Below are 288,358 nucleotides of genomic sequence, written 5' to 3'. Positions count from 1 at the left end.
CTCCACCGTTTCTCCTCTGCCCAGTCCCTGACAGTTCTGAGTCAACCTGTCACTTGCCCTGACTCTGCCTACTGTGGGTCTCCTTTCCTTCCACTCTACCAGTAAGAGCCCAAGAACCTAAGAAGAGCCTGTTGGATCAAGGTTTGGCCCATTCCATCCAGCACCTTGTTCTCACAGTAGCCAGCCAGATGCCTGTGGGAATGCCACAAACAGAACTCAAGCACAAGAGCACTCTCCCATGCCTGGGGTATAATAATAATAATAATAATAATAATAATAATAATAATAATAAGTATACCCTGCCCATCTGGATGGGTTTCCCAAGTCACTCTGGGCAGCTTCCAACAGAACACAAAAAACAGAATACAGTGGTACCTCGGGTTAAGAACTTAATTCGTTCCCGAGGTCCGTTCTTAACCTGAAACTGTTCTTAACTTGAGGTACCACTTTAGCTAATGGGGCCTCCTGCCGCGCTGCCACCACGCGATTTCTGTTCTCATCCCGAAGCAAAGTTCTTAACCCAAGGTACTACTTCCGGGTTAGTGGAGTCTGTAACCTGAAGTGTCTGTAACCTGAGGTACCACTGTAAAACTTCAAAAACTTCCCTAAACAGGGCTGTCTTCAGATGTCTCCTAAAAGCCAGGCAGTTGTTTATTTCCTTGACATCTGATGGGAGGGCGTTCCACTGGGTGGGTGCCACTACTGAGAAGGCCCTCCGCCTGGTTCCCTGTAACTTGGCTTCTCGCAGCAAGGGAAACGCTAGAAGGCCCTTGGAGCTGGACCTCAGTGTCTGGGTTGAACAATGGCGGTGGAGACCTCCTTCAGGTATACTGGGCCGAGGCCGTTTAGGGCTTTAAAGGTCAGCACCAACACTTTGAATTGTGCTTGGAAACGTACTGGGAGCCAATGAAGGTCTTTAAGGACCGGTGAAATATGGTATTGGCAGAGACACTCACAGTCACCAGTCTGGCTGCTGCATAGATACCATAGAATCATGGCGTTGAAAGGGACCCTGAGGATCACTCCCTGCAATGCAGGAATATGTACCTGTCCTATATGGGGGTAGAACCTGCAACTTTGGTGTTACCAGCACCATGCTCCAACTAACTGAGCTACCAGCAAGTAGTATTCAGAAGCATGAATCCAACCTCCAGCCACGGAGGCAGAGCACAATCACTGTAGCTAGCAGCCAGTGACAGCCTTCTCCTCCCTGAATTTGCTCTTTTCAAGCCATCCAGGTTGGTGGCCCTCTCTGTTGTGGGAGCGAGTTCCATAGTTTGATGAGGCACTGTGTGAATAAGTCCTTTCTTTTTTAATCTGTCCTGAACTTTCCAGGACTTCACTGAATGTCCCCAGGTTCTTGTGTTTAGAGAGAGAGAGGGGGGGGGGAATCTTAATCCACTTTCTGTATGCTATGATGGAGTCTCAATGGGCAGCAGCCACCATTGCTTATAGCCAGTTTAGGCTACGTAGTCATCCCCTCACCCCACCCCAAAACACCAACACCTTCAGGCGCTTTCCTCTGTGTCTTCATAGGCCAACTTTTAAAGTGGGTTATGTCTGTATAACTCTGGAGAACGGAGTTTGGCCCCTTCTCCTCAGAACACCCAGGCAGCTTGGCTCAGAAGGCAGTTGTGTTACCGACAGGATGGGAGAGTAAACGATAAAATTTCTGGAACACCAAGAACTTCTGGCTAAGCTCTCCCTGTTCTAATAAGGTTACAAAGTACTGACATGGATACCTCTGAGATACTAATTAGGGATAGGCAACACAGAAGGCAGGACAAGGAAGGAAGGAAGAGCGGAATCCCCCTTTGCTCTCCTTTTGGGGGGGTTAGCAAAAGTTCAACAAATGGCGTCGCCTGTTCCTTGGTACAGATTCTCCACATCCGACTTCCAGCCAAGGTTTGTGGCCAGAAACACAAAGACAGGCTAACATGGTACAGTAGAGAAGGCCTGAGGCTCTCCTTTCGGCAATTTCAGCCCAGCTCAAAGCAATCAGGATGGTGGCACGCACAGTTTTTTAAAAAACAATAATAGTAGCAGTAGTAGCAATAATAATAATAATAATAATAATAATAACTTTGTTTCATTTAGGAATCATTTCCTGTGTGGCATATCTCATAGCAAACAGTTAAAACAATTACATATATAAAAACAGTTTTAAGCAACCAAATATAAATATAAAAACAGTTTAAAACAACACCAGCTGGTGCATAAAATCAGTTCAAATCCAAGACAGATACTAAATGGGGTAAATATTTTAGAAGGGTTGAGAGAGACTTGGGACAGAGCACCAGAGATACTAAAACTGGAAGAAATTAACCTGCTCAGCCTATGCCTACTTTCAGCCAAGCTGACATCCACTTGCAACAGGATCTCATAAATGTTGCTGCTGTTATTTATGAATCACTTCCTGAAGCGATTGGCAACAACTTTTTAATATATAACGATTACATATATGAAAACAATATATGAAAACAGTTATAAAAATAGTTTAAAGCAACAGCAGCATATACATTAAATTAGTTCAGATCCAGGACAGATACCAACTGGGATAAAGATTTTAAAGGCTTGTGGAAAGAGGAATGTCTTGAGCACATGCCAAAAAAGACGGCAGAGAAGGTGCTTGTCTGGTGTGCAATGGAGTTCTGAAGTGTGGGGGCCATCACAGTAAAGGCCCTGTTCCAAAATAGTGTGGAATGGACCTGTCATAGGATGGTATCTTCCAGATACTCTCTCATCTGTACTATTATCCATACTGAATAGGAACACTGGTGGGGAACAAGACCTTGGGGTCACAGCAGATAGTTCAAGGAAAATGGCGACCCATAGTTAATCGGACGAGGTTGGATTTTTTGGCATTAACTTGTGACCCTGATTTGCTACATCAATTACTCACTTTGGGAGGGGGTGGCACGAAACGCAGGGTTTGTGGCACAAAACAGCACAAAGCTAGCACTAAGCTTTGGCATCAGTTTGAGGGGGATGCAGAATTTCGGGGTCATGAAGCTTTGACTCAGTTTGCAACAGCGGTGGAAAAGGCGAATCCATGCTAGGGGTGGTTAAGAAAAGGGCTGAAAGTAAAACTGCCCCTTTCCCAAGGCTGTTATACAAATCTAGGGTGCATTTGGAACACGGTGTACCAAGTTGGAAAAGATGCAGAGAAGGGCAATGAAAGGCTGCAGCATCTGGGAGGTTTTAGTCTAGTGAAAAGGCAAGGAAGAGGAGACATGATGTTGTTGTTGTTGTTTAGTTGTTTAGTCATGTCCGACTCTTCCTGACCCCATGGACCAGGGCACGCCAGGCACCCCTGTCTTCCACTGCCTCCCGCAGCTCGGTCAAACTCATGCTGGTAGCTTCGAGAACACTGTCCAACCATCTCGTCCTCTGTCATCCCCTTCTCCTTGTGCCCTCCATCTTTCCCAACACCAGGGTCTTTTCCAGGGAGTCTTCTCTTCTCACGAGGTTGCCAAAGTATTGGAGCCTCAGCTTCAGGATCTGTCCTTCCAGTGAGCACTCAGGGCTCATTTCCTTCAGAATGGAGAGGTTTGATCTTCTTGCAGTCCATGGGACTCTCAAGAGTCTCCTCCAGCACCATCATTCAAAAGCATCAATTCTTCGGCGATCAGCTTTCTTTTTGGTCCAGCTCTCACTTCCATACATCACTACTGGGAAAATCATAGCTTTAACTATACGGACCTTTGTTGGCAAGGTGATGTCTCTACTTTTTAAGATGCTGTCTAGATGGTGACATGATAGAAGTTTATAAAATTATGCCTGGAGAGTGTGGGTAGAATCAGAACATGATTCAGGTTAGACCTGGAAGATACAGGACAGACGAAAGAAGGTACTTCTTCACGCCATGTATAAATGATGGACTTTGCTCGTACACAAGAGGCAGTCATGGCCACCGACTTCAATAGCTTAAAAGATGATTGGACAAATTCAAGGAGGACGCAGCTGTCCATGACTGCTAGCCACAATGGCTATACTCTGCCTCTGAATATCACAGATACTCGTATTCACAGTGCTGCTGTGCTCATGCTCTGCTTGCGGGCTTCCCATGCACATCTGGCTGTGATGTGGTGAGAACAGGATGCTGGACTAATGGGCCTCTGGCCTGATTCAGCAGGGCTTCTCCTATGTTTCGTTCTCATGTTCATTTCCTCCACCAGCCATGCCCTATTCCCAAATTAGAATGGCAGGTGCTCCTTTACGTACATTATTCAAACCAAGCGATCAACCTATTAGCTTTGGAGCGCTGCCACTGGTGTGGAATTCCATTCAAATTCATTAGGAAACGATTTTCTTCTTCTTCTGGCACTACAGATGGGATCCGATCGGCAAATTGCCCTGGGCCAAATCTTTTTGCCAACTCTCCTCGTACTGGCAGCTCGCGATATCTCGCTTATGTAATGCTCTTATCTGCACCAGCAGATAATTCATTTCTTAAAATGATTATAGCTGATTCATAATAACCTTTTACCTTACAACAGACTTCCCCCAGCCTCATGTGCTCCAGATGTTAGAGACTACAACCCCGATCAGGCCCAGCCAGCACAGCCATGCTGATGGGGACGGTGCTCCAAAACATCTGGAGGGCACGGGGTTGGGAAAGGCTGATCTGGGACATGGGGGAGGGAAATGGCTCGTTTTTATCATGTTGTGGAACTCCCTCCCCAGAGAGGTGTATCTGGTGACACAAAAATGCATTTTTGACCAGTGAAGACCTTTTGGCTTCAATATCAAGCTGGCTTCCTCCTCCTCCTCCTCCTCCTCCTCCCCCTCCTCCTCCTCCTCCTCCTCCTCTTCTTCTTCTTCTTCTTCTTCTTCTTCTTCTTCTTCTTCTTCTTCTTCTTCTTCTTCTTCTTCTTCTTCTTCTTCTTCTTCTTCTTCTTCTTCTTCTTCCACACACCCTGCCATTTTGCTTAGCACCCAGCCTGAGGATGTGTTCCGTTTTGTGATACAGTATGATTGCATCTTTTGTATATTGCACAATTTCAACCATGCTCGGTTGAAGGCAGACTGCTTGAAAACGTGCAGCTTAAATCCAGGTGAGGCGGACAGATTAAAAGCTCTTTTTGTGCATGAGCCTACCGAGGATGGAAAAAGCTTTAAAGCTCTCTGACTTGGTTGGGAGACAAGGCCTGCTCAGCATGTGGGCTCTGGGAGTACTGGGGATTCCCTCTTTCTTCTCCTCACCCGCCAGCTATAGGGCAGTTCCAAGGGTTTGGTATATACAATTTTTGTGCATTTTTGGAATGGAATCCCTGCTTGAATTATCTACTTGATATACAGTACCTGTGAAATACCGGTAAGTGATGGTGTTTCATTCTTGCCCCTTCCAGCTCCATGATATTACTGCTGTACACATACTGGGTAAATAAGGTAAAAGGTAAAAGGTGATGGACCCCTGGACAGTTAAGTCCAGTCAAAGGCAACTATGGGGTGCTCCTCTTGCTTCAGGCCAGCGTTTGTCCATGGACAGCTTTCTGGGTCATGTGGCCAGCAAGGCTAAACTGCTTCTGGTGCAATGGAACACCGTGACGGAAGCCAGAGCACATGGAAATGCCGTTTACCTTTCCACTGGAGCGGTACCTATTTATCTACTTGCACTGGTGTGCTTTCGAACTGCTAGGTTGGCAGGAGGTGGGACAGAGCAATGGGAGCTCACTCCGTCACAGGATTCAAATCGCCGACCTTCCAATCGGCAAGCCCAAGAGGCTTAGTGGTTTAGACCACAGTGCCGCAGTCTAGGAGCTGCCATGACCTACTAGGCTTAGCTCTTTTAGCTCCACACCAGATCTGCTCTGGTCTCCATCTTCTGACACCACCCAGGCACCAGAATTTGCAAGTCCACAATATGGCAACCCTATTGTTCCGTAGCCCCCGCCCTGCTGCAAAATGCCCAGAACCATCTTGACCCAAAAGAATGGGTCCTGTTCGCTCTGTGGCAACAGGTTTAAGAAAGCCAATTCACTTTAAACTCTCATGGTCAAACAACACATTAAACCACCAGTCACCGAAACCACAACTTCTTTCATCTTCTGCAGCCACAGGAGTCCATTCTGAACTGCGAAATAGCCAAATAGGTTGGACAGTGTTCTCGAAGCTACTAAAACGAGTTTGACCAAACTGCGGGAGGCAGTGGAAGACAGGAGTGCCTGGCGTGCTCTGGTCCATGGGGTCACAAAGAGTCGGACACGACTAAACGACTAAACAACAACAAGCATGTAGCCTCCTGTGGCTGCTTTTCATTATCAAACACAGAGAGAGAAATTCAGGGAGAAATTAGTACTCAACTTTGAGCTGTGTCAAAGCTTGGTTCTCTCCTTGAGGCTGTTTCCACTGTCTCCCTATCTACTTTTCAGGGGCAGACTAAAAGTGAAAGAGGTAATGCAAAGCAATCTTTGCGATAACAGTGGCCTCTTGTTCCTGCCTTGCAAAGAATTCCCTGAATAAAGTCCTGCTAATTTAAGCTTTCTCAGAGATACGGCTTCTCTGATAGCCTAATCCAGATAGTGTTTCTGAACTCTGTCTCACGTGATGAGTATACACTGTCTGAAGTTTTGAGTTATTCTTGGCCTATGGAATTGGAAAGCATCTGTGAGGTCTTTGAAAGCTCCTCAGGGCATCAGAGGAGCCCTATAACTGAATCAGACCAAGGTGAGTACATTTTTTTTTTACATTTTTATTGAGTTTTTTTTAACACATTTCCAACAATCATATAACATAACTTCTTATCTTATACAATATTTTAGACTTCCGTCAACACCTCTGATAATTTTTCATTCTTTATCACTTATTCTGCATTTCTTAATTTCTCTATTACACCACCAGTGTGGTGTAGTGGTTAAGAGTGGTGGACTTGTAATCTGGTGAACCGAGTTCGCGTCTCCGCTCCTCCACATGCAGCTGCTGGGTGACCTTGGGCTGGTCACACTTCTCTGAAGTCTCTCAGCCTCACTCACCTCACAGAGTGTTTGTTGTGGGGGAGGAAGGGAAAGGAGAATGTTAGCTGCTTTGAGACTCCTTAAAGGGAGTGAAAGGCGGGATATCAAATCCAAACTCCTCCTCCTCCTCCTCTTCTTCTTCTTCTTCTTCTTCTTCTTCTTCTTCTTCTTCTTCTTTATCATTAAATAACAATTCTTCTCAAAGTCTTTCTTGCAATATTTCAAATAGTCCTCTTACAAAACGTCTTGCAATCCTACTAGCGTGATCTGTTTGTTACCATTACTTTTCAAATAGTTCATATATTTACTCCAATCTTCTAAGAATCTCTGGTCCCGCAGGTTTCGAATCCTTCCTGTTAATTTATCTAAATTCTGCATAGTCCATCAATTTTGTCTGCCATTCATCTAATTCTTCTTGCTTCCATTTTTGTGCCAATAATATTCTTGCTGCTGTCATTGCATATAAAAACAACTTACAATCCTGTCTATTAACATCATCTCCTACCATGCCAAGTAAAAATGCTTCTGATTTCTTAATAAATGTATATTTCAACATCTTTTTCATCTCATTATATATCATTTCCCAGAAGTTTTTCACTTTTTTACATTCCCACAAGGTTAGTACATCTAGACCTGCAGCCCCAGCCAGGACATTCTTCCTTTGGTCCTTAAAAGGAACATTATCTTGCCCTTTCTTCAGTCTCTCAAAACAGTGGAGCTTTGCATAGCATGCAAATTCATTTAAAAATAATTTTAGAGAAAGCAGCTGTATACCAGGGGTGTGGGGGGTTTAGGGGAGGGGGAGTACCTCTGGTGGGGGACACATTGTGCTCCATCTCGGGTAGCTTGTCCACATCTGGTCCCCACCCTGCACTCAGTTGTCACCTGTGGCTCCTAGAAGCTGTCAGCAAGCAACAGCAGCCACACCAGGGAATGGCTTTGACTGGCCAACTCAACCAGATGAGGGTAGCCAATGGGTATAAAACCATCAGTAAGTTAGGGACTTCCTCTGCATGTGAAAACAGGCTCCAGCAGATTGAGTGGATGAGACCAGTAGTGGGTCCAATGGTCAGGAAGGCAGTTTCTCCATCTGCTGTAGAGGGAAGTGAGGGGCAGATGGGGATCATCAGCCTGGGAAGGTAGCCCATGTAGGTGAAGGAAAACTGATCCTAAACCTCCACTGCTTCATGAAATATCTTTGGGAGAAGAAAAGGCTAAGGAGTGAACCCTACACCAATCCGGAGTAGAGTCCCTAAGATGGTTTGATGGTGCCTTGTACACCTCCTTTTGACAACTCCTGCAGCCAAGCTGGTGCCAAACATCTTGCTTTCCTTTGGACGACATCTTGTCATCTGGGCAGCCCAGGACCTCCATAGACAGGTCACTTCAGTGCTGCTAACACAGTAGTTTGACTTAACCCCAGAGGCACACTCCTTTGTCTCTTGAGACACGTGGATGCTAACAATAAGCTTTCTACAAGTCAGACTCACTGGTCCATCTAAGTGCAGTATTGTGTACAATGACTGACAGGGCTCACCGTGGTTTCAGGCAAGGGTCTCTTTCCCAGCCCTGCTTAGAAATGCTGGGGAATGAACCTGGTGTTAGCAAAATCTCTCGAATAACACCAGAGTTCAGAGATAAAAGTCTTGATGACACTTTACTAAGCAGAACTGAACAAAACAGTGCATACTGTAACCTGAGGAAGAACAAAGAGAGCTTTTGTCTTCCTCAGTTTGGGCCTTGTATACAGCAGGGAGACGTTCAACCATACATTCAGAAGAGAAGCTCCCTCAGAACTACACAGTCAATCAGAGCACTTGATACTCTGTGAGGATCATGACATTCTGACTGGTTGCTAAGCAACACCTCCACACACACACACACACACACACACACACACACACACACACACACACCCCTCGGTTAACTGACCTTAACACTAACAGAGTTAACGCTTAACTTGGAAACTGAATGAACACTGCTGTTGCACTTCCAACATCTCGGACCTTCTGCTTGCAAAACAGATGAAGTAACACCGATCAACAGCACATCCCTGCAATTAATTAATAAGAGGGCACAAATCTGTGCTTCCTCCCTTGGTGACCCATTACATTTCCAGTGCAGACCTTTAGCATCTGTTTCTAAAATGCTTTCTTTTCAGACAAGCAATCTAGCCATCTCTCATGGCCTTGGGGGGGGGGACCCCAGAATGCGGCATGCCACTTTCTTTAAGAGCTCATTAATACCCCTTGATGAAATAGGATCCTCTTTACACCCGATGGAATTTGTACTTATGGTGGGGAGGCGGCCACAGCCCTTATCTGAAGGGTATCCTCCAACCGCCACCAGTGATGCTGAAACGTTCCTGAGATAACTTGCTGGAGGAATGCTAAAGTTATTCTTAGGTGCGTCCTAATGTAACAATCCCCTGGCCTTTTCTGTTTGCACGTTGACTGAGTAAACCTGAGGATAAAAAGAGGTAAGATATGAGGCTCTTAGCACTTTTCTGGTGTGCTTTAAAAAAAAATTATAAAATTACAGAGCCAAATGGTATTGTTTTTCTTTTCGGCAGGCTCCAAGTTGAAGATATGTGCAAGTTTAAACAAGACATACCAGAAGGCCTCATTAAAAATTACTCACTCCTGGATAATATTCAACTCAGGTTTAGTGGTAATGTGCATGATGTCATCTCTTTCAAGCTCCTCTCTGACCGGCTTTTGCATAGATTTAGCAGGCTGCTGAAATGAAAACGATGAGGCACACAGCAGAGTTTTCTGCCGCTGGAAAATGTGATGCTGCTCTTCGTTCATCAAAGCTCTGCATGAATGAGGAAGCACCAGGTGCCCATAGCAGGGTTGCCATATTTCATAGAGTACAAAACCAGGACACCCTGAAAATTGTGAAGCTTTTTTAAAGGAAAAGCAACTTTTTTAAGACAAACAGCCGCATTCCAGAAATTCCTCCCGGATCACACTTTTAAATCCCTGCTGTAATGTCCGGGAAAATCCAGATGTATGGCAGTCCAACACATAAGAAGCTTGGACTTCAAGGGACTGAGGGTGAGAGAGAGTCAATTGGTGCCATTGCAAGGCCTTATGAGCTGCTGGAAGGTGCCCTTCGCTGAGGGGAGGAAGTGTTTGCCAGTTATCCTTCCTCTTGCAACAGGTCCCAGTGCTCCTTAGAACGCCATCCTGGAGGATCTCCCAACCCTCCAGAACAGATTTTTTTTGGGGTGTTTTAAGCGGGGAGGGAGAACAGGCAAAAACTGCATCCCCATCTCTTCTGGAAGTGACTGGAACATCAATTGGGTACCAGTGTCCTATGCTTCAACCAGCACACCCTTGATGTACTTTGAGCAAGGTGAAAAGCGAACTTTTCTATATCCTACCTTTCCTGCAAGGAGCTTAAGGTGGCATTTATGCTCCCTTTTGATTTTACCTGCATAACAACCCTGTAATGTAGGTTAGCTTGTTTACAAAGCTATTGTATTACCAACATTACTGTATGCTTGTGAAACATGGACCACTTATAAACACCGTCTCCAACTCCTCAAAATGGCGTCTCTGAAAATTTTTACATATCACTTGGGAAGACAGGCGATCTAATGCCAGTGTACTGAAAGAAGCAAAGGTCACCAGTGTCAAGGCAATGATTCTTCAACATCAACTTCATTGGACTGGTCATGTTGTGTGGATGCCTGATTATCATCTTCCAAAGCAACTACTCTACAGTATTCTCAACTTAAAAATGGAAAGCGTAATGCTGGTGATCAACAAAAGAGGCTTAAAAACTCTCTCAAAGCAATTCTAAAGAAATGTAGTATGAACACCGACACTGGGAAACATTGGCCTGTGAGCACTCCAGTTGGAGAACAGCCTTTACCAAAGGTGCCATAGGCTTTGAAGGCACTTGAACTCAGGATGAAAGAGACAAACGTGCTAAGAGGAAGAAGGCATGCTTAGCAAAAGTTCACAATGATCAACTCCAGCCCAGAAATCTATGTCCACACTGTGGAAGGAAGTGTGGATCCATAATTGGCCTCCACAGTCATTAAACTGTGTTTATAGAAGACAATCTTACTCAGCTATGAGTGATTGCCAAAGGAGGAGGAGGAGGAAGAGGAGGAGGTGGTTAGGCTGAGAGGCAGTGGCTGGTCCAGGGTCACTCATGCATTTGGGGACGGTGGGAAGTGGAGGCAGTGGGAAATAATTCGTTGAGAGTTTTAAGACGACGGTGATCATTCAGTTTAGTACCCACGTTTCACCGGCAGGTCCCAGGGTGGGTTACAAAAATTCAAAATTCAAGACTGATCAAAACCTAGCAAAGAAAAAGGGTGGGCTCTGTAAACACATATCTTGGGTGTCAAAAGTGGGGGGAAAGAGACAAATGTTCAGCATTCATCTAAAACTGTAAACAACCAGATGCGCTTTGGTCGGTAAGGAGTTCCACAACTTAGGGGCTGCCACAGAGAATGTCCTCTCCTGGGACATCCCCCCCCCAACTACCAAGAGGGCATCCCTCTGTTGACCTTAACACTCAGGAGGGTCTATAGGGAAGGAGGTGGTCTTTCAGGAGATAAATACCCTGATAACAAAGGGAGTGGTGGGTTTGGGAGGTTTGAAAGCCAGGCCAGGAAGCAGTTCTCTTGATGACAGAGGAGGCTGAACATCCCTCGTGGGTGGTCTTTGCCATGGCAGGAGCAAATTAGCAGTATCCAGAGTCAGGGGAGAGTGTTAAGTGCAAGCATGCCTTTTCTGTTTTTTGTTTTTTGATGAGGTACTTGGCCCGTGGTAATGTTTGCCTTGAAATCCTGTTGACCCTTCTCCTTTCAAACAGGATATGGTGGTTTAGCTCCCAAGGTAAATACAGATAGCTTGGAAAGGAAACCGAAAAGTGTTCCCATTTCACAATGACTGGCTCACAAAAAAGCCCAGCCTCTGTGAACGACTGCTTATCTGGCCTCGGGCTTGGCCAGAGGATTGTCCTTCTCCTGTCCTTCCTTTGGTTTCAGTAGCAATTGTCCAGAACTTGTCAGCTGAGATTTCATTCATATGTGTGTACACACAGCCCTTACTGTGATAGAGAAATATCTCTCTCTCTCTCTCTCTCTCTCTCTCTCTCTCTCTCTCTCTCTCTCTCTCTCTCTCTCTCTCTCATAACATTAGGACTCACAGACATCCAATGCAATTGAATGTTAGATGATTCAAGACGGATAAAAGGAAGGACTTCTTAATGCAGTGCATAAATAAACTATGGAACTCACTTTCACAGGAGGCAGTGATGGCCATCAATTTGGGTGGCTTTACAGGTAAAGGTAAAGGGACTCCTGACCATTAGGTCCAATCGTGGACAACTCTGGGGTTGCAGTGCCGAGGGAGCCGGCATACAGCTTCCGGGTCATGTGGCCAGCATGACTAAGCTGCTTCTGATGCAACGGAACACCAAAACCAGAGCAGCGCACAGAAACGGCGTGTACCTTCCCGCTGGAGCGGTACCTATTTATCTACTTTCACTTTTGATGTGCTTTCAAACTGCTAGGTTGGCAGGAGCAAGGACCGAGCAACGGGATTAGACAAATTCATGGAGGGGAGGGCTAGCGACGGCTACCAGCCATGATGATTGCGCTCTTCCTCCATGGTCTTAGCAATGTTCTGAATCCCAGTTCCTGGAAACTGCAGGAGGAGAGAGGGCTCTTGGGATCAAATCCTGCTTGCTGGTTTCCCACAAGCATCTGGGTGGCCACTGTGAGAACAAGATGCTGGTGGGCCATTGGCCTAATCTAGCAGGCTCTTTTTATGTTCTTACGTTCTGTGATTAACAAAGCAGATTTTTATTCAGGTGGGAAATGTTTTGACTTTCACCTCCATCAGATGCTGTTTTCAAGGTGGCAGCTATAGAGCTACAAGGATGGAGGGTTCAGAAAGGCTTTCGTGAAGCTCAGCGAAGTTGGTCCTGCCCTCCAGGCCATGTGGTGTCCATGTGACCAGAGTGGACATGCAGAAGGTCTCCCTCATTGCTAACATAGCACAAACAGTGGGCATGTCTTTTGCCATATGGAAAAGTTTTGGCAAGCTACGGTTCTCAGAACCGAACGGTTTAGTAAACCGTTGTGCCACTTTTCAGTCAAAATTTCGGATTTGTGGTTTCTAAAATGCATTCCCAGGTCAGTTGTGGCTTTGGTGTAAATAAGGCTGGATGAATCCATCCGTTCCAGTCTTACATTCAATTCTCCACATTTCTGCAGCAATTAGTCATTATTAAAAATTCTCATGAAAAGCTGCCAGCATTTCAATGGAAATTTCTCCTGATATCGGAGAACAATATTGTATGCACTTTTAACTAATACAGTATGTGGGTTTTTGTAAGCCATTCTCCCCAATCTAATGCATTTTTGTATGTTATTTTCATTAATATATGCATTTGTATGCACACTTTTACCTAATATACGCATATTTGTGCATTATTATTATTATTATTATTTACATTTATAGCCCACTTTCCTCCAAGGTGTTCAAGGTGGCATACATGAGTTTGCTTCCTCTCCATTTTATCTTCACAACAACCCTGTGAGGTAGGTTAGGTGAGAGACTGCGACCAGCCCAAGATTTCCCAGCAAGCTTCATGGCTGCAGAGAGAGACTTGAACCCTGGTCTCCCAGATCCTAGTCCACTACTCTAACCACAACACCTCACTTGCTCATTACATTGCGCTTTACTTGGTTAGAAACCTGTACTGCAAAATTTAGAGAAGAGTCAATTTCAAAGCATGGTGGCGATACAGTTCTTATATTGATGTAGGGAGCAGGTAGATAGATTCACCTTTAAATGTGAACTGAATCTAAGTGCCCTCCCTTTCCTAGAAGCCTCATTTGTCCGCATGCATCTGAACACGAACTGAGTGTTGTACTCCACCTGAAACGAAACCTCAGGTTTCCTCCTGTGTCATTTAAGCAACAGGATCAGAATGGTGAGTCGATTCCCACCCCCACCCCCCTCTGTTTAAACCTGCACCCTTCCCAATCCCAGAGGCTTGGGTTGGATGTGGGACAGTCAAGTGAACAGAACAAAATCCTTTTTTTATGCCCCTTATAAGACACAAAGGGATATGATTCCAATCAGCTCCGAAGCCTCCTTCTCATGCGATGCTCACAGCACCCCAGTTTTGTCTTCCCCTGTGTTCCTAATGGGAGAGGACACACCACCATACATCTGCAGAGTTTTACCGCAAAGCATAGCGGCCATCTGTCTGGAGAACCCTGACTCTGGATTAAATTAGATCAAAGTTAGCCCAGAAGTAAAAATAAGGGCTTAGAAGTGAAGTCATGGAAAGCACAGCAGCCTTGCTTGTTTTGACAGCCATTTGAAAAGGCTACTTTATTTAATTTCCTGTGGGTAAGAGATACTAGCATGGGGGAGTGACATCCAACAAAGCTTTCTTCTGTGTGTTAAATGCTAGTGAAAAGCACAATTAGGGCTGCTGGAGTGTGTGGAAGGGGTGGATTTAGCCACTAATAGGTTCCACATTTCAAGCCAAAAAGGAACCTCAGGAAATGTTTCTGCCCCATTATGGTTTCTGACATTCCTCCTTTCCTTTCTGCTTTCCCTTATTTGCAGAAATTCGGGGCTGCTCCTCTCAGCTGCTCCTTTCCAAGCGGAGTACAAAGTTATCGTGCGAAACAATGAAAGGTGTCGCTGAAACGACAGCAATCTGTTTGAAAAGAAATAACACAAAATAACCAAGCTTTTTTTTTTCTGCAGAAGAAGCTGGGCTGGAGGGGAGAATGTGAAACACAACAATGGCAAACGCCCAAAAAGCACAATGAAATAAAAACTTGTCTTTGCCTGTTTACAGAATGCCATGAGGACGAAGCCGCTGGAGAAGTCTGGCTGTGGGGGTGTGGGAGCCCCCTTCTAATTTGTAGAAGTTAATCCATCTTGCAAATAAGTTTGCAATTTGAATCCAGGCTCTGCTGGTTGGCCTCAGAGGTTTGCAAGGGACCACATGCTCCCTGAATGATTGCAGGTCAAAGCCAGTATCTTGAATTAGGCCCTAAATGACACCAGGAGCCAATATTTAATACATTTCCCCCAAAGAACTCAAGCTGTCATGCAGTTATCCCCCCTTTCCGTTTCATGCTCACAACAACCCTGTGAGGTAGGGGAGGCTGAGAGACTATGATTGCCCCAAGGTCACCCAGTGAGCTTCAAGGCTGAGTGCTGGCTAGAACCCCAGGCCTTAGTCTAGCACTCTAACCACTACACTGCACTGCACTGGTCCTCCTGCAGCTGTCTCCTTGTACTATTGTTTCTTTATTTAAGGCAGTGGTTTCCAACTGGTGGTCCCCAGACCCCAAGAGGTCCCTGTAACCAACCCAGGGTGTCCGTGGCACTATTCGCATAACAAAAACTACCACAGATATATCACCATTTTGAAAAGTAGGTGGTCCATGGCTTGGCTTTTGACAAACGGGGTCTGTAGTACTTATCTAATTGGGAACCACTAGATAAGGCAGTTCTGGCATTTCTGAACCACTTAATAATTAAAAATCCCTAAGTCATGAGTTTGACCAAACTGCGGGAGGCAGTGGAAGACAGGAATGCCTGGCGTGCTCTGGTCCATGGGGTCACAAAGAGTCGGCGACTACTAAATGACTAAACAACAACAACAAGTCATATAAGGATGATGATGATGATAGGGAAGCTTTTAATGTTTGATGCATTACTGTATTTTAATATTTTGTTGGAAGCTGCCTAGAGTGGCTGGGGAAGCCCAGCCAGATGGGCGGAGTATAAATAATAAATTACTACTACTACTACAGCTACTACTACTACTGCTACTATTATTATTATTTTCTATTATTAATTGAGTTTATATCCCACCCTTCTTCCCTAAGGAACTCAGGGTGGGAAGCAGACATACAATTTAAAAATAAAAAAGCAAAAACATTATAAAACTGGGATTAAAATATTTTTAAAACAATTACAGTGAAAAACATAGAATCATAGAATTGTATAGTTGGAAGGGACCCCAAGGGTCATCTAGTCCAACCCCCTGCACTGCAGGAATCTCAGCTAAAGCATCAAAGGCAGATGGCCATCCAACCTCTGCTTGAAACCTCCACGGAAGGTGATTCCACAACCTCCCGAGGGAGACTGTTCCACTGTTGAAGAGCTCTTACTGCCATATAGTTCTTCCCGATGTTTAGTGTGAATCTCCTTTCTTGTAACTTGAAGCCATCGGTTTGAGTCCTACCCTCCAGAGCAGTAGAAACCAGCTTTGCTCCATCTTCCATGTCCCTTGAGATATTTGAAGATGGCTCCTCTCAGTCTCCTTTTTTCCAGTCTAAACATACCCAGCTTCTTTGACTGTTCCTCACAAAGCTTAGTTTGATCATCTTGGTTGCCCTCCTCACACATTCCAGATTGCCAACATCCTTCTTCAATGGTGGTGCTTAAAGCGGTGTCTCCCCACCTCCATCTTTCTGTGCAAACTCTGGGGAGCAACGGGAATGCAAATACACAATTTGATTGCGAGCCGATATTGCTAGTAACGTTTATGGATTTAGCACCACCAGTGTAGATGGCACTTTACAGATGAAGGACAACAACAGAAAGAAACCTCTGTCAAAATGACTTTACGGTCCAAAGAAAATGTGATATATAGATGGGGAGTGGAAGGGGAATAGGAGCACAGGAAGCTGCCTTACACTGAATCAGGCCATTGGTCCATCTATCTCAATATTGTCCACTCTGGTTGGCCGTGGCGCACCAGGATTTCAGAGATGCATCCCAGGGCTATCTAGAGAGAGTTTTAGACAGGCATGCTCTCCCACTCCTACCTGGATATGCCATTGGAGATTGAACCAAGGACCTCCAACATGCAAGGCAGATGCTCTACCACTGAGCATCCCCAAGTGGGCCTTTTCCCAAGGAGGAGCAAAGAGGTGATGGTGAAGGGGGAAAGAAAGGGCTTTCAGGTCAGGTCTGTCATTCTTAGGGTCTACCTTCATAAGGTGGGTGGTGGGTGGGTCCTGTTCCAACAGCGTTTTGGGAAAAGAAGGTTTTGAGGATGGGCTTTGAAGGAATGTAAAGGGCACCACTGTGCAGCGTTCAAAATGCCAACTGCTGGCACATTGCCATCATCCTGTGAACAGGGTGGTGTACGTTGCAGCTGGCAGATTGACATAATATCCAAAGGGCTGTCCCATGGAAGATGTTTTCTTTTGCTCCAGAGGGTGGGACCTGAACCAATGGATTCAAATGCCAAGAGAGAAGATTCTGACTAAATACTAGGAAGAGCCTTCCTGGGGAAAGTGAAGGAGGAATCCGGAAATAATAATAATAATAATAATAATAATAATAATAATAATAATGCCTTTATTATCAATGTACAACCTATGTACAATGAAATTAACTGAGCCTCCCTCCCCCACAAACACTCAATCTCATTGCACTCTGTGTGCTTGTCACACAACACACCAACCACGAAAGTCAGTTGCACTATATTATTTTTCGTTCAGCAGCCTAACAGCCCACGGATAGAAACTGTTTTTTAGCCTGTTGGTACGATTGGTTTTGGGATGCAGGTGGCGCTGTGGGTTAAACCACAGAGCCTAGGACTTGCTGATCAGAAGGTCAGCAGTTCGAATCCCCATGATGGGGTGGGCTCCTGTTGCTCAGTCCCTGCTCCTGCCAACCTAGCAGTTCGAAAACACATCAAAGTACAAGTAGATAAATAAGTACCGCTCCGGCAGGAAGGTAAACGGCGTTTCCGTGCGCTGCTCTGGTTCGCCAGAAGCGGCTTAGTCATGCTGGCCACATGACCCAGAAGCTGTATGCCGGCTCCCTCGGCCAATAAAGCAAGATGAGTGCCACAACCCCAGAGTCGGTCACGACTGGACCTAATGGTCAGGGGTCCTTTACAACTGACTATACTTCTATAAACTGCTCAGACCCATCCCTAGAAAACATGGGATAAGCAGAAAACCACTCAGTTCTGTGCTTTCTCAGCACAGGAGAAACAGAAGTATGGATGAGCCCTAAGAGCTGATTGACAACCTCAGAAGGTCTTGGGGCTTTCCTTCTTGGGAGGTTTTTAAGCAGAGTTTGGATGGCCGGCTGCTAGGAATTCTTTAGCTGTGGTTCCTGCCTTGCAGGGGGTTGGACTAGATGGCCCTTGGGGTCCCTTCCAACTCTACTGTTCTCCATGTTTCTCCTTGCAGTGCCTTCCGCCACTTGCTCGATCTGCTGCTCCCCCTGCCTTCTCCGGCTCTCTCGCTTCTCTTCTGCCAAATTCCCCCCTCTTGTTTGTACATTTTTGAGTTCCGTTCCTGCCACTTAAGTTTGAGAAGGATTAGAAATAATTGGGAGGAATTGCTGTCAGGCCAGATTAGGTCACTCTTGACAATACGAGGTTTCTTTCCCTTTGCAGTCCTTTCTTATTGTAGGTCCTTTCCTCCCTCCCCCTTTCAATCCTGCCCCTGTTCCTTCCAAAACCAGGTAGTGGCCTGTTTCACCACTAACCTGGATATAGAGTCATAAATGGTATAGTTCAAAGGGACCACAGTGGGTCATCTAGTCTAACCCTTGCAGTGCAGAAATCACTGCTAAATAATATGTAAAATGTTTTATGTTGGTTCTTTGGCCATTAGGGTCAGTGGACCAATGGAATTTCCCTGGCTTTGCCTGTGTGTGCATATAGCTGTCAGTGCAATGTTTTTAAGAGATACAGAAGAACTAAAATGTTTTACTTGAGACCAACTTTGGAGTGTGCAGGCTTTTGAATTCCACAAGACTCTTCATCAAGCAGAGGGTGGGCTTTAGTGACGCTCAAAAGCTGGTTGCTGCTTCTCAACATTTTTTTTAAAGTAGATTAAATGGATTACCAGAAAGATGCTGTAATGCTCAACTGCCCCTCTTTTCTCAAAGAAGCTGGCATTAGGCAGCCCCGGGTTCCTGCCACTCTGCAGAAAGGGACGTAAAACAATATTAATCCCAGAATATGCCATTTCAGAGGAGCTGCAGTGACAGCCCGCCAGCTTCTCACACTCTATAAAGTGGCTCTTAAGACCATACTGGCCATAAATTTGGGGTGACCTCGAATGAACTGCAAGGAGGGCCTGAGCAGCCAGATGGAGGTAGCTGTTTTTAAGGCTTGCCATGCCCTGCTTGTTTAGAAAAGGTGTTTGTCAACCGTTAATTGCTTCCATTGCAGCCTGCTTTCCTGCAGGGAGTGGAGCAGAGGGGTGTCTTTCAGCTCCCTGGCTGCTTTGAATATGATTTATTGGAGGCACAAAAATCACAGGCAGCATTTCAAAGGGGCAATTCCAAAGGAGTGCAAGTAAGATGGAGCAATGCCCTGGGCTTCTCCCACATGACCTGGGCTATCAGGGTGGGCACAGGAAGGCCCATTGCGCAGTATAGCCCAGCAGCAGAGAGCGTGAAGCTCTCCTGAACCCACTGGACTACAATTTCCCTCGGTCTCATGCATCATAGCCAGGGGTCAAGCCTTCTGGGAGATGGAAACCAACACATCTGAAAGGTTGGACTTTCCCTGGTATATGTAGTCCCTGCCCTGCAATCGAAAGGCCTCAAGTTTGGTCCCTGGCAGACCCCATTTAAGAGATCTCAGGAAAGAGGAGAGAACGTGCTCAAGGCCACAGCTGTAGAGGCCTGGTCTTTTGCACTCCCCTGGAATAATCTAACCCCTGAATTTTCAACAGATAGCTGAGGTTGATGGGACTCGCACCTCCAAGCCAAAGCTGCTGTGGCATTTAAAGGAGGTGCTTCAGAGAGCAGTTTGCTCAGTCAGTTTCTGAAGCACCTCTCCTCCTCCTTTAAAGGGGCGAGGAGGGCAGCTGTGAGGGAAGGGGGTGGTTTGGGGAGAGCTGTCAGGGAGAGGAGCTGGGGGGAGCTATGAGGGAGGTTGAAGTGACCTGTGATGGGGTTCTTTCCATATGAACCTACCCGGACCCCGAGATAATCTTCTGAGGCCCTCCTTAGCGTGCTGCTCCTCGAGAGGTCCGGAGGGTGGCAACACAAGAATGGGGCCTTCTCTGCAGTGGCTCCCTATCTGTGGAATGCTCTCCCCAGAGAAGTTCGCCTGGCACCCTCATTATATGCCTTTAGGCACCAGGCAAAAACGTTCCCTTTTAACCAGGCCTTTGGTTGACCAGATTGACATCCGACATCCTATACCCTTTTAAAATGTGGCTCTTGGGGGGGGGGCCGTGTTATTGGGTCATTGTTCTTATTTGATTTTATATATTGTAATCTTTTCTGTGAAACGCCCTGGGACCTCTGGTTTCATAAACAAACAAACAAACAAACAAACAAACAAACAAACAGTTGGTGGGGAGGCAGAGTTGGTTAGCAGAGTGGGAGTCCCTAGTACTGTTATAAAAGCAGATAAAACTCATACAATGATTTTTTTTTTCTTTAAGTAAAACTGTTCCAAGTGGAAGAGATTAAAATAACTTTACCAAAAGAGGTGGGCCCCACAAAACAAAATATCTTAGGTCTCAAGGGCCAGAAAAAGATATGTGTCTTCAGCAGGGATGCAAGAAGGCAGCAATTTCCATCCTGACCTGCTGTTCTCTTTCTGCCAAATGCTACTAATTGTCTCGCTGTGCGTTAATTTATGTTAAGTTACATGTTATCTAACTATTTACCTAAATTACCTAACTTACACTCATGTCAATGTAAAGAATGTCAAAACAATGTACAAAAGTAATTAATTATGTGCCATTTGCAAACTAAAAAAAATACCAATTATATTCACTTGACATTTCCATTCCTCACTACAAACACGCGAACTGCAACAATTTTCCCTTCCTTTTCGCATCTCCGCTCCTCCACATGCAGCTGCTGGGTGACCTTGGGCCAGTCACACTTCTCTGAAGTCTCTCAGCCTCACTCACCTCACAGTGTTTGTTGTGGGGGAGGAAGGGAAAGGAGAATGTTAGCCGCTTTGAGACTCACTATAAAGCAGGAAGGATATCAAATCCAAACTCCTCCTCCTCCTCTTGTTCCTCTTCTTCTTCTTCTTCTTCTTCTTCTTCTTCTTCTTCTTCTTCTTCTTCTTCTTCTTCTTCTTCCTCTTCCTCTTCCTCTTCCTCTTCCTCTTCCTCTTCCTCTTCCTTTTCCATTTTTGCCTGACATCCAGCAGCCTTATTCTTTGGCATACAGTGAAAGCTGTACAAGAGTCTTCTGTGGAAGAGGGAGTCCCACAGTTTAGGGGCTGCCCCTGTGAAAACCATCTCCACCTAGGCTGCCATTCTCTTCTGAGGGTGGTGGAACTACCAAAGAAAGCACTGTTTCTTGACCTTTTCTCTTGGGAGAAAAGCAATGACAAACCTAGACAGCATCTTAAAAAGCAGAGACATCACCTTGCCAACAAAGGTCCGTATAGTTAAAGCTGTGGTTTTCCCAGAAGTGATGTATGAAAGTGAGAGCTGGACCATAAAGAAGGCTGATCGCCGAAGAATTGATGCTTTTGAATTATGGTGTTGGAGGAAACTCTTGAGAGTCCCATGGACTGCAAGAAGATCAAACCTATCCATTCTTAAGGAAATCAGCCCTGAGTGCTCACTGGAAGGACAGATCGTGAAGCTGAGGCTCCAATACTTTCGCCACCTCATGAGAAGAGAAGACTCCCTGGAAAAGACCCTGATGTTGGGAAAGATGGAGGGCACAAGGAGAAGGGGACGACAGAGGACGAGATGGATGGACAGTGTTCTCGAAGCTACCAGCATGAGTTTGACCAAACTGCGGAAGGCAGTGGAAGACAGGAGTGCCTGGTGTGCTCTGGTCCATGGGGTCACGAAGAGTCGGATGCGACTAAATGACTAAACAACAACAACAGGTCAGTAGGGTTGGAGATGTCCTTTTTGGATATTTGGGACCTAGGTAATTTAGGCCTTCAAACACTAGTGTGAGCTCCTTGAACTGGACCTATAAACAAACCGGAAGCCACAAGTTGTGGAAGTGGCCACAAGTGGCAGATCCAGATTAGCGGGAAGGGGGTCTTCCTGGAAAAAGACCAGAAGAAATGCGGTTTGGTTTCAAAACATCTCCATTGAGACATCTGAGGCGACCGTTTTTCAAAACGTGCTGGGGAAGGTCGGATGAACCTAGGACTTAGGTTTCAGCATCCACAGAGGAGAGCGATTGTTCCTTCCACCAGCCTCCCTGCCGTAGCCTCACAAGATACAAACATCTAGAGAATGTTTCCCTTTAAATTCTGGGGTCATTCTCTCCCCCGTTGGGAATGGCTTGAGACAGAAGCAGCCACCGAGTGCCAAAAACGACGGTGCCAGACGCTTTATCAACAGCTGTCGCCAGTTTTATCTTGGTGCATAATAACCTCCCTCCCCACTAAAAAAAAAGGAACAGTTTAATCTGTTAACTGGAGCTCTTCGCAAAGGGCTTCTCCCCTTCTGCACACACACACACACACACACACACACTGAACAGAGCTGTTATGCTCGGGAACAAGAGGTTCTATGGAGGCCTTGTCAGCCCCTTCTCGCAGCCAGACTTGTGGGCACGTCTTTCTTTCCGAAGGGCATTGAGGCCTCGCTCCTTCCTCGGCTCGTCCCCACGCTCACCCTGCCTGGCAACATGCTCTCCCAGCTTGGCGACAGGAGGTCTGCGGCCTGATAACAGGCCCCAAAGAGAGGCCTTTTTCCATCTCGGATTGGTTCAGATGCCTCTGCCGCACACATGCAGTGATGTAACAGGGGCCTGTCCGCTAGCCACGTCCCGCCGGCGACAATGCCACCCAGTATCGGATGAGGCGCCCAAGGGGTGCCACTAAAAGAAAATCCAAAGCCCACTTGGAAATGTCAGAGAACCTGAACACTGACCGTCTTGTTTGGGGAACAATCGGCAGTGTGTTGTTCCATGGGAATGAGCTAGGGGAAAGCATGTCAAATGTTTGTTCTCCGGCACTGAAATGAAGGCTGGTGGCCTCTTTTCTGGCTTTCTGCAAAGCCCTCAGCACATTGCACAATGTTTTGGTATAGAGTCACAGAGGTTGGAGGACTGGTGCTCTGCAGAAGAGCATGCAGACGGTTCCAGGTTCAAACCGCAGCATCTCCAGGCCAGGCAGGAAATGTCCCCTGCCTGAAACTCTGGAGAGCAGCTGCCAGTCAGTGTCAAGAATACACAGCTAGAAGGGCCAAGGTCTGACTCAGTATAAGGCAGCTTGTTTTGTTCATAACTCTTGAACCAATGGTGTCACGCAGAAGCTCTAAGGTCCAAGACCCAGCATTTCCACCGAAACCTTGGAGAGCTACTGCCAGTCAGTGTAGACAATACTGAGCAATACAGAACCAACAGGGATGCATCTCCCCGCAGCTAGTCCCTAGTTTCATTTTGTTCCAGCTTCTGAAACTGCTTTGAAGATATGGAATTGGTCTGCAACCACGTTCTCAAGAACTAGGGTTGGGTCCCTGAGAATGGAGCATATTGGGAATGTCAGTTTTTGCACTCAGTCTGATTATCTAATGAACACTGATAGAAACTTGGCTGTGCATAGGATCCCTCCGTGGCCATATTGGGCTTCCTTTTGGGACACACGCAATCTCGACCTGTTTGCTTTTGTTCCTTCCTTCTCTAGATCCTTTCCTGACCTACCTCCCACTCTCCTCTTCCTCTCCTTCCTGCCTTTTGGCCCTGGTGAAATGGTTTCCTGCCTTCCTTCGTCCGGAACTCCACAGGGCTTGCAGCGCAATTCCTCCCAGCCTTCCATTTCCACTTTGGCTTTCTCTCCCAGCTCTTGGCTTTCTGACCTCTCCCACAACTCTCCAGCCAGCCAGCCCCTCCAGAACATTACTGGGTACCGTTCTGGACCCAATCTTGCACCGAGCTAGCTTCATCCCATCCCAATCCTTTCAACCCACCAGAAAGAACAAAGTCCAGCATTCACGTCTGTTTAAATCCCTGATTTTGGAAGAAAGGACCTGTCTCTGGCTACCAGTCTGAGGTCTCGGGTTCATATAACACAGCTCAGAAAGCGTTTTTATTTCTAAGTCCAAACCAAAACAAATCCTTTCTCTACGCCAAGAACCAAAGGACAATTTCAAGTCAATGGTTGCCTATGTAGTGTCATTACAGGGCTAGGCCACTAGGTGGCACTAGACTAAGTTGTATCTGGGTGGAGTCCAGAGTTTCCTGCCGCTGTTCAGATTATGTTTAGGAAAGAGAACCAAGTTCTTGTCTGGCTTCCTCTGAGCCAGGAGTGGGGAATCTCAGTCCTAGGTGCGAAATGTATCTCTCCAGAACTCTCTGTGCGATTGAGGGGTATCATTTAATCACAGTAGAATCAGCATCGGAAAACCCTACCAAGCAAACTGTATTATAACAAACCAGCATATCTAAATGGTTTTCATTTAGAAGAGCTGGAAGGGACCCAAAGGGCAATTCTATCCAAGCCTTTGCAATGCAGGAATCAAGACTTGGCCTTTGTGTCTGGGCCTCAAGACTCTCCCCAGCCCATGCCCTTCACTGGGCCTGCTTTATGTCCTCTTTGGGGACTTCAGCCTGAATGGGATGTATCCTTGAACTCCGACAAAGCCTCTTGCTTCCCTGGATGGAAGCGAATGAGGGGTGTACGTAGAAACCAGCTACTGCCCAAAGGTAAAATTCACCTTTTCCAAGTATGTTTCCGACCACAATTCAAAGTGTTAGTGCTGACCTTTAAAGCTTCAGTCTTGTATACCTCCACCCCCATTATTCTGAGATCCAGCCCCGAGGGCCTTCTGGCTGTTCCCTCATGGCAAGAAGTGAAGTTACAAGGAATGAAGCAGAGGGCCTTCATGGTAGTGGCCCCCACCCTGTGGAACACCCTCCCATCAGATGTCAAAGAGATAAACAATCACATAAATTTTCATAGACATCTGAAGGCAGCTCTGTTTGGAGAAGCTATTAATGTTTAATGTTTCATTGTGTCCCTTTATATTTTGTTGGAAGCCACCCAGAGTGGCTGGGGCAACCCAGCCAGATGGGCAGGGTACAAGAAATTTATTATTATTATTATTACTATCATCATCATCATTGCCCCATTTTCCTCTGACCCTGTCCTCCATTGGCATGTGACCCCTGGAAGGCTGTCCAGAAATGAATGAGCCCCTCAGGCTTGAAAAGTTTTCCCACCTCTGCTCTAGATGTGATATAAATATGGGAGAGCCTCATCATTGGGCAATGCCAGGCAGATATTATGATGAGCTTGAGAATCCTCCTGCTTCTCAACTAGCGCTCTGGTATTCTCCCATAGAGGGAACAGTGATTTGAGCTCTGTCCAGCTGTGGGGCCCATCCAGATGGGCCCTCTGCCTTCTCCAGCAGCTGGGGCTGATGGATATCATAGTCCAAAACATCTGGGGGCCCTGTGTGGGCTCCCCCTGGTCTACTCTGCTCAAGACGTGTGCTCTTTCAGAAGGCAAGAATGACTATCTACATGTGTCAGGCGAACAGAGCTCTTAACCACGGTGGATTTCTCATGGTGCAAAGCCCCAGTGTCTCTTCTCTTACTCTTTCTGCATCCATAAGGATGGAGGCCAGCAAGGATGGGTCTATCAGACAACCCCGATGAGTAACAGAGGCATGTTGCAGGGGACAGAGGAGGAACTCTGCTGCAACACACACTGGAAGGCTGCCAACCGCTGGGACTTCAAACGATTGTGAATGGACAATAAGGAAGTCGTTGGGCACTTGCCTGACAGGTGTTAATGAATCCAGTTTCCTTTATTTCCCACTCTTCAATCCTGGTGCCTAAGCCTGGGTTCTGGCTACTGACAAGGCAACATAAATTTGCTACTTGTGAGAGTGCTTCCATGGATGAGGTGCAAATAAATATTGGGCAAATACACACTGAGTACTGTCTGAGCGCAGGCATCGATTTGAGGAGGAAATGGAATTTTCCTTCAGTATCAGAAGGTGGCACTAGGACCTGCATGACCTGGGTTCAAATCCTGACTCGGCCATGAAGCTCAATGTGTGATCCAATCACAGTCTCTCTGTCTGAGCTACCTCACAGGGTTGTGCTGAGGATAAAAAAATGAGGGAGAGGAGAGCCACTTTGAGCTCCTGGGAGAAAAGGCAGGCAACAAACCCAATAAATGAAGATGAAAATGGAAAGTTACAAAGGAACACAAAGGAACGTCAAAGAATAACCAGTGGGGAATTCAGTTCACAAATATGCTAAGCAAACCATTTCCCACTGGGACCCTGGCTCTATTCTGCTGGAGAACAGGCTGCTGTCTATGGGTGGCGCTAAACCACTAAGCCTCTTGGGCTTGCTGATCTGAAGGTCAGTGGTTCAAATCCCCGCAACAGGGTGAGCTCCTGTTGTTCTGTCCCAGCTTCTGCCAACCTAGCAGTTCAAAATCACACCAGTGCAAGTAGATAAATAGGTACTGTTTTGGTGGGAAGGTAAATGGCGTTTCCATGTGCTCTCTGGCTTCCATCACGGTGTCCCGTTGGGCCAGAAGCGGTTTAGTCATGCTGGCCACGTGACCCAGAAAGCTGTCTGTGGACAAATGTCTGCTCACTTGGCCTGAAAGCGAGATGAGCACCCTATACAGTAGTACCTCGGATTACATACGCTTCAGGTTACAGACTCCGCTAACCCAGAAATAGTACCTCGGGTTAAGAACTTTGCTTCAGAATAAGAACAGAAATCGGGCTCCGGCAGTGCAGCGGCAGCGGGAGGCCCCATTAGCTAAAGTGGTGCTTCAGGTTAAGAACAGTTTCAGGTTAAGAACGGACCTCCGGAACGAATTAAGTACTTAACCACTGTAGTGTACCACAGTAGTCACCTTTGACTAGACTTTAACTGTCCAGGGGTCATTTACCTTTACTTTATTATTATCACTACTCTTAATAATAATAATAATTGTATTTAATAGTCACCTTTTCACAAAAAGTGACCCAATACAAAATGATGCAAAGGTTAAAACCAAGTGTAAAACTCCCAACAGAATAGAAACACATCCAAACAGAGAGAAAAAGCCAGGTCTAGCCCATCTCATCCCACTAGAAAAGGCCACAAATACCTAAAACCCTAACGAATCCCAGGAACTGAAGTCTTGCCCTCACAGGACTATAACTCCCGGCACCCTTAACAAACTATACCTCCTATGATTCTTTGGTGGAAGCCATGTGCTTTAAATATACACAGTACGTACACAGTCTGGCTGATCTTGGACCAGTCACTGTCTCTCAGCCCAGCCTACCTCACAGGGCTATTGTGAGGACAACCAGGTATGCCACCATAAGCTCCATGGAGGAAAGGTGGCCTATAATTGTAATAACATTTTAAAATAAAATAACATTTGTGGCTTGAGGACATTCCTGCTGGCTCTGGTGCCTTTTCTCAGCCAAAGTGCTTTGAATCAGAGGAAAGCAAGTTTGAAGATTTGGGGACGGTCCATGAAACGTCTCCATCCATCTGCTGAAGAAGCGAGAGAACAAAGGGCAGCTGTTAAACAAAGTGAAAACAGGCAGGAAGCCGAGCAGCTCCCAGCTTGGAGATTGCAGGTCCATCTGCTCTGCGGCGCCTGCAGGGACATTTGGTGTGTGGCTCAGGATTGACCTAAGCCTGCAGGAGAATCTTCAGCAAACATCCATACTATTGCATGCTTTTATGGCGCCCGCATCATGCAAATAGTAGGAGCTCTCCTTTGCTGGAATTGTCTTAAGAAGAGGCTGGGCGGGTGCCTATCAGCCTTGCAGCAGTTGTGAGATCTCTGCATTGCAGATCCTTCATTGAGCAGGGGAGGTTAGGCTAGATGACCGCACAGGTACCCTTCCAACTCTATGGCTCTTTTATACTGCTTTTCTGTGGTTAAAAAAACCCCGCTGACAGCTAAGGCTCCTTTCCTTTAGGTTCAATCTTTAGGTCCTATAGAAGCTTCTGTTGGAATAAATTTGTTACCACAATGGTGCACTCACCTCATGCATAATATTGCAAAAGAATGTTGTTATTTATTAAATTTCTACACTGCCCTTCATCCGAAGATCACAGGGAGGTTTACAATGTACAAACACAGAATTACATAACATAGGGGAGCTCCCCCCACTGCAGGGATTTGAACCACCGACCTTCTGATCGGCAAGCCCAAGAGGCTCAGTGGTTTAGACCACAGCGCCAACTGCGTCCTATAGGAACAAAGGAAAACAATAACCCCCATAACTATCACATCATAACCTGCAAGGCTTGCTCTGCCCCTTGCTATTGGTTCACCTGGTATGGTGTTCATTTGTTCATGAACAGGAAAAATATCAGGTCTTTTGTGAGGGAATTTCCTTTGGAACACAGAAAAGATCCAAGGTGAAAGAGGTAAGCCCCCTCTCCTAATTTCAGGCATCTACCCCGCTTTTGCTGTTTTTACAAACATTTAAAAAGATGGGTGTCAGGAAACTGACAGAGGAGCCGAGTGGAGAGGTAAGGCTCCCTAATGATGCCGGAGAGGGAACCAGCACGGAGAGAGAGAGCATCCACTGGGGAAGGAAACCAAGGTGACACCAGGAAGAAAGGAGAGGCTGAGAGTACTTCGGAGGGGAGGCTCCGAGACTCTTCCAGTGAGGTCAGTGAGGAGAGTGCAGGGCCACCGCTTGGCACACCCACTCTGTGCAGAAGGCTTCCGCGCAGAGAAGCGAGGAGGAGGCTGGCTGTTAAGGAATTCTTATGTTGGAGGAAGTTTAGGAAACGCACACTGACGGATTCTGCCAGTGACTGAGACAGTCGCGTTTTTAGGGCTGTCAAACCGGGAAAAGGTCCAGCTATACAATCAGCTCGGAGCAGTTTGGAATTTATGCACAAGCAACCCCAATTCCCATTACAATGGGAGACACTATAATTAATCTACATCACCTTGTCTATAGATATTCCGTGCAAGTCTGTTTCACCTCATATGTGAACAAGGGTGAACAAACTGTTTCCTGACATCTCCAGGGGCTTTAAGGGTCTCTATGGATGCACAATGACATGTGAATGAGGATGAGCAAATATGTCAATTTCAATTTCTCTCATTTTCTCATTTTTTCCAGTCTCAAGTTTGGTTCTCCATATTTCCATGCATGAGTTTTCGATTTGTTTTTTTTTATAAAAAAAAGTCCTTTTGAAAACTCAGCAGCATTTTAGTGCAAATTTCTCCTAAAGGGCACATTTTTCTATGCAATACTGCCTGATATGCACAATTTCTGAGAATAGATTTCCTCTAATATAACACTGCTTATTTAACTTATATGCAGAATTCATCATGCGAAAGGCTGGGCTGGATGAATCCCAAGCTGGAATTAAGATTGCCAGAAGAAATATCAACAACCTCAGATATGCAGATGACACAACCTTGATGGCAGAAAGTGAGGAGGAATTAAAGAACCTTTTAATGAGGGTGAAAGAGGAGAGTGCAAAATATGGTCTGAAGATCATGGCCACTGGGCCCATCAGCTCCTGGCAAATAGAAGGGGAAGAAATGGAGGCAGTGAGAGATTTTACTTTCTTAGGCTCCATGATCACTGCAGATGGTGACAGCAGTCACAAAATTAAAAGATGCCTGCTTCTTGGGGGAAAAGCGATGGCAAACCTAGACAGTATCTTAAAAAGCAGAGACATCACTTTGCCAACAAAGGTCCGTATAGTTAAAGCCATGGTTTTCCCAGTAGTGATGTATGGAAATGAGAGCTGGACCATAAAGAAGGCTGATCGCTGAAGAATTGATGCTTTTGAATTATGGTGCTGGAGGAGACTCTTGAGAGTCCCATGGACTGCAAGAAGATCAAACCTATCCATTCTTAAGGAAATCAGCCCTGAGTGCTCACTGAAAGGACAGATTGTGAAGCTGAGGCTCCAATACTTTGGCCACCTCACGAGAAGAGAAGACTCCCTGGAAAAGACCCTGATGTTGGGAAAGATGGAGGGCACAAGGAGAAGGGGACGGCAGAGGACGCGATGGTTGGATAGTGTCTTCGAAGCTACCAGCATGAGTTTGACCAAACTGCGGGAGGCAGTGGAAGACAGGAGTCCCTGGCATGCTCTGGTCCATGGGGTCACGAAGAGTCGGACGTGACTAAACGACTAAACAATATAACACATTTTTGTAAGTGTTGTGCATTTTCATTGCATCTCGGCTGGAGAGGTGCATTGCAAAATTTGGGGAGGTGAGAATTCTGAAGGATGGCTTTGTTTTGGTTCCCATATTGTTTTGGAAAGAGTAAATAAGTTTTTCTTTTAAATGCAAACCTGATCAAATGTCTCCCCCATCCCAAAATGTGAGCATCCCTAGAAAATCAGAAAGATTTTCTGAAAGACAAACCAACCTGATGATTTCTGACCAATGCCAGATAAAGATGGATTTAATTAGGACTTTTGCTTTTGTTTGCTGGTTTGCTTCATGGGGAAGTAGTCAAGCATGCAAGCCACCCCCCCCCCCATGGACACCTTGACATGCTGCAGCCCAAGAAAAAGATAAGTGAGAGCTCAAGGACAAATTCCAGCTAGGCAAAAGCACTCCAGAAGGGTGTGAAGCAGGGCTGGTCTGTTGGGTGGAGGACAGTCCCAAGGGCCAAATAGAGGGGTCCAGAGGGCCATTTGTGGTCCTAGTGCAGGCTTCCTCAACCTCGGCCCTCCAGATGTTTTTGGCCTACAACTCCCATGATCCCTAGCTAGCAGGACCAGTAGTCAGGGATGCTGGGAATTGTAGGTTTAAAACATCTGGAGGCCCGAGGTTGAGGAAGCCTGCCCTAGTGCCAGAGGTTCCCCACTTGTATGTGAAACGGATAATCTGACCCTAAATATAGAGTCAAATGGGATAATCAGAAACATACCTCTGTGGAGGTTTTGGTGACATGCAAATGTATGCAAATATAAAAGTTTAAAAGCTGGTGATGAGTCAACTTAAAAACACACACACCTCACATTGGAGGCAGCTGTCATTTGCATCCCTCTGTTATTATAACTTTACCTTTTAGACGATCCGCAGGGTGGGCCCAGAATCTCCTGACTTTTCTCCATTAAGAATGCAGCTTATTTTCAGATGAGCACACATTTGGCACAGCTCAAAGAGGAAGTGGGTGTGTAGCTTTCTCTGACATTAGCAATACATCCACGGCTAGTTTGCTTGACATCAAATGTAAACCTGAGTGGTCCCTCGAGCTCGCAGCTTGCCATAAATTATATAGCATTTTCCTGCTTGTATATTACCTTGCATTAAGCGATATACCAGTGAGTAAAGAATGCAAAGCATTTTGCAATGCCCATGAAAGATGCCTACGCAGGGGAGGATGCTACATTGGGTTTAGTAGTCTGTTACCTACAAAGTTGCCAAATGACCAGGAAAAATACCCAGCCTATTCTTGTCAGGGGCGGGCTGGATACTGAGGAGAGGAGTGGGCAGCGGGAGAAGTGGAGGTTGGAGGCTGATTTGGAAGAAGGGGCCAGTGAACTAGGGGAACCTGTAACAGCCAGGAGACAAGAGGCAGAGACAGGAGAAGGACAGTGGTGTACAGTCAAGGACTTCCACACTTCCTCCTCCTGCCCCCACCTTTCCTGCTCCACTGTCTCCCAGGACGAGAAGAGGATTGAAGCAGGAGGAGCAGAAACAGGTTACATGCCGGTGGAGTATTCACGTGCTTGCATGCAGCTCAGGTAGAGGAGATACATAAGCTGCAGTCAAGGGTGAGGCCAGTGTGGTGTAGTGGTTAAGAGCGGTGGACTCGTAATCTGGTGAACCGGGTTCGCATCTCCGCTCCTCCACATGCAGCTGCTGGGTGACCTTGGGCCAGTCACACTTCTCTGAAGTCTCTCAGCCCCACTCACCTCACAGAGTGTTTGTTGTGGGGGAGGAAGGGAAAGGAGAATGTTAGCCGCTTTGAGACTCCTTCGGGTAGTGATAAAGTGGGATATCAAATCCAAACTCTTCTTCTTCTTCTTCTTGTTGCAGCAACTGCCTCATTGGGTGAACACCTAGGAGTAGTTGAGAGACATAGGACTGATGCACATGCATGTAGGTGTCATAGCTGTCAACTTTCCCCTTTTTTTAAGGGAAATTCCCTTATTCCGAATAGGATTCCTTGCAAGAAAAGGGAAAAATTGACAGCTATGGTAAGTGTACTTTTGACAATAAAGAGTTAATTCCTCACTCTGGACATTCCATGCCTGACAGTGCCATGACAATTCTGATCCTGTGCCTTGGAAATCTCTTTAATATGTAGAAATAGCCAGGTAAAAATTTTCACAGGGAGGAGGTAAGCACCATGCAGTGCCGGATTTATGTATAAGCTAAGTAGGCTGAAGCCTAGGGCCTCTAAATCGAGGAGGCCTCGCCAGCCTGTCTGCTCCCCAGTGCCGCAGTCTCCCCTCTCCCAAAATTGCAAACCCAAGACTTCATGCGAGGGCAGGGCAACTCGGGCCTCTAAATCTAAGGGGCCTTCGCCCTGACCAGGTCACTGTCATGCGCAATATTGTGACGTCCCATGTGCAGCATCATGCAACTTTGAGACGTCTCCACTGGATATTGAGGGAGTTCAGCCCACTCCTTAAAAACTGGGGGGAGGGCAAACTTCCTCTGCCCCCAGTAGCCAGTGCCCCAGACTGGAGAGAATTGCAAAGTTTGCCTGCATGCTTCCCATGTGTTCGCAAGTGAACAACTGTTGTTGCTAGGATGCTTGCTGCAATGGAATTGGCATAATGGAGAAAGAGTCCAAGACAGGCCCCGGGTTCAGTGATTCAGCTCTATTACACACCCCTGTCCAAATCCACAGTTTCTCAGCAGTTTGTGCCTCATGGGACTGAGCAGCCGTGGAGGTGCCATTTGGGCGTCACAGTTCAAGCATGGAAGTGCAATGGACCACACCAACTCACACCCCAGATGTTCACGGGTGCATGTTCGCAACGATCTGCGCAAACCCACACCTCCAGATGTGACGAAGGGCCAAAAGGTTGCCTGGCAACTCGATTTCAATTTCTACTTTCTGAGTTGCAAACTATTTGCCTTCATCTTGCAAGAGTTGGAAGGCACAAACCCGGACCCACCCTGTCATTAGCCGCCATAACTAACCCCACATTATGGAACTGGCAAAACAAACCGACTGCAGAGTAAATAGAGAGTAGGCTTGTTGATGACTGTGATGTGTCTCTCTTTAGGCAGGATCCCCACCCCACCCCAGAAGCTCCTCTGAGCTCTCCCAGTGCCCTGCTGCTTCTCAGACCCGAACCCAGCAGCATGGAGCCCCATTTGTGCTGCCACCGATATGTGCCAACATCATCTGCATAGCACAGCATTTCTCAATGGCCTCTGCCATCTAGTGGCGTTACAGAGGTGGAGCTAGAGGAGCAATTACGAGAAATATATTTTAGCCTGCCATTCAATACTTTTGGTGCTTTTAACCAGAAACGGTGGCCATGATAACAACAAATCTCCTCACCTGTCTCCTATTCATTTGCTGCCAAATGAAGCAGACCTTTTTTGCCTCTAGAAACTTGTGCCGTGAGCAATTTGTAAGCACACAAGCCACGAGGGCGCTCTCCTGTGCAAATCTCTTTGGGGTGTATCCAACTAAATCATCCTGAGACTAGAAGTAAGAGGGGAAGAATCTGACAATTTCAGGGTCTCTTCATTTCTCTCCTTCTTCAGTCTGATTTGAAACAAAAAAAACCTTCATGAAAATTCATCAGTATTGTAGTACACATTGCACTTAATATGCACACTTTTGTATGCCGTTTCCCCTTATAAACACTTTTTTGCAATCAATTTCACCAAATATAATGTCTTTTTGTAATTTCCACCAATGTATATATTTTATGCACACTTTGTCCTGGTAGATGCATTTTTGTATACTTTACTTGGTTGGAGAACTGCTCTGCAAAATTCAGAGAAGTGCCAATTTTGGTGGATTGCTGTGTTTTGCTTCACATATTATTTTAGAAAGTGCCAATTACATAGGCAGGTTCACTTTTAAAATGTAAACTGGATTCAATTTCTCCCCTTATTCCAATTCATCTAGGGTTTACTTTCCCCTGGCTTTTGACAATTGAGATGTGTGTTTTCAGGACCCACCCCATCCCTGTGACTGTAATTTGTTTTTAACGCTGAATCGAAATTTTTTTCCACCTGCGCGTGAAGGACAGGTATTAAATTTCATCATCATAACACTTTTGTACAGTTTTTGGACAGAGAACTGAATTGCAAAATTCAGAGAAGTGAGCTTTCTGAATCATGGTTCCATTTTGGCTGGTGTCATTGCTTTGGGGAGCGTGAATGAGGGAAGTTTGCTTTAAAATATGAACTGAACCTAATTTCTCCCTGATCCCTGGAGTAGATCCATAGACATCAGTGGACTTCAGTTAATCAAGTCAATGGGCCTACTCTTGAGTAACCTATTCACATGAGCAGGAGCTGTGGAAGACTATGGTAGTACCTTTGTGGTGCTTCTTGTTTGCACTGAACTTTATGATGAAAAGGCTCTTGGCTGTTTTTGCTAGAACAGGCGAACAAGCAGCTCTTCTTCCAGACAATGTACCCATTGCCAAGTGGTTTGCTTCTGCTCTGATCAGTTTCAGGCACTGTCAAATGCTTTTGTGGGTCATTCTGGAATGTTTGCGGTAATTTAGGATAAACTAGGGAAGCTCTGCAGGAGTGGCTAGATCAGGGTGGATAACATTTTTTTTAGTCCAGGCTGCATTTCCTTGTGGGCATTTTCTAATCTTAAATTCAGTTCTCTGCACTACTGTGGCAAGTTGTGATTTTTATTTCTTTAAATAATACTCAGGAACTTTCATCAATATTTAGTGCAAGTTTATCCCAATAAACACATTTTCCTGGGCAATTCGCCTTGCACATTTTTTCCCAAGCATTCCCCTCTAATACAATGCATTATTTGCAGAAGCAATTGGTACATTGTCTGGAAAAACAATTGTTGCACCCCACCTTTGGACCTTAGGGTGAAGCGTGAGTAATAAATTGTAATAATAGTAGTAGTATTGGTAGTAATTATAATTCACAAAATAACAATATTCAGAGAATTTTAAAGGATGGCTATGTTTGGTACATGTATTGATTTGGAATGTGTGGGTTTGATAGGTTCAGCTTTAAAAGCAAACTCATTCGAATTTATCCCCTACCCCTACCTTGGAGTGCTGCTGCCAATTGGTGTAGACTATACTGAGCTAGATGGATCCATTTGGAAATGATATTTTCCAAAGCTTCTTCCATTCTCTGCTTCTTATTTTCAGCCCTCCATCCCACTGATATGGGGGTAATAAGTGGTTTTTGTGTGATTGTTTTATTGTTTATTTTAAGGATGGATGTTTATATTTAATGTTTTAATGAAATAGTTTTAAAGTCTGTGCATTTGGTTTTTATACAGTGGTACCTCGGGTTAAGAACCTAATTCGTTCTGGAGGTCCATTCTTAACCTGAAACTGTTCTGCAACTGAGGCACCACTTTAGCTAATGGGGCCTCCCACTGCCGCTGCGCCGCCGCCATGCGATTTCTGTTCTCATCCTGAAGCAAAGTTCTTAACCCGAGGTAATATTTCTGGGTTAGCGGAGTCTGTAACCTAAAGCGTTTGTAACCTGAATTGCCTGTAACCTGAGGTACCACTGTACTCCATAAATGGGTTAGAAGCTTATTTGTCATTCAGCAGAGAGAGGAAGAGGAAGAAGAAAGAGCTACTTTGCAGGATTGCTGTAGGGTTTACTGAGATAAAGTAGGTGAAACACTCTGAACTCTTCAGAACTGTAAAACAGAGACCTGTGGGAACTGCATTGTGGGTATAAAACTGGTTATAGAATCTCATTTCTGTATACAGTAAACAGAAAAATGGAAACAGAATAAATGGCTACTTTAGCTTAAGTGTTACAAAGAAGAGCAGAACCCGACCCACCTCTCCTTGAGCCATACCATTTAGACCAGGCACCCCCCACCTGCGGCCCTCCAGATGTTTTGGCCTACAACTCCCATGATCCCTAGATAACAGGACCAGTGGTCAGGGATGATGGGAACTGTAGTCCAAAACATCTGGAGGGATGAAGGTTGGGGAAGCCTGATTTAGACTGACTGGAATGGCCTGCAGAAGAAACAGGGGCTGCTTATTATGGGCTTGGCTACAAAGATCATGGAATGTTCCGTCTCCACGGAGCATCCAGCTAAGTTGCACATTCTCTTGGTCAAAAAGTCAGCGCCTGGCAGCTTAAATTACAGCCCATCTGAGCATCTAAGGGGGTGTTTTTGAGAGTCCTGAAACTATATCACTTATCGGATTTTTGATGCAAAAAACCCCTAGTCCTTCCAAGCCAAAACCATCACCCTTGACTCCTTTAACAGAGGGCCAGCATAGCAGAAATGAGTTCCCTTTTGGGCAGGGTCTGTCATTTTCATCTGGAGCACTCAGATTATAAGTGAGGGCCTGGGAGAGAGGAAAAGGCATCACACATAATGGCAGGGTTGCTTCTTCCAAGAAATCCTATTTTCAGTTGCTGAGGGAAGGAGAGTCTTGGAATAAATTTTGCAGATCCTTCATAAAGAAGTGAACCAGGCAAAATTTCCCTTGAAGGGAACTGGCCAGCAGTCTCCAAGATTTACTCTGATTGGTATAATTCCTTGAACTAAAGTGGCTCACACACTCCACTGCATGCGTGGAGCTCATCCCTCGAGGGAGAGATCTGATTAACATGAGCAGTGGAGCCAGGAATCAGCCTCTTTCCTGTGAGGTGGATAGAGAAACGCTTCTCTCCCTCTCTCGTAACACGTAACTTGGGGACCTCTAATGAAGCTGAATGTTGAAAGATTCAGGACACAGAAAGGGAATGACTTCTTCACACAGCACATAGTTAAACTGTGGAACTTGCTCCCACAAGAGGCAGTGATGACCAAAGAGGATGAGACGAATTCATGGAGGAGAGAGATAGCAATGGCTGCTAGCTATGATGGCTATGGTCTGCCTCCACTCTCAGAGGTAGTAGTGCTTTTGATACCCGTTGCTGGAAACAGCAATCTGGATGGACAACGTGAGAACAGGACTAGATGGGCCCCATTAGACCTGACTCTTCTTATGTTCTTAGGAGTCTTTGCCTATAAGGAGAGACTTATAACAGTCCCAATGAAAGAAGGAAATTGCTGTATTTGACCTAGTCCCTGTTCCCTCCACATTATGCAGATGCAACTTTTGACCTTTGAAGCCCTTCACAATCTAGGACCAGCATCCCTGAAGGACCACCCATCACCCCATGTTCCGCAGGGATGTCCATATAACCTGAGCTGTAATGGGAAAGGACCCACTTGGTGGTGGCACCTGCCATTGTAGAATGCTCTCCTAAGGAAGGCTTACGTGGGCCAATCTTGATGTCACCTTTTTATTTCCCCAAAATTGTATTTACTGTGAAGTGTTGGTGCTGACCTTTAAAGCCCTAAACAGCCTCGGTCCAGTATATCTGAAGGAGTGTCTCCACCCCCATCGTTCTACCCGGACCCTGAGGTCCAGCGCCAAGGGCCTTCTGGTGGTTCCCTCGCTGCGAGAAGCCAAGTTACAGGGAACCAGGCAGAGGGCCTTCTCGGTAGTGGCACCCGCCCTGTGGAACACCCTCCCACCAGATGTCAAAGAGAACAACTACCAGACTTTAAGAAGAGATCTGAAGGCAGCCCTTTTTAGGGAAGCTTTTAATGTTTGATGCATTACTGTATTTTAATATTTTGTTGGAAGCCGCCCAGAGTGGCTGGCAAAGCCCAGGCAGATGGGTGGGGTATAAATAAGTTGTTGTTGTTGTTGTTTATGCTGTTTTGTATTTATTTCTGTTTTTATATTTTTATTTTGCATTGTGGTATTCTAATGGGGTTTTTCTTTTCGTTTCTTTCATCACACTTTTAACTTTCTGTAAGCCACCCACCAGCCAATCAATGACATATTTTTGCTTATGTATTACTCACTTGATTCTTTACTCCCTTGGCTATCACCATAGCTCAGTGGTAGAGCATCTGCTTTACATGTAGATGGTCCCAGGTTCAATCCCCGGTATCTCCACGCAGGGCTGGGAAGTATCCCCCACCTGAAATCCTGGAGAGCCACTGCCAGTCAGTGCAGAAAATGTTGAGTTTGAGGAACCCATTGTCTGACTTGATATACGGCAGTTCACTATATTCCTATCTCATTAATTCTTTTAAAGTTGGTTTTCCACCTTAACATAAAAAGCACCTGTCTTTCTACAGTTGCAACATGTGTCGGCCAAAGGCCTGAAAAACTGCCCTGAGCCTTCCACTCACATCAACCCAGATCTTATGGACCAGTGGTTCCTAAAGTGGGTGGTACTACCCCCTGAGGGTCAGTGGGATTACCTAGGGGGGGCTACTGAGAGGCAAGGGGGTGAGGGGGGGCTGGAGGTGCTGAATGACATTGTAAAGCTGATAATACTGGATCAAGCTCATCAGTTTTGTTGAATTAATCAAAGTAAATGGCTTTAATTGGATTTTGAATAAATGTGAAATTACTCATTACTGTTTCAAATTGTATTGTGTTATTATCTTCCTTAGTGGGTCAGGTTTTCTTTTTCTATAGGGTAGGGTAGTGGGCAATGGGGATGAGCTTATAGAACCAAGAGGGCAGTGGCCAGCCAAAATTTGGGAACCACTACTTTAGACAGGGGGGGGTGCGGGTGGCGATGTGGGTTAAACCACAGAGACTAGGACTTGCCAATCAGAAGGTTGGCGGTTCGAATCCCCACGATGGGGTGAGCTCCCATTGCTCGGTCCCTGCTCCTGCCAACCTAGCAGTTCGAAAGCACCTCAAAGTGCAAGTAGATAAATAGGTACCGTTCTGGCGGGAAGGTAAACGGCGTTTCCGTGTGCTGCTCTGGCTTGCCAGAAGCAGCTTAGTCATGCTGGCCACATGACCCGGAAGCTGTACGCTGGCTCCCTCAATAAAGCAAGATGAGCACCGCCACCCCAGAGTCGGTCACAACTTGTCAGGGGTCCCTTTATCTTTACCTTTACTTTAAACAAGTGAATGTTGGTTATTGTGTTCAGGCTTGGGAAAACCAGGGTAGGCCAATGAGCAAAGTATAGCTGGTGAGACCATGCATGCCAGTTCTGTTCCCGGGCATTCCACTGTTATAAAGGCAAGCATCTTTCGCCATTGCCCTCTTGCATCTCTCTCCGCGTTTCCATAATGCAATTAGAGGCATTTCGTTTTTGCAAGTGCTCCTCTGCTCCCAGCCGTGTGGACCTTCAGCCCTGGGCCAGCCTGGCTGCTCAATAAGCAAACAGATGCCCCAAGTGGCATCCTGCGGAACCCCAAACAATTGTGACGCCCAGGCCGAACCGCAACATGTCAAAAGTGAGGCTGTCGAAACACTGCCGAGGAGATTTGTGGCTGGAATCCCAGCCCACATGAGGTCATTTTCTGTTTGAGCTTAGCTCATTAGTCCAGGGGGCTTGTTGATACAGCCCAAAGTGCGGGTGACAAGTGTTGAATTAGACCCGGCCTGGCGGCTTGGTGCATACAGAGATCCATCATTGTCTCTCCCTGGGAACAGGACCATTAATTACGCCCAGGACTCAGGCCAAGATTTTTCCAGCCGGGTCTGTGTCTCTTGGAGGTCATTCCTGTTCTGCCATCATCCCATTTTTCTGACAGCAGAGTATTTAAGCAACACAAGAACAGTTTTATTTGTAACAATGATGGGAGAGGCGCAGGTCAAAGGACGTCATTAGGTAAATTCCTTTTCTTTTTCTCCAGCTGCGATTGAGTTGGCTGCCACCCAAAAGCCTCCATTGACAGCCCACCTTGGAAATCCTTTGTGTTTTGCCTCCTTTCTAAAAGGCCAAGCCATGCAGCCTTATTATTATTATTATTATTATTATTATTTATACAATTATATCCTGCCTTTCTCCCAAGTTGGGATTTAAGTTGGCTTATGACATTTAATAACAACGTTATAAAATACAGAGCAATGAAAACAAACCAGTTAAAAACAATAATTAAAATACATCAGAGCATATTTAGAACCAGCAATTAAATACAGTTTGTGGCTGATTTGTGAGCACGATAATATTGATTGAAAATGCAGTCTGCCACGATGGCAGCCCCGTGATCAGCCTTATCTGTACCTTGGTTTCCAGAGGTCTGCCTGAACAGGAAGGTCTTAGCCTGTTGGCAAAAGGAAAACAAAGAGGGAGCCAGTCTGACCTCTCTTGGGAGGGAATTCCACAATACAGGAGCAGCCACAGAAAAGGCCCCGTGTCGTGTGACCACCAACCATGCCCCTGATGTTGATAGGACCAAGAGAAGATGCTCCCCCCAAGGATGTTAGAAAAAGGGCTGGAAAGGGGTGTGGCCTAGCCAGTGCTTTTGTTCCTTAGAAAATGTTTAGGGGTACTCTCATTTTCCTACTCATATTGAAACACTGCCCCTTAGTGAGGCCAGACTCAGATTCACATAATGTTTAGGGGTATGCATACCCCCAGAAAAAAAGCACTGGACCTAGGAGAGAGGGTGTGCCCAGGAAACAGTATTGAGGGCCAGGCAGAGAGGCCCCAAGGGCCATAGGTCTGAGATTCCCCACCCTGGCTGTGGAACCTGCAACATAGCTAGGCAGGAGAAAGTTTGCAATCCCTTGGCGTGGGCTGGCTAAGTTACGGGGGCCCTTTGCCAAAACTATGAGGCAAACATAGATTGTGTGATATCTCTCCCACCCCCAGCTTGGACCCAGACTGAGTTTCTGTCCCGCTCAGAGAGAGAGGGAGGGCAGGACTCTTCTCACCCAGTGATTTGCATGGTAATTAATAGAGATTTTGCATTTCCCGTCAAATGCTAGAGAGCAACTGCGCCTCTTTACCCTCGGGGCCTAATGCTGTCCCACCAGAGGCTGGAGGAAGTCAGTATCAAAGGAGAAAGTGAAGGACCTTCTGCATATCAAGTCTCCGAATAACCTGATTTCCTTGAGGAGGGTTCATTTGACAGATGGGATAAAATTATGATAAATATTCCCTTGGTGGGAAAATATAATGAGGTTTGCGTAAGGGGAGGAGATAAGCGGTGTGGGATGTTTAGACAGGAAAGTAGGCAGGGCAGGGGGGGATGAGGGATAGGAAGGTTTACTAAATCAAAAATTCCAATTAGGACCCTAATTTATCTTAGCAGAATATAAAGTAATTGGAGATGAGGCCTAGATTAAAAAAAACCAGTTCAGGACTGACACTAGCTAGGAGCTCCCCTAGATGACCTGTTTATTGAGCATCATTCATCCCGATCTGCTTGCACAAAGCTTTGGTGGAGGCTAGACTATGTCCAGATTTTACTAAGCACTGACATAAGAGGAAAACACTGGATCTGGCCAAAAGGGGGGGGGCTCTAATCCAGTACCCTGCTCTCACAGTGGCCAACCATATGCCCATTATGAGAATCTCCACAAGCAGGACAAACCAGATTTGCACTTCCCAGAAGGTGTGCACAAAAACACAAAGACTGGTGGGAAATCATCTACAATTGTGCATGAAAATTGCTGCATTTTTTTGGTGCTGGCTTTTTAAAAAACAAATCGCAAAAGGAGATGGAAATGTGATGAAAGGAAAAACTGAAATGGACTAGTTTGTCCCTCACTGGGGATGAGTATTATTCTGTGACTTTCTCAGCTGTTCTAGGCTAGAAGTCAACTCACTTTACCAGTGCAGATCCATCTCTTTGCCTTTCCCTCTGTTTTAATTTATACTGAATACGACTCCGTAGTTCAAATAATGCTTCCCTTTTCCTTTTTTTTTTTAAGTTATGTTTGTGCAGGTAATGATGATATAGTCTCATTTATGCAAGATTATCCTTTTATCACATTTCCAGACTCATTTATGAGGCTCATGTTTTTCCCTCGAGGGCATCATCAAGTGAGTTAAGTTGTACTATTTGCCTCCTGCGGTGAACTGGCAGGAACCTCCTTCATTGACTGATGAGGGCTTCTGCCTTTGCCAAATAGGGTCTGTGTGATGGATATTTTACTTGTGAATATTATAGCTAGAAATTAGCATGTTTATTGAGGAAAAATGTGTGTGTTTACATTCTGCTACCCATGGTTTTACCTTTTATGACCCAGATTGTTTAGCAGAAGATAAGCACAAATGACTTCCATTTTGATTTTCAAAGGGGGCAGGGAGAAAAGAAAAGAAATTAATGAAGTACTAGATATAGAATTTGCCTTAAGTAACGTTATAAGGCAGAAATATTCACTATCCGGCAGTAGGGTGAGGGGGCTTAATTCTTTAACTTTCATCAGAACGAAAGGATAAAACTGCCATTTGCTGAGTGGTAACTAACCACAGTGTGCACGTAGTTACTTGCCAAGCTGGCTACATGCATTGTCCTGGCCCTTGGTCTGGGAAATTTAACCACAATTTATGTGGCTAGCCAAAAATTGGGGGGGAAGGGGGGGAAGGGGGGGAAGGTGGACTTAGGATTTATTCTCTTGGCTTGGCAAGATGTTCCTTAGGGCCGGATGATAATGTGGCTGCAGGAATCCATAGGGCAGCTTTTGCCAACCTGGTGCCCTCCAAATGTTTTGGACTAGAACTCCCATCAGCCCCACCCACTAATGATGCTGGGCATGATGGGAGTTGTAGCTCAGAACTCCGGAAAGGTGTCAGGCTGCTGAAGGCTGCTGTAGTAGCTTGCTTCTTCACAAATACTCATCTCTGTTTACCCATTGCTAGAACTGAAAGTAGACTGAAGATGAAGCAGTGAAGGGTTAATTTTCTGGAGGGTTTAAGGCCCAAGGAAAAGAAAGGAAACAAGCACAGTTGCATATGAAACAGAGGATCAGCCAAGACAGGTACAAATTGACCAAAGCAGATCAGCTTGGTACGGTGGCCCTGGTGGGTCTCAAAGTCTCAGACACACTAAGGACACAGATTCTACTGGGTTTGCCTTCCCCAGCCAGGTGCCCTCCAGCTGTTTCAGACTAAAAAAACCATCAGCTCCAGCATCATATGGCTGTGCTGGCTGTTTTTGTAGTAAAAAAAATCTGGAAGGTACCAGTTCTCAAGCCACGGAGCTTCACGATAGCTGCCCAGCTGCCATCTTGCCTCTTTCCGTGTCTTTCCTAACTTTCAGTAGCAAATTTATTCTGCATGATCTCTGAGGTAATATGAGGGTCTTCTCATTCGCACATCCAACTTGACCCCTGCTGCTGCCTTCACCAAGTGATGACTCCACCAGTGCAATGTCATCAAGCGATGAAGATCCCACGATACTCGGGAACAAAGGAAGCTGCCTTATAGTGAGTTAAATCAGTGGTCTGTCTAGCCCTGGATTATCTACACTGTCTGGAAGCGGCTCTCCAGGATTGCAGACATAGATGCTGGGGATTGAAACTGGGACCTTCAGCATGCAAGGCAGATGCTCTACCACTGAGCTATGGCCCTTCCCCCTTCCTCCTTGGCAAACACCCACTGAGCTCCACCACCCTTCCAATTAGAAAGAAACATATTGACTGTTGCTGACACCCAGTGTGACAAAAGTCCAAGTGTTGGTTTTCAGCCGCACCAGATGTCTAAAGGGCTCTTTCCTCAAACTGTGTTTGTGACTCCCACCCACCCACCGCGATGCGTTCTCGTTCTCTCTCTCTCTCTCTCTCTCTCTCTCTCTCTCTCTCTCTCTCTCTCTCTCTCTCTCTCTCTCTTCCTCTCCCCCACTTTGCTTACCATGCTAATTTGATGCTCTGTTATTCTCTGGGGTGACATGGAGACAAATTTGACTCCAGCGTTACAATAACAAGTCATAAAAATTATGATTGCCAATATCTCGCAGGCACTGCCTCCTGAATAGTAAGATGAAGTGAATTAACAGCTTGAAAAATTGTCGGCGAGGGGAAGAGAGCGATGTTGTAAATGTTCGGATTATTTCCTCCGTGACAGGGCCGTGGTTTGTGGGCAGGCGGCTCAGAAAGGGGAGAGGGCTCCTGCTGAGCACCCGCAAGAAACTTGGCTCCCGCTTCCATCTCTCAGCAAAAACGAGTGAAGTCCAAATCTCTTTGCTGTGAGGCAAGGGGACAGGTGGAATCTCAGGCCCCGGGGACAGATACTGGACCTTTCAGACATTGCTACCTGGCGTTCAGAACACTTCCTAGGCCACAACCTTCACTGGTGCTTTTTTGCTGCTTTTGCCTGACTGCTATCAGACAACACATCGATTCTTCAAGCAGCTCTTGTTTATTCACAGGCCAGAACAGAACTGAACTGAAGGGTTCAGCCAGCCTGCTTATCTAGAGCTCCACTACAATGCAACTGTAACCACTTTCTGTAACTATCCAATCACTGAACATCACTTTCAATTCCTTATTTGCATATGTGGACCTGAGTGAAAACTATCTACAGTATCCCCCTGCTGGCCCAGGGTGGGAAGCCCTTTCAAGTGTCCGGAGCATTATTTATTTGCTGTCCACACAACAACCCCATAAGGCAAGTCAGTATTATTATCCCCATGTTGCAGGTGGGAGAATGAGGGCTGAGGGAAGAGTGGCTTGCTCAAAACCAGCAAGTGATTGGGTGGGCTGCAATACCTTGCAAGGTTCTTGAGCAGATCAAATGGGAGAAGGTGAAAAGAAGGACCAACCATGCATTATTATTATTATTTATTAATTAAATTTGTATACTGCCCTATACCTGTGGATCTCAGCAGGGTTCACATGCATGATGCCAGAGATCCTTGGATAAAGGTTGTGTTATATACCAGAGTAAGCAAATATCTCAGGGTGCATTCAGACTGTCACCATTTTCAGGTGGGATTTGATCGCAGACTGGCAAGTTCAGGTTGTGCAGTTAAAGTTGATTTGGTGCTCCTGCACAAAAATACCCACTCCCCTGGTATTTTTTTATGATAAGGTTAGTAATGGGGAAATGCACCAGAAAGTGTGGGATAACCCTTGCTTTGTCACAACTACTATCTAACCTCCCTGCAAACAAATCAGAATGAATGCTCAATAAATAGCTGGTGTCAGCAAACGGCTGTGTGCAAACTTTGTACAGACGAATCAGGTCGAATGCTCAATAAACAGGTTGTCTGGGAGGGAGTTTGGTCTGGTAGTCGATTTAGGAATATCAGTGCCAGAGCAGTGCAGGTTAGAGCATAAGAGGAGCCCTTCTAGGCACAGCCAGTGGCCCGTCTAGCCCAATAACTTGTTCTCACAATGGCCAACCAGATTCCTCAAACGGGAATTCCCCAAACCCATTCTGTGGTTTGCAGTAACTGATATTCAGAAGCACATTGACGGTGGAGGGAGGACATAGATATCATGATCAGCAGCCATTGATAGCCTTCGGCTCCATGAATTTGTCTTACCCTCATCCAAGATGGTGGCCATCGCTGCCTCTTGCAATAGCAAGCTAACAGTGGAAACTTGTATGTAAGCCAGCTGCTAGCTGAGTCTACAGCTCTCAAACCTTGTGCCTCTTGCTTACAGGACAAAAGCTGTGTCCCTTGTGCTGAGAGCCAAGAGACACCTCCCTCTGTTTTCACATGAATTCACCCCCAGGAATCATTCTGGGAGCTATCCTGTGCTTGCAGAACATTACGTGTCAACAGAGCTGAACTTGAAAATAGGGAATACAATATAAAGGCATAAAATATTCATCCAGAAATTACAAATAACCACAAATTTATTTGACTTTCTTTTTTTTAATATGGTACAGCCAATATTGGCCATCCTTCAGTCAGGATGTCAGTGTTCACAGCAGGTCCTCTAGTCAGGTATTCGGAAAGCGTGGCTTGGCATCAACTGGAGTTGCTGCCCCCCCTTTTTACTGCACTTGCTTCTGTGGGGTTGTCCCCACCCAGAGCCAGGCGAGGGACTTGCCTGCTGCTGTCTCTGCTGCTCAACTACAATTCCCATGTGTGTATGTGCCATTTTATTATTTTGCCTCAGGCGGCAAAATGTCTTGGGCCAGCCCTGGATGGACCAGTAGTCTGACTTGGTACAAGTTAGTTCCCTATACTCCTATTTGCACTGATATTGCATACATGGAGCGGAAGGAGGGAGGCACGTGCTGCGATGCAGTTTTTGTTGCAGATGCTTTAATCTCTTCCACTGCTGCTTCCTTCCTGGAGCTGAGTCAGGTTCTGTTCAGTTGCACCTGTGCGACTTTGCAGCAACTTGCAAACTCTTCATTTCCGCAAATTACTCCGGCTAGAGCAATAGAAAAATACAGCTAACATGGGGGGAATAGAGTCTGCCTTAATTAAGTAGTTTTGCAATTAGTATTTGAGAGATGAGTTATGGACCTTTTGCCATCCTTGGAATCAAGCCACCAAGAAGATTCGCAAGAGCAAAGAAAAAAATGTTAACGTGAGTGGCTGCCTGCTTGAGTTTCTTTTGCTTACACCACTTGCTCCCAACCTGCATGGTGCCTGTGACAAAGGGCAACATAAAAAGGATGGTCTCTTGGGAACCCAAGTCCCCACTCCCAAAGAAGGAGGCTGCTCAGTGCCTCTCTGTATGATTTACTGCTCTGGCTTGGCCTCCTTCCAGTCTGCCTCTGCAGCGGGGTTGTGCTTCAGCCATCTCTTTGCATCAAGGAAGAACTCATACCTCCTGAGATGGAAGCAAAATTACCTGCTCCCGGAGGAGCCTACCCTGTTGTCTCTCTGTATCAGCCACTGCTGTGGGCTGGCCTCCTTCTAGTCAGAACACTGACCCACAACGAGTAAAATAGACTCCTCAAGGGGCAGGTACCCTTCAACACTCTTGTCATAAAATGTTTTGCATCTAAATGTAGAATGCATTCCCTTCATTTTTAAGAACGTTCTGACTAAATGATGTTTCTGGGCCTCCTTCAAAGTGCTGGATTTAACAATCTCTATATATCTAGAAGATATCCCCTTATATAGCCTGAGATCCTCTTCAGAGGTTTCCTGCTAAGTGAAGTGAAAAGGTTTGTTACCATGGACAGCGCCTGCCCTGCAGTGGCCCCTCAGGTTATAGACCATCCCATACAGAGAGGCCCTCCTGGAGCCTTCTTTAGGGTCCCTTCAGCACCAAGTGAACACTTTTCTTCTGCAAGTCCTTTTTTTAAAAGAATTGCTTCTTTTAGTGTTGTGAACCGCTGTTTCAAGCATATTTGCTACCTGCCCTTATTCTTCACTTTGAAGGGAAACCTTTATGTTAGAATGTTGTGATTTTAATTGCATTTTATTGTTTTATGCTCTGAACTGAGCAGAGAACAATGCTATCATTATAAAACGCTCAATATAAATGAGAGAAAGGGCCTTCTTGGTGGCTGCTCCCAGACTCTAACTCCCTGGAGAAGCTAGACTGGCCCCCTTCTGACATTCAGGAAACACTGGTTTAAAGTGACCAGGGGACGCCGCCTCTCCTTCTGCACTTAGCCATGTAGAAAAGGAAGCTCTGGTATCTGTAGCTGACGTTGTGGGGCAGAAACAAACTTATAACACACCCACAAAAACACAGTAAGAACATAATTTGAACACAATGAGAAGTTTGACTCGGTTGCCTTTGCTCAAGAGACATTCCTGAGAGGAGGCCAGCCAGCATCTGAGTTGTGGCTTCTGTCGTTATAGCAGACCTGGCTGGCCTTGCTTGTGGAAGCAGATCTGAGGAAGACCTGAGCCTTTCATATGAGGATTTTTTTTTTTTTTTTTTTGCAAAACACGCCCAAGAGCCCTTCTTCCCAGAAAGCCTGTGTTTGTTCTACACATTTCTTGAATTTCTTGGCACCAATACTCAGTGGGCATGTATTGCAAGTTTAATCTCAAGGAGTGTTTAATGGCCCTCCATTAGAAATCATTTCATGCCTCGAGATGCACCAGCTTTTAAGATTACAGCTACGGAAGACCCCGTCATAATGGTGGAATGCAACTTGCTTGGGCAGTTGTGGGCCATCCATCAACTGCTGTTGTTTTGCTGCTGGTGAAAAAGCAGGGCAAGTTCTTGATGGGCTTCCTCTCTAACCTTGAGTGTTGCTGGGTAAAACTATGATCCTTGGAGGCTCATGGTGACTCCCCAGGAGTTTGCATGGCAAATCTGGGTGATCGTAGCAGGTGGTGTTATGGAGTCTACACAGTTTGAAAAAAAGCTCAGCGCCTTCCTCACCTCTGGGAGATATACCACACACAAACACAAACACCACCACCATTCCTTTTCATTCATGTTTGATGCCCATCAGGACTGGTAGGGTGGAAAGGAGGGAGGCCAACAGTAGATGGCACCAGAGCCAATGGCAGACAGAGCCAACTCAGTCTAGTTTTGTCCCCAACCTCCTCTGTGCTAAGTTTATACAGTGGTAGCAATGAGTCTAAGGGGGAGGAAGCTGATGGCCCCTGCCACCACCCTCTGGACAGGCAGGCAGATGATGGCTGGATGAGGGCAGGCTGTGAGTAATATGGCAGTGACCCATTCATTCAAATGGACCATCCTCTATTGTTCCTTTTTTGCCTTCTTCTGCATCCTGCTAGTGTTGCAATGGTCAGTTATACATGACATCTGCCTCCTGTAAATCTTCTTAAATGGTGAAGGGTTGTGGAGTGCCTGTTTGCATGCAGAAGGTCCCAGGTTCAATCCCCAGCAAATAGGGCTGGGGAAAACCCCTGCTGGAAACCCTGTAGAGTTGCTGCAAGTCAGTGTAGATACTACTTAGCTGCATGGACCAATGGTGCAACTCAGGATAACGTAGCTTTTGATGCTCTCAGTGGCTGCTCCTGACAACATCTGCAGCTTCCTAGTGTCATCTACCAAATTTCCACCAGGGTACTATAGGGACGCGGGTGGCGCTGTGGATTAAACCACAGAGCCTAGGACTTGCCAATTAGAAGGCTGGCGGTTCGAATCCCCACGACGGGCTGAGCTCCCGTTGCTCGGTCCCTGCTCCTGCCAACCTGGCAGTTCAAAAGCACGTCAAAGTGCAAGTAGATAAATAGGTACCATTCTGGTGGGAAGGTAAACGGTGTTTCTGTGTGCTGCTCTGGTTCGCCAGAAGCGGTTTAGTCATGCTGGCCACATGACCCGGAAGCTGTACGCCGGCTCCTTCGGCCAATAAAGCGAGATGAGCGCCGCAACCCCAGAGTCGGTCACGACTGGACCTAAAGGTCAGGGGTCCCTTTACCTTTACCTAAAATAGAGATAACCATTGACTGCTTGGATGAGCAGATTTCAGACTCTACACAATCTTCTTTGTTTAAATAAGAACCTTAGGTCAGGGATGGGCAATCTGTTGCTCTCCAGATACTGCTGAACTACAGCTCCCATCAGCCTCAGCCACCATGGCCAGTGGTCAAAGCTGATGGGAGTTGTAGTTCAGCAACATCTGGAAGGCCACCCAGTCTAGGTCCAAGTATGAAACAGTGACACCCACAGGCAGACCTAAGCTTAGAATCAAAGAACAATGTGTCCCTGATCACACACAGTTCTTCCACACAAAAATCCACACCTAGTCCCCCACTCCCATAAGTTTTCTTTACTTCAGAAGTGGGGGAACCTTTTTAGTTGTTGCCCTCCAGTATCAGGGTGTCTTGAGCCGTACTGTTCTGAGCACAGAAGTTCCATTTTTATCTGCCATGGCTAGACCTACCCTCCATGAATGTGTCTCTGATCCTTTCTTTTCTGTATGATGGGTGTTCCTTTGCTGTGCAAATGGTCGCCACTTGGAAATACAGGGATGATTAATATTATTATTTATTAAATTTCTATACCACCCTATACCTGCAGGCTTCAGGGCAGTTTACAGGATAAAATCAGAATATAAAAACACAAAATACATAATCAAAATAAAAACAAAACCAACCCAATAACCCCTTCCCCCAAACACATTTTAAAAGGGCATTAGATGTCAATCAGCCAAAGGCCTGGTTAAAGATGAATGTTTTTGCCTGGCGCCTAAAAGTGTATAATGAAGGCGCCAGGTGAGCACTGGTGGAGGAAGAGGAGTGGGGGGGGGAGCACACTGCCCCCGGCAGCGCGAACCCTAGGGTGCCATCGCAGCTGCCCCTGCCCCACCCACGCTGGGCACCGTGCCCCCGCAGGCGGCACACCACGCCCCCAGAACACGTGCCAGCCCCACCCCCACCTACTCTCTGTCCCCAGTGCCGGAGCATGAAGCTCCACCACTGCAGGTGAGCCTCCCTGGAGAGAGCATTCCATAAATGGAGAGCCACTGCAGAGAAGACTCATTCTTGTGTCGCCACCTTCCGGACCTCATGTGGAGCAGGCACACAAAGAAGGGCCTCAGAAGATGATCTCAGGGTCCAGGTAGGTTCATATGGAAGGAGGTGGTCCTAGTGGAGGTGATGGTCATGGACAGTGATGACCCTTCTGCCATTATTGGCCATATCTGGCCAAGGCTACAATGATGTGTCTGGCAAGACCATTTTTGGATCAGATGTGTTGGTGCAGGCAATGATCTTTTGATTAGCCCCAGACTCACCTTCTTCTGTTAAAAATGGAAGACTGAGATTCGTGCGATTTCTACTCAGCCTGCCAGGTTCCACGTCAAGGACGCATCTCCCAAATGCCTTGTCTCTGTTCTCGCCAATATCTAGGGATTGAAATAGCAGCATTCTTCAGTGTCTTCCTTGGGTTAGGCTGGATTTTGTTCCAACCTTATCGTTACTTAAACGAAGGCTGAGTGTTTGTGCGCGTTGTTAGCAATGGGTGATAGATGCCTTTGGGGAACCACGCATTCAATAACAACACTCCCCCTCCTTTCCTCCCCCAAAAAATTGGGCAAAAAGGAGGGTTGTTGTTGTTGTTTTTTAATGGGAGAGAGCATAACTGTTTGCAATTTGGCTATTCATTGTGTCTTTGGCATTTTATGTACTGCATTAGCCAAGGCAATTTCATGCATATGGATATAATGCATTAAGTAGAGGCATTTAAATATAGTGAAACTAATTTTATGATGATTAGTTGAAGGAAATCATTGCACTCGTATCATCTATATAGGAGCCAATTTGCATGAAAATGCCCAAAGTTGCTATGCCAACATTTTCGGCGCAGTCGGTCGGGGTCGTCTTCGTGTCAGGACTTTGTATTAAAAATCGGTCTCCAGTGCCAGTGTCTTTTAATTCATTGCAGGCTGTAGGCCATTTGCTCACAAAACGCTTGCAGTAAAACAAATGAATAGCTAAGATACTCATTTGCATGATTCCCATTTGAAAACCATTCCCCTGAAATTAAAGGAAGCCTGCGACTTTCGGTGGGGAAGATGGATGGGCAGACCAACCGTGCAATTAATATTTCTTTCGGCGTTCTCTTTTAAAGCCCTCCAAAGACTCGGAGCAACACATGCTGCCTCCCAGACAAATTGGGTCCCGTAACACTTCTAACGCGCTCCGTGGCAGCAGCAGCTTGCTCCAACACTCTTCCCCTTTATTGTCTCACTTACATTATGCAGTAATTAAAACTATTTACCATTCCTACTTATCTGCCATCTGCTGCTATTGAAGCTTCCCTTTCTCTATAAAGCCATCTTCAAAAGCAACAAGGAAAAGAGCAGATTCGGAAACAATTGGGACAGGAGGGGGACCGAGCGGGGGAAGGAGAAAAGAGGCTGCCCGGATCCTGGCGGCTTTTCAAAATAGGGAGGAGGAGGAGGAGGGGGCTGGCTGCAGTGGCACAAGCTGAGGCCTCATTCGACGCAGACCCGCCGGAGGAGGAGCTCCCACAACAGCCCAGCTTATAAAGGGTCCACAAGGAGACGTTTCAAGTGTCTAATGAGCTCCTTTGCATCCAGCAGAGGTTTGGAAACTCAAGCCCAGGAGCCAAATGCAGCCTCTTTCCTGGCCCTCAACACTCTCCCCACCCACGCCCCTCCTCTCACAAGGCCACACTCCTGGCCAGAAATTGGCTTCTCTGGGTGGAGGGTGGAGAGGGGCATTGCAAGGCCATGTCAGAACTAACCTGCTGGACAAAGGCAACGTTTGCATGGGTTGCTCTGCCCACTTTTGCCCCTGGTCCTGCCAATCATTGGCAGGTGGCCCCCGGAAAGTTGTTCATGTGGCCCTCAAGCCACAAAAGGGTCCGTGCCGTATAGTGTGCTTGCTTTGTGTAGAATTATGGCAACAAGCTTGGTTCTGTAGCCCTTGGCAAAATTCTTTCTGAAACAGAATTTAACCATTGGATGAAGGGCAGTATAGATTTTTTTGAGATATCTATATCTAGCTAGCTAGCTAGCTATCTCAGGGCCACCCCCTGGTTTTAAGGAAAAAGGCAGGCAGCTGGTAGCTGGCTGAGGGCAGGCCGTGGAGAGTGAAACAGTGCCCCATCTGCCCAAATGGAGCGATGCCCACTGCTGCTTTGCCCAATCGCTCCTGTTTCAGATAGGGGGAGGAGCAAGAGCTATGCATAGAATCATAGAATTGTAGAGTTGGAAGGGACCCAAAGAATCAGCGAAGTTTTTAATGTGTGACATTTTGATGTATTTTTAATCTTTGTTGGAAGCTGCCCAGAGTGGCTGGGGAAACCCAGCCAGATGGGTGGGGTACAAATAATTATTTCTTCTTCTTCTTCTTCTTCTTCTTCTTCTTCTTCTTCTTCTTCTTCTTCTTCTTCTTCTTCTTCTTCTTCTTCTTCTTCTTCTTCTTCTTCTTCTTCCCCCTGCAGTGCAGGAAGCACAACTTAAGAAGCCCTAAGAGATGGCCACCCAACTGCTCTAAGAGATGCTCACCCAACTGAAGGTCTTGCTGCCCATATATTTTATATGCTTCTTCACCATGCCCAAGAAGACTAGATGCCTATTCTATATAATTGTTGATTCACAAAACATATTTAAAAATTATATCAAGCGGGGTCTGAGAGTCCCAGCGTGCTGACTTCCGTGGCTGATACCAAGCTGAACCAGCATGGAGAATATTGAGCAACCTTGATTTTTATTATTTCTTTTCTTTCTGCAGTGGAGAGCAGCACCTATATTGGTTGTTGCTCTGGTGTGTATACATTGTTATGAGACGGGGATGGGGTTGGTCTGAATGACCTTGCAGAGTCCCTTTCAACCTAATTGTTCTGAATTCTAGAAGGGAGAATTGAAACCTAGCCAGCGGGTTCCACCCAACTACATCCATTGGCAGGCTTTTTTTATTATTATCGTGAAAAAATTATACACTGCTTGATTTCTTCTTTAAAACAAAACCCCCGAAAAGTTTACAAAAAAGAATAAAGTAGATACATTTTCAGTAAAAGGTGTTTAAAACAACCATTTAAAACATTCAAAAAAATAATTAAAATCAGCAATGAGCTAAAAACCATGTCAACATTCTCCATACCTGGATAGGTTTGCCTAAACAAACATGTTTTTAGCAGGGGCCAAAAAAAGTACAGTGAAGGCACCTGCCTTATATCATGGGGCAGGGAGTTCCAAAGTGTAGGTGCTGTCACATTAAAATATCGAGTTCATACAAGTGCAGAACAAATATTACATGGCACCTATAACAGTGCCAGTTCCTTTTGCGGGTGTGTGTTTGTGTGCTTTGTGTTTTACTTTTTGCGGCGGGGGTGAGGAATTGACTAATAAATATAATAGGATAAATAACATAAATATAGTAAACTGATGGCCAGCAAACCTCTGAACAGGAGGCCTCTTTTCCCTCCGTGCTAAGTAGCCTTGCAATCCAAGGCCTAGATGTAACACTCAGGCTTCAGTTTAGATTGGAACCAGACTGGGAGATACACATGCAATTTGCAAGAGTCAGATGGCACCAGTTTCTCATCCTCCACTCCTCAAAATCTGTTGAGGGGAGTGGTGAACTAAGAGACATCTGTGACTGTGTGACATTGCATACCTCTTGCCTATGCTCAGCCTGAATGTTTGTAAATAAACAGGGATCTAGCAAAAATGCCCGTAAATCTCCAAGGACCTCAGAAGAACCTCAGAAGACCCTGCTGGATCAGGCCCATGGCCCATCTCATCCACCATCCTGTTCTCACAGGGGTCAACCAGATGCCTGTAGGAAAGGAGCAAGCAGGTCTCGAGCGCAAGAGCACCGGCTCCTCTTGCATTTTCCAGAAACTGGTATTCAGAAGCACTGCTACCTCTGGCAGTGAAGGCACAGCATAGTCATCATGGCTACAAGTCATGGGTAGCCTTCGCCTCCATGAATTTGCCCAATCCTATTTCAAATCCATCCATTCTGTAATCCTCTATCATTTCACCTCTTCCTCGCTTTTTCTCAAAACTAGAAAGTCCCAAGCGCTGCAACTTTTCTTCATGGGGGAGTTGTCCAGCGCCTTTATCATTTCAGTTGCCCTTTTCTGACCTTCTGAATCCAACCCTACAATATCCTTTTGTTGAGGTGATTCAAATGAATTTTGAAACCTGCCTACACCCTGCACCCCTGAATCCTCATTGCTGAGAGAAATGGGGTGAAGGTATGTTTCAGTCCATGCTAGGCCAAGGGGTGCTTCCCTTAGGAAGCTTCTGTTGAACCCAAAATAGCAGCTTTGTGAGGTGACATGATATAATATATCCTGAAAGTTTCCAGGGAAAAACCAAGACATCCCATTTTTTTATTGAGAGAGAATGGCAGCCATTTTGGTTGCTGTTATCTCTCATGATTTCTCCATTTGATTCCGCCCTGAAAAGCATTTTTTTCAGAGTGGTGAGTTCACACGGTGCCCAAAATGCATGTTTTTGGGTGTTGCACCTGATAAAAAGTGCTTTTTGGAGGCGGGGAACTGCAGTGCGAAATTGCGTGAGGTCATGGAAGCTAAAATGGCCATTGTGTTCTCACAATAACGAACGGGAAGATGGTGTCCCAGATTTTGGCTTCAAAGTATTGGAGGACATGTGTATAAGTGTTTGAAATTATGCCTGGCACAGAGAAAGTGGATAGAGACAAGTTTTTTCTTCCTTTCTCCTAATTCTAGAACTCCATTAAGCTGAATGGTGGAAGACTCAGGGCAGAGAAAAGAAACTCGCTCCCACAGAAAACAGAGATGGCCACCAACTTGGATGGCTTTAAAGGACAAATTCATGGAGGAGAAGGTGATCCATGATCAGGAGGCAGTAATGCTTCTGACTATATGCTTCTCACTATACATGTGAGGAGAAACAGCTCTTGTGCATTGCTCCTGTTTGTGGGTTTCCCACAGGGATCTGGGTGGCTACTGTGAGAACAGGATGCTGGACTAGATGGGCCATTGGCCTGATCCAGCAGGCTCATCTTACATTCTTATATCTGTTTTCCAGACCACATGGAAATGTTGGCCAATATTTTGAGAGACATTAAGCACCCTTTCACTAACTGACTTTGTATCTGCTGTGAGGGGAGCGGGGTTGGAATTCTTAATACAAAGATCCCATTTAAAGTAAGCGGTGAGAATTATATGTAAAAAGAAATATTTTAGGTAGGAATCGAGTAGCAAATGATTTTTGGTCTCTGCGGGAAGAAATGAGCCATAACAAGTGCTCAATTCTATATGCATGTAATATTACCCTATGGTTCAAAAAGCTTTTAAATCACATAAATGCAGTTATGGGCCATTGTACAAAATAAACATTCCACTTGCGCTCTGGACTGTTTTTTAGTTCTTTGATCGAAAGTGATGCTTGTGGATTTTATTGCTCCGTAAATTAAAGCTGCTTTTTTGATTTGATTGAACTAAATTAAGCCTTCTGCTGCATTGGAAAATGACAATTACAAGGATATTTTTTGGCTGTGCTGCAGATAAGCAAATGGATTGGTCCCCTTTTAACAATGCTGCTAGAGCAGCGTCGAGGATTTCAATACCTATTTTAATTAAAACAAAGGCCTACGTAGCAGTAATGTATTCCTTTAAAGAGAGAAAACGCATGTCTTTTAAATCCGCTTTAATATGTCTTAAGGACTGCGTGATGGATATTCAAAGAGCTGGATTCTGACAAGGTATTTGGCGATTTCTGGATGCCTTCTGAATCTCCTTATTGCACATCTGACAGTCGTTTCATGCAGCCTCAGTCGCATTTTTAAATAATAATTCGCAGACAGAAATGGGAGTGATCATTCAGACTCCCTTAAAGGCACTAGAAGCCTTTACTGTTTCCTCCAATCAAGTCTGAGAAACCTCAGTTGGTCATTGCAGGGCACAGTCCCCTCCACTTGGTGGTTTTTTAATAGCACGGACTGGTACAGTTTCTCATATCACCAAGAGAAGGGGCATCACCGACCTCTTCCCTTTGGTATAACTATTATCAAATGTAGCTTTGCTGTCCAATATTGAATCGGACACTACTTCATGCACCTCTTTGGAAGATGCTGCTGTTGTTGTTCTTGTAAAAAAAAAAAAAGAATAACCACCGACTCTTCTCCCTGGTCTCGGATTCTGCCAGTCATTTCTGCCAGTCCCATATAGTCCATCACCTTCGTCTGCCATTCTTCCAAAGTGGGTAGATCTTGTGTCTTCCAATACTTTGCAATAAGTATTCTTGCTGCTGTTGTGGCATACATAAAAAAAGTTCTGCCCTTCTTTGACACCAATTGGCTGACAATGTCCAGAAGGAAGGCCTCTGGTTTCTTCAGGAAGGTATATTTAAATACCTTTTTCATTTCATTATAGATCATTTCCCAGAAAGCCTTGATCCTTGGGCACGTCCACCAAAGGTGAAAGAATGTACCTTCGGTTTCTTTACATTTCCAACATTTATTATCGGGCAGATGATAGATTTTTGCAAGCTTGACTGGGGTCATGTACCACCTGTATATCATTTTCATAATATTCTCTCTTAAGGCATTACATGCCGTGAATTTCATACCTGTGGTCCACAACTGTTCCCAGTCAGCAAACATAATGTTATGTCCAACATCTTGTGCCCATTTAATCATAGTAGATTTCACCGTTTCATCCTGAGTGTTCCATTTCAACAGCAAGTTATACATCTTTGACAAAATCTTAGTTTTGGGTTCTACTTCATGCACCTCTTTGGAACATGCTGCTGTTGTTGTTCTTGTAAAAAAAAAAAGAGAACAACCTTGCCAATGTTAGGCTTTTTAAAATCCCATTAATTTTGGACATAAAAGTGCTCAAGGACAGCCCCAGATGAAAGCTTAATATTGTTATGAGTTTAGTGGGGAGGCTGTACGCAGGAGCCTTCTAACCCCTGGAGTGGGTGTTAAAATATAAGCCAGGCTAGCTTCCTATGTTGAGGTGATCACCTGGGTGATGGGCCATTAGGAGAATGAAAGGGTACTCTTTGTGAGACGACAGCTCAGAGATAGTTAGAAGGACAAAACCTGAGTTTACAGTTAGGATTTGGCAACCTAGAGGAAAAAGCAGCAAGCTGGAGAGAGATTCAGAGAGCCTCTAGCCGTGGCCCCCAGAAGGTTGGAATGTGGCCCTTGGGCTGATTAAGGTTCCCTGCAGCTGGCCTAGATCATCATACCCAGTGGCTTCCTTACCTCCCCTCCCCTTCTTAACTTGAGGATGCTTCACCCAGCTAGGATTGTGTGTGTTCAGGCTTCAGAGGCCTCTTCTGGTATAGAATTGGATGTGTGTGTGCTGGGGGTGGGTTTTTTGGGGGGTACAACATTGGCAAGCAGGATGGGCTAAAATTAATTTTTTTTCTACTTCCCATCCAAGGCTTCAAGCGACCATTATCATATGGAACCCCAAAACAAAAATGTGGATTCTGGTATATTAGTATTAGTAATAATAGTATTATCACGATTACAATTACTATGGCCCTGGAACTTGAGCGAGTGAGAGGCCCCTCCTCTCAAAAACTGTCAGCTTTTAGAAGTTACATTTAGCTGTCTTGGATTCTGGGCAGAAGTAAAACAAATGTCTGAGAAGGCAGGCACAGGAGGTCATATATTAGGCAGAGTGAAGAAGTCATCTCAGATAAAGGGCTCTTTAACCCCTTTCCACCCTCGATAGGAACAGTAAAAGAAGCTTGGGCACAGTCACTCAAGCCCAGATACTTTGGCTGCTCACTAATCCTTGGCTGCCCACTCCTTGTATTCTGGCACATGCATAAGAATGAGCAGCCAAGCAAAAAATAAGGGCAAATGGCTCCACCAGTACCAGGGGTATATTTAAAGAGCCCCTTTCCTGTGTCCCAGCTTAGGAATCTTTTATTATTATTAATGTATTTATAAAAATTGCTTGTGTACTGCTGTGTCATTAAATATATATATATAGCAAAGCAGTTTACAGCAATAAAAACATAAAACCACACAACAATAAAAACTATAAAAAGTTAAAAATGGAGAGTAGCCGATGTGGGGGGTGGGGGGGTAAAGGAGGCGGCACCCCACCAAAGGCGCCATGACAACAGCAGCAGCTGCTCCAGAGGTGGTGGTCGGTACCCACCCACCCCCACCTTGACCAGCTCCCGCAACTCGCCGCCATGTCTGGGGTGCAATGTATGAAAGTGGCCAATGTGAGGCACATCAAGAGCATCACTCAGAGGGGGGCCTTTATCGGGCCCCGACACCCCAAGAGGAAAAAGCCGCCATTGGGCCCTGGCTCCTGGCCCTCTTCATCTTCAAGGTCTGCAGATCAGCCATCTTCCAGATTATCAAGCATTCGACTTGAAGGTTAATGGGAAGAAGATGGGATGCTTTTCCAACCGCCGCCACCAATCCTCCTCTCAGGGAACTGTGGGATCTTTTCTGGACCTCCCAATTTACAGCCATGACAGTCTTCCTCTCCCTGCTGCCAAGAACCAGATCTCTCTCTCCCTGCCTCCTCTTGTGAGACCCCCCTAACCGATTTCCTTCCCGCTCTCTGTCCCTTGAGCTGTTGGCCACTTCTAAGGGATGCTGGACTGAACTGTCTTTTCTCGCCTCGTGGAAGCGTGGGGCTTTTTCCTTTGAGAGCCAGTGTGGTGTAGTGGTTAAGAGCAGTGGACTCGTAATCTGGTGAACCGGGTTTGCTTCCCCGCTCCTCCACATGCAGCTGCTGGGTGACCTTGGGCCAGTCACCCTTCTCTGAAGTCTCTCAGCCCCACTCACCTCACAGAGTGTTTGTTGTGGGGGAGGAAGGGAAAGGAGAATGTTAGCCGCTTTGAGACTCCTTAAAGGGAGTGAAAGGCGGGATATCAAATCCAAACTCTTCTTCTTCTTTGGAACTGAAATGATGCATTGCAACAAGGAGGAAGGTCTACAGCCAATTTGCAGTGTTTGGGGTTGGGGGACGGGGTGCAGAGTTGGGGAGGCTTGTTCCGGATCCCACATTCCTCTCAACCTGTTATCAACCTGCAGTGCATTCTCCCTCACCATTCCGGTCGAGCCGCTCAATAAATAAATAAAATCACCTTTGCCACACACACACACACACACAAAGTTTAAAATGGGCATTAATTAACCATTGTGGAAGGATGCATTCTTAATAGCCCACACAGGCCTGGTAGACTAAAGAAAAAGTTTTCAGCAAGTGTTTAAAGTTGAAACAGAAGGTGGATGTGTTGAATCTCTTGTGGCAGAATGTTCCACAAGATTGGGTCGATGACACTAAAGGCTCAGTTTCTTGTTGTCAGATGAACTTCACCAACTCAGGGAAGAAATACGTAAAAGTACAGTGGTGCCTCGCAAGACGAAAATAATCCGTTCTGCGAGTCTCTTCGTCTAGCGGTTTCTTCGTCTTGCGAAGCAACCCTATTAGTGGCTTAGCGGATTAGCGCTATTAGCGGCTTAGCAGCTTAGCGGCTATTAAAGGCTTAGCGGTTTAGCGGCTAAAAGGCTATTAGCGGCTTAGCGGCTTAGAAAAAGGGGGGAAAGCGAAAAAAATCGCAAGACTCGCAAGACGATAGGGAAATTCGTCTTGCAAAGCGCATCGTAAAACAGAAAACCCTTTCGTCTAGCGGGTTTTTCGTCTTGCGAGGCATTCGTCTTGCGGGGCACCACTGTAACTCCCTGGCCTGATGGTAATTGTAGTCCAATACACTCAAAGGGCACTACATTGTAGAAGACTGTGTTAGGTTAGGGGCTTGAGTGGTTCAATCCCCTCCCTTCTCCTGCTTCCAAATTTCCTTTATTCCTACTCCCCACCCTCAACTGAAACCTTAGCATTCTCTGTGTCTCAACTACTCTTCCCCATAGAATTTTCAGATTTACAGACTCCACCCGATTTCTGGTCCCTGCTTAATTTATCAGTGCAGAAGGGGAAACTGCCCACAGAAAACAGGAGGTTAATGAAAGATGTTAACACAGTTCTGAATGGACAGAAGATTATCCCCCCTGTGCTACACACAAGCAGAACATCGCAGCAGAGCCAGGAGCCCCATGAACCTGGGAGCTCCATCTCCAGACAATGAGGTGAGTCACTCCAGCACTTCTTGTCTCTGGAACTTTGGAAAGTAATGGGAAAGGCACTGAATAGGGAGGGGTGAATGAATTACTAAGGGGAAGATGTGCAAGCAAATTAGGATCGATGCTTATTATCATGCAGCCATCCTGCTCAGTGAAGACAGGATATGAGCAGACCTCTGTATAAACTTTGTGCGAGTAAATCAGGATGAATGCTCAATAAACAGGTCACCTAGAGTGTCCTTATGTCTTGCGATCTCACAGGTCTAGTTAGCCTATTTGAAAATTGATTCTTTTAATGTATAAACTTACGGAAATTCTGCATACCTAGGGAATCTCCCGAACCTGTAAAAGCCATTAATTCTGGGTAGCTCCATCTCCCTTCAAACTGATTCCAAATGCCCTCCCAAACTACAGTTCCCAGGAGGCTCTGGGGCAAGCCACAACTGGGCTGCATCAATAGGAGTATAGCATCTAGATCAAGGGAAGTAACAGTGCCACTGTATTCTGCTCTGGTCAGACCTCACCTGGAGTACTGTGTCCAGTTCTGGGCACCACAGTTCAAGAAGGACACTGACAAACTGGAACGTGTCCAGAGGAGGGCAACCAAAATGGTCAAAGGCTTGGAAACGATGCCTTATGAGGAACAGCTAAGGGAGCTGGGCATGTTTAGCCTGGAGAAGAGGAGGTTAAGGGGTGATATGATAGCCATGTTCAAATATATAAAAGGATGTCACATAGAGGAGGGAGAAAGGTTGTTTTCTGCTGCTCCAGAGAAGCGGACACGGAGCAATGGATCCAAACTACAAAAAAGAAGATTCCACCTAAACATTAAGAAGAACTTCCTGACAGTAAGAGCTGTTCGACAGTGGAATTTGCTGCCAAGGAGTGTGGTGGAGTCTCCTTCTTTGGAGGTCTTGAAGCAGAGGCTTGACAACCATATGTCAGGAGTGCTCTGATGGTGTTTCCTGCTTGGCAGGGTGTTGGGACTCGATGGGCCTTGTGGTCTCTTCCAACTCTATGATTCTATGAAACTGGCAGGCGTTTGCAGTGCAGGGAGAGCAAGGGTGGCCTGCCTTCCTGCCATCTCTGTAACTGAGAGACCATGTTGCGAACAGATAAGGGACAATGGGGTTGCTACCTTTGCTCATGACTAATGCAGGAGCCTTCCCCAACCTGGTGCCCTCTCCAGCTGCTTCAAACTACAGCACCCGTCGTCCCCAACCAACACATCCAGGTCGGGTGCTGAGCTGGGACTGTGGGTCAGCACTTTCCTGCTGCTGAGCAAAGGAACTTGAGGAGTGAAGGAACCCAATCAAAACTCATTAAATGATTTCCAGAGATCATTTCCAGATATGCAGCTCCTTTACATCTCAGAGGTGGCAGGGAGGCCCTCAGGGCTTGTTATTAAATTAGAGCTATCAGATTCGCAGTAGGGTGTGGGGGGACATTGCTTGGGGGCGCCGTCTTCAATCTGCACACCCTCTCCAAGGGCTCCGGAAGGAGGGAGCACCACGGCTCACATGGAAGTTTTTCTGCTTGTTTGATTTATTTTGCACCTCTCTATTAAATAACTAATTATTTAACATCTTTTAAAGCAGGCAGGACACAAATGGCTGCTTTTAATAATATAGAAGCCCATTAGCTTCATTTACTGTTAATGTTAAAATAAACATGAGGCAATTTAGATATACTATTCCAATTTCACGGAAACTTTGATGTTTTTCTTCTTCCAGTCACATAATTAAAGGAAAAAACTACTAATGATATTAAGTTTGTACAGTGTTAATGACAGAAGGAAGCCACGGTCGAAATTGCAGCCATTAATATGGAAAAATAAAATATTTAACATGGGAGATGGATGAAAGCAATTTTAATAAACTAAAATGAGGAAAATTAATTTTGGAAACTTTCGTTGTTTGTAACGTACTCCCGTTCGGTGACAAATCTTGTGTGTTTTTCCGCTCTAGGTTATTTATTGATGACCAGGAGATGCATCTTTAATGTTCTGTATTTATATTAAAGTCCAACCCATTTTCCATTTCATACTGGGTTTGGTGTGGGCCAAAACCTTTCCCGAGCACAAATTCATGTGTGGCTTCTGACATAACAAAGTTGCCCTGTCAGATTCTGATGGTTGATATTCCTTTGATGACATCTCCATGTGCCCAGTTATTTACCATGAATGTCGGGGAACTTGTAAACTTTACAAACTTAGATCTGGTGTGATCAGAAACTCAGCATCACCATGTGAGCAGCTAGTCAAAAGGAATATCTGTGACCTGAAATGATAAGGTGAAGCAAATATTACAATGATCAGCTGAGAGGGGCTCTCCAGTAAGGAACTGACCATGGCTGGACTGGAGTCCTGGAGAGATTGCCTTGCGTGGCAAGTCCCCTCCCCCCAAGTGAAATGAAGACACTGGACACATGATTTAAGGTTAATGGGCATAAAAGGCCACAACTTTATTGATTACAGGAATTGGAAGGTATTGGCCTTGGGCATTGGCCTCTATCGACTACCCGGCATGGGGACCGGGAAGGGTTATCCACCAGCCGTGGGAGTCCTGTTGAAGTATGCCAACTAGGATCCCAAGGGTGTCACCGCTCGGGGGCGTACCGGAGGCCCTCACCTCCCTAGGTTTTGGACAGGGCAATGCCCCCCGGAGTCCTCTACCGGACTACCCTTTTCCATGGGGGAAGGTGATGGCGCTTCCTTCCCCCCTTCATTTGCATAACAATTATCCCTGCCAATGCCTAACCGCCAATTGATCAAAGCTCGCCGCCAATACCTTCAAACCTGTAACCAACTCCTAATATTGGCAGGCTGGGTGGCAGGCTTGCCCGGAGATTCCCTCGTTCTCGCGGGGGCAAAAGGCCAGCCCCCACGTGTGTGGGAGGGGGTGGCCCGCAACCCCCCCTCCTCCCAAGCTCGTAAGTGGCTTTGCCAAAATGAGTACAGTGCCACTAGAGCATGATTTCTGTTCTCATTCTGAAGCAAAGTTCTTAACCCGAGGTACTATTTCTGGGTTAGTGGAGTCTGTAACCTGAAGCATCTGTAACCTGAGGTACCTCTGTACTAGCAAAACCAAGGGAGGTGGAGCAAGCTGAAGATGGGGAGCTAGATGTCAGGTTTCTGTCAAAGGCAGGATGCTTCTGAATGCCAGTTGCTGGGATCAAGAAGTGTGGAGAGCTGCTATTACATTCCCAAGAATATAAGAAGAACCTACTGGATCAGGCAAATGTCCAATCTAGTCTGGCATCCTATTCTCACAGTGGCTGACCAGAAGCTTTTGGGAAGAATGCAAGCAGGACCTGAGCACAACAGCACTCTCCTCTCCTCCTGGTATTCAGACACATTCCAGCCTCTAAAGGTGGAGCCACAGCAAAGCCATATTCTCCATGAATTTGTCTAATCCCCTTTTCAATACGTCCAAGTTGTTGGCCATCACTACCTCCCATGGGAGCAAATTCCAGAATTCAGCAACATGTGAAAAAGTTATTTCTTTTGTCTGTCCTGAATCTTCCAGCATTCAGGTTTGTTGGAAGCCCTGGCAGAAGAAAAACTTATCTATCTACTTCCTTCACACCTTGCATAAATTTATACACAGCTTGTTCACTTTTTCTCTAAATTAAAAAAGTCTCAAATGCTGCAACCTTTCTTCATAGGAGGGGCCACTGCATCCCCTTGATCATTTTTGTTGCCATTTTCTGAAACTCTACAATATCTTTTTTTTAGGTGAGGCTCCAAACCAGAACACACGAGTGAAATTCCACCATAAATTGGCATAATGACATTATGATATTGGCAGTTTTAATGTCAATTTATGTCCTGTGATCTCTAGTGTAGAATTCACTGGGTCAGCATCTTCATCGAGCCATCTGCTACGACTCCAAGGTCTTGTTCCTGGTTAGTCACTGCCAGCTGAGACCTCATGAGTATATATGCGAAATTAAGATTATTTTTGCCCTGACATGCATCACTTTATACTTGTTTACACTGAATTGCATTTATCAATGTACCACCTTTCACTCAGTTTGGAGGTGCCTTTCTGGAGCTCTTAGCAATCCTTTTATTGTTTTAACCACTCTGAACAACAGAGCATCGTCAGCATACTTGGCCACCTGGCTGCTTGCCTCTAACTCTAGACTGTTTATGAACATGTTAAAAAGTACAAGTCCCAATGCTGACCCTTGAGGGATTCCACTTTCTACATCCTTACATTGGGGGAACTGTCCATTTAGTCCTACTCTTTGTTTTCTGTTTCATAATGAGTTCCTGGTCCTGGCTTCTCCTCTTATCCCATGACTGCTATGCTTGCTCACGAGTCCTTGGTGATGTTCCACGTCAAAAGCTTTTCAAAAGTCCAAGTGCATAATGTAATGTAAATCTCTTCTATCTACAGGCTTGCTGTCACTCTTAAAGAACTCTAACTCGAAAGCACATCAAAGTGCAAGTAGATAAATAGGTACCGCTCCGGCTGGAAGGTAAACGGCGTTTCCATGCGCTGCGCTGGTTCACCAGAAGCGGCTTAGTCATGCTGGCCACGTGACTGTACGCCAGCTCCCTTGGCCAATAAAGCAAGATGAGCGCCGCAACCCCAGAGTTGTCCGCGACTGGACCTACAGTCAGGGGTCCCTTTACCTTTACAAAGGTAAAATTTACATGCATTACTCTGCTGATGTTCTCCTCTGGTCCCGCCCACCAATGTCATGTGACTGCCAGAAGGTTGCCCAAAGGGGAATGTTCTTCTTGGGCTGAGAATGGTTCCCCTACTTAGAACTAGTTCTCTCTCTCTCTCTCTCTCTCTCTCTCTCTCTCTCTCCCTCTCCCTCTCCCTCTCCCTCTCCCTCTCCCTCTCCCTCTCCCTCTCCCTCTCCCTCTCCCTCTCCCTCCCTCTTTTAAACTCCTCACCCCTGATCTGGGTTGGGGCTGCATTGGAAATGGAATGTGGTTTCTTCTTCTACCCCTTTCTTTATTTCTACCCAAAATGGCTTCACCACCCTGGCCTCCAGCAACCATTTGCCCCGGAATGGGCTAGAGGACGGAGGAAGTGTGTCAAGGTCAAATGGCCGCCCTTTCCAAGCAGCGTGCAGGCATAGGTGTGCCTGTGTGCCGAGGGTGTGCTGTGCCACAGAGTCCAACAGACAGAAAGAAGCCCCACAAGTGTGCATTTTTTTGCCTGGGATAATCTGCCCTCCAAGGCATTTTTGAAACATTACTAGAGGAACAGCTGCTGTCAGTTTAAAATGCAAATTTAATTTTCTTGTCTCAACGATCAATCGGAGATTGCCTGGAGCCTCAAGACTTGGAAAAGACCAGGTTCAGGTTCAGGCACACAACTTGGAAACAGAGAGCGAGAGAGAGCGAGAGAGAGAGCACAACAGACTGCTTCCAGAACTTACAAAAAACATTATTTGTCCTGCTCAGAGCACTCTTCTTCAGACAAACGCAGCAAGCGGGTTTCTGTTGTCCAACTGCAGCAAGATCCTGGTGGAGGAACTGTAGGCCTGAACAGAGAGTTTCAGTAATGCAAAATGAGGCCCCATTGGAACTTAGAATTCTGGTCTAACAATATTGGAGTTCCCGCAAAGTGTGTCATCCCAAAATCCACCCCACTCCACTGCTAAAGAGTTTTCACTTGATTGATGGATTAAATATATATCTCACCCTTCCTCCCAAAGGAGCCCAGGGCAGCAAACACATCAGTGAAAAATCTATACAATTAAAAATAAAAAACACAATTTAAAGAACAATTGAAAACATCTGAAAACATGTAAAGTTGGTCCAGCGCCGAGGGCCTTCTGGCAGTTCCTTCACTGCGAGAAGCCAAGTTACAGGGAACCAGACAGAGGGCCTTCTCGGTAGTGGCGCCCTCCCTGTGGAACGCCCTCCCACCAGATGTCAAGGAGAGCAACAACTACCAGACTTTTAGAAGACAGCTGAAGGCAGCCCTGTTTAGGGAGGCTTTTAATGTTTGATGTATTGCGGTATTTTAATATTTTGTTGGAAGCCGCCCAGAGTGGCTGGGGAAGCCCAGCCAGATGGGCGGGGTATAAATAATTTATTATTATTACTATTATTATTATTATTATTATTATTATTATTATTATTATTATTTAAAGTGATGCTTTATAGTCAACTGAATCAACTGAATTTGTTTACTTGTAAAAGGACTGAAGTTGTTTGGGGAATAATATATTCATATATTCACATATACAGATATACATGTAAGTAATGGGGTCTTGGTGGACCACAAGCTTAACATGAGTCAACAGCAAAAGAAAGCTAATGCTATTCTAGGCTGTATCAACAGAAGTATAGTGTCCAGATCAAGGGAAGTAATAACACCACTCTATTCTGCCTTGGTCAGACCACACCTGGAATACTGTGTCCAATTCTGGGCACCACAATATAAGAAGGATGTTGACAAGCTGGAATGTGTGCAGAGGAGGGCAACCAAGATGCTCAAGGGTCTGGAAACTAGCCTGGAAAAGAGGAGACTGAGAGAATAGACATCTTCAGACATCTTAAGGGCTGTCACAAGGAAGAGGGAGCATGCTTGTTTTCTCCTCCTCTTGAGGGTAGGACTAGAGGCAATGGCTTCAAGTTACAAGACAGGAGATCCCGACTAAACATTTGGAAAAACTTTCTGGCAGTAAGAGCTGTTTGGCAGTGGAACAGACTCCCACAAAAGGTTTCGATTTCGATTTTGATATCTTTATTGTCATTGTCCCATACAGAACAATGAAATTGAAAATCTATATAAAACATTCAAAACGCCCTAAAAATTCTGAAACCCCATTTTAAAATACAAGCTGCGTTTAGAACCAGAATTGCATTTGTGTAGAAACTGTTTCTCAGGTGGCTAGTCCTGGTCTTTATAACCCTATATCTTCTTCCAGAAGGCAGAAGCTGAAAGAGATCATTTCCGGGGTTCGTACTATCCTGCACTATCTCTGCAGCTTTCTTATGGCACCTGACAGCATAGATTTGATCTAAGGTGGGAAGAATGCATACACTTATTCTCTCTGCAGTCTTTACAACCCTGGACAGCATTGGTTTTTCCAATGCTTTGTGGTGGTGGACTTGGCCATTTTTTAAGCAGAGGTTGGATGGCCATCTGTCGTGGATGCTTTAGCTAAGATTCCTGCATTGCAGAGGTTGGACTAGATGACCCTTGGGTCCCTTCCAACTATAAGATTCTGTTATTCTACCCCTTCAGCTTTTGACACTTTCCAGTCTGCTCCCTCTGACCACTCATCATTGTCCCACCACCAATCCCCAGGCTCTGAGCCTTCCTGACTTGGTGCTTCCCCAGTCTGTTCTTCCCGCCATTCCTCTACGTCCAACCAGTCCGTGACATCATGCCACCTTGAGCTCCTTGAAGGAAGGGTGGGATATTAAATCAATCAATCAATCAATCATTTGGAAATGGGTCACTGGCCTACTTAGAATTTATCTTCACATTAAGCAGAATGGATGGCAGAATATAGGAACACATGATGTCAGAGCACAAGCAGTGGTCCACAGCAGATTTCACCAGCCTGGTGTCCTCCAGATGTTTTGGAATACAGCTTCCATCAGCCTCACCATCGTACGTTCTCACTGGTTCTCAAAGGCTACTGGAATAATCTCTTGATCGACTCAGGGTGACTTGAATTATAATAATAATATAATATAATATAATATAATATAATATAATATAATATAATATAATATAATAATGTAATGTAATGCAATGCAATGCAATAGAATATAATATAATATAATATAATATAATATAATATAATATAATATAATATAATATAATATAATAATATAATATTAGAATATAAATTTATTATTTATACCCCGCCCATCTGGCTGGGTTTCCCCAGCCACTCTGGGCGGCTTCCAACCGAATATTAAAAACAATACAGCATCAGACATTAAAACTTCCCTAAACAGGGCCGCCTTCAGTTGTCTTTTAAAAGTAAAATAGTTGTTTATTGCCTCGACATCTGCTGGGGGAGGGCATTCCACAGGGCAGGTGCCACTACCGAGAAGGCCCTCTGCCTGGTTCCCTGTAACCTCTCTTCTCGCAGCGAGGGAACCGACAAAAGGCCCTCAGAGCTGGACCCCGTCTTTACTTGTTTTGAAAGTTTTGAAAAGAATATCGTGCCTTCGACATTCATATTTCCTCCAGCTCCTTTGTTATGCCAACATGTGGTGGGCCCCAGAGGGAGGGTGCTCCCATTTTTAGAAACAAACTGAATGGTTTGACTTTTTAATATGTAAAGTTTTTTTTAATAAAAAAAAATCTCGATTCATTTATTTACAGGAAGTGATTAATTAATAAAATTATTCTCCCTGCTTTTATTCTCCCCACTATTAATTTGTGTCGCAGAGACAACCCTGGCGAGTTAATCGGAGCCTGCTGACAATAGCTAGCAATCAATTTTCCACACCCGAGTGCCATCAATGAATCACAGGCCCTACCTGGTGGGAGAGCCACCGCTGTTGTGCCATTGAGGCATTTAAGCGATAATCACGTCAAAGGGGGAAGAATATTAGGAGGGCCTTTCAGACAGGCCGGGAGATTGATAGGCGAACCAAAGGAAACACATTAAACAATTTAACTGTCTGGAAATCCACTATGATGAACATCCGGAGGTATCTTATTATCCGTTCAGTCTTGCTTGCCCTTAGTTAATTCTTAACATTTCTTTAATTTTGCTTAACTTACCAATATATATTTATATCTAGCAGTTCCACTAAAGGCTATGGAGATCTTTGCCTACCACCTCTGAAGGTAGCAGCTCGGAACTCTTGGCTTTTGATAGAGCAGGTCTCAAGTTTAAATTCAAGAGGAGGCATCTCACAAAGCCCGTGTTCCGAATTCTCGTCCTTGTACAATATACAGGCTTGCTGGTCCTGTTTCAAACTGAGAAACAATGCTCACTAAAGAAGTATCTAAGGCCACTTCCAGAAGGCAAATAGCAGGTAGGAATGGTGAAGGAGTTGGGTTCAGTTCACAATTTAATGCAAACCTACCTGATTTGCTCTTGTGGCTAGCGATAGAAAGTTGCACTTCTCTGAATTTTGTCATACAATTTCCAAATAATATGTACAAAAAAATTGCATATGTTAAAGGAAATTGCACGTAAAATGCAATTATTTTGCATTTTGTAACTTGCTTGGAGACTCCTTAGACGTCAGGTGATTCGTAGATATAAATAATAATATACTGAAAATTACATATTAAAAACACATTATATCGGGGAACATTGTTTGCAAAAATGTGTATATTAGGCAAAATTGCATACAAAAATCCGCATTTTATGAGAAAGGCGCACTAAGACATACTATGTAAACCACTTAGATGTTTTGAGTATGAAGTGGTATATAAATCCTGTTAAAATAAATATATAAATCCAGTTTTCATGACTTTTTTTAAAAAGTAGATTGATGTGGAAATGTGGCAAACTGAACACAAGACTAGAATAATGAGAGAGAAATCAAAACTGACAGATTCCCTAATGGGGTCAGCACACCTGATTGCCCAACCTTCATAATTGGTTCACCCAGTTCCCTCCTTTGGTGACCCAAACCAACAGGCAAGATCAGTCATTGAAGTCCAGAAACTGAGATACAAAAATCACAGCAGTAGCATCAAGCTGCCTTTGAAGAAGATGAGTTTGAAATTGATATCCAGCTTTATCAATACCCGAAGGAGTCTCAAAGCGGCTAACATTCTCCTTTCCCTTCCTCCCCCACAACAAACACTCTGTGAGGTGAGTGGGGCTGAGAGACTTCAGAGAGGTGTGACTGGCCTAAGGTCACCCAGCAACTGTGTGTGAAGGAGCAGGGAAGTGAACCCGGTTCACCAGATTACAAGTCTATCGCTCTTAACCACTACACCACACTGGCTCACACTGGCCTAAAATATTTAAAAAATTCAGAATTATAACTAAAACCGTAAAACTTTGCAATAAGCTATTTTAAAGCACACACGATGCACGTTCAGCCTGCAAGCTTACAATCTACCTGCTGCAAAAAGAAGGAAAGCAAATCCCAGGTATCAAAAGTTCCCAGTTACATCATGAGCAGATCACTGAGGAGGCAGATCGTGACAGTTTGCTCCCAGTGCAGTTGGAGCATTGGAGTGGGCCACCCTGTCCCACCTTTCCCACAGGGTGCCAGGTGGAGCAGCCACCCAAATTTGTCTCCTCGACCCTGAGACATGTTGCCAGTGCTGTATCCTGAGCATTTTCCACAGCAATCGCTTCAAGTGTGGATGTGGTGCATGTGTGCATTCCTGCATTGCAGGGGATCGGACTAGATTACTTTTGGGGTGTCCCTTCCAACTCTACAGTTTTGTGAAAATGTGAAGTCCAGAAATTGAGATACAAAAATCACAGCAGTAGCACCAAACTGCCTTTGAAGGACATCCTGTGAAAATGTGGCTTTAAAGGTTTCCCAGATGCACGGACACAGATGTTTAAAGAATGTGCATCCAGGACAAGGGAGAAAAGTCACAGGACAAGGGAGAAAAGTCACAGTTTAATGGGAACCTACCTAATTTGTAGGGATGCGGGTGGTGCTGTGGGTTAAACCACTGTGCTGCCTGGACTTGCCGATCAAAAGGCCAGCGGTTCGAATCCCCGCGACGGGATGAGCTCCCATTCTTCAGTCCCAGCTCCTGCCAACCTAGCAGTTCGAAAGCACATCAAAGTCAAGTAGATAAATAGGTACCGCTGTGGCGGGAAGGTAAACGGTGTTTCCGTGCACTGCTCTAGTTCACCAGAAGTGGTTTAGTCATGCCAGCCACATGACCCAGAAACTGTCTACGGACAAACTCCGGCTCCCTCGGCCTGTAAAGCAAGATGAGTGCCGCAACCCCAGAGTCGTTCACGACTGGACAACTGTCAGGGGGTCCCTTTACCTTTACCTTTTGCCTAATTTTTACTTCTTGGGGGGGGGGGCAGGGTATGCCTATTTGATTTTTGAGGGCACTGTGTGTTTGTGTGTGTGTCCTTCATAACTTTGCCTTTCTGTGTCCTTTGGCCAGCAGAAGAAATTTGCTTTTCTTTTTTCCCCCTCTGTCAAAATCGCCCCCCATTGACAGCTGTGTTTCCCCAACAAACAACTGTTCCCTGAAATATCCGAGGCTCCAAGTTAACAGTAATGAACTAACATCTGTCCAATCGGCAGCCTTTCCTGGCGCCTCCTCTGCCTCCGAACTGACTCTTCCCTAATGTTCACCAGATACTCGCACCACCTGCTGCTCACAACCAGCCCAGCAACGCCACACTGGAAATCAAGAACAGATGTGCGGACGGGGTTTTGTTTTTTAAGAAAGGAAATAAATAGTCGATTGGTTTAATTGTGTTGGAAAGCAAGCCGCTGCAGAGGGCACCTTTCTGGCACCCGTACTTGAGCATCCTCTTCCATGGCATCCAGAATTAACCCTTGCTTCCTGAGACATCTCCATTTGGGCTCCAAAGAATTTAAACTGTAGCCTACATGGTGCCTGGTAGATGTTGCTGGAGCCTAACTTCCATCAGCCCCAGCCAGCATGACCTATGATCTGGGATGATGGGAGCTGGAGTTCAACAACATCTGCTGGATTACCTCTGATTGGTCCCTCTGATTTAAACTAAGGTTGGTGCTCAAGGCAGGCCGTACCATTAGACAGAATGCACCACCTATCTCAGATGCTGGGGGAAATGGCAATGAGGGGTTGGAAATCAAAGTTGTGGGGTGCCCTATGTCTCCTGAGCTAGCGTACTGGCCTCAGGAACAGTGGAGGACACCATCCTTACATACGAACATAGGAATCTGTGTTACACTGAGTCAGACCATTAGCCCAACTACCTCAGTATTGTCTACACTAACTGGCAGCAGCTCACCAGCAAAAGGTCTTGGGCCATTCCTGCTGGTGCTGCTCACACTTACAGCATCATTGGTTCCAGTCTGAGGAATATGGGCACCTCTTTTAAAAACGAAGGCATTCCTCTGCTCTGACGTTTCCGTGGGGAATGTTAGCAGAGTTTGTCCCTCATTTACTTTCCACAGATGAGGGAACACATCCTCTCTTAAAAGCAGAGCTGAAGAGACCTGTGGGACATCCCCACATGGCTGCACTAACGTCATTCCTCCTCGTGGGAAGGGTTGCCAACTGCCCAGAAAAAGATAAGCATGCTCACTTGCTAATGTTTGCAGCTCAAGCTGCTGTTAAAGTCACAGGAGAAATGTCCCACAGAAAGCCCTGGGTGGGAAGAAAGGGGAAGCGGAGCAGAGCACAAGGGGTCTTGATTTTATTTTATTTTAATGCTTTGTTGCTTCCATGTCTAACCTTGCCACTTTCCAAAATTTAGTTATTGGTGTGTGTTTTTCTTTTCTATAAATCTACCAAAGAGTAAAATAAAATCAGGATTTAAGGGTTTTCTGAGGACAGTGGGGGGCATGTGTGCTGTGTCCTGCTGGTGAGGTGGTGGTGGCACTCACCCCCCCCCCCACACACACATGCTTTGGGGGGACGGACCCAAAATGGGAGCATTGAGGAGGGTCAGTTGAGGGGTGGGAGTGAGCCTTGCCCCTATTTTCTCCTGAGGAATGTTGGAGAGTATGTGTTATGTACTGAGTGAATAGGATCCAAACTGCAACAGTCTGATTGGTCCTAGAACAATAGGATCCAAAAGGCAGCAGTCTGATTGGTCCTAGAACAATAGGATTCAGAATGCAGCAGTCTGATTGGTCCTAGAACAATGCAGCAATATGATTGGTTGGCAGGAACCACCCAATCATGCTCCAGATAGAAGTGAATCCACAACCTGATTGGCTTACAGTAGAATTCCAGAATTAGCCAATCATGTGCAGCCCATTGTGTAAATAATGTATATAAAGCAGATACTTTGAGGGGACTTTCATTCATTCCTCCTCACCACTATGAGCTGAATAAAGAGCATGAAATCACTTTGCGACTCTGAGTATATTTCACTGGCGACGAAGGTGGGATCCCGCTGAGCTGACTGCCACACACAGCATCGCAGCACCGCCACCTGCCGCACCGCTGCCTCGCACCGTGTATCCAGGCTTCAGCTCCGGGACCCAAGGAACTCAGAATGGCAACCGACAGCAGCTTCTCGCCGTTCAACCCAGCATCTGGCGACTGGGAAGCATACGCCTCCCGTTTCACCTTCCTCCTAGAAGCCAAAGGGATCACCGATGAAGAAGACGCCAAGAAGAGGGCAATATTCTTCAGCGTCTGCGGAGAGGAGACGTTTGAAATCGCCCGGGCTCTCCTTGCACCTGAAGACGTCGCTACTGTTCCATACAAAACAATAATGGAACAGCTGAAGGGGCACTTTTCGCCACAGCCCTCAGTGGTGGCTCGTCGAAATGCCTTCTACGCAAAGCGGCAAGCCCCTGGGGAAACCATAACTGGGTTTGTGACCTCTCTCCGCCAAGCTGCCCGGTTCTGCAACTTCTCAGAGCTGGAGAACATGCTTCGTGACCGCCTCGTCGGTGGCCTGAAGGATGAGAAGCTGCAACGACGCCTCTACGCTAAGAAGAACCTAACGTTCCAGGTCGCTCTGGAGGAGGCCCTGGCAACGGAAGCTGCCGAGAGGTCGACGCAAGAGGCACGGCCGAGCCAGCCGTCCCAACCGAGGGTCCACCACGAAGACCTCACCAACGACTCAGGATACGACAGGGAGGAGGTGCACCGAGTACAGCAGCGCACTCAAGCAGCCCCGGGCCAGAATTCGCCGGCTACACAACCCGCAAACATGAACTGTCAGCCCACAAGGGGTGCCTGTTATGGGGAAGCAGGGTCGTTGTTCCCCAGCCCCTCCGCAAAAGGGTCCTCACAGCCCTACACGAGACACACCCAGGGGTAGTAAGAATGAAAGCCCTTGCCAGGAGTTATGTGTGGTGGCCGGGGATCGACGGAGAGATAGAGGCCTGGGTCAAACACTGCCAGGCCTGCCAAGAATCCCGCCCAGATCCCCCAAGGGCCCCAGTCCAGTCCTGGGAGTCCGCCCGAGCACCATGGTCACGCCTGCATGTGGACTTCGCTGGCCCCTTTCAGGGGAAAACATTCTTCATAGTGGTGGACTCCTACACCAAATGGCTGGAAGTCGCACTGGTACCGTCCACTTCTACGTCCGCAGCCATCCGGGTACTACGCAGGCTGTTTGCAACCCACGGGCTCCCTGACACTCTCGTCTCAGACAACGGGACTGCATTTACGTCAGGAGAATTCCAAACCTTCACAGCGCAGAACGCCATCCGCCACATCCGTTCGGCGCCATTCCACCCAGCCACCAATGGCCAAGCAGAACGCATGGTGCGGACCACCAAGGACACCCTTCGCCGCATGACGCAAGGGGATTGGGAGTACCGCCTTGCCACATTCCTTCTAGCACAGCACAGCACCCCCAGCTCAACGACTGGCCGGAGCCCCGCTGAACTACTAATGGGTCGGCGCCTTGCAATCAGATTGGACCGCCTTCACCCCGATAGAGCTCAGGATGAGGGAGGGGTGGGGGAAGGCAGGAACCCCCGGACCTTCGAGGCCCAGGACCCAGTGTACGCAAAGAATTTTGGGGCAGGCCCTGCATGGGTACCCGCCACAGTCACCAGGGTCACTGGCCCCGTGTCGTATGAGGTGCTAACAGATGGGGGGCAATGCTGGCGCCGCCACTGCGACCAGATACGGCGACGATTCCCGGGAGAAAACCAGGAGGAGGAGGACAGGTCAAGGGAGTCCCAAGGGAACAGTGGGGCAGTGAGGCCCATAGAGCAGCAGGGGCAAGCAGGAGAGGCAGAATCAGTAAATACAGAGAGGACCCGTGAGGCCGAAGGGACACCAGAACCAGAACTACGACTGAGCGAGCAGGTTGCACCAGACCAAACAGCCCCATCACAACCAGCATCCTTGGAACACGAGCCAGAACCTGAACCCCGGACCAGGGAACACCCCAGGCCGCAACGCACACGTAGGCCGCCGGCGTACCTTCAGGACTATGAATGCGACCTCCCGGGCAGGACTGGAACTTAGAGGGGAGGGGTGTTATGTACTGAGTGAATAGGATCCAAACTGCAACAGTCTGATTGGTCCTAGAACAATAGGATCCAAAAGGCAGCAGTCTGATTGGTCCTAGAACAATAGGATTCAGAATGCAGCAGTCTGATTGGTCCTAGAACAATGCAGCAATATGATTGGTTGGCAGGAACCACCCAATCATGCTCCAGATAGAAGTGAATCCACAACCTGATTGGCTTACAGTAGAATTCCAGAATTAGCCAATCATGTGCAGCCCATTGTGTAAATAATGTATATAAAGCAGATACTTTGAGGGGACTTTCATTCATTCCTCCTCACCACTATGAGCTGAATAAAGAGCATGAAATCACTTTGCGACTCTGAGTATATTTCAGTATGCAAGCTTACTTTTTTAAAACACTCTCTCTCCCCCCCCCTCTCTCTCATAATTATGGTTGTGAAAGTGATAGGCAATAACAAAATCAGGCTTGTATACAGACGGCACTGTCTCTGCAATAGTAGAAACATCAGAAGAGCCTGGCTGGATCAAGCCAATGGGCCGTCTAGCCTGGGATCCTGTTCTCACAGCGGCTCATTAGATGCCCATGGATAATCTGCAAGCACAAGAGTCCTCTCCCTCTAGTGGTTTCCAGCAACTGGTACCCAGAAACATTACTGCCTTTGACTGTGGAGGCAGAGCATCGTGCCATCGTGACTAGTAGCCATCAATAGCCCTCTCCTCCATGAATTTGTCTAATCCTCTTTCAAAGCCATCCAAGTCGATGACCATCGCTGCCTCCTGTGGGAGCAAGTTCTATCGTTCAGCTATGCGCTGTGTGAAGAAGGACTTTGCTTTCTCCATCCTGAATCTTCCAGCCTTCAACTTCATAAGATGCAGGTGAGTTCTAGTGTTATGAAAGAGGAACAAGAACTTTCTCTACCCACTTTCTCCATACCATCATGGGGATGTGTGTGGCACACAATCCAGCAGGGTGGATGGTCTTTGTGTGTGAAGCTGCTGCTGGAAAAGAACAAGCCTGTTCTCCCCACCCCATTGGCTCATCATAATGCCAGCCAGGCTTAATTTAACAATGGCTAGTAAATGCCCCTGTTCCTGCAATGAGACAGATGCTCAGAGGGCACCAAACCTCTCGCTGACACAAAGCAAACCTGAAAATAGTGGGGTTTTCATTGGGAAATGTGACTTTTCTGCAAGAGAAGAGGGAATGTGAGGGAAAGACGTCTGCATCTATCACAGTAAATACATGGCAATCAAGGTATGTTTGGCTCCTGAGCAGCTGCACAACCTTTTAGTGTTTTCGTATAGAAATGCATCTCAGCAATGTACTTCCATTGCCACAAGAGGGTGCACAAAGACTTAAAAGAACAAAAGCATCTGTTATTTTGGAAGGGTTTTTACCCCGTTTGTTATTATGGTTATTTTTGGGGATGGAAGTTTGCACTGTTGCTGCTTTGCTTACAGATAACCATCCCAGCCAGTTTTCCCTGGAAGGTAACTCACTCTTTGAGGTGATAGTAAGATGCTCACCTTACTGTTGAAACATACCTGTTGATATCTGTTCAGAAGTATCTGTGTGCTCAGAGTGAATGGATGAATTGTAAATTTCAGTTTCTTTCAGTTCCTCATTTCTACCTCAGATTGCAATTTTTATTTCTGGAGTCCTCATGAAAATCCACTAGTGTTTAAGTGTGCCTTTATCCTATTATACACATTTTTCTAAGCAATTTTACCAAACTCACCTCAGCTTTGTATGCTGTTTTTCAATGTGTACATATTGAACATGCTTTTTCATAATATTTGCATTTTTCTGCACATTTTCTGATTGAATAACTGTATCACAAAATTTGGAGAAGTGAAAGTTTCAAAGGATTATGTTATTGGTTCCTGGGTCGGTTTGGGAAGCATGAATGAGGTAGGTCTCACATTACAGTGTGAACCAAACCAAATTGGTCCTCCATCCATACTTGCCAGTGTTGGAATCCACACCGAAACTGATGTCCGCCTGTCTTCTTGTTTTTCTCTTGGATGACGCTGATCAATGGTGTTCAAACTAGATTGCACGTTGAGAGCAGGGTAAGCATCCCTGGAACTCAGCTTACCCACCACGACCAATCTTCTCACAGTGCATAGAAAAGAGCAACCAAAATGATTAAAGGGATGGAGCAAATACGTTATGATGAAGGAAGGTTGCAGCATTTAGGAGTTTTCATTAAGAGAAAATGTGAGCAAGGGGTGACATGATAGAAGATTATAAAGTTATACACAGGGCCATTTTAAGCAAATCCATCTTAAGCATACCCAGTGCTGCAAAGCTCCCTCCAGCGCCCTCCCCTTTCCCAGAGTCGACCTTTTTTTAGGGAGGACAGCGCTGCCGGAGGCTGGACATGGTTATTTGTGGGGCATAGGAATTCATTCATCCCCCCCAAAAAATATAGTCCGGCCCACCACATGGGCTGAGGCACGGTGGACCGGCCCACGGCTGAAAAAGGTTGCTGGCCCCTGGTGTAGAGTCTACCCCATAGACAACATTGAGCCAGATGGAACAACGGTCTGATTCAATCTATTGCAGCTTCTGACTCTGCATAAGGCATGCATCCTCCTTAACATCTGAAAACCAGCTGATACAGATCTCGGGTCTTGTCCCACGGGGAGGAAAGAAATGCCCAGCCAGCTGAAAATTGCTCATGAGACTGTCCACTTCTCAGCATCCACTTGGATGGAGAAGATAAGAAAGAGCGTAACGCGCAGGCTTGTTGCAAGCAAGATTCCGGCAGGACTCTCCGCCCTGACAGCCTGTTTGATGTTCAGCCCCAGCTTGCTGAAGACAGCGGGCTGTTCCTTCCTCCCTCCGTGGCCCAGCTCCGGGGTTTACTTTTGCGTGAAACATCCCCACTGTCCCAGGCTCCCACCGTTGCTCCTGCTCCTGCTTTGATCTCTTACCCAGGACCCCAGGAGGCAAAATATGTGGTTATCATTGGAGAGAATAATAAGGGAAGCCTTTGAGATGTAGGAAGTCAGTCAGGATGGCGGGGATAGGAGAGGAAGCCGGTGACTGAGGCCTTGTTTACACTGTCAGTTATCCTGAGCAAACACAATTGCTCACACCTTGCCCCTCTCGGTGGAGTCCGTCATGAGGCATCGCCAGCTGAGGCCAAAGCCAGCTCAGAGCAGCAAAGAGTCCTCAGTTTATTAGGAGAGGCTTGACTCACTTCCGGTTCGTCTGTAGATGACTGGTAACAAAAGGTCCCCAACCTCTTTTTGCCTCTGGCACCTGAGATATATGTTTCTAAGACATTCTTCTTGTTGTTATCATTTGCCACCCTTCCTCCGAGGAGCTCAAGGTGGTATCCATGGTTCTCCTCCTCCTCCTTATTATTATTTTATATTATAAATTTATGTATACCTCTCCTTTTTCCCTGACAAGACTCCAGGTGGCTTACAGATAAAATTAAGAACTGGTAAAAACGGGGGGGGGGGGGACATTAAAAAACAAGTAAACCAAGATAAAATTTGAACTACATACACATATAAAATATATTAAAACCATACGAATGATTACAATAAAAACAACACAGCACCAGCCTTTACATCAAAAGCAGTCAGTTTCCCAAAGCCTGTTAGAACAGGAAAGTGTTCACCTGCCATCAGAAGGGCAGCAAGGAGCATAGCTGTCAACTTTCCCCCTTTTTTAAGGGAAATTCCCTCATTCCGAATAGGATTCCTCGCAAGAAAAGGGAAAAGTTGACAGCTATGGCAAGGAGGGAGACAGTCTAGCTTCTCTATGGAGGGAGTTCCAATGTATGGGAGCAGCTCCCGAGAAGGCTCTCTCCTGTGTCCCTACCAAGTGTTTCCCACTTCACATTTCATTTTCACAATAACCCTGTGCGTAGGTTCGGTTGAGAATCGGTGACCAGCCTAAGGTCCCCTAGTGAGTTCCATTACCGAGTCAGTTTTGAACCATGGTTTTAAGTGATTTTAAAGTTGCATTTTTACCTTGTTAAACCCCTTTTGACTAAGCTGTGCCCCAATGACCAGCACAATCTAGTGGTTAGTGTCTGACTAGGACCTGGGAGACCAGGATTCAAATCCCCATTGAATCATATGGCTCTCTGGGTGACTTTAGGACGGTCAGGGCCTCTCAGCCTAACCTACCTCACAGGGTTGCTGGGAGAATTAAATAAGGAGGGGGAGAGCCTTGAGCTCTTTGGGGGGCGGGAATTGGATCTAAAAGTAATAACAAATAAATGGATGGCATAGCACAAGTGTGAGGCAGCACATCAGGTGTGGGGCAGGTACAAACCTAGCTCCACCTAAAGGCATTTTCCAGACATTGCCAATCAGCTGATGGGTAGGGTCTGAAAACCCCTCTCCCTGAAAGCACTGAGGTAATGCTGAGCAAGGTAATGATGAGCTGGTTGTCGGGCCTTAATAAGCTGTCTTGCAGAGTGCTTCTCAAGTGGGTCTTGCAGAGTGCTTTTCAAGGGTCTTCTCAAGGAGGTCTTGCAGTTCTTCTCAAGGAGGTTTTGCAAGTGCTTCTCAAGGGGCATCTCAAGAGCGTCTTGCAGAGTGCTTTATAAGGGGTTTCTCAAGACAAGTTCAGGGATAAAGAGTCATCTGACATCATTGTGACGTCAAGCGATTGACAGGTGAACGGCCTGTCAAACGTCGCCAGCGAGGGATGGGGGAAAGAGACAAAGATCTTTCCTGCAGCTCAGATCCAGTGCCCCTGTGCCCTGCCTGCTGAAGAACCTTCCTCCATGTTTTGCCCCTTCATAGGAGCGACATGTGAAAAATGCTATCTAAGGCTGAATTCACACAGCCATCTATTCCATTTTCCTAAGTGTTGATTCTGCATTAGTTTGAGCTTTCAATTGATGTAAAAGTCACTTCTGGAAAACTAATGGAATTGGTTTAGAAGTTTAGAACTCATTTCCATGTCAGTTGGTTCCAGGAAAAAAATCCGTTTACAGACCTTTTTACCTGGGAAATTGTGGGAGTAAAGTGACAAAATCTGGAGCTGGATACTGACATACAGTTCTTCCCTTCTGTTTTTTTTAGGGGAATCATACCAGGAAACAGACGCAGGAACGTGCAGAAAGAGTTGAGGAGTAGCAACCCTGTCCAGTGATGTTCATTGTTGCGTCACACCCCACCCCACTGGTATGCATGAAATTTAATGCAACCTGCTGGTAGGTCAGCCCAAAAGCCACAGTTCCATAATGCAACAGGTACTGCAGTGAGAAAGCAACAACAGGAAATGGGATAGTGGCACCAGTGTTATAATCAGGAAAACTAACACAGTACTTCCCATGTCTGAATGGACCTTCAGACTTAAGGCTCATCCAATGCATTTTGCTGCCCAGTGCAAAGGGCAAGACGGCAACCCACCCACCCCATTCCACTTACAGAAGTGAGCTGGACAGGCAGCAGAATCTTCCTTCCACCCTTCTAGCTCAGTTGGTAGCACATGGGACTCTTAATCACAGGGTTGTGGGTTTGATCCCCACATTGGGCAAAATGTTGTTGCAGGGGGTTGGACGAGATGGCCCTCAGGGCCCCTTCCAACTCTACCATTCTGAGATGCTACTAAAGTGGCCTAGGCACACTGTCCTCTCCTTCAGAATCTCTCTGCCACTCTCTTAGCAACGGCAGCCTGAGGAGGCTTGATAACTCTGCCTAATGGCAGGACTGGCCCTGAAGCTAAAGGAGCATGAAAACATGCCTCTTTCCCTACCTGTAGCCTCCAGGCATGCCAGACAGGAACTTGGCTCTGGCCTTTGTCCAGCCCAGCCTTTGCAAAGGAAAAAAACAACTCTAGCCTCATAACTGAGCAAGGAAGTTGAAGCAGGGGTGCAGTGTCCTGATTTCAGGTGAATCATGGGGGCTGGTGTGTATCAGGTATTTTTCAGCAAAGGTGTGTTCCCCCCCCCCCCCCGTTCCGTCTGGTTCTTTCCCATGTGACTAATGGGAAACCTCTGATTTCTGCTATTAATAATGGTATTTGAGCCATATGTTCAGAGGCCCATCCGGCAGGTATTGTTGCAAAGAGCCACCTGTGACTCATTCTGGCTTCATCAGGTGGTGAGTAAAATCTGTTTGCCTGTGTGGGTGAGTTGCAACACGGCTGCTGTAACAATTTGCATATGTCCGTGAGACAAACGGCCCTGGGATTCATCAGAGATCTCTTGGCGTTTCTCCCTCTTGCCTGCCAAACAGGAAAGAAGCAGCCAAGATAAATTCCAAGGAGTGGCTGATCCAAAATACATTAATTTGTCAACCCCTTCACCTCCCGCCCCCCTGCCCCCCAACACTTGTACTTCCTGCAAAAGGAGGATATTACATGTAAATTAAATCAAACTTATTTTGACTCATAAATGTACATTTAATGCAACAACTATGCATGAGCTCGGAGGCATTTTTCTGTTATATTTATGCCTGTCAAACAAAGGAAGAATTTTTGCTGATCTCCTTATCTCTTTGCCGTTTGCTACTTTAGTGAGATACGGGAACCAAAATACCCTCCAGAAATAAGCGCACATCCAACATTCTCAGTCTGCTAAAGCAAGACCCCTTGTGCTTAGTGGATGGAGGAATTCAAATGTTGCACAACAAAGGAAGACATTTAAAGCACATGACTCGTCCCCCTCAGAATCCTGAGAACTTTAGTTTTTCCTTCACACAGCTACCATTTCCAGCAGCCCTTAATGAACTACAGTTCCCACACTTCTTTGAGGTGATTCATGTTCTTTAAATGTGTGTTGGGTGTATATTGTGGATTTGCCCCTCCTGCCTCCATTGCAGCATCATTTCACACACACAGGTCACATCCATGCTATGTGCATTTAAGCACGTTTAAAGTAAATGACTGTAGTCTGTTAAGGATGCTGGGAATTGTAGCTCTGTGCGGGGTAAACTGTAGTTCCCAGGATCCATTGGGGAAGCTATTAAAGTGGCATCCATGTGCATTAATTGTATGGTGTGGAAGTGGGGAACTGGCTTCAAGTCTAATGTCAGCATGTCGCAGTGACCTGGTCTGCTCCCAATCACCCTTTTCGCCCCAGTGTGGTGTAGTGGTTAAGAGCGGTGGACTCGTAATCTGGTGAACCGGGTTCGCTTCCCCGCTCCTCCACATGCAGCTGCTGGGTGACCTTGGGCTAGTCACACTTCTCTGAAGTCTTCGCCTCACTCACCTCACAGAGTGTTTGTTGTGGGGGAAGAAGGGAAAGGAGAATGTTAGCCGCTTTGAGACTCCTTAAGTGGAGTGAAAGGTGGAATATCAAGTCCAAACATTATTTCTTCTTCTTCTTCTTCTTCTTCTTCTTCTTCTTCTTCTTCTTCTTCTTCTTCTTCTTCTTCTTCTTCTTCTTCCAGGTATCTAGGAGATGCCATTTTAATCTTCCACACCATGTGCATGTGATCATAGACACGTAAACACATACATTTTCCAGCTTCAGCTCCATCACACCCATACAAGAACACCAGTTGCAGCTTTGTTACACACACACGCTCCACTGAAGATCCATTTTGCATGTGCACACACACACACACACAATGTTTATTCCCTCATCATCAGGTCTTACTGTATTGGCCTAAATATGTCCTGCAGCCAATTGGAAGCCGCGTAAGCCATGTCGGACGTTCAGCTTCTGAAAATTGTTCGAAAACCAGAACACTCACTTCCAGGTTTTCATCGTTCGGGAGCCGATTTGTTCAGGAGCCAAGGCCTTTGAGATCCAAGATATGTCTGTATAGCACTTTCAAAATATAAATGAAATTGATGGAATTTGAGAAGAAATGTGCATAATACATTATATTCCTGGGTATTATTTATTATCGTCTTCACGCCTGGTCCCCACCCTCCTGCTGGGAAGTGTAGTTGGAAACGGGAAACTCCACTTTCGCATAGGCTGCTGGGATTTGTAGTTTCGGGTTGGCTGTGAGGTCTGCTCCTGCGTTGCTTAGGAAAAGAATCGCACACCCGTGTCAACTCTTTCTGGAGTCTGTGGGTTTTTTGCAGGGAGGTCAAGCTGCCTAAGGGAGGAGGCCAGAGGTGACCATGGAGAGGCAATGGGATGTTCCTTTGCAGCAGCAGCCGCACTGGCTCATCCTCTTCCCCAAGCTCAGCAGTGGTGCTGGAGGGGGAAATTGGGGCATTTGGGGGTCTAATCAGAAGGCAGCATGGCTTTTGTAATTCCGGGACCATCCCAGGAAAATTGGGACGGTTGGAGGGTACATTGCTAATCTCTGGAATCGAACATTGGTTTTGCCAGCCTTGGCAGTGCCGTTTAGAGAAACAGAGCAGCAGAGAAATGGGGAGCAAGGTATCCCTTGATAAGGGTGAGAGGATGATTTTGCTGCTTAAGGGCAGGATATTTGCTAGGGCTGCTCCAGTCTTCAGTCTCCCAGGCTGGGGATTATCCAACAGCTGCGGAAATGAAACCCAAGATGCAAGCATGGGCTGAATGGCAGATTTTGTGTCCTCATCCTTGAAGTAAAACAGATGTACATGGATATATGTACACATGCATATGTACAAAAGTGTGTGTGTGCATATTTACTGCCTAGCCCATAGAGTGCAGATTAGCCCATTAGGGCAAAGGGTGCATTCCACCAGCAATCTCTTATATTCACAGAGGCGATGGAGCTGAGGGGAGCACTGCTGGATTTAAGAAGGCTGGTCTGGATAGTTCTGTAAACGTACCCAGCAGCTTTCTTGGGTTTTCAGGAGATTTTTCAAGGTTCCTGACAAGAGGCCCACACAGCGCCTATTGGAAGGTCTCCAGCTGAATTCTACTCCACAGGCATGTAAGCCTCCCTCAAGTTATCAGTTTCAGCTTCTCATTTTTCCAGTCTTAAATTCACTCCTCCACAATTCCACATCAGTTTGCGCGCTCTCTCTCTTCATGAAAATTCATCAGAATTTTAGTGCAAATTTCTCCTGATAAACACATTTGTAGGTGATTTTTCCTAATACGCACATTCCCCACCCCCAACCAATTTCCCTTAATATAACACATTTTTGTTACGTGTTTTTCACACATGCATTTTTATGCACACGTACCCTAATATATGCATTCTGGTTCACATCACTTGGCAAGAGAACTGCATTGCAAAATTTGGAGAAGTGCGAATTTTGAAGAATTGTTGTCCTTTTGCTCACATGTTGTTCTGTAAAATGCAAATTAGGAGGCTTGTCTTTAAATGTGGGTTGAATCTAAGGTGTTCCTCAGAGCAAAATCTCCACAGGGAGTCTTTTGATACTGCTCACCAGCAAGTGGGTGTTCTTGGTCCTTGACTGTCCCCTGAGCCCGAAGCTCCAGAGGGCAAGGTGTGTTAAACAAGGACCCCTTGAAAGCAACCTTCACTGAGGGAAATACAAACAGGGGGACCTGTGTGGAGGTCAGAGGAGTGGAGGTTTCATACCTGGTGCCAGCAGAGACCACAAACACAGCAGGCAGCCATCCATGGGTGAGAAGGAGATACTTGGGACACTGTTTACGAGGGCTTAATATTGACTATGTCCCGGAAATTCTGGGCATATGGCACCCCTATCATAGAGAAACATTTTTGCCTGGTGCCTAAAGATATGTGAGGAAGGCACCTGATGAGCATCCCTGGGGAGAGCATTCCACAAAGGGGAGCCACCAAAGAAAAGCCCCAATCTCATGCTGCAACCCTTTGGACCTCTCATGAAGGAGGCATGCAAAGAAAGGCTTCAGGTGATGACCACAGCATCCTGGTCCTTGAGGTATTGAGGTCCTGATACTTTAAGGCTTTGAAGGCCAAAGCAGGCACTTTGCTGGTAGTGCTCTTTTTTCTAAAAAATAAAAATGTTTAGGTGTGCTCTCATTTTGACGATTCACCGTGCTAGAGAAGAAACTAACAATTCTTTAAAAATAGTTTCTTCTCCCGTTAGATTCACAAATGCGCCGCCCCCCAGAAACAAAGCACTGGCTACATGTCACCTCCAGGATCAAAGCCCGTTTGCCTCCCAACCAGTCACTTGGAATACATTCCTAGAGTGGCTGGCGCTGCCCAGAGGAGCTGGGGAAACCCAGCCAGATGGGCAGGGTATAAATAATAAAGTTGTTGTTGTTGTTGTTGTTATTCCACTTGTAAGCTTCCTGTAGGCTTCTGGTTGGCCACTTTCAGGGTGATGAGCTTTCAGATCATCAGCACTGTGTCATAACAAAAGGTCGCTCTGATACTCTCCCTATTTCCAGGTTGCTAAGTTTAATCACATCACAGGAGTTTGTTTTGAGCTTGGGAACCCTAGAGAGGTGAGTGAGGAAAACAGAAAACAAAAAAAGCCAGTGTGCTTATTTTCTTAATTGCATTTTTTTAAAAAAGGCAATGCAATTTCTGGAAGTTTGGAATGTAATGTTGTTGCTGTTGTTGGAACAGCTCCAGGGTTTGGAAGCTTTTTTAAAAATAAAGAAAAAAGCGGGGAAGGGGGGGGAGTGGATTCGTTGCTCTAGGACGACTGGACGCTTTCATCTACACTGAATGGGGGAATACTAAAGTTAAGGTACGTACTTGAACTCCCTGTGTAAAATAGTGACAGCCTGATGTTGCCCAGTGTGTATTTTTACTTATGTATACCTCAGATTCCGCCCCACCCCATGTAAGCAGTATAGAAATACCATTAAAGAAGCAATTAAAAAATAATAAAATAGGTTTCACCCGTGAAGAAACAGTGCAGTAACAGTGCACACCACTGCAGGATCTCAGTGCTATGGGAGGAAACTGCATTTGTGCGTTCAAGATAAAAAGAGCTTCTTCATCATAGCAAAACACAAACTCTCTCTTTTCTTTCCTTTTCTTTCTTTTTGGTGTGTCCGATGTATCCAACCACCTCCATTCCTGCATAGAAAGGCAATAAGAAAAATACTTCCCTTCTCACATCCTCTGCAATTGGGGGGGTGGGGCTGGCAGATCATTCTAACAAAAATAAGCATCTGATTTCAAAAGCACATCTGATTTTTAAAAGAAAAAGAATGCCCTTCTAACCTCCCATACTTCTTGTGAAATATAAACGAAAACACACTCTGCCAAGTCCCGACTTGCACAGCCACAAACCTCGATTCCACTTTGATGGCAAGGAAGCAAGAGCGGGACTTGTAAACCCAGCTCTGTGTCTCTGAGGGCCATGAGTAATGGAGGGCAGTGACATTCCCCAGTGTTACCGGCCCTGTATGTGCCCCTGATTGCATGTCATACTTTGACATGCATGTAACATGCTTTATCATGCATGACGTCCTGAGATGTTGAGCCCAAAGACTTGGCACATGCACTGTATTCCAAATACTAGGGAACTAGTAAGAACCACGGACTCTCAGGCTACGTCCACACTTCACATTTAAAGCACTATCTGGCCACTTTAAACAGCCATGTTTCCCTCAAACACCACGAGAACTATAGTTTGTTAGAGGGGTAGACTTGTTAGGAGAGCCCCCTTTTCCCTCAGAAAAATACAATTCCTAGAGTGATTTAACAATCAATCCCTCTCCCAAGGAAGCTCTGGAAATTGTAGCTCTGTGAGGGGAATTGGGGTCTCCTCACAAGTCTTAGCTCCCTTAACAAACTACAGTTCCCATAATATTGGGGGGGGGGACCATGACTTTTAAAGTCGTAGAATACGACTTTTAATGTAAGGTGCGGATGTGACCCCAGTTTGGGTCCAAAAGAAATCCATTTTATCTTAACAAGAGTCAAAATAGCTTCAGAGAGCAGAGCAGAGCCAAGGCATTTTCCTGCCTGAGGTGAAAGCCAAGATGGCGACCTTTCACATTCCGTGTACAGAATCTGACCAGACTTGCAGTTGAATCTTACAGTACTTGAATGCCAGTGGTAGGGCAGTATACCCCACTGTACCTGACAGCAGCAAGCTAGCTTATGGGACACAACTGTGGGGGGGAGATAGTGGAGGTCGACTGAGGCAGCAGGTTCACTCTCCCAAATAGTAGGGCTGGCCCTGTTGGAGAATATACAATAGTCATGCGGCTTGGATCACCACAATAAGATAATTACAGAGAGGGAAATGATTAGTTTGCGTCATAACCTTAGAAGGCTTTGCAAAACAACAACAACAACAACCTCTGCCTGGACCAACAGTTTCCACTTCACTTGTTTCCGCGTAGTGGTGCCTGGTGGGGTCTCTCAAGATTGACTGGGTGAAGCGCAGGGAGACCCAACAGAAAGTGCAGGCAGCACCAATGCTAAGCAGAACCATCTAGAAGATCTCCATTGTCCTCCCTGCCAGGTTTTGCAAGGGCAGCCTTGTGTCCCGGCTCCCACTCAATGAAGAACTCAAACTCAAGGTGCATTCCCCCCCCCTTTTTTCATAATAACTTTTATTTGGTTTTACATATTTAAGTTTACAATCCTACCACCACACATCCAAAGTTACAAGGTTCTCCTGAATCTCTGGACTTCCCAACTTCCTCTTGATGGGTTCTATTATTAAACCTTTTTCAACTGCATCTTTTTTTTAAACAAACCAATTTTTTAAATAACTCCATTGTATCCATAGTTATTGTTACATTACAAGTGTCATTGCAATCCTGCCAATGTTTTCAGCTGCTTACAGTGGTCTTTAAGGTAAATTGTAAATTTACCCCACTTCCTGTTAAAGTTTTGGTCTTCCTGGTTCCTGAGCTTTCCGGTCAGTTTTGCCATTTTGGCATAGTCCAACAGCCTCATTTGCCATTCTTCTCTGGTAGGTACTTTATCTTCTTTCCATCTCTGAGCTAACAAGCTCAAGGTGCATTTTCTACTGAACACTTTAATGCTCAGGTCGGTACATAGGCAAAACACTGATCAAGGGCACAGCAGGTGCCCCACATGGCTACACGAGTGAAGACGTTTGATCAAACAACATTGATCCAGCAACAACATAGCCATTTCAACCCTGTTTTAAAGGGAGAAGGTGGGCGACAGACGGTTTATACAGTGGTACCTGGGGTTAAGTACTTAATTCGTTCTGGAAGTCCGTTCTTGACCTGAAACTGTTCTTAACCTGAAGCACTACTTTAGCTAATGGGGCCTCCTGCTGCCGACGCAACACTAGAGCACGATTTCTGTTCTCATCCTGAAGCAAAGTTCTTAACCCGAGGTACTATTTCTGGGTTAGCGGAGTCTGTAACCTGAAGCGTATGTAACCTGAAGCGTATGTAACCCGAGGTACCACTGTATAACCTTTCCTCCAAGGAGTTCAGAGTGGTGTATACACTTCTCATTTTATCCTCACAGCAAACCCTATGAGGTAGGTCAGGCTGAGAGTGAGTGATTGGTCCAAGGTCACCCAGTGAACTTCATGGCTGAGGGGGTTTGAACACTGGTCTCCCAGGTCCTAGTCCAAAACTCTAACCAGTAGTGGAGTGTATGCTACCGCCACCCAGGGTGGGTACATGAGGAGCCCCCCCCAAGGGGAGTGGGGCATGGAGGGAGCCCGGTATACCCCGGGTCACGCCTGACCTGGGAGTGGAGCTGCTGCTGGCTGCGTTGGGCCGTCACGAGCAGAAGCTGTCTCTTGATGCAGTTTGCCCATGAAGGTGAACTTATCTGTCTATGAAAGCTGCCTAGAGAGACCCTCCTTTTCTTGAGGTATATTTCTCCGCAAGATGTTGTAGTACTAGGCCTTGGTCTAAAGTTGATCGATTTGCCCTGAAACCAGTTTGTGCTTCTTTAAGGACATGTTCTCGCTCCATCCAATCCTCAGGTTTATTACATAAGTAGGCAGCATATAGTTTACTGATAATGCTTAGGAGACTAATTGGCCTGCTCCCTTTCTTGTATATTGGGATGATGATTGCTAGTCCCCAATCCTCTGGGATGGTAGCCGATTGATCTATGCTGGTGAACAAGGCAGCAAGCACTGGGGCCCACCAATCAACATTGGCCTTAAGAAGCTTGGGTGAAATATTGTCTGTCCCTGTTATAGGTAAAGGTCCATTAGGTCCAGTCATGACCGACTCTGGGGTTGTGGCGCTCATCTCGCTTTATTGGCCAAGGGAGCCGGCTGTTAGACCTAATTGCAAATTCAAATGTATCCCTATCGTGGTTTATGACTTCCTTGATATTGTATGCGGGCTGGAACTGGTCTGTGACTGAAATAATAAAATTCATTCATATCTGAAATTTTACGGAAGCAAGATGTGAACCGAAATGCAGCCATCTATCGAGATTTGCGCTTCTTTGAATTTTGCAATGCAGTTCTCCAACCAAGTAATGTTTACAAAAATGCATAGACTGGGGATAAAGTGTGCACCTAAATACATACATTAGTGAAAACAACATATGCAAAATGCAATGTACCGGGGACAATCCCTTTGTCGAAATGTGAGTATTGGGCAAAAGTGTGTGCAAAAACGTGTACGTATCAGAAGAAATTTGCACTAAAATGCTGATGAATTTTCTTGGTAACCTCAACGACGACAAAAGATTCACAAACTGAGGAGGAAATGTGGAGAATGTAACTTAAGAATGGAAAAAGAAGGAAGTGAAATTGCAAGATTTGCCCATCCCAAGATGCCACTGAAAACACCCCTCTTGCAAATGCAACACACTCCGTCCCCACCCGGCCTCTTCAAAGCTTCTGGAGGCTGACTCTGAAACTGTACCCCTCTGTGAGGCCTCTCTCTGTGCAAAGAGCAAGGCTGTGCACATGTGAAGAGAAGGCGGCGGGAATGCTCAGCCTACCTATGTTATCTCAAAGTCTCTGGCAAAGGCCGAAGGCAATGGCAAGATGAAAGCACTGGATTTCAGGATTCAGTTTGAGCTGGACAAAGCCAGCCCTTGCCTTTCTGCTGCCCTAAAAAGGCAAAGAGAAAGTGTCCTCGTGTGACCTGGGTGAGCCCCAGAAACTTCTGTGTACATGATTCCGCGAGGTATACTTTGCACTGGAACAGGGGGAGCCGCCTTAAACAGAGTCAGACCATAAGAACTGAAAAACAGCCTGGCTCCTGGATCAGGCCAATGGCCTATCTATCCTGTCCTCCCAGTACCCAACCAACACAGAGCTACAGTTCCCAGCACCCTGAATGAACTACAACTCCCCAGGATTCTCTGCGGGGAAAGCCACGTGCTTTAAATGTATGGGGTGTGAATGTTCCCTAGGTTGATTTTCTGCAGGAATGGGAGCTGCAGGCATGTGTGCCGTGTTCTCCCTGCCCCATGCCACAAAGAGGGCTGCTTGCTCCTGGGGGAGCGATGGAGAGCACACCAGGCTCTCTGGGCTGAGGCAGAAGCATCCGAATGTTTCTGAGAGCAGGATTTTCCACCCTCGAGGGGGCCTCTGCCTGCTTGGCATTTGAGAGAGCTCCGTCACATGCCCGGGGTTTGGATTTCAGCCTTCGCCCTTTTGGAAACAGCCATTTGCCGGCCTTGCAAGGCTCCCTCAGCCCCAGTGGTGGGGAAGGGAGATAATAACGCTCATTACTGAGCAGTCTGCTGCCTTACTCATGCAGAACTGGAATGGTGCAGTTGGAACGGAAAGATGATTAAGCCAAACCCCCACTGCTGGAGTCGCACAGCATCATCATAATTATTTTTGCAATGCTGATTGATTTGACAGGTTAACTTTTATGTAAAACCAGCCTTAGGGGCTCCAACCCCCCCTTCTTTCTTTTTCTTTTAAAAATCCCACTGGGTGAATAACAGTGTTTTCCAGAGATTTGCATCTAGCAAAAGTGGAATATAGTTTACTTGAACCTTTTTCAAATTTTTTTTTCTGGATTAAAAAATAAAAATCTTTAGTGCATCCAAAAACGAAAGATCAGTTTGTGCATGCTCAATACCCCTTGTCACTTTTGAACCACCTTATCCTTATGGTTGTAAGATGCTGCCTTCCAGAATCAGGCCAAAAGACCTGAACTGAACATCTGGAAGAGAGCCAGAGTCTTCTGCAAAGCTCTAAAGCAGGGAATGTGAGCATTGGTCGTCTAAGTAATCATTACAGCAACCCTGTAAGGTAGGTTGGTTATGTTCATTCCCACAATTCCACATTTTGGGGATGTGAGAAACTGAAGCTGGGAGACAGAAACACAAGGTGCTGCCTTTTACAGAGTCAGGCCATTGGTCAGTACTGTCTGCACTGACTGGCAGCAGCTCTATAGGGTTTCAGATAGGGGATATCCCTACCCTTACCTAGAGATGCCACCCATATTATTTACCCATAGGGGCTGCATAAACACCATACATTTAAAGCACACACCCCACCCCGAAAATAGAATCATGGGAACTGTAGTTTACCCCTCACAGCGCTACATTTCCCAGCACACCTAACAAACCATACTTCCCAGGATTATTTTGGGTGGTGTTTTAAATGTATGGTCTGCATGTGTTTAAATCTGGATTTATTATTTCAGCAGAAATTCTGATTAATAAATAAATTAGAATGGAATCTAGGTGGAAGCTACACACATATTTTAAAAATGCTGTGAAAATGTTTTATTTTAAAATGTTTTGAAGAATACACTGAATTTTGCATAGCTCACTGTCGCCATCTTGTGTCACATTTGTATATTGCACATTGCAACACATTTAAAACGTTTTATTTGCAGCTGTGTAGCTTGAATCCCTAGTCCAACCCCCTGCAATGCAGGAATCTCAGCTAAAGCAGAGATGGCCATCCAACCTCTGTTTAAAAACCTCCAAGGAAGGAGAGTCCATCACCTCCTGTGAGAGTCTGTTCCACTGTCCAATAGCTCTTACTTTCAGAATGTTTTTCCTAAGGTTTAGGCAGAATCTCCTTTCTTGTCATTTGAATCCCTTGGTTTGGGTCTCACCCACTGGGGGAGCAGAAAACAAGCTCCCTCCATCTTCCATGTGGCAGCCGTTCAGATATAATAATAATAATAATAATAATAATAATAATAATAATAATAATAATTTATTTATATCCTGCTCTCCCCAGCCGAAGCCGGGCTCAGAGCAGCCAACAACCATAAAAGTAACACAGCATTCTAAATCAATTCATTTTAAAATCAAATCAGAATCAAATTAATGGCAACCATTGGGCCAGAGCTCTATGAGGACTACCAAAGGAGGGGGTCAGACTGTGCCTGGGCCAAAGGCCTCTCAGTCTTCTCCAGGCTAAATATATACCCAACTCCCTTAAACGTTCCTCATAAGGATTGGTTTCCAAACCATTAAAACAAAACTAAGCACAAAATTCAAAATGACCACCTAAACTGCAACTCCGTCTAACATGTTCACAGCAGTGACTCTCTCCCTTCCTCAGAGCCTACTATCTCCATCCATACGGCCTCTTCATTCCTCAGCCCCCTCAACCACTTCTCAGAAGGTTTGCTTTCAAGGCCCTTTCTCATCTCGGCCGCCCTCCTCTGCACATGTTATCTCATGCATTTTTATTTTGCTTGGTGGGAGAAGAGGAGAGGGATAATTGAGGCTTCGGTATATGATGACGGGAGGCATTCATCTAAGGTTTATTATGAGTGGGCCTGTTGAAATTAATGAACCTGACTAAGCTGGGTCTACTCTTGAGTAAAACTTCATCAAATGCCTCCCATCGCTACTGACCCAAGCCCCAATAACTCCTTCTCGATTCTCTCACCCAGTAAAATAAAAATGCAAAAATGTTCCTGGAATAGGAATACCCTTTTATCAGAGTCCAGCAGACTCAAGGAACAAAGAATCATTACAGACCAGTTTCGGGATAACAGGGCCCCATTCATAAAAATGAAAAGGGGGAAAAAACATATTTACTTGTTAAAATGCTTTGGGGCAGTTTGGTGGGTTGTGTGTGTGTTTCTTTAAACATTCGCTCGGATACGGAATGCCCAGTTCGAAAAGGGAAAGTGAAGATTTAAACAGATGTGTTCTGGCGAGGCAGTGGTGAGGACAAACATTAGAAGTACTCAGGAGGAACAGACAGTTGTGTGCGGAATTGGCTTGAGGGTTACGTAAGAGAACTCGGTGGCTGGGGAGCTGGGTGGGGGGAGACGACTGGCTGCCACCTTGCTTCTCCGCCCCCTCTCAGCATCATCACCCTCTAGGTCACAGCTTTTTCCCTACCCATCACCTTTCCGTAAAAAATAATAATATCCTATCAGCCGCTGGATCCAGCCTTCCCTGCCATTTTTTAAAAAATAACTTTTTATTCAAAATTAAAACAAAACATATTATCCAGAACCATATCATCCTTATTCCCATTTTTCCTCCCTCCCCCCACAGAACCCACCCCCCAACTTCTCTCAGTTCCAGTCTTTGAATTCTCTAAAAATGCTGTTTTCTGCATGTTACACAGTTGTACATGTTGTACAACTATTTAGCTGATTATTATCAATAAAAAGTTTGTGAATGTTTATTCAAAACCAGCCAAGGAGTCCAGTTCGCTTTGTTGTGTCTTCAAATACTTTGTAAAGGGTTCCCGTGACCCGTAGCTTGTATGTCAGTTTTGCTAGTTCTGCATAATCCATCAATTTTTCTTGCCATGATTATTTAGTTGTGGTTTCTTCAGTCTTCTGTCCTTGTGCTATTAAAACTCTCGCGGCCATTGTCGCATACATGAAGATGTTTTTCAGGCGCTGGATCCAGCCTTCCCTGCCATTTCTAACAGCAACCCTATTCCTTTTTCTCGCTGTTGGAGGATGAGAAAACTTCCCACCTTTTTCCCACTGGGGAAGATGGTGTCAGGCCAGCATATACATCCTGGGTTTCTATGAATTTAGGGACGTTGACAGGGCTGACCTAGGACATTTCGCTGCTTGAAGCAGAACAGAAAATGGCACACACACACCACCCGCCTCCTCATTCCTGCCGCCTGAGGCAACTGGAGGCCGCCCAGAGGAATCCCCTGCACACTGAAAGAGGCGGATGAGAAAAAAGGAGTCCGGAGAGGAGCAGGTGGGGAGGGGGCAGAGGAGGAAGAGGAGGAAGAGGAGGCAGGGGTGGGTGACAAACACAGGAAGCAGTGAACAGTGTTGTTCACCTAGGGCCTAGATTTGCCGTTCCTCCCAGCTGTCCCCAGCATGCTGCCTGAGGCAAGTGCCTCATCGAGCCTCATGGGTGGGCCAACCCGAACATTGGGAGATAGCTTAAAACTGTCAGAAGGGCCCACCTAGCCCTCCATCCTCTTCTGACAGTGGCCAACCGAATGCCTGTGGGAAACCTGCAAGTGGGACCCAAGCATACGCCTGGTCAAACCAATGGTCCATCTAGGTTAGTATTGCCTGCATATGGACCGGCAGTGGGTCTCTGGAGTCTCAGGCAGGGGGCATACCCACCCCTTCTTAAAGATGCTGTGGACTGAAACTGGGACCTTCCATGTGCAAAGCATGAGCCCCTGAGCCACTGCAGCCCTTCCCAGGAATAGAGGAATTTGTTTTATGCTGAGCAAGACCAATGGTCCCTCTAAGGGTGTGTCAGACAGAGGATGTTTCCAGGCCTACCTGTAGATGCTGAGGATTGCACCTGGCACCTTGCGCATGCAAGGCCGGCGCTCTCCCACTTTGCTATGGCCCTTCCCACTTGATAATACAGTGGTACCGCGGGTTACATACGCTTCAGGTTATATACACTTCAGGTTACAGACTCCGCTAACCCAGAAATATTACCTCGGGTTAAGAACTTTGCTTCAGGATAAGAACAGAAATCGCATGGTGGAGGCGTGGCAGCAGCGGGAGGCCCCATTAGCTAAAGTGGTGCTTCAGGTTAAGAACAGTTTCAGGTTAAGAACAGACCTCCAGAACGAATTAAGTTCTTAACCCAAGGTACCACTGTACTGTTGTTGTTTCTCTCAATTTTTGAGTTCTCTAAATCTTACCCATCTGCTTCCTCCATCCAGAGAAGCAAGATAAGAGTTCAAGGACATATTCCAGCCAGGGTGTAATGCTGGACAGTGATGGGTGTGACCTGGGGAGAGTTCCGGGGGCCAGATAGAAAGGGCCACATTTGACCCCCAGGTCTGAGCCCCCTCCCCAGGTTTATAGAATTCAGTGTTCACTTGTGCCACCCACACGTCTACCGTGGCACTGGGGTATTGGGGGGACAGATTTTGCTAGCTTAGCTGTTATGCCACTGGTGTTGTGGGAACTCCAGCAAATCCTAAAGCCTCTCAGCTGGCATAACTCTAGTATAGGATTGCCCCCAAGGAGGCTTTTAAAAATTAGCTAGACACATAAAAACATTTACTAGGATCTCATGGTTTTGTTATTACGGGACTGAGTGGCGCATGCTACCCATGAAAATATTATTATTTTTATTTCAATTGCTTTTCCAATACATAAACTATGGAGAATGGTGGACTTTCATCTCAACCTCCACATCACGGACACTGACGTATATTAATATTTAACAGAAAATAAAATCTCTGGGTTAAAGAGCCTTGCTTCTAGTAGTTTATTATTGGGGGTGTGTGTGCTGAAAAGCCATTCTCATCACTTAAAAGGGCACATTATTCGATTTACATAATCCTGAAGGAAGCTTGTAAGGCACCAGACTCTTATTGTGCCAGAAAAGGGATCCAGACCGTATAAAATTAGGACGACTCTGTCCTTTTCCTTTCGGTTATTTTTCCATTATGAGAATGTCCAAAACTCTTTGCCAGAAAGCAACCCTGTCTAGGGCTTTGGAGACAGATCTGTGGGTTTGCAGGTAGCCTTTGGAGTAATCCTAACACTCCCATAACCATAGAAAATTTACAAGCAAATTTTGTAGTTGAAATAGATTGGTGAGGAAGGTTCTGACCAGGCCAAAGCAAATGAATGAAAACAAGGTCAAAATCCAGTCTAATACATTGCGCAGTTATTGGAGCCGCTCTTAACCATTAGCTATACAATAAGGGTTGGCTACTAGAGGTTCAGCGGACCCCGTATGGCCACCAGGGGCTTAACCTCTATTGTCTAACATCGCCCGTGACCCCAAAGAAACTCACCCACCCAGTGCTATTTTTCTAGAAAAAGAGGGGCCAGAACTCACCATGAACGCCTCCCTCGTTCTCTTATACAGTGGTACCTCGGGTTAAGTACTTAATTCGTTCCAGAGGTCTGTTCTTAACCTGACACTGTTCTTAACCTGAAGCACCACTTTAGCTAATGGGGCCTCCTGCTGCTGCTGCTGCGCCACCGGAAAATGATTTCTGTTCTCATCCTGAAGCAAAGTTCTTAACCCGAGGTACTATTTCTGGGTTAGCGGAGTCTAACCTGAAGTGTATGTAACCTGAAGCGTATGTAACCCGAGGCACCACTGTCATGGCAATGGTGCCCACCTGAGAGATGCTGGAACTGAGTTCTGGCAAGTTCTGGCTTTAATAAAAGCCCTGCACCCACTCACCATTATCTGTGGGTTTGGAGTGAGCTTTCATCAGTATGCTTATGACCCTCAGATTCTACATCTCTTTTCCACCAGTTTCAAAAAGCTGTAGAAGTGCTGAATTGTTGTTTGCGATCCATAGTGGACTGGATGCAGGCCAAAAAAACCAAAAAACTATCAACAACAACGAAGCTCAGTTCAGACAAGATGGAGGTGCTGCGGGTGGGCACATGATGCTATGGACTGGAGTCCTACTCTTTCTTAAGGTGAGGTCTGCAGTCACGGTGCTTTTAGATCCAGCCCAATCTTCAGAAACTTAAGCAGCTTCTGTGGCGTGAACTACACCCCACCAGCTAAGACTATGTATGCACCCAATACCTTTAAAGCACATTTGAAGCACGTTCTTTCCCTCAAAGAATTCTGGGCTTTGTAGTTTGCGAAGGGTTGCCAGGAAATGGAACTCTGTGAGCTGCAAACTACAGTGCCCAGAATTCTTTGAGGGCAAGAATGTGCTTCAAATGTGCTTTAAAGGTACAGGGTGGGAATCACTCAATGAACCCCAAGAGCAGAAGGTCTGCATGAGGACTTCTGCTTAAGCGAAGGGGCTCCCACTCCTCTTTCCCCTATGCCATTTACCTCCCAAAATTGGCTCTGGGTGGGTCGGGAGAACTCCCTCAGGTTCCTCCTCTGCCACTGACTGGCCGTGTGGCCTTGGTCATGTCACTCTCACCCAACCTTTCATCTGCTAAAATTGAAATAACAGAAGTCCCGCCTCAAAGGGTTGTCACAAGGGCAAATTGGCAAGTGCTTTGCAAATACAAAGTGCACACATGCATATATAAATGATAAATAGCATCAGGACTATTTCTTACCATTATTTATTTATATTTATTCATGACCTTTGTACCCTACCTTTCCTCCAACAAACTCAAAGTGGCACACATAGTACTTCCCCCTTTCATCCTCACAACAGTCCTGTGAGGTAGGCTAGACTAGTGATTGGCTCAAGGTCACCAGGTAAGCTTCCTAGCTTAGTGGGGATTTGAATCCTGCTTTCCCAGGTCCTAGTCTGACACTCTAACCATTGCACCGCTCTGTTTCTTTCCCTCTTCTTGCAATGAGTTCAGTGCAGTGAATAGGCTGGGTGTAGCAGCCAGCTGCAGTTTCCTTGAGTGCCCTGACTTTTCCGTTTGGAAAACCTGAGGGCAGGCAGGGCTACTCCGTCTTTCTGTCCTTTTTAAAACTGATGTGATCTCCTTGTCTGAAAAGCAGGATGAAAATATGGTAAAGAATGAAACAGTGAGCTATTAAGGCACCTTGCACACGCTCCAAGGCATGTTTGCTTATATTTCCATGACTCCAGCCCCCAGCTCTGGGATTCCACAGAGGCTTCAAGGCCAAACCCCCTAGTGGGAAGAAGAATTTATTATTTTATCATAGATAACAATATAAATAGTACCAAAGCCTATCATTATCATTACTGTTATTATTATTACCACCACCTCCTATTGCACATCAGGCAGGTTCCTCTGTTATCTCTTCAGCACCTGTGAAAGACATTCCTCTAAAATATTTATCCTAGTTGGTCTCTGTCTTGGATCTGATTTAACTTTATGTGTGTGCCATTTGCAGCTTTAAACTGTATGTATGCATTAAATGGTTTAAATATATGCTGTTGCTACTTGTAACTGTTATATATATATAGATATAGATGTTTGCTTTCGTAGATGATAGATGATAGATATAGATGATAGATAGATACAGTAGATGATAGATAGATAGATTAGATAGATAGATAGATAGATAGAGATAGATAGATATAGATAGATAGATGATAGATGATAGATAGATAGATAGATAGATAGATAGATAGATAGATAGATAGATAAAATATTGTATTGTAGATCACTTCCAGACACCTCATGGAAATGTGATTCATCAATGAAGTAAGTAAACATGACCTTTACACCTTAACTTTCCTCCAGAGCTGAAGGTGGCCGAAACAGTTCTCTCCCCCCCCTCCTATCCCTTTAATCCTCACAACAATCCTGTGAGGTAGGTTTAGAGCTAGAGAAGTAGTGACTTGCTAAAATGTCTCACCCGGTGAACTTTATGGCCGAGTGGGGATTTCTTGGAACCTAGGAGTCTCCTGGATACACTTTTAACTCAGTGGTTCCCCATAGGCGCCGACTCCATGGGGCTTGAGGGGGCCCGAGCCCCCTCAAAAATTCGTTTGGGGGGGCTCTGCCCCCCCAATAATCTCCGGCGCCCCTCCAGCAGAGCGCCATCGCCGCCCCTCCCCCAGCCCAAAATGCACAGGGAGGGGCGGGCTGCATGCCTCCTGCCCTCCCTCCCGAGCAAAAGCTCCACCCAATTTCCTTTGGAGCTGATTAATAGGCGCAGCACGCTCTCCCCTATTCGCTCACGAGGAGGCGGCGCCACTTTATTTGCATATTCATGAGCTTATTTATTATTCATGAGCTTTCCCGGCCCCCCCCCCAATATTTTTTATAAGTCCGCGTCCCTGTGGTTCCCAAAGTACTGTCCCCGTGGGAGGGGAGGGATTACTTGGGAAGGGCGCTAAGAGGCAAGGCGAAAGCTGTTATCCCTAGATCACCATCGATTTTGTTGAATTACCATATTTTTTGCTCTTTAAAACTCACTTTTTCCCTCCTAAAAAGTAAGTGGAAATGTGTGTGCGTCTTATGGAGCGAATGCAGGCTGCGCAGCTATCCCAGAAGCCAGAACAGCAAGAGGGATTGCTGCTTTCACTGCGCAGCGATCCCTCTTGCTCTTCTGGCTTCTGAGATTCAGAATATTTTTCTTGCTTTCCTCCTCCAAAAACTAGGTGCGTCTTGTGGTCTGGTGTGTCTTATAGAGCTAAAAATACGTAGATGGCTTTAACTGGATTTCGAATAAATGTGCAACTGTTACTGTTTTGCCTTTCATTGTGTTATTATCTTCCTTCGTGGCCGCGCAAAGCCAAATTCTGAATAATCCTTGTTATGGGGCAGGGACACTGACAGCAAGAGTAGATGGAATCAAGGGGGCTGACCCCCCCCCAAAAAAAGTTTGGGAGCCACCGCTCTAACCACTACGGCACACTTTCTCTCCTGATTTTGTGGCTTTGACCAGCAGCGCAGGGAGGTTGAGACGCAACAGGCAAAACCCCCGCCTTCGTCGGAAGATAGTGCGCTGCGCGGGGAGGTGGAAGGAAACTTTCCCCCTGTTTGCTCCCCTTCCGCGCCGCCTGGCCTGTCCCGAGAGCGGCGTCCGGTGTGCCAGGGCCGCCGGCAAGCGGCCTCCTCCTCCTCTCTCCGCCCCCTCGCTTCGCCTCCGGCGGGGGCGGCCCGCGCATTTGCATGAGACTCAGACGGGCCGCGGAGCGCGCGTTTTTACGCGCGGAAGAAAACGCAGCGAGGAGGAGGAGCTCGGGGAGGGCCCGGCCGACGCAGACGCTGCTCTAGCCACCGCCAGAGGCGCCTTCACCGAGGAGCCGGAGAAGAAGTCAGGAGAAAGTTTGAAGCAGGAGGAGGAGGAGGTTGCTGCAGCAGCTGCGGCGCTCTCCTCGGCTTTGTCCCCAGGCCAAGGCGGCCAGCGGCCGCCCCTTGCAGCTTCGACCCCGACGCGCGCCGCCTTTGTGCAGCCGCGGCCGCCTGCTCTTCGCTGCTGCAGCCAAGCGGGTCGGCCCGGGGGCCGCCGCCGCCAAGTTCGTCTCGTCTCGGGAAGTTGTTGGGTCTTTGGCGGCGCCTCTCTCGCTTTCTCTCCGTCGTTTTCCCGCCGCCGGCTGGCCGTCCTCTCTCGCGTCTCCGTCTCTCCTCCTCCCCGTCTGGGGCCGCCGGCGGCGCAGCCATGTCGTCCATCCTGCCCTTCACTCCCCCCATCGTCAAGCGCCTGCTGGGCTGGAAGAAAGGCGAGCAGAACGGGCAGGAGGAGAAGTGGTGCGAGAAGGCGGTCAAGAGCCTGGTGAAGAAGCTCAAGAAGACCGGGCAGCTGGACGAGCTGGAGAAGGCCATCACCACCCAGAGCGTCAACACCAAGTGCATCACCATCCCCAGGTGAGGAGAGGGGCGCCTCTGGGCATGGGCAGAGGGCCGGCGTGCGGCGGAGGCGGGGAAGCAGGTGCCTCTGGGGTCCTGCCACACTTCCCGCTGCTTTTGCTTTTGGTTCCCCCTCTGAAACCTCTTCTGGCTAGGCTGGGGAGACCCCTTCCCCTCCTTGAACCACCTGGTGGCCCCACAGGAAACCACGCCGACCGGTTCTTCCGCAACGCGGCGAGGAAAGTGGGTTGCTAAGCGGGATCTCCGGCGTGTCGCTTGTAACCGTGCATTTGGACTTGGTCTTATGCGGGGGTGGAACAATAGCAAAAAAAGTAGGGGATCGGCTGTTCTTCCTCCTTGCCCCTGTGCAGCGCGTTGAGGCTGCGATCCGAGCACCTACCCCATACCTGGGAAGAAGCCCCTTTGAATTCATTAGGGTCTGCTTCTTGGTAGGCATGGTTAGGATTGTGCTGAGAGTTTTTTGAAAACTGGATCCATCAGTCCGAATGAAAGGGTGGTATAGTTCTTAGAAGTGGCCCTGTGTAAAAGACCTGGGATCTCCTTTATTCATTCAAGGTGCTGTGTAAGCCACCTTTGCCAACCTGGTGCCCCCAAAAGTTTTAGACTACAACTCCCAAACACCTGGAGGGTGCCTGGTTGGGGGAGGCTGATCGAGCCTCTTGCACACAGCTGGACACTTTGGGGACAACCTCTCCACACCTCCGAGCATTTACACATCCTTAAGAAGCTGGAAATGCAAGGAGTGTAACTACTGCTTTTTAACTTTATGTCCTGCAAATCTATACACATGCATTTTCTAAAACAGCTTTTGAATTCTTTAAATCTCACTTTATATCGTGAAAATTATAAACAGAATATTTTCTTTTAAATATAAAGTTGATTTCTATCATGAAGTACTTTCTGGTGGCATTCCCCAACCTGGGGCTCACCATGCCAACTGCGGCTGGTGGGAATTGTAGTCCAAAACATTTAGTGGGCACTAGGTTGTGGAAAGCTGCTTTATAGTCTTTGTTTATAGTCTTGTCTTTGGAAGGTCAGCTCACCTGCTCATAGTTCTATTTTGGCATTTTAGAAAGCCCAAGTGAGTGAGTGAGAGCGAGTGCTTTCATCAAGAAGACTTGCTGCAGCTGTATCCATGTATTGTTATTAATATTACCGTATTATTAATTACCTGCCCATCCCCATAAGGTCCAAGGGCAGCTTACAGCAATTGAAGCCCAATGTTGAAAACAGTTCAAAACAACTTATAGTTGCAAGAAATAAGATGGGACGTACACAACTGAAATGTCAAATGCCAGGGTCAAGAGGTGTCTTTTCAGCATTCCCCAAAAGCTGTATAATGAAGAGGCCAGATTCACATATATGGCAGTAGCTCAGCAGTAGAACATCTGCTTTGCTTGGATGGCATTTCCAGGAATCACTGAGGAATGTCCCCTGTCTGAAACCCTGCTCTTGATGGGCCGAGGGTCTGGATTGGTATAAGGCAGGTTTCTATGTTCCAAAACAAGGATGCGGAACCTGTGGGCCTCTGGGTAGGACTGAGGAGCATGAAAGATCTGGTCTTCCCTGGAAGAAGTTAGTAGTTAGTTAAGCTCAAGCATATATATGAGGGAGGTGCACTTTGATTTAGAAGCAGGTGTGAAGTGACTCATTTCTAGGTACAGTGATACCTTGGGTTAAGAACTTAATTCATTCCGGAGGTCCGTTCTTAACCTGAAACTGTTCTTAACCTGAAGCACCACTTTAGCTAATGGGGCCTCCCGCTGCTGCTGCTGCTGCACGATTTCTGTTCTCGTCCTGAAGCAAAGTTCTTAACCCGAGGTAATATTTCTGAGTTAGTGGAGCCTGTAACCTGAAGCGTATAGGTACCATTGTATCTGTATGCAGGCAGCTAGACACTCTGATACAGGAAACCCCTCCCCTGTACTGGAAGTCAGGCTCATGCAGACGTCCTCTGAGAAAGAAATAGAACCTCACTGTTGAGAAGTAGTGGACCTTTAAGCATTGAATGTAGTGCTCCTCAGCGATGTCTGGATAAGTGATGGACAGTCTTGATCCATAGCAGCTCTTGTGTATCTCTTCCCTCACAACCCACAGAGGTACTGGTAGACTTGCGATTGCAGAATAATAATAATAATAATATAATAATTTTTTATTTATATCCCGCCCTCCCCAGCCAAAGCCGGGCTCAGAGCGGCTAAAACAGCAAAAATAGCACAATTTACATAAAATCACAGTCAATTAATTACCGTATTTTTCGCTCTATAAGACACACCAGACCATAAGACGCACCTAGTTTTTGGAGGAGGAAAACAAAAAAACAAAAAAATATCCTGAATCTCAGAAGCCAGAATAGCAAGAGTGTAAATTACATGTATACATTATTTTTGAATGTATATTACCATATTTTTTGCTCTATAAGACTCACCTTTTCCCTCCTAAAAAGTAAGGGGAAATGTGTGTGTGTGTTATGGAGCGAATGCAGGCTGCGCAGCGATCCCTCTTACTGTTCTGGCTTCTGGGATAGCTGCGCAGCCTGCATTCGCTCCATAACACACACACACACACATTTCCCCTTACTTTTTAGGAGGGAAAAGGTGAGTCTTATAGAGCAAAAAATATGGTAATATACATTCAAAAATCAATTCAGAATCAAATTAATGGCAACCATTGGGCTCAAGAAGGTACTCAAGAACAGCCTCGGTCATCTTGATGTCCTCTAGATGTCAGAGGCTTCAGCTTCTGCAGGCACGAGGCTGATGGGAATTCTAGCCCAAAACATATTTGGAGGGCATCAGGTTGGCGAAGGCTGCCCAAGAGCAAGGCCTTCCTTAACTTGCATTTGTAGAATACAGTAGGTGTGTTATGCAAACTGGGGAGCCTACAAATATTCTGTTGGGGTCCGTGCGTCCATATCTCGTTTACTTTCCTCTTCTGTTGGAAATAACAGCGTGAGTCTCTTGCTTTATTCCCGTTAGTGCCAAATGCTGGTGTTCCTTCCACTTCTACGCAAAAAAACTTGCACGTAACTAACTGCATTGAAACCAGCACGACTCTGTTTTCTAGGACTCTTGGTGGGCCCAGGCGACGGCAGCTCTTTCTTACGGGCAGGGCAGTAACACCTAAGCTGAACAGGGTGGGGATTATTATATGGGCCAAGTAATTAATCATGGTTGTTATTTTGGCCATTCATTCTTTACATTCCGTGCGTGGCTGTCATTGCGTGTGCAGGCACACACCACTCATGTTTTGCACGCATGAGCTGGGAAGTTTGTAAAGTTTCAGAAGTGTCTTTGAGGGGTGGGAGCTGCTGTGCTTAGCGTTCTGTTATGAGGTTTTGCTGAACTGGAAAAACTGAGCTGTTTGGCAGCTTTGAAAATTTTCTTTTCTTTTGAGCTATAAGGCATCATCACTGCTTCTCTCTCTCTCATTAAAAAAGGCTAAAGTTCATGCTATACTGTCCAGAAAGTCCTGAAATAGTGCTTTCTCTCTCTGTGTGTGTGTCTCTCCCCCTGTTTGTTTCCATCCTTGCCTCCTGCTTTCCTAACGCTCTGTAAATGTGTGTCTTGGCTGTCAGAATGATTTAGTATGGAGTGGCTGGCTTGCACAAAGGGGCATCTGTTGCGCTTGGCCCCTCTGGGAAGATGGAGAGTATCGTGTAGGACTGAAATGTTTCTTTGTATGGGGCGGCGATTCCTGACATCCCCCATTGTTATTTCGCTTTATTTAATTGTTTTATGAAATGTAGGCCACTTTTTCAGGATGTGAGTAAATCCGTTGTAAAGTTTTAAGAAATCCCAATCAGTTTGTGGTGTCCTATGCTGGTAGGTTTCGGGAGTGACTACAGATGAGGCTGACCTCCTTCCTGCATCATTTTGAGTAGGAAGTGTTCTCTGTGGAATTGCTTTGCTCCTGGTCAGGGGTCTTGACTAACCACTTTATTTGTGGCTGAAATGGAATTGTCCCCCTTGTTCAAACTGGCCCATGACCTTGGTATGTGTGTGTTTTGTTCCCCTGTCAGGGATACTCTCTTTCTCTCTTGAGGTGTCTGGAGGTATGCTTTTCTCCAGAATACATACATTGCTCTGGATTCTAACTGGGAATCCAGCTGGGAGTGCCTCTGAGGCTTTCTGTAGTTGATCCCAGGGTGTGCCTAAGTTGCCACCATGTGAAAAATGCTGTTGCTGCACCACTTTTAACATGGGTGTACATGTATTATGCATTGTACGCTTCTGTGCCCAATTCAGAGTGCTGGTTTATTACAGTGTTTTACGGCTCATGACTCCAGTATTTTTCTGGAGTGCCTTTCCCAGTATGAACCTTAGATCAGACTTCCTCAAACTCGGCCCTCCAAATATTTTTGGCCTACAACTCCCATGATCCCTAGCTAGCAGGACCAGTGGTCAGGGATGATGGGAACTGTAGTCTCAAAACATCAGGAGGGCTGAGTTTGAGGAAGCCTACCTTAGATCTTCATCTGAGACACTTCTCCTGGTTCCTCCTTCGAGGGAGGCTTGAAGGGAGGAGAAGACCTCTTCATTGGTGGTTCTCTATTTGTGGAATGCTCTCCCCAGCAAGGTCCGCCTGCCATCTTTGTTGACATCCTTTTGTGTGGATGTGGGTGGCAGGGTGCTAATCTAGGACACAAGTCAGTCTATGATATACAATTTGTAAGATACACTTTAAAGAACAAAAGCAAAACTAGAATCATGAGTTCCTCCAACTGTCACTGGAGTGCAAAAATAATTTTGAGCGCAGGAATTTGTTCTGAGGCCCAGAACTCAACTGGGCTCACATTTAAATTCTAAATTCTGGGTCTTCCTCCCTCTTCCCCTGGACGTACTGTGCTGCTGCCTTTGAAATAAAGGTAGAGTTTGTGGGTTACACTGAGACAAGGCATTTTTATCACACTACATGTGTTAAGTGGCTTATCTTTGCTACAGTATCTCTGTTATCTAAGCCAGTTTCGTCATGGGTGGTTTGTGCCCTCCTACAGTCAGTGCTCCACAATGCTGAGTAACTATCACCAACCTGCTACTGTAAAAGATGTGCCTATTTGAACCTACATTTAGGCCCCCGTTACCACTGACTGTTATTGTTTGCATCTCATTGCCATTCAACTCCCACCTTAGGATTGTCTCTTATATATACCGGAACCTTCCAGCTAAGATTTCACTCCATGCATCTGGTGAATTGGGCTACAGCTGACAAAAGCTTCTGCTATAATACATGTGTGAGTCTTGTCAGGGGCCTCAAGACTCCTTTGATTGTTTTTACTGCAAGAGACAAACCCAGCTGCCCCTCAGGAAATAATATAGACCAATAGCTGTCCGCCCTTTTCACATGCAGATCCACCTTTAATCCCAATATGCTCTGGTTACTGGCTGCAATACATTTCCTTCATACTGCTTCACTTTCTCATCTCTTTTTATCTCTCTCTGCCTGCTTTTTACCCAACCGGGCCCAATGCCCTCTGAATTCTTGCAGTGGGCAGAAGGGCTGTGAATATGTAAGTACAGTCAAACCTCAGTTCCCAAATGCCTCCGTTTTGGAAGGTTTCGGCTCCTGAATGCCAAAAACTACTCCAGTTTTCAAACGATTTTCAGAAGCTGAACGGCTTCCGAGCCGTGTTTTTCATCCCCCCCCCCATTGACCAGCCCATTGATCCTCGGTTTTCAAACTTTTCGGAAGCCGAACGGTCTTCTGGAACAGATTAGGTTCGAAAACCGAGGTTCCACTGTATTGTTGCAGGCTTCAAGAAAGCACCTTGATCTGTAGAGAGAGTGGGGAGGTGCCATAGCTCAGTGGCAGAGTATCTGCTTTGACTGCAGAAGGGCCCTGGCTCAGTCCCTGGCAGCATCTCTAGGTAGGGCTGGGAAAGTCTCTTGCCTAGAACCCTGGAGACAGTACTGACCTAGATGGATCAGTGGTTCTTACTCTGAATGAAGACACTTCCTATATTCCTGCTTTTACAGTGTATGTGACGTTCAGTCTTGCAGGACCCTGAGACCTGTGGCACTTCCAGACTGAGGGTTTTCTGAGTACTGCCTGCTCTTTGTTCTCCCACTTTTGCATCCACACCATCCATAATAATCAATATTATTAATTTATTACCTGCCTTTAACTCTGAGGTCCCAGGATGGATTACAGCAGTAAAAACAGTACAGGCGACTCTCCAGTTAACATGTGTTCAACTCGTGTGCGGCTGCGTATATGCGCGGTGGCGGGAAATAAACAAATTGATTTTCAACTGTGAAAAGGCATGGAAAGGGCAGAAACGGCCTGAAAAGAGTGTGAAAACTAGAAACATGAAAAGAGCGGGGTGGGGTGGGGAATGTCTGGTAAGCTCTGCTGGTTTTTTGAAAGGCTTTTCAAGGATTTCCAGAGGTTTAGATGGTATGTACAGGCTTTTTAGATGGTGTTCCCCATTATACGCGTTTTCACATATATCCGCGGTACCTGGGAATGTAACCCCTGTGTAAGTGAGGAGTCGACTGTATTAGAAACAGTTTAAAACAACGTATAAAGCACTCCCTATGCCCATTTTAAGAACATGGCTTCTCCCCAAAGAATCATGGGAACTGCAGTTTCCTCCTTACAGAGCTACAGTTCCCAGCTCCATTAACTGCCAGGTGTTTTGGGGGGGAAGTCGTGTGCTTTAAATGTGTATGGGAAGTGTGTTAAACGGTTGGTCTGGACCTGCTTAAAACTACATAGTTTTCCACACAGGAAGAGGGTGGCGATGGCGGCTCCATCAGACGCACAGTTCGGATGGGGAGGTTGTGGTCAAGGTACAATATGGGTGAGGCAGTAAGTAAACCGGAAGAGAGCTAAATTTTCAGGGAATGTGGAGAATGCATCCTGAGAGCCAGGCTAGGAATTGGTCACTGCAGGACAAGCATTTGCTAGAGCCCTTTTGCCAAGTGGGTGGTGGTTCGCCTTGAATGAGAAACCTCTTCTCCAAAAATACAACAGAGTCTTGTGGAGCACCATTGAGTGTATTGCTAGGTATCAGTTTATACCATGATAAATTTGGATTCTGCAAGTAGATGGGCTGAAACTGTACACACACCATACTGTTAAAGGACATTGAAAGCACACACACACACACACACACACACACACACAGACACACACACACACACACACACACACACACGTCCCAGGAGTTCTTGTTTTTTAAATGTATGATGTGTGCAGCCTTGCAACTAGGATCTGGAGAGTTTTTGCTTCTAGGGACAGCCTGATTAAAACGTGTTCTTGAACTTTCACCATAGTGATCTTGGTTTTTGGTAGAGAGTGTCTGCAATTTAAAGAAATCTTGGGTATTGCTGCGACTGGCTCTTTTTGTTTCAAGAAACAAACATTCTCCGAAGAAATGGGTGTAGTTCTTCTATGAGCACAATGGGCCTAGTGACTTAAAAATAAATCTCTGTGCTCTGGGAATTGCCCAGAGTGTTCTTTTGCTTCCTTTACGCCTTAGCTGGGTCCTCAGAGTCATTCTATTGACTTCTGTGGTTAGATAATTAAAGTGGGATAATGTGTAACAATGCAGGATTAATGATGCCTGATGAAGTCCTGGCTGTCTGTGTTTAAATGTAGATACCTTGCAAGTGCCTTAGGAGAATGATAGTGGCTGCAAGCACAGGGTCACAGCAGATACTGTATATTAATTTCCACAGGAAGAACGCAAGTTGGCAAAACTGTTCTTTTTTTCTTCATGGTGAAGCATCAAACAGTTGAAACATTTCCAGTGAGGGGAGTAATAAGAAACTGTGGTTAGGGAAATCTATAGAGCCTTGGATCTTGGATTTTGTAACCCCAGGGAAGTCCAGGGGATCATTTCTGTATTGACTAGGGCTGTGTACACACCATCAATTGAAAGCACCACCCAAGAAATATGGGAACTCTAGTTTACCCCCTCACAAAATGACAGCTCCTAGAACCCTTAACTACAGTTCTGATGATTGATTGGCAGGTGGAATGTATAGTGTGTATCGGGCCTTATATGCAATGGGATTTCTGCTCTACATCACAGAAGATTTTGGGGGTGTTTTAGGGAGCAAAATGTTCTGATTTTATTCTCTGATAATTATGTTGAACCCAAATCAGCTCATGATAATAAAAGAACATTTAAAAATGAGCTTTTAAGATTTCCATCAATATTGTATTTATAGGCACAATAGTATAACAAAAATTCAGTAAACAAATAATGAAAACTCGTAATAATTCAACAACAATTAATCAGAAATGGCTCCTGATTTCCAGCCCTGTACCAGATGACATAACCCTGAAATTCTTTTTTAAAAAATCAAACCCAAACCCGAACTCTGTCTTCAGCAGTATAACTGCTAGAGTCTCTTGGGCACAAACCCTTACGAAGGAGACAGGAGATTCGTCTATGACTTGCCTGTGCTCATCCACCTCTCTGCCCTGGTGGGACTTGCAGCATTTCCACTGTGAATTTTTGCACAAAATCTGCAAGATAGATATAGATTGCAGGATTTCTGGATCGTCCAGATAAACAATTTGTCCTTGCCTACATTTATGTGTTGGATTAAAAATATAAAAAGGGAGAGGGGATTCCAGTTCAAAGGTGTTTGTGTTGATTGGCCGTGAAAAGCTGGAGACAGCAAGGAAGCGTTAGAGCACTGGTAGAATGTGGGTGTCTGGATGAGGCTCTCCTCCCTTGAACTTTAGCAAATGCTTGTTGTAATCCCACTTTTGCTTAAAAACATAAGAAGAGTTCTGGTGGGTGAGACCAGAGACTCACCTGGTCCAGCATCCTGTTCATATTGGCCAACCAGATGCTTTATGGGAAATATGTGGGCAGGACCAGAATGCAACAGGAACACTTTCCCCTCTTGTAGTTTTCAGCAACCGGTAACCACGTTACAGCCCTATCCTCCTCTGTGAGTTGCCCAATTCTCTTTTAAAGCCATCTGAGTTGGTGGCCATCACTGCCTCTTCTGGGAGCCCCTTCCATAGTTCTGCTATGTGCTGTGTAAAGAAATTATTGCTTATGTCTCTCAACGTTCCATTTCATTGGATGTCCTCAATTTCTTGTTTTTATAAGACAAGGAGAAAAAGCTTTTCTCTACCCACTTCCTCAACTTCACGCATAATTTTAGACACTGCTATTGCGTTGCCTCTTCCTCTCCATTTCTCTGAATTAAACAGCCCCCAAAGTTGTAAACTTTCCTCTTAGGAAAGGTTGTGGATGCTGGAATCTTTGGCCTGCATTCTTCCAACCGGATTATGATCTCTTGGGGAATTGCAAACAGGAAGCTGAAGAGAGCAGGAGTCCATTGCTAACACCTGTGTGTCTTGCATCTCCTGGTATATGTTGGGATGTTTTTGGCACCACACAGCTATTGGAGGCAAAGGGATGGGAGAAGGGCTGTGCACCATTTTGAAGATGGAAAGAAGGGCCTTCAGGGCACCTTGAAGTGGAAAGAGGGGCAAGGTTTTTTTTTTATAAATTCACAGTAGCCTTTGTCCACCTGGTGCCCTCCAGATGTTTCTGACTGGAGCTCCCATCAACCTGTGTTGCCTGGGGCAAATGGGAGTTGTATTCCAGAATGTCTGGAGGGCACCAGGCTGGCAAAGGCTGGTTTATAGCTTTGTAATGTTCATTGCAGGGTATAATTTTCCTAGTGTGGCTCCCATAAACTATAGTCAAAGATAATTACGGAGTTCATTCTTCCTTGTGCTGTAATATTACAGAGGACCTCTGCGTGCGCTATCTCAGTAATAACAACAGCCCTTTGAAGGTGGCTAGTATCTTCCCTCAAATTGAGATAAGGGGCAATGAGAGGGCAGTCCCTTGCTTGTGGGTTAGCTACTGCGCTCGTTTCAAGGTTTTATTACTTGTGTAAAAAGCCCTGTATGATTAAGCACCAGAGAATCTGCAAAGCTGTATCTCTCCCTGGTTGCTCAGATCTGTGGCTGAAGATTTGTTGATGGGGTCCCTACAGTAAAGCATGCTGCTACTAGCTTATGGGCTTTTAGTGTTGTGGCAGCAGCCCTATGGAATGCCCTAGATGTGAAGCGATCCCCAGCATTGTGATCTTTTTGCCATTTGTTGAATACTTTTCTCTTCTCCTAAGTCTTCCTGGATTAGTCCAGTCACGGAATCTTTTCTTTGATTCATAATGCGTGACTACTCACATGGTGATGAGATTCTTTGTAAGGGTATGAAATAAAGAGGGCTGGTGGTGCCAGTGAGTGTGAGGACCTGGCTGTATCCTGATGATTGTGTCTTTGCTTGTTAAGCCAAGATGCAAGCCTTTTGCCCATGCAATTAGCGCCTTCACTCCTCCCTTTACTGTGAGCCATGTTTAAGCTGGGAAGTCTGTAATTAATCATCAATCCCCTGAAAACTATGGCTACCAGCTTTGGAACATGCCATGAATAAAACAAAGTTTTGCTCCATGGCTTGTTCTGAATGGGCAACAGTAGTTTCCCTGTAGTTTCTCAGTTCAGATGGAACAGTAAACTATGGCTAATTAGAGATTTGCTGGTTTAATGTTTTTCATGTGAGGGGAGAATCAAAGGAGCTGGTTCATATTTCAGCTTAATAAGGAAATACAGCCATACCTTGGTTTTCGAACAGCTTGGTTCTCTAACGTTTTGACTCCCGAATGATCGAAACCCAGAAGCGACTGTTCCAGTTTTTGAACGTTATTTTGGAAGCCGAACATCTGGCAGGGATTCCACAGCTTCCGATTGGCTGCAGGAGCTTCCTGCAGCCAATCAGAAGCCGCGCTTTGGAAGGCTAATGCTTTGGAAGTCGAAAGGACTTCCGGAATGGATTCCCTTTGACTTCCAAGGTACAACTGTACTGGCCATAGCAAACCATTGGCTAAGTCTCGCATGCTATAAAAATAATGTAAGCAGCAGCAACAACAACACCCAATGTAAAAAGGAAGCGAGATGACTCTTATTTGCTGGGAATCACAAGTGGGGAGAGCAGTGATGTTGCACTCAGGTCCTGGTTTTTGTCAGGTTTCCCACAGGCATCTGGCTGGCCACTATGAGAACAGGACCCTGGGCTAGGTGTCCACTGGCTTGATCCAGCAGGGCAGTTCCTGTGAGCCCCAATCGTGCCTGGTTCAAAGATCAGGATCTTTCCGAAGGGACTTAATATTTATTACTCGTTTTCCAGATGCATCGTTTTAACAGTCTTTAAATGCAGGGAAGGCAGCTGACTTTGGCTTTTAGTTGAAAACATCCTTTTTATAGTTAGCTATGTGCCACCTCTGGGCACGCCTTAGCATTCCACAGATGTTTGGCGGTAAACCTTAACCAGTCTTCATAATACTGCAGCATTCATCTCTGTGGGCTTCTTGCATGCACACCCCATCTCCCAGGCCATTTTTGACGGATTGCTTATCCACCACTCTGCTGTGGAGCCGCTTTACCCTGGAGCAAGTCTACCCTCTCTGATATTTTCTGCTTCCTTTATTTCTCTCTCTTTATCTCTTATTCTTCCTCTAAGAAACTCATGGTGGCATTCACAGCATTATCCAACTTATGCACTCACCTGTCCTGCATGGTAGGAGAGACACTGGTTGACCCATTGTTGCTTACTGAACTTCATGAAATCTGGATGGTTGGAGCCAAGCTGTCCCAAGGTTCTCATTTTGCCTGTTGCTCCTGAACATCCACAGTTGGTTGCAAATGCAGGGGGGAGGAATTTGGCTTTGCTCGCAGGGCATAGAGCAGTGATGCACAAATATAGGATGGGCAATACCTGGCTTGACAGCAGTACATGTGAAAAGCAACTACGATTTTTCTTTCTTTCTGCATGGACCCTGAGCTGAATGTGAGCCCCCACATGGGCTGCTAAAAAGGCCAATGCAATTCCTGGCTGTATCAACAGAAATATTGTGTCCAGATTAGCTTTTGTCATCCTGGTTGGTTCCAGTGCTTTGATCTACAACTTCCATCATCCCTAACGCTTCGCCATGCTGGCTGGAGTCATGGGAATTGTAGACCAAAGCGTATGGAGGACACCAGATTGGGGAGGTCAGATCCAGATCCTAAGAAACTCTCTTCTACTTTGGTGAAACCTTACCTGGAGTACTGTGCCCTGTTCTGGACATAGCAGTCTAAGAAGGATCGTCATCTCTCAAGGAAGAAGGTCGTGCTCACCAAAGGGCAATGTCACACTTGCCATGGCGAGTGGGGAAGGGTTAAAAACCTTCCTTGTGTCCTGCGTCAACTGAGTGTGCTGTACAGTGGTACCTCGGGTTACATAGGCTTCAGGTTACATACGCTTCAGGTTACAGACTCCGCTAACCCAGAAATAGTGCTTCAGGTTAAGAACTTTGCTTCAGGATGAGAACAGAAATCGGACTCCGGCAGCGCGGCAGCAGCAGGAGGCCCCATTAGCTAAAGTGGTGCTTCAGGTTAAGAACAGTTTCAGGTTAAGAACAGACCTCCGGAACTAATTAAGTACTTAACCTGAGGTATCACTGTAAAACATAGTCTCTGACTCCTCTTCTGCCGATTGTAGAGGTTCCTCAATGGACACAGAGGGCTTAAAACCCTTCCTTGAACATTTTTGGTTTGTTCTTGTTGCTAAGCTCTTGTTAGCTCGGAAGCTGTGGCTCCTGCATATTGGATGTGGGGAATATTTCTCTCCAGAGGAGTACAGCTGTTGCACATGTGGAACACGATGTGAGGCCAAGAAGCATGAAACCCGACTCCTTCCCCCACCTCTTTCTCCTCACCCTTAATGAATTTTCTGGGCAAAAGGTATCCCATTTCCAGTAAGTTCCTGCCTACTTACTTGAATTCCTTCTTTTTTTTATTAAAAAAATAATGTATACTCTCTTTCTCCCCCCACCCCACTTCAGCAATCCATGTGGTTTACTGTTCTGCCTTACAGTCAGATCTCCAGTCCCAAGACCTTGGAAGTCACAGGTTGAAATGTTGAGTTTTTGTAACTTCTTGCCTTCTATGTCCAGTTTTTGTTTTAACCTTGGTTGTAGCAGTTGCTGTGGAACAGTGATCAAAACAGAAGCCTAGAAAGCTGTAGCTTTTATTTATTTTATTTCAAAAAGGGCTTTGTTTATATTATTATTGGCTATATCGCTTTTAAAGTTAACACACACTCACATAGTTGGTTTCCCCCCTCTGCTCCCCTCCCCTCTCCTTTTTATTATTTATTTATTTATTTCATAAAATTTATCCCTTGAATGCTCAACAGTGGAACTGGCTACTTCAGAAGGCGATGGACTCTCCTTTGATGGAGATTTTTAAGCAGAGGTCAGATGGCCATCTGGCAGGTATTCTTTAGCTGTCATTCCTGCATTTCGGGGTTAGACTAGATGACTCTTAGGAGCCCCTTCCACTTGTACAATTCTGTGTTTCTGGGCCATGAGCTGCCATGATGGGGGCTGTTTTGGCCTGATGGGTCGTATAAAACTTGATAAGCAAATGAATAAATGTTTAGCCAGGTAATTCACATGTCGTCCTTAACAAATTACCTAGCATGAGGTTTGCTTTCCCTTGGAATCCTGAGCCAGCTCTGAGCCTTTTTCCGGAGGCTTTCCCGTCTTACCTACCCACTTTGAGCACTGCCGTTTTGTAAGAAGAAGTGGGGAGTTGGGTGTGCCACACTTCCGTCCATGCACACGCTCCTGCACACAGTCACAGATTACAAGCCACACGTAGGGTGTGGCTCTGGTCTGCAGAAACACCTTGCCTTCAGGGTTGGTCTTTGTTAAACAACTGCGCTTTCTAAGCCTCCTGGATCCAGATCTTGGAAAAAGCCCAGATTTTGCAAGTTACAAGGGCCCTCTGGCCCTTGTTTGTTTGTCAAGTGATTCACTTTCTGATATCTGGGAGAACTTCCCATCAGTGATGTGGGAAGCTTTTATTAAGGGGCTGAGTCACTTTGCTGCTTTTTGCTGAGTGTTCAGGCTTTTGAGTCATGGCTTGGCTCGCTGATGGATGGATCAGCCCTTCTTGAGGTAAGCGAAGTGCAAGTAATATCAGCCGAGGGCCTTTTGAAGGGACTTTGAAACAGTAAACCTTTTGCTGCCCAAAGAGGGCAATTTTATCTTGGGGTTGGGGGAATGATGTTTCCTAGCCACTTTTGCTTTGGCTGAAAGGGGAAGAAATGAAGAAACAAATTTGCAGAAGTTAATATCTGCAAACAAATGCAAACTTTAAAAGAATTATTATAATGTAACAACTTGCAGAATTGCCTTATGCCATATGTTTCACACTTGACCACTTTGATCTGTGAAGCTGACATTGTTACAGCTGCCACACAATACTCAGGTTGTAGTTTTAAGAAATTGTTATTTTGATGTGGCAGCAGCTATACTTCGCAACACTTTCAATGTACTCTTTTTGACACCTGCTTAAAACATTTCAGAGACTTAGATATTGACAAGTTTTAATCTCCTTTCCTGTTAATTTTAATGACCTTTTAAACATTTTAAATTACTTGTTTATGGCTGTTATTTTAAGTGACAGTATTAATATTTCTTCCAAACTGCTTAGAGGTGTTTTGTTTTGGGGGTTTTTTTACACCGAAGCTGTGTAATTTATGCAACATTTCCTGTATGCAACATTCCAGGGAGCAAGACAGTGAGCAGGTGACCTAAATAGACCTTCTGGTCTGCTATGCAGGTTTTGCTAAATGCTGATGGGCAACTTCAAGGCTCTTCCTTCTCAGGGGTCTTTATCTTTAAACTGGACAGCCCTTCAATGTGGGGCTACTTTCTGCAAAATAGGATATGTTGGTGCTTCATTCCTGAGTCATTTTGAAAACCACTTATTAGTTTTGTTTCCAAACTTCTTATATCCTTTTGTAAGCCACCCGCATCCTGCATGATGGGATTGCATGTAAAATCTGAATAAACAAGTCACCCAAGAGTGGCTACAGTGTTAGACTCTGTTGGGGTGACCTGGCTACAAATCTCTGCTGAATCATTGCACATTCAACAAGCATACAATTTGTGCACCTGCGTACACAAATAGTTGGGCTGCACACCTCAACAAGTGTGCACTCTTTCACATAAACACTAGTACATGTATAGAGATGGGTTTATTGGGTTGTTTTTGTTTTTATTATGTGTTATGTGTTTTTATATTGTGTTTTTATTAGGTAACTACCTTGAGACCTGTGGGTATAGTGCGGTATACAAATGTAATAAATAAAATAAAAATAAGTAAATTGTACCTCTGTTCAGTGTAATGTGTGAACAAGCCTAATAAGCCAGTATTCCTGGTTTATCAGGATCAAGCATTATGATTGTGCAAGCTGACCAATTGCTCCTGCTTCACTCCTCCTCCTGCTCGAGTGGGGTAAATAAACCAGGAAGATTTTGCTTCCTGCTACCTTTGAACTCCTGCCAACCTAGCAGTTCAAAAGCACGTCAGAGTGCAAGTACAGTGGTGCCCCGCAAGACGAACGCCTCGCAAGACGAAAAACCCGCTAGACGAAAGGGTTTTCCGTTTTGGAGGCGCTTCATAAAACGAATTCCCCTATGGGGTTGCTTTGCAAGACGAAAAAAATCTTGCATCCCCCCCGCGGGTTTTTTCCGCTTTTTTTTCGCCCTTTTCTTAAGCCGCTAAGCCGCTTATCAGCTGTTCCGCTGATAAGCCGCTTAACAGCTGATCGCTGGAAGCCGCTTGACAGCTGTAGCGCTAATCCGCTAAGCTGTCAATGGGCTTGCTTCGCAAGACGAAAAAACCGCTATACGAAGAGCCTCACGGAACGGATTAATTTTGTCTTGCGAGGCACCACCGTAGATAAATAGGTACCGCTCTGGCGTGAAGGTAAACGGCGTTTCCGTGCGCTGCTCTGTTTCGCCAGAAGTGGCTTAGTCATGCTGGCTACATGACCCGGAAGCTGTACGCCGGCTCCCTTGGCCAATAAAGCGAGATGAGCGCCACAACCCCAGAGTTGGCCACGACTGGACCTAATGGTCAGGGATCCCTTTACCTTTACCTTTGAACCTGGGATCATGCCTTGTTAGGGGTCAGTGTATCCTGATCTCAGATTTGGTTGTCGCAGCTGGTTTATCTGGCTCAGACCTGGGTAGCAGTTGCTTGTCCACAATAAGCCACAATACTGGACTCGGTTGAGATGACCTGACTTATTACTGTGTGCAAATGTGGCTGCTATCTGTTGTCTCAACCTCTCTCTTGAGGTGGTCCAGAGGATAAAATGAAGAGCGTGATCCTAGGTATGCGATCTTGAGTTCTTTGACAGAAGGACAACTACAAATTTGAGAGCCAGGGCAACTAGACCTGGTGACTGGACCAGCCTTTGCGAGGTCTCATGAAGTCAACCCCCTTTCTGCCTCTTGCTGTTCTGTGCCAGAAGCCCCAAGACCTCCAGCCAGCTAGTGTTATCTGTGTCTTGTAAGGATCTGACTTGCCTTCCTCTAGTAGGTTGGCGTGATGTAGTGGTTAAGAGCATTGGACGAGACCTGGGAGACCGGGGTTCAAATCCCCACTTGACCGTGGAGCTCACTGGATATCCTTGGGCCAGTCACTCACTCTCAGTCTAACCTACCTCACAGGGTTGTTGTGAGGATAAAATGGAGAAGAGGAGAAACTATGTACATGCCACCTTGAGCTCCTTAGAGGAAAAAGGGGATAAAAATACAAAGATTATGTTAAAAAGCATTCCACCCTACCAAGATCATGGATTTGGGGCCGGTGGGTATCCTCTGTCTTCTGGTAGCCTCCAACACTCTCCCTCTGAACTACAGTTTTCCCTAGTGTGGTGAGTTGACAACAACTTTCAGATTTTTATTTTTTTAAGACTAATGACAAGCAAACCTTGATTTCTGCAGAGTTTTCTTTGGGGTAGTGGTAGAAGGGAGTGTATTGTTGAGTCAAGTACTTATTCCCAAGGTGAATTTAGGACAGGGACACATTTTCTCTCCCCTCCCCACGCCTGCACAAGTGAATGTTGAGATCCCTGGCCCCAGGGCATTGGCTTGCCTCAGCAAGCTTTGTGTACTGTGTCATCACTTTTCAATAGCTCTGGAGTTACTCTCCTCCCCTTCACAGGCATTTGATTTTAGCTTATGCAATGCTCACCATAATAACATCCAGGAAGACTTTATAATTATTGGAAATACACTTTGCAGACAGTGGAGGTTGGGGCGAATGGGGCCCTGCCCTGCTAATCTCTGACTGCAGCTCAGCCATCCCCACCCTGCCTTGCTCCCTGCTTACTTACAACCAACCCAGAGGGTGGCACTGCCCTCCCCCCAAGAGTTACAGTCCCATCCTCCTGAAAAAAAACCCTCAATAAACATTGACTTCATTAATCCCAGACATTATTATCACTGTGCATTAGTTGCCCTACTCACTCCTGTGATGGTTTCAAAGAGGAAATGCTATGCAAATACAAAACGATTGTTCACTGTGCCAGTCCTGTGGGTGAGAAAGTGTGTTTTTAATAATTCCCGAACATCTTTGCCACTTCAAAAGAAGCAGGACATTTCTGAGTATAGTTGTGAGTCAGTAGGGTTTAAAACCTGCCATCTGGGTTTTACTTCCATGAGTAAACAAATTCATGGAACCTGGGTCTATTGGCCATAAGAACCAGATGGAGCCTCCATATTCATGGGCAGTATACATGGGGAAAACAGGGAGTGGGCAGGAAAACAAGCAGCTAGTATTGGAAGTAGAATGCTGGATTAATTGGACTTGACGTCATGGGCGGGCTGGACACAGAGGAATGGTGGGAGGCACCAGCTGGGGAAGCCCAAGGGGGATTGGCAGTGGGACAATGATGAGTAATCAGAGGAGGAAGCCTGTGATAAGGAGGTGCCAGAAGCTGAAGAGGTAACAGGCTTTAGTGAGCAGGGAGAATCTGTGGCAGAGAGAGGTCCAGAGGCAGAAGCAGGGGAGGAAGGAGGCCAAGAGGCAGAGATGAGCCAGGTTGGTGAAAAAGCCAGGGTGTCTCCCCCTCCTGCTGGACAAGCTACCCTCTCCCCTGGTCTCCCAGGACCAAGAGAGGTATGAAGTGGGGAAGAGCAAAGACCAGGCACACTGGCATAGTATCACATTCCTTGGGAAGGACCTAGGAGAGGAGACTTACCGTAGGCAGCTGTGGGAAGGCAGGGACCTTCAGTCTCCACAATTGCTTAATAGGGACAAGACGTATCGAAGAAGAGTTGCTGTGCTTATTAGGCCTGGCACTCGAGCAGATCCTGTTTCTTCTAATGAAGACTTAACTAGCTCGCTCCTGACACTTGTTTGCTCAGTAAGTCATGTCACCAACCCCAACCACTGTACAGTGGTACCTTCAGGTTACATATGCTTCAGGTTACAGACTCCGCTAACCCAGAAATAGGACCTCGGGTTAAGAACTTTGCTTCAGAATAAGAACAGAAATCATGTTCCGGTGGCGTGGCAGCAGCAGGAGGCCCCATTAGCTAAAGTGATGCTTCAGGTTAAGAACTGTTTCAGGTTAAGAACAGACCTCCGGAACGAATTACCATATTTTTTGCTCTATAAGACTCACTTTTTCCCTCCTAAAAAGTAAGGGGAAATGTGTGTGCGTCTTATGGAGTGAATGCAGGCTGCGCAGCTATCCCAGAAGCCAGAACAGCAAGAGGGATTGCTGCTTTCACTGCACAGCGATCCCTCTTGCTGTTCTGGCTTCTGAGATTCAGAATATATTTTTTCTTGTTTTCCTCCTCCAAAAACTGGGTGCGTCTTGTGGTCTGGTGCGTCTTATAGAGCGAAAAATACGATAAGTACTTAACTCAAGGTACCACTGTACTGTGTCTTAGAACACTGATAATGCCCCTTGCTCGCACAGTAGGAAGACAGAGAGGGGTGTGTATAGAAGCTAGCCTAGCGTACAAAGCTAACAATTGTATTCATTGCTTCGCCCGCTTTTGACCACCACGGGCATTTATTCCCACACCTCTGGGCTAAATGATGGTTTAGTGATAAAGTTCAGCCCACAGTTTCGCAGCCTTGAAGCTGGCTTGGAATTGTAGCATAAATATGTAGCCCTTCCCTCTCCTTCCCCCACCCTCTTGGGATCCCTTCTTTCTCCAGTGACTTGTTAGCTCAGCTGGGGAACAAATGCCTATGGCTAAGAGCAAGGTTCACATCCTTTACATAAGCTTTTTTTTCTATATAATTATATTAAATGAGGACTGCTCTCTGGCTTTGACTCTCGCTTCAGTCATTGGGATACTGACTGTGTGTGTGTTGTGATGAGTGTTCAGAAACTGTTTTTTACTAGAAACAGTAACACTGGGTAGAAACACAGTGAAATACTGAGGGATAAAAGTCCAGTTTATAGTTGTAGCTCCTAACCTCCTTTGCTTTGCGATATATAATGGTTACAAAGTGGTTGAAAACCATCTTTTTCTGCAAGCATAATAAATGAATTTTTAAAAATCCTAACGGGCTCAACCCCTGTGTCTCCTGTGGAAACATTGCAGAAATAATCCTTGCTCTTCCTTAAGGGGAACTTGCAGCTGCCTCTTTTCAATCTCCAGCTCTGCTTGCTTTTTATTCGAGCTCTTTCCCTGCATTCTCTTCTTCCCCTTCGCAGCTGTTCATGGCTGTTCCAGAGGGCAGGGTCTTTAAATGTTTGGGGCCCGGCTGGGAGACTTTTTCTCTGGGGAAGAAGCGAGGGCCCTGGCTCAGTGTGGGCTGAGCGCCAGAAGAGCTGCTGCTCCCCTCCCCCACCCCCTGGATGAAAATTTCACTGCGGCCTGGAGTTTTTGTGTGGCAAGGTTGACTCTCTCTACTCGTTGCCTGAGGGAAAGGAGCTGTGTTGATTTCGTGCCTCAAAAAGCATTGCTACGTATTTGGGGAAGGGCCATAATTCAGTAATAGAATCATAGAATTGCAGGCGCTGGAAGGGACCCCGAGGGTCATCTAGTACAACCCCCTGCAGTACAGGAATCACAGCTGAAGAATTCCTGACAGATGGCCAGCCAACCTCTGCTTAAGAACCTCCAACCTTAAGAACCATCTGAGGTGGTTGGGGACGCTGTCAAACAGCTCTCAATGTCAGAAAGTTCTTCCTAATGTTTACAGTGGTACCTCGGGTTAAGAACTTGCTTCGTTCTGGAGGTCCGTTCTTAACCTGAAACTGTTCTTAACCTGAAGCACTACTTTAGCTAATGGGGCCTCCTGTTGCCACTGCGCAATTTCTGTTCTCATACTGGAGCAAAGTTCTTAACCTGAGGTACTATTTCTGGGTTAGCAGAGTCAGTACCCCGAAGCGTCTGTAACCTGAGGTACCACTGTAGTTGGAATCACCTTGTTGTTTGAATCTCTTAGTTGGGGTCCTGCCCTCTGGAGCAGCAGAAAACAAGCTTGCTCCATCTTCCATGTGGCAGCCCTTTAGACATGTGCTGAGGGCCCAGCTAAATCTCCAGAAAACCAGGACCAGCTGCTGCTAGCCAGAGTAGGCAGTGCTGAGTAAGATGGACTTTGTATAAAGCAGCTTCTTATGTTCCTATAAATCTGTGGAACCTTTGGCTGTTATGGAGAGCCTTGGTTCAGTGGTGGGGCATCTGGTTTGCACGCAGTGTTGGTGTTTTAGTTTGGTAATTACGTTAAGGAATAAAAGGAGAATTCCCTAGATGCCTAGATTCAGTTTTCGGCAAGTACTCTTTGGTGCGAGAGCCCCAGCAGAGATTTTAAAACACAAAATATGCGGCAAAGTGTGGAAATATAGGTTGTTAGACTTTTAAAATATCCCCTTCTAAGTTGCTCCCAGAGCTCCCTACTTCACTTTTCACAGAAAGAAACCACACATTTGGTAAGTTAAAAATGGTGTAGTTAAAAACTTTTCGAAGGTCAGATTCATGGGTTTTTCTATACAGCAGCAAGAAAACACAAGCAGTTTCACTTAGGTAACAAAAATTGATTAAATGTTTCTATGTTATCTGCATAGAAACACAAAGATGGCTTGCTAAAGCTACACCCACCGTCTAAGCTTGGAGCATTCTGCATAGACATCCTTACTGGTCAGATCACTTGTGGAATAGTGGAAGGTGAGAGAACAAAGAGGTTTAGTAACCCTTCCTCCCAAGGAAAGGGTGTGTGACCTAGCTAAGCCAGGCAGGGCAGCTTACTCTATGGTCTTAACCCCTTCATGCATACATTAGTGTTAAGGCATGTTGGTTATATGAGGCTGATCCCAAATGCAGAAGGTCCCAGGTTCAATCCAGGGAGGCATCTCCAGGTAGCGTTGGGAGTGTCTCACATCTAAAACTCCGAAAAGCCATTGCCAGTTAGTGTGGATAGTACTGAACTAGATAGACCAATATGATCTGACTCAGTACAAGGCAACTTCCTCTGTGTATTCCTCCCTCTCTCCTGATTGACCCCTGCCAGTTAGGATTTTTCTGGCCTCAATGTGCATCACTCACATTGAACACCATTTTGCCCTTTTACTGCCCATTCATCAATCTAGAGTGGCCTCTTTTTTGAGCTCTAAACAATCCCTTATTTCTTTTTTACCTATTTCGTTGCATTTATATCTCAGCTTCTTCCCCAAGGAGCCTGAGATGGTATACATGGCTCTCTTCCTCCTCATTTAATCCCCACAACAACCCTGTGAGGTAGGTCAGACTGAGAGAGCCAGTGACTGGCCCACCCAAAGTCAAGCTTCATGGCCAAGTGATGATATGAACCCTAGTCTCCCAGGTCCTAGTCCAATGATCTCACCGCTGCCCATCGCTGGCTGTCTTTTTGTTCCCATTTAAATAATTTTGGTGCTGCTTCACCCAACTCCACATCACTTATTGCTAGTGCAGATCCTTGCCGTTTCCTTTCCTTTATTTATGGATTAAAATAATGGCAGGGGGTATGTCTGTCCCAGACCCTCAGTGCCTCACAGAGCTCATTATGCTCCTGAAAACAACCACCAGCATCTAAGCTGCTTATTTTTGGCAGAAGGCTTTTAGGAAGAAGAGGCAGAAGATACTCTTATTTTTTTTCCCCTTGTGGAAGCTGTCAGGTTCTGCCGTTCCAGAACTGCAGTCTGCTCAAGGTCCTTCAGTGGGAAGAAACGGGACTCTTTCAAAGGGACTCTTGTTTGCTCAGAACGGGGAATGCAAAAGGCATGTTTTGGCTTGACTACGGGGGCGTCTTGTTGAGTTTGCGGCACCTTCCTATGGATTGAACCGCTTGTGTGTGTGTGTGCACGCAAGAAAGTTCTGAAGTTTTCTTCTTCCCTCAGTACTTGGATAGAAGAGCCCCTTGTGTCTTTCTTCCTGGTGGATTCTACCCCACAAACCAAAAGAAGGTGTCACCTACATGGTCTTTGCTGCTAAAAACAGCTTGAGATTTTCAACGGGAATTGTGTGGCGATTATTGGTTTCTGGATTTTGCTAGGAAGCCAGTGACGTCAGTCGACAGTGTAGAGCAGCCTTCCCCTAACTCAGTGGTGGCGAACCTTGGTACACCAGTGATGCCCTCCAGATGTGTTGGACTACAAATGCCATCAGCCCAAGTAGCATACATTGGCAGTCTAGTTTAGACGCTCCATGCAATTAGGAACTTGAGAGCTCCTGATTTGTGTGTAGTGCATCAGACATTTACTCTGTGTTTGCAAGCAGGACTGGGGGTGGGTGGGGGATATATATATATATATATATATATATATATATATATATATATGCTTTCGTAGATTTTCACGGGTACAGGAATGCAGGTTTTGGTGTCCTCGGGTGTCTTCCCGTGTAAAAGTTGGGGTGTCTAGGCGACGTTTCGACGAGGTCTCACTCGTCATCTTCAGGCTGGTGCTTTCGGCTTCTTGTTACTGGAACAGAGCAGGATCTCAGTGTTTGAGTTCCTATAAATACTGTTGAGGGGGTGTGGTGTATAGCCTCCAATGTTCTGGGCAGAGAGGAAGTTCCCAGGCTAGTGTGCCTTTTCTTCTTTTGTTCCTTAATTACTTGAGGGATATCTTGAGTGATTTCTTGAGTGATATCCTGAGTACCACTTAGGTGGGTCATTAGGTGTGGATTAGTTGCTAAAGTCTTTGTGTCTTGACCTCTTGAACTTTGTGAAGAGTTTTTCTGAGAAGATGGCTGTACTGCACTTGGTTGTGCTCTGGCTTGGCTTCGTGTATAGGGGCGAGCTGTGGTTTTGTGGCCTGTGTCAGCCAGATCTGTGTAGGGATTGCAGGGGGGTGCAGCATCCGGAGGTGCCACCATGGTTTGGCTACTGGATGGTGTCTGTAATTTATCTGTGGAGAGGGTCTGGGTTTGGGTCTGGTGTGGTTGATTGGTGATGGCGTTCTGTGTGCCTCTGGATCTGGTGTCAGTTTTTGTGGGGAGGGCTAATTTCCAGATGTCTGGCAAGCGGGATGTGTCGTCACGCTTGTTCATGTTGTGAGGGTGTTTCTCTATCTCGATGGCTTCCATGATTATTCTCTTGTGGTGATGTTCCATGTTAAAGAGCAATTTGGAATCTGCAAAATTAATTTCGTGTCCTGTTTCTTTCATGTGTTGGAAAAGAGAGGAAGTTTTTTCTTCTTTTTTGACGGCATTCTTGTGTTCTGCGATACGTGCATTTATTCGTCTGTTTGTTTGTCCAATGTACGTGGCTGGGCAGACTTTGCAGGGTATTTCATAGACCCCTTGGTTTTCCAACTGGATTTTATCCTTGGGGTTTCTGAGGATATTGGCTATTTTTTGGTTGGTGCAAAAGGCTGTTTTGATATTGTGTTTATGGAGGATTTTGCTAATTTTATCTGTAGTGCCCTTGATATAAGGAAGGAGGGCCATGCCATTGTTTTCTTCTGTGTCTTGGTTTTTGGGGGGTGTTTCTTTTTGGATTAGCTTCGTAACCCTGTTTTGCTGGTATCCATTGGCAATTAACACATTTGAGAGATTCTGTAACTCAGTTGTCAAGTGGTCTTTGTCAGCCAGGCGTTTGGTTCTGGAGATGAGAGTCTTGGCTACGGAGTTTATTTGTGCAGGGTGGTGGTGTGATTGTGCATGTAAGTAGCGGTTGGTGTGTGTTTTTTTCCGGTAGATAGTGTGTCCTAGGGAGCCATCAGGTTTTTTGTAGATTAGGACGTCAAGGAAGGGAAGTTGGTTGTTGGCTTCTATTTCCATAGTGAATTGTATTTTGGGGTGTAGGCTGTTGAGATGTGTGAGGAAGCTATCCAGTTTTTCCTTCCCGTGTGGCCAAATTACAAAGGTGTCGTCAACATATCTGAGCCAAAGTTTGGGTTTGTGTTCTGACTTGTCTAAAGCATTGGTTTCAAAGTGTTCCATGTACAGGTTTGCGATGACCGGTGAGAGGGGTGATCCCATAGGTGCTCCTTCTATCTGTTTGTATCTTTGTCCATTGTGGATGAAGTACGTGTTGGTTAGGCAGTGGTTGGTCAGGTCCAAGATGTATTCGGGGGGATTGTATTTGTTTTGAATGGCTGTCAAGGCTTCATTAATGGGCACTTGTGTGAAGAGAGATACAACATCGAAGCTCACAAGTAGGTCATTAGGATGTAGGTTTTGCTTCTTTATTGTTTCTATGAACTGGAAGGAGTTTGGAACGTGTGAAGAGATGGATTCTGCATAGGGCTGAAGTTGCTTGGCGAGAAATTTAGCGAGATTTTGTAGAGGTGAGCCTATGGAGCTGACTATTGGTCTGAGTGGTGTTCCTTCTTTGTGTATCTTGGGGAGGCCGTAGAGTTTGGGGCATCTGGATGATTTTTCTCTGGGGATGATTCTTAGCTGGATTTCTTCACTGATAGGAGAGGCTTTTATTTATAGTATTTATAGGAACTCAAACACTGAGATCCTGCTCTGTTCCAGTAACAAGAAGCCGAAAGCACCAGCCTGAAGATGACGAGTGAGACCTCGTCGAAACGTCGCCTAGACACCCCAACTTTTACACGGGAAGACACCCGAGGACACCAAAACCTGCATATATATATATATATATATATATATATATATATATATATATATATATATAGCTGGCCATGATTCTGCTCCCTCCTCCCCACAGTTGCAAGGATATTGGAAAGAGCCCCGCCCCCCCAAAAAAAACCATTGGCCTTTTATCAAAGTATACACATGGAAAATGTCTGTGTGCTTGTGTGCAATGAGTGAGCAGAATCTTTGATGCTTCTCTAGGAACCAAAGCAAGCAATGCTACCTAGTATTGTGGGAGGTAGCTCATCTTTATCAGGATCTTAAAAAGGATAAAAAATAACTTTGCTGTAAATGTCAACTAAAACCCCCACAGCGTCAATTTATGTGTGTATTTAAAACAAATCTCTGCGGGATTTGTACAACCTGATCTACAGGGTGGGGGTGGGGGGAAACCCCTGTTGCTGGTGACGTGTTTATGTGTGTACATGTGTTGCATGTTTAAAACATTGTGCTTCCTCTTTCAAATTTAAACTTCAGTTTTTGGTCAGATTGTGCCTTCCTGGCTGGCAAACTTTGTGGTAAACATGCAGTTTCTATTTTATTAAGGCCCCCAGAAGCTGAGCCCTTTTCTTTCTTTTTCCACTCCATATCAATTAATCAGGCAGGCTGTACTCTGTGTTTATATTTTGTTTTTGTTTTTTTTTTAAAAAAACAACAACCTTGTGTATGTACAGTAGCTGAGTTCTGAAAAGCTGCGTAAATGAAGGAAACCTTCCTGTATTTGTTTTGTTTTGCATCATTTGTTCTGCTTGAGCGAAAGAAAGTCTTCAAGCATTTTCTTACTCTCAGGCTTGCATTTTTGCTGGGAAGGGGGAGCCAGAGTGCAGCAAGCCAGCCCCAAGCCATTTGGTAGAGTAGAGAGTCAAACGTGGGTTGTCTATGCCCTGGAGGAGGAGCAGGAGGGAACTCCTCACACAGAATCTTCCCAAACCCAGATTACAGTAATTGTTCAGTACATCTAAGCCAGGCTTTAGCAAGCTGGAGCTCTCTGAATGCTCTGGCCTATAACTCTCACCAGTCCTAGCTGGGATGGATGGGCATGTTGCGGGCTACTACAGCATGCCCATCACTACTACATTTATATCCCACTTTTTTCCCCAAAGAGCTTAATGTGGCATGCACACTTCTCCCCTCTCCATTTCATCCTCTCAACAACCCTGTGAGGTAGGATAGGCTCAGAGGCAGTGACTGGCCCGAAGTCACCCAGGGGTGTTCATGGCTGAGTGGGGTTTGAACCCTGGTTTCCTAGGTCAGTGTTTCCCAACCGGTGTTCCGCGGCACACTAGTGTGCCGCGACATGTTGCCTGGTGTGCCGCGAGATGTTGCCTGGAGGGAGGCGGGCGAGGGCGTTTGCTTCCCGGAGGACGGAGCGAGGGCGCCCCCTGCTGGGCCGGGGCTCGCTCTCCCCAGAGGGTAAATCTGGATCAAATGGGGCGAGGGGCGGGCAGAATTCTGGGGGCCACTGATGCCCTACAGACCCCCCCAAGTCCTCCGGGGCGCGCGCTCTGCTGGGCTCTTTTCGGTCGTCGTGCTTGTGGGAAGCCGCCCCTTCCCTGGGCGACGCGCCGCCTCGCGACTCCGGAGTCAGTCCCGCGGGCTCTCGGAGGGACTCGCGAGCGACGGCGTGGCGGCTCCGGGGCGCGCTCAGCCGGGCCGCCGCGCGCCCCCGCGCAGCCCCTGCTGCAGCTGCCCGGCGTGGAGCGTGACGCGGAGCCGGCCGGGCTTGGAGGCGCCCAGGTAGGGTCGAGCCGGGCGGGGGCGGGGAGGTCTCGGTCTGCTGCGGGCGCAGGAGGGCGAGCGGGAGAGGGGGAGCCGTCGGGTCTCCTGGAAGGAAGCGAGGCGGCGGCTGAGGGGGATGCAGCCCCGTCCCCAGCAACAGGCGCTCCTCGAAGTGAGGCCACAAGTCGGGGCTCGGACAGGGCCTGGAAGCAGCGGCTCCGGCTCTTGGGAGCGGAGAAGGGGACTTCGAAAGCGGCCTGGAGGAGAAAAGCCCCGATGCAACGAGAGCGGGGAGCGTGCTGCCTTGTCCAGGCCTCCTCGCTTTGTGCCGTCCGCTGCCGGGAGCAGGACACGGGGGCTCCTCGTTCGCATGCTTTCCCGGGTGATTGGTGAGGGTTAGGGTTAGGGTTAGGGTCCCTCAGTCCCTCGCTTTGCTGCCTCCTCCCCCCCCACCCCCCAAAGCTTGGAGGTTCCCCGGCAAGGGGGAGGGAAAAAATTGAAAGTTACACTTTCGTGCGTCCCTCCCGGCGTGACGCTGTGCGCTGACGTCACGGGGCTGTAATGGTGGTGTGCCTCGATATTTTTTTCATCAAACAAGTGTGCCTTTGTCTAAAAAAGGTTGGGAAACACTGTCCTAGGTCCCAGTCTGATATTCTAACCGCTATTTCATAGAATTATAGAGTTAGAAGGGACCATGAGGGTCATCTAGCCCAACCCCTTCCTGCAATGCAGGAATCTTTTTGCCCAATGTGGGGCTCAAACCCACAACGGTGAGATTAAAGAGTCTCATGCACTACTGATCTAAAAATTTGCTCCTTTTGAGTGAATTAAGATAACCCAAACTGTGTCTGCTGAGGCTGTGTGTGTGTGTGTATGTTAAAAAACTTGAGATAAGAGTAGTTTATATATGGTCACAGGACAGTTAATACTACAGTGTTTGGAATGGGAGTCTCTTATTAGATCATAGTTTAAATCCTGGCCAAGCATCTCATGCAGACGGTTCCTTAATCATTCACTCCTGGCTGAAAGACAGCTCAAACGATTACGTATTTGCAGAGCTTGCCAAAGGAGTCCAATGGGCAGGGTGCTGAATATATTCCTTGAAATTCTAGATCCCAACTCTTCCCTAGTTGTCCTGTGCTCATTGTGTGGTCTTGGGGCAAGTCGCTATCTCTCTGACAGTGGACAAGATTCGGACTCTTAAATCAACTTGGCACACTGGTTTTCGGCCAAGAGTATCACATGGCATGAAGCTCTGTGTGCTTCTTGCAGATGTCATCTGTTTAAGTGAGCTCTTCTTCATCACCCACTTGCAATTTTCTGGCAATTGGTGTGCTCCAAGCCGGACCATATATGGAGAGGCAAAGGGGGAATGTCCTGCTGAGGATGTGTATGCCCTGGTCTTTCTTGTCTTGCTTGTCTTTTCTGGGGGTGGCGGGACCAGGACAGGGCTAAGTTTTCCATCCTCTGTTTATTAAAGATGTGTTTATTGAGTTTTAAGAAATAACTATATACAAAGAAAAGAAACAGTAAAGAAACAGCGACTTCATGCAGCACTGAGCAAACAGAAGGTTCAGAGCACTTTTTCAGACATCATAATAAAATTCTGCGTAGGGACATTTAATAAGTAAGAGTCACCTATTGATAAAAGGTAGCTTCACCTTATAGAGGCATGTATCATTTTCATACTCTCTCTCTCTCTCTCTCTCTCTCTCTCTCTCTCTCTCTCTCTGTGTGTGTGTGTGTGTGTGTGTGTGTGGAGTACGGAACTTTCTCTGTTTACTCCCTGAGTAACAAGAGTAGCAACTAATAACTGGTGTAGGACATTTTTACCAGTTCATAACGGTAGCCACAAGGCAAGCTCTGATGCTGGAAATGCAGGACAAAAAGGCAACTCCAGGGCCAACTGAAGGCATTATACTACTCTATGCCTTTGCACACCTGTTGCTTCAGGCAGCCATTTTAAACTGCCTAAGGATAGGGCCGGCCCTGTCCCCCAATCTCTTACAAAGGTGCTTTAACCTCCCAAGTTTCCAAAGCCGTGGCTTTCAACTGGCGGATGGTGACCCACACCTAGGATCTGTGTGCTTTTTTATATGCATTCTAATTCTAAACCTGTCTACTCAGAAGTAAATGCCATTGAGCTCAGAGGGGCTTACTCCCAAGTGAGTGAATCTAGTGCTCGAGTTACATACACTTCAGGTTACATACCCTTCAGGTTACAGACGCCACTAACCAAGAAATAGTACCTCTGGTTAAGAAGTTTGCTTCAGGATGAGAACAAAAATCGTGCTCTGGCGGCGTGGCAGCAGTGGGAGGCCCCATTAACTAAAGTGGTGCTTCAGGTTAAGAACAGTTTCAGGTTAAGTACAGACCTCTTGAACGAATTAAGTACTTAACCCGAGGTACCACTGTACTTGTAAGCAACTTTGTCTGCAAGTCAGCTGAGAGAGTTAAAAAAGCACAGTGAAAAATGTTTTAAATAAATAAGTCCTTATGCAAGGGTGGAGACGAGACAGATTTTCCCCCTTCAGAATTGAAGGCTTTTTGAAAGGGAGATCTATGCTGGACATGGACTCAACTATCCACACTGATTTTGCACACTTGTGATGTGCTTGCTGAGGTATGTTGCACCAGTGGTGGCACAGACATCTTTCAGCAAGGGGTGGCGCTTGGAGATAAAACAATGCATAGGATTGTTCACAGCATGTCCTGTGGGGCTTGCATTGGGGCTCACAGTGGCTACTGAGATAGAAGGAGGAAAGGCGAGTTGTGGCTTTAAGGGCTGCTCAGTCCATCTGCTGGCTTGTTGCAAGTCAAGTTTATAACCCTCTTGTTTGTTTTAAAGGCCCTTCAGAATCAGTTGCCCACTCTGTGTTTTTATGGTTCACTTGGAGTTTTATTGGCGCTCTTAAGGCCTTTACTGTTTCCAACCTTGTGAGCAGGTCCCTCTTCCCAGGGAACACTGGAATTGCAGTTCTTAGGCGAGAATAGCGGGTCTCCTAACAACTCTTAGCACCCTTAAGAAACTATAGCTCCCACAATGGGGGGAAGCCATGATTGTTCACAGTGGTATCACAGTGTTTTAAATGTATGATGTGAATGTGGACTCTCTCCAGTTGCCATCTTTCTGCTGGCCTAGGGAGCATGGACTATACCGCAGCAGAGATCTGGGCCATTCCTTACATTGGTCATATGCCACCAGCCATTGCAAGAGGGGCAGGTCTTCAATCCTCTAGTTCTTTGTGTGGATTTAATACTCCTGTTATGCCACACTTCAATTCTGTTAGTGGCCTTGAGCCTACTAATAGATAAGTGTGGGTGCAAATTCAGTCAACGGAAGCTAAACAACTGTTTAAATTAGGCTTTGCCAAGCTGGTGCCTTCCAAATGATTTGGACTACAACTCCCATCAGCCCCAGCCATCGAACATGTGGACGTTGTTGTCCAAAGCCTGTAGAGGGTTCCAAGCTGGCAACGGCTGGGTTTACTTGTTAAAATATTACAGTGGACGAACATAATTAAGGCTTTTCCTTTCTTTCCACCTCACTCCTTGGATGGGGATTAAGCCAGCAACTCCCAGCCCAGTCAAATAAAGTGCAGAATTGGGCCTGGGGGTGAAGTTTAGGCCTTCCTTAGCAACCAGCCTTGGGGAGCACACCATGACCGTAGAGGACGCTGTAACCATGGCGACTGGCTGGGCAGGGACTCTCTCTTGGGCCAGAGACTTAACCTTTAGTAACCTTTGTCTGCGTCTCATGACTGGAGGGAGGCAATAAAAGCCTCTCCCTGAGATGAGCCAGATGGAGCCCCTGAAGGGAGGGGGATGCGGCCCCTTCTCTCGCAACCCCTTTTTGCATCCTTCTTGAAATAGGACGGTGGGATCAAGGCCTGACCTTTTTTGGAGGAATTTGACTTTGTGCTCCATTTTTGGTGCCGGGGTCGTGTTTTGGCATGGACAGATCCTTGAACTTTAATATAAAGACACAACCCTCAAAGTGAATCAAAAGAGAGGGGAGACTTTCACTTCTGCTTTATGAGAAATCTAAGGCTCGGTATAATAATAATAATAATAATAATAATAATAATAATAATAATAATAATAATTTATTTATACCCCACCCATCTGGCTGAGTTTTCCCAGCCACTCTGGGCAGCTTCCAATCGAGTGTTAAAACAATACAGCATTAAATATTGAAAACTTCCCTAAACAGGGCTGCCTTTTAGCACATTCCCCATTCCAAAAGAATCTTGGGAACTGGGGTTTGTTAAGGGTGCTGGGAATTGTAACTCTGTGATGGGCACACTTCTGTTTCCAGGATTTTTTGCGTGTGGCAAGGGATGTGTGTACACAGCCTGAGTTGGGTTCAGTCTTCTTGCTAAGCATTTCTACCTGTGACTTTGCTGGATTTCCCCTTTCCTTTCCTTTTCGAAAGTCCCCCCCCCCCAGCGCTCCACTTGATAAGGCCTCCAATCCACAGCCTGCACTCCCCTTTTTCATTAATTCAACAGAGTTTCTGTGCTGTACAGAGTTCAAGGGAGCTCACAACAGCTTTGCCCTCCCTGGGTCTTCTGGTACATCCTTCCCTCTGGAGGTTTATAGGCCAGAGTTGGTCCGTGAACAGCTGGGAATGGAGTAGATCATATGTTAAAACAAATGCAGACCTTAAAAGAAAAAAAAGTATGGGATCCAACTATTTATCGGACTGTTTTCATGATCATAATGTCATTTGTATGCCACCTTTCTGCAAATGCCCAAAGCGTCTTACGACGAAGAAATACGGATTGCATCTCAAAATCAACTATGGCAAGAGCAATTTTGTAATATAATAAAGCAACAACATACAGTAATAACAAATATAACAACATGCAAAACCCCCACATTTCAGTACTAAATATATAACAAGATTGCATTAGCAACATTACACCCCCTGGCATTAGCAGAAATAACAAGGGAGCTTGACAGTTTCAGCTTCGTCCTTATTATAAGGCTTCCAAAGGCAGGGAGTGGGGTGTCTCCATGATGCATGACTTATAAATTGTTGGTTAGTTTATACGTAATACATAAATATTCAGTAGACGGTATTGGTGGAATGAAGTTTTCAAGAAGTTTTCTATTTTTATTTAGTTATTTAGCAAGATTAGCAATATTTATATACTGCTTAATCAAAAAGGGTTGTAGCTCAGTGGTAGAGCACCTGTCTTGCATGCAGAAAGTCCTGGGTTTAATCCCAGCAGCTCCAAGTGGGGCTGGTAAAGACTCTTGCCAGAATCCCTGGAGAGCTGCTGCCAGTCAGTGTAGACAATACTGAGCTAGATAGACCAATGGTCTGACTCGGGCAGCTTCTAATGTGCCTCAGATAAGTTTCTTAAGTAGTTTACATAAAATAATACAAAATGTTCATTTAGAATGGTGATTAAAAATAAACATTAAAAAGAGAAAATTATAAAAATATAAATAAAATCAACAGAAGAATAATGTTAATAATAATGTTAAGAATGTTAAGAATGAAAAGAAAAACAAGGGGCATATGGCTTTTGGCAATCTGAAATATGCTTGCTTGCCTATGAGCAGGGTCACAAGAAGCCCAGATTGCTGTAACTGAGTGTATATCATTGCTAGGTGGGTTTGATTCACTGAAAACAAAGTGTGGGCAATAGTTGGTGGTTTGAGGAGGATGAGACACAGTATTGTAGGGTTTCCATGTAACCAAGAACACCATCTGTGAGGGAAGGGACTGCTAGCCACGAGTCTGAAGAGGTTTGAGCTGACAAGGTTTATTTTGTTTTGGAAAGGGAGGTTAGTGTTTTGCTTCATGCTTGCAGTGGCTGGGAAAGTAGAGTGAGAGTCCAAGTCACAACGCCACTATTGCGTTGCGTTCACCAGTTTCTTGCTTTCTTCTTTTTGCACCCCAACCCCAGACCCATTTATTTTAATGTGGCTGATTTTTCAGGAGGTAAGTGGAAAGTGTGCAGGAGTTGTGCATGGAACGGCTCTTGTACCACTTGGACTCAGTGGAATCTGTAGAGGAGGTTCTATTTCTCCTGGCTTCATATTGTTTTGTAAATTCAGGTAAGCAGGCTGTAGTATGCTGACTACAAGCAGAGTCATATCCAGGTGCTGCTGTCCTGTAGTGGTTAGCATGTTGGACTAGGACTCAGGAGATCAGAGTTCAAATCCACACTTTGCCTTTAAATTCACACGATAACCTTGAGCCAATTGCAGCCTCTCAGTGTAACCTACCTAACAGGATCATAGGAACCAACTCCTAGGGGCTGAGGAGTCTTCAGCCCCCCCCCAATAAAATATTTGAGGGGGCCAGGCCCTCCCAAAGTTAATGGGCATTGCCATTCAAATGGTGTTTGTGCACCGCATATGTGATTGATTATGCAGAGTAGGGCTTACAACCCCCTGAACAGGATGGTTGTGATGTGAGGGTAAAATGGGGAGGGTGGGGAACCACAAACGCTGCTGCGAGCTCACTGGAGGAAAGATGAGATATAAATGCAAGGATACATAAAAATTAATTGCATCCTGTTAAATTTCACCAAGGGCCTGGTTTGGGAAATTTGAGTTTGTCCACTAGGCAAAGATACCTCCAGTCTACTATGCCTATAAATCAGTTATCAGAGAAAAGCTAAGCCCCACTGAATTATGTAAGACTTATTTTGAGTAGATATGGTCAGGATTGCGCTAAAGGAGGGTAGATCATTGGGGGGGAAATGCCTGTGTGAACACGTAAACCTCTCTCCAAAAGGGAGCAGAAACCAGCTGTAAAACTCAGTGGCTTCTAACACCAGCTATTGGCTTTTGAAGCTCTTTTTGGAAACTTAACTTCTGGGTGTGGGAGAGAGAGACAGCTACTGCTCAGCTGCGGACAAAGTGAAATTGCTTTGGTGCTTTATTGGGTGCTGTCCTGAAAGAGTGAAAGAATCTGGCCTTAGAATAACACTTTCTCTCCTTCAGCCTTGGAATCTCTCTCTCTCTCTCTCTCTCTCTCCTTCCCCCTTTCCCCATCACTTTGAAAGTCCTAATCTGTGTACACTGTGAACCACAAGATGCAACCAGTTCTGACTTTGACAGCTGCTGGGAGGTAGGGAAGGGGGAAGAGCCTTGTGGCCGTTGCATATTTTGAAATCTCTTGTGTGTCAGTCTTGGTAATAAATGCCGCTGAAGCAGGTTTAGTTGCTGGCTTTAGATGTATCTCACTAAATGCTTCCTGCATTGCACATGTTCCCTTCCCTTTCAACCCCAGAGAAAGACTTCATTCCTCATGCTATGAAAAGTTCATTTCTTTTGAGTGTGCTTTGTGTGCATGTGTACAGTTCATAGAACTGCAGATCTGGAAAGGACCCTGAGGGTCATCTAGTCCAACCCCCTACAATGCCAGAATATTTCACCCAACGTGGGTTGTCACCTGTGTTACTGCTGCTCCAGTCTTCATTCAAATGATATTTCTTGTCATGCAAGACAGGGGTGGGCAGAAGGTAGATTTTGGTCTACCAATACATCTCTGCACAATCTGCAGTAAATTTGCAAGGGTTCCTGATTTCCAATTGTTTAATTATATCAACAGGGGTCAGAAAACTTTTTCAGCAGGTTCACTGTCCCTCAGACCTTGTGGGGGGCCGGACTATATTTTTTTTGGGGGGGGAGTGAACAAATTCCTATGCCCCACAAATAACCCAGTGATGCATTTTAAATAAAAGGACATATTCTACTCATGTAAAAATACACTGATTCCTGGATCGTCTGTGGGCCAGATTTAGAAGGCGATTGGCCAGATCCAGCTCCCGGGCCTTAGTTTGCCTATCCATGAACAGCACAATGTCTTTTCCCACCTAAGTGAGGCTGTGGAACTGTCAAAAGCAAACCAGGAGAGGACTTCTGGTTACAGGGAAATGCATCTTCCAATTGCTAATTCTAACTGGGAGTTGATCCCCAGGGTTTTTCCTAGCCCTGCCTAGAGATGGAATCTAGGACCTTCTGCTTGCAAAGCAAGTGCTTTGAATCCCATTCCTATATCTATTCTCTGTTGGTTGAACAAGGATCAGAGTTTGTCCGAACCCTCCACAGTCACTAATGTACTTCCTCCTTCTCTCCCTCTGTCTGTCAGTCTATATCTATTTTTGCTGAGCTGGGTGGTGAAAACCAAGACAGCTGGCATCTATCGTGTCGTGGCTATAAATTAAAAAGCAAACAGTTGTACCTGATTTAAAACTGGCTTATGTTCTGTTAGTGCTCCCTGTCACTGTTTGGAGGTTTGCATTGGATTCTATTTACAGTGGTACCTCGGGTTAAGTACTTAATTTGTTCTGGAGATCCGTACTTAACCTGAAACTGTTCTTAACCTGAAGCACCACTTTACCTAATGGGGCCTCCTCCTGCTGTTGCGCCACCGGAGAAAAATTTCTATTCTCATCCTGAAGCAAAGTTCTTAACCTGAAGCATTTCTGGGTTAGTGGAGTCTGTAACCTGAAGCGTATGTAACCCGAGGTACCACTGTATATGACTTCTAATATAATTTGTAACTGTACTAGAACACCCTTCTTCAACCGGGTGCCCCCCAGATGTTTTGGATTGATGGGAGATGTAATCCAAAACAACCGGGGGGGGAGGGGGCACCCGGTTAGGGAAGGCTGGAGCTTCACGGGGACTGGCTTGCGCAGAATAAAAATAACACAAAACTGTGTGTCTTGAGCGCAGCTGTTTCTACTTAGCTGAGCGAGGAGAAGGGGCTGGTGATCTCACTTCCCTCCAAGCCTCCTGTGTAAGCACAACACTTGGAAAACCGCAGTGAAGTTTCCTGAGCCGCAGAGGCTGCAGCTAGAGAGCATTACCCGATATTGTAGCCCTTGAGGTGGAGATTGCGTAGCTGTTCATTCAGCCTCTAGAGGAAGCTTGATCCATACAGTCAGCTGATGGGACAGTCAGTGGGTGGAAGGAAACTACATCTCTTGGTTGACTAGATGCTGACCCCTTTCATGGAGCAGGGTAAGAAGTCTTCTTGGCTTCTGATAAGTATTGCCTTTGCGGAATCTGTCTGGTTTCCAGCAGGCTCCAGTCAGAGGCCTCTGGAAGGTCCCAAGCAGGGCACGGAAGATGCTATCTGCACTGTTTGCCTTCATCTGCTTCCTAATGCTGAACACAAGGTAGTTCTCATCCCCACACATTTGTCTTAACAGCCTTTTCTTAAAAAAAGAAAACCCCACCCAAACTGACCACTAGCCACATGTGCATCATTTCACACAACACAGCAGTGGTTTTCTAAGTTTGCTCTGAGCTTAACTGCCCACCATTTTCACTGCGCGATTCTGTCAGCAACGATATTCGTAAGAAGGAAGCTAATCTCAAATCTGTATTAATCTCACTTGCATCATATTGATTTATTCACAGCAGGGAAAGTGGAAAATGAAAACCTTGGCCTTTAGGCTTTCCATTTAATGGCTTGGTCTTTGTCTCTGGCAAAATTCCCTAAGCAGCAAAAACGTCCTGCCTCTGTGGAGAGTAATGTGCCATTAATAGAAGGGACAAACTGGCTTGAAGTCTAACATTTTTCAAAACATTTTATTTTTGGTGCAAATATGATTGGTGGTTGAGCAGCCGTTGCTGATTCTAAGACCTCGTCACACCGAGCACTTTGTTCTTTGGCCTTTTGCAAAACTCACCTCAGATCTGGAGCTCTGGAAATCTCTTTAAACATCGAATGCGCCTTCCGTTGGGCCTCTGTTGACCAATAAAATTGTCCCTGGCAGTTGCTGGAAAAAAGAAGACTTAAAAGCCCATTCTGCTATAGTTAAGATGATACAATACTGTACTATTTTGCTGTTCTCAAACAAAATAATGTTTGAACTAGGCCCCCATTAACCATTTTAAAGGGTTTTAAATTAGTGCCATTAAATAAAATATTTCTTTTTTAAATCATCATTATTTTTTATGGTGCTTTGCAGCCTATGGAAAAGTAATGGCGTGTGAAGGTCCATGGAAATGAGCTGGGTGGTGGCAGTGCCTGGGCTTTGCCCCTGTACGTTTCTGGGTCCACTGCAGTCCTTGCCATCTCCAGTAAAAAGGCAGCAGAGATACAATAGATCTTGGAGAGATGCTGTTGGCCTTGAAAAAAGTTTCCGGGGGAGGTTGTGTGTTATTCTGGAAGTAGATACAGTGGTACGTCGGGTTAAGTACTTAATTCGTTTTGGATGTCCATACTTAACCTGAAACTGTTCTTAACCTGAAGCACCACTTTAGCTACTGGGGCCTCCGGCTGCCGCCATGCTGGCAGAGCCCGATTTCTGTTCTTATCCTGAAGCAAAGTTCTTAACCTGAAGCACTATTTCTGGCTTAGTGGAGTGTGTAACCTGAAGCGTATGTAACCTGAAGCGTATGTAACCCGAGGTACCACTGTAGATATTTGGCAAATGTGAAGAATGAACTGAGATGTCTGGCATGAGTTGCAACCATGCCTTTTTTTAAAAAGTAAAGTATTTTGGGGCTGTTTTTCTGGACAAATGCACATTCAATTCTAAAGATAAAAATAGTACTGAAACTTTAAAAAACCGAACACTTCAGATTAACAACACCTAACCTGAAAAAAGTTGTTAAAATATTTTCCCCTCCCTACAGCATTTGTCTTCAATGATTGTTTTTACAGGTGCTGCAAGGATAGGAAAACACTTTGCATTAGTTTTGTAACTAGTCTTGCCTTTTTCTTTCTGTGTCATTCAATAATTTTTGCTGTTGTCTGAGCTGCTGTTGCAATGGCGATGCAACATTTTACAGTGACCAACTCTAATGGTAATAAAAAGATAAAAGTCAGAAAAAGTCTGTCCAGCCAATATTGAGAGATACTGTTAAGCCAATTCACAATTTATTATTTAGACCATATATTTTGGACTGCAACTCCCTATCAGCCCCGATCAGTAGCTGGCACAGAAGAGAGCTGTAGTCCAAAAAATCCGGAGGGCAGCAGATTGGTGGGGGCTGCTTTAGATGCAGAGGGAGGTATATGCTGATCTGGGCAATTTGCAATGAAGCTGTGCCTTTCTGCAGGTAGCTGCCTCTTTTTAGTTTGCATCCAGTAACGGAGTTTAGTTTTGAAATGGAAGTCTCAAAAATGAAATCCGGTCCCAAAAGTCTGCTTGGGCTGGAACAGAACAATCTGTGTCTTAAGACAGACTGTAATACCAGTGAGTGTGAAATGCTGTGTGCTGGCGGAGACGGAAAGCGATCCATTTCAAGTTACTTTGTTCAAGGAGTAGGATCTGTCTGCATCTGCCGCTTTTGGGCATGTTTTATCTTGTGCGGAGCCGTCCATAGCTGATGTTGTCAAAACCTTATCTTGTCTTTATTCATGTTGCATTTCCAGATCCCAGATCCCACCCCCACCCCGGATTTCATGAAACTGAAGTCAGATGCAGGTCAGCACGAAAGACTCGGGGCTCTGCTGTCAGTGAAGTTAACTCTTTATTTAGGGAATTGGCATATAACTTAGCAACCCTTCCCAGCAGGTCTTGCCCCTGGGGAGGGGAGCTTGTCACAGCAGGAGTGGGAGAGTCCCTGGATTCTTCAGCAACCTCTTGATCCGCGTCCTCTGCTTCAGCCTCGGAGTCTGAACTGCTCCCTGTCCTATGCTCCTCCTGCTCAACAAACCCTGTTGCCTCCTCCCAATCTTCTCCCTTTGACCTCTAACCCATGTCCCACCACCAATCCCCTGGCTCTGAGCCTTCCTCCTCTGAGGTTTCCGTTGGGGATTCCCCGGCTGCTGCTTCCCATCACTCCTCTTCATCCAGCCAATCCCTGACAGCCAGTATAAATTTCACTTTGTTGCTTGGATATCTCACATTTATACCTTGGCTTTCCTCTAAGGAGCTCAATAGATGGCCATAATATTGTTCTCCCTTTACCATTTCATCCTCTCAAGAACCCTGTGAGGCAGGCTAGGCTAAGCGACAGTGACTGGCCACCTAGTGAGCTTCATAGTTGAGCTGGAATCTGAAACCTGGCTTCCCAGGCCCTAGTACAACACCTTTAACCACTACACCGCACTGCCATGTAACTATTATGTAGGCTAGCAGGCCCATCCCTTTTTGTGAACTTGTTTGCAAGGCTGCCTTTATAATGATGCCACTTTGCACTCTCAAGGCTTACTTTCTTGAGAGCTGGAAGATTTACAGAGGCTTAGTTTGTCCGGGCTGTTTTATATAGACAGCCCCAATTCTAAATTGAAACCACGTTCATTTCTTTGCACGTTGGGAGGGACTTGTGTTGCTTGATCTCTGCATAGGCTCAGCGGCTGGTTAACTGAATGCAGCTTGAATACGGCGTAAAACATTTCATGAGCTTGAGACAAGCTAAAGTGCAGAATCAAGAACAGAAGGATTTGTAAATGGGAGGAACTGGGAACTGGAATAAAGAAAATAACAGCAAGAGCTTCGGGCCCTTTCTGGAACATAAGGTGTTGTTTTGGGTTTGTGATTGAAAAAAAGAGGGGGGAAAAGACTAGTTGGAAGGTGTTTTTCCACCCCTCACGAAGCAGACGTTTGGGGGTGCGGGCTTTCTTAGTAAACAGGCTTACTGCTGTGGTGAGAAGGCGTCATTTGGTGTCCCATATGTGCATTTTTGAGTGAGCTAGCTTATTTTGCCGAGGGGCATGTGGGTGTCTTTCAGAGGGGTGAGTGGGTGTGCAAAGCAAAGTCCTTAGTCACAGGCAAATGTGGGGTTTGGAAGAAGAGCTCTGTGTCTGTCTTCCTTCCATCTCCACCCCCTAAGCAGCATTTGTGCAGGTCACTTTCATCTTGCCACACACTTGGGAGCCCTGCAGAAAAGCACATCCTGCTCTCAGACCAGCAGCAATGAATAGAAGCCCTGTCTTCTTCTTCCGAAGTGGTCGAAATCTGTGGCTTGCTTCACGCAGGTTTGTGTTGCTTGATGTCAGGCAACGAGCTGCATGTGTGAATGAGCCATTGCACATTGATTGCCACAATCCAGGATACCCTTTGCTTTATTGCTTGATGTTGTCTCATGAATGCAGGGCTTCTCAGTTGAGTTGGTTCATCCATTCAGCCGCAGCTCAGTTGGTTAAAGCCATCACACGTACAGTAATCCAGTGATGTAGGTCCACGTGGCCACTCTTTTGTTTTTATTTCTGAAGATTTTAAAAGCAAGCATGCTTTTCTGGCCTATGCATACAGGGAAAGGAGGCGGAAATAAAGTGGTGGAGACCAGGGGCGACAGAATGAATTGTACCTCCTGGGAATTGCAAGTGGGGGGAATTGCATTTTTTAAAGGCTGCCTTATGTAATTCCTCCTTCCCAATTATAAATTCCTGCAAGTGGAAAACCAGTATTAGTCCTCTCTGGAAGTGACTTGCAAAGGTTGAAATTCAAACAACACAGTATATGGCAAACTTACCCATTTAAAGCAATGCAGTGTACACCAAGTTGCTCGTGCACAGTGGAAAATATATATGTCTTTCCTCCATCAAGATGAAATGAACACCAAAGCACAGCCAGTAAAAGTCAGGCTGTTATTGTTGTCCAAATGCCTGGGAAAATAAATCCATTTTGCCTGGCACTGAAAAGGTGAGAGTCTGAACCAGACAAGCTTCCCTGGGGGAGAGCAATTCCATAAACGTGTCTACGACAGAAAAGGTCCGTCCTCTTGTTGCCTCCCGCTCTAGGATAAGTCACACAGAAAAGGGTCTCTGATGCTGATCTTGGGGTCTGAGTAGGTTCATATAAGAAAGGCAACCCTGGAGGTATTGGGGTCCTGAGTCATGCAACTTAAGCTAAATTTAGGGTGCATTCTCTCTGTTCAATTGGGGTGGTGACCTTCCACAAAAGCTAATGGTTGGATGGATAGATGGTAGGCTGATTGGCTGGATGGATGAATACTTTTGTGTGTGATTCTTTGATGTACTGGTTACCAGTGAAAAGTCAATGGTGGAGGAGCCAAAGAATGAGAAGGGAGCTACTTGCAAAAATGGTAATACTTACCAGCCAATCTGCATCTCTTCCTCTCCCCTTCCTTCTGTTCAAGGAGTCCTCAGGTATTTGTAGTAAAGCAGTGGGTGGATGATTGGGATTTTTCATGGGAGACTTGAGTCAACCTTCCCCAACCTGGTGCCCTCCAGATGTTTTGGACCATGACTCCCATGAGCCTCAGCTAGCCGGCAAGTGTTTTTCTTGGGTTTCTGTGTCTTCTGTTGAGCAGCTGTCCCACCAGTTTGCTTGTGGCACCAGCTTCTCTGCCAAGATAATGTTCCCTCTTTCTCCCCCCCCCCCCATTTATCTTGTTTTTCCCTGTTTTTATTAATGGTAAGAAAACCAAGCATGATGAGCTCAGTCCTGGCTGTCTCTCTCTTTCCTCACATCTCTCTCACTGTGATGTCATTTGGATGTGCCAATATGCAGTTGTGAAAACTTTGCCTCGAGGGTTAGTTTTTTAGCTGTCCAGCACACCTAGTGTTGAAAGTAACTGCTTGTCCCTGGATGGTATTTTATACCAATAATTGCTTGCCACATTAGGAACTGCAAACAACTTGCAAAACTTTTAAGGACATAAAGTATAACGTAAAATTGAGAAAGAACAGCATGTTATAAGGAAAACCATACAGTAACCCATAAAGAGCTGCAGAATTTTCAGCAACAAAAACATATAACCAATAAACAACAAAATCATCTTTCTTTTTTTTAACTAGTAATCATCATCTGCTCACCCCACCCCTAGTAAGATTATGAGTGAAAATGACGCAGAGTAGTCTTAGGCAACCAGATGTCTTCCAGATGTTTGGGACTACAGCACCCATCAGCCCCAGATAAAACTGGGAGGGGGCTGGAATACAGTGGTACCTCAGGTTACATACGCTTCAGGTTACAGACGCTTCAGGTTACAGACTCCGCTAACCCAGAAATAGTACCTCGGGTTAAGAACTTTGCTTCAGGATGAGAACAGAAATTGCACAGTGGCAGCAGGAAGCCCCATTAGCTAAAGTGGTGCTTCAGGTTAAGAACAGTTTCAGGTTAAGAACGGACCTCCGGAACGAATTAAGTACTTAACCTGAGGTACCACTGTAGAGTGTCCTGAAAGAAGGTATGGCTGCCTGGAAAACTAAAAAAGGAGCATTCCATACTGCTAGATCTTGTTGGATTTCCCACATTTATGAAAATATGAATACATTAAACCCAGGAACAGCATTCCTGTTCCATGTCATCAGGACCAGGCTTGTGTGGAAGAGGCCGGATGCCTTTTGTCTTTCCCACCTCGAGATGTCAAAATCCCCTTGGCCGCTTCTGTGACTTCTGTTCGAGAGGGAGCACCCATGGCCTGATAGCTTTTGTGTTGGTTTTCAGATGAGCAGGGTTGCAAATGAGATTTTGTCTTTTCTGCATCTCTGGGGAAATGAGAGGCTGCAGATGTCGGCAAGTAATCTTTGATAACCCTGCGCTGCGTAACACAGTAACTTTCAAAAACGCCTTATCAGGTCCTCCATCCTCTCCCCGCACTTTTTTTATTTGCGTTCTCTATCTGTTTATGGAACTGGGTTTTTTTTCTCTGCCGATGGTGACTCATAATTAAGGAAGTTGGAGAGCAATAAACTCGACTCTGTTGTCTCTCCACTGCCCTTTTCACCTTTCCTTTCCCCCGAGAAAGCCGTGTCAGTCACGTCCCCCTCAAGAAGCATGAACATTTTATGCACACACCCCTTCTTGTGGAAACTCTGAGGGTGTTTCGGTAAGGACAAGAAGGGAAAGTCTTGTTGTTGTCAGGTGCATTGGACCCCACCCCTCAACATGGGGAAGGGGAGTCTTTGAGAGCCTCTCCTGGGACACAGCGTGTGGCAGATGAGCAGGAAATGATTCACCCTTCGCTCGCTCATTAGCAGCTTTGAACGAGGTCAGTGAGAACTGGAGGGCCGGACACCCAGAAGGGGAGTTGGTTCCAGGTCACAAGAAGTCCCAGTTTTGTCGTGGGGAGAGACGGGGAATGTGACATGCGCTTCCCCCCATGCCTCATTTATTATTTGAAAGATTTGCAGCTTTTTTTGAGAACCGTGCTCCACAAAGCAGCTCGCCACGCAAAATGCAATCGGCACCGGAGTTCAGATACAACGCAAAACCGTTTGGAATGTCAGTTCCATAACACTAGGAGGCTGACCAGCAGAGCAGAAGTAAATTAAAGCACTGGCGACAATAGAACTCTTCCAGACCCTGGCAGCAGAGCCCTGGCTTTATAGCCTTATTTCAAGCAGCAAAGGCCTCAGGGAAGGCCTACGGTAGGTATTAAGGCCCACTTAAAAGTGCAGTGGATGGGGCCTACCTGCCTAGCCACGGGGAAGGGCCGTACCTCAGTGGCAGTAGCACCTGCTTTGTATGGAGAAGGTCCTAGGTTCAATCCCCAATGGCATTTCCAGGTGGGTGCAAAGCACTTTAGAGAATACTGACCTGGATGAGCCAGTGGTCTAATTTGGTATCAGGTAGGTTCCTGTGCTCATTAGGAGCCTCCATAGCACAGTGTTATGACACCTGCTTTGCATGCTGCGTAAAGGTCCTAGGTTCAGTCCTGGGTAGGGCTAGAAAAAACTCTACTTTGAAACCCTGGAGAGCTGCTGCCAGTCATGTAATACCAAGCCAGATGGACGGATACTATACAATAGTGTCTTGTGTTCCTTAGCACTCAGATTCTATAGTTGTTGGGCCACCACTGTGAAGGCCCTGTTACAAGTCTTTGCTGTGTGTGTGTTATCCACATGCATGTGATTCTAAATAGCCCTGGTTGAACTGCTTTTTGGGGGGAGGGGGCAGGACTGGTGTATCAAACGCCACTGAACCCCTTTGGGGGAAGTGCATGGTTTTGGGTGTACAAAATACAAGCCCATAGGCCGGTCCCCCGAAGGTCACTCTCTTGCCTTCTCACACATGCCACAAATACCAGAAGTGTATCAGTGGCCTGAAAAAATCCTGGCTTCCTTGCCTGGTTGCCCTGAGGAGGTTTGCTCATCACAGGTGACCAGCTAGAATGATGTAGACTGCAGCTGGCGGGCCCTGAGACTGAGAGGGCTTGGACGGTCACTTCTATTCTCTCGCTTTCTCCCCACCCTCAGTCCCCAAACCACAAGGCCAGTTGGATAGCGAGCAACTTAAGAGGATCCCTTTTGGTCTCTTCTGTGTGTGCAGGCATCCTCCTCCCCCCCCCCCATCCTTCCCTCTCATCTGCCCTTCTAAAGCAGAGTCTGGTGTGAGGGGGCTGGCAAACTGGGTTTCATGACTAGATGGCAGATTTTCTCCAGTCCTGGGAGTGCTTCTGTAATTGGCAGCGGGGGGTGGGTGGAATATATTATTTAGTATTTGGCAAAAATGGGCCAATCCAGTCATAAAACCGCCTCAGGAAGAAAGTACAGGTCTGGATTATTCATCAGATGCAGAAGAACTTAAAAATATGAAAACCTCATGGCTTTTTAAACCACCTCTGTGTCTCTGAGTCTGCAGGGATGGGTCTGTTAACAGACTCGTAAGAACTCTGTAAGAGGAATAACTCAGACCAAGGAGAACTTTGCCTGCACTTGCTTCCCTATAATGGTATCCATTGACCTTATTCCAAGTCAGACCATTGGTCAGTCTAGGTTTGCATTGGCCTAGCTATGGCGTAGGGTCCTAGCTCAGTGGTAGAGCATCTGTCTTGCATGCAGAAGGTCCCAGGCTCAATCTTCAGCAGCTCCCAAGTAGGGCTGAGAATGTCCCCTGCCTTGGAGAGCTTCTGCAAGCCAGTGTAAACAATACTAGGCTAGCTAGACCAACAGGCTGACTCTGTACAGTGCAGCTCCCTCTGTTCCTAATTATCTACACTGACTGGCAGGCGCTCTCCAGTCTTTCAGGCTGCGGTCTCTCCCAGCCCTACCTTGAAGGTGCCAGGATTGAACCCTGGGATCTTTTGCATGCCAGGCAGGTACTTTGACAATGTGCAAATTCAAGTGTTGTGCTCTGTCTCCTGGTGACCTTCTTGGACCAGAGTTGACTGTCTTTATTTTAAGCCAGCTTTTGCCAACCTGGTGCCCTCCCTCCAGATGTGTTGGACTGCAACTCCCATCAGCCCTAACCAGCATAAGTCATCTGCTTTTGGGAGCTGATAGGAGCACAGCCATACTGGCTGAAGCGGATGTGCACCAGGTTGACAAAGGCTGCATTAAGCAATTCCTTCTTCAGCACGCCAGAGAATTTCCTTGACATTCTGCTCTCTTCCTGTTCTGATGAAACTCCCTGCTGGATCACGTAGAGCGCTGAGACGTGAATGAATTGGTATGCCTGGAATCGCCGCTGCTTTTTCAAAGGAGTGTTTAATTTAGCAGTATGAGACTCGCGACTCCAGTGGATCTGGAATGAGGATTATTAGCTTACTCACCAAAGTGCTTTTGAGATGAGAGGTCGTTCTCTCTCAATTGCATAGATTGGTCTTTGCCATGCTGAAATTAAATCACCAACCACACTCACTGCAACAACCTGGAAGATGGAAGGCAGGGAGGAAGGGGCAATGGAACCTTTTATAAGAAAATAATGTAGCCACATGTTGGTTTGCCTTGTGCTGAGTTGGCTAGCTCAATATTGTCTGCCCTGACTGGCAGCAGTCCTCCAGGATTTTTGCGAAAAGAGAGTTTCAGAGCCCTATCTGGAGATGTTGCCAGGGATGGGACCCTGGGGCCTTCTGCAAGCAAAGCAGATGCTCTACCATCTTCCACCTAAATAGCTTTCAAGGAGGACTATACAAATTCATGGAGGAGAGGGCTATCGATGGCTACTAGCCAGGATGGCTATACTCTGCTGCCACAGTTGGAGGCAGCAATGCTTCTGTACACCACTTGCTGGAAACCACAGGAGGGGAAGAGAGCTCTTATGCTTGAATCCTGCTGGCTGGTTTCCTACAGGCATCTGATTGTCTGCAGTGAGAACAAGATGCTGGACTTAAATGGGCCGTTGGTTTGATCCAGCAGGCTTGTCTTATGCTCTAGAGCAGTGTTTCTCAAACTTGGGTCTCCAACTGGTTTTGGACTATAATTCCCATCATCCCTGACTACTGGTCTTGCTAGCCAAGGATGATGGGCATTGTAGTCCAAAAGCAGCTGGAGACCTCAGTTTGGGAAATGCTGCTCTAGAGCTACAAACCTTCTACTGTGATTGCACAGGTATAGATAATGGATGGTGCTTTTGGGTGCCTTGGAATTCCCTTCCTGGAACTGTTGGGTGCCCTTTCTGGAAGACCAGGCCCTTCTTTCTTCTCGGCCTGCCCACAAAGTGTATCCCCGCTTCTCCCTCTCTCTCTCTCAATGCAGATCCAGCTATGTTCCTTCATCTAGTTCATGTTGGCTGGGGGTCAGCCCAGAATAACTGAGCTGGGCTCCACCTTCCCCTGTGTGTCATAGACAGCACTGCCCACCTCCATCTCTTCTTGCCCAGACACAGCTCAGAAGGGCGGAGGATGTTTGGGACGTTTGCTTGGGTTTGGTTTTAGCCTATGAGAGCAAACTTTGAAAAGTTCCTGCCACAGGAAATGGCAGTGCTGATGCTGGACGGGACTGACCACCGTTGCAACCTTTCATGGAGGAGCTTGAGTAGGAAAACAAGGCTCTTGCCAGTCAGCCATGGGCGTGGGAAAGCTTCCCAGCTGGCACCAGTTTTGTCCCAAATAAATGGATCTGGTGTGCTGGGGAGGCTGTTTAAATGGTAGGTAAGGAAGCGGCACAGTAGGGCGTTGGCAGAACTTGCGTCCACTTGCAGTTGGCCCCTGTGTTTGTGCTGGCTTGGACCTTGATGGCTGACTTCTTAAAGCCACTTGGAATATGGCTTCGATTGTAATTTTAATCCTGGCGCAGGAGGTGGGGGGAGTGAAGCAGAGCTGAGAGTAAGGATTGGGGAGAGATTTAGTTCAGTTCAGATTTAAAGATGCGCCTGATTTTGCTGATTTGGAATATGTTGTATATACTGTCTTGATTTTCAATAAATTACATGGGGGAGGAATAAAGATGAACCCATGTTGTGCTTTTCAAAACAATAGGCAAACTGAAACACAGCCATCTTTTGAAACTTTGCACTTCTCTGAATTTTGTGGTGCTGTTCTCCAGCCAAGTAATGTGTACAAAAATGCATATACTTTCAAGTGTGCTTGAAAATGCATTATGTTAGGGGGGAAATTGCTTGCAAAAAGTGTATGTATTAGTCAAAGCTGCATATAAAAATATGCTTATTGTGAGACATTCACACTAAAATGCCGGTGAGATTTCGTGAGAACTTTAAAAATTGTGAATTGTTGTGGAAATGGGGAAAATTGAATTTAAGTTTGGAAATAGAAGGAGCTTGGAAAAATGAGATTAACAGATTTTGGCATGACTGAGATAAGCCACCTTTCTTGCCTCCACCTGCTTCCTTGGCTTGGCCTCCTTAGAAGACCCTTGTTTGCCATGGTTCTGTTTCCGCCTCTTTTGGAATAGCCTCTGTTGAGTGCAGGGAAGGGATGCTTGGAGGCTTCTTCACTTGGAGGAATTTTCTGCCACTGTTCTACATTGCTCTGCTTTTAAACCAGGAATCCTCTGCGGTTCACTTCCAATCACACGGTGCATTTTAAAAACAAAAATTATTATGAAGCTTTCTGCAAAAGGTGTCTCATGTTGCAGGAGCTGTAATTTTGCTACAGGGAAGAGTTTTATAACCTCAACCTTTCGGACATGGCTGTGTTTTAAATCATTAAAGAAACTTTATATGATTTAGTCTTTAACTGTACAATGCCAGGGAAAATAAATAAATAATGGAGCGGAGATTTCCAGCTCAGAGTAATCTTGATTTTTGCATGTTCCTTGCAGTTTTGTTGTTACTGCTACTTTCTAAATGTTTGCATCCCTTTGATCTTGTGTTTTTTAAATGCCCTCCCCAGTGTTAATCTGTTCTATACAGAGAGTTGGGAGAAACACTTTAAAAATTCAATGCGTGCAAGCATGTGAGAGTTAGAGAGAGGAGTGCCTAAATAATAGTGACAAGCAAGAATACAGAAGCTTAATAGCCTGTTCTTTCGTTCTTGGGGTGATGTGCTTCCTGCTTACCCCTTCTTGGCTGTACATGCTAAAGTAAATCTCTTGTAGGCTGGATCTAGGTGCAGTGGTTATTTCTTCTTCCTTGATTTTTCAGGAGAGCAAGATCAAAACGTCTGGTTTTCCTGTTCTTCCCACCCCGCTGGTGAACAAAATGGGCAGTGCCATTCTGCCGATACTTTAATAACCAGCCAACTTGTCTCTGTGGATTGATTTCCTTCTAATTGCCATAAGATTCTTTTATTCAATAGGGAAGAACTCTCAAACCAAAGCCCTCTGCCTTTTCCACTTCTAATATTGCCTTTTCGTTTCCAACATTTCAGATCGCTGGATGGCCGGCTGCAGGTATCCCACCGAAAGGGTCTCCCTCATGTTATCTATTGCCGGCTCTGGCGGTGGCCAGATCTTCACAGCCACCACGAACTGCGAGCCATGGAGATGTGTGAATACGCCTTCAACATGAAGAAGGATGAAGTCTGTGTGAATCCGTATCACTATCAAAGAGTGGAGACACCAGGTACTACAATGGGCCTCTGTTGTTGTTGTTTTTAGTGTTTGTGTAGAAGGCTGGGACACTGGAAGCCAGAGCAGGTGGTGGAATTGCACCCAATATTTGCTGACCTTGTTGTTAGACGTCTTGCTGACATTTGCTCTTTGGCTATCTTACCTCTTCAGTGCTACCTCCAGTATTGGTTCCGAGGCATACAGAGATCCCAGCTGAGTTTCCTCCACTGGATGATTATAGCCACTCCATTCCAGAGAACACTAACTTCCCAGCGGGCATAGAACCTCAAAGCAACTACATTCCAGGTACGGTATGCATGCCTTGCCCCAACAGAAGTGGTGTGCGGACCCTTTTAGTTGGGTGGATAGAATTGCAGCTCAGGTGCTCTGTTGGCGAGACCAGAGGTGATCAGGCTCAAGGCCTGGGAGATCTACATTGTCTCTTTTGGCTAGAACCACCCGCTCCCCAGGTCTACCAGACCCAGGTACAAAAATAATGGTGAGCTGTGAATTAAGCAACAGATGGTGGTATCCAACTCAAGGATTTCTGCTTGTGTGGTGGATGTGTTACTCAGTGTTACATTGGATTCAGCCCAGAGTACCTCTGAGCGCATGTTCTGTCCAGGAATTTGTGATCAATACCAGAACTAAGAACCAGATATCCACGTCTGGTGCCCCTCTAACGCCTGAGTATTCTCTTTCAGCCACCTGGTTTGTTGGGAGTGGGGAGACCTTTTCAGTTGCTGCTATTGTCATTAAATAAGTAAACGTTGCTAAGCAGCTGGGAATCAGAAATCCTTGCTTTGATCTTCCAATCAATCTGGCCTATTTTCTGCCCACCTCTGGGCTTAGACACTCAGAACACATGAACATTTCTGCTTATATGTGTCACCAATCTACCTATTTCGAACGGAAGTAACTTTAGCAATGAAGGTTGTCGCCTCAGGGCTTTCAACTTCTTCCTCCTTTTCTCTTGCTTCCGAGCAGAGAGAGAAAGAGCCCGTGTGTCTTAACTCATTTTCCATTCCCAGTGAATAAAGGAGCATGGGGAAGGAGGTCTTCTGAAAATTAACTCTGGAGTCTAGAGTGGGCTCAGGATAAGGTCCTCGTAAGTCCTGGACCTTAGAGAAGCCTCAGTTGACCCGTCTGTAAAAGGGGAAGGTGTAGCTCCTGATCTTGCAGCATTTACTCTAAGGAGGTGATGGCTTATAAAGCTCTTTTCAAGACATTGGACAAGGGCAGCATTGTTTATAAATATGTGCTCATGTTTCCTGAATTTTGCTTGATTTTTATGACAGCTTTGTTTCTCTCCCCTCCCCCCATGCCCTGCCCCCCCTTGCAGAAACACCCCCTCCTGGTTATCTGAGTGAGGATGGAGAAACCAGTGACCATCAGATGAACCATAGCATGGATGCAGGTACATCACACCTGAAATTAATATGTGACATTTGATGGAATTGTGCTCATCTCTCTTGTCATTTTAGTAGAATAATCTACCAGAGTTTGAAAACTCCTTAGAAGTGATCTCCTTCCCAGTCTCTTGCACTCTGTATATGGGGGTAGCATGGAGCCACATTTTACTTGGTCATGTTCTTTAATTTACTTGGCGGAAAACCTAGCTGAATGCCACCCACTGCCCCTTTTCCACCTGGCTTGGAGTCTTCCATCTCTCTTTATTTATTTAGGCTGTCATTCAAACCCCTGTTTCATCATGTCTAGAGGTGGGCAGGGTTGTAGTGGAGGAAGGGACAGAGATCTCTTTCTGCCCAGCCTGGACAGCTCCACCAGCCTATGCCCATGGAGTGATGCTGGCATCCCTCCTCTGACATGCAGTTCTCAGTTCTGCCTGTCAAAGGTGTGGAATCCCACTGGCAGAAGCCCCATAGCAGGGCACTGGGGAGACAGCATCATGCCTGATCCGGGCCTGATTGCTGCACCCCCTCCAGGCTGGCACAGCATCCTCCCCATCTCCATTTTGTCCTCCTAACAACTTTGCGTGGTTAGGTTAGCCTGAGCAACAGTGGCTGGCGCAAGGACACCAAATGAGCTTCTTGGGACGAGTGGGGCTTTGAACCCTGGTCTCCCAGGTGCTAGTCCAACACTCTGACCATTACACCACTTGGCTCCACACTTCTTTCCATTTACAGCTGAAGAGGAAGGGAAAAGTTGGGGCAAACACAAGGGCTAGTCAAGGGAGAATTGGGGAGTTGGGAAGAGAGAATGGGACAATCCATGCCAACACCCCTGCCACGTATCGTTTGCCATCTCCCTCGCCATAGCTGGGGCTGAAGAATGCTTGTGGGTTTCTAAAAGGAGAATGAGTGACACATTTATCATCTATTGCCATAAGCACACAGGTGGGAGGAGGCCGGCTGGGATTGCTGGTAGGCCTCACGCTCATCCCTCTTTGGTCCAACACCATTGGTCTGTGCAATTATTGGCTGTGTGGTCGGCATCTGTCTGAAACACTATATGGGGCATGCCTTCAGGGCCATAATTATTTGAATTGGCTTTGGCTTTGAATGTACCCTCAGAGTGCCCTATCCGTGTGGGAAAACATATAGTTTTTTTATCCGTGTCTTCGATTCCTAAAACTTTATTTGAAAACAGATGTTTTCCATGCAAAATACAAAGGTAGAGGGGATGCGAAGAATGCTCAGGCAGCAGTGGCATGTGCTCATGGAACTGACATGCAGCAGGTGTCTTGGTCCATGCCATATGGTGAAGGCTTGAACCTCTAGTGCAGCCTTTTCCAACCTGGTGGGCTCCAGATGTCTTGGAGTGCAACTCAGCTGTAACCTGGGATCAGCCATTCAGTCATGGGGAGAGATGGGAAGCAGAGTTCAGTCCATCAGCTTTGCCCAAAGACCAGCTCCTTCAGGCACCTCCTGCCCCTGAGCTGTGCCAGCTGGTCATTGTAAGAATAGTTTAAGAACTGGTGCCCAAGTCTGATGTTTTATTTGTCCCTCTTCCCGCTCTGTCCTTTTTTCCTTGTGTGTCATTTTTTAAAAAAATTGAATTGCAAGCCTGTCTAGATAGCGACTGTCTCTTGTTTTGATTGCTGTATTCTTGGCAGAAAAGCAGGGTGCAAATGCCCCATCTCTCTCTCTTATTTCAGACGGAAAGAAGAAGTCCTCCTTGCTTTCTCTTTGGGCATGGGAAGCCCACTAGGCCAGTGATAGCCAAACGTGGCCCTCCAGCTGTTTTGTGACTACAATTCCCATCATCCCTGACCACTGGTCCTGTTAACTAGGGATGATGGGAGTTGTAGTCCCCAAACAGGGGAGGGCCAAGTTTGGCCATCACTGCACTAGGCTTTAGGCAGCAGAAGGTGCAAGTCCCCCGCTGGCTGCCCTATAATCTGCTGGCGGGCACCACCTTCAGCTGCAGGACGGTGCCCTGCTCTCCCTGTGCCAGCAGTGTCACCCACCCACCTGCTGAAGAGGCAGCAGTGGGACCCCAGGTAACTCCCAGTTAGAAGTGCCTCACAAATTGTTCTTTGGACTTGCCCAAGAACTTCCTGAAGCGATTGTTGTAGATATGAATGTCATCACTATTTTAAAAGCACTATAGTAGCCGTATCAACTTAATTCCTTCATTGCGGGGGGGGGGTGGACTAGATGACTCTTTAGGTTCCTTGTAACTCTACAGTACTAGGGTTCCGTGTTTCTTCTTGGGCAGATAGTAGCTTACCATAATTGCATCTTCTTTCTCTCCCCGCCCAGGTTCTCCAAATTTATCTCCAAATCCAATGTCCCCTGCACACAACAATCTGGGTAAGGATGGTGCCGCTTGGGCTTTTTTGAAATTCACATAGAGGTGTTTCGGGGATGGCCTAGGCAGTGATATGAAGCCGGTGGGTGGGGCACCTAACAGGGAAGTGTCTTGCAAAGGCAAGTGGTGGTTTGTTTTAATAATTAGCTTAAGGCTGGATTTGAAAGGTCCTGACTGCAGTTATGACTGCATGTTATGACTTGCATGAAAATGCTCTACAGGTGGTATTTAACACCTATTAAACTGGCCAGAATGTTTAGATCTAGGCCAAACACCTGTTGGAAATGCGGGGAGGCAGAAGGCACAATGGTCCACATGTGGTGGAACTGCAAAAGAATTAGAGAATTTTGGGAGATAATCTACAACGAACTTAAAAAAAAGTTTACATGTTCATTCCCCAAGAAGCCTGAAGCCTCTCTGCTATGAATAATGAGCAATGAAATCTCAAAGAAATTTAGGAGAATTTTCATGTATGCTACAGTAGCAGCTAGAATTTTAATCGCAAAGGGTTGGAAAGGAGATGCTACCCCATCCAAACTAAATTGGCAAAACAAAATGTGAGAGTATGTAGAACTGGCCAGATTATCAGCAAAGTTTCAAGATGTTACTGATCAAAAGTTTAATAGAGAGTGGGACGTGTACAGAGTTTATTTAAAAGAACATTGCAAAAACAAATATCCGTTGGCAGGCTTGGATTGACTTTCTGCGTGTAATAAGATAATTCAATAAAATCAATGTAATTGAAATAACCTAGAAGAGACAAAGCTTAGTGTGTAGTTAAAGAATGGAGCTTGGGAACCACAATGAGGGGATCGGAGGTCATGTGGAAACCAACTACAAATTGTTACCTACAACAAGCACTAATTATGGAATGAATGTTTGTTTCCTTTTTTCTTTTTTCTTTCTGTTGATTACTTTGTGTTGTGTAGTTTTTAAAACCAACGAAGCATTAATATTTGCTCCTCTCAAATTTTCACTCCTCTCCTTTCTTGCAGATCTCCAGCCAGTCACTTACTGTGAACCTGCCTTCTGGTGTTCCATCTCCTACTACGAGCTCAACCAGCGTGTTGGGGAAACTTTCCATGCGTCGCAGCCCTCCATGACAGTGGACGGCTTCACCGACCCTTCAAATTCTGAGCGCTTCTGCCTCGGGTTGCTGTCGAACGTCAACCGCAACGCAGCGGTGGAGCTCACCAGGCGACACATCGGTAGCGTCTCTTGCCTTGTTGCATCCGAGGAGAGTTTGGTGGTGGAATTTGGTGGAGAGTTTGGGCCACAGGAAGCCAGGCTATCCTCCACCAGGTCCAGGGCTTTTTCAGTGAAGGCTCCAACCTGGTGGAATGCTCTGTCCCACGCAACTAGGGCTCTGCAGGACTTGATATCCTTCCGCAGGGCCTGTAAGACAGAGCTATTCTGTTGGCCTTCAATTTGAATTAGCCTGATCCTCTATTCCCTTTCCCCTTTCCTCGTCTATGAAGAAACCCTTTCTGGGACCCCACATTTAAATTCTTCCCTGGTCTCCTTGCTGGCCCTAGTAGGACCAACTTGGCCAGTTAGCCCTGGTGATCATTTGATGTCTACTGACTAGGTTCCCCCTCCGAAAAAAAGGACCCCTGAATTTTTGAATTTTATTGATATTGATGCTGCATTTTATGTTGTATTTTATGCTGTTTTTAAGTCACATTTTAATCAATGTTTTATCTTTGCTGTTAGCTGCCCTGAGCCCGGTTTTTAAACCGGGAAGAGTGGGGATGAATAAATTATTATTATTATTATTATTATTATTATTATTATTATTATTATTATTTGGCTGAGCCACACACCCTGGGCTACCTCAGATGCTGGCTGTGAGGACAAATTACAAGCAACGATGTGACTTTTTTGGGGGGTGGGGAAGGCAGGGATAAAATTTGAACACCTGATTTCCATGCTGGGTAATGCACTAAGTGTCTCATCCAGCCCAGCATTTTGTCTGTCTGCAGTGGTGCCAGGATAGCTTCCAAGCCATTTGAGAGAGAGAGAGCCATTGCTTCCGAATGTGTCCTTCCTTGCCTTTTGGCTGCTTTTGCCCTGACTTTGCTACCCTATGTTTCCCTAGGGAGAGGAGTGAGGCTATATTACATCGGAGGGGAGGTGTTCGCTGAGTGCCTTAGCGACAGTGCCATTTTTGTCCAGTCTCCTAACTGCAACCAGCGCTATGGGTGGCATCCGGCCACTGTGTGCAAGATCCCACCAGGTAACTCATGAGTGGCTTTCCTCCTTTGTTGCTGCGTGCGTGCCACTATTTCTTTTGGCCCTATGAAGGCCCAATCCACCAGCCGCCATGATTTTGAAACTCTACAAGGGAGGAATAGATTTGGTCTCTTTTTGGTGGATGGGAGACAATTGCCAACCCTTAGCTGTAACCCTTGCCAGCTTTCTGAGCAGTGCTGTGTCCATGCTACCCAAACTACAGAATTTGGGGTGCAGCACCCAATGCCCCAAGAACTTATTTCTTGGAAGTGTTATCCACTTCTCCAGAACAATTTTCATTGACCAAGTTCCACCAGTTTTCAAGCGCAGCCAAGTTCTCTGGGTCCCCCCATGGATGGGTCAATGGCAGCTGTCCAAACAACATTGATGGGGAAGTCTTCTCCAGCACCAGAGCCCGCCATGTCACCCACTCTGCTTCTGGGGAAGAAGTCTGCCTTTTTTGCGGCAATGCAAAGATATTAATTCTGCACATCTTCCATTTGGGTCCATGGCAAGGGAAAGGACTTGAACACAGGTCCTCAAACCGAACTTCTTTTGCTCCTTAGCTGGGCTTTCATGGCAAGGTCCTTCGGAACAGCTTTCCTTAAGTTTGTGCCTTCCAGGTGTTTTGATCACTGGGAGCTGCAGTCCCAAACATTGGGAGGGCACCAGCTTGGGGAAGCTCCTGTACAGTCGGATTTGTAGAAAGAACTTGACAGGAGGGTTTGCAGCTTCCCCTTCATTTGCCTTCTGACCTCACTATCAGGAGGCTGTGCTTGTGTGTGTATCTGTAGGCGTTGGCCTGAGCTTGTGCCTAGATCAGCAACTCTGCGCCTGCCAAGACTTGGGAGTTCATCTGGTTGGGGCGCTGAGCGAAGCGCGGCGACGCTGTCATGTGTTTGACAGCCGACGGGAGAAGTTTTTTATTTTCCTGCCTCCCTGAGCTCCAAAGCAGCTGTGAAGCTTTTTTTAAAGAGAGGGAGTTTTAGCTCGCAGCTGGGCCCGTGCATCAAAAACTTGAACTTCGGAGGAAGGAGCTCCTCTGAACGTTGAGTGAGTGACGAAGGGAGTGAATGGTGTTTTGTGTTTGTTTGTGTGCATTAAGAACTGATTGTGCAGCTTGCTACCAGAACTGAGCGCAGGTGCTTCCGCCATGATGCTAAGAGCATCTTCTTCTCCCAGGCACCCCCAGTCTCCACTTGGCAATGGGTGTGGGTGAAGGTTATCCTCCATGGGGAGGGACTTGGGTCTTAGTCTTCAGCATCATTTACTGCTGGGCCGGGCAGACTTCAGGCTTAGAATGCAAAAAAGAGCCTGCTGGATCAGGCCAATGGCCCATCTGGTCCAGCATCCTGTTCTCACAGTAGCCAACCACATGTCCCCAAAGGAAACCCACAAGCAGGACCTGAGCATGAGAGCTCTCTCCTTCCCTCCTGGGGTTTCCAGCAGGTGGTATTCAGAAGCATTGCTGCCTCTTGACTGTGGAGTATAGCCTTTGTGGCTAGTAGCCATTATCTTCCAGCAATTTGCCAAATCCCCTTTGAAAGCCATCCAAGTGGGTGGCTTTCACTGCCTCCGATGGGAGCAAGTTCCATAATTTAACTATGTGCTGTATGAAGACTATGTATCTGCCCTGAATCTTCAAACACTTTTCCTCTCCTGTTAGAATGGCAGGGTTGGGGGGTTTTTTTTGGGGGGGGGGGAGTGGAGAAGAGGATGAGCTCGTTGCATTATTCTTAAACATTACAAGGTTATGGCTGGCATTTTCAGGGTTATCGCCTCCCTACCCCGACTCCTCTTTCGATCAGAGGGCTCATCTTCCTGACCTTGCAAGGGGTTTGAGGCAGGTGTCTGCAGGATGGTGCCTGCCATTGTGTTCACTGCCCTTGCCAGTGGCGTAGCGTGGGTTGTCAGCACCCGGGGCAAGGCAGGTAATTTGTGCTCCCTAACCCATGGATTTGCGCCCCCTAACCCTAACCCCCAGATGTTGTGCCCGGTGCGGCCGGCCCCCCCTGCACCCCCACGCTACGCCACTGGCCCTTGCTGCCTTTCTTACAAAGTTTTGGCTTGTGGAGGAGTGTGTTGTCACCTCTCATTCAGCAAATAAAATAAAATAAAATCTTTCCGTGTGTCTCCGCATTTCACATTGACATTTGCCCTGATCTTGTCTTCAACAGGTTGTAACTTGAAGATTTTTAACAACCAGGAATTTGCTGCCCTTCTGGCCCAGTCTGTGAACCAGGGCTTTGAAGCCGTCTACCAGCTGACGAGAATGTGCACGATCCGAATGAGCTTTGTCAAGGGCTGGGGGGCCGAATACAGGTCAGGTCCTCGTTGTTGTTCTTCTTGTTGTTGTTATTAATGAATCCATACCCTGCCTTTCTGCAAAAGTACACAAGGCAGCTTGCAGGAGACTGGCAACTGTACAAAACAAAAGTCAAATCTAAAAATGGGGGGGGGGGAACGACACTCTAAAAGCAAAACAGACTAGCAAGCAAAACCAGCAGCAAGATAACGCAAGATCCATTAAGACAGGCAGGCCCCGAAGTCCTGTTGTGCTGTCAAAACAAGGCAGCTCTGTATGTGGTGCTGGGGTGGATAGAAAAGAGGGGGGAACTGTCCAAATCTCACTTTTTGTGGGGGCTGACTCAGCTTACATGCCCTTGAGAAAGGGGAGCTGTGGGAGGGAGGGGGCATCAGTGCAGGAAATCCTGCAAGCTTCTCCATTGTGGATAAGGCAAGGATGGCTGAATTCTCCAGGTTGGGGCCCTGGTGGTGATGGAGTGTCAGGGCCCCTTCTGCTTTAGCTGCTCAATCCGTCTCGCGTGGGGACTGTCTTCTCTCTCATCTTTTTAATCCCTTGTATTGGGGGCGGGGCGGGTAGGTAGCTAACTTGTGACCCTCCAGGTGGTGTTAGACTACAACTCCCATCCTCCCTGACCACTGGCCATGCTTGCTGAGGCTGATGGGAACTGGAGTCCAGTGACTTCCGAAGGCCATTGCATCGATCACCCCTGCTCTGCACGTTTAGAGTTGGAGTCTAGGGGACTAGGAGATGGAAGGAATCTATTCTGAGATTGGAGATGTTAATAAGAGTGTGGTCTGATAACCCTAAGGTTGCAGGTTTGATCCCCATAGGGGCATAGCTGTCAATGTTTTCCTTTTTTTAAGGGAAATTCCCTTATTCCGAATAGGATTCCTCGCAAGAAAAGGGAAAAGTTGACAGCTATGACTACATGAAGCTCAGGGTCCCTTCCAACTCCACAATTCTAGGAATTATTTCTAAGTAAGCCACCATTTTGCACCATGTGAGAGGCGAGAGTGTTTTCAGTTAAGAACCTAAGAGCCTTGCTGGATCAGACCAGTGGCCCATCCAGCCCAGCATCCTGTTCTCAAAGTGGCCAGCCAGGTTCCTGTGGGAACTCACAAGCAGGATCTGAGCACAAGAGTCCTCTCCCCTCCTGCGATTTCCAGCAGCAAAGACTCAGAAGCACTGCTGCCTCCGACCACGGAGCTGAGCGTGGCCATCATGGCTAATGGCTACTGCTTGTGCACCCCCTTGCTGGTAACTCTGGGGGAAAAGAGAGGGGGGAGATTGAACACAGCCTAATTCTTGCTTGGTTGAAGGTGCTGTGCAGACAGGATCAAAGCCAGGAAGATTCTTAAAGGGTATTCTGGGTCCCTGTTCCTTGGTCTTCTTCAAGAGAGGGCTCCCCATCAAAGTCTCCTTGCAGCTGCGCCTTTGCAGACCTCCTCCTCCTCCTCCTCCTCCTTGCAAGTGACTAGAGATGAAGCCCAGAGCCAAGGCCTCTCGGGTTACCCCCTTCAACTTCTCCAGATGTCTGGAGTCTATTTTGTTTTGAAACCAGCTTGCTCCCTCCCTCCCTCCCGCTTGCCGACTGTGTTTCGTCTTGGCCGAGGGCCAGGGCTCTTAATGAGATCCAGATGAGTGGGTTGCACTGGGTGGGGAGGGACTGGCTCTCATTCGGGGATGGTGCTCCAGTCCAGAGTGCCTTTTGCTCTTGGTGCGATATGGCCGCTGTCCTCCAGTGAGTTAACTTTGGCATCGCCAGGGTTGCTGCGTCTAGTTGGGTCTCTGTCCCAGCGCAAAGCTACCCCCGCTTCCCAAATCACTCGCCTTTGCTGTTTTTGCTCTTCAGGCTTTTGATTTGTACAAAAGATGCGCTTTAGGGAGCAATGTAGCTGCACAGAATGAACTTCCCATTCTGTCCCCACCCCCTCTCTAAGTCAGTGGCTTGGGAATGGGTGTGGTGATTCTCTTTGACAATTACAGGGTAGCCAAAATAGGTTTTGGGTTGTGCTTGCAGAGGCAGGGGAGGTGCTTCTTAACACCTGCAAAGCTTCCTGGGAGGGTTTACAGCTCTACAGTGTTCAGTCTTTGGACTCTGGCACACAAATTGGCATCCCGAGAAACCCCTTTCCTTTTTATTTTGTTTTTAAATATAAGCTTCCAGTCCTCAAGGCTGTGGACAGGGGCTTACATGTGTGTGAGCAGAGGGGCAGCTAAAACCTTCGTGTAGCTCTTTGTCAAGTCTGCACAGTTGAAGACCCACCCAGTGAAACATTGCCTGCCCTCCTGCCCCCCATGTCTCAAATAAACCTCCTGTTTCTGTCTCCCTCCCTTAGATTGCAGAAAGGGGGGCTGCCCAGCTGTTGAAAGGCCACGCAAGTTCTGGGGGCTGTGCAGGGCTGCCTCCCCTCCCCAAACAAGGGGGTGCACACTTTAAAATATTCAGCTATGGAACTGACACAATCTGTGCTGGTTGCAGAATTCCTGGCACAGAACTTTGATACCTTCTCTTGCGATTTTTAGTGTGGGGAGCACATAGCCCTGATTCTCATTCTTCCTTCTCCTCGTTTCTAGGCGGCAGACGGTCACAAGCACTCCCTGCTGGATCGAGCTTCATCTGAACGGCCCCTTACAGTGGCTAGACAAGGTCCTGACCCAGATGGGCTCCCCCAGCATCCGCTGTTCCAGCGTGTCTTAAAGGAGCCTGGGAGCAGAAGCCTAGACTTGCAAGCGGAATCTGTTTTAACTCCTGGCAAAGGGCAACCTAAGTCAGTCCCTCACCTGAGAATTTACCTCTCTTTGTTTTTTAAAAAGAAAACTTACGGATCGCGTTGGAAACGAGCATTTAGGGCTCGCCAGTGACATTGTGGCCGACAGTCTCTTGAGGCCCGATGCCACGTAGTGATGGCTCCTTCCTCTCAGTGAAAGATTTTGCTCTGGCGCTGCTTTGAACGAACAGAGGTTTTGCCATTGCAGTGCCTCATGGACCTTGCCCAGACAGTTGGCACTTCAGTCGTCGAGAAATTTTGGACTATGGTAGAAGATGTTTTGACACACGCTGCCAAGTGTGAGTTCCAGTGAAGTGGAGCAAGACTTGCAACTTCCCTTGCAGAGGTTCTGCATCTCATGTTGGATGTCCACAGATGCCCTGGTCAGCAGTTCTCAGAACGGGGGAGAGCAAGGAGAAGGGCCTCTTCTGTCTGTCTCTATCCTCTGCCATCCCACTGCCAGCCTGGCCGCTTCACTAGAGGACACCCAGCTTGGGAATTGGGTGGCAGAGGGACTGCTTTTACATTCCTTTAAAAAAAAAAAGCTTTTGCTTCTGTGCCTGCATTTCTGCCTGCCAGGGCCATCCCTGTTAGACCATTTGAAGGAATGGTGAGGAAAGCGTAAAGAGAGAGTAGCAATTCAATGAAGCAGCATTGCCCCAATCTTACAGATGTTTCAGTGTGGAAGGCCTGATTTATACTGTAGTTGCAATGATCTCAGAGGTGGTATTATGCACAACATCAGCACATTCCACTTCAGTGTATATTTCAGTGTTCCTTCTCTGTCACAGGGAGATCTTGTTGATCTTCCTCTGATTTCCCCATTAACCTATTTAACTTGTGGGTTGTCCTCACATTGTGCTGCCTTAACTAACTTGTTTTAAAGGCTCTGAAAGTTCATTAGGGGAGTCTGGGGAAAGGGAGCTCAGCAGTTTTAACGGGCTGGCAGTCAAAGGCTCATTTGATAAGGGAAAAGAGGTGCTAATATGGCCCAGGGCTGATTCAGCCAAGGCTGTGGCACTGCCCATTGGTAGCCCTGGTCCTGTATAAATTGATATGCTCCTCTGCCAAGGACAGGTAGCATCTGCAATTGGTAAGAAATGTGCATCTGACCAAGACTGCTTGACTGACAATTTTTGCTTCTTAGAGTGGTTAAGGAGCTGTAAATAGATCATACATTCTTCCTGCCCTGTAGAATGGCAGGTGTGTTCAGTGCTCTATGTTCTGGTCAGCATTTTGGACAAGGGCAAAAGCAGTGTGTGGTAATCAATGTGAACTGATCAAGAAATGTGAGATTACCAGTGCCCAGCCAAGACCTGTTGCAGGTACAGGGGAATGTATAGGCAGTTAAATCTCCCAGTTCTAGGATGATTTGCAAGAGGCCCAGCGCAGCACTTAAAGCAGCTGTCATTAAGCTGTTACTCTGATGAAGGTAGTGAATATATTTTTAATGACTAAAGGCTACCTTCCTCCTGAGAACCCTATTTGAGACACCTTGTGGCCACTGTAAGATGACTCAAGGAGCTGCTTAAAATGTGCTAAATAGATTTTCTGCCTTTGCAGCATAGTGGATTTGCAAATATCTGTAAATGCTGGTTTGAAGATGCCGTTTCTGTTTCACATATTGAATTTGGTCGGGTATTTGTCAAATCTAGGAGGAGTCAAACCATCACAAAGCTCCATTGCTGTTAATGGGAATACACAAGAACCAGATAAGCGGCCCTTTGTCAAAATGGACAGATCAGTCTTGGCAGTAACAGAAATCGGGACCGTGAGGAGCATTATTTTTAGCCCAGCTGTGTTTGTTACTGAAATATAATTGCCAGGTGCAGCCTGATTACTGGTGTTGCGCTTGCTTAAGGTGTTTTTGCTCAACAAGGCATTACAGAATGGATGGGCAACTTCCTGGATCAAGGAAATTCCTTTCTTTTCATCTACTGTTATTTGCCCAGTAGACACAGATATATGTGACACACAGAAAACAAAGTAGTCCCACTAAGTTCAATGGGACTACAGTGGAACCTTGGGTTATGTAGCATCCTCCTTACGGGTGCTTCGGGTAACAAACTCCGCTAACCCGAAAATAGATGCCCCTAGTTGTGAACTCTGCCCCGGGATGTGAGTGGAAGTGGGGGGCCCTACAGTGGTACCTCTGGTTGTGAACGGGATCTGTTCCAGAGGCCCGTTTGCAACATGAAAAGAGCACAGCCTGAAGCGCCGTATCTACGCAGGTGCATGGCACGATATGGCGCTTCTGCGCATGCGCGAGCAGCAAAACCAGAGAGTTACCCTTTCCAGTACTTCCAGATCACCGCAGAACGTAACCTGAAAGAACGTAATATGAAGCAAATGTAACATGAGGTATGACTGTATTAGCAAAATTAAGTTCATAACCGGAGGTACCACTGTACTTCGTAGTCTGTGTCCCATATATTGGTGTGCATAAATACCTGTAGGATCTGGTACCTGCTAGCATAGGGATATAGGAAGCTGCCTTAATGCAGAGTCAGGTCATTGGTCCATCTTGCTCTGTGTTGTCTACACTGCTTAACTCTCCAGGGTTTCAAGCAAAGTTATCTCCCAGCCCTTTCTGAAGATGATGGGGATTGAACTACAGAGATGCTCGACCATGGAGCTTGGGACCCTCCCCCATTTATAACTGGATGGTGTGGTCTTTGTGGATTTGTCGTTTGTACATACTCTGCCATTGGGGGAATGTTTGTTGTCCCTTTTGTATACAGACTCCCATTTTAATTCACAAATGATTAGCAAGGTAGAGGAAACCTCAAAATTCAGAAATCCACCTTCTAGCATCACACATTCATCTCATCAGCTTTTCGAGGATTTCCTTCTTAGGTCTCCCCTCTCTGTAGACAAATTGCATATACCCCAAGCACGTTCGATAAGCCTACCTGTGCCTCATTCCTCATGTGAAACGTGCCACATGAACACACTCACTACCAAGGAAGGCTTCCCAGTCCATAACGCCCAGCAAATGATTGTTTGTGAGAGAGATTTGTTCTGTTTCCCATATTGGAGATGCTCCTCTTCACATGTCCCTCCAAGTTTCAGCGTCTGATGGAGGGAGACCCCCTTTCTTATTTATCAAGTGTCATCAGAATGCAAGATATGCAACTGAAACCAATGGGGGGGTGGGGTGGAATGCTTTCTGACAGATGTGGTTAATCTGCCTCGTATCCAAATGTTAGAATTCAAAATTACAGCATTCCCCCCCCCCCATTGAGTTTCTCAACACAGGAAACTGCCTTCTACCAAGTTAGACCATTAGCTCAGTACTGTCTGCACTGGTTGGCAGCTGCTTGCCAGGGTTTCTTGCAGGGATGCCTCCCAGCCCTACCTGGGGGGGGGGGAAAGTACCAGGTTGCATCTGGGGCCTTCTGCAAGGCAGCAGATACTCTGCCACTGAACTGGGTCCCTTCACCCAAAGCGTTTTACACGATTACATGCTACACTATAAACTTCTGCACTGTAAACTGTTGTTTTCATAATAGATATGCACACCTCCCGAGTTAGACTGTTTAGCTTTTTAATAAAGTGAGGTTTGTTTTGTTTTGTTTCTAGATATAAGGTGGAATCCAGGCAAATGTACTCAAGTGCACTTAACTTCCTCCGAACTGCATCCTTAGTACCTTGTTCCAAAGGCCCCTTGTGCCTTGCCAGATAGCAGTTAGGAAGAGGAGCTGCAAAATGGGGGACTCAGCTATAGCTTCCCTCACCACACTCCCCTTGTGGACCTTCTCCCCCTCCTTTCCTCCCTCCTCTCATTGTGCCTCACTGCAGGTGAAAAGGGCTTGTGCACAATGGGACCAAGGAAGGAACCAGAAATGGTTGGAAGGAGGATGACATTCTTGTGTTTCAGCTGTGGTTATTTTGGAGAGACTGGCAGGCAGCACCATAGCAGGAAGAGTCCTGTTTCCCTGCCCTCCGTGCATGCTAGGGCTTCCTTATTCTACAGACGACACTGATCTATGCATGTTTTGCAAATCCTCTTCTGCAGGTTAAAATGTCACCTTAGATGCTCTGTTGCAGAGCTCCTCAGATCCCAGGCTTGTCACTGCAAGAGCAAGAGGCTGTTGACAAGGACATCTCCTTCCTCGGAGGTTTTTAAACAGGTTGGATGGGCATCTGTCAGGGATTCTGTAGCTGTGATTCCTGCATGGCAGGGGCTTAGACTAGATGACCCTTGGGGTCCCTTCCAGTTCTATGATTCTGTGTAAAAAGCCACCAGCCTTGCAATCTCCTTGTTCTGGCTGGAGCCGCACATCACTAGCGTCTTAATTATGTCACACAGTACTGATTTGGTTTTGAGTGGCACAGATGTTTATTTTTATACTAAGCCAACAAGCCCTAAAGCTGGGTATACGTTACTTTGTAGAAGAGCTTTGCCCAACTTAAGTGGTAGTTTGGTCCAGATGGTCAGATGAAGCGCAAGAAGGTTATTGTTCAGTACTGCCCACATTATAAACTTTTGTTTTTAGTTGCTCCCCACCCCCTTTTCCCTGTCTTGCAGTGTCCACAGGTCCACCTCCTCCACTGCAATGAAGGGAGATACCATGTGCTGGGAGCAGGGCTGTGGCCACAAAGGAGGCTGCTCTGGAGAACTTCCTTCTTTACTCTCTGTCCCCACTTGTCTTAAATATGCTTCTTTATTGACACTAATTAAGAGCGAATCATAAAGCACTTGGGCCTTGCTTAATGTAGCCTGTAACTTCCATGTGCCATGCTTAATTTTCAAAGAGAGAGGCTCCATCAGATAAAACTCCACGCATGCTCAGAGGCACCCTCCTGTTTACAGTAACGTCACACACTCCTGGCATCTCACCTTGGTTCCTGGGGCTGGGCCCTGGCTCCACGAAGCTCTGCCCCCCTCCCCCAATGCCAAAAGGGTGACTGTGATTATGTGGCTTTTAAGAAAAATATTTTTAACTTGTACAGGATTTTGATATGTAGCACTAGTGTATGCTATTAGATTTATACGTGTACCCATACTGGAATCTGCTCTTTTTTTAGCTGTACTCCTCAACCTCTGTGCAAGGAGTTTTTGGTATCTTGTTAACTGGTTATTCGAGTCACTAGCTGGGTCTTTGACTCTTACACATGTGTTTCTTTAACATGGCTGCTGGCCAGCACACCCAGGTGGCCTTGACTGATGTGTGTGTATTTGTGTGTGTGTGTGTGTGTGTGTGTGTGTGAGTGACTGATGAAACTGTTTTTCATTTTAATTAACGTATTGAATCAAGTTGCAATGTGTATTATTTTGCATCTAGCTTACTGTAGAGAAGACTCTCTCCCCCGCCCCACTCTGGTTGCCCTCCAGCTGCTTTTGGTCTACCAACTTTCATCTGCCCCAGCCAGCAGAGAGGAGGCTACCAGGTCCAGGGAAGCTGCTGTAGAGTTTTAAGGCCTGTGCGATCAAATTTTAACTGGCAGCAATCACTTGTAGGAGGGACTGGAAAATGGGTCTGCAGCTGGCAGGGCAACTCAACAAAAGGCAGTGTGTTAGAAGATGGAGGAATGGCCTGGAAGAGGCTGGTCTAAGCTGAGCGGTATGAAAAGTTGGGGGAGAAATCCCGCTCTGAAGCAACTCTTGAATCTTACCTACCTACACCTAATGACAGGTTTGGGTGGGACTGGAGGTGCAAAAGGGATGATAACTGCAAAACACTCTCTCGCTCCAGGGGCTTTAGCAGTCCTGTGTGGTAGGGAACATACCAGTGGTAATATCCTAACTTATAACTTTTCTAGGGTAGACTGAGACATTATTAGCCCTTCCCACCCTTCTCTTTTGTAGAGTAGTCCAGTTTGAGCCACAGGGTTAAAATTGTTAATATAGCTTTATAGACTTCCATATTTATGTAACTTCTTTCAGTAGTCAAGATTGGACCAGGTATTTAAATTTGTCCGAAAAGGACATTTCGGGGTTGATGAGTTGAGAATTTCATTTGTGTGTGGGGGAGGGGGTTGTACTTAAAATACAACCACCTGATGGAGCTGGTTTTGGAAAGTAAAAAAGACCCCTATCCAGCCCAAAATTAAGCACTTTTACAGCCCACTGATAGCAGTGGGAGAGTTAAGTGAATGACTAATCTCTTCCAATTATATTAGTGGGGAACGTACTTAATGTTTGGCTGGATCATGCCCACAGTAAACCCCCCCCCTTCCGCCCACCAGCCCTATTATGTTGTGTTTGATAAGTGGCATATAATTTTTGGTACAAGACACTGAGTGGTATTAGGTACCCTCTGTTTTCAATGTGCTAGAATTGAGAACTATTGAAATGGACAGGGGTTGGGTCACTATGCCACCCTGGTGCCCTCCAGATGCTTTGCACCACAACTCCCATCAACCCCATCACTCTATGGCTATGCTGGCTGGGGCTGATGGGAGTTGTAGTCCCAGATCCTCTGGAGGGCCCCACATTGGTAAAGGCTGCTTTGTGTATGCATTCTCCTGCTTCGTTAGTGGTTAACACCTTCAGGTGGATGAGCTGTTACTTGTAATGCTTTCAAGTATCCAGAGCCTGAAATTGTTTGGGTTTTTTTTAAAATTACTATTATCATCAGTGAAACATATATGGAGTAAATAGTATGGTTTGCCTTTCCACCTCTGTTCCCCTGCAATCAGTAGCTGCTCATTTCAGGAGACTGCCGTGTTCTTCAAGCATCTTCTGTCTTTAGATGGAGGTAGCTCAGCAATCATTTCCTTGAAAAAAGTGTTTCTCTTGCAATCTGGTCTGCATCCAGTATTTGCTTTTTCTCTATTTTATACCCGAGGATTATGTATTAATGAACCTTTGCTTGTCATCTATGGGTCTTTAGCTTATTAAGCTTATTTTTATTAAAAGCCTGTAATATCCATGTCTTCTTATTTCTTATATGAAACTTGTACAGTTATTTTTTCTCCAGGGTGTGTGTGTGCTGGTTGTTAAATCTATAATGATTGCTTCTTAAAAGGGTACTTGCATTAAAATAACACCTACATCAGTTATGGGGGCAGCACCTTTGACGAAAGCTATCTGCAGTGAGCTGATAGCGAACTGCAGGTTGCTTAATAATCCCTCATGCATAATGAACACTCTGGGTGCATGATTCTGCAGGTAATTCAAATGAGAGGTTGGTCAGACAGAACCATCCCTTCTGTTTTATAAAAACTTAATGGCAGCCTTAGCCATCTTCCCCTGCCATGGGGATTGTGATCCTGGGGGGTGGGAGGTCCTGTAATGCACAACAGAAGGTACCAAACAGATCAGGGTAGCTCACCTGTGGCCCTCCAGATGCTGCTTGAATGAAATTGTGACTAGCTTTTGAAATTTCAATATACTGGGGCATGACATATTTTTCCCAAAAGAAAGCCATGCAAATAGTTAGGCTTACCGTATTTTTCCATGTACCATGTTTCCAAGACACCCCCATGTATAAGACAAACCCTATTTTTTTAACCCAAAATTAAGTTTTTTAGCTTTTTGGGGGGCGTGGAGGTCACTTCCACCAATCACTCACCTGCCACTGCTAATTGTTTGCCACAGCCACTGCCAATCACATACCTTGCCACAGCCGCCAATTGCCACAGCCGCAGCCAATTGCCAGCAGGCCTTGCCACAGTCACCAATCATATGGCTGTTCACCGCTGCCAATCTCCTGCTTGCTGTTACCATTATTTGCACATCTCCCGCCCCCCCACATTCGTTATCCGTGTATAAGATGACACCCAATTTTTGCCTAATTTTTTTAGCAAAAAACATCTTATACACGGAAAAATACGGTATTTAGTTTATGACCCTGAACTATTCCTCACTGTCTATAATGCCAGGGTTCAAGATTTACTGCTCATGGATAACAAACTTTATTCAGCCCATTTACAGTACACAAAAGAAACACAAGAGGTACAATAGGCTTTCACTGTGGGTTTTCCCATTAATGTCTAGATCACCATCTACGAGGGAAATCCCCCTGCATAAGCCCCTCCTCACCCCGGTGATAAAATGATGCTAAGTAAGAAACCAACCAACCAAGGCTTTCCCTTATGCAGGGAAATATCAGTGGATTGTAGTCTTCCAAAGCAGAAAAGGAAACGCCAGTGCTTGTGCAAACTCAAGTTTTATGCTGTTTCTATCCACACTTTGTTTGCACCAAAAGCAGTTTAATTCTTCCTTTGCTGCAGTGAATTTAATCCTATATTCTGCCATTGCTTGGTCAGAGATAAAATTCCCCTCTCCCGGGGGATTGCATACAGAGCTTTTGACCACAAGTGGCTACACTTGAAGGCAGCAATCGAGAAAATCTCCATATGTGTAGGAACTCTTGACTACAGTGACACTCTAACCCTGCTTTCTGGAAGGAGGTGGGCACCACACTCATTCATACACTACTACAGTGACATGAGAGCCAGACAGACTAGCTGTGGTCCTCAAGCCTCTTGGTTGGGCATCCTCTTTCTCTTCTCCCACCTGCCCCCATCTCTAGTAGCAAGAGGCTCCCATCATTTGCCCTAGAAACTGCAGAAGTAGCTGCCCTTCTTTAATGGAGGTGTTGGGGTTGCAATCATCCACACTCAGCTTCATTCACCTTGCCCAGTTACTTGGGAGCTGGTACACAGGGCAAGGAAACTGGTGCTTATAAAATACTACAGGACTGCGCAAGCCTTTCTCCTGCCTGTTTACTGCTGCACCTACATTTTCAGCTGCCATAAGAGGAATTTGGGGGTGGGGTTTGGAGGTGGGGATAGGACAGGCAGGGAACATTTTCAAACCATACCTTTCTCATGCCTATTGTGATGACAAAAAGTTGATAAATATTCAAAAAGCATTTTAGCCTGTGCGAGTACCATTTGGTCTCAGATTTTCCCATCATGTACGAGTACATCCAGAAATATCACTTCCCCCCATCCCATTAACAAAGGCTTGCTGATTATTATCTGCCCCCCCCCCCCCGCCCTTGGTCTTGGGTCTCTCCTTTGAAATGACGGCAAATGAAAAGATGTGCATGTGCGGAGGTAAACAGTACACAAATGAGAGTTTCACAAAGAGATGTTTTACAGCTCTCTGCTGGGGTTGGGTAGGGACCATGATTTTTTTCTGTTCTTCCAGAGATGCAATAGCAACACATCTGCTGCTTCATTGACTTGATAGTTCCCAGGTTCCCGTCGACAGATCCAGGCAAGGAAACAAACAACGGGGCCATCCACGTTTCAGTGTGTTGGAACTGAGCAAGGAGTCGGTCTTTCTCCAGCCGCTGCTGCACCAAATGCAAAAAAACTAGGCCTTTCGTCAAAGAAAAATCGCTATGGCAGCCAACAATGGCTGGTACGCAAGAAACAATCCTCGTCACAACATACAGGCCTTAGTTGTCCTCGTCGGAAGACAAGCCTTCAATCTCATCTCTGTCTCCTCCGATGGCCATCCAGAATGCTTTGGCAACCTACAATTCAAGAGTTACCAAGACAAGTTAAAGTCTCAGGAGATGGCCACACTCCTGCAGCAGATGATGATGATGATGATGATAATAATAATAATACATTTTATTTATACCCCGCCCTCCCCAGCCAGAGCCAGGCTCAGGGCAGCTAACACCAGTAAAATTACAATAATATTTTTTTATAAAAAATACCAATTTAAAATATAACTTAAAATGCAGCCTCATTTTAATAGTAGCCCATAGATCAAAACCATAAGGGGAGGGAAACATAAGGGTCAGACAATCCAAACCAAAGGCCAGGCAGAACAGCTCTGTCTTGCAGGCCCTACGGAAAGATGTCAAGTCCTGCAGGGCGCTAGTCTCTTGCGACAGAGCGTTCCACCAAGTCGGGACCAGTACTGAAAAGGCCCTGGCCCTAGTTGAGACCAATCTAACTACCTTGCGACTTGGGACCTCCAAGGTGTTGTCATTTGCGGACCTTAAGGTCCTCCGCGGGGCATGCCAGGAGAGGCGGTCCCATAGGTACATGGGTCCTAGAAACCATCTCTCATTTACACACCCATGGTTAAGAGTGGATGTCCTCTGTTAAGTACACAAGGGCCAATCTGTGTGGTCTCAAACACAACATTAAAATTCTCTCTAAAGATAAACCAAATTAAGCAGGTTCCCTTAAAGTCTCCTTTCGCTATCTGCGGGAAAGGCGAGACCACTAGAATCTAGTTGATAATATGCCAATGAGCCAAAGTACCAAAGCTCCCCCCTCCCCCCGGCAAAAAAAAAAAAGTTGATTTAGGCTATTTTTGGCTTAGAATGCTTGCAGATCAATTTCTACTTAGAAATGCTGGCCAAGAATGACTCTTTAAGGGCAGTTTTGAACTCTTCTGAAATCCTCACCTTTTCTGCATGCAGTTTCCTCTGTTCGTGAGGCAGCGTGGCAGCCTTTTCTATAGGAATGAAAAGGAAAGGAAGTTACTGTCAAAATTGGTCAAGAGTCGAGAAAGAGCAGAAGGGTGTTTCTCCAGTTGGGAGAACTGGCCAAGCTGAAAGAAAACTACACAAAAGGGACCAGCCTGAAAATAGAAAGTATGCACTGGTTCTTTCATTGCTGAAGAACCAGATACCAAACCAGCAATGCACCTAAAAGGCATATTTCCTGAATGAGAAATAAGAATCTGGACAGCTCATAAAGCTCATCTCAAGCATAAAAATAGCACTGAAAGGCCAAACATTCATCTCTGGATCAGCTTTTAATCCTCCATCTTTGCTCTCTCCTAAACCTCTCATTTACCATTACTGCACTAACAAGGTAATAGGAGGCAGGCCGCATCCTTCCTCTCCTCCACGCCTGAGATGCTGTTATAGCAGCATGCCAGGTGCAAGGAGTACTGGGAAATTCAATTTTCCTAGGGCCACTTGCATTTCTCTGCAGGAGGAGGAAACACCTTTGCTGCCACTATAGTGGAACCTCGTGTTATGGATGAGATCCACTCCGGAGGCCCGTCCATAACATGGAACTGACGCAAACCAAAGTGCTGCGTCTGCGTGCGGTGCGATTTAGCGCTTCTGCGCATGCGTGAGCGGCGAAACCCAGAAGTAACCCGTTCCGGGTTGCTGCGGGATGCAACACGAAAACACGTAACCTGAAGTGGACGCAATGTGAGGTATGACTGTGTTGCGAAAGCTACAAAGAGTGGCAAGGAGGAAGAGTCACATTCTACCGCCATCTCAGTGACATCACTGGGGACGAAGCAAGCTCAGATTAAAACCAAGCTATCAAGTTTTAGAAAACATTCCCCCCCCCCCAAGTCTGACAAGGAGTTTTACCCACCACTAGAAAACAGAAAGCTGAGTAGAATCTATACTGAAATCTTAACTCCCAGATTAAAAACAAATAGGAAACCTCCCATGTGGCCAAGAACTGCTGGCCCAAATAGAAAGGCTTGCAAGAGACTGTGTCATACACGGGACAGGCAGTACCTTTCATTTCCTTCAGCTTGGAGAACAATCGCTCAAAGTTCTCTAGGTCTCCCTCTCCTGCAGTGAGGCTTGCGAGCTCTTGAATATCCATATCCAGCATAGGATCTACAAGATTCATAAGAGCAGAATGAATGTATATCCACATTTGCAGCCCATCTCCTTCGGCTATCTAGTTGGACATATTGACTACCTATATTAATCTACAAGTCAGGATTGATATATATATATATATATATGTGTGTGTGTGTGTTTATATGTATATATGTATATATATGTATATATATATATAAACCAATGTGAGCTGGTGCTGTTTTTCTTTCTTTCAACAATTTTTAAGCCACAGTTTACAACAAAAACAAGTAAAAAAGAATACATAAAAGGTAAAGGGACCCCTGACCATTAGGTCCAGTTGTGGCCGACTCTGGGGTTGCGGCGCTCATCTCGCTTTACTGGCCGAGGGAGCAGGCGTCCAGCTTCTGGATCATGTGGCCAGCATGACTAAGCCTCTTCTGGCAAACCAGAGCAGCGCACGGAAACCTTCCCACCACAGCAGTACCTATTTATCTACTTGTACTTTGATATGCTTTCAAACTGCTAGGTTGGCAGGAGCAGGGACTGAGCAACGGGAGCTCACCCCATCGCGGGGATTCGAACCGCCAACCTTCTGATCGGCAAGCCCTAGGCTCTGTGGTTTAACCCACAGCGCCACCAATTAAAAAACCCAATTCACTAAACACACACACATATCACTGAATGACAATTACTAACAGCAGCTGCAGCCAACATCAGGTGTCTCCTCTTTTTGGTAGATTTGCATTAAGAAATTTAAAGAAAAGCTAAATGGATTTAGACCAGGCATAGGCAAACTCGGCCTTCCAGATGTTTTGGGACTACAACTCCCATCATCTGTAGCTAATAGGACCAGTGGTCAGGGTTGAAGGGAACTGTAGTCTCAAAACATCTGGAGGGCCGAGTTTGCCTATGCCTGATTTAGACCATATACATTTGCACTGGGCAAAGCATGGACCCAAAGACACCCCCCCCAATTCAAACCAATTCAGCCCACAGCATTGGGGCAAATGGGCAACTGTGACCTGCCAGCTGCTTGCTGGAGGGACAGGGCCCTAGCTGCTCCCAGCAAGAAGTTTGGCCTTGCTTGCTGTTTTCTCCCAAAGAAAAGATAATTCCTCACCAGCAGCGGGGTCAGCTTGCTGGCTGTTTGCATCAGCCACGTCTTCTCCTGCATCGACAGCTCTCTCCACTGGCAAGGGATCAGGCTGGTGGGGAGGGAGAAATCAAATTAGATACAACAGATGCAACAAGAGAGCTGGTCTTCTGGCTTCCACAGGCCACAAGTCCCAGACCAACGTGGAAGGGAATTTTCCCACAAGCCCTGACAGGACTGGTTTTGTTCCCCACTGCTAAGAACAGAGCAGGATTTGGTACTGGGCAAAGAATTTAGCAACCATGGAATCTGAGGTGTTTTGGGCTTTCTAAAAAGGTAAAGAGCAAGTTAAGTTCCTAGTCCTCATGGTTGTGATAAGCTTAAGTTATGGACCTGTAAACTGACCAATTTAACCCACAAAGGAAGCTCACAGCTGCAATAAAGGGGACAGGAGTGCAAGGAAGGATGGACAAAGAAGGTTTTTTGGGTGGAGGGGGTAGGGGGAATTAAAAAAAAGGATTTAAAAAAATTACTGTTTACTTCTGGAGCTTCGTTTTCTTCTGTCCTAAGCCTGCGACTTGTGCCCGTTAAAGCAGGAAGGAAGCCAAAGCCTTGATTCACATCTGAAAAGAAAGAGCTGTGAGTTTAATACTTGAAGTGATGCCAGCTTCAAGGGGGAAGCAGAAGCCCTTCCTGTATCACTTTGTGTGTGAGGTGGGCTTGCTGTATAAAAACATAAGCAGGAGCTTCGCGTAGCTGCTGATCAGCTGACTGACATAAGGAGCATGGGAGAAGGCTGTGGTTGTGGATCTAGGGTTGGATAAGGGATAACCAGGGGGAGAATTCCTATGTAAGAACCATTTTGGGCTAGAGGTGAGTTCTTCTAACCTCCACCCCCCCCCCCCATTTTGCTTAAGCCACCAGCCACAACTAGAGAGAGATGTCTGCCCAATAACTAGGCTGTTCTCCAGGGAGGACATAACAACTTTCCCAAGCAGGCTTCCCCTGCGCTACAAGGGTGGGGGCACCTCTTCTGCCATTTGCTACAATGGTGCCACACTGAAGTTAAATTCAAAAGCCCCCTGAGTTTTTTGTAACCATCTGTGCAATCAAAGGGAAATTTCCTTCCCCAGTGGAGTCCTACAGAGTTTGCTCTGCTGTGAGTGTCGACTTAAAGAAAGGAGGTCTGAAAACTCCCACCTTGAAGCCACCAAGTGGTTAGCCTTGCGCATTCCCCCAAATGAGCAGATGTGCTCTGATACCATTGATGGCTCATTCTGTTATTATGGAACTAAGGAGGGTGGAGTATTCAAAGCACAGAGTCTCAGCTGTCATGTATTCGGCATGATAGGTAAAGGTAAAGGGACCCCTGACCATTGGGTCCAGTCGTGACCGACTCTGGGGTTGCGGCGCTCATCTCGCTTTATTGGCCAAGGGAGCCGGTGTACAGCTTCCCAGTCATGTGGCCAGCATGACTAAGCCACTTCTGGCGAACCAGAGCAGCGCACAGAAACACAGTTTCCCTTCCCGCTGGAGCAGTACCTATTTATCTACTTGCACTTTGATGTGCTTTCGAACTGCTAGGTTGGCAGGAGCAGGGACCGAGCAACGAGAGCTCACCCCGTCGCGGGGATTCGAACCGCCAACCTTCTGATTGGCAAGTCCTTGGTTCTGTGGTTTAACCCACAGCGCCACCCGCGTCCCTTCAGCATGATACAGGGATGCAAAACCCCAAGGTTTTGGGACTACAACTCCACACAAGTTCACCCCTGCCCACCTAGAAGTCTTTGAGGTGAGAAAACACAGTGGAAAGTGTGGTGCAGTGGTCAGAGTGCTGGACTAGGAGCTAGAGAGACCAGGGGTCAAATCCCAATCAGCCACAAAGCTCCCTGAGTGACCTTGGACTCTTGGCCTAAATAATCTCACAGGGTTATTGTGATGAAAAACTGAGAGGGGAAGAATGAGGTACATTGCCCTAAGGAAAGGCAAGGCAGAAATGTGAATGAATGTGAATATAAGAAGAAAGGAGAAGGGAAAGGAATACGGAGCAAGACAATCCAGGGTGTCAACACTACTTCCGGCTAGTATCACATCTCAAATGTAATTATATGTCTAAAGAGGTGACGTTATCTGACCAATCCAAAAACTTTTTGTTTCTCTTCACTTGCAAGGGAAATACATCCAATTCTAAGCAGCTGGAGAATCAGAATCAGACCAGCCAGGTGCCTCCTGCAACCCGGGCCATTTCAGACCCTGTTAAAAGGAGATGTGCTCCGAGCCATTGCTCTGTGATGGGATGGAAGGCTGTAAATATAGAAGTGAAGCACAGAGCACCAGAGGGAGCTTCATTTCTAGTTTTAGGGGCTAGAGCAAGCTGAGGCTGGTGGCTTGGCTGCCTGGGCTCTGCTTGAATGAGCTTTAATTTCTCATAAGCCTCGAGTGCTAATTCTGATGCAGAATGACGGCATGAAAAGGAGCCTGAGCAAAGCAGTAAGAGAGCAGAGGAAGTTACAGAGGAAGAGACACTGTTTTTAAAAAGCAGATCGAAAATGACGTACCATTTTTCATCACCACATTTGACCAAACATTGGCATTCAAGGCTTGGATGATTCGCTTCACTCCTGTCGATTCTGGAAAGTCGTCTAAAGAAGCAGAGAGGGGAAAGGAAATGTGCTTTTAAAAAGGCTTCTTCAGAAACCAGTCAACAGATTAAGAAACTGGGAAGAAGAAGACACCATCTCTTAATCTAGTTAGGAATTCTGGGTGCACTTAAACACACAACGAAGCCTGTGATAATGTTGCTGTTTCTTATTTTTTAAAGCCATTCTGTAAATTCTGGGGAACTTTCTCAGATATTCAGAAGATAAACATATATTCATTCAATTTCCCAAAATGACACAGACTTTCTTTGGTTAAGGTGCATAATATCACTCTTACTTTCAACTTACACCCCAAAATGTGTTACCCATCTGAATCTTTGGAGGAGAGTGAGATGCAAATAAAGAGCCTGGAACAAAGATGAAAAGTGTAATACTGAGTTCTCAGCCAAAGCTGTTGCTCTCTGTCAAAGCTGTAGCTTTGCTCTAGCTCAGTTTTCAAATTGGAATCAATGAAGAAGGGTTAAAAAAAGAAAAAAGAAAGGAACACCAACCAACAACTTCTGTTTGATTGTCTTTAGCATTTGTCTACAGATTTTCTCTTGCACAGAGTCAAAAGAAGCCAGAGAAACTGTGATGCCATTGAAAGACTGGAAACAATTTAGCTGGTTCAATTTTATTGTTAAACTGATGAATCACCTTGAAATTTCCCCACTGGGCTCTAAACCAGCAATTTTTAAAACTAGGAAAGAGATTATGATGTGGCATGCTGTTTCATGGGGAAGGGCCGTAGCTCAATGGCAGAGCATCCGCTTCGCATGCAAAAGATCCCAGGTTCAATCCCCAGCCTCTCTAGGCAGGACAGGGAAAAACTGCCTGTCTGAAACTCTGGAGAGCCGATGGCAGTCAGTGTAGACAATCTTGAGCTAGATGGACTACTGGTTTGATTCAGTGTAAGGCAGCATCCTATGTTCCTAAAGCACCGGCAGGCAGCTTGCAGCCATGGCACAAGGTACAATGCTGATTCGTAATTCTGGTGCTGTGTCTGTCACCAACAACAGATGGCACCAGTGCAGACAGAGAAGCTAGAGAAGAAGAGTGCCCAGAAATAAGAATCTGCAGAATTCTAGGCAGAAACTGGCAGGCAGGTAGCAAAGTTAACTTCGTGGAGGGAAACTCACCGTCCTCATCTGGCAGCTCTTCCGGGTTGAGCTCCACCAACTCAAAGCCGTGCTTGATGCACCACTCTTGCGCTTTCTGTCGGCTGATGCCTAAAATAAACGGAATCTGGTTTTTGCCAACAATAGATGCACTTCCTTTTGCAGCCACATTAGAACCACAGTACTGGGAGCTCCTTGGATGGAATGCCTTGGGGAAGGTTCTTATTTTGTCCTAGAAGCTATATATGGGCAACTTGTTCTTGCTATCATACATTATCACACTTAAACTAATTTATGCTGCCATTAAAGGCTGGAAACTGCAGAACAGAAGGTGGGACTTTCAACAACCTGATCAATGCAGCTGGCGCAGAACTCAAATTGCCTTCTTGAGTCCCATGATGGAAGAAAAGTGGGATATAAATACAAAGTCAGGGTCAGCATTCAGCATTCAGCATTCAGCACATAACCACAAACCATGCTATCTTACTAGGATGGAGAGCAGCATTCGCCAACCCAGTTCTTGCCATGCATTCTGGACTTCAACTCCCATTGACCCCAGCCAGAACAGTCAAGCCCACCCTCCCAAAGGCCTGGCCTTGTTGCCTTACCATTTTCAGAGACTCTGTCACAGACTAAGATCATCACTTCTGGTAGCCACTCTTCTATGAGAGGGAGCCACGTAGAGATGCTGTCCAACCCAGAGATCTATAAAAAATATACAGAGGTTGCTGGCCTTCTTTGGGTATTTTTTTTTTTAAAAATTAGTATTACAAGTGAAAGTGCATTAAGTACCGTTATAGAGAGGCACTCTCCTTTCTGAACTTCAGGTGCACAGTGACAAAGACTTTCTTATTCCAGCAGGCATTTTATGGCAGTGTTTAGGTTTAATTGTTTATTCTCTGCATAGTTTATTTTTATGTACACCACTTAGAAATGCTAATGATTAAGCAGTATATAAATGTCAAAGTAAATAAATAACATAGCCCTGATAAGAAAGCACAGCTGAGAGTAAGAGAGATTAAAATACAAGAGATCATCTCCAGAAGAAAAGCCACCTTGAAACTCATGTGAAAAAAGCAAGACATAAATATATTTTAATGTGATGTCCTTAGTGTGATTAAGGGCCAGCTGCTAGAATTCACTGGGTCAAATCCTACTACCCAAGCACTGCTTACCTGGCCCCCAGTTGCCAAACAAAGGGCAAAAAAGAAAAATGCAGGAGACTAGCAGACAAGTCAACAGGCACAGGACAGGGTTGTAAGTCTTTATCTAGTTGCTCTGGCTAATTATTTTGGGAATCAGGATCATTTTGTGAAAAATGAAACACACTCCTAATTTGCGCACAGAGCAGCAGTGGAAGGCATATCATTTACAGTTGCAGTTTGACAGGAACTGAATATGTGACAGAGCAACTTGCTCAAGGATATATACGAAGTGGGATTTGGAATGCAAATCCAACTCTTGCTTGTAAATGCTGGCATTTGATGGGGCAGGAAAGAGATTTGGGTTCCAAGATTGCTTTTGAGAACATTGCTCAATTACTCCACACTTGATTTCCTCCTGTCCTTTAATTGCCGCCACTTAGCAACAAACAAGCATCTCAAATTTGACTAGACACGGAGGTGAATGAAACTGAGAAAAGATAACAGGTCTAGATAGTGGTTCAGCTACTTGTAACTCTTGTTTTCAACCACCTTCACTCCAGGGAGGAAATCTTACAAGCATCAAAACAGAAACTTGCACTGTCAGCCTCAAAGATGTCCTCCTTGGAGGAGTCACAGCCCACTTACTTTGAAGTGCCACTGTGATGCAATGATATACCTCAGCTTAGCAATGTACATGCTAGACCTGGCAGATGCCACTCTAACAAAAGGAACAAGGAACAAGAGTCCACCCCACTAAAATGCACATTAACCAATGAAACTCTCTGCCACCAGAAGAGGTGCTTTTCACAAGAGAGCCCTGTGTCTCTTTGCTGAGAAGGCAACAGAAAGATTAGCTCTAGACAAAAGTGGAAGGTCTTCCTCCTGGAAATGAACCAATCTTCTGGCACATGGAGAAGAGAGCACTTCTGCCTTGTAGTCCACTGGGAGCTAGAGAAACTTTTTCAAAAAAGTTTTTAAAACTTTGATGTCAAGTTTACTATTTAACCAACAAAGCTGTTACAAAAGTGCAAAAGTAATACTGTAATGCTGCCTAATGGTAAACACAACATTTGAATATAGCCAGAGACCCTCTTTGCTTTCTTGCATTTCCTTTTCATCTTTCTTCTGAGAAATCTCTATGTGGGACAAGAAGCTACAGTTAGAGCTATATGGATATGGAGCAACTGATTGGTTCAAAATTGGGAAAGGAGTACGACAAGGCTGTATATTGTATCCCCGTTTATTTAGTTTATATGCAGAATTCATCATGTGAAAGGCTGGGCTGGATGAATCCCAAGCTTGCTGGAAGAAATATCAACAACCTCAGATATGCATATGTTACAACCTTGATGGCAGAGAGTGAGGAGGAATTAAAGAACCTTTTAATGAGGGTGAAAGAGGAGAGCGCAAAATATGGTCTGAAGCTCAACATAAAAAAAATGAAGATCATGACCACCGGGCCCATCACATCCCAGATAATAGAAGGAGAAGAAATGGAGGCAGTGAAAGATTTTACTTTCTTGGGCTCCATGATCACTGCAGATGGTGACAGCAGTCACAAAATTAAAAGACGGCTGCTTCTTGGGGGAAAAACAATAACAAACCTAGACAACATCTTAAAAAGCAGAGAGATCACCTTGCCAACAAAGGTCCGTATAGTTAAAGCTATGGTTTTCCCAGTAGTGATGTATGGAAGTGAGAGCTGGACCATAAAGAAGGCTGACTGCGGAAGAATTGATGCTTTTGAATTATGGTGCTGGAGGAGACTCTTGAGAGTCCCATGGACTGCAAGAAGATCAAACCTCTCCATTCTTAAGGAAATCAGCCCTGAGTGCTCACTGGAAGGACAGATCGTGAAGCTGAGGCTCCAATACTTTCGCCCCCTCATGAGAAGAGAAGACTCCCTGGAAAAGACCCTGATGTTGGGAAAGATTGAGGGCACAAGGAGAAGGGGATGACAGAGGATGAGATGGTTGGACAGTGTTTTCGAAGCTATGAACATGAGTTTGACTGAGCTGCAGGAGGCAGTGGAAGACAGGAGTGCCTGGCTTGCTCTGGTCCATGGGGTCACAAAGAGTTGGACATGACTAAACAACAACAACAGAGACCCTCTCACAATAACATATGTAATAAAGCTATCCCAAGTAAACAGAAACTATCCAGGGGTAGTCAAAGTGGTGCGCTCCATATTTTGCTGGACTGCAACTCAGTATTTCTGATCACTGGCTCTGCCAGCTGGGGTTGATGGAAGCTGGGAACCTAACTATATATCTGGAGTCCAACTAGTGCACACTGGCAACCCCTGAGTGCTATACAAATTTATATAAAACAAATAGAAATTGCTTAACAATTTCTCAGGAAACTTTTTTCTACAAGCATTATGTATGTGTAACAGAAATAGTAATGACGTAGCTCAGCTGGAATTTCCAAAATTGGGATGGTGTTGTTCTAAAAACACAGCCAAAAAGGCTTTCAGCAACCTGGTGCCCTCCAGATGTTTTGGTCCATATCTCCCATGAGCTCCAGCCAGCATAGCAATTGTGATCCAAAAGAGCAAGTTGGCAAAGGCTAATTTACACAACATAGGTGTTGTTGAAGAGAGGGAAAAACATTCTAACAACTGCATCAATTTAATATGAAGAGAAGGTAGCCAACATTAAAAGGCACATAAATATCCATGCTGGAATTATCACATGACGGTGTTCCTGGGAGCAAAATATAAACAAGAATTCCCTGTTGCTTTTTACAAGTTCTTCCTTACCTCAGTTTTGGGGCAAGCAACCTTAAAACCACTTTCAAGGAACTTACCAAGTTATTTGTCAGTTCCAGAATTGGCTATTATAATTTCCAGGGACAGAGGGTTGCAGAGATCAAAATTATTATTCATGAATTCATTCCCTGCCTTTCTACAAAAATACACAAGGCAAGTTACAGGAAACTGACAACAGTACAAAACTAAAGTAAACTCTAATAACAAGACCAAACCCCCTCCTAGAAAGCAAAACAAACTAGCAAGCAAAACCAGCAGCAATTTTAAAAGATCACACATGATCCATTAAGACAGGCAGGCACTGAAGTTCTGAAGTACTCACTGATGTGCTGTCAAAATAAACCAAGAAGGCTTGCACTGACTCAGCAATTTCAGCTGTCACAAGGAACTGATTTGTCACAACGCAGAGATGGATGTCAGCCGAGTAGTATTTATTCTCTATTGTCCAGGGGTAAAACCGGGCTCCGCTGCCTGTGGAAACATCTTCGGGAAGCTCATTTGTCCCAATGATACCTGAAAGAGGAACATATGGAGGACCTTAAGAGGTGGTATCATGACCTCGCAGCCCCTGTCCTCTTTGGGAAGCCATGGGAGTGGGGAGAGAAAAGAGGGACACCCAAAAATGCTTGCACAATCTTGCCCAAACAGATGTTACTGTAGGGAATGGGTTGCTGTTAATGTTAGTCAGATGCTCTCTTCATCACCCAGTGAATTTGTTGTTAAAGGGGGGCATAAAAATGCTGCACACCTGTGGTAGGAAACCTCCTAATCAGACCCAGGAGGCCATTTTCCCCAAACCACACCCACCTGCCCCATCCCTGATGAGGTCAGGTGTGAGGTACATAAAGGTGCAGCAAAATCACCTTGAAGTCCACTTCAAAGCAGTCAGCGATGAAACTACTTGCAGACCAACTTCAAAGGAAAGCCCCTTTCCATCTGCCTACCCATCTGCCAAAGTTGCCCAGTGAGGAGGAGGGAAAGGTAGGTTCCAAAACCCTGCTGTAAATAAATAAAACCAAAGCCTCTGCAGCATTGTTGACGTCATTTTGGTGGGTGCCTAAGAAGCTGCCTTATACCAAGTTGATCTAGGCCAGTATTTGCCACACTGACTGCAAGAAACTCTCCAGGATTTCAGGCCGGGGTCTCCCCAGATGCCTGGGACCTTGTTCATGCAAAGCAGATGCTATCGCTGAGCTATGGTCCTTTCCCACTATTCCATTAATAAGCCATTAGTGAGTACTAAATGACTACTATTCTTTTCCCCTTCAGTTTATTTACTACTTATCAACCCTGCCTTTACTCCAAGCTCAAAGCAGATTGCATCATCCCTCCATTCTTATTTTGCTACCATGCAAGGTAGCAGAGAAGGTAAGAGAGTGTGTTGACCACACTGTGAGCTTTATGACCAAAGGAAAGAGATGTCACACACACCAAATAGTACTCTAGTCAAATGAGAGAAGAAGAGTGAGTCTGCACTCCTGTTTTCATTGAGGTTGTGTACAGGAGTGTTCATACGAGTAAGCCTAGGATTGCCATCTCATTTAGGTACAGTGGTACCTCGGGTTACAGACGCTTCGGACTACACGTTTTCAGGTTGTGTACTGCAGGAAATCTGGAAGTACCTGAAAGGGTTACTTCCGGGTTTCGCCACTTGTGCATGCGCAGAAACGCCAAATCATATCACGCGCATGCGCAGAAGCAGCACTGCAGGTTACAAACGCTGCGGGTTGCAGACATGCCTCCGTCACGGATCATGTCCGAAACCCGAGGTTCCACTGTATCTGCAACTTGAAGGTCCTACAGCTAAATCCATAAAATCATTAAAATTCAGGAGGGCAATGAGAATTCTAAAGCCAGTTATAAAACGTGTTAACATGCTTGGGGCTGGCCAACATGGTGCTGTCCAGATGTAAATGAACTCTAACTCCCATCAGCCTTAGCCAGTAGTCAGGGACAATGATGGAAGCTGTAAATCAACAGCATCTGAAAGGCATCATGGTGACTACTGCTGGGAAAATATTGACCATTCCACACCCTGCAGTAGACTGCGTGGAGGCTCTTCTCATCCAACTGGTGAGCTTGGCCCCTGGGTAGGGATGCAAGGACCTTCTCTGCTGTGGCTCCTTCAACTGTGGAACTCCCTTCCCATGGAGGCATGGATGCACCAAGTGAAAACATTTTTATTTTCCCAGGAAAATTAGTGATTGCCACTTCTTGAGTTTTGTATTTTCTCATGTTGCTGTTTTACTTTGGGGGTGGGGTGTTTAATGGCTGTTTTTATTTTACATTATTTTGATACCTGTGGTAATACATAAGAAACTGCCCTGAAATTACTATTTAATTGATTTGATTTATGAATCGCTTCTCATATAATAGCTCAAAACTATTTTGAAATAAAATGTTCAGCAGTAAAAACAAGAGCACAATTTCATATAGCCCATGACACAATGAAACACAGTCTGAAATTTGGTAAACAAATGGTAACACTAATACTAAGACCTCTCAGGTAGGTCACAGCAAACCAAGCTCTCTTTCTGGTCACCACTACTACACCATAGGCAGAGATAAGGCCCAGAGAAGAGCTTCTGGAAATGAACAAGAGGTTTGTGGAGGCCAAGGTAGTCACTAAGGAATGAGAGTTTCCCCGCTCAAGTTGCTAACACAGAGACAACAAAAAGTGTGTGAAGAGAGAGATGACTGTGGCAGCAGAGCTTCCTGGCAGCCCACTCTGTGGGTTGGGTGGAGCTGTGGCCCACCTTCATCCCATAAGAGGCCTTCCCATAAATGTAGCTCTTAGTCTAGCCAAAGGGAGAGGCAACCTGATTCATCTGTGATCCATTTGTATCAAGTAGCTCCAACTTTAACTTACATCCCACACACTAGCGTGCAATAGCACCCGCAAGCCCTCCAGAACCTTGGAATAGATGCACTCAAGCCGTTGGGTTTCAGATGTTTCCCTCAAAAGCAGTGTACGTTTTCATGCAAATATCATAGAGCCCTCCCACTATAATGATACCTTTCTATATCTAGCTGGAGAGAACATAACCATTTTAGGATAAGCTTTCAAGTCCACACTTGCTTTTGGCCCCAAAAAAGGCTTTTCAGAAAACTGCTATAAAGGCAAAAATATGTGGGTTTGGAAACAACTGTGTCTCGATGGAATTGCTCGCTTTTCATTTTTGATCTTCACAACCATAGGGAAGGTCTGTGGTTTCACATCCAAAGAGCTTTGAAAAATCAACAGACGCACTCGGTGACCACAACACTTCAGCTCGCCTCAAGGCCAACCTCTGTGGTTTGTGTTTTCACAAAACGCAAGCCAGCTCTTTGACACCTTCCTACTGTGCTCTGACAAAGAAGATCTGCTGCAGCAGGCACCCAACTCACTCACATATGCAAAGTGAACTACGCTGAACAGGGGTGGACTTGGGCTCCTATCTGAACCAGAGGGCCGGTTCTGCATCCAAGAGGTCAGTGTAGAACAGGGGAAAGCAAGAAGACTGAACAGTTGCTTAAATCACATATGCAGTGGTATGATTCACATGACACAGTAAGGCAAACCATGATATTGCTACAGGTAGGTAGCCGTGTTGGTCTGCCATAGTCAAAACAAAATTTTAAAAATCCTTCTAGTAGTACCTTAGAGACCAACTATGTTTGTTATCGGTATGAGATTTTGTGTGCATGCGCACTTCTTCATATATACACTGAAACAGAAGTCACCAGACCCTTATATATAGTGAGAGGGTGGGAAGGGGTATTACTCAGAAGGGTGGTGGGAATGGCTGATAGGTGTGGAAAACCTGTTGACGACTGTTAACGACTGCAGTTGGTCTTACAGGAAAAAGCAAGGGGTGAGATGGCTAAAAATAGCTTTATCATGTATAATGAGATAAGAATCCAATGCCTCTATTCAGACCAGGTCTCTCCATGGTTTTAAGTTTGGTAATAAGTTGCAATTCAGCAACTTCTCTTTCCAGTCTATTTCTGAAATTCTTTTGTAATAAGACAGCTACTTTGAGATCCTGTATAGAATGTCCTGGGAGATTGAAGAGTTCTCCTACTGGTTTCTCTGACTTGTGATTCCTGGTGTCAGATTTATGTCTATTTATCCTTTGCCGTAGGGTTTGGCCTGTTTGTCTATGATATGGCTTTCTGTGATTTTGCAAATGTGCTTGAAGCCACCTTGCTCCTTTTTACTGCCATGCCGTGCCAGGAATTGTGGTTAATCTTTCTTCTCACTATGAGCTATAGCCAAGAACAAACAAAAGCAGAAGTCATTTTTCGTTTCAAGTTAAGCTCCTGAAGGTTTTTTTCTCTCCCCACATTGGAGGCAGCAGTTTGTACTCAAACCAGTTCCTTGAGCGCTTTGAATGCAAGCTGCTTTTTCTGCAGAGGGGGAAATAATCCACTTTAAGAAGCATTTCCTCCTCTGCAGAGACTTCAAAAGGACTTCATGCAACCAAGGTTCATCTTACTGTTACTTACAAGGAGCTTCTCTGAAGATCTACTCCCAGCATCAACCAGCTGATTGGTGCTTGAACGTGCATCTTCAAAGGATGTTGCTGCAAGTGACAATCAGCTGACTGCTGATCACTGTGTCCTCCTTTGAACTTTGACACGTATCAATCACCTGGTGTCTTTATTACTGGCAGGTGGGTGATCCCACCCATCTGTCAAAATAGGCCTATGGGGATGGTGGAGGGATAAGGATGTGGCCTGCCAACCCTAACAATTCCCCACACTGATATAGCCCACCTTCTCTCACTCAGGATTGAAGGCAGTGTCCACATCAGCAGCTGTGGCCCCAGGTAGATTTCAGCTGTAGTACCACTGGAGTGTACAACAAATGACCGCAGACACAACTAAGCAAGACTCATATATACATCAACACAGGGATGCCAGAGATTCAACCTCCTGTCATCTCAATTATTGTTTTGGAAATCTGATTTGGGAGTAATCACATTGTAATATACTTGTATGATGATTTCAGCTATGACTGCATTCATATTTGGTTATATGTTCTCTTCTCCATGCATTTGTGTTATTTGTTTTGTTGTATTTCATATATGTAATGGTACATCAATTAATATAAAAACATCATATTGCCACAGATTCCAGTCCAGCCTACCCAGGAGACTAGACAGTGACTGTGCAAAAGCGGAATTTCCACTTCAAATCAATAGGTGGCTGTTTTTATGACTTCAATCCAGAACACAAACACACACAAAAAATTCTTTGTATGTTACTAACTAGCTGCTCTAGCAAGCTACAAATTCCTTCTAGCCTGACTTTTGACAGTGTTCCCAACAGGTATTCAGCTTACTTCATAGTATAAGCAGTTGTGATTCCTTCAAATGCTTTTTAAAGTGATCTCATTTAATTCTCTCCGGTTTGGGAAAGTATGCAAACAGAGCTCCTGCTTTATGTGTCTGGAGAGCCACCTGCTGGAGTAAACTTCAGAAAACCTCTCACAGAATTGCAAGAAAATCTACAGGCTGTTCACATGATCAAATTTTGGTTTAATAAACAAGATTATGTAAAAGCTTTGTTGCATCCACCCACAGTCCCTTTGCACAAGGAGAAAAATAGACTAAGTATCCAGAGTTAACCATAGTTCCCATTATATGAGAAACAGCAGCTATGGTTAACGGATTGCAAACAAATGAGGATTCAGACAATGCCTTTTGTTTCTGGGGGTTTTAAATTGCTGCCATTTGCCTGTCTAACAATTACTTCATTGGAATTATATGTTTTAACTGTTTTATTATAACCTGTTTTGGGCATATACTAGAAAAGTGGCATTGCAATGTTTTGTACAGATATTGTGTGCTGTACAGATGGCAGATACCAAAGAGGTAGATTTGGAGAACACCAGATCAAGAGAAATGTGAAATGCAGATTACAGGAGGTACTGGAGGAAGGACAAGAGAGGAGAGGAAATGGGCCTCCAATGTGACAGCCCTTCCCACCTATGCGAGGACTGACTGTGGCTACCAAGGAGGCAAGTAAAATCATCTCTGCATATACTCCAAAGCACTCTTTATTACTTCACAAGTCTGAAGATATGAATACAAAGGTTCAGCGTCTGATCTCTGAGCACCTTCCATAACCCACTTTACTCCTCACACTTCGGAAGAGCAATCAGCACAGGCCTAAAGTCTGCTTTATCTCGCTCGCTCCCGTTTATTAGTAGCTATTTTCAAGCCTGACACCGAGAGCAGGTCTGTTGTTGACACTCTGCACATGCTCGTGGACACTTCATTATTTCCCGGATTTTAGAGGAGGGAAACTCGGGGGTTGGCAAACAGGCTCCAAGTCTAACTCCACATAACTGAGTAGCTAGTTTGCATTTTAAGGGGGGAGGAAGTTCTTAAATACTGCGACGCGCAGCTGCGGGGGAGGCGAAAATCCCACGAGAAACGGCGCCAAAATCAGAGCCGGCGCCGGGAGATGACGCCACGGCGCAGCAGTTTAAAAGAAACAAGGCTGACGGGGGTCGAGCCGACTCACGTTTCACCAGCTCTTCCCCGGGGAACTCGGCGGCGCAGCTCGTGATTAAGGCGCAAGGGACAGCCATGACACCCGCTAGAGAGGTTCTGAAACGGCCCTGTGCTTCCTCTTCCGGTCTAGATCACGCCCCTTCCGGGCCATTTGGGTCGTACTATTACCGCCCTGGGGAGGGGGGAGAGACGTAGAATGTTTGTGGACTGAGGTTTAAGTCTTTTGTGCAGAGGAAACGAGATGTGAAATGAGATGGAAACATTGGGTTCCGCCTCGCCCCAGGGCTTATGTTTTCTCCCTGCTGCATCTCCACATAAAAACCCCTTAGATTAACAGGAATGGCCCCGCCCGGGCCGCGCGTCCCGTTGCTAAGGCCACGGTCACGTGGTGCACCGCAGTCCCGCCGCTGTGGGGAGGGAGCCTCAGCCAGGACCCATGGCTGAGGTGGTCGGGCCGGGGGCGGAGATAGGGCGCATTTTAGTCCAGGTGGGTCCAAATAGCACTGCAGTCAGGTCCCTCACGGCCGCCTCACTAGCCTCGTTTCTATTGGTCTTGTGGCCACTTGACCAAACTCCCATGAACCTTTGCTCTTTGCGCCCACCCAGCCTTGCATCGCTCCCATTGGACTCAGGGATGGCCTTGAGGCCCTGAAGACCCTGATTAGGCTGGCCGTTTACAAAGTGCCAAGAAGAAAAGACGAGGAGCAGCAGCAGCGTCCACAAGGTTTACTTAAAAGTGGCACATGCTAATTCATATGCGTAGGTGCACATTTAAAAATAAGCACACTGGAAGCTTACATTTGCATTTTAAACTGTTCCATGACATGTTTAGAGAAGAACTGTAATTCAGTAGTAAAGCATCTGTTTTGTATGTCATAGGTCCTAGATTCAGTCCCCAATGGCATTTCCAGGTGGGGTTGAGAATACCTCCTTGGCTGCAAGAAACCTTGGAGAACTGCCACCTTTCAGTGCAAGTAGACAGGCCCAGTGGTTTCCCTCAATATAAAACAGCTTCTATTGTTTCCTAAACAGAAATACATCTTGGCACCATTGTGACCTGATGACTTAGTGTGGTTCCTCTGCTGTCCAGGTTTGCTGATTGTTGATGGGCAACTTAAAGCTCTCCCCACTCCCTTCTTAGAATTTCTTTAAACCAGGTTTTGACTGGTCAGCCTAACAAATAGAGGACTCCTTCAAATAGAGGACTGTTTCCTGCCCCATAGGGCACATAGCCACACCAACCCAAGTTCAAATCTCCCCTCACACATTATAATCACTGTGGACCTCTCTGAAGTGGTCAGTCCCTGTGCCTCTCCATGCAGAAAGGTAAAGTCCCTCCATGTAGACAAAAAGCATATCAGAAAGGAGGGCTGTAGCTAAGCCTTCTGACATGCTAGATGTCTATGTGTGGGGACTTACCCTGTTTTGGTATTGAAGAATTAAAATTAAATCAGCCCTCACCAGTCTGAAATGGTAGTGAAAATTAACCCAAACTCATTAAAAACAGTCATGTGGCATCATAACGACTAACATCTCACACATGCACATACTTGCCCTAACCCAACTGAAAAGATCGTTGTGAGGATGAAGTGTGGGCTATACTGAGTTCTGGGCATAAGAAAGATAAAAACACATTCTATGCTTTGGTTGCTCCAGAGCCTCCTTCCAACTGTTTTTCAAATTGCACCTTTTACGTAACTTCTGTGAGCTCTTGCCTTGATGCCTCCCAGCTTTCTTCAAATGTTAATGTTTATTTTTCCTCTCCTTTTGCACATTGAAGCGTAGCTTTTTGGCAGAGAAAGATCGGATTTAGCAATGTTTATTGAAAATTTCAAGGGAGCTGAGATTTTCCATAGTAGCTGAGGCTGCAATGTCATGCACACTTAACTGGTGAATAAAGTCCATTGAACTCTGGGCCTAGCTTCTGAGTAAGCTATGCTTAGAATTAGGTAGCACATTTGATTAGTCTGCAGTGAAGACCCTTGCTTTGATCTTGCAAAGCTTAGATATTGGAAAAGCCACTTGAATGAACCGTAATGTTTAGGAAAAGATGAAGGGCCATAGGTCAGTGGTAGAGTATCTGCCTTTCATGCAAAAGGCCCTAGGTTCAATCCCCAATATTGCTGGATGGGGTTGGGAATAGCCCCTGTCTGAAATCCTGGAGAGCTGCTTCCAATAGAGTACATAATACTGACCTAGATAAGATAAGACAACTCTGACTTGTTATAAGGTGGGCAGTGTGCTTGGTTCACTCAGGGCAACCACTTGAGTTCTGGACCCTTGCTCTTCTTGACTGATAAAAACTAACAGGGAGGGGACAACTGGCTGGGCCAAGGAGTTGATAATGTCTCCATGAAAGAGAGGGTGGTCCTTACCTGCTTGAAGGAGGCAATGGTAGAACCACTCCTCAAGAAGCCCTCCCTGGACTAAGAAAATCTAAGAAACTACTGCCCAGTTGCTAATCCTCTACTTCTTGGGAAATGTTCTTGAGCAGGTGATTGTGGACCAGATCCTGGTGCTCTTGGAGGAAACTGATATTCTAGATTCATTTCAATTGGGGTTTTGGCACAGAAGCTGCTTTGGTTCCCCTGTATGACCTATGTCGGGAGAGAGACAAGGGAAATGTATCCCAGTTAATTCTCATTGACCTCTCAATGGCTTTCAAGACAATCAACCATGGTATCCTTCTGGAACAGCTGTCTGACTTAGCGGGGTGTCACAGCTTTGTGGTGGTTCCTACTTGGGATGGTCATTTCCAGAGGGTGATGCTTGGGGAGTGCTCTTCAGCCCTGTGGCGCCTCCAGTGAGGGCTCCTCAGGGTTCAATTTTCTCCCCTGTGCTATTTAATATCGACATGAAACTGCTTAGTGGGGTTATCCAGAGTTTTGGAGTACGTTGTCAGCAATATGCATGCTTTCTGATGAGTAAGGTTACAGAAAGCATGTTCCATCAGATGTTTGAGTTCCTCTTCATGCCAGGTACAATCTGAGGTGCTTGTGCTGTCCATTCCTGTTTAATAGGCTGACTTTGGGCCTGGGAGCCAAATGTGGCCTCTCCCTTTAGACATCAGGACTCTCACCAGACCACATCTGCTCCTCAGGTAACCCCTTTCCCCAACCCTCCTTCACACTCCTCTCAAGTGCTTTTGTTTGGCTGGGATGTATCATTGGGCTGTGATAATGCCTCTAGCTTGACTGGATGGAGGCGAGTGTGGGGTAGGTGTAGGCGTAGAAACTTGTGACCTTTGTGTGACTGGAATGAAGCTTATGACACAAAGGTAAAATGTGCATTTGTTGCCCTGCACACTTTTGCTTCTGGCTGCACCCACCACTGGCATGCTGCTCTTGGAAGATTCCCCACAAGGAAATGTGGTCCTCCCGCTGAAAAACATAGCCCACATGCACTGGGCTCTGTGTATTTTTTAAAAAATACCTCCAGTCCTGTGTCTCATTACCATCTTGGCAGTCTGCTAAGAATGCCCTCTTTGTTGTCATAATATGATGCTCATTTCATAATGATGTATAGAGTTATAACTTGGTTGCTGTGTTCTTAGAGTGTTGCCAGAGTCCAGGCTTAAAGTGCTGCAAACCTTTATTGTTTTCGGTTAAGCTTCTGGAGGTAATTTTAAGTTGATTTCATTGATACTTTCATCATATTTATTTCCCTTTCCGTTATGGATGTACTATGTTGTAAGTTGCCTCAAGCATTTTGGATGACGTGGGTTAGAAATCTGACAGTACTATCCGAAGTATATGTACCTAGAAGCCAGTTTCATTAAGTCCAATAGGACTTATCTCCACCCCCATCATTCAGACCAGACACTGAGGTCCAGCTCCGAGGGCCTTCTGGTGGTTCCCTCACAAGTTACAGAGAACCAGGCAGAGGGCCTTCTCAATAGTGGCACCCGCCCTGTGGAACGCCCTCCCACCAAATGTCAAGGAAATAAACAACTCCCACCAGGTGTCAAGGAAATAAACAACTACAGTAATACTTTCACAAATGTCCGCCTTGTCTAGCGTCCATTCCAGTGAACGTCCGCGGGAAACCCGGAAGTACCAGAATGGGTTACTTCCAGGTTTCCCACATGCGCAAAAGCGCAAACCGTTCCATGTGTGTCTGCAGACACGGTACTTTACCCTGCATCCTTTTCAGCTAGTGGCTGGGGCTCTGGAACAGAACCCGGCTGCAAAACAAGGTACGACTGTATCTGACTTTTAGAAGACATCTGAAGGCAGCCCTGTTTAGGGAAGTTTTTAATGCTTGATGTTTTATTGTGCTTTTAATATTTTGTTGGGAGCCGCCCAGAGTGGCTGGGGAAACCCAGCCAGATGGGTGGGGTATTAATATTAATAATAATAATAATAATAATAATAATAATAATAATAATAATATACCCCAACCATCTGGCTGGGTTTCCCCAGCCACTCTGGGCAGCTTCCAACACAAATATTAAAATACAATAGCCTGTTAACCATTATTATTATAAACAAATTATTATTATTATGTAGGATTGCAGTTAAGCAGTGCAACTATTTCTATATATATAAAGAAAACTATATATAAAGAAAAATCTGATTGCATTTCCCAGCAATGAAACTTTTGCACTTTTGATTTTAAGTACTGTCTGTGATATGTTGTGGTGTTTTTTCCATTGTTTTATATAATGTTATTGTTGTGAGCTGCCCTGGGTTCCCTTCAGGGAGGAAAGGCAGATTATAGAAGAAATAGATAGTTATCAAGTTTTTTCCCCTGATGCATGCTTTTTGGGTTCCAGTATTTTACACCCCTCCCTGCCCCTTTCAACCTGCTCATCTCCTCTTCTGTGTTCCGTAAAATTGCAGAGGTTGCTCCCTGAAGTGTGTGTTTGTGTGCAGTGCTTAATAAATCTGTTTTGCTTTCATTTTCTGTGAAATATATTTACACCCTCTGATAATGCATGCATTTACTGCAACTTTCAACTCATTTTCTAGGTTCAAGAAGATCTTCAGCAGCTGAAGGACCAGCTGCGAGACATCAGCCATGATTGGGAACTGCAGGATGCTCAGAACCTTGAAGCTGCTATTGAAAGTACAGAGAACAGATTAAAGGTAGGTGGATGGAGAATCTTCCAACAAAAATGGGGAAACGTCTCCCAGTGAAAGTGTTAATCAGTATTTTATCCTCAAGTGAAAATGTGACACCTCATCACTTTCTAAATTCTGTTTCTGAATAGTAAATGGTTTGAAGTGCCAAGTATTGTATTTTAGAGCAGTGACAGTACGTTTTGGGTGCTCAGCATTATACGGCTGTCTTAGACATAGCATAAACTCAGACAAATTCAGAGCCTTGGGTGATGTCTTTCATTTTTGTTTTCAAAGCTCAAAATTTGTTCAGATCTGCTGGCTGAGGTAGCTCTGCCATCACCTCAATATCCTATATTTTCTTTCTCCCTACCCCTGAACAGAAACACACTGAAAAGTATTTAAATGCTGTAAACCAAACTGTGCTAACGATTTCGTCACCTTCTAATGTGGATCTGTGTTCAAGACAGGTGTCCAAATGGTAAGAGTACTGGAATTTATTTATGATACTTTATCTGTATATTTTTAAATATAGATGTTTATATTCTAATTGTAGTATTTGGGTGTTTATAGAGTTCATATGACATATTACAAATAGTCAAAAATCCACACACAAAAAGCTGTATCAGAAGACATGCCTTCCATCTTATAGCAGAAATTGGACTAGTTGTTCTCAGGATTCTGTAAATTTCTGTGTCTACAGAGTTAAGAACACTAATAATGCCTCCTGTTGTGGTTTCGAGTTCATATACTTAACCCAAGTTTTAAGGTTTTTTTTATTGTTTCATTGTTTGTTGCCTGTGCTCCTCTGGGAGAAAGGGTGGGATATGAATTGTGCTCCTCTGGGAGAAAGGGTGGGATATGAATTTAACAAGTAATAAATAAATTGCAGCAGTTTAAACTATTGCAGGTGTGGAAAACAAAGTTGGAACTGAACCAAATCTTGCAACATTTCCCTATTTCTCTCAGGGGGCTGCCCATGGAGACTTCACAGAAAGAAATAATTTACCCAGAGATGTCTGCAATTACCACTCAGCCCTGCGGCAGGTTATCACCACATAGGTCTTCTGCACCAAAGGTCTGAAGGAACTCATGGCTTGTAATCCTTCCAGTGATTTTGTAACCATCTTATACTCCCAACTGAGTCTCTTTTCCCTAGTGCACTCTCAAAGAACCTCTCAAGTCCCAAAGGGCAGGCCTAATGCTTTGCTTTGCAAAGCAGAAAGTGGGTATCAGAGTGTGTCCTTGTCTGCAAGGACAATGGATGTAGCTATAGCGTGTGAAACTACACATGAGCCAAATTGGGAGGGGGGGGGAGTGGTGCAGCAGACGTAATCCCGTTCAAGGTCACAACTGCACCATACTTTTAAAGCAAATGACTTCCCCAAAAGAATCCTAGTTTTGTTAAGGGTGCTGAAAATTGCATCTCTGTGAAGCGTAAACTATAATCCACAGAATTATTTGGGGGAAGTCACGTATTTAAAAGGTGCATTGAATGTTCTTTAAATGTAAGGTGTGGATGCTCTAAGTGAACTATATCATAAGGAAATGAAATGCTGTGATGAGCAGCAGAAGCACAAAATATCTATGGACAGAAGGTTAGAAGCAGGTTGGCCAAACCCACAATGACAGTAGGCTAAGCGAGAAAGGGGATGCTCTTGCATTAAATATTTTTTGCTTCTAATACCAACCTCCAATCTTTCTCTACTTCACTATGCATGGTTGATCTTAATTTGGAGAAGGGCATGCTATGGCCTACCCAGGGTTTACCTTGTGAGGCTGAAGCCCCACCGCCCTTCCATATCATGTTGTTATGGCATCTGCCGACAAAAAAACCAGCCCTAATTTAACTTCAGAAAATAAATGTAGTTTGCCAGCTGTTCTGGTGCATTGGCAGAATGACCCTTTGCTGGTGCATTGGCAGAATGACCCTTTATCATGAAACAGTTGTGAAATCCAGCTAAGAGATTGCTGCCTGTTACCTGCCTTAAGCTTGTGGGTATAGGGACACGGGTGGCGCTGTGGTCTAAACCACAGAGCCTAGGGCTTGCCGATCGGAAGGTTGGCAGTTCGAATCCCCGCAATGGGGTGAGCTTCCGTTGCTCTGTCCCAGCTGCTGCCCACCTAGCAGTTCAAAAGCACATCAAGTTCAAGTAGATAAATAGGTACCGCTCTGGTGGGAAGGTAAAAGGTCTGTCAGTGTGCAGCTCTGGTTCGCCAGAAGATGCTTAGTCATGCTGGCCACATGACCCAGAAGCTGTACGCCGGCTCCCTCGGCCTGTAGAGTGAGATGAGTGAGCAACCCCAGAGACTGTTCCTAACGGTCAGGGGTACCTTTACCTTTACTATAGGGCAGGTTAGACCTTTACGTTGTTGACTTGCTATGTTTTCTGGATTCTGTGAAAGCCCCAAACATGGAAGTTCAAGTAAATCATTAAAATGAGACTCATTTTGGCAGAACTGCATAAATATGTTGAGGGCCTGGGCTTTGTTATGGCAGAAATTTTGAAACATTTTTGGTGCCAGATCTTCAGCCTTGATAAATTGCTGAACTTGCTTGAGCAAGAGCAGAGAAAATCAGAGCTCTAAGCAGCCATGCTTGTTCCCCATTCATCAGCTGGGGAATAAGCCTGTGTTCATTTTCAGTGCCATGTTTACGGGAAAACTACAGGGAGGTATTACTGCTCTTGATACAGGTCCAAATGTGTTGTTGCCTCTCCTTTCAGCACAATTAAAAGACAGGCTCTGTGTGAAATGCAAGTGCCTGCACACAGGGATAATTCTACCCTGTGTGTTAACTTCTGTGGCTTCTATTTTTATATCCATAAAACAGAAGGCATCATATTCATTAAGCCAAAGATGAGCTTATTAAAGATATGTCCCCCCCCCTCCTTTCCACTAGGATTTTCTTCCGCTGGATTTTTTTTTTAAAGCAAGCAAAATAGCTGGAGACATTCCATCCAGCTAAAACCAGTATTATCACTCCCTTCAGGATTGTGAATTCCCATTTCTTTAATTATTATTTATTTCCCATTTACTTCCTAAGCATGTTCTTTACCTTCATGGAGTCAGTGAACTGAAGCTGAACCAGAGGAAGCTGTTTTGGTTCACTGGGCCAGTAATCCCTGATTTAAAAATAAATAACTAAATAAAAATCTACAGCAAGTTTGGCAGGACCACAAATGTAGCCTGCTGATCAGACTAGGAATCGACTACATCCGCTTAGAGCAAAAGATACTAAGCAGAGGAGCCCAGTGGATTTTCTGGCTTTTTCAACCTCCAGAGAATCTCAACATTGGGGGGAGGGGGAGGGTTGGAAGTGGAGGGAGTAAGATTCTAGTCCACAAAAGGCAAGGTTAATAATATGTGGAAATTTTTTTTGCTGAAGGACTTAAAATGTAATTCATACCCAGTTCCGAATTCATACCCAATCCCTGCAGCTGAGATCCCGAAGCCTTGATCCCTGCCTTCATGGATCCTTGCAGTCTCCTAACAAAGTATGCCAAGCCAAGAGTGCCACTGGGTGGAGCTACCCTCAGGATTGAATTTACCCCCAAAGAGGTAGTGATGGCCACCAAGTTAGATGGCTTTGGAAGAAGGTTAGATTAATTCATGGAGGATAAGGCTAGCAACGGCTGCATATCAGTAAGCATCTGAATACCAGTTGCTGGGAATCAGAAGTAGGGAGAGTGCTGTTGCCCTCAGGTTCTACTTACAGGTTGGCCATTGTGAGAACAGGGTGGTGGCCTAGATGGGGCTTCTTATGTTCTTAGGGTTCTGCAGGGAGGTTGCCACAGAGCTCCTCAAGTATATTCTGTGGTGTCAGGCTCAGGCAGAGATGATGGGATACCCTTTTGAGTCTAGTCAGCCAAAGAAGCTCTAGGTCCTGCAACAAATGTATGGCTGCCAGCCCCAGGGTCCAGAGCTCTTTGACTTAAGTGAGGCCAAAGCTGCCAGAAAGAGCCTCTGAGATTAGGATCACCTTTGCTGCAGAGTTTTGGGCCACAAAGAGAGTAGTAGCTAAGAGTTTAGTTCCCCGGTTTGGTGACAGAAGGGCAAAAGCAGGGGTTGTACAATCTAATGTTTCTTACTTTAGTGCTGCATTCTGGCCTTTGACCTCCCTCATCCACACAGGATGTGAGCTTGGGCTGCATATGTCTGTTTTTTCTAGTTAGCCATTTTGTTTGCATTCTGCTTTGGGGTTGTACATCAGTGCACTAAGCCAATTGCCCAAGAAAACCCAGTGCACATACATCCTTAGCAACCCCACACATGCTTACAAAGTATGTGTGCAAATTATCAGCAGATGATTTCTCTAGAACCTTTGCTTTTGTTCCATTTAGCATCTATTTACAGCTTTTTCTCTTGCAGCAAAAACTCTCAATGACGGTGAAGATTATGTACAATCCACGCAATGCTTGCCATCGAAATTTTGTAAATGAGAACTATGGAGTTGACTTGCCAATAATGAATCAGAGACAAACAGCCCCTGTAAGTAACAAAGATGTGGTTCAATGGTTTATTTGTTTCAATATTATTGTAACTATTGTAAATTATTCCGCCAAACCAACCAGGCAGGCAGTACTGCAGCAGCTTTTTGGGGTTGCGTGGTTAGGAGATGCAGCCCTAGTTCAGAAGATCAGCCTCAGAAGAAGATGGGACTTCAAATGACATTGTATTGATTTCTTTACATTTGATGACAACACCTTCTTGATGAGTAAACTCTTTCCATTAAAAAGTTTTGTGCCTGAGGCAATGGGAGGTAGAAAGAAAGTTGTGTTTAACGTGTTTAATGTGTGATGGCCCCTTCACATTAACCCATCACTTGATGTTGTAGTCATCTGATGATTAGTTTGCATATACAAACTAGCCCTGAGTCTGTTTCAATTATATTCTCCATGTTTTCCATGCTTAACCATTTTTGGCCATAAGTTTACAAAAGATAGCAACTTGGATCTTGGAAGTTGTTTTAGATAATGCACATTTACAATAAATCCTGGTCCTTGAAAATCAACATTTTGTTTTAAAAAATGATAGGTCAATTATGTTAATTACAAACCACTTGGATGTATAACTTACTGGTATTCATGAAAAATTATCTGCAAATTATATCAGTTATATGCAACTGTGATATACAAGAAGACAGCACTTGTGAAAATATGAAATTATTTTAATTACAGCAATGGAAAAATATACAAATTAGCACTGTTAATTAAAATTACATGCAAATTATGTTAATTGCAAGCAATTAAAATGTATAGATTAGTATTGTTTGTGAACACATGAAATTATGTTAATTACATGTGGCTAAAATATGCAGATTAGCAATGTTAATTAAAATGGGATGCAAATTATGTTAATTGTCTGCATCTTAGAGATGCAAATGAGCTGCATCCCTCTAACATTCCTCCCGCCAGTGATTTCTGACATGGCCTAATGAGCTGCTCACCTCGGTCATAGAACATACACCAAGGAAAATGGCCGTTGAAATTGCCACAATGATAGTTCTAAATAATTGCTGTGACCTAGAAGGAGCATTCTATCGTTCTCATTTTCATAAAGATTGCTGCACAGCCATAGACTTATACTGGCATTTTGGTCCCAATATCCAAATAAATAAATAAATAAATAATGTAAACTTGGAACCTCTTCATTTATTCATAAGGAAGAATTTAATGCTGTGGCGATCTCGAGTTTTTACGAGTTGCTGTCTTCTGCTGCCCGTTCAACTAAGTTACTCCAATTGCTCCTTTTCCTCTTCCCGCTTTTACTCTGTGTGTGTGTGTGTTTTGTGCTCTGTACGCATGTATTTGAATTAATCTCCTACGTGATGCATGCATACATTTTTAAAATGACTGCAATAAAGCAATTTCTTTCATTTCAAATGAACAGGAGAGTGGATAGAAGCAGTGTAAGATCTGAAGAAAAGAATATACTGTACACACACACACACACTTTAAATGCTTGCATATGGCTGCAATTACAAAGAAAACCATAATTTTGGCATCAGTAGCAGAATTAGACTTAAACAAATTGATGTTCCACTGCAGTAATCTGGAATACGTTGACTGCATTTATAAGAACGTAACAGGAGACCACAGTGAATTAATAAACTGTCCCTCTCACCAAAAATAAGAGAGGGAATAATTGGTGAGACAGAGTTAAGTGAACAGATGACTACATTCAGCCTCCTCTCAACCTAGAAATGGGAATGTGAAGGTCACCCCTATCCTGGATGACAAACGGAGAGCTCTTTGTTGGTAAACAAATTAATCTTTGGAAAGGTCACCATTTGTTTTACATTTTTTATCCAGTTCTTGTCATCTGGAATCCAAGATTGACTGTCATTCTGCAAGGCGGAGTGCAGCTGAAGCGGCTTCCGTCCGTATCAGCATTCTTTGACGGAGCTCGCGCCTGATTGAGATGCTATGGGCTGCTGGCTTACAGCTGTCGCCGGACCAGAATGAAGGCCCAGCCCAGAATTCCAATAAGCAGCGCTGGCCAATTCTGCCTGGTGTAAGCTGGCCCTCTGCCCACAAGTAAAATGTGTGGCACTTTGAGCCAGCAATTATCTCGCTCACTTCCTTCTGTGCTGCTTCTGTTTCGTTTTTTGAAAAGCACATGTGGCACAGACTGGAGTTGTGTAGCTATTTTTGCACAAACACCTGGTACGGCAGAGTTTTGAGATGGATAGATTTGGGGAGGGGGGGACTTTTGGTAGGTTTTCAGTAAAAAAAGTCTTTCCTAACAGTTTAAAGGCAGACTCCTGCACCCCACCAGTGCACACATGCACACAAAGAACTGAAAGGCATTGACTCAGTGAGATGGTAAGGAGGCTGCAGACTTAACCTAGTGGTTAAAGGGATGAGCTATGAAATATCTATTTCAAATGTCATGTTAGCTATGAATTCATTGAGTGGCCTGAATATGTTTTAAACCCCACCCCACTAATATTGGCCTACCTTACAGAACTGTTTGAAGGATTACTGACATATATGTTAAGCACTTCTAACTACCTAGAGAGAGGGGGGGCATATTCAACTCATGGAAATCTTTAAGAATAGATAATTGTGCAGTGCTCTTGATTTAAGGCTTTATTAAATGTGTAAAAACATCTGTAGGTTGCGTTATCTTTTCATCTAGTACATCCTTTTTCCACAGTCAAAAAGCATTTTAATAGAGAGTGACAAAATCAGAAGGGTTTTTTTTCTTCCTTTGGAAGACTATCAAATACTCAAACTTAAGAGTTTCATCACAGATGGAAAGTATTTGGGGTTTTTTTGCACAGACTATATATTTTCCATGTGTCCATAATTTTGTGAAATCAGTTCCATGGGCCACTGATAATATGAAATAATTATCCAACTAATTTGTCAGTGTCACTAAAGAGCAGCATCTGAAGCCAAATCTGCTTGTGATCCGTCATCAGCACTGATCTGATGCTAAGAGAAAACTTGTCTGTCAGCTACTCAGCTGTGCAAGTATAAGGTGGACAAAATGATGGTAACCTCCAGTGTCCATTCCCCTTTTCTGAAATGTGTTTCTCCCTAAAAAGCTTCTTTTGCCTCTGCACTGCTTTGTTAATAACAAAAGAAATACAATGAGCTAAACAGAAAATCTTTTTTTGGGGGGGGGGGGAATTCTCGGTTTAAATTGAAGCAGAGAAAAATAACCATATTGAGTGGGAGTTCTTATCCACAAGAGAAATGCACTTCAAAAAGACTAATAGAATTGTTTTGTCTCAGGCCTCAAGTTAATTATACACAGAATTGCTTGAGATCAGGAGAAAATACTTCTGCAGCACGTTCCAGGCATATTATGCAGAGCAAATGTTTGCCGGCAGCCCGAATTAAGATCTCTTTTCTAACCTTTGAAAATTGTGTTCTGATGTAATGTTTCTCTTCGCCAGAATGTTTCTGTGAAATTAGATATGTCAGATTCATTGTGTTGTAATGAGTCATCTGTGGGGATTTTTCAAGAAAGATCTGGTGACAATGGTGGTAGATTCTAATCGGATTCCTTCCTGCTCCTGAGATTACCACAGACCATGTCGTGTGGCCAACCTGGTCCAAAGAAAGGTTGCTTGTGTGAATGCCTCTGTTGGGAAAGAAGGGGAGAAGCATTCCCTTGGTGGCAAGTGTTATGTTGCTCTCAAATGGTGTGTTCAGGCTTACAATCAGTTGATGGCTTAGGCTGCAATTCTAACCCCACTTACTTGGTAGTAAGCTCCATTGAAGTCAATAAGACATGGTTAGGACTGCAGCCTTAGTGTTGGAACCAATGCCAGACATGGCACTGCAACTGAAGGAACTTACATTTGACAGTAGTGTAAAGGTTAGGGGGGGGGACTAAATTCTTCTTTTTGTTTTTACCTATGGCAGCATTCCATTGTCTTTGAGTTTAGGCAACTTCCTAGGTAACTTTCACACCACCAGCTGAGAGTGTGTTGCAGTGGGCAATGGGTGCCTTTCCCCACTATCCTAAATCTGGAAATCTGGATCCTTTTGGCCTCCCAACTTTGCCCCTAATTCTCTTCCGAAGAACACTGTCATGTATGACAAATAGGCACAATCTGTCTGTAGCCACCCATTCTCTTCTAGGTTAGTAAGGAGCTGTTTCCTAACTAACTAATTGATGCTTCAAGCATGGAGGTGTGGAGGATGGACAAAGCACTTTCTGTCCCCTCCTGCTTTCCTTGTGGTGTGTCATTCATTCTCCATCTCTTTTCTCCTGACAGCTCTTTGCTGTGGCCTTTGCTTCACTTCTGATGAAAGATATCTTCAGTTGTGAAGATAATTGAACAGCCTTTGATGGTCAAGTCCAACGCCTCTGTATTCCCCACCCCCTGTTTTGTGCTGAAACAGAGGTGTAAATTGACAGCACAAGCTCAGATTTTGCCGCTCACTTATTTGACATAAAGTAGTGAATAAGCACCAGACTTAAAACTGCTCCATGTTGCTGGTGTTAGATATGATGAAGAGCCATTCGTGTACACTGGGCCCATCACTTATGTAAGGGTTCTGTCCTAGGGGTCCACATGCAAAGGCAAAGTCACATAAAGCCAGGAATGCCCAGAACCATCAATCCCATGCAACCACCCCTACCTGTCCAGAGTGGGCTTCTAGGAGTGTTCCAGGGCCCTTGTGTGATCCTCCCAGAGACCAGTAACCAGGCAGAGGGCTTAAAAAGCTATTTCTGTGGTGGGTTTCCTATTTGTTTAATTAATTTTTGGCTATTCACCTTGAATCATGATTGTTTAAGTAGATTATGCATGAGTTGTGGGCCCACTGTATACCATATATCAGGGAATTGATTGAGTTTCACCAGGCCACCAGAAATATCCCAAAAAGGAGTATTTGTGGTGGAAGGATGAGATTTGTCTAAAGCACTTTATGAACTACCACAGGGAACAATTTTAAATGGCCTTAATATGGTGGCTGTTTCAGAATAACCAGTTTTACATTTTCAGCAGGGGTGGTTAACCTGTGGCCACCTCCATATGATGCTGGACTACAGTTCCCATCATCCCTGGCACATTGACCATGTTGGCTGGGACTGATGGAAACTGTAGTCCAAAAACGTCTGGAGGGCCACAGGTTAACCTCCCTTGGTTTACATAGTGTCATCGCTGAAACCTAGCTAATTCTTTGTAAAAGGCCGTGGGTGTTTTTGTTTTCATAAATTTATTTTATTATTTATAGCATAGCGGACATCACAAGACATTGATTAGATTTTAATTAACTCTCCTTTAAATTGCTTCAACCGCTGACAGTCAACAATCATGTGGCATGTTCCTAAGCAGTAAAATCTGAGCTCACACTGTTTTTTGTTATTAAACCTTAATGAAACTATTCATAGCGGAAATGGTATTTATTATTTAGCCACGCGTGCGTGAAGAACTCCTTAATATCAAAAAGGTTTGCAGCTGATGAAGGAATAGGTTTCCTCTCGTCTCTCCTTAGGCACCAACTCAGAAGATAGCAAAAGGTGTTACGGTCCCCAGCCTCTCAGTAGCTCCACCTTCCTTCCATTTGAAGAAGGTTTCCTTTCCAGTTTCCAAAACAGATGCGGAGAAAGGTCAGTCACAGCTGCGTGCCCAGTCCTCTGGGATTTATTTTGCTATACTTGTCCTGGCATGTATGTTATGCTGGGCATATATAACTTCACCTAAACCACTGGTTGGCAGTCAGTTTGACTGGTGGGCTGTTTTAAATAGGGATGAATGGGCAACACCTGGCAGGAAGTTCACCCACTGTTTTCCCCTTCTCTCACCTCTTCTTTGCATGGTGTGTGAGAGGGTAAAGAGTGTAAGAACAAATCACAAGTGAAGATTCCATCCTTCTGTCATGGACTTCTCTGCCTCCCTCCCCCTTCCAGTGGAGGCTAGTCTGTGAGGGCAAATGCGGTGCTGCCCCACCAGCCTCAGTCTACCCTCAGTCAGCCCCAAACTGCCTATGTTCTTATTTACAACCAGTCCTGGGGTTGTCCCTGGCTGCCAGCTTCCTTCTTAGTGAACAACTAAGCAGGGATGGGAGGGAAACTAGAATACTGTAGTTGACTCTGTCCATCATTGGTTCAGGAGCTACCTGAACCTGCTCCTTACCTTCTGCCCAGGGGGCACCAGCCGCCACCACTACTCCCCTGTCACCTCAGTCATATTCCAACTGGAGGAGATAGTGAAAAGGAAAAAGAATACTCTCATTTATACATTCTTCTTCCTCTTCCACCTTGATCTCCTTTTTGAACCACTTCCTGTCTCAGAAGGTTGAGAGAGATGGAAGCAAGAGGGAATTGCTTCCTGCCTCCCAGCATTCTTCCATCTCTCCCTTCTTTTCACCTTTACCAAAGGCAAATGTTAGTCTTAAAAATGTTGCTTGGTAGCGGTGCAGCAATAAAACTGCTGGTACATTTTTTCAAAGCTAAGCAGGGTCCAGTATGGTTTCAGATTGGATGGGGAACCACGGGTTGAGATTCCTGCGCTAACGGGGGATTGGACTAGATGGCCCTCGGGGTCCCTTCAAACTCTACAGTTCTATGATATTGGTGGGCTGCCTTTAGGACTGAGGAGTTTACACTTCCCAGACCAAGCTGCTTCTGAAAGAACTTGTTGAGTCTCCCTGGTTTTTATCTAGGGATCCTGAATCTTATTGAAAGAGGCCTGATTCCACGTGCAGCTAGGATTACTCTAGTGAAGCCTCCCATTCTCCCTCAGGCTGCTCCTCTTCATGAATCTCATGAAAAGCACAAGAAACCAGCTGCAGGTAGGCACAAAGAGATGCTGCTGATACTGTAAAGGAGAAACTTTCTCCATTGTCTGGTCAGTGTTCCGTATTTTGGTGATGGCGTTGCTGTTTCTGAGGACTAGTGGTCACAGCAGCAGACAAACCCAGTAGAGTCTGAAGGTGATTTTTCTTCCTTCCTTTCTGGTAACTTGCCAGAACAGTTCCTCCCCTATTCTGAGGGCAGCCATTCCAGCACTGGGAGAGCTGAGTGGCAGAGCTTACCCCATCAGCTCTGCTTTGACAGGCCAGCTCCATCAGGCCTCCTCTCGCCTCAGCTGCCATCTGAGGGCAAACATTTCATCAGGCTGCCTCAGAGATGGGAAGCAGGGCTCATTCTGTCTGCTTTGCTAGAGGTCCAGCTCCAGGCACCTCCTGCCTCTGAACTTTACTAGTTGGTCAGTATAGGAACAACTGTCTAGAAATTGGTGCCTGAGTTTTGAGTTTTATTTTCTTCTTTCCTCCTTGTCCCTTTCCCCTTATCTGTTGTATTATCGTTTGTTTGTTTGTTTGTTTGTTTGTTTGTTTGTTTGAACATTGCCACCTTGCCTTTTCAGCAGTCAAGCTACCAGCCATCCCACTTTGCCAAAGCTCAGCCTCCTGGCATCACATGGTACTCTTCAGCAAATTAAACTGTAACAGCAGCTCCTGTTCTGCTAAGAATTGGAGTCTGGACCCATGAAAGGTCCGTTCTGCCTCTGTCCACTTTGTACCTGAAAATGCATTTCCAGTGCCATACATTTTGTGTCTGTGGTTGCCTCCAGCTGACCTGTTTGTTGAGCATTCATCCCAATTTGTTTGCAGGGAAGTTGTTTCTTGCACTTTCATCTTCATAAGAAGTCTAATTTGAGTGTCTCTCCGTGTGTACAAATCAACTTGAATTTGTCTGTGTGTGACTGAATCTCCCCAGAAAATAGCTACAGCCTGGAAGAGTCCAAATTGTAACTTGTAGCTTAATACAGTGGATGCTTATAGTTGTAGCTTTCATTGGAAATGTTGGGAATAACAAAACAGATCTAGTCTTAATTCCCTGTGTATTTCATCATTCATCAAGGTTATTTATTTATTTATTTATATTTGATACCTAAGGTTTAGTGATCTAATATTTACGTTTAATAAAAGCTGTTCAAAACATTCATCCCTTCTGTAGATGGAGGTGTGGAGAGCAAGAAAGGGGAAGTCCCAGCTCCTCCTCTTTATCCAAAGTCCGGGCCCACCTCCACCTCAAGCAAGGGAAGAGGAGGAAGCAAGGGCAACATTGCTCCACCCCCATCCTGCATCTCTGTTATTTCGCCCAAGAAATCAAAGTTGCCCCTAATTCAGGCAATTCAGAACCGGGCATTGTCCAAGTCTTCTTCCATGGTGCTAAAGGTACGACAGAATCATTTCCATCCTGTAAATGTTGGGTATCCATTTGATTCATAGCACCCAGCTACATAACCCCAGTTATGTATAAAGCCACCAAGCAATTTTAATATGGCCTTCTACAACCTAGTGCCCTCCAGAGGTTGTTGGACTCCCAACACCCTTCAAGTCCAGCCAATGCACTGATGGGAGTTCTGATCCAAAATATACGTATGGTACGCACCAGATTTGGAAAGGCTGATATAGCATTCAGGACTCCGTATGCAGATGAGTTTTCCTGGGGATGGAGCTGCCCTCTCTATTGAAGTGAACAGGGAATCCCTCACAGACTCCAAATGTAGATTGGGACACATTGTCAGGACTGAGCTATGTCCAGTTGTCTGAAGCGAACTAAAACTGGAACTCAGTGGTCAGAGTCAGGGTCAGAGACACACAAATGTCAGGAAGACCTTGTTGCTCAGGCAAGATCTTACAACAAAGAGGAATCCTTTTTTATAGCTGTTCCTGTCAAGGAGGACTTAGTAGCCAGTCCAGAGCCTGCAGGTACTTCACTGCTAGGAAGGTGTTCCAAGCTGCACATTTGCTAGATCATGGAACAGCTGCACAGAGAGCTGTGTGTTCCTAGTTCTAGCTGTGCCAACCCCATGAGAGTCCTCCTGACACACAAACAAAGAAAAAATAGCTATTACGTCGTGATTGGTCATGTTAGCCCCTGGCCTCTTCCCCAATAGCTTTCTCAGTGCACATTTAGATAAACATTACTCTTCTTCAGTTGACCCATAAGATATTTTATTTCTCTTTTGAGATTGATCAAGACCGTCCTTGCATTGACAACGTTATTAGTATTGTTGTTGTTAGCAGTATTTATAATCCGCCCTTCGATCCAAAGGTTTCTAGGGTGGTACACAAAATTCAACATGACAGTATTGGATAAAAAGCAATAACACCAGAAGTAATAAGCCCTTAAATCACTCATTTCCATAGGCCTGAAGGAATAAATACATCTAGTGAGGTCTAGATAAGGTGAAGGGCATCTGTATCTCCAGTGGGAGGAAATTTCACAGCAGGAGCCAATGCAGAGCTTGAAGGGTCAGTAACACATTATCTCACATTGCACACAGCTGCAGCTTCTGGACCATCTTCAAGGGAAGCCCCACATAGAGCACATTGCGGTACCCTAAATAAAACTGCAGCGCTTGTGCTACCAGAGCTTGTGATATCGTAGCTAGGCTAGATGCATGTTGAATTGGTAGTCACAATATTCCAGGATTTGGATCCTTAGGATGTCATTGTAGGTATTTAATGGGACAGCATGTCTCCACTGCTTGTTTTACTTCCTTTACGTCTTTCACTCTTTCCATAGACCGCAGAAATAACATCATCTCCAACCTTCCAGAATCTCTCTTTAGAGTTTGAGATACCAGTTCGCAAGGGAGCCATAGACTACACGGCTCTTGATCTCCAAGGGTTTAAAAATCATTGCTGCTTATTCTGGGGAAGTGTCCTTTCCTTCTTGGAGCACGTCTCTAACTTTTTGAAGGACTATGCTGTTCCCTCCGCCATCATCAAGGGGAAGAGAGTGATGGAGATCATTCCGGATTTTGAGCTGAACCAGAGGCCAACTAAGGAGGAAATTCTCTCTGTGATAAAGAACATTTCGGCAGTCAAAAAGCTCTTAAGTAAACCTGGCCAGAGATACAAAGGCCAAAATGGCACTGCAGTAGCAGCTACCAAGATACAGGCATTATGGAGGTGTTACAAATTCAGAAAAGCCTACATCACCTTCAGGCAGCAGCAGTGGGCCTCGGGAGTGATTGCCATCTCTTGGCTTGTGCATGTTCACCGGGGGCGTGTCAGAAATACTCTGAAGGAATCGCGACAGAGACACCTGGAGAATTTCTACATCAGGGCCAAGGTGTGCAAGGCTGCCAGCTGTTCTGGCAGTGCTCCTTCTCTAAACATCACTTGCTTGAGTGGTTGCGTTAAAATGCTACTGTTTTTTCATTTAACTGTACACATGTCCAAGCACATTTCATCCTTCATTAGATGTTCAGTCTTCTGTGCATAAGTTCTCTCCTCAACCCCCTCTTCTCACAAAAAGGAGCGGGGGGGGGGGGGGGTTCCACCCAGAACTGCTGCCTGTTTCCTCCCCTCTACATACTAGGGGGGCAATTCTTTTTTTTCTACTTGGGTCACTCTAGTTAGAAAACTATCTAGTTTTTCTAAATGGATTGACAGAGGCTGAAATTAGACGTCGCAATGAATGTGGTATTGTGGCTGAAAATGGCAACCCTATTACGTTTCCCCTCCCCATAATTCTATATATTTGTGTATATTGTTCATATTCTTCTTAACATAAAAAAATATTTAAGTGGGGTACAAGAGTACAATAATAAACAGCTAAAAATGAAGAGATGCATATAAAAATACAGTGAAATACTCAATCATCTCTCTTAACTTGCACAATCTGAAAAACTTTTCAACATCCAGGCTTTCATCATATTCTGAATCACACCCCTTTATCCTGGCCATTGAGACCTAAGATGTGTGTTTCAGGACCCACCCTATTCCTGAGACTAATAACTTTAATAATAAAAATATTAATAAATTTGGAATGAGCCTAACATGGGCAGTGTCCAGTGAAATGCTTCTGTTAGTGCAACAGAACGTGCCCCATCTCTCTCCTCCAGGCCCTTCTCAAGTCTGGAGAGTTGGGTCACTCTAGGGCAGACTGGGAGGCCACTTAGGGAGAGCAGTTGGACAGGAAATTCCCTTGCATGGCCAAAAGTAGCAAAAGCATTTTGTTGGATACCACCCTGTGCTTCCATTTAGAAATGGTACAGGGGAGTGTAGGGTGTACTTGATTCAGTGCTGCCATTTTGGGTAGCAAAGCACACATCTGTCTTCCAGTCTAGTTCCACTCTTTTCTCCCTTCATCTATGTTTTCTCTCTGCCTGACCTTTCCTCTCCCCTTACACCTGTGCTGTGCACTTGATGGGGGGGGGGAATTGGAGGGCGGAGAGAATTCTCACTTGCTTCTGTAGCAGTCCCTACTTTGTCAGAAAGTACTTAAGTTTGCAGACAGGCTTTTAATTAGTGCTCACCATTTCATTTATGTTTGCTTTCTTTTTTTTCATTCATATTCTGTTAATTAAGTGATCAGCCTCTAATCTTCCCCTGCCAGTAGCTTCATGTAGCCATCTAATTAAATTAATTGGGGAAGATGTTTTAAGTATGTGATTAAATCAATTAATATAATTTATGCCTGGCTTAACTGTACAGTGGGAAAAGGGAAGGGGGGGAGGGAAACAGCTGAAGTTTGACTGGATTGTATCCGCCACAGCTTCCCCCTGTCACTGATCAATGCCTTCTCTTGATTTTTAGCATCTGGCCGCCAACTGGAATCGCATCAGGACCTCTAGGAGGACCATTATCCATATCCCATCATTAGGTATAACGCTTTTGTCTCTGGATCTATCAGCAACCTCTATTACCCACCACATTATGACTCCTTGATTGAGTTCAAGGAAGGCCCTTGTTTTATTCAAATTGGTCTCGGCAGGAAAATGTTGTCGACATGATGAGAGTAATAACACAGGGCCTTCGCTTGAAACGGCGTTTAATTTGGGGATTAAGCAAATAAAGTCATTATGTAGAGGCCGCTATTCAGTGGAGAGGTGATTTGCTGTAATTCGCTTTCATCTGTATGAAATGAACTAAAAAGTTGTATTTTCCCCTCCCTTCTTCCCCCCTCCCCCCCCTCAATATAGCAGATAATGTTTCCAGTATCCGTTAATGACAGGGGGGACATGGGCTTGCCTGCTTCGTTGCTATTACACCAATAAACTGGGGTCTCGCTTGCGCCCTGTTTTTAATCAAATGTGCAGTCAAAATGATAAGCTGCATTCTCTGAAATTATTTAGTTCTAATTACGAGCAGATGGGATGCTTTATTTGCACCTTGGGCGCCTGAGCAAAAGGAGATGCTATGTGCACAAGAATAATTAAGAAGTTGAATAGTGGGGTTTTCCCCCCCGTACTTAAATAATCTGCAGTTTCATGTTAATTAGCGCTAATGTAATTATTTAATTACATTTATGAATTGGGGGGCTTTAAAAAGTCTTTCCTGGAAAGTGTTGGGGCAGCCTGAGTGTTTTTTCAAAAGGGTAGAAATATTCTTTCTAGGAAATTGGTGAAAATATAAGCCATGGTCACAGATTTTAAAAGCCACTTAAATTCAGGAAATCTAGTTAGCTTAATCCAAAGGAGTGAAAACTATGTAAGAAGTATTAAATGCTTCTCTTCAATATATGCATCTTTGCTCTTGCTTATGGTTTCAGCTTGACGGGGGGGGGGGGACCTCTGGGGTGACTTGGCTGGCACAAAATGAACAGAATGAAGGGGCAATTTCATAGCTGTGAATGTCCCAACAATTGTTTGCAATCCGTTGGTCTTATTCAGTCATTCCTCTTCAAAGCCACATGTAAAGTGTTACAGTGGTTTGGAATATGCAGCCTAGCTTCCTTTTCTATCATAGTACCTTATCATTTTATTTTGTACTTTCTACTGCTCTTGACCTAAAATGCAAAGAGGAGTTGGGCAATAATTTTTATGGCTGGCAAACAAACATTTTTAGATCTTCGGAATCAGACGTCAGCAATATTACCACATTCTTAGTGCTTTTAGAAGTCCTTTCTAATTCTTTTGATATAATAAAAATAGATGAAGATTTTTCTGCAAGTGAGCCCCATTAATATTCTATATAACCTTTTGCTTTCTGTTACCTCTAGCAAAATATACAAATGTCATTGGAGATTATGCAAATGTCTTGAAGATGTTTTTTAAAGAAATAATTTGTTTCTCCTTTTTGAGAACATTTGACAGAAAAATAAAATGTTGGTGCTATAACTAAAGGGGTAGCAATTAGCGTATTTAGAATATTTGCACTTTAAAAAGACCATTTCCGTTTCAAAATTGACATTTTGCCTGATCTATGGAGGGCGCTTTCTGGCATCCAGGAACCAAACAAATTCTATGGAAGTATCCCACTGAGTTCTATGGGACTTACTCCCTAGTAAGGCTGAGAGAGATACTCCATTCAGTTTGCATTTGAAGATGTATATAGCTAAATTGTACTTCCTGAAACAATATGTAAACTGAAACACAGTCATCCTTCCATATTTTAATGCACCCAAATTTTGCAATGCAATCAAGTAATGTGTAGAAAAATGCATATATTAGGTAAATGCATTATGTTACGAGAAATCACTTCCCAAATGTGTGTATTAGGTGACATTGCATACAATAATCTATATATCAAGATAACTTTGCACTAAAATGCTGGTGCATTTTCAGGATGTAAAAAAAAAGAATCCATAAATTAATGTAACACTTTTAGCTCTTCTTTCTTTCTTTCTTTCTTTCTCTCTCTCTCTCTCTCTCTCTCTCTCTCTTTCTCTCTTTCTCTCTTTTAAAGGAATCTTTTTCAGCTTTTAATACAACTCCACCATAAATATTTGTATCAAATGGATACTTAACTGTTTTTGTTGTTGTTTTTACCACACTATCAGACCACTCCTCTCCACTCACAAGTGTGTGTTGGTATAAAAAAACCAAACATCATTTTTGTCCATATGGCAAGTAGCCACATCCTTAGATTGGCAATCATAACTATACATACTGGACATAAATTCAGATGAGTGAGGCATTTTTCCCAGTTTGTCAGTTTCTCTGTAGCAGCAAATGCTTGAGAAAAAGAACCACCACAGTACACAAAAAGAATTATCACATAGCACAAAACATGCCATTAAACTGGTGTTTCTGGAATGTTATGTTGGCGTTTGCTAATGTTTCAGCTTGGGCAGCAGGCTAAACTTGCATTTCACAATATTTGTAGATAAAGCTAAAGCAAATATATTTGTTCCTTTGCTGCTTTTGTGTGCAAGCCATGTTACTGGCAACTTTGTTTTTGAAAGAGTCAGTCACTTTAAGACTAGAAATGAAAGTGCAAAAAATCAAAGCACACCATGTACCCTTCCTTGATCACGGTGTATCTTGTGAATGTTATGCTTTGATTCTTGAGCATCAAGGAACAGTATTGTTGAGGAACAGCCATAATTCTAACATTAATAGTTTGCCTGAGTTTAAGAGACACTTGTTGAGAGTGCAGGATGGGGAGACAATGCATTTTCTGTAACCAGCTTGCTATAATGATGCTTTCTCTTTAAAAACAGCTGGTATTAAAAATGGTGTGCATATAGTTTTTAACTTATGTAAACCTTTGGAATTGGAAAAACGAAATGACATTTTGATTAGTTGGGTATGTGGTTCATTTTTCTCTGTACATATTCAGCTTATCTTGATGGCAGTACAGGCAAAATGCCTTGTAAATTTTCAGTGCAATTTTGGGAAAATAAAATCACTCCATCAACAACAATTTATTCATCTATTGACCATAATATTTAACAAGCCAAGGACAAGTCAAGGGGGGAAATGTAGTAATCGGTTTCAAAAATAATTTGAATTATCAAGCATTAAAAGTCTAGTATTAATAACAATATTTAAGAATTTAGCTAATAACAAATGATATTTTCCCTTTGAAATGTCATCTTAGTGGCCCATTTCATTTGCAGTAATACTGAAGGGCAGTAACATAGGTTGCATTCATTGTGAGAGAATTTCTGTGATTTTAGAATAATTCTTCCACTTGGATGTTTTATTTTCAAATGAATGACAGATCCCCTCCCTGCACTACATAATATTTAATATTTTAATCTATGGCTGTGCTTGATCTACTGCCTTGTCCAGTTCCCTTCCATTATCTGTCGTAACCTCTAGGAAATCTCCCGATTACACAGAGGACCGTTCTATGAACACATTAGGCAAATGCCATAGTGGGATGCAGTTCTTCAATAAAAAACATTCCATCCTGTTTCCTAAATTAACATGTGAATTTTAAAAATTAATACTACTTTTGAAATTTCAATAAGGCGTTCCGGCCATGATTTATGGGTTATGATGGTGCAGAAAGGGGTTCTCACCAAGTCAAACGCTGGGCTATTGTGGTGTTACATCCTAATAAAATAAACAGTTCTGCTCCGCAGCACAGCTCTGGTGAAGCTGCATATAATGTGTGATTATGGAAGCATTCCCTTCTCCCCTTAACCCCACTAACCCATCTTAAACCTCCTTTAGCTGTTGAATAGGAGTTTTTGTTTCTGACTACTGCACAGTTTTGCTACACATGTGCAGAGCAGTGAGCGTCACAAAGGCAGTTCCTCAGTACAAGGAGCCCTGCTTGGCAGTTCCTAGAAGGCTGTGATCTTACTGTGAGACCAGTGGATTTCCAGAATAAAACCTAGCATCTACTCGTGGGCTGAATGTGGCTGCCTGGAAAAGATCTGCCTTTTAGACCCAAGTCCACCAGCATCCTTCAGCAGATCACAGTTTTCTGTTGTATAGAATTTTTTTACATATAGATGCCTCTGTGGTAGTTAAGATGGCAGGCGGCTGGATTCTCACCAGTGGTGCTGTGCTTTTCAGTGTGCTCATCCTCCCCATAAGCAAGTACAAAAGTGGGGAATGGGCAGGAGATTTGGACCCTCTAGCAATATTCATGAGCTCCACAGAGAGCTTCTGAAGATTTACTGCTCAATTTCTGCTCATAATTCTCCTTTGGAAATGTGTAGTCTTCGTTCACATTGCAGCAATATTGCTATCTCTACTATATGCTCATAACATGGGGCTGCTCAGTCGGTAGAGCATGAGGCTTTTAATTCCAGGGTCGTGGGTTCAAGTGCCAGGTTGGGCAAAAGATTCCTGCATTTCAGGGGTTGGACTAGATGACCCCTGTGACCTCTCCCAACTCTGTGATTCTACACTTCTATGTTTTTGTGCTAAGGCAGCCTTTGCCTGCCTGATGCCCTCCATATATTTTAGAGTGCAACTGGGATTAATGGGAGTTGTAGTTCAAAGAAAATGGAGGGCACCAGGTCTATGAAGGCTGTGCTAAGATTTGCCTCCCATCCACCAATGCTTCCCTTTAAGGTACAGAGGCTTCTTACTATTAGAATCAGGAAGGTGTGTGCTGTGGGAAGGTCAGGCTGTACCTCATATCTCCTGGTTTAGGGATTCCTGGTCGTGACACCAGGATAATGTCACAAACAGTGCACATGGCACTATTAATTAAGGACATGCATCCTGATAGCTTATTCAGACCAGCTTGGGGTGTTAGTTTCAAAACAGATTTCTGTTTTTCTTGTCAAGCTTTGGCAGATTTTGCTTTTTCACTCAGGATCTAATAATTAATCATCATGTTGGGGAACAGAAGGAACTTCCCCTTAGGGGAAACTGCTGGGCTACCTTTCACCTTCCATTGTGGCTCATAGTTTGGTTTGCTCACGTGAGCATCTGGAAAGGATTTGCTAAACTTTCTCCTTGCTCTGCTACCATCTTGTTCCACCTTTGGTTATTCCTTCAGATCGTCCAGGCCATCTGAGATGATAACTCGGATTGCTAACTTAAGTGCCTTATTTCGGTATACGCTTCCATTTCCCCAGCCAGACTCCCACACCCCAATAAATATGTTTAGGAACACAGTATTGTGGGTTATGATATGGAGGATACTAATCCAGTTAAGGAGATTGGTTGCTTAAGGTTACTTTCTGATAGCTTCTTCTGTTAACACAAATTATAACTAAATAGAACTTCAGTTGTAGCATATGCCATACACCTTTACATAGTCTTTACCTGATGTTAGATATGAACGACAGAGAAAAGCTTTTGTTTTCATACTCTGCATGTAAATTTTCTAAAAGCTCTGTTTACTGTTGGAAGCATGATGCATACATATATATGCTCATATAATATTTTTTTTCAGTGCTCAAGTTTTGAATTTTCACCCACCCTCCCCACACATACAAACATACAGATGTGTGTCTAGAATGTCTACTACTGCTGCTTTTCCAAAATGTAAACCATTGAGGACAATTTTTCCATGTTGTAGCATTTTTTTCCAGGAATTTTGACCACGTTTCTGAAGATTCTTGGTACATTAGTCATATGGAAAAGGCATTGCTTTAATCTTGTTAGCAAACCATTCAAGAACCCACATCAAGCCTGTGTTTGTTAAGCAGCACTTGCTATTGATTTCATGACAGCTCTTTCTTTTGCCAATTGATCTTTTTTGTTTGTTTACATTAGGACAGTTTTTAGGCAGGCTAACATTGAATTAGCTAAGTTTAAAGTTGTAAATTGGACATACTAACAAGGCGCTATGTATAAACCATTTTGAAGGAAATCATGTCATTGGTTTGTAGTAATGGTTCTATCTTTGACAGTTTATGCATCCTATGTACTCATTTTCAGTCCGATAACAAAGAAAAGGTTTGCCATCCCCTAAGCAGTGTGTTCTGGGGAACCCCACACAAGTTTTACTTTAACAAACGGGGAGCAGAAGCCCTTAGTTGAATGGGTGAAAAGTGTTCCAGATGTCACAGCTATTATAAACTAAATATGCATTTAATGAGAGAGAGAGTGTGTGCGAAACTGCAAAAAAGAAAAAACAACTTATAAAGGAAAATGTCTCAAGTTGCTCTATCAAAAAAGAGCCTTGCTTTTAATGAGTTATTCCTCTTTTACATTTTTAAAATAAAAATACATATGGATGCATTTTGGTCTGCTGAATGAATTTTATGTAGATTTAACATCGCAGTCTCCTTTTATTTAACATGGTTCTGTTTGCGTATGGTATTATCCAATAATAATGCAAATAGTCTAGTTTTGTTCATTGTCTTCTGTTACGCAAAACCTTAGTCCATGGCTTGCTTTTGGAGAAGTGATAGTAAACAAGACAATTAAAAATCTTAAATTAGGAATGCTATGTTTGAACCTGGGGATGCCTCATTTCTCCTGTTTCTGAACAGTATTGCAGAGAGATGTGGATATTTTAGGCACTTAGAGATTCTTTAAAAGGCTGTAGATTAGGTTTCCACTAAAGGGGGAGGGAAATCTAGGCTCCTGCTCTGTTTAATGGAAGTATAATTTGCTGTAATTCACAGGAAAGTATTTTGACTGCCATATTCAGAAGGAATCCAAGACACAGTATTATCACATTTCAGTTGGATTCAAAGCCCAGTGCAAGTTTGTGATTTTGAGTGTGCACAGTAATGTTTTCCATACTTTCTTATTTATTATTTGGATTGTGTAGCTTCATCATGGTGGTCTTGAGGTCTTTTTAGGCAAAAAATGTCTTCTTTGAAGACTTTTCTGATGATTGCAGTACATAGCTGGACAACTTTTTTTACCAAATATCAACTTCATATGTGGACAGGCTTTGTTCTAAGCAGTGAAGCTGCTACGAAACCTTGACATCAAAATTTCCTAGGTGAGACAAAGAACACAGCCATCCAAGTGTATAATCCTAGGTTTAAGTTTGGGGCTGTAGTCAACTAAGTGTTATACAGAGTAGGCCAGTTGAAATTAATGGACCCAAGTTAGGCATATACATTAATTTCAAAGAGTTTACTCTGAGTATGACTAGCATTGGATACAGCCCCATGTGTGGAGATCATTGCAAGTGCAATTTGCAGATAATGTGTTGTTGTGGCTTCTTTCAGGGTATGCACATTCTGTTCGAGAGGCGACTCCTGATTTCACTATTTATCAGGGGACACAGTTTGGAAGACTCTGTGAAATACGAGGTACAGACATGCTCCTACTTGTCATACATCCTTCATGTTTCCCAAAAGAAAAAAGACCCATTTCAGTTGGATTCATGTTTTCAAGCCAAGGCAAGCAACCATTTGTTATGGACCACTTCCCATCAAGGATCCCAAAGCAGTTTGTGGGATACAATTCCAACTCTAAAGTCACCATGATGGGAATAGATTTAAGAGTAACCATTGTGCAATGGTTTTGGTTCTTCCTTGAAAGCTGATTCCAGACAGGGGTGTTGAGGCAATACTGTTTGGCACCTTGGCTAATGGCAGGAATGGCAATGGCACCCACAAAGGCCTGCATTGGTGCCCTGAGGAAGGGACTCCCAAATTTAAGCTTTTGTGTTATTTTATAAAAAGTACCTAGTCCTCCTAGAAATAAGGCTATGAAGCAAAATGTGCAGGTACCCTTCCATGTGATTTCTGTGAAAGGAGCCAGCCTGGCTGTTCCTACCTGTCAGAACTGAATGAAGTCAGACCTGTGATTGATGAGTGATTTGTTTGGGCACGCAGCAATAGAACCCTGGGGTTCTAAAAAAGCAGTTCCACCCTCCCCTTTACTGCACTTTCCCTCCTTCAGTCTTATTTTCTAGTAGCTTTTAGGAATCCCCACCATTTGCTGTTCCTTTCCCTCCAGCAACCAGGACACATCTTTCCTGTTGTGGGTTTGTCTGAGATGAGGTACTCCCTAGAAGTTGTTTTCTGCAAATACTATTGCACAATAAGTGCAGGTGGATGTTAAATAATCCCCTCCTGAAATGGGAAATGCGAAATGTGAAAACTTTGCAAAGAGGCTTAGGTATGTCTCCTATTGGGCAGGAGTTAATGTTCAGGCACTCATTAAGAATTCACTGTAAAGTTAACATGTAGTACAGTGGTATACGTCACCATTTCAGAAGTGTTTGCATTTAATGACACTTGCTCCCTGCTAAGTGGGTGCAGAATAGCAGCTTAGGCTAAGATTGGTATTGAGGGGAACAGTTCTTTTGTGCCTTTAACAGGTATATTTCCACAATCAGGACCAGAGACTGTGGCTTACTTCCCATAGTAAACATAAGGTTGCCCCTGGAGGGGCAGAGAGCAGCAATGGCTGTACTCCATCTAATTTTGTATTGTGTCATGCCCCCAATGTTGTGTTATATACCATGCCCCATGGCAGCTGTTTTGTGACTGATGCCCTTAGCACTCTCAAGATCCAAACTATGCCCTCTGGTCTGAAAAAGATTGGCAGCTTGTGCCTTTGCTGTGCCTAGGTTGGATTACTCCTATGTAAATAGAACTGCATCTGAGGAATCTTTAGGTGCTTAAGTTGGTCCCAAAAGCCGCCACCTAGCCATGGGATCACATTACACCAATCCTGCAATTTGCTTCCAGACACAATTCAAAGCATTATCCTTTGGCATATTACCCCACTCCCGTGGGAGCAGCCACCGAGACCATATAACACTGTTCTTGAAAGACCTACATTGGCTCCCAGTATGTTTCCGAGCACAATTCAAAGTGTTTGTGCTGACCTTTAAAGCCCTAAACCGCTTCAGTCCAGTCCAGTATACCTGAAGGAGCATCTCCACCTCCATCGTTCTGCCCGGACACTGAGGTCTAGCGCCGAGGGCCTTCTGGCAGTTCCCTCACTGCGAGAAGCCAAGTTACAGGGAATCAGACAGAGGGCCTTCTCAGTAGTGGCACCCGCCCTGTGGAACGCCCTCCCTCCAGATGTCAAAGAGAACAACTACCAGACTTTTAGAAGACATCTGAAGGCAGCCCTGTTTAGGGAAGCTTTTAATGTCTGATGGATTACTGTATTTTAATATTTTGTTGGAAGCCACCCAGATGGGTGGGGTATGAATCATCATCATCATCATGCATGTTCCCTAAGATAAGAAGGAGTGTCCCTTCTTATTGACTATGCCCAGACTATGAAACTCATAATTTGGTTAGCTCCATTCCTTGCTTTTTTGTGCTAGTCATTCAAGACCTTTTTATTCTGGCAGACTTTTGTTGTATGTAGCTGATAATTATTTGTATGTCTTAGTTTTAATTGCTGATCCTGTTGCTTTTTTATTGTTTTATAAAATTGTAATTTTTAAATGTTCTCAGTGGTGGTTGTGCACCAGACGGGTGGGGTGGAAATGTTTTAATAAATACATTTTCCAAAAAAGTCAAATGCGGGTGCTCGGCATTATGTGGAATTGAAGCTATAAATAATTTCACAACAAGGTTTTCCTTTGAAGGGTTGCAAGGAGGTGATCCCTTATTTAAAGTATTCAAAAGGAAATATTATAAGTGAACAGGAGACAACAAGGGACATGAACTGAACTGGGGAGGGTCCCCTGTGTGGCAGCCCTTCCTTAAGCAAAGGAACAAAGAATATTAATTTGTCAATGGGCAACTTTTCTGGCTCCCCAGAATGACATACTTTACATGATTCATTTATATTTCAGCATCATTATTATTTCATAAATGCCATTTAGTGAATTTTGCACAAAAATGTATTAGTTCTGAAAATTTACAGGAGTCTAAAATAATCACTTAATTGCCTTTATATATTATGAAGGCACTAATGTTGTTTCGTCCTCAGTGCGGTTCTTTTATGTGGTAGTGTTTATTTTAGGAAAGATTTGTTACTTCTGAATGAATGGGAAAGTTGCAGGCACCATGTCACACTACCACTTGGAAGGCTTGCGGCTCCTTCTATTAAAAACCTCCTTCCCCCTCTTAGTTTATTGCATCTGTCTCCCACCTTTCCCCAAGGAGCTGCCTGGGAGATATTAAAAGACTACTTTCTCAAATTCCCACTTGGGTTACATGTGTATTTGGGCTGTCCCTCCAAAATGGATCTCCACCTGGGCAAAGGATAGCTTCAAATCAGCCACACAGCAGTCCACAGCATGCAGGAAGTATCAGGATGTGAAATGGAGACTGGAGTAATTTGGGGGGGGGGGGAGGGAATGTGATTATTTCAGTTATATGCCCTTGGGACTTATGCTACAGTAAGAGACCCTTAGATTTTGCCAAAAGCTTCACAGAAAACATTTTGAGGAGGATTTAAAGGAAGTGAGAAGTAACATCACCAAGGTATATTAGGAAGCATTTCCCAATATCCATGGCAGCAGAGGAGGAAGGGTGGGGTCATTCTAGGGTGCAGGTGGAAGCTGGAGCTGGGGGAGTAAAGATCACAGGCAGGGATTTAGAGACCCATGAGAGCAGAGAGAAGGGAAGGCCATGAACACTGTTCTAAGTCATGCACTGAAGACTGGTGGTTCAGCAAGTGGTGACAGCAGTGGGAAACAAATAAAAAGTTAAAGGCAAAGAAGGCAGCATTTCTAGCACGCAGTAGCTAGATTGGAGGAGTGTTTTGTGACTCACCTCTGGGAAAGATTTTCTTGGCTTCTCCATGAGTGGAGAGAACACGAAAACTCAGGAGGCAAATTGGGGAAGATTTTTTTTGGTAAGTCATATGCCTCCCTCTCCCAACAGTGTGATACCTTTTCAATGTCAAAGTGTGTACAGACACTAACTATTAGTTATTCACACATTTCCACTGTGAAATCTAGTTTGGGTTTAACATAATACGGCAGGAACATAAGAAGAGACCTGCTGGATCAGGCCAAATATCCCTCCAGGCCATCTAGATGTCCATGGGAAGCTTGCAAAGAGAACCTGATAGCAAAAGCATTCTCCCCACTTGTGGTTCCCAGCACCCGGTATTCAGATATATACTACCTTTGACAATGGAAGTAGACAGCATAGCCATCCTAGTGAGTAGCCACTGATAGCCTTATCCTCCATGAATTTGTCTAATTCCCTTTTAATGTCAGGTGTGTCTTCCTGGGGAGAGCATTCTGCTGTCAGGGAACCACCACTGAAAAGCCTGTTCTTGTGTTGCCACCTACTAACCTCAGAAGTGGCACACAAAAAAAGAGCTTCAGATGATGACTGCAAGGTCTAAGTAGGTTCATATGGGGAGTGGTTGTCGCTAAAGTATTGTGTCTTACACACCATATTGTGTTGTACATTTGACCAAACACACTTCAAGACTTCCTTGTTACAAGATTGGGAGTTCCTTCCACCATTGGTCTGGGGAGTGTATGAAACTGCTGCTTCTGCAACCTTCTCTAAGCTATAAGCTGAATCTACGTTGGTTTTTAATAGCAAATGTTTTCAAAGCCATGCACAATTCCCATCCATATTAAAACAGGTCATTCATCTAAGTCTCCCTTGCAACACTTCTGAACTTCTAGCCAGCAATCCCACACTCTGTGTTTTGCGGACTTGGTTCTGAAAACTGGCTCTTTGTTCTACTTTCTCCAGAGAGAGAGAGAAAAAGAGAGGTTGGAGCAGAGGTGTGTGTGCACACATGTGCAAAGATACGGATATTTGTAAAATAAATAAAGTGGTTATGAAAAGTAATACTGGCAAGCAAAGTTACCTTTCTACCAATAATTAACAGTGAGTCTCCTGTTCATTTGTTTGTCTTTAAGATCCTAATGTGGACGTCATCTACATTTGCCCCTACCCACTGAGCGATGAGATGCTGCACTATTACAATACATTTTTGGGTCTGCAGCCAGCTGTTATATCTGGAAGCCCTAAGGACATTGGTGACCTGCAGGACAGGTTCAAAATCCTCACCCCTGAAGCCATAAACAGCTTCCCTGTGAGTTTGTGTCTTCTAATTACTACAGCTGGGGGGAATGCCGTAAAATTAAATTGGAAATTTTATAACTTGCAACGCTCTGGTAGCCGTCAGTGAAATATTATTGCAAGTTTTAAGAGCTTCACAGATTAAGTGACTAGTTAAGACTGTTGGAAATATCCTGGTTTAGCTTTGCAGGCTGAAAGTTGAGCTGAGCTCAGCCCTTCTCCACTGGTCCCTGCCCAACGCCTGGCCTCATCTAGATCTCTGAACTTAAAGAGATTTATAATGGAATGGAAAACAAAGTACTCAGAATGCCTTCTGCTGCTCAGAGCTTCCTTCTCTGCAGCTGCGCAGACAGTGGGTCCCCTCCCTCCCTTCTCTCTAGCTTTTTATTGTGGCAAAATCCAATTTAAGACTCTCTTTTTTCCCCTTGGATCGTTTAATGTCTTTAATTGAGGGGTGTTGGATATCTTGGTTGTTTTGAACCCATCTAGTTGGTTTTAATTCTCTAGAATTCACTCTGAAAGGAAACTGCCACTCCACCCCATTCTTCTGCCCCTCCAACTACTGTACCCTTGCATTGTTGAAGACCTTTTGATAATGCTGCAATGCAGTAAAGCTCATTTATGGCAGGGTGTGTTTGGATGCTCCTTGGATCATTTTGAACTCACTGAGCCTCAGCTGTAAGTTGGTGATCTTGGCTATATCATCAACTACAGTCCTTTGTCCCTTCCCCGTTTTGTTTGTTTGTTTTTAATATTAAAAAACACTTTCCCTGCAAGATCACTGCTGCTGGGTAATTATTTGTACTATAAAACTATGATGCCTCACCATACGAGAACAGTAATCGCAACATGCAAATTTGTTGGCTCTTAAATTTTGACCTATTATAAACATATTCTTTCTGTTCAGCCAATCCATTCTTTTCATACAGTTAAGTCATCCCTTAGTTCAGTCCAAACAGCCTCCAGTTTATCAGCCTCAGTCTCGCAAAGCATTTCGGTGCACAGTGACCTTAAGGATGTTACCGACACCAGTGGGCTTCTCACCATCATAAAAGCAGGCAAAAGTGTATGTTCACATGTATATATATTTGGAGGACAAAGGGTGAATGTTGAATACCTTGCACAAGCGGGAGTGGATTCTTTGTAATACAGGCACAGTCCATTGTACTGAAGTTTTAATTGCATATTTCAATCGGGCGTACTTAAGGGTGAGAATTGTGGAGGTGGGCAGCAGTCTTCAGCTCCATATATGGAAATACATCATTAGCAGTTAATCTGCAGCACAGAGGCCCACAAAGTAAGAGGTTTGAAAAGCAGATAGACCCAGTTTTCTTTGAAGCTGGGGGTGGGGGAGTGGAATCCATAAAACCTAGCAGCTAGTTCTGCATGCCTGAAAGGACTTTGGGCGTGGATTTTCTGACAACAGCCCCTGATACTACAGGACAAAGCACTTTGGAAAGTTTGGAAACTTTCAAAGGTGTGTTGTGATATGAGGGCTGCTATTCTAAAGAAAAATGTAAAACAACGACGCAGAAGGTTATAGTATCCAGCCAAGTCACCCACTCAGATCAGCAGACTTATGTCATGCATGACCGTGGCCATGACAGTGGGGATGTTTAGATCAGGGGTCGGCAAGGTTTACCTTGCCTGAGCCGGTTCACTCCAGCAGAGATCCCTCTGTGGGCCGGATCACGAGCGCACATGAGTGCGCGTGCCAGCGATTTCCTGCATCTGTGCAGACACAATTTCTGGTGTTTGCGGCTGCGCAGACACGAGTTCCAGCATCTGCGCAGATGCGATTTCCAGTGCTGCGGAAGCGAGTCCCCGTGCCATGCTGCGCCAGTTTAGCACAGCATGTGGGGACTTACCAAGCGGGCTACTCGGCTCAGGAGTGGCTCGTGGGCTGGTTAAATGAACCCCGTGGGCTGCTTGTGGTCCATGACCCCTGGTTTAGACTTTATGACACTAAGTTCTTCCCAGTGCAGTTCTAAGGTTTAAATGGGTAGGAGTTGGAGATGAGTCTGTGCACAACTTCTATTCATTCCTTCTAAACTCTGAGGGCTGGCCACTCCTCTGAGGAACACCACATGGCCATGGCCATTGCATGCACAAACACATGCAGACAGGCGGGCAGACACACTCACACTCACGCACATTCAGGCAGCTGGCAAACACACTCACACTCAGTTGCTAGTTGGGAGGGGCAGCATACAGATAGGCAGACACACACATGCTTAGCAGACCAGTGGGGAAAAGCAGGCAGGGAGATGTATGCACACACCTTAATGCAGACAGGTGAACAGCAGACTTCCCAGCATTTTTGCTCCCCATGGCAGCCCTGAGGAAGTAGGCTGTTCTCCTGCCCTAACACTATAATGTGTGGGGATGGTGACCGCAAATCAATTCAAGGCTCTTTCTATGTTGCAAAGGAGCCTCTTCTCTATCAAGTGCAGTGTTATTGCAAGGTCTTAGGGGTGCAGAAAAAGAAAGTTTCCGTCATGTTCTCTGAGCTCTAAGACACACCAATGGGAGAAAGGGTGCCCCTTTGCAGGGCAAATAGAGGCAAAGGTGCCCATTTTTTGGAGAACTGATAGGGCCCCTACAGCACCATATCAGGAACACAATAGCACCACAGTGGGGGACAACTACAGACTTTGAAATAATTTTTTAATTCCAAATTATGGGGAACTTAGCGAACAAAAAAGTCTTGGCGTGGTGGATCTGGGCTACGGGTTACCCACCCCTGCTCTGAAAGGAAGTTTTAGAAGAGATGAATCTCTTCTGTGGACAGCAAGATTCCTATATGCTAGATTCATATATCAAAGTTTTAAAAATCTAGTAAAGTCTTAGGGCTCTTCTCACATTACGTAGAGACAATCCGCGCTTGCCAATTCAGCTCACCATTAAGAGGAAACTGCAGCTCAGCACCGTTCCTTGATAAATGTGGTGGCACATACAGGCACCCCCCCCCACACACACACACTTGCAAGCGATCGACTCACATGCTTCTATGTATACGCATGGCACCGGAAAATAATTAAGTAATGCAATACTAACATGAAATGGCAGGAGAGAGCTGGGAGGTCCTCGTGGCTCACAAGGAGAACCTCCCCAGAACCCAAAGTCCAGAAAAAAAGACTCCAAAATGGCATGTGGGAACTCTCGGTGCTGCTGCTCTACTCCTCTCAACAGCTGTTGGGTGGGAAGCTGTATTGCAGTGGGCTCCCCTCTAACACACATTTCTGCACAGGGGCCCAGAATGTAACCTCCCCCCTGCGTAAGTGGGGAGCCTCCTGTATTTGTAAGCACAATATTTGTGACCTTCACATGTCACATTTTCTTACATGTACAGCTAAAACTGTAACGTGCGAAGCAGCCATGACTTGTATCTTCCAATGTGTTTCTAAGTAGTTGTCCTCCTTCTGTATTTGACCAGAGTTATAATTACAATAAGAACTTTGTGAGGCTAATGAAAAGGTGTTTATCCCACAGAACGGCATGTGATCTGCAAAGGTGTTTTGTAACTTGAGAGTGTTTTGTTCTGAAAGAACCGTTTAAGATGCTGCTCCTCATAAAGTGAAATATTGCCCAGCTGTGGGAGTGGGTCTTCTTCATTTTTTTGTATTGATTTCTCCCCCCTGACGCAGTAGAGTCAACCCGTGCCAGAAGTGTTGAGATGAATCACCGTTATCCAAAGGCCGCAAGCCTCTCTTCCAAGTGACAGAAGGAGAATTCCGTGTGGATCAAATAAATACAGATGTGTAGTAATTAGTTCTATTCCCAGCGAGCCCATTTCCGACACACTAAAGATGTGAGCGATTATGGAGCCTCACCCCAACAGCTTTTATCAATTTAAACTGCTACGCTACAGGATAGGTCATAACCCAGCCTGCTATTAATAATGTATTTATTGCACTCAACATTATAAATTAGCTCCGCGGAAGAAAGCGAAGGAGCACCTCTTAACGAGACTAATGTGATCTTCATACAGAACCGCCCCATGTCCCTGGCCACCTTCTTGAAGTACAGCCCCAAGACCATCAAAAGGATCAAGAAGCTGATCCAGGGCACAGACGCCTACATTGTCGGAGGCCTTCTAAGCCAAGATGACCTGGCAGTGGCTGATGAGCTGGATGTGCCCATTTTAGGTCCCACCCCGGAAGTAGCTCAGCTCTACAGTTCCAAGTCAGGAAGCAAAAGGGTGTTTGCAGCTGCTTGTGTGCCAGTACCCCCAGGGCATTATGACATCTACAGCAGGCAGCAGGTAAGACTGGTGGCAGTTTTGGTGACTAGGAGAACCTGGGCCATTCAAACATCTGGCTGTCCCCAGTCAAATCTTACTTTGAAGGTGAAGTCTTCACTCACATCAAGGGATCATAAGGACTGAGTCCTGGAAACTGTTTTCAGTGCCAGGAACCAGCCCTAGGATTTATGAGTGGGATATTAATGTCTTTGCCAGTGAGCTTTATTTTATTTATACCCTACCCTACCCTATCCATTTATATCCCACCTTTCCTCTATGGAGCTCAGGGTAGCATAAATGGTTCTCCTCCTCCCTATTTTATTCTCACAACCGCCATGTGAGGTAGGTTATCATTTTGTTTGTTTGTTTGTTTGTTTATTACCTGCCCTTCACCGTACGATTACGCTGAGAAACCCATGGTCACCCAATGAGCTTCATGACTGAGTGGAGGTTTGAACCCCTGGTCTCCTAGATCCTAGTCTGACACTTTAACCACTTCACCACATTGCCTCCTTATGGCTGAATGGAGATTTGAACTCTGGTCTTGCTGGCCCACACCCAACCGTTGATACATTGCAACCCTTGAACCTCTCGCACGACTTCAATGAGACCAGTCTGGTTTGTGAATTAGAGCCTGGCACCTTTTTATTGCTGAACACATTTATTTGGAAGTCAGTTCTTTTGAAATTCACAGGACATTCTCTCAAGTATCTTTGCTTAGGATTGGGGTGATTGCTAGTGTTTGCATTAGCATCAGTCTGCACAACAGCTTTCAGTAAATTTCCTGAACTGTGCCCCAGCTCATACATATGAATAGGGTTGTGCTAACCAATTAAAACATAAGTGCCCGGGGGGGGGCAGCTCCACATAACTAACCAGATGTTTGAGGCAATTACATGTGCAATTCCTCAACCTGCATGCAGGGAAGCTGCTTCAACCAAAACTGCTTCCACTATGCAGCTGCATGATCAGTTCCCACAACACAGTTTGCATTTGAGAACTGGGCCTCCAAAGAAAAGGTGCAGCCACTAAGAAGGTTTGCTCGCTTGCAGCTCCCATGTATTGAACCTCCTTCCCATTTTCTAGGGGAGAATTTCCCAGATGCCATGGCCAGGTTGGGCCGTGTGCAGCCATAGCTGAATCCAGTTATGGTCTGATTCAGGCTCAAACTGAAAGCAGGAGCCTGAAGTGCAGCAGAGAGCTTATGCTCTGTTGAACAGGCAACGCTAGATGAAATGGATCTGAGCATTTTATGCCAGCCACCAGGCATACTCCTGCCTGTCAGTCTCAGAGATCAATGTTGCATATTCATCTTCTGTTTATAATTTGATGCATGTAAATTATTTTTTAAAAATAATATTTATTAACAGTTTAAACACTACAAAAGAAAGAAAATTAAAACAAAACAATACAATACAAAAACAAAGACACTACATAGCACTAACACTAAGACATTAAACTAACAAAACAAAACAAAAACAATTTAAAACACATCCAGTAATTTCAATATGATGCATGTAAATTATCCCTGGACTAAAAGATTTTCCAGCTTTTGCATTGGTGGTGACAAGATTATTGGGTCAGGTCAGGTCTATGGCCCTATCTAGCAGTCAAAGGCAAGACAATGACTTGGGATGTAGGAATACTCCCAGAATTCACCTGAGTTCACACCAATTAGCAAAGCCAAGTTAGCAAAGAGCTAAAGACAATGGGAACTCAGTAAATGCATACTGATGGAGCATATGAGTGTTCTGGGGCATCAACCATGATTGCTAAATAATTGCAAGCGAACCATGCATCAGGGATGGAGAACTTGTGGCTCTCCAGCTGTTGATGAACTACAGCGTGTGCCAACATGGCCAGTGGTCAGGGATAATGGGAGCTGTAGTCCAACAACCTCTGGTGACCACAGGCTTTCCATCCCTGTTATGCATGGATGCAAATTGCACCACCAAATTACTTGATAAACATGGATCAAATCTGATGCAAGCCATTGTACTTTAATGTGGGGCCAGTTCATGGTGGCTTCCAAGTCTTCAAACACCCAGGAGTATCAGTAGCTATGAAATTTTATTTCAGCACTCACTCCTAATTTGGTTCATGTAAACGTTCCCTAGACAGTTCTGAACACAGAAAGCTCCTTGGAAACAAGAACACTGCCTCTTTGTGTTGCAATTTGAAAATCGCACCCTGTTTTATATCTTCCAAGGGCAAGAATCAATAGTTCTTTGCTTGTCATTGATATGAATCATTATGATTTTGGGGAGGTTGTGATTACTCTTTGATTTATGAATGCTGCTGGTTTTCAGAAGAGCCATTTTAAACAATGGCTTGTAAATAACGAAAAATAACCAAATCTATTGCTTATTCCAGATGGCAGGCAGAGCACATCACCAGTGCTCAGAATGAGGCAATAATACCTTTTATGTACTAAATGTTTCCTTCATCTTAATGCTGACTTAAGGTATCTGAGATACACATCAAATCTATTTGGTATACACTAAACACACACACACACACACAATCTAAGGAAACATAGAGGTGTGAAAAGCAGGACTGATCTGCCCAGAGAGGAGGATGTGTGGGCTCAGGTTGGGGTAGAATGACAGGCAATAAACAAGGCAGAGCTGAGGATGAGCAACCAAGGCAGGAAATGAAGCTGGAATTGGCTTGTCAACACTTAGAGGGACAAGTGCTCAAAGAGGTTGCATTTGCACCCTCATTGGGTGGGACATCGATGGCAGGTGGGGTACAATTCGTACCAGAATTGTAAGAATTCAGTTTGCTTACAGAGAAAACACCTGCACCCTGACCATTTCATGGGGTCAGAGATCCTCAGCAGAGTGGCTGCATCCCTTAACCATGCGCTAAATGCAGAAGCAGATGGCAGAAGGTCAACTCGTAGCCAAAATGAACCACAACATTACAAATCTCACAGGCTTAGACTTGCCCCAAGTGTTGGCCTTAATATTGCTTCTCTATAAATGGTACCCTCCAAACCATCATACACATTAGCTCCCCTTTTCAATTTGTTTCAGATTGTTTTTGTTACAGCAGGAAATATTGATGCGAGGCGTTAAATAATCAAAGGAAGATGACAATAATTTAAGGCACAGTTCAATTTTCACTTAAATATACCTCATAACTCTTTCCGTTGGTGCAATCTTTACAATACTATCGATCCATTTCATTTCTGTAGGGGAGTCGTCAACAGAAAACCCATTTATTGGGCTTTCAAAAGCAACAAATAACGGGACACAGAGCAAACAAATAATAATTCCATTTGTGATTGAAGTTCAAATAATAAAAAGTGCTTTGGAATGGCTGTTGTAACAAATACTTCCTGAGCCATTCTATTCTGCAGTTACAGTCAAACCCACCAACAATGAAGCCTCAAGATAGAAAAGGGTATTTTTAGAACCATCTAGTTTAAAAAAGGATAAATAATACAAAGCTCAAGCACAGTCTTTGTTGTCATTACACAAATACAGTGCTTTGTGGGCTTTTCCTCCTTGCTCAAACTGTCCCTGTAGTCTCACCTGTGTCTTATACATCTGTAAGAAAATGAGGTGATCAGTTTCAGGTAGAGAGTGGCTAAGATGACATCCATTTGGATTTAACTGAAAACCTTGTGTATATGTTTCCTAGATGCTTGAAGTCATCAGTCAGCTGATAATTGACTACCCAGAAGTGAAACGCTGGGTGTTCAAAGTGGACAGCGACTTTGAGGGAAATGGCACAGCATTCTGTGACATCTCCGAGCACCTCAAATGCTACCCCTGGCTTCAGAGAGAGATTCGTAGATACGGCCCTGAGATATGGAAGTTGCAGTGGGCACAAGTAAGTCCATCAGTCATTTTCAGGTGTCTTTCATTTTTGAAGTTTACCCAGTGCCTCCTGGAGTTCATATTTTATGTGCAATAGGAGAAGCTGAGCTACTTTGAAGGTGTCAACATAGCATCAGAAGGTAGAGGTACCTGGCACATTGCAGGTCTTAGGAGTTGCAAGGGGAGAGAGGCACCTGTACTGTCCTGTATGAAATAGGGAACACTTGTTGAAAATTCTTGCCAGGTAATTTGGGAGCATAGTTGCTTAGGACTTTAAAGGTAAAAGCTGGCATGGACAAGTTACTTTTTATCTTAGTAAAATCTTCACTGGGGTCATCTCAGTGTAGTATGTATTGTAACATGCCTTTGGGACAAGATGAAGGAGAAGTCTGCATAAGACCAATCATTATTCATTTTATCAAAGACACCCATGAGTTACCTTCCTTCCCATCTGTTCTCTTAACTGAAGCACCTTAACCCATTTTATATTCTCTTCGTGAGAAAAGCATCCCATTCTAGCCCTGAACCACAGTGTGCAGTCACTGCCGTACTTTTACATTCTCTTTCTTTGGATTAGTGGCTGTTGCTACAGTCCAGATTGTCTCTGCGAAGCATATTTTCATTAGGCTTACCCCACCTTGTGTATATCTGGGGTGTTGCAGTGGTTTTCATACTCGTGGCTTCTTGAAACTAATCAGGCTTTAGAAGTTCTTTCTGTTCTGTGCTTTCTTGCCAAGCTTGGGCCAGAATAATCTCTTGCATATTCTCACATAAAACCACAAGAACATAACAGGAGTTTGCTGGATCAGCCCAATGGCCCATCTATTCCAGCACCTTGTTCGCATGGTGGCAAGCCAAAACTCTCCCTTCATGCCATTTTTTATTTAGTCTGGCTCAAGTAGTCTCCGTGACAAGGAGTGCCTGTTTCCAGCTGTGGCTGCTTTGACAGCTATGATTTCCTCTTGGACAGAGATGACTTGGCCACTGAGCTCCATGCTTTGATAACTTCTAGATTGGATTATTGTAATACGCTTGACATGGGGCTGCCATTGGAGATGATTCAGAAGCTTCAACATGTGCAAAATTCCGCAGCCAGATTACTGGCCAGGGTTCCATTTAGAGCTCATGTAATTCCTATTTTGAAACAGCTGCACTGCTTGCCAATTTAAGGGGCTCACATTGATGTTTACAGCCATGAACAACTTAGGCTCCAAATATCTAAAAGATATTTTAGATACCTTCACTTCTTATGCTTTCAGGTGTTGAGATCAACAGAGGGGGCCCTCTTGGTAGTTCCATTGCCCTCAGAAGTTTGGGGAATGGTAGCCTAGAAGAGGGACTTCTCTGTGGCAGTCCCTACATTGTAGAACTCTGTTCTCACAGAGGTGTGTCCAATGTTTTCATCACATAGTTCTGTAGTATGCTGAAGACGATACCTCTTTACCCTAGTGTTGACAGTTAATTTTCCCCCTCTCTCTTCTGTTTGGGTTAATCTGATGATCCTTTTGCTTCAAATTATTTGTGTTTTTTAATAATTGTATACAAACTGTTTAGCTTCCTTTTCTTTTTAATTGTATTGCTGCAACCCACTTTGGGACTTTCTGGTGAAGGGCAGGTGAGAAATATTTCATGTTGGTGTAATGAATTGCTTTGCTGAAAACTTGCTGAGAAGTCTCTAAACTAAAATCATCCAGTTAAAATCCATTTAGGAACAGAGATGAAACAAAGGTTAAATAACTTGTTTCACCTTGATCTACAGGTCTCTGTGTATGATCAGATGCACTCACAGATCTTTTACAGGCTGTACAGGGGCCCCCATTCATTTCAATGGGGCAAACATTTGCATCTTAGACTTCCAATTTGATTCCACCATTAGAATGAACGATGGGTGATTATAGGCAGGGTTATTGGCTTGCAAAACCAAGGTTCCATGCTCATAATCTATTGGGCTGTGGTGCCAGACAGGTGATTGAGTTACTGCAACTATGATGTAGTGCACTTGAGAGCATGCACATAAAGGAAGGTGAGAGGGGGGAGGGTGCCAAATAAATACTTAGGGCACCAACTTTTGTCCTCACTCAAGGCACAATATTACCAAAGTTACCCCTGCTGCTGGATCAGGCTAGTAGCCCATCTAGTTCTAAGAGTAGCCACATGGATGCCTGCAAGCAGGATCTTAGTGCAACAGTGTCATCCCCTCCTGTAGTTTCCAAAATTAGTATTCAGAAGCATACTTGTTGCAACCTATTCATTTTGGCACTACACCCCAGTGTGAAGACCCTCCACACAGCACTTTTTATTGTGCATTTATGATGATTTGTACTCAGATGATGGTTTCAGAGCAATTATGCACAATCCTCAATAATGTTCATATCATCAAAAGTTTCAATGTGGTCATACTACTTTATTTCCAAGCAATGTTGGTCTCCTGCTGAAATCCTATAACCTTTTTCTACCACAGTTTGTGTGGTTTTTTTTTAGGGGGGGGTTGTCCCATTTGTGTTGCTAGACACTGGCAGAGAAAGAGGAGTGGGGGTGGGAGCGCACTGCCCCCAGCAGCGTGAGCTCTCCGCCCCCTGGTGCTGATGAAGCTCCGCCACTGTTGCTAGAGTGCTGCCATCAGCAACAAATAATGCAGTAACATTGGGGAGGCATTGGGGAGCAGCTAATAAAGCTGAATGGTGTGTAGACGATCTAGTACAGGCTTCCTCAACCTAGAACCTCAACCTGAGACTACAATTCCCATCATCCCTGACCACTGGTCCTGCTAGCTAGGGATCATGGGAGTTGTAGGCCAAAAACATCTGGAGGGCCGAGGTTGAGGAAGCTTGATCTAGTACAAACACACCACAAATACACTATTGTTGTGCATCAGTGCTGTGTTGCAAAAAACAACAGTCTGGAGTGGGCCTGAGTGTCCTGTTATGCTGCATTTGACCCATTGGTGTTCTTCCCGTGAAGTGTCACAGTACACATATAACAGGGAAAAAGACTGCAAGCAATTTGATCAAACTCCTTAACAGCGTCTCCCCTCCCCGTTCCAAATAATATATCACCATTTCTCACCTTTTAGATCTCAGCCCTGGCTTTTCAACAGCACCAGTCTTTCATATTTAGAAACGAATTGCAGTCTCCATTGAATGTTTCCACTGAGTGCAGAGGATTAGAATCCTCCTTTGTTACTGAATGCTCTTGTAATGCTCCTGCATTTAGACATCAAAGCATTAGTTTATGAGCACAGGCATGCTTTAATGTCCTATTACAGTATGGAGACCTGCTTTCGATAATGAAGACATTGTGTCATCGACTTAAGCTGCCACGTTACCAAACATATGCTGGCAGGTTATTAAAAAATTCAGCTTTGTGATGAAAGACTATCCTGCAGGCTAGGAGTACATGGCAAAAGACTCTCCATTCCGGTAGAGTTATTAGAAACGAGAATATGACTCTAAGCACTAAATTATGTTAATACTTACAAATAGCATCATTTGCATAGCGGTTTATGATACGATCCCAAGGTTTTTCCTTCATTGGTATGTAGTAGGGCAACCGATTAAACATAATGTGGTTTACCGGAGTTTATACTGAGTGTCTATTCCATGTAAAAATGGAGTCCTAATTGTTGGATCCTCCAGACCAGAATGTTGACCATTCCATTCAGGACATACAGTCATCACAGTAATCTCCTCTGAAACTTTCTGTGAGTTCAAGAGAAATCCTGAGGATGTTAGTGGTTTAAGAGTTTATGTGGCAATTTGAATCATCTCCAGTCAAGTCAACACCCTCCCCAATGCTTGTGCCCTCAGATCACACACATAACCAACCATTCTAAAGACTTACATGTAGGTAAAACACATCAATAATTTTCCTACCAACTACTGGTTGACTAACTTTTAGTTGAGCTATACATCTCCACCCCTTAAGCTCTCAAGTGGCATTAATGGGATTGCCCATCGCAAAACACCTGGACACAAGGAAGGTCATCCCATTTCTTGAAAAAACAACACAAAGCTATAGTCTGTGGAAAGCTGTGCATCTTTTGTCACGGAAGATGTTTTGAGAAGAACTAGGAGCTGAAGAAACTGGCACCCCAACAGCAAATGTTTTAAAGAAGCAGCAAGGTGTGTTCTAGGGCCATCACTTCCATGCCCTGCTGGTGATGTTCCAAAGGGTCCATTGGACCATCTGCTTCTGGAAACAGAATGTTGACCAGATAGACCCTGGGCTCAGATCCAGCAAGACATTTCTTAAGGTTTTTTTTTATGGTGTTGAAAGTGCTTGTTATTTCATTATCAGGACCTAGATCATTAAAATATGCCTTGCAAACCTTTGTTTGACCACTTTTCAGGAATATGGGAGTTTCAGTGCTTGCATTCAACTACTCCACCCCTCAAGGGTAAGTTCATTAATTTAAATGCAAGAAGCAAACAACTGTGTGGTCCTACCCAACTTCCTGTGCTAGGGGAAGGGCTGCAGCTCAGTGGTAGCGGTAGAGCATCTGCTTTGCATGCAGAAGGTTCCAGCTTCAATCCCCAGCATCTCCAGGTAGGACTGGGAGAGAATCCCTCTCTGAAATCCTGGCCAGCCACTTCAGGCCATTGTATAGAGTTCTGAGCTAGATGGACCAATGGTCTGACTCAGTGTAAGGCAGCTCGCCATGTTCCTCTTGAGTAGGACTGATAACAAATAAGGGTGGGCTCCATATGGGCACTGGACTTGTGTCCTCAGCCATGGTCTGATAGAAGGAATGGGGACAAGTGTGCCCAGCAAGGACTTTTCAGCAGGGCTTCCACATGAACCCATAAACCAGCATCAGGGAAAACTGACTTACATCCTCCCTCCATTTCATAAAGTTGATTCCTGAATTGCGTGCGTATACCCAACCCCTGGCCAGGAATGGGCTCAGGGAAAGGGAAGGAATGTGTTTTGGATCCCACCCACCCAGAGGCAGCATTGTGGTTTATGTTTCTAGAGATGCTGCTGGTTTGTGACCCCCAGCTATCACAACAGAGTTTACGTAATAATTGTTACATAGGGAACACGCTCTTCCAGACCGATTATGATCTGAAATAAAAGAAACGCCATTTGCAGCAGCAGTATTTTGATAGCTCTTTCCGAATGTCATGTAGCTTAATAGTGGATGTTAAAATTATATTGGCTAGCAGAAGAGGTCTCCACTAGTCTCTAAACTATATAGCCATCGACGGGATATCAAGTTGTGTTTACCTATTACATCAGAGAACAAGCTGTGATGCTCTTGCTCAGTCGGTTATTATATTTAATGTGGCTACCAGTGTTTGGGTTTCAGGTGATTCCCTGATTCCTTAATTGTTGTGTCTTGTTATTTTATTATGTCCCTTGGTTAAATTCCTAGGACCTACAATAATCAGATATGCAAGCTGTTGGTTTGCATGTCCTATTGATTTAATATTCTTCTAATCAGTACATAAAGCTATGGGCCTGCGGTGTTAATTTTTCATATGCTTACAAAGCACCCTTTGATTTTCTGTCACGCGTTAATTACAGCGTTTTGCCATTAAATAGGAAGCTTTGTGTAAACTAATTACTAGGTAATCATTGTCTACCGCGAGCCGTGCTGTTTGGTACCTTTTATTTTATTCGGGGAAAATGCACGGATCTCGCAGTCTGGAACCACTATACCTTCCAGCCATTAGCTCTCACTAATTCATAGCATTATTGTGTTAAGATTGTAGGAGTTGTAATTGTTGTGGTATCAGTGCTGTTAATTACCGGAGTAAACAGTTGAAATGATGCCAAGGTCTATTGTACAAAGCAGAGAAAAGGAGTTTTAAATGTTACTTCTACCATCTGGGGACTGAAGTCTTTGCAAATGCTACAAAACAGCAGTGAGGCAATATCAGAGCTTCAAGCTTCAGGGTTTTAGGCCATATGGATTCAGAATATTTTGAATCAATTGAATTTAACTGCCAGTTTTTAGCAGTAACCGCGCAGAGATGAGGAGAATAAAGCAAGATCACGAAAGAAAATCTGGAATTTGTCAGTGTTATCACATGCCATAAAGTGCCTCTGTAGATTATATTAAAATGTTTATTCTGCTAAATTCAAAGAAGCAGAGGCAGGCTAAAAATGAATGCAGATTTCAACAGTGTATTGCTACAAAGGGTGATTTTTTTGTTTTATTTTGGGATTAGGCAGGGGTATTTGAAAGTCATCTATCTCAACAGTTAATACAACAGTAACAATGAACTCAATAACTAACAATTAACAGGGGGCTCCTGTGAATTTCCAAGAACTTAATTTTTATTCTATTTTAGCATTTGTAGACTTCCTCTCAGAAGTAAGTAAAAAAACATAGAACATAACATCAGGGAATAAAGTATTTAAAATTATCTTTTTGGTGCTGTTGTTCTTTTAAAAATGGAAGTATTTGGAAAATGTTCAATCCCAGCAGTCTGAAAGAAGATTTCATGTTTGTTTGCGCTTCAGTGGCAAGACAAGGGCAAAACCACACTTTGCGTGGGTGCAACTGCACAAGACAATTCAAAATAAATAAGGAGGTGTGCAAGGGGTGTGCCCTGTGCACTCTGGCCTTCCTAGTTTCTGTTTCTTCAACAGATAAAAAAATCTTAAATTCTGCATTATTGTTTGGGGAAGGGAGTTTTTATAAAAGAAATAAGTATGTATAGTGACATACTTATGTATGTATATTAACAAGTGTTCCCTGTTTAAAGAAAAATGCCCATTACACATTATTAAAGAAATTAAATCTGACCAGCTCTATATCTAGGCATGGCATAATTTTAAGCACCTTGGCAAAATAAATTGTCCAGACCGATTGCTTTGCTAAAAACAAAAAGCAGCAACAATAGAATGAATGAATGAATGAATAAATGAATGAAATTGTATAAATATGTGATATTTCTTTTGTAAAGAAAGCAGTCCTGTGTGTGTTTCAGTATATTGCCTTTATTTAAAAACATTGGGTTGATCCCAATTTTTGTGACATATATCCGTCCACCCACCCCCACCCCCCGAAAAGATCCCCTGCGGTCCCTATGTAGCTCTTTCATTGGGCTTGGATTTGGGGAGGGGGAAGGCATCCCCCCCCCAATTCTAGTTTGTTTGTTTTTATTGGCCTGTTAACAGATGTTGACGTGGTTCAGGGCACAAGGCAGCCATGTGCTTCTAAATGGAGAGATCTCTCCACAATGAAGCCTGGAGCTGCAGGGGGTTGTTTGGGGCTAGAACAATGTTCTCTAGGCTTTGTGTGTGTGGCCAAATTCAGAATGAAAAGGGATTGATTAATTGTACGTAATGAAATCCTTAGCGAGCCAGAAGAGAATAGTGTGACCCATGTGGTGAGGAGAAAACGGGAGCAGCAGTTTAAGTGGTGGAAAGTTGAAAGAGGGCTAACCTCCTTGTTCTAATAGTCGAGGCGAGTGGCTGCTTGGCGGTCCGCTGTTGAAGCGCAGCATATGTGCCTCCCTTTGACAAAGGCCCTCTTCAGCCCAAAGCAGCCCCTCGGCCTGTGCGTTGATCCAGAGCGACGGGCCGCGGTAATGAGGGACAGGCCTCTCAAGAAGCAGAGAGGAGATAATACCGCGTAAGTGGAGAGTTCTGTGGAGTGTTCTCGCCATTCGACATAATGCAAGGCGCTACCCCGGCGAATCGCTTGCCATCCAGCTGAAATGGGCCATTAGGTATCGGGGAAAATTGTCTTTTGCTACTTTCAGCAGATGGAGCAAATATTTTACAAAGCCATTTTACATACAAAAACCATTTGCGTGACTTGGTAATGGCAGCTGTTTTACATGATGTTACCTTCCAAAAGAATGTCTCTCATGAAAGGCAAAATCGGGACTTTTTTAATTTTAAAATTTGCAGTTGCACACTCAAGCATTCAGCCCTAAAAGCGGCATTTGAATTCTAAGTAAGTGTGGCAGGCGATTGATCGCTTCCAAAAACATTTTCCAGCATTTTTGTTCTTTTGCGTAGATTGCAGCACCAGAGAGTAACACCCCACCCCCCCAAGCAACGAAACAAATTCTAAAGTACTTGCAAACTGCTGGATGGTGTGTGCATGTGTGTGTGTAGCGGAAGGAACCCAACAGCGTTTCCATTTCAGTCTGCCTCACAATAAGCTTTTTCTTAAACCCAGTGGCTGAAACCATGAGAGACAACTTTTGACTGGGAAGTGGATTTTTCAGCTAAGTACTTTTTCAGTCCTTGTGGTTCTGGGAAGAACTTTAAACAGTGGTAAGAGCTCAGAAGTTGGGAAATGAATAAACCCACCTGGGGAAAAAAGTACAGCCACCAGGATCGCTTTTCACTTTGTTCTCTCACTTTTCCTGTGAATAGTAGTGATGGGAGATAAATTCAGTCTGGTTCACATTTTAATGCAAGCCTCCCTAACTCACACTTCCTGAAAGAATACACAACTTACACTTTGAAATGTGCACTTTCCCGAATTTTGCAGTGCAGGTCTCCTTCCAAATGATATGCTAGGGACAAATATATGTGCATAAAAATGCATACAGTATTTTAGTGAAAATAATATATTAAAAATGCATTACGTTTGGGAAAAGTGCTTGCAAATAAAGCAAGCAAATATATGTAAAGTACAAGAAATGCTCACTTTAATGTTGACAAATTTTCATGAGGACTTTAAAAAAAAATCACAAACTTATGTGGAAATGGGGTGAACTGAACTTCACATTGGAAAAATGAGAAATCAAAATTGATAGATTCATCCATTCTTGGAACAGTTAGGCTTTCCTTTCATTTTTTTTGTTCACCACATGTGTGTGATCTTAGGTTGGGTGGGAGATAGTGATTAGCTTAGAAACATAGAATCAATGAATTGTAGAGTTGGAAGGGATATCTAGTCCAACCCCTACAATGCAGGAACTTCATAGCAGACAGCCATCTAACCTCTGCTTAGGAACCTGCAAGGAAGGAGAGTCCACCATCTCTTGTGGAAGTCTGTTCCACTGTCAAACAGCTCTTACTTTCAGAAAGTTCTTTCTGATGTTTCATTGGAAGCTCATATCTTGTAACTTGAAGGCCTTGGTTTGGATCTTAGCTTGTTTTCTCCTTCCCCAGAGGCTAACTCCCTCTTCAGTGTGACAGCCATATATATATATATGAAGAAGGCTATCATATCTCCTCCCAGATCTCCCTGGTCCAGTCCTCTTCAATAAACCAGTTAGTCTCATAGGATGTGACATCAGTATTGACACTGGGTACTGTAACTGTGAAGCAAAAACAACTTCAACAGCCACTATGCAGTGCAAGGATCTGATTTTCTCTCTTTCCCCAACCCCCTGATTAGAAGCAAATATATGCATTGGGATTCAGCCCAGAGTGACTAGAGGGAATGGCTTTATCTAGTGCACTGAAAATAAGACAGAAGCAACTTAATGGTACCTATTGATTTGTAGATAGAGCATCTTGCTAGCATTAATCAATGAAGAGAAAATTTATGTGGACCAAGCAATCCCCTCCCCCAATATGGGAAATCATTAGTTCTCACTAGTTCTTAAATTAGTTATACATGAAAGAAAAGCACAAGCCATTCATTCTTCCCTCTCTTGTCTATATGGTGCTTTTCAGCTGGTTCAGTGCTACTGCAACGGCATTGGAATCTATAACTTATTAGCAAATCCTCCCTCAGTGTATACAGATACCCTGCACCTTCTCTCTTTGCTAGAAGTTTGGAGCAAGCCAGTGGCTTTTAGGGGACTCTCCAGTATTAGTTGCCAGTAGTAACTGTTGGCACTGGTACCCTTATAGGCACCATCAGGCTTTCTGTACATGAAGAATGTAATGTAAGAATAATACCTTTCTCGATATATTTTTAAAATCCAAATATACAGTATCTTCCAGAGCAAAGGTTGATGACACTCCCAAAGAATTCTAAAAAGTTGATTGGGCCAAACCTTCCCTTTCAAAAGCCATGCTGATTTTTTATCAACAAGGCTTGTTCTTCTATATATGTTTGTGTGTTTAACAGTGTTAGCATAAATCATTCTTTCTACCAGTTTGTCTGGGATGAAGGATAGGCTGACATGTCTCTAATGTCTTGGAGTGCTTCTCCTGTAGTTGTTGCAGATGCTTTTTTTAAGGCTAGCTTCTGAAGCTCTCTCTGCTTTGCAGGCATTAGATATCCTAAGCAAGTGAGTTAAACCATATGCTTCAGGGAAAGGTAATTTGTTCCCAGGCTGAGACTCAAAGATGTTCATTTGTGTTCAGAATTCACAAACTGCCTTTTGGCAAACACAACAGAGCAGTTTTACTTTGTGGTGTGTTATTAAGAGAAGCCGTTGCCTCCACATACAGTGCATTTAAAACACAGCATTTAAAAATGAAGAGAAACCCTGTCTAGCAAGGAAAAGAAATGAGTGTGATGCTTCACTAGTCCATCCTGCAGTCCAGGGGAGCAAGAACAGAGTCCCGGGATTGGTGTGCGAAGTGGGCAATTGGTCCTCTTTTGGAGCATGGGACATTTCCAATTTCAAGGGGTCATGAAGCAGAAGGAAAGAGGCCCAAGGGAAGCAAAGAAGTGATCATGATGCAGCTAGAGAAAAGCGACCTGGAGTTTTAACATACAGAGTCCCTAAGCTTGATGTGCTTGCTCAGCGCTCTGACTTTTTGACAGCCTTCCCCAATCTGACGCCTTCCAGATGTTTTGGACTACAACTCCCATCAGCCACAGCCAATACAAAACATCTGGAAACATCTGGTTGGGGAAGGCCGTGAAATTAATATTGCATTCTCTTTGCTTGCTAGGTAGCTAGCTTGCTTGCTTGTATGCAACATTGTGGGTGTTTGGTTCTATGGATGTTATATGGAGGAAGATGTTTCCATTGAGTTGCTGCTACAGATGTCAGAGAATACTGACAAAAACAGGAAAGGAAGTCAAAATTGTGTTGGTTGATTGTTTGTTCACCTGTGATCAGGAATGGAAATCAGTCAAGCAAATACCACCCGTATTTGTTTCCATTGTTGTGTTAAGTCCGCAAACAATACGTAATCAGCTGCTCATTTTTTACACTGTATTGATGTTTCCTTTACATTGAAATAAATATAAGTTACATAAGTTATGTACTTATCTACACTACATAGCAGACAGAGGCAGTGTTGTATTTGGTAGGAACTGAACTGCAGCAGAATGGAAATGGCATTGATGGTGGTGAAAACAGGTTGGAACAGAAATCTCTGCCTTCTTCCATCCCTAGATGCTGCTCATCTCACACATTGCTGATCCCTTGAATCTCCTTCATGCACAGTGACTTAATATAATAGTTTTGCTACCTTACCCAAGGTCAAGGTGCTCTGAGATGACGACAGTGGCATGCCCAGAAGGTTTAGCCAAATTGGTGAGGTCCAGCAGATAAGCCAGAATAGATTGTTGCCAAATGGAGAGCCCTCAGGAGCCCTCAGGAGAGAATGGGAACATGCATCTGAATAAGGAGCTAATGAATGGATATTATTATTATTATTATTATTATTATTATTATTAATTATTAGAGTTACCATCACCCTGGTAGACCAACAGATATTTGTAGCCTGCCATCTCCCCATTTTGTTTATTTTGTTCAGTTTTCTGCTAAAAAGAAATGAAGAATAGAACCAGTGGTTAAAAAGAAAGTATCTTTGATGAGGAAATGTTCTCAGATGGATGAAAGAAGAATAAGGAAAAAGATAAAGGAAACATTTAAAAAAAGGCTTTCTGGCTGTGGTTAAACAGTAACCACACAGCCTGTTGGAGGCCTGGTTTTTAATCACCCCACAAGCAGTTTTCATTTCTGCAGTAAAATTGCTTGTGGTTCTATTTAATTTGTTTCTGCAGGAACCAGCTTTGGCGAAGATCTCCCAGGAGCTGCCGGGCCTTTTAGCACAGCACGCTCAGGCTGTCAATGAGAAACGATTTCCTACATGGGGAAAATTCCTCCAAACATTTGTGAGTCAAGGTAAATAAGACTGCTAAGTTCCTGCTAAGTGCTATGAGGGATAATTATATCACCGGTACTTCATTCTCATTCATTTAGATATTTCTCTGCCCCTTTTCATTTCCCCATTGCAGTTTTAACTGTTGAAAAATAAGATGTAGGCAGCCATCTTTGATTCCGCCTAGTTGTAATGGGCTTGGCTTCCTTGCTGGAAACTGCTGAACTCTCCCCACACACAAACACTTTAGAAAACACATGGAAACAGACATATGGCTAGGAATTGCCTGGGTGGCAAAAGATGCTTCAGAAGAAGCTTTGAGAAGAAAGAAATCTCAAAGGACTACTGGCAACATTTTGTGGCTCAAGTCACAGTGCTAGCTGTGGCGTTAGTGTGTTCTGTGGCTTTTCTGAGGCTAGTGAGCTATTATTGCAATAAAAGAAGCTCTAAATTCTGCACTGTAGAATTCTGCAACCTGAAGACCTTATGTCAGCCAGTTCATATTCTCCTTAGTCTTATTTCATTAGCAATTCAGATTTGGTTAGTCAGAATCAAGTTGGGTCAAGAAGCTATGGAGATCATGGAAATCTCATTCCCTGACCAATGGGACTCAGCTCTTCCTTTTTGGCTTCCGAGATCTCAAACAACTTCTTCATGAACTTGAAGCAAAGTGTCTCAAGTTTTGTGCTAGCTCATGTAATTATGGAAGCACAGCATATATATTGATCTGGTTGCATTGTTATGCCATTCCTCTCCAGGAAGCTCAGCATTGCGGCTATGCCCATTCCATCTTTCTCCTGGGTAATTCTGATCTCATCTCTACTTCTACGTACACAAAATTAGATCCTTCCAGTCCCAATAATGACTCTCTAACAACAAACATGCCCTTTCAGGTGGCATCCAAGGCTAGAAAATGGCTGCCCTTATAAGCACAGAGGAAACTGAAAGTCACAGTGCCTAGCTGAAGTCAAGTTCAATATTTCCATTGAACCAGGCAGGACCTTCCCTAATAAATTGTTTATTTTTGGAAGGCAACAATCATTCAAGAGAAAATACTGGCAATACTGCATCCCAGAGCAAGCATTTAATTTGTATGGGGGGGGGCACTGCTTGATGGAATCCTGGCAACTTTTCTCTCTCTAGGTGGCATCATAGAAGCCTTCCCGCCCTCAGACAGCATCACTAGCCTCAAAGTGGACATGCTAATAGAGCCAACTGGAGAGATCTCAATGGTTTCCTCTGGAGACCAGTTCCATGCAGATGGTCCCCTGCGCTCCACAGGAACCACCCTTCCCCAGTGTTCCGTTGAGCCGCGGGTCCTTAACGGGCTGTGTCATCAGATTGGAGAGGCCTGCAGATCCAGAGGAGTGGTTGGATACTTCTCCATTGACTTTGTGACATTCATCCACCCTCAAACCATGGGCCAGCAGGTGAGTCTGCGAAGTGAAATCTTAAATCCTGTGACACGCTTGCAGATACTGTGAAATGTGATCATGATAAAAGGTGGAGCGGGGGTGGGGGGTGGGGGGGGGGAGAGAGAGAGAGAGAGAGAGAGAGAGAGAGAGAGAGAGAGAGAGAGAGAGAGGGGAAAGCTCTCCGCTATCCTCCTCTCACCGGCTACTAATTTCCATCCTCAGAAAACATGCTGTATTACAAAGACAGATTGGGTGGGTTTGGCAAAATGGTGGTTTTCCAGAGGTACCATTGGAATGGGGGAGGGAAAGATCAGGCCAGAAAGGTTGACACATTGGAATAATAATAATTATAATAATTTATTCTTTATACACCGCCCGTCTGGCTGGGTTTCCCCAGCCACTCTGGGCGGCTCCCAACAAAACATTAAAAGTACAATAAAACATATAACATTAAAAAACTTCCCTAAACAGGTCTGCCTTCAGATGTCTTCTAAAAGTCAGATAGTTGTTTATTTCCTTGACATCTGATGGGAGGGTGTTCCACAGGGCAGGCGTAATGTCACTTCTCGCAGGGAGGGAACTGCCGGAAGCTGGACCTCAATGTCCAGGCTAAACGATGGGGGTGGAGATGCTCCTTCAGGTACACTGGGGTTGAGGCCATTTAGGGCTTTAAAGGTCAGCACCAACACTTTGCATTGTGCTTGAAACTGTATTGGGAACCAATGTACGAATCCAAGACGAGAGTGGCAACATGACATTTTGCTTGTACTCCCTCTTCTCTCTAGGGATGAGATTCACAACACATTACCTTGAAAACAGCAACCATTGTTTAAAAATCAGGTTTGTAGTCCTGCCTGGCTTAAGGATGGTCCCATCTGTCAGTTTTGGTTTCTCTCGGTTTCTCACTTTTTCACTCTTAAGTTCAGCTCTTCACATTACCACATCAGTTTGCAAATCCCCCCCCCCTTTTTTAAAAGTCCTCATGAAAGTTCATCAGCATATTAGTCTGAATTTCTCCTAAATGTACAAATCATTGTATAGTATGTGAATTTGCCTAATATACACATTTTGCAAGTACTTTTCCCCAATATGATGTACTATATACACACTTAACCTAGTATATGTATTTTTGTACACATTACTTGATTGGAGAACTGCATTTGAAGGACAGTTGCATTTCAGCTCTCATGTTGTTTCAGAAAACGTGAATTAGGTAGATTTGCCTTTACCTATGAACTGAATATAATTCCTCTCTCTACTCCCACCTCTACTCTGGATGTGTGACCCAGAAGTTCACACCAGGAACTGGGAGATGTTGATACTGTGTAGGGGCTTGTTATACCAAATCTTTTAGGGGAGGTGAACCCTGAGTGCCCTTGGTTGACAGTGGCACCAGCACAAGAACAAATTGCTAATCTTTGAGGCAGAAATATTGATTGATTGATTGATTGATTGATTGATTAGTGGCTTCTATACAACCTATCAAAGCAGTTTACAATCAAATGAACATTTAACAATGAAATATTTAAATATTTAAAGCCCTTAATATATTTGTATTTATTTATTTATTATCTATTAAATTTGTTTGTCACTTCATCTTGCCCAAACCAACTTACAACCAAGCATATCCAATTGCTTTAAAAAAATGCACAAACCCAGCATGACAGAATAGCCTGCTTATAATTAATACCACAACTCAGTACCCAGGATCCTAAATTAACCCCCAAAGCCCAAAGTAAATAAATAAGTCTATAGATAAGCATAGATATGCATAGGGGCTAAAATAAAAACATGTCCACTAACTTTTTTTAAACGCAGAAAATATGTCGTTGTCATCAATGATAAACATTTCTAATAGGCAAGAAACTGCAATATTTGGGTAAACTTGCTCTACTCAGAAATGTAAGGGATTGATTCAGGCTTATCACCCACCTTCCTTAGTGATGGCAGTTCCACAGGACGAATCTCACCCCTTTTTCATCACCAGAAAAAAACACCTTCCTGCTTTGTTATTATTCCCATCAGCTCCTGTTTCCTTTTCGTTTCCACTCAGTTGTTCTACCTTGCAATTTCCTGCATTTCCCAGCTTGTGCCACAACTTTAGCATTAGTTAAGCTGAGTCCCCCCCCCAACTTAATTAGATATAGAGGCAATTAATGATGCCATCTGTCTTGTTGTGAGAGAGAGAGATTACACCAAAGATTGTGCTTCTGGAAGCATTATTTTTTTGGCAAACTAGAAATCCTATTAGACTTGTTCGAACACTCTCACACTAATTTCCCAGTTCCCATTTTAGATCAGTAGCTCAAAGGCTCAAATAAATTCTCTGGAACTTACTGTACACTTAGGCATCCTTCCGGAGTTGTACTTTACAGAAAATAACCAATGATCTATGCTTGTTTTGCTAAATCTAAAAATTAAATATATCATTAAACATCTGTTGCCAGTACAGTCAAAGAGTAGTTAAATATCTTAAAATCACCAAAAAAAAAAAACAAAACCCTGTCATAGTGATATGAATCTTTTGCATAAACGCAGCTGTTTAGTCAACAGAAAGTGGCCAGATTTTTACTGGGTGCTCACAACTTTGAAATAAGAAAAAAAAATGGGTACCTAACATTTGGGCATAGGTGACAAATACCTGCATCTGTCTGGCTTGATTGTGCAAGCAGTTGCTTGGGGAGGCAATATTATTAGGTGCCACCAGTGAAGCAGCCATTGGCTGGATTCAGGAGGACCCCCAAGCATTTATGTGTTTCCTTAGCCAGTGAAGAGTGAAGGAGATGGGCAGACTGAGAGGTCACCCCAGAGTCCAGGTGGCTCATGCAAGCAAGCCAAGCCACATGGAAAATAATCTTTACAACCTTCACCACCCAATGCTCAGTGGCATACAGCTTCATTGTTCCCTGGAGCAATGCTGCCTAGGAACTGCTTCCTTTGACCTTCTTGGTGGGCTGCAGCAACTGCCCCACCCTGCCATCCTCCGGAGCTGGTCAAGAACCAGCCATATGAGGCTTGAAAGCTGCACCATCAGTTCGGTGCAAGAGACCCTGGGCTTTGCATATCAGGTGCAAAGCAGCTGCTTAGGGTCTCACAGTGTCTTGAAACGGCCCTGATTTGCAAATGGAGTGGTTAGAAAGAGAACAGGGGCCAATGAAAAAGACCCTAGTGGCATCATGGAAATTTGGATCAAGTGGAATTGAAGGGTTTTTAGTACACCAGCTGCAAAGTTGCTGAAATAGCACACACACACAGCCTTACTTTTTTTGCCTGGTTTCCACATTACTTTGAGCAGTGTGCTGTTGCTTGCCTGCCCCCAAACCACTTAGGATAGGATGTTTAACGTCTATCCACTTGGCTGGGATGTATCCACTTAAGGGAGCCTAGAAATTGGGACTGTATTCCACATGAATTGACCCTTGGCCCAGACTGAATGTGTGCACAGTAAAGTAGTTCTGTGTCTGGGTTCGATGTGGGGGTCAGGTTTCTGGGCCATAGTTTGCTGGTTGTCAGCAATATGCAGGTAGTAGCACATTCCCAGGTCAAGTTCTAGAAACATTGGGCAAAGGTCAGAAGGCAGGTACATTCCCAAAGGTTCCAAGTGAAAGCAAGATGATCCAAAGCAAGTCTTGTCCAAAAACATACAAAGGCAGTCTCTTCTTCTCCAATATGATGGATTGATTAGAAGGCTGGGGCTTTGTAGGGCCTGATGGACACGAATTGGTTCTTAGGGCCTAGATGGCACTTCTGCAGTACAGAGCTTAGCCTGCGAGGATTTTGTTGAAACAAAACACAGGCAATGTAGGAGGAAAGGCATTTGAGCCTGACTGATCAGACCCAGCCATCACCTGTCACGGGTTGGCTGAGACAGGATAAGGAGGACAGCCCATGATACCACCTGACATGAGTGATTCTGATATATTATGCAGTTGGTGCTGAAACATACTATGGGGGCATGTGAAAGGTAATCAGGTCTCTTGGTGGCTTCATCTTGTAGCCTTTAGGTTCTAAACACGTGCCAATCTCATGGTTGATCTTGTTGCTGCTTCTGTGTAAATTGAGGCCTATGGGTTGTATTCAATGTTAGTTCTACTCAGAGTACCTTAGTAATTTTAGTGGGCCTACTCTAAGTAGGACTTAGAGGTCAACATTCATATGTTTGCAGGAAGCAAGCCATGTGTGTCTGGGTCTTCTGATAAGCTACGTATGCCCCAGGAGTCTCTGAAGAGCAACAAAACCTGTTCACCTCCAGCATTGTTCAATGATGGACCATATTCGAAGCATACATTTAATATCCATTTTACTCAAGGAACCACACCATAGGCACTGGGCATTTCCTGAGGATTAACTGACCAGCTGGAAGAGTTATTATGGCCTAGATCAATGTGTTGTGTGTTCTCCTCTCTAGCAGTTAAAATCCGTTCTATTGATTTGTTAGAGCCCAAGGCTTGTGTTGTTCATACATCAGGTAGAGAGCTGACTGGTTAATTTTCTTAGGTTTTGAGGAGAATTCCACTGTTGCAAAATTCATATTCAGATATAAAATGTGTCTTGTCTCAAATGCGTGTCCTTGAGAAATTCCTCAAATACTGATGAGAAAAGATTCTGGAATTTCACCTCTAGGCAGGAATAGCACACCTAATTCGCAGTGGATGCCCAGGCGGGAACGTGTGAAAGTAAGAGAGCCCGCTTTGCTGCCAGTTTCTTCCTGCTGGACTGAGTGGGTATCCAGATTTCAAAAGGGAAGGAGATTATGGGCAGGTTACAAAACAATAGTGGCACTTCACTTGAAATACAGTGCAGAAAACATGTTGCTGCTTGATTGCTGTGGTCACATTGATAGCCTTTCGATTAAACTGCTGTAATGTGCTGTACGCGGAGCTACCCTTATGCCTGGTTCAGAAACTGCAGCTAGTACAAAATGCTGTTACTAGGTTGATTAGTGGGACACCCACCTGTACATATATTGCACTGATGTTGAAAGATCTGCACTAGCTGTCAGCTGCTGAGCCAAGTTCAAGGTTTTGTTGTTGACATTTAAAGGCCTAAACTAGGGATGCAGAACCTCGGACCTGAGGGCCAAATCCTGCCTTCCAGGTCTCACCATCTCGCCTTTGAGATTCTCCCCAGGCCACATGCCTCACTGAAGGATAGGGAGGGGTGTGTGGAAGTGTCCTTGGAACCAGCCTAGTACACAAAGGAAAAATGCATATTCATTGCTCTTCCCAATTTTGCCTCTGACCCTGCCCTGGTTGCGGCCCTTGGGAGGTTCTCTAGAAGAGAATGTGGCCCTCAGGCTGCAAAAAGGCTCCCCAGAAACAACTGGGGACCGGGATAACTAGCAGCCTCTCCCCCACCCCACACCCCGATACAGATCAAACCCACCGTTTAGATCTTCCCAGGAGACCCTGTTGGTTTATAGCATGGCCAGTGGATTATCACTTTATGATAATATGGAAGTGTGCCTTCCTATTGAAAGCACCCACCCTCTGGAGTGCCCTCCCTTGAGGAATTTGCAAGGAAGGGACAGCAGCCTCTTTTTAAAAATGTACTTCTCCAAGCTTTCCTGGACTCTTGATTCTTAACTTTTTTGGGGGGGGGTACAGTTCACGGTTTTGTTTGTAAGGCACAGCTGTGCTTTGCTTTCATCTCATTTTAAGGAAATTTTATTGAACATCATGATATTTTAGAGCAAACTGCTTATAAATGTTCATTGAAGTGCTATGATTTTCTTTCAATAAATGGAAAGGCAATTCATCCCTTGTTTGTTTGGTGGTCATGGCAAGGAAAGGCTAGTTTGCAGAAAGCCAAAGGGGGCTTTGAGAAAATGCATAGGAAAACGTCTTATTGAAAGAAAACACTTTATTGGTCTGCCGGGTCAATATGGGCAAAAATAAAGAGGAGCCTGAGAGCTCTTGGTTGGCACACAGCAGTTCCCCTCCCTTCCGGGACTTTTCCTTTCATTACAGTAGGGGGAGCCACGCCCTATGCATCTGTCCCTTCTGCACACAGGATGCTGACCCCTCCATTGTAGTGAATGGGAGAGCCCTTGTGTATTGGAGCTCTGTGAGCTCCCTGGTGCGCATGTGAGGCTCTCTCCATCCAGCTCTGTGTGCTTACAGCTCTTTTATTTATGCCCTGTGCTTTAAGCTGATTTCCCAAACAAATTATCTATGATTATTTAGCTGAGAAAAAATGGCTATCCACGAAGTTTAATCTGCACTAAGTTAATAATACCTATTTGAATCTGTTATTCCATTGATTAAAAGCTAGGAGGGGAAATGCCTTTTAACTGGTTTAGCAAACGGTCGTAGAAATTACCCAAATAACCTATTGACTGGGATAATGTAATCAACTCAGAGGAGCTGGTGAATATGCAGCTCTCCCCTCCCCCACCCCGCCACCCATAGCACATCATCGTAATGATTGAAGGGACTCAAAAGTTTTGAGGCACTGAACAAAACTGACCCTAAAGCAAAAGCAAGCAAATCAAAATCTTAAGTGAAAGCAGCCCAGAAAACAGAACGGAGGCCTTGTTACGAGGGAGGCAAGTGCCCTTTAACTGCTGTTTTTGCTTGCTTGTCAAGATCTATATTCTCGAGTCCTGGTTTTATAAGCACTTTGTTTTTCACAAGTGCTATAAAGGCAGAAGCAGGGTCTACTGAGAGACAAATGGCGTAATGGAAGTTATTGTTGAAAACAGAACATTTTGTAAAACATATAAACCTTCATTATATACATATCTCCAGTGGGATGTAGCCTATGTCAAAGGAATGCCTCAAAATATCATAGGTGACTTTAATTATGTAATTGGAGGGGGGATGTAATAGCAAGGCCCAGACACTTTGTGGTTTAGCAACACAGAGCAATTCCTGCTGGAGCTTTCCCTGTAGTTTCCAATCTAACCCACAGAGAACTCTATTGGATGATGAGTTTTCAAGCCAATTAAGGGCAGCAGGCACAATCCTGCAGGAACCGCTCCTGTGCAGATGCCTTCCCTTTAGCAGAGTTTGCACTGGGGCACAGCAGTGGTTCAGCAATGTGCTCTGGAATGAAAAGGTTTTCAAGAAAATATCGTTAAAATTCAGGTATTGAATTAACAAACCGAGTTAAGTGCCAGGATCCCAGGAGCACAAAGAAATGTGACAAGTGAGCACAGGATTTAGCTTCCCAAGAGTATCAGCTTTTGGTTTGGGGTTATTCTTGTTTTTAATGTAACACGTTTCCAGGACACATTTGGAAGTGTATGAACGATGCTTGCTAAAATAGCCCATGTCTAAGGAGCAGCTGAGTCAGATTTCCAACAGTTGTAGGTCAGGCCTCTGTGTTTGGCACTGCACTTCCCCATGATGAGTAAAATTGAAACAAATTATGCAAAACAAAACAAAATATGTGAGTTTGCTCAAGCAGAAAAAGCAGGTGTTCCTGGTGCAGAATTTGTATTTTCTGAATGCAGAATTTTAGCATGGTGCAAAAAAACAACAACCAAAAAACCACCCTCTGAAGGTCCCTCCAGATGTCCTTTCCATTGTGCATTCATGATTATTTGTGCTTATGATGCTATCAGGACAGTTATAAGCAATCCTGATTTCAATGGTATTTGTGCTTGCAAAAGTTATGGGGTCATCGTACTGCTTCTTTTACAACCAGTTCATGTCCTGTAACTTCCTGCTGAAACACCACCAAAGTTCTGGTTGTGTTTTATTGTTGTTTATTGTCCTACTGCTAATGTGCTATATATAGCCCCTCCAAACAGCAATAATGTGGTAGCATTTGGGAAGCATTACAGAGCAACTAATAAAGCAGAATAAGTTCACCACTGATGCAATACTATGGTGTCAAGAATATGGTAAAGAATACACCTGTAATAAAACACCAGTCTGGAGAGACACTGGAATTCTAGGCAGAACATGTGCAACCAACCTAGCAAAAAGCATTCTGGATTTCAGCAAGGCAGCCAGAATTTCTGGAATGCATTGTGGGGTTGTTGGAGCCACTGTAGTCACCCTCAGTTCTGCTCCTTGCTAGTTTTGGAGTAGCATTAACTCGTTCCAGATGCCACCTGGGCAGTGTTTAGTCTTCAAATGAGGAAATCTGAATTGCAACCTTTCAAAAACAACTGCCAAGACGTCTTGTCTAGCTTCACTGTCCTGTAGAATAGCTGCATTGATCTCCCATGTTGGAAAGTTACGAATTGCAGAGCCTGGAGATAGAACTCTATAAACACCTCGTTGAACATGAGAGGAAAAGAGTGAGCCCATATGGCTGCTGTGAAATGAAACCAAGTCATTTTTCCTCCGCCATCCCCCTGCCCTCTATCTCAGAATTCTTTGAACATTGCCCTAGAAAATTGGAAAAGGGAGAAGTAGCTGGTGTAATTTATTTGAACTTTCAAGCTGCCTTTAACTAAGTCCCTCACAAGGAAACGAAAGGAGTCACCGGGTGAAGGATGGAGCACTTCAGAGACAGGGAAATGGCTGAGAGACAGCAAAGAGGGAGGCTGCACAGTCAATTTTCGACATAACACGATCCAAAGCACCTCCTTCTCAAAGGCTACGTTCTGGGACTGACACTATTAATAAGCGTCTCAGTGGAAAAGGAGGCAAATGGTCACTTGGCTGCAGTCCTCCACCCCGATAAAAAATAAATTTGAAAATCACACTTGCCTGTGTGAAAGTCAACCTGTGTAGACTCCATGGGCTTCTTCTGCATGTTGGGCTGGCCTTGTGAATGGTTCCAGTGCGTGGCCAGATAAGCTCACCTGTTAATGTTTTCCCAGAAGCAATGAGTCAGGGCTTGGGGGTTGTTTTTTAAGGGAGTTGGCTTTTTCACCCAAATCTATTGTGATGGGACGATGAGCTGCTTGTGCGTAAAATGCAAGTCCCTCAGAGTTTGATCAGTTTTTCAAACCTCTGCCTGTGACGGAGCCCCTCCAGCATGGCTGCGTCAATCACTAGTAGAATCCGAAAGTGGCTGCTTTCGGAATCTTTTCCAACATAAAAGCTCTTTAACGGAAACACGTCGTCTGGCCTCTCGGCGTGACAGTTTCCGGCGAGGTGTGGGTGTCCCTATAGGAGGTCCTGAGACCTCCCCACTGTTTTCGCTGGAAGTGTCTCTGAGCCATCCCTCCGACTCACTTTCCCTTGGAGTTCTTGCTCGCCCTCTACTGGTTCCCTCTTCCGCTGCTACTCCTCTCTCAACCTCAGTGAGCCTTTGCGCCCCCGGCGCTTTAGATGGCAGTTCCCTGACATCCACCTCCCCTCCAGGGCCCCCTTCACCCCCTCCCGTCTCCTCCCCTACTGGCGGTGAGGAGGTAAAACCCCTGAAAGAACCTCCCTCATCTTCCGACGTCGCGAACACTTCCCTCCACTTGTTGCTGTTCCTACTCTCTCGGTAATCTTCGTCATCGGAGTCCACTCCCTCTTCCAACTCCGACTCCGCGAACCCTTCCATTTCCTCTTCCTCATCGGTGGTGCCGAAATACTCCCTCCTAAACCTTGCTATCGGCTGAGGTTTCCTCGGGAACCTTTGGTGGAACGTTTCTGTTAAAACCTCGTCATTGACTTCCTCTGCACTTACCCAGGTGTTTTCTGACTCCGGTTCCCCTTCCCACGCCACCAAATACTCCACCTGATTTCCCTTCCACCTGGAATCGAGGATTTCCGCTACATGGTTGCGGCGTTCCCTCTCTTCCAAGGCTGGTCCCCTGACGTACTCCCCTTCACGTCCCCCCCTGTATGGTGACAGTAACGACCTGTGGAACACTGGGTGCAATTTCATGTGGTTGGGTAATCGGAGTTTGAAAGCTACCGGGTTGACCTGCTGAATGACCTCAAAGGGTCCCAATCTTCTGGGCCTCAATTTCTTACAACCCCCTTTGAACGGCAACCCTTGGGTTGACAACCACACTTGATCCCCCACCCTTATGGTTTCACCTTCCCTTCTGTTCTTGTCTGCCTGCTTCTTATATTGTGCCTTAGCCCTTTCTAAGTTGAGCTGGAGCTGATGATGGATCGCTTCCATCTCTTCTACAAAATGTTCAGCCGCTGGGACGCTCCATCTCTCCCCTCCTTCCCCTGGAAATGCCCTGGGGTGACACCCGTAATTAGCCAAAAAGGGACTCATCCCTGTGGACACATTCTCCGCATTATTGTAGGCAAATTCTGCCAACGCCAACTTTTCGACCCAATCGTTCTCTCTGTCATTGACATAACACCTCAGATATTGTTGAAGAATGCCATTTGCTCTTTCCGCCTGCCCGTTGGTTTCAGGGTGCCGGGCAGTTGAAAAATTGACTTCCACGTGCAGCAAGCTCATGAGCTTCCTCCAGAACCTGGAAGTAAATTGTTTGCCGCGATCTGAGATCACCCTCAAGGGAGCCCCGTGCAACCTAAAGATGTGTTCTACAAACAACTTCGCTGTTTCTTCCGCTGTGACTGCATGTGAGCATGCTACAAAGTGGCACATCTTAGTTAACAGGTCTACTACTACCATGATGGCTGTTTTCCCCTTGGACTTTGGCAGATCCGTCATAAAATCTATTGATATCGCTTCCCAAGGCCGTTCTGGTGTGGGTAATGGTTCTAATAACCCTGCCGGCGCCCTTCTTTCCCCTTTGGCTCGCTGACATTGGTCACACCCTCTTACATACTCCCTTACATCTTCCCTCACCTTAGGCCACCAAAATTCCCTGGTAACCAACCACATGGTCTTGTGTTGTCCAAAATGTCCCGCCGTGGGGCTATCATGCAACTGCTTGAGTACTCTCCCCCTCAATTCACCTTCGGGTATATACAGTGCCCCTTTGTAATACAATGCCCCATTTCTTTCCTCAAAACCTCCGGGACTCTCGCCCTCCCCCCTGAGACCTCTGAGCTTATCCTGGGCATATTCATCATTTTCCGTTTCCTCTACCAGTTCTCGTTGCCCCACCAGCGCCGCCCCACACACCCAGCGGTCCTCAGGGATGACATGTCTCTCTTCGATCACCCCCTCCCCTTCCCAATACTCTGGTTTGCGTGAGAGCGCGTCCGCCCTGACGTTTTCTGGGCCTGGCACATAACAAATTTCAAAGTTGAATTTGGAGAATTCCTGTGCCCATCTCACTTGTCGTTGGTTGAGCACTCGAGCTGTTCTCCAATACTCTAAATTCTTGTGGTCGGTGCACACTTGCACCTTGTGTTGTGCCCCAATTAATAAATGTCTCCACCTCCGGAATGCTTCGTGAATGGCAAGTAGTTCCCTGTCATACACCGTGTAATTCCTCTCGGATTTATTCAGCTTCCGCGAGAAGAAGGCACACGGTCTCCACTCCGACGCACTCCTCCCCGGTTGAAGAAGGACCGCCCCTACCGCCCGGTCGGATGCATCGGTTTCCACTCTCATGGGTTTTCGTAAATCCACATGCAGAAGTTGTTCTTCCGAGGCGAAAGCCCTTTTCAGTTCTTCAAAGGCTCGATCCGCCTCTACCGTCCAAACAAATTTCTTCTTGCTGCTGAGGCAGTCGGTGATGGGCGCCGTCAAGTGGGCAAAGTTCTTGATGAACTTCCGATAAAAGTTCCCAAACCCCAAGAATCTTTGCACGTCCTTCTTGGTCTTCGGTGTCTTCCATTCCAGTACCGCTTGGACCTTGCCTGGATCCATGGCCAATCCCTTGTCTGACAAGCGGTACCCCAGGAATTCCACCTCCTTGGTATGAAACTGGCACTTCTCCAGTTTCACCCACAGCTGGTTGGCTTGCAGCCTGCCCAACACTTCTCGAACGTCCCTCACATGCTGTTCCTCATCTTCCGAATACACCAACACGTCGTCTAAAAAGGCCACACAATTCTTGTAGAGCAAAGGTCCCAGAACGTGGTTTATAAAAGCTTGAAAACACGCGGAGCCCCCTTGTAGACCGAAGGGCATAACGAGGTATTCAAAGGCTCCCAAAGGGGTAAACATGGTGGTCTTCCATTCATCTCCCTTCCTTATGCGTATCAGATTGTACGCCCCCCGCAGGTCCAGCTTTGTAAAAATCTTTCCCTTCCTTACTCTGGTCAAAATGTCATCAATTCGGGGCATAGGGAAAGCCAGGGGCTCCGACACTGCATTGAGGGCCCTAAAGTCACACACCAGTCTCGGTTTGTCTGTGTTCTTTTTGTCCACAGAAAACACTGGGCTGCCCCCCACCGCTCGGGACTCTCTGATGAAACCTCGCTTCAGGTTTTTGTCAATGAACTCCCTCAGCTCCTGCATCTCCCTGTCTGACATGGCGTACAGCTTGCCTACTGGGAGTTGGGCCCCAGGGAGTAGGTTGATTTGACAGTCAAAGGGTCTATGCGGTGGCAGTTTGTCTGCTTCCCTTTCGCTGAATACGTTGCTCAGATCTGCGTATTGCGGGGGCACCTTCCCTTTGTCCATTACTTCCATCCCGGCTAGGGTGACTCTGTCTCCTCCCGAGACCTTCCCCTCCTTGCAGTGTTCTAGGCAATGCGCTGACCCAAAGGAGACCACCCTCTGATGCCAGCCCACTAGCGGATCGTGTAGCGCCAGCCAGCTCATCCCCAAAATGATGGGCGCTCCTCCCAGGATGGCCACATTAAATGCTATCTGTTCGGTGTGCCTTGCCACCCTCATTATCATCGGGACAGTCTGTTGGCTAACTTCTCCCCCCAACAGCTCTCTGCCGTCAATCGTAGTCACCTGCAAGGGGTTACTTAAAGGGATGGTCTGTATCTGATGCTCAGCTGCAAACTCCTTACTCATGAAATTACAGGAGCTGCCTGAATCCAAAAGCGCCTTGATCTTTAGTGGGTGTCCGTTTGGCAGTTCTAGTAACACCTCTATCACTAAAGCGGGTCTGGGAGGTTCCGGCGTGGGCACTTTCACTGCTCTTTGGCCTGGCTGCTGTGCCCCGACGGTGGCAGCCAGGCGTTGGCTTTTACTTGCTCCTTGCCTTCCTCTTCCTTTCCCCCAACAGCTCCTGCCATCCCTTGCCATTCCTTTCTTTGTGGGCAGACTCTGGCAAAGTGCCCTGGCTGTTGGCAGAGATAACATCTCTTGGCGCTCTTTCCCTCCTTCTTCCGCCCTTCACTGGGATTTGAAACTGCGCGCGCCCGCGCTGTTCCAACTTCCATCGGCTCTGCCGGCGGGAAAGGTGGCTCTGGAATGTCTGGAATGCGGAACTCCCTCCAACGGTCTCCTTTCCCTTCCCGCTTTTCCAAAGCCCTCGCCTCCTGGCGCGCTCCTATGGACAGCGCAGATTTGGTTAACTGATCCATAGACTCCGCCCTGGGCCCCCGGGAAAGCTCATCTTTGACGGTTGAAGAAAGCCCCTCTTCGAAAAGCATTTGGATGGGCTCCGCCGATAGGTCCCACCCCAATTTATGAATCAGCATAGTAAATTCAGTCCAGTACTCACGGACAGATCTGCTTCCTTGCTGGCAAGCCATTAACTGCCTTCGCACCACCCCCTGCTCAATATCGCTGGAAAACATCAGGTCCATGGCACGAAAAAACTTCCTCGTGTCCTTTAGGATCTCATTATTCGCTGCCATCAGGGGTCTAACCCAATCTTTCGCCCCGGATTCGAGATGGCCAATCACAAAAGCCACTCGCGATTCCTCGTCGGGGAAGTCATCAAACTGCAAGTTTAGAGCGTATTGCATCTCTGTTCTAAAGGCATGATAGTTCCTGGGATCCCCCCCGAATTTCTGCACCAATCCTGGTACCTTTCTGGCGAGCGGGGTGGTTTTCTCCTTTCCCTTTTCTGCATCCTGAGCCCTCCTCTCCTCAAGCCTCGCCGTTTGCAGCGCCAACTGGATCTCCAACGCCCTGTACCTTTCTTCCAGGCTTGGACCCCCTCCAGCTGCTCCTGCTCCTCCGGTTCCGGCTGGGTTGCTCATGATGCTTCTCCCTGCACAAGCTGGCTTTCGGTGACTTTCGGATTGCTGTGATGGGACGATGAGCTGCTTGTGCGTAAAATGCAAGTCCCTCAGAGTTTGATCAGTTTTTCAAACCTCTGCCTGTGACGGAGCCCCTCCAGCATGGCTGCGTCAATCACTAGTAGAATCCGAAAGTGGCTGCTTTCGGAATCTTTTCCAACATAAAAGCTCTTTAACGGAAACACGTCGTCTGGCCTCTCGGCGTGACAGTTTCCGGCGAGGTGTGGGTGTCCCTATAGGAGGTCCTGAGACCTCCCCACTGTTTTCGCTGGAAGTGTCTCTGAGCCATCCCTCCGACTCACTTTCCCTTGGAGTTCTTGCTCGCCCTCTACTGGTTCCCTCTTCCGCTGCTACTCCTCTCTCAACCTCAGTGAGCCTTTGCGCCCCCGGCGCTTTAGATGGCAGTTCCCTGACATCTATTATTTGTTTTTATTTCATACCCTGCCTTTTCAGGGTACATATACTCTCACAAGGCAGCTTGCATGCGCACTAACAAAACAGGGGAAGTAAGCTTAGAAATTGCAAGAGAATAATGAGGAATCGCGATGGAGCAGTAGAAGCCTGCCAAGAAGAGAACCGTATGCACGGTCAAATATTTGCCTTCTAATTTTGCACTCACACTTCCTGCCACTGAAGAGTCAATCTGCTTTTCAACCAGCATCCCAGTTTGCCTCTTCGGCACTGGAAATACTGCAATGAAATTCAGAAGCAAATCTCCACTTGCATACTGTACATCCTTACCTTTTGGATGCTGGTCCCAGCCTCTTTAGTGAACCATGCGTCTTCATCTGCGTTGTTTCAAAGCAATTTTTTCAACCTCCTCCGTACTGTCGGTTTTTGGCTGCTATGCTACATGCTTTTTAAATCGGAGGGATTCTACCTATTACCACTAGATGGCAATCAAATAAGATAACAGTCTTCAATCCTGGCTAAAATATTCAGTCCCGTTGTGAATTTTAACCATCATAAAGAAGAGAGCTCTCTTCTGAGAAACCCGACTTGCATTAATATTTTACTAATTGGCATTTTTACAGTGTCATCCAGCCACTTCTTAAAAAAAAAAAAAAAGGCAGGTGTACTCTGTATAATAATGTAGAAGTCAATATTGGAGGCAGAAAGAAACAATTAAACCGAGGGAAGAAAAGCGATAATTTAGTAACTGTTTAAGAATTTATGCTTCCTTGCCCTTCTCACGTTTTAAAGCTGAAACATTTTTATGGCAGCTGTAAAGAATGACACCATAACTGTGACTTTATTCACTCACCATGCTTTCATTTTGCGGTCTCCACACTCCACACCCAATGGCTTAGGTTTTGGTTTTGCTGACAACCTGAGATCCTGCCCACCACCATGTCCTGTATTAAATAACCCCATGTGGAAATTTCAAAGTAGCCAGTTGCACCCTCATTGATTACATACCCAAATCCCACAAGGAAGGATGGAGAAGTAGGAGGAAGGAGGGCTGGAGGAGCATGGCTGGGAAGAGTGGTAGCTCAATGGCTGAACATCTGCCTTGCATGCAGATGCTCCCAAGTTCAGTCCCCAGCAACATCTCCCTGCAAGCCTGGGAGATACTCCTGCCTGAAACCCTGGAGAGAGCTGCAAACCATACTGAGCTTGGTGGACCATTGGTCTCACTCTGTATAAGGCAGATTCCTATGGTTCTTGCCTTATAAACAGCCATGGTTGACTAGCAGAAGCATTCCCAAGCAACTGCAACAAAATTAATTGGGCTCTAGTGGTGCAGGAAGCACACTGCCTAGGTCCCTTGCAGTAGTGCAGAGGTCCTACCCACTTCTCATGACAAGCAGGGCAGCTCCTTTTTGTGGCAAAATGTCTCAACAGGCTCTGGGCTCTCTGGGAGTTGAAAACATCTGGAGTTGGCTAGCAGATGTTTGCTTCACACCATTATCATTTATTGATTTAGCAGTCCTTTGGGACTGCTCACTAGATAAGAGGAGAAACACATTGCTTGCCAAAGCAGAGAGTTTGTCAAAGGTACACAGTGAGCAGGGAGAGGCAAGCTGGTGGTCATGGGCTATAAGAGAAAGCGTAATAAGTGGTTGCCTTGGGAAGGCTTTGCAGTTTTAAGGAAGGAGCTGGCTCCTAGAGGAAGGACTAGAAGCAGAATGGATGGTGTGAGGAAGGGAAGAAGGTGGTGCCGAGGATATAATTGCGGCCCAAAGAGTCTTCAACATAAACATATTGGAGCCTGGAGTTCATAGTGGGTGTGATGGATGCCAGCACAGAGACTTAAGGAGAAGAGTGATGGGGTCGTAGCGATGGGAGAGAAATATTATTTTAGCAGAAGCACTCCGCTCAAGGCATTCCAAGATCAATATCTAGCTCCCCTCTTTGCAGGATTTCCACCTCTGCCCCCAGGAAATGAAAATATCTCCATTAACCAAGAGGCTAATAGGATTCTATTCACATCTGTTTGCCTACCTTTGCAGATCTCATAACATAAGCACACCACTACCTGCATGTTGAACTAATGAAAACAATTCGGTTTTGTGAACAACAAAGTGAGCACTGAGCAGCAAGGCACTGTGGCGGTTAGCAGTTTGGGATAATTGTGCAAGCCTGAAGCTCATAGATACAGGTTTGGTTGGGAGGGTCTACCCACCCACCAGTAAAGAGAAGTCATGGGCTTGCTGACTTAGCATAATGGGACCCCATCTGCTATGCTGGACCTCTACTTTGAGATGAGATGTCAACCACTAGCAGCTGAGACTGGCGCTCTGCTACCTTTGCTACTTCTCACTATGCAGGTGGGGGGACTGTTCCATTTATATCCATGATCTCTGTAAAAGCGCATGGTGGCAGCAGGGCTGACCTTCATTAAAATCTTAAAATCTGCAATATGTGCAAACTAAATGGATTTGGCCCTATTTCTGCTCAGTTGGCATAGTTTATTGTGCTTCTGCTAGAGATGTAAGAATTGCCTTTCCTGGATTGGATCAGAGGCCAGCTGGATTAACCAGAAGGTGAGGTGTGATTCAGGCAGAGGTAGACATTGCTGTAATTCCCTGCAATGATCAGAAGCTGTCTCTGAACATGCATGTTCTGTTCTTGGCTTGCATGGTGCAATGGTTAGTGCTGGAGACCTAGGTTCAGATCCCCAAGCAGCAAGGATGCTTCCTGTGTGACCTTGGGCCTGCCCCCAATTCTCAGCCTAGCCTACCTTGGCAGGTTGTTGTGAGGATAAAAGCAGGAAATCCTTGGAGGAAAGGCAGGATATAAATATAATTAATAAACCTGCATTCCCCAGAATTGAGCTAGTGCTTTTATTTTAGCTGAAGAGTTTATCAAAGTGAAAACAACAAATCAGGACATAAGTCCCAACCCAGAGAGAGAAACAGGGTCACAATACAAATAGTGCATTCAAAATGAACAGTCCAGACAAAACTATGCATTAAATAAGATTATCTTTCCAAAATTATAAATGAGGCAAGGGTGGTCATGGGAAGGATGTATTCTTGTTAACATAGGAAATAAACAGAAGCCACACACTGAGAAAGAGGTCGCTAGATAATCTAGCTCAGTGGGTTAATTTCTCTAGAAGGGCAAAATGCCAAATCTTGCAGAATCAGTTTTGTAGACAGCAAAGGCCTGGGGAGTGCCAGTGTTGTGCAATTTCCATGTTGCAACTAATAAGAAGGCAATAAGATCCTAGACCCTGCTCTTCCCTCTATATCATTAAGAGGAACACGTTTGGGGGAACAAACCATCTTGGAAATCTCCTCCAAATGGGCTTTAGTACCGCCATCATATCAGTCTGGTGGCAAAGAATTCCTTAAAGCTGGAATGATTGCGGGGAAAGAAGCAAGGAATGTGGATGGGAGCCCTGCTCAGCTTCCCACTGGCTTCTGAGATTGTCCACACATTTGAACAAAGTGGGCTGTGAACTAGGCATCACATTTGCAATGGTTGTGCAGGACGCAGGGAGTGTTGGATAAGAGCAGTTCCCCCATGGCACTAAGTGGAAATTAGAGATGCTTCATCATGAATCATTCTGCTCGTGGGGGAGAGTAGGACACCCCGCATTTCTGGCTTCCAAAGTGCAAGGGACAAAACGAAACAAAAATACTTCCTTTCTTCACCGTTTCCATTTGTGAGTTCTAGAATCCAAACTGGGCTATGGGAAGCCACAGTCCACAGGCAATATTTCAGGCTTCATCACTTGTAGCCCTAGAACTGGACTAGAAAACTAAGGAGCATATCAAGAGGGAAGGGGTCTAGAAAACAGTGGCAAGCTTTGAAGAAAGGTAGCAGATTCACAAGGTGGGCGCTTATCCCCAAACATACTGTTTAAAAACGAGGGTCTGATTTATGGCTTAACTTAAAGGGGGGTTCCAATCAAATAAATAGACCCAGGTAGCTCATCTAAGCTTCTGCAGCATGCTAAGCCAGGACTAGAGAAGGCCCTTCATTTCTCCACAGAGCAAATCTGAAGGTGTGGGCAAGGGTGGAAGTAAAGAATTATAACTGGCAAATCTTCCTACTGAAATGTACCAAAGAATACTGGCCATCAGCATCCAATTTGCATTTTCCTCCATGCAGTGGGAAATATTTAAGTTGACAAATAGGATATTTAACCGCGCAACAGATACTTGGCAGTTTGTTATTAACAACTGTTACTGATGTGATTTATTTGCTGTTATAAAAAGGGCATTATTTTGTGAATATGATTCAGAAATTAGCTCCAGTTTAGCAAGAGGCCTTGACTGCCTGACCTCTTAATAGCCTTATAATGATGCCATTTACCATTCAGTGGCTTATTCAAGTCATTGTGTGTGAGATTTGTTCCGAAGGACTGATGTTCACAGATCAGACTGGTGTGTAGATGGCTCACAGGGAAGAACTCTGGGGCCACATATGTTGCCAGGGCCACCTGCACTAATAGGAGTTAGGGAAAGGCAGGTGTGGGGGGCTGCCCTTTCTTCAGTTCCCTTTGCAGGCCACCCCTAGTATTATTCCTCTACCATATACCCCCCCATATAGGTACTCATTCTTTGCCCATATAAGTGTAATTTGAATTGTGGTGGGGTTTTTTGGAGGGGGGGGGAAGAATAGAAATTCCAGAAGATTACTTTGTCAGAAGCAGAACTTTCCAGCCAGTTGGACAGTTAAGTCAAAGTACCGGTCGCTCCTTTGCCCTTACTGCCCCACACTACTGTTCCCCCTGTTTCCTTGCCCAATATAACCCGCCTGGCCCAAAACACAGATAGATATTTCCTTAAAGAAGCTAGACTGCTTGCTAACATTCTGTCGCTGACAATTTCACTCTGAACAGTTGGAATACTGATGGACGTTCCATGACGTAATGATAGGCAAACTACAGCCAGTGTTTAGCCTACTTTAGAACTCTCTGAAGAACCTTTGGATCATGGGCCCAGTTGGAAGATGCATTTTGAGTGTCTCTTCTAGCTTGGGTGTCCAATGTGACATCTTTGCCCACGTGGCTGCTCTGTGGCCCCTCCCACATTGATGCCTGGCATGCTCTGCATTTGGCTCTCTACTCTTCTTTCTGTATACATTACCACCCTGGGTAGCCTCATCACTTCTCATGGTTTTCAATGCCACCTATAAGCTCCTAGCGCTACCTCTCCATCCATATCATTTGCCATCCATCCAATCCTCCATCTCCAGTTACCTTTCTGATATGTCTGCTTGGGTGTGTCAGCATTGTCTCAAGCTCCAGGTGTCCATACAAAATTTATCCCATTTTCTCCCATTTCTCCTTGTTCCCGCTCCTTATCCATTAGCATCACCATCCACCCTGTTGATCAGGATAAAGCCTTGGCTTTCTGTTATCTTTCCTTGGACCCACAAATGCAATCTGTTCCCAAATCATGCCACTTCTCTCTTTACAATGTGACAAATTACAGCCCTTTGCCGTTCGTATCCTCAGCAAAATATCTGCTCCGTACCTTCTGTAGCTCTCATCTTCATGGCTGCAAACTTTCTACTCTCTAGGGTCTCCTATTGCCTCACCTGCTGTGGTCTCACTCACCTGTACCCAGCACTCCGCTGCAAGCTTTATTTGCCTCGTTTGTTGCTCTGAATATGTCACATGAGAAAGGACTTTAGCTCAGTGGGCAGAGCTTCTGCTTTGCATGCAGTAGGTCCCAGGTTCAATCCCTGGTACCTACTGGCAGGGTTGATAATGTTCTCTGCCTGAGGCCCTGGAGAGCCATTGTCAGTCAGTGTAGACAATAATGAGTAAGATGGACCAGTGGTCTGACTCAGTCTAAAGCAGCTTCCTATGATCCTATGGCTCTTCTCCTTAAACTCCTTCACTACTTCCTGCCCAGTCCCAGATCCTGCATAAGCTTCATGGCTTACCTTCAAAACCCTCCATCAGCTTCTTCCTGCACCCCATCTACCAAAATCTCTGTTCTTACATCTAGTCACATCCCTTCTTCCCATGACCTTTACTTAACCAGCTGCACCACCCAAAGCTATCCAAATGTCCCCATTCTGCTCTCTGAAATGACTCCATCCCTTCCTCCTTGCTGCTACTGATGCCTGGAATTGCCCCCTCCCTCCCTCCCTCCCTCTCTCTCCTCAATGCTTACCTTTCCTAGAAATCTTTGGAGCACCCTCCTAGTAACAATATCATCATGTAACTAAGTCAAAGAACAGGCACTTGAAATCAACACATATTCTTCCCTGCTTCCATTACCTCCCATTTGTTTTTCTTCTGTGTCTGTTTTATATTGTAAGCCCCCTGAGATAGGGATCTGTCAAACCTGTTCTTTATAAAGTGCTGTGTACATAGATGGTGCTATATATAAATAAGTAAATAAATAAAAAATACTTTGGTTCCCCCCCCCCCCAGAATAATTTGTCTCAGTTGCGTAGTCTTATCTGTCTTGCCCAGTTTCTTAAATTCTTGCTCCCTAATGTATAACTGAAATCAGATAATAACTTTCTTTAATTTTTTTCTCAGTTGCATAGTTCTGTCCGATTGTAGAACTGAGATATGGTTTGCATCCCAAAGCTGTCTCTGGGGCAAGTTAGCTTCAGAGCTCCTAAAATGCAACTGTAAATATATAGTTTTATAGTCTACCTAGCAGGATTGTAGATGCTTTGCTGTTGCTGACTGATGCATTAGCACATCACAGTTAATGCTGAAAGACTCTTGCTGGTGGAATTGATCACAAATGTGCTCACAAGCAAATGCTTAGCTTTGCATGCATAAACAGCAGTGACACTCTGTTTCTCTATCTTTGAGTACATTTCTCCTGGGCTGTGGTCCATAGGCACATGAGGCACACCTTCCTGAAGCTAAGCAGATCTGGATCTGCTCAGTGCCTGGATGGGAAACTGCCTAGAACCACATGTGTGCTGGACAGAGGGACACCTCCACTTAATCTAGACCCACTCCAGCATGGCAAATCAGGGGATTGGATTGCTCTGTTAGTTAGGGCAACCATCCGTGACCTTCTGACTTCCTGATCTTTTGGACTCCAACTTCCATCAGCCCCAGCCAGTATGGCAATGAGAGGGGCAGTCTAAAACATCTGGAGGGCACCAGCTTGGGGGTGGTTGGGTTATGGGCCGATGGGAGGGAACTAATATGACACATATTTACAAACAGTTTAAAAAAATTCAGAACAATTAGTCCATCTTATTGAGTTACTTGCAGCTGCTGCTCTACCATAAAGATTATTTTAACTTTGAAGTAGTGATGTCTGTTTCTCAGCCTAGAACAGGAGGTGGATTGTGCAGTTAACTGTCAGAAAGCAAATGTCCATTCCTTTACATGAGTGCTGCCACAAAAGTTTTCCTTTTCTTTTTCTGCTGTCATTAGGTATGGGCAGTAGACCTGGATCTGCACTATAGCGATCATCTGGCTTTGACACAGGTCTTGCTGTATGTTACAAACGGAACACTGGATTGCAAGTTAAGCCGCTTTGAATGCCAGGTCATTCCAAGTAAACCAAAAAGCCGCCGCCCCCCTAAGGAACCACCCCAGGTCAGTGTAACCTCCTACTAGCCACTGTGTTGGCAAATAATTGCTTGGGAGCCAGAACGGAATTGGCTTCCCCTCTGCTCCATTGCACTGGTGTCCTGGGCCACCCTGTGACATTCAGTAAGACAGATCAATGCTACTATGTTGGTTTATTTGTTTGTCTCACGGTTCGAGCCTGTGGAATCATAGAATCATAAAATCTTAGAGTTGGAAGGGACCCCAAGCATCATCTAGTCCATCCCCCCATAATGCAGGAATCATTCCAGATCTTAATTCTGTCTTGTATGGTGTTAGCTACCCCCCCCCCCCAGTTTTTCCCATCATCTGCAGATTTAATAAGCATACCCTTCTGTATCCTCACAAAAGCATCTTATTAAAATATTGAAGGACACTGGGCATAGGATAGAACACTTTGGCTCTCCACTAAAGACCTCTCTCCAGGTAGACACAGACCCATTAATGAGCACTCACTGGGTACAGTTGCTCAAGCAGTTGTAGATTCACCTAACAATGTTATCCAGCTCATATTTTACCATCTGGTTAACAAGTAAAAAATGGGAGGTCTTGTCCTATGCTCCACTGAAAGCAAAATATACTATGCCCATGCCATTTCTATGATCTACCAAACTAGTAACTACCAAAAAATGAAATAAGATTGGTCTGGCATGACTTATTCTTGAGAAACCCATGTTGGCCATTGGTAATCAGTGCATTATTTTCTATGCTCAAAGGAGACTACTTATTAATCTGTTTGAGATTTCCCCCAGTATCTGTGTCAGGCTGCTAGAACTCTACTTACCCAGATGGGCCTTTCCTCCCTCTTGGAAGATATGAACAATATTTGCCCATCTCCAGCCTTCCGGCACCTCACCTGTTCTTGAAGAATTTTCAGAGATTGCAGACAGTGGTTCTGGAATAACACCTACAGGTTCCTTCAGCATTCTGGGGTGTCATTCTCCTTGCCCAGAAGACTTTAGGCCATTTAAAGTAGCTAGGTCTTCTTAATCCACCTTCTTACCTACTCCTGCCATTGATCTTCTTCTCGCCACAAAGGGAACATATTTGCATTTTTTGAACCAGTGTTTAACTCCAGTAGTAGAAGTGGGAACCTGCTCTATTTGCAGAAAAGTTAACTCAGATTTGTGTTTTTAAAACCTGCCTTAGGAGTGGAACCCTCCCATTTTTATGCTTGGTCAGAATGGACCAGAAACCTCTTCTTATCCATCTACAGATAGAGATTTTATGTCATCCAAAAAGTGTCAGAGCTTTGTAATTTAGAGGTTAATGAGCTTCTGATCTATTGTTCTTGTCACACCACTACTTTGAGTTGGAGAGGAGTAAATTACATATGATTAGTCCCAGTAGTACATGTTTTAGAAATGAAAAGTAATCAAGTAGCAACTTTTTAATTAAAATTCTGTCAGGATTAACATAAATTTGTCACTCCCAGCCTATAATCCCCCCTTTTTTATTCCTTCAAATCTTGCTTACCTAGCAGTCAGCGGCAACAAAAAGAGGACTAGTGTGTCAGAGATATCTTTTAAAGAACCGAGAGAAATAAACAGGAGACAAATCTTTTTACAGCGCATGATCTGTAATGAATGATTAAGTAAAAACACTTTATGTGAAATTATGATGTTAATAATGCTTCCGTCCCCGCGAATTTATTACACATTCACCAGGCTGCTCGCTTTGATTTTGATAAAATGGAGCGGTGACCGAGTGCGAGTGATGATTTTTATTTTTAGAATTCTCCTTTGCAAGAGCAAATTTCCTAGATACTGCTGCTACTGTAATTATGTACAAAACCAATCACTCATTATACTTAGGATACATTATCTTCGAGACAGATGAGGCTAAATAAGCAAGACATTAATAATTCATCCGGCAGTTCATTATGCATGTGTTTGCCTGCTTTGTAGCTGAAATAAGCACCTCATCAAACTGATGCCTGCGCTTAAACAATAGTTCTGTGTTATTGCCGCCACATTCAAGTTTACGCTTGTTAAACTGCTACTTGGATTATTTTATCAAGCATTCATTTATTTTATTTGTGGCCTTCTGTTGCCAAAAGAAATTTCTGAGAGCTTTGGGTACCTGATTGGACAATGAATACTCTCAGTTCTCCAAGTATTCTCAGCCAAGGCTGGGTTACCCCTTGTGCTAAATGCGCTTCAGGCTAGGACCCCAGCCAAATTGTGGCCCCTGCTGCTCCCAGCGGCTGCCAGCATTCTTGTAATATTGTGCATGTGAGCACAAGTCTGCCTGCAATGTCGCTTTGGGAACCATGGCGGGCAAAACTGGGGAACTGAGTGCCACTGGGAATAGCAATGACATGCAACAGATCATAGCTCCCAGAGCGGCAGATTGGAGAAGGGATGAGGCTGGCCTGCCACCGCCACAGTTTTCATGCCTTAGGTCTGAGGATTAGACTAAAAAGCATCTTGGGTGTCTGATGTCTTTTAGTTTTGATCATTAACATTCTAATGCAACTCAAGTAAGTTTGTGCAGAACATCAAGGAAGCCCATGAAGAAGAAATAAGATGCATGCAAATTCTACTAAGCTTCCTCCATTGTTCTTGTGTTGTTCTGCATGCACCCCACTGAAATTAAAACACTTTGGTGAATTGGCTCTGAAATGACTTGGCAAATATCACACGCAGTGGTCAAAACACCTTTGTCCTTCTGCCACTTTCTTCTAGAAAGGGAACACAGTTTTGCTTGCACGTTATTATTTACCTCTTTATTGAAACTGCCCAATCAATAGCACTTTGCTAAGAAATAAAAGAAGGTGAGAAAACACATCTTGGGCAAAAATTCCATATCGATCTGAGCATTTTGCTTTCAGTTCCAACCAGTGCCGCACTGTTAAGGAAACAACTATTTAAAGAGTTCCTAAGCTCTTAAGATCATGCTTTTAAAGGTATATCCCAGAAAACTTAAATGAAAAACAATTTCTGTAATGTGTCACGTTCACCCAAGGGCCTCACTTTAAAAAATGCCAAACATTACATCAGGAGAAGCCCCAGCAAGTCAAAAGTAAAATCACAGAGAACGCTCATATGTTATAATTGCATGAGAGCCAATATGGCAACCTTTGTCAGCCTAGTGCCCTCCACATGTTTTGAACTACAACTCCTAACATCCCTAGCTAGCATGGCATATAATACAGCACATCTACTGGTGACCTCTCTAGAAATTTAAAGAAATTTGGTTTTCAAAATTTGCAGAATTGGATCCATAGGATCCAACTCCTAGGGGCCAAGGTCCCTTTGCTACCACCCAATGAAATATCTGAGGGAGCCTCCCCAGCCCTGCCCTCCAAGTTGATGGCATTGCCATTCAAATGATGTGTGTGCACCACATTTTGTGATCGATTATGCAGGGTGGGACTTATCCCCCATATTTTATTCAAGTTGGCACCCCAGATTGGATCTCTCATGAATTTCCAGACTGCATAGACATTTCTCAGAATAATTAATTTGCTTCAATAAAGTAAAGACTATTCAACTGATTATATTTATCCTGTGGGTTTGGTGTTTTCTGATGCAGTGGTACCTTGGTTTACGAACTATTCGGTTTAAGAACTCTGCAAAACCGGAAGTAGTGTCCCAGTTTGCAAACTTTACCTTGGTCTAAGAATGGAATCCGAATGGTGGAAGGGCACTGGCGGTGGGAGGCCCCATTAGGGAAAGCGTACCTTGGTTTAAGAATGGTTTCAGTTTAAGAACGGATTTCTGGAACTGATTAAGTTTGTAAACTGAGGTACTACTGTACTATTGTAACACATTTTTAAATTTATCTATGTCACTCCGATGGCTGTATGCTTTCTCTTTTACTTTCTCTTTTAAGCTGTGTAAACACACTCAGTTATTGCAGTTTTAAAACTGCTTAATGGACCCTAATTCCTCCATTTTTCTCACTGAGGACCAGATATTGTAACTGTAGAGCTGCACCCCACTCCCAGCCCATGCCCATGCCCATAGGCAATCACTACTTGGGGTCCACCCCTTGATGTCCACCTTGTTGTCTACAGAGGCCCTAGCTGCCACCATTTTCAGTTTTCACTTGTTATGTATATGAAGCTATTTATCTTTACTGAGCCACCTTGGGAGGGCTGTGTCCATAGAATTTAATAATAATAATAATAATAATAATAATAATAATAATAATAATAATAATAAATTGTGTTACCAAACATTGCTTATCATTGCTCCTGTCAGTGGCGTAGCGTGGGTTGTCAGCACCCGGGGCAAGGCAAGTAATTTGTGCCCCCTAACGCATGGATTTGCGCCCCCTAACCCTAACCCCCAGATGTTGCACCCGGTGCGGCCGGGGCCCCCTGCACCCCCCACGGTACGCCACTGGCCCCCGTGACTATAAAGTTAGCCTCAAATATTGCAACTTATGCCTTTTACGAAGTAAATTGTTTTTGCAGGATTTATAATAAACTCCAGATTTAGCTTGTTTGTAAAAGGGCTCTGTATTGAAGCAAGAATATGTTTGTCTGGCCTTCCCCAACCTGGTGCCCTCCGGATGTTTTGGGCCACACTTTGCATCAGCCCCAGCCAGCATAGCCATTCATGGTGGCTGGGACTGATGGCAGATGCAGTTCAAAACATCTGGAAGGCATCAAGTCTGGGAAGGCTGTATTAGTGCTTCATCACAGTCAACTTTTTTCCCTTCTGCTTTTTTTGCCAGCCTGCTATGGTCAGCCGCTATGTTGCCATGAGCAATTCGATCAGACATGCCAACTTTTCCCTCATCTACTATAATGTTTTCCTTCATATGTGCAAGGCTCATGGGGTTGGATATGATGTCCAGGTAGGAAGATCATGTGCTTTGCATTTAAATGAAATAGAGGGAGGAAAGTAGCTTGGAAGGAGGAACAGCACACAAATCCATTATAGACTGACTACAGAAAAGTTAGTATCTCCAAATTTTTGGCCTCTGTGATTCTCTCACATATCCCCATAATCCATGAGAATCTTTCTGTGAACTCTGAGATTCTAACACAGATTATCATCTATCACTAACCCAATCTCAAAACCTGAAAACCTGTTTTCAAATTCAAGCTTCTGAATCAAAACCTGTCTTGCTGGCTTGTTGCAACTGTTGTCAGATTCTACTCATGTGGGCTTTAAGGGGGTGCGGCTTATAGATCAGCTAGCAAGATTTCCAGACAACTTTACATGTCAGCCAGGAAGCAAAAAACTCTCAGGCCTGGTTTTAAAGTGACCACCTCTCTCTAATTCTGATTATTCACACCGTAATACAGTTTAGCATCTTACTTTTTTAAGAGGAGTTGTTGTTGTTTACATTATGCAATGCTAACACCTTTCCCTTGACTCCAACAGCAAAAAGAAGGAACCGTTTTTACTCTGTTTGAAGACCATAAAAGGCTCAAATTTGGAATTATGTAAGTTTTCAAGAGTGACTCCTGGAAGCATTTTGAAAATCCTCTAGTTGAACACCTCTACTCCCTCCTGTGGGCTAAGGGTTAGTCTTCCGTACATGCTCCTGAGAAAGTAACTCATTCACAGATGTACCTAGCCCTGGGTAAGGCCCCCAAATGGTGCAAGGAATTCCATAGATGTACATAGAGGATGAGCACGAACAAGCAGCATGTCCACTTCTGCCCAAATCTCACTGAATACTTGTTTACAGCATCATGCTCTAATATTAGTAATACAGTGATATTTTCATACCAATGGTGGTGTGTAGCCACATATTTGATGCCCAAAGTGAAAAGGCTTGGAATGACTTAACCTCTTGCTCTCCTCTGCTACTTGATTAATAAAAATTATTTATTACACAAATCCTTTCTACTGACAAGTTAAAATGGAGCCTCATCTTTCATATCTCCCTGAAGATTGCCACCTTACGAGATTGAAAATATTCATTAAATTCCTTGGGCTGACAGGCCCAAATGAGAGGGCGATTGTTCTTAAGCCTGCGAATGGAATCATTGGCAAAGTCATTTGTTTGGATATCATTAACAGAACAATTGGAGAACATCTCCAGGGGGTCCTCATGACCTTTGCTCAGCAACTCTTCATCATCTATCAAGAATTATCAGCACCTAATATGCATGCCGAGACCAATTTTAAGGTGAGGTGTTAATTAACTAACGATCCCAGTTAAATTTCTGTTAGAGGACAGAAAACACCTCATGCTGTATTATAAACAACTGTTAAGCCATCCTGGGTTCTTTCCATAGCAGTACATGTTTTACTGTGTACAGGTCAATATTGTAGGATTCCCAGTCAATCTGCTAGTTAAATTTATTTTTTTAGATGTGGTAACATAGACTTGCTTGAGCTGAGAGCCACTGGTATACTTGAAAGGATTCTTCAAGAGCAATTAGGTTTTCATCTTATATTTATCCTTTCTTGGAGTTCCTAATTGGTGGCACAGAAAAGTATTCATGCAGTCCTTCCTAAAGCATACTCTTATTGATTTACAAAATGAAACCGTCAAGATATATTAAAACACATACGTTAAGAAATGACAAATAAGTAAGCTTGATTAGTTTCTGATGCCCAGGCCAAAGAAGGGACTTCTGTTTTAGTGCATCCCAGCAGGACCTACCACAAGGGCTGACACTTACGTTTTCCTGGGTCTCTGGAATAGGAGCCATTTAGCTACTTAGCTCCAATCAGAATAGAGTGGCTGCCACTGTTATATTTCCTAGAATGCAGTGCTACTAGATAAGTTCATCTAGTGGGAGGGATTGAGTGACTAGCAAGTACAATGGTGCCAGGGGAGCAAGTGATGGTGGACACCAGTGGTTAGGAAGGGGGCTCATTGGTAGCCTTAAGCTAAAGGCCTACTCAGTTATCAACTGTTATCAACTATCAGGAGACATGCCACAAAATGATCTAGGTCGAAACTCCACAGCAGTGTCAGAAGGTACATTAGTTGGGCTTTTAAAAAACGCACAGGACTTCAAAGGAGTTAAGGAGGCTTACTAGTATTTCGTGCTAGAGCCCCGTGATGGGGAACTTTGAACCCTCCAGATATTTCTGGACCATTCCAGCTGGGGCTAATGGGAGTTGGGAGTCCAACAATATTGAGAGGTCCAAAGGTTTCCCACATTGCTCCTGGTGAAACAACTGTATTTGAGCTCTAATAGTTTCCTGCAAGTCCTGACTACTTCAGCCTTAGCCTGAATGAGATTGACCCTGTTGCTTCAGCTCGGTGTTAACTTTAGTTACTACTCAGACCAAGGAGCCTGCCAGATCTGCCAATTGGTTGGGCCAGTCCTGAAGAGTGACTCTTTCTGTGAGTTCTTGATACTACTGGTGCAATGGTGAGCAGGGAGCATAAACAACTGTTCTACCACTTGAAGTGTTTGATTTTGTTATAGAGAGCTGTCCAAGAGATTGAAAAAATTCTGGGAGTTACAGAGCAAAACAAGTTAAAATTTGAAGAGGAAGAGGAGGACTTGAAAGCACAAGCGTCCACAAAATAGTTAGTAGACATTAAAAGTAATCTTTCTTCATCCTTATTCTCATGTCTCTGGGGAAAATAAGTTATTCATTTTCAAATAGTCCTTTTCAGTCATTTTATGCCCATAAGCTCTGCCAGAGTGTGACCTCCCAACCATGTTGCTTGGCTCATGGCAACCCTATCCTCCTCCTCCTCCTCCTGGGCCACAACAGTCAAAGCTTAATTTCTCACATTTGGGTTGTGTCTGGTTTTTTAAAATTATGTTTTATGAAATATGTCATGGGGGGTGACATCCTAAATACAACCTGTGGAAGGAGACACATTTGGTTTAATTCTACACTATATTTGCTCTCAAATTTAACAAAACAGTCTCTCACAATTCAACCATTTTAGAAACAAATAGTAAAATGTTAGTATACAATAAGTCTCTCCCTGTGCTTATCTTTAGGGTAGGATGGCACTGAATGCAGGAAAAAGTTTTTTTTAACCCTTAAATTGTTTTTTAGTTATAATTTATTTCTTCTTATAGGTTAATCTCACTGAACATCTTTAAATTATCCACCTGGTTTCCAGTTCTAAAGTACCCCACACTGCAATAAACACTCCACCTACAACTGTGTTTTGGATTGTTGAAAAATACATGTAGCAGAACTTAGACCAGTGTCAACAGTGAATCCTGACTCACAGAATTTGTTTTCACTGAAAATTTTGTATCAGATGCTATGACCTGTATATGGCTTAGAGGAGTATTGATTTATACTTCCAATAAAATTAAGTGTATTTATTTTTAAAAATATTTTTGGCATTTTTGCTTCCTTGGGTGGGGGAGGGGGATCCTATAATTTCCCAAGCTTTTTCCATGTGAAAGCTTTCCTAACAGAATACATGATTTCTTGGTCATTCCTTTTCCTGAATAACTAGAGTACATTTGTATGGCAGCAGAGTCCATAGATGGGGCACTCCTCCTCTACCAGATCCCATATAAGTGTGCTCATATTCCACTTCACAAGTCCTTCTGGGTTTCAGCTCTGGCATTGGGCATAGGCGCCGACTCCATGGGGCCTGAGGGGGCCCGAGCCCCCTCAAAAATTCGTTTGGGGGGGCTCTGCCCCCCCAATAATTTAAGAAAATGATTACCGTATTTTTCCCTCAAAAAGAGGAAGCGGCTGCTTTCCTGCATTCTGCCTCAGGGTCTTACTGCCCACCCTCCTCTGTTTCCTTGCTGTGTTTGCTCAAACGGAACAAAGAGCAGGGAAAGCCCCTCCCCTCCAGGCAAGCAGGCAGGAGGGAGGGAGGGAGAGAGAGAGAGAGAGAGAGAGAGAGAGAGAGAGAGAGAGAGAGAGAGAGAGAGAGCGTGCGAGCTGGCTGGCTTGGGTGGGTAGGTGAGGGAAAACTTTTGCCTTCCTTTCCTCCCTGCCGTTATACCCCTCCCCTGCATTCTTAGCCAGCTGCTTCTCTGCACACCCCTCTCGTGCTCCTTGTCCGTTCTGTGTTTTTCCTTCCCTCCCCACTTAAAATGTGGTTTAAAAGCATGGATCCACATGGATCCTCAGGATCTTTGCATTGGGTCACCCCAAATTCACCAACAGATCACATAGCATGTCCATGGCTACAGCCTGCCCCCCAAAAATCACACACCCACTGTTGCCTGGGGCTGAAATGGTGCAAAAACGTGGTTACAAAACATGGATCCACAGGGATCCTCAGGATCTTTGCATTGGGTCACCCCAAATTCACCATCAGAGCACATAGCATGTCCATGGCTACAGCCTGCCCCCCCCAAAATCACACACCCACTGTTGCCTGGGGCTGCAATGGTGCAAAAACGTGGTTACAAAACATGGATCCACAGGGATCCTCAGGATCTTTGCATTGGGTCACCCCAAATTCACCATCAGATCACATAGCATGTCCATGGCTACAGCCTGCCCCCCAAAAATCACACACCCACTGTTGCCTGGGGCTGCAATGGTGCAAAAACGTGGTTACAAAACATGGATCCACAGGGATCCTCAGGATCTTTGCATTGGGTCACCCCAAATTCAACATCAGATCACATGTCTGTGGCCACAGCATGAAGCACAAAAATGATACATCATTAATATTCACCGCCCACGGCGGCAGCCAATTGGCTGCCGCAAAGGGCGGGCCCTCACAGGTTCACTTAAGGTCGGGGCAGCCCGGGGCTCGCTCCTTTCATTCCCCCAGCAGCAGCGGTTTGGAGGTCTTGGGCCCCCCAATATTTTTTATAAGTCGGTATGGGCCCCCCCAATATTTTTTATAAGTCGGCTCCCCTGGCATTGGGGGTTGGGGGGAGGTTTTGGAGCTGAGTCCTGGTGATGTTATTTGTATCACTTTCATTCATAAAACACATAAAATTCACTAAGTGCCGTACACAGATTAAAAATAGGTCAGTCCCATACCCAGAGGCTTACAATCTAAACACAACAGGCAAAAACAGACTGAATGGGAGCATCAGAATAACCTTACTTGCAGTTGGCTCACATCAAATGGGACCCATGTAGTCCACTCTTCGCAGTGGCAAGACAGATACTTCAATGAGAAGCCTTCAAACAGTGCATTTATGCATTTATTTCATTTATATACCACTTTGGTTTACAATTTAAAATATTGAAATAAACAAATGCTACAAAAATATTCTCAGGCCTACTTCAGGAATGCAGGAACATTCATCCAGAGGCAGCCTGGAGATACTATAAAACCAACATGTCCTTTATCCATTGATAACCTGATCCTCTTCTCCATGAATTTGTCATAGGTGTAAAAAAGCAAACTTGAGCATGAGTTCTTAAAAGATACAAAATGCTGAAAAGGACCAGCTAGTCAGAAAAAAGGGCCAGGAGGGGAAGGGTGAAACAAGAGGTAGTCTCTTTTAGTTGCAGCAGCCCCTGGCCTAGTCCTGCTGTCACCTTTTTTGGATAATGACTTGAGAGACAAGAGCATCACCCCCACCCAAACAGGTGATTTTTCAAAGTCCCATTGTGCAGCTATACAGTGGTACATTGGGTTACAGATGCTTCAGGTTACAGACTCCGTTAACCCAGAAATAGCACCTTGGATTAAGAACTTTGCTTCAGGATGAGAACAGAAATCGTGTGGCGGTGGCAGCAGGAGGCCACATTAGCTAAAGTGGTATCTCAGGTTAAGAACAGTTTCAGATTAAGAACAGACCTCCAGAACAAATTAAGTTCTTAACCCAAGGTACCACTGTACTCCAAAACAGTAGCTTCAAAACTATTAGTACATCCAAGTTTTTAGTGTCACATACACACACTTATTTTCTCTTCTATTGTAATTTCATTCCAGGCAAGGTCCTGGGGATACAAGATCCTGGCTTCCCATGAAATGCAATGGCACCCAAAGGGCTGCTCTAGAGACATACACATGCCCCCCCAAAACCCCTAGCACCAGTATCCAGGTCTATTGTCTTGCCTACAACCCCCACCCCCATTGTTTCTGCTAATCAAGAAATATATTAAAGCTCTCCCTGCTCTATTAATTATCCAAAGGTAAAGTTGAGTCAAAATGTGTTACTGACGATGATTAATAATTAGTGGCTTGTAAGTGCATTCTAGTACATAAACAGGGTACGTGGTTGCGTAGTAATTGATTAATTAGCACAATCTTGCTCTACAGCTCACTGGTCTAAGATTGCTGAGTTTGAAATATTGTTTATAATTATCCAAATTTGAAGGATGAGGGGTGGGTGGGGGCGGGAGGGGGAAGAGAGGTGGCTCCCATTTCTTCGCTCGCTCTTCTGCGCAATTATTCTCCTCACATCACAGACGATGCTTAATGGTTCAGAGCCACGAGTTTCCCTCAGATAAATCACCACAGAGTTCATTTGTTTGTTTGTTGGAATTGCAGCAGCTTTCTACTCCAAACACTCCGGTGGAAAGAACACTTTTTATTTAAGTCGTGTGTACTAGTTGTGTTAGAAAAGGGTGCTTTAACCTGAGGACCATGTTGTTGTTTTTGGTTATTGGTGTTATCTTGACATGAGGGGCGCGCGAGCTCGGCCTCTCTCAGCAGAAAAGATCCTCGCAGACAGCTGGGCGCGCGCCCGCTTCTCGGCCTCGCGCGTCGCCCAGTCAGGAGCGCGCAAGGAGTCTGACAAATTCAGTAGGCCGGTTCTGGCGCAGGCGCAGAGCGGCTGTCGGGAAGCTACCGGCGCAGGCGCAGGCGCAGAGCGTGCAGGGGAGCCCCAGGAAGGGGGGGGGGGAGAAGGGGCCGCTGTTGTTTCCCGGGATGGGGGGAAGGAGTGGCGTTGCTTCGTGTCTTTCCAGGTTAGGGAAGGTTAGTAAGGGAAGCAGGAACCTCGCCCCCTTGCTCGGGGGCAAATAACGAGAGGGGGAGGGGCTGCAAAGGGGGGGGGAGTTGTTTTAGGGGAGGGGCAGCAGATCCTGAAGAAAAGTCTCCCTCAGCAACCTGGGGGGGGTGAACAATTGAGGAGGGAGGGGCATATCAAGAATTGAAGCTACCTGGGAAAGGTGTCAGCAAGTACCGTAATTTGAGGTGGGGAGTCTGAAGGAAAAAAATTGGCTGTCTCCCCCCCCCAAAAAAAAAATCATTGGAGGAGACCATATTTTATAGGAGACACAGAAATCCACCCTCCCCCAGGATATTGTGGGGTCGGAGAGCAAGCCATGGGGAGGCAGGTGGGCTGGGGTGCCTTCCAGCCCTCCTCAAGTAGCCTTGCCCTCCTGAAGCAGGTGCATGAGGGGTTCCTCCGGCTGGCCCTCTTGCGCAGGGGGCGCCCTGCTAAGCCCAAAGCCTCCGAAGTGTTGAGCCAGCACCTGCTGCAGAGGGGGCTGCCCCACTGGACCTCCTACTGCGTCAAGTACAGCGCGGTGCACAATGACCAGTTTGGGCTCTCCAACTTCAACTGGGAGGTGAAAGGGACAAACTACCACATCCTGCGGACCGGCTGCTTCCCCTTCATCAAGTACCACTGTTCCCGAGCACCCCACCAGGACCTGGCGATGCAGAACTACTTCTTCACAGCTCTCAAACTAATAAACTTTGGTGAGTGTCGTCTTCGAACGGGCTGTGCCTGTATAGAGGTGGCGCACACAGCAAGGGCTTGAGGTGCAATAAGACCTTGAATAGAGTTAACACCTGATGTAACAGGGAGATGACTTAAACCATACAAAAAAGTATTTTACACAGCACCTATGGAACTCAGTCCCACAGGGCCAGGGACAAAAGTGACAGGGCCAGGATTAAAAGCGCATAGGGCAACTGATGTGACTCTCAGCTTTGTGCAGTACACTACAACCCAGCCATACAAAATCCAGGTTTCTGTGTACACACACTTTTCTATCCATTCAAGTAAGCAAGAGTTATTGTCACAGTTCAAGGACATGTTCCAGCTAGACAGAGATGCTCAAAGAGGGTTTGGAACAGGGTCAGAAAGGAGTGTGGTCTGTAGATAGAGGGCATGAGATGCAGAGAGTCCTGAGAGCAGGATAGAGAACAAAATAGAGAGGCATCACTTGACCCTCCCAGGCCTAAAGCTCCCTACCCTGATCCTAGAATTTCTCTAAATGCATAGCAGTGTTGGCCACATCAGTGGAGAACACTGGGATATGATCATATTGAACATGTGCAGAAAACAGGACTACTTATTCCTGGTCCTCAGGAATGCAGCCAATACTTTCAGAACAAAATATATTCACTAAGGATTTTGCATGTATCTCGTAAGAGCACATGCAGTGAAAGGCAGGGGGTTGCCAAATAAAGAATGGCAGCAGGAAGGTGGTCAGTACATCTTTAAGTGCAGATAATGGGTTACCTCAACATGCTTTATGTTTTGTTTTCAAGGAACCAGCCTGGCTTTAAAGGGTGGCAAAATCATGTCTTAATTCAGCCTTGCAGTTTGCTTCTTGCAGCTTGTTGGTGGAGGTGGGGTAGAGTCCTGCAGTACTATGTTATATGAGGTTTTACTTTTTTATTTGTTCTTCCCCCCCCCCTTTTATACATAGGTATCCCAACTTTATTATATGGAATTGGCTCCTGGTTCCTTGTCAGTGTCACAGAAACTGTTCACACACATTGTGGCCCAGTCACTATATACTTCCTCAATAAAGAAGATGAAGGTGCCATGTACTAAACTACTCATTTCAAGGACTGACGCTTTCATGGTATATTGCAGCAAAAGACAGACAGAGGGGGATTGTTGTTTGCAATCTATTTGTGTGTAATATGTTCAAGTTTCAAAATGTCCCTATTTTTCCTTCAGTACCATTTTAGTTTTCTTTGAGTCCGGCAAAGTGCAGAATAGATTTTAAAAACCATGGAAAATTACCTGAAGCTACTTTTGTTTTCAAAAACTTTTGGTTTTCAAATAATAAATATAATAATGAAAATATACATTTTTGGGAATTGTCTTTGCTTATTTACTGATCATGTATCTTTTGGTGCAGTATCATAAAAGATATTGTTGCCCAGCACTTATAACACTATCCAAATGTGACTACCTCAGGGATAGCCTGCATGGTGCCTCTGGATTCTTCTGGACTACATTTCCCATCAGCCCCAGCCAGAAAGGCCAATGGTCAGTGATGATAGGAGTTGTAGTTCTGCAACATCTGGAGGACTCAATGTTGGCTACTCCCGTGAAGTAACATTGATTTTTAAAACAAAAATAAAACTGATATGTAAAGGGTGGGGGTTTCATTCCCATATAGGTAAGCAAGTCGTTTATGTAAAAGTCCAGAAAACCAGAAAAATGTTTATTTCATTTTCACTTAGTAGAGTTTTGTGCATACCATTCTGGATTACTTAAGTAGGCTGTGGTGCTGAATAGAAGCTGCATACAGACAGTTTGGATATAATCTGGTCCAAACTGAGCAGTTCATTTCAACTGATTTCAGGGATGGGTTTAAGCATCTGCTTAACTCTCCTACTGAAGTCAATTGAACTTTAAAAAGTAACTTTAGCTCTCCAAACTAAATATGCACTATTTAGAGAGCCAGTGTGGTGTAGTGGTTAAGAGCGGTAGTCTCGTAATCTGGGGAACCGGGTTCGCGTCTCCACTCCTCCACATGCAGCTGCTGGGTGACCTTGGGCCTGTCACAGTTCTTTGAAGTCTCTCAGCCCCACTCACCTCACAGAGTGTTTGTTGTGGGGGAGGAAGGGAAAGGAGAATGTTAGCCGCTTTGAGACTCCTTAAAGGGAGTGAAAGGCGGGATATCAAATCCAAACTCTTCTTCTTCTTCTAGTGCATATGTGGGACACGGGTGGTGCTGTGGTCCACACCACTGAGCTTCTTGGGCTTGCTGATTGTAAGGTTGGCAGTTCAAATCCATGTGATGGGGTGAGCTCCCGTTGCTTTGTCCTAGCTCCTGCCACCCTAGCAGTTCGAAAGCATACCAGTGAGAGTAGATAAATAGGCACCGCTGCAGCAGGAAGGTAAACACCGTTTCCATGCACTTTGGAACTTATCACAGTGTTCTGTGCACCAGAAGCAGTTTACTCATGCAGGCCACGTGACCTGGAAAGCTGTCTGTGGACAAATGCCAGCTCCCTCTGCCTGAAAGTGAGATGAGCGCCGCAACCCCATAGTCAAATTTGACTGGACTTAACCACCATGGGGTCCTATTATTGCTTAATTGACGAAGAACAAAGTGTTGCAGGACAGATTAAAATTTGGCTGGCAGCACTGTATGGATAAATTTGATTTAAATTAGTTCAGCATTTTTTTTCCCTCGGGAAGAGATATTTCTTGCATTGGAAATAAATATTGCACAATTATTTTTAAAGCGTAAAGCTACAATGAAATGTATGCACAAGTATGTGTCTTAAAATGCTTACTTCAGATTTGAATTGTGAATGGCTTTGCTTCTCTTCAAAGCAACTGTAAACAAATCTGTAATCAAGGAAACACTTAATGTAGTATATTTGGTACCAAGGAATATTTCTAGCACAGGTTAAATAAATAGTTTACATTGCGGAGTAGCTGTTATACTATATTAAGCTTCATTAATAATAAAAGTGAGTATTAGCATTTTGCTAGATTAGCGGGAACTGATTTTTCCCAGTAATGGGCAAAATTAAATAACTGCAACTCATAAGTTTAAAATCAAATACTGCTCATTCATTGCTCCTTATTTTGTCAATATTCTGCTGTAAAGGTTTGGTCTCAACACAAGACTGATAAAATGTTTTTTAATTACCACACTATAAATACAGTTTTTCCTTGGAGTGGCCCCTCTGCTAGCTGCAGCGTATTTGATTTCTGATAATGGAGACTGCTGACTTTGCTTACCTGTTTTTCAATAAGTGGAGGCAACATGACTCCTTGTCCATACAGTGATGGGCATCCCTCCTTGGAGAACCTCTTTGACAAAGTACTCTATTGATCCACTAGAATTCAGTGCTGCTTGCAGCATTAAACAGAGACTTGATTTCTTGCTCTGCTCTCACTGTGTAACAATTAAGCAAATGTAACATTTTCTTTTATTACATGAAAATCAATGGACCTCTTGCACTTCTGAAGTTGATCGTGGTGAGGGATGAACTTGGAAGATGGCTGAGGGCAGAGTTCAAATATAATAATATCACTTGTTGGACTCATTAGGACCAGTGGGTGACCTGTTGAAGTACTTGAAGTGAACAAATACTACTCATAAAATGTTACACTTCTTGTGTATACATGAGAGAGTGTTTGTTCATTTTTCAGGGATTATTCCTTTGGGGTGTCAACTAACTGAAGCCTGCTTCCTTTTGCTCATATGGCTGTGTAGGACAGATGATGTGTAACTATGGGATTTGGAACTCAATGCCTCAATGTCATTTCAACATTCACTGAAAACGTGACTTTTTTTACACAGACTTTTAGGAATTGTTGACACAACTGGATAGGCTGGACTTCATATGTATTTCCTATTTAATTTAAATTATTGTTCTCTGCCTTATATCAAGCCAGCCCATTAGTCCATCTAGCTCAATATTGTCTAAATTGATAGACTGTGGCTCTTGAAGGTTTCACACACTCCCAGGTTTCCCTGGATATGCCTGGGATTGAACCGGGGGCCTTCTGCATGCATTGTTGGATGAACCTGCTCCAAGAAGAGTTGGAAGCCAAGTGAGGCCCTTTAAGCCTCTGCTTCCCAGCCACTGCCTCCAGGCTCCTCCCACTTGTGAGAAACTTGAAAAGACCAGCGTTCTGACTTGGTGTGCTCACTGTGCCATTGGGCTGGCAACGTACTGTGAAAGGCACCTGTTTCCTCAGGGGAAGGGTCTGTGAGGTTCCTGCCCTGGTGCTGTGGCGTCTTGTTCAGTTAGCTCCTGTCTGCCAGCCAGCCTCAAGTTCAGGGGTCCCCTAATCACCCATATCCATCTTGGAGCCAAGAACCTGTTGAAAGGGGGGGTATTGTTTTGTTGTTTTGGTTTAATTATTTACTTGTGTTTTATTTATTGTTTTAATTCTGTGAACCGCCCTGAGATCTTTTGTTGGACAGTATATAAATTTAACTTCTTCTTCCTCTTCTTCTTGACCTAGTCCAGCTTCCTAGCCAGTGACTGTGTATGTCCTAGTCTCTGCTGGGCTTTGAGGTCATGACACTTGTTTGTCTCGCACCCCAGGAAGGGTCCACACAGGACCCACACAGGGTTATATATATGGATATGTATGTATTTTTAACAATACATATATACCACTCAACTGTAATAAAACCTAAGCACTTTACCAGAAAATCAAAATAATATATGGTCTCTATAGGAACTGAGAAGATACAGAAATATTGATGTTAAGGGCCATTTGCACCTAGTATAAAATCAGCTTAAAAGAGTTATCTTGGTGACTAAACAATTAGCAGCTCCAGGTCAACTTTGCTAGCTGAGGAACATGGATTAGTTCAGTCAGTTGGTCCAGAGCAGTTTCCAGCTGACGGCTTCAGGCTCCTGTTTCTCAAATAACCTCCCTGCCCCTCCATGTTACATAGTGAACTGCTTTTGGATTTAAGGGGAACCCCCAATACCCCTGCTGATTCTTGGCCATTCTGTACAAGTGGCCATAAATTACTCTTGGCATGCAGTTTATACCCACTCCTGAAATGTACGTGTGTTATATATTTAAGATGACTGGAATACATAATGACCCTTAAACTTTCAGGAAATGTGATCTGCTGTATTCTCCTTTGAAACACAATAGGATTGGCCTTGTACCTCTTGCTTTAATTATCTCTTTCACTCTATACAAGGATGATGTTTAAAAGAGCTAGGGGGGTGACATTATAAAGGCCGAGAACTTTGTTGTTAAGCGCGATGAAACAAATGCCGATAACTGAAACCTTAGTCTTAACTCAGTTGATAGGTATCTGCATTTTTTCAGCATCCCCTTTTAAACAGTAATGACTAGTGGGAGCATCTTAACCTAAACAAGTGCTTAGCCTGACATCTTACCTGGGTCAATGGTCTAAGGTATCGAAGTTAAACTGTGTTACTGTAAATTAATGGAAAATGTAACTGCGCTTTGCTGAAAGATCAATGTCCAATAAAGGCCACACAATCAAATCTTGTTGCAATGATTGAGGTCCTTAATTGCCTTTCAAAGATAAGGTGGTAATCAACATAGGTTAAACTGATCTTTTTTACTAGTTCAATTACATGCTAATGGCTTGTGCCAAGGCAGAATCTTTAACTACTTATATGTATTAAATCTTATGCTAGTAATGAAAAATTACTTAAGCTGCCCAATCAATAAAGTGAGAGTCTTAATTACTATATTTCACTTTTAGACCTTTTGTGTGTTTGACAAATTTGGTCCACTAGAGATTTCCCAACAATAAGAAACATTATTAACAGAAGCTCTGTTCCGTGGAGTATTGTTTGCTAATCCAAATGGCTGGGATTTCTTGGGTGTTTTGTGTATTTGTGTTAATGTCCTGCTTGCATTAATGTCTACTAATGTCAATATGTAATGGTCTTAAGCATCTATGTTTGTATAAAGATCGATTTCTCAGATCTGATGGGAATTTATTTTAATTCCAGAACTAAACCTAGCTTTAACCTGTACATTTTAAATTAAAAGCAATGAAAAAACAAAACTGACAGAAGTCATGGAGAGTTGCTTCATTTTGGCTCTTAGAAATGTGCGTAGATACACCATAGACTTGGAAACCCATTTGTCTTGGTGGTGTTTTTTTTGAGCCCAATAATGTAAATGGGACCGTAGAACTTACCTGCCAGCTCAGCTGAGATATCAGCAAGTTTTGGCTCCTACTCTCCTTGAACTCAGTATTTTAGCTAGTCGTAGCAGGAACTTTGTAACTCAGATTCATCGTGTTTGTGCTTGCTTTTCCCCTCATCCTCCTCTTCCCTTCTCCTTTTGTGTCATATCTTTCAGACTGTAATCCTAAAGGTTGGCTTTATCTTATTGATATTTGTAAGCTGCTTTGGGAGTCTTCTTTTGACTGGCATGCAGGGTTAAAATCCTTTAAATAAATAAGCCAACATGTAAACTAGTGAAGCTGTTTATTTAGATATTTAAGGATTAGTGCTAAGGTACAATAAATAGCACGATCAGCAAAAAAAGGAAAGAAATCCAGTGACTTTCACCTTTCAAAATAGTCTTGTAAAATGGTATTTTAGGTTCTATTTGCTGAAAAACTCTTAATTGTACACAGAAAGTAAACTAATGCCTATTGTCATTCATGATTAATTGACCCATTTCAATTGTTTGGAGTTGTTGACCTTGCAAAACCTGGTATTTTGTAACTTTAAAAAAATCTTCCATGAACAGTTTGGAAGAACACAGTAAAGCTACTTACATAGATTAAATTTATGTACAGGTAGCCAGGTACATCAACACCAAACCCTGAGTTGAAACTAGTCAGGAAAATTTATCAGTGGAATATGCTTATGCTACATAGATTTGTGAAGCTTGATTATTTACATCACTTATTTGCTAAAATTCTAATGTTAAATACATGGTGCTATATTTTATAAAATAAATAAATTTAATTAAATAATATTAATGCTAAGAAGTGGCTCTTGAGGAATTCTGAATAGGTAATGAATACGGTACTTTATCTGATGGCATGCATGTTCCATTGACAATGTACAGCTAAACAAAGATGAGGTGAGAAGCATTTGCTATTTAAAATGGAAATGTGAATTGACGCTCATATACAATGCTAAGTAAGGGATAGTACAGGGGTTGGGCCGGTTCATGGTCCCGCAGACGCCATGGTGGGCCGGAGTGTGTGTGTGTGTGCGCACACACACACATGCACAAACGCTATTTCTGGTGTGGAGGAGGCGTGAGCAACTTACCATTAGCTGCAGGAGCTTCCTGCAGCCAATGGGAAGCTGGCCAGCGTCGCAGAAGGCGGTCCCTGAGCAGGCGACGGGGGTCTATGGGTAGGTTAAACAACCCCCATGGGCTGCTTCTGGCCCATGGGCTGTACGTTGCCGACCCCTGGGATAGTATAACAGTCTTTCTGCTTTAAAAAAAAGCAAGGTAGCATGGACAAACAGCCAAGTAGGCTTGCAACCGGGTGGGCTGCCTCCCTAAATTTTATCTGTAGCCTGCCCTAAATTTCCCTCTAAATAATTACATTTATGGTACATCCAGAGCAACTGTCAATATTATATCAGCGTAAAGTTGATCTTGTTCTTTTAAGTTATCATAACGACTTTACTGGAGCCCTGGATTTGAATGAACTTATACTACATTTTGCAGCATTGAAGAAAATGTTTATAAACTATGATTTCTAAACTAACTTTTGCTATAAACTATGCTCCAGTTGTAGCTTATTCTTGTTTCTTCTACTGGTGAGTTATTTTTTATTTTAATCTTTTTTGCTAATTGGTAGCAAGAAAGGTAACAATTGTTGAAGTTGCTTAGTGAATTTGTTTGAATGTTTAACTTGCAGTAAGGCTGCAAAAAATAAGGGTTAACTAAAAGCAGTTTATGAACCTACCTTAAAAAGGCCTGCAGACCAGATAATCTACTTCCCTACTTTTTTGTCATTGTTCCCCCTACCCACAAACTTATAGGCTGTCTACAGGCCTTAGATTTGCTTTAATGATGCTTTCACCATTTCAAGCACAGTTTATGAGCTCTGGACTGGTTCATTACAAAACTTTTCTTCCAATTATACTAGTACTACTAATTGAACCCAAGTGCAAAACGTGATATAAAGCACTTGTTAACACAAATGCCTGGCTTGCCTGCTATTCTGCCCCCTCCAAAGCTTTCATTAAAAAAAAAAAGCAGTTTTAAAGAAAAGAACATATAAAGTTTCTGTTTTGGGGGGTGGGAGGAACAGGTAGAATTATGAACGCTATAAAAACAACGTGCCTTAGTTAACCCGAATGCATAAATCTATTTGAATTCCTCTTCTTTGAAGAACTGACATTAAGATATGGTCATTATATGCCTTGTGATTCATGGGCCTTGTTACATATATGCTTTGTAATGTATGAATAATTTAGTAAGAAAAATCACAATAATTTTGTTGTTACTCAAAAATTTATAGCTTGGCAAAAACAATTACAGAGCCCCTGAAGCTGGTGGAAGGAGGTTGAGTAACATTGTTAATGTGGCCCAATCTGTACCTTTCATGCTGAATGTGTTCTGTAATAATGTAGTACATATTGCACTTAAGCACCTTTTCATTTTGTTTCACGGGAAAAGGGCAAAATTGCCAGCCTGTTGCAGTGAAAGGAGTGGGATGCACACACCAGTCAATGTACAGATAAAATAAATGATGTATTATTGGGTGGTAGCCCACTGTAACCAGGAGGGGGTTATAGTTAGAACAACCAAATATGGTCCAAAGTGACATTTGGAAGAAAAAATTGAGAATCTGATTATTGTCTGAAATATCTTAACTGTTCTTAAGACTAACAAAAATTAAACAAATTGATGGTGCATTTGTGTATGCCAAAGGGGCCTTTTTCTAGTAATGCCCTCTACAGAACCATCTTACCTTTGAGGCTGCGTACACACCATATTATTTAAAGCACATTACTTCTTCTGAGAATATTGGGAACTGTAGTTTGCTAAGGGTGTTGGGAATTGTAGCTCTGAGGGGTAAACTACAGTCCCCAGAATTATTTGGAGAAAACAGATTGCTTTATACATATGGCGTGCATACAACCTGTTATAGCGGGCAGAAACATTAATACTCTCCCAGGCCATTTCTGACAATTAATGGTCAGTCTATTCTTGATCTGTTTGCTTTGGATCCACTGTTCTTATGATTATTATTTAGGTGTTGGCTTTACTGTGATTTTTATATTGTGCTGTACACTGCTTTGTGATTTTAAGTGAAAAGCAGTATTGAGATATATTTCTAATAAATGTGTTCTCCCTGCACTACTGTACATATTTGACCTGCTTGTTATTTGTGGAGAGGGGAAGGACTTTAGTCTTGCTCTTGGCACTGATCTGTTTTGTCACCATGGTTGGCTTCCGTAGAGCTATTTCAAGAGCACGCTCAGGATTGGATGGATATTTACAGTTGGGGTGGGGGGCTTTTGAACTACAGACCCCAGTGCCATAACTACTTGAATATCCCCTACTTGCGAAGACAGGCTTTGGTGGATTGAGCAGACAAGACCAATAGTGGATCCAACGTCAAGAAGGTGGTTTCTGCATGTTCTGTTGAGTGAAATGAGGGACAGATGGGGCTCATCAACCTGGGAAGGTAGCCCATCTAGGAGAAGGAAAACTCCTGATCCTAAACCTCTACTGCCTTATGGCTATACTCATTTGTGAGAAAGGATTTGGGAGTAAACCCTGAAGAACCATCTGTACCCCCTGCCTTTTGGTACATCTTCAGGAGAAGAAAAGGCTAAGTAGTAAATCCTACACAAATCAAGAGTGGAGTTCCTAAGGCAGCTGGATGGCGTCTTGTATGCCTCCTTCTGAGAGCCAGTGTGGTGTAGTGGTTAAGAGCGGTAGTCACGTAATCTGGGGAACCGGGTTCGCGTCTCCGCTCCTCCACATGCAGCTGCTGGGTGACCTTGGGCCAGTCACACTTCTATGAAGTCTCTTAGCCCCACTCACCTCACAGAGTGTTTGTTGTGGGGGAGGAAGGGAAAGGAGAATGTTAGCCGCTTTGAGACTCCTTAAAGGGAGTGAAAGGCGGGATATCAAATCCAAACTCTTCTTCTTCTTCTGGCAACTCCTGCAGCCCAACTGGTGCCAAGTGTATTGCTCTGCTTTCCTTTGGACCACATCAGCGAGGCCAAGAGGGGGATATTGTCTGGGTAACCCAGGACCTTGATACACACTCCCTAGGCTAAAGCAGCAAAAACAACACAGGAGGCGTTATAAAGTTATAAACTCAGAAGTTGTGAGCTCAACCAGATTGGCATACAGCCTAACAGTTTAACTTCACCCTCAAAGGCACACTCCTCCATTGTCTCGGGAGACAGATGGATGCCAACAAGTGCCATATTTCTGACACAAACGGCTTCAAACTTTTATCAGTTTTCAAAAGAAACTTGCCATTGTTGCCAAGTGGAGTAGGAAACTGCTATTTGAGAAATACAGTATGCCTTGGCCATGCAGAATGATTTGCACATATTTTTGGCTCCAGGGCTGTTTTGGGGGTTGATAAAAGAATGTATGCACACACTTCTGACATATTTGAATTTGCTTCCCTGAGTCATTTCAGGCTTCCCCAACCTGGGGTCTCCAGACATTTTTGTGCTGGGAGTGCTTTCAAAGTTCTGTCTGTGTCATTTGATCCATATTTACTCATTCTCACATGCAAAGCACCGCTTGATGCTGCAGTAATCAAGCATACTAGCCCCGTGACTCTATGATAGCATATATTGGTAGAGCTTGGAACATACAAGTGACATTTGGGAAATTGTAAGTTGGAGTCTGGTAGAATTAATTCATGCTTCTCATCTGTTTAACCTTTGCACTACGCAAACTCCTTTGGTACTGTGCTTTGAATAAATTAATCAATAAATGTCTTAAGGGGTAACTCATTGACATTAAGTGATCTTGAGTATGCAATCTAAGTCAATGTCAGAGTCATTGTTTTATAGGACTAGAATATTTTTTTCTAAGCTCTGTAGCTGGTTTGTTTGTTCCTGTATTCTCCATAGAATTGAAAACACTGCTGCTTTGCAAATATCTGAGGTACTTTAGAAGGAAAAATATTAAAAAGCTGAAGTTTGATTACTGCTGTCTCAATGCAAACTGGAATAAGGAACTGCGGCAGAGAATAGCCATGTTGAAAAGCTACATAATATTTATGCAAATCTGGTAAGTTGAATTGGTTTTCCCTATAGGTTTATGAATGAATATATATATATTAGGGTGGGACTGTAAGGCCATAGAAAAGCTGTGATTTCATAGCCTATTCTTTACAACTTAATAGAAAATGAATTTTCATTGAATGGTACATAGGGACTTCTGGCAGAAGGTTCATTTCAACAGCACTGAAAGTCCATGTGGACAGTCACTATTCCTGGAATATTCTCAAGATGAGACTATTAAGGGTTTTTGGGGGTTTTTGGTACCAGTTTAAATTATAAAGTTATTGAACAGAAAGATAATTTATCTTCACTAATGGCCATTCAAGGATTAAACTTAAAAAAGCCCTAAACCATCTAGAATTTTAATGAGTGGGAGCCAAAGACTTTCATGAATTATATCAAATATTGCTGGCAGGGCTCTTCTTTATTTTTCTTCTTTTTTGGGGGGGGAATGTAATGAATTTGAATCAAATTATGAAGTTCGCCAATTACCTTGAATGATAAAGACTACAGCCTATTCACACATGGTATTGTACTGTATGAGCATCTCTGTTTATTTTGCAGGAGCTGCCACGCCCCCCCCCTTTTTTACAAGTGCAAGGCATTATAGTGATACCTACCACATGGTGTTTGCACTCAGTATGTGCTAATCAGAGGATTACTGCTACTGAACATGGAGGTTCTGTCCAATTGTCATGGCTAATAACCATCTAGACTTGTGACCATAAATTTACCTTGTGGCAATGAGTACCCAAAGTTAATTCTCCATTGTGTGAAAAAGCATTTTCCTTTGGAAATGAACTTAATAGTCAATGTATTTAATTGGATGAATGCTAGTATTAGGGCACTGGGATGGATGGATCACTTACTCTACTGTTCATTTCCTTATGATTTTTTAATCTGTCCTAGAGATGTGTTGGGCAAGGGGAGAGGGGGTTGCAAGAGAAATCTGGGATAGGTGCAGCAGAAGAAAGGGACTCTTGGGCACCTGTAAAGGTTTCAATGAGCAGGATTCACAGCAAGTCTAAAGGCTTAACCCTGGATAGAGTCAAGAGCATATTTTATAACAACCACCAAACCAGTGCATAATAAGATAATTTGTTTTGCTTTCTTGCTACTTCTGACTTGGCAGAGCCATAAGGAACATAGATTTTGGCTACCAATATCCAGAAGCTATTTTGGATGGGATGGGAATAAACTCCAGAGAAGATGGAGGCTCTGTGGGTCAGGGGATCTACTAATCCAGGTGTGTTAGACAGGGTTGTCATTCCCATGAAGCAATAGGTCTGCAGCTTGGGGTTGCTCTGGCTTGGGGAGACTCCTAAAATGGGGTGGGGAGACAAATGCTAAGAATTAAGGAAACTTTGAGCATGTGAAATCCACCTACAAAAAACAGCCACCACTTCTGGTACGCCCCCAAACATTCTTTTTGAGAAACATTTATCCTTTAGAGGGGCAAGATTCTTCGTTGTTGATATTGTTAAATAGCAGTTAGAATCTATTGTTGGTCTACTGCAACTCACCCAGAGATCTACCCATAGATCCCACTGTACCTTCTGCCCACCCCTGCCTTAGACCCACTAAGTATGCAGGTAGGGGGCAACTTAGTAACTTCATCTGGCATGTCAGCTGCACCCTTTTCTGGAGCAAGTGCACCTGGCCCCAGCCCTTCATGCTCAA

The 288,358-nt window shown here is 44.9% G+C and overlaps 4 protein-coding genes across 7 annotated transcripts; 3 read left to right on the top strand and 1 right to left on the bottom strand.

Moving 5' to 3' along the window:
• Positions 1–100,158: 100,158 nt before the first annotated feature.
• On the top strand, positions 100,159–166,718 carry SMAD3 (SMAD family member 3). Its single transcript, XM_081888693.1, has 9 exons — positions 100,159–100,545; positions 148,575–148,768; positions 148,927–149,061; positions 150,098–150,172; positions 152,481–152,531; positions 153,525–153,737; positions 154,628–154,765; positions 156,939–157,083; positions 159,647–166,718. Exons 1-9 carry the CDS (start codon positions 100,340–100,342, stop codon positions 159,768–159,770), a joined length of 1,281 nt encoding a protein of 426 aa, XP_081744819.1. The 5' UTR covers positions 100,159–100,339; the 3' UTR covers positions 159,771–166,718.
• A 961-nt stretch (positions 166,719–167,679) lies between these two features.
• AAGAB (alpha and gamma adaptin binding protein) lies at positions 167,680–186,741 on the bottom strand. The gene is made up of 10 exons (XM_081888760.1): positions 186,602–186,741; positions 180,411–180,601; positions 176,782–176,878; positions 176,195–176,284; positions 174,975–175,058; positions 172,957–173,039; positions 172,444–172,528; positions 171,252–171,356; positions 170,169–170,218; positions 167,680–169,277 (listed from the first exon to the last, which is right to left on the bottom strand). Exons 1-10 carry the CDS (start codon positions 186,666–186,668, stop codon positions 169,200–169,202), a joined length of 930 nt encoding a protein of 309 aa, XP_081744886.1. The 5' UTR covers positions 186,669–186,741; the 3' UTR covers positions 167,680–169,199.
• A 119-nt stretch (positions 186,742–186,860) lies between these two features.
• On the top strand, positions 186,861–271,223 carry IQCH (IQ motif containing H). Of its 4 annotated transcripts, XM_081888465.1 has the most exons (22): positions 186,861–187,078; positions 191,562–191,678; positions 192,035–192,132; positions 192,621–192,729; positions 196,023–196,142; positions 201,614–201,728; positions 202,784–202,912; positions 204,081–204,301; positions 205,659–206,210; positions 207,680–207,746; positions 214,911–214,994; positions 219,491–219,666; positions 223,645–223,917; positions 227,545–227,736; positions 239,557–239,677; positions 240,798–241,084; positions 262,814–262,978; positions 267,677–267,799; positions 268,333–268,394; positions 268,978–269,086; positions 270,345–270,448; positions 270,957–271,223. In XM_081888465.1, coding segments are annotated over exons 1-22 (3,276 nt in total). In that variant the 5' UTR covers positions 186,861–187,027; the 3' UTR covers positions 270,958–271,223. The 4 variants fall into 4 exon arrangements, with proteins under 4 accessions (XP_081744591.1, XP_081744592.1, XP_081744593.1 ...); XM_081888466.1 differs by lacking the exon at positions 214,911–214,994; XM_081888467.1 differs by lacking the exon at positions 262,814–262,978.
• A 3,617-nt stretch (positions 271,224–274,840) lies between these two features.
• LOC309356601 (uncharacterized protein C15orf61 homolog) lies at positions 274,841–276,820 on the top strand. The gene is made up of 2 exons (XM_081888139.1): positions 274,841–275,473; positions 276,433–276,820. Exons 1-2 carry the CDS (start codon positions 275,095–275,097, stop codon positions 276,558–276,560), a joined length of 507 nt encoding a protein of 168 aa, XP_081744265.1. The 5' UTR covers positions 274,841–275,094; the 3' UTR covers positions 276,561–276,820.
• The last annotated feature ends 11,538 nt before the right edge of the window (positions 276,821–288,358 follow it).

The sequence above is a fragment of the Podarcis melisellensis genome (genome assembly GCF_964234715.1).
Source record: "Podarcis melisellensis genome assembly, chromosome: 14".
NCBI lineage: Eukaryota > Metazoa > Chordata > Lepidosauria > Squamata > Lacertidae > Podarcis > Podarcis melisellensis.
This window is presented reverse-complemented; position numbering and strand designations above follow the sequence as displayed.

What these genes read in the sequence shown, in the direction of transcription:
- IQCH (XM_081888465.1), top strand. Translation starts at nt 187,028, where the DNA reads ATGGCTGAGGTGGTCGGGCCGGGGGCGGAGATAGGGCGCATTTTAGTC. An exon ending in CTTCTTCCATGGTGCTAAAG is followed by an intron (nt 204,302 to 205,658) that starts GTACGACAGAAT and finishes CTCTTTCCATAG; the next exon opens with ACCGCAGAAATAACATCATC. An exon ending in CCCCTAAGGAACCACCCCAG is followed by an intron (nt 262,979 to 267,676) that starts GTCAGTGTAACC and finishes TTTTTTTGCCAG; the next exon opens with CCTGCTATGGTCAGCCGCTA.
- AAGAB (XM_081888760.1), bottom strand. Translation starts at nt 186,668, where the DNA reads ATGGCTGTCCCTTGCGCCTTAATCACGAGCTGCGCCGCCGAGTTCCCC. An exon ending in AGAGCTGCCAGATGAGGACG is followed by an intron (nt 175,059 to 176,194) that starts GTGAGTTTCCCT and finishes CTGCTTCTTTAG; the next exon opens with ACGACTTTCCAGAATCGACA. An exon ending in AAATGTGGTGATGAAAAATG is followed by an intron (nt 173,040 to 174,974) that starts GTACGTCATTTT and finishes CTTTCTTTTCAG; the next exon opens with ATGTGAATCAAGGCTTTGGC.
- LOC309356601 (XM_081888139.1), top strand. Translation starts at nt 275,095, where the DNA reads ATGGGGAGGCAGGTGGGCTGGGGTGCCTTCCAGCCCTCCTCAAGTAGC. An exon ending in TCTCAAACTAATAAACTTTG is followed by an intron (nt 275,474 to 276,432) that starts GTGAGTGTCGTC and finishes TTTTATACATAG; the next exon opens with GTATCCCAACTTTATTATAT.
- SMAD3 (XM_081888693.1), top strand. Translation starts at nt 100,340, where the DNA reads ATGTCGTCCATCCTGCCCTTCACTCCCCCCATCGTCAAGCGCCTGCTG. An exon ending in AAGTGCATCACCATCCCCAG is followed by an intron (nt 100,546 to 148,574) that starts GTGAGGAGAGGG and finishes CCAACATTTCAG; the next exon opens with ATCGCTGGATGGCCGGCTGC. An exon ending in TCAAAGAGTGGAGACACCAG is followed by an intron (nt 148,769 to 148,926) that starts GTACTACAATGG and finishes TTACCTCTTCAG; the next exon opens with TGCTACCTCCAGTATTGGTT.